This window comes from Phacochoerus africanus, chromosome 6, assembly GCF_016906955.1.
Source record: "Phacochoerus africanus isolate WHEZ1 chromosome 6, ROS_Pafr_v1, whole genome shotgun sequence".
Lineage (NCBI taxonomy): Eukaryota > Metazoa > Chordata > Mammalia > Artiodactyla > Suidae > Phacochoerus > Phacochoerus africanus.
The window spans coordinates 47,303,923-47,592,280 of record NC_062549.1 but is presented as its reverse complement, the minus strand read 5'-3'; the positions used below and the strand labels follow the sequence as shown (position 1 = coordinate 47,592,280).

Sequence of the window (288,358 nt, the reverse complement as noted above, 5' to 3'; positions counted from 1 at the left end):
TAATTTCACTGTTAATGTTTTACCATTACCTTAGGCTTGAGAAAATATCCACTCCTTATTGTGGCAATGTAGAAAGTCAGAATTATCATTATAAATCACAATACCAGATGATTATGATTAGAAAAAAGAGCATAAATAAAAAAGAATAACCCCATTAACCAAAAAAAAAAAAAAATTGAATGGTTTGCACCAAAGTACATTGCTGACCAATGTAACTTTCTGAAATAATTGGAAGAACTAGACACAGCTCATATTTCTTAAATTAAAATATTCATTTGTTAGGCCTAGTAAGAGATTTTTAAGGAATAAATCATAAATGTGGGATTAATTGAATAGCATTTATATTGCTATAAGAAATTTTTATTTTTGTTGTACTTTTCCATCATTTGTATGAATTACAATAATATAATAATAATTTCAAATTATAACAAATTCAAACAGACTGGGTCAGCTATTTTAATGATATTAAACATGCTTTTCAAGAAAAATATCAAGTAGGCTTTGCCACTTACCTACTAAAATTGCGAAGAGAAAATAGATTGACAGAAATTAAATAACTTACATGTTTTGTTTAGTTTCTTTCCCCCCATTCAAACTATGTCTTCTGGAAAGAATACATGAGAAAAGGAGTAAAGGAAGTAATCTGAGGAAATAGAGCTTCTTTTTATTTCCTGTCAATTCACCCCTGCTGCAACAAATAGTTAAAGACTTGGCTTTCTCCTTGGGGTACATATTTAGAAATGCAGTCTTCCCCTTTATTGTTTGTCATCTTAGACAAACCTAACACATAAGCTGCTTCATTTACATACTGTCCCTTTAAAAAATCAAAGATAAGCCCTCTAAGAAATTAAGAGGACCCTGACCAGACATACTTGTCTGGATTCACCTGTATTGGGGACTTTCCTGCCATAATTTCCTCTAGCCACTGGACTCTAACCTTCTGAGTCATAATGAGCCTACCATTTCCTTGTGTGGGTTTCTGCTTTATGTCTCCAGTATGCCTCCTGGCAAATGAGAGCATGTTCTCATGCCATACTTCTCAATAAGCATCAATAACAATAATGGCTACTATTCATGGAGCTTAAGTGCATTACATGAACATTCATTCAACAAAATATATTGTTTACTCTGTGCCAAGTTGTACTATCTACTAAGCATTGAAACTGTAGTGCTGATTCAATCCATACAGCAATCTCTGCTCCCATTGAACCTACCAAGAGTCAAACATGAACCACAAAAAAAGAGTAAGGAATATATGAATATAAACAGATAGAGATGCTCTGAAAGAAAGAGTTTTTAAGAGAGTCTATCAAAGAATTTTACCCATTTATAGAAGAAATAAAAGGCTTATTCTGGGTAAGTGATGTACAAAATAAGATAAGAAGGAGGGAGTGGGAGGGATGGGAGCTTGGGGTTATCAGATACAACTTAGAATAGATTTACAAGGAGATCCTGCTGAGTAGCATTGAGAACTATGTCTAGATACTCATATTGCAACAGAACAAAGGGTGGGGGGAAAAATGTATACATGTAAGGATAACTTGATCCCCATGCTGTACAGTGGAAAATAAAAAATAAATAAATAAATAAATAAAATTGATAAAATACACACACAAAAAAAGAAATATTAAGAGAATCAATTAGTCACAGAGGACAGAAGACCTTCCACTCAGAGAAAATAGTATATGTAAGGAGCTTATCCATAGAGTCAGGGGATGTAGTAGCGCCCGAATGGACAATTTGAATAAGTAAAGAAGGTGGACATGGGAGGAATCCAGAAAACTGAAGCTAGAAAGATAGGTACTCACCAAATGAGGAAAATCCTGGTAAATTTTGCTATGAATTTAGGTGTTCATCATTAGACTAGTTAAAGCTATCAAGGTTTTTAAATGAATATTATACAATTATATTTGGACTTTGAATGATAACACTTCCAAAATTAGGGTTGCAGATGAGATCCAAGGAGACCAGTTAGAATATTGCAATAGTCCAGGCAGGAGATGAAGTATCTTAACCTAATAATAGCTTATTTAATTCATGTGCCAGACAAACTGTATCCCAATTAATTATTATAACAATCTTAAGTGTTAGAGACTGTAGTGATTTTTATAGATATAGATATAGAAATTCAGGTTTAGAGCTTTTGAGTGACTTGACAAGGTCACAAAGATAATATGCAATAGGGACAGGTTGGATAGAGATGGCAGAAGAGTAAGATGTGACAACTCATCTATTTTCACAAACAAATAAAAAAAATCTACATGTAGAATGATTCACACAGAACATATTATCTGGTAAAAGAACTTAAACTTCCAAAAAGGGAAAGAAAACCTCCACATGATTGTGTAGAACAAAAGAAAAAGACACAACATTAAAAAATGAAAAGTCAAAATACATGGTAATCTCAATAGGTTCAGAAAAAAATTTTTTTACAATTTCCAACATTCATTCATGATAAAAACTCTTCCCAAAGTGAATATAGAGAGCACATACTTTAACATGACAAACCCACAGCGAATATAATGCTCAACAGAAAAAGTGGAAAGTCTTCCCACAAAAATCTGGAACAAGACAAAGATGTCCACTCTCACCACTGTTATTCAACATAGTATTGAAAGTTCCAGCCACAGCAATCAGACCAAAAAAAAGAAATAAAATTATCTAAATTGAAAGAGAAGAGGTAAAATTGTCACTCTATGCAGATGGCATGATACTTTACATAGAAAACCCTAAGAACTCCACATAAAAACTACTCAAACTGATCAACAAATTCAGCAAAGTAGCAGGATACAAGATTAATATTCATAAATTTGTTGCATTTATGTATACTAACAGTGAAATATTAGCAAAGGAATATAAAAATTCTATACATTTTTAAAATGACACCCCCAAAAATCAAATACCTAGGAATATATCTAACCAAGGAAGTGAAAGACTTATATTCAGAGAAGTATAAAGCAGTAAAAAAAGGAAATTAAAAAGGATTCAAAGAAATGGAAAGATATCCCATGCTCCTGGACTGGAAGAATTATATTGTTAAAATAGACATACTACCCAAAGAAATCTCCAGATTTAATGCAATCCTTGTCAAATTACCAATGCCATTTTTCACAAACTAGAACAATATAAAAATGTATTTGAACCATAAAAGACTTAGAATTGCCAAAGCAATCCTGAGAGAAAAAAACAAGCAGGAGACATAATTCTCCCAGACTTAAGACAATATTACAAATTTGCAGTACTAAAGACACTGCAGTACTGATACAAAAACAGACATATAGGAGTTCCTGTCTCATACAACTCAATAACAACACAACAACAAAAAAAAAACCCAATTGAAAATAAGCAGAAGATCTAAATACACATCTCTCCAGAGACACATATGGCCAACAGGCACATGAAAAAATGCTCAACATCATTAATTATTAGACATATGCAAATCAAAACCACAATGAGGTAGCACCTCACACCAGTCAGAATGGCTATCATTAATAAGTCTACAAATAAATGCTGAAGAGGGTGTGGAGAAAAGTGAACCTTCCTACACTATTGGTAGGAATGTAAATTGGTAAAGCCACTATGGAAAACAATATGGAAGTACCTTAGAAAACTAAATATAGAATACCATATGAGTCAGAAATCTCACTCCTTGGCATATATCCAGACAATACTTTCATTGAAAAAGATGCATGCACCCATATGTTCATTGCAGTACTATTCACAATAGCCAAGACATGGAAAAAACCTAAATGTCCACTGACAGGTAAATAGATTAAAAATATGTGGTGCATATACACAATGGAATACCACTCAGCCATAAAAAATAAGGCCATTAGCAGCAACATGGATGGCAATAGACACTCTCATACTAAGTGAAGTAAGTCAGTAAGAGAAATAAAAATACTATGTGATATCACTTATATCTGAAAACTAATAAGTGGCACAAATGAATCTATCGACAGAAAAGAAACAAACTCATGGACTTGTAGAACAGACTTGTGGTTGCCAAGAGGGAGGAGGAGGGAATGGGATGAACTGGCAGTTTCAGGTTAGTAGATGCAAACTCTTGCATTTGGAGCGGATTAGCAGTGAGATCCTGCTGTATAGCACAGGCAACTGTATCTGGTCACTTTTGATACAACATTATTGAGGATAATGTGAGAAAAAAGAATGTATATATGTATATAGATATAGATAGACAGATATGACTGGGTCACCTTGCTGTATAGCAGAAATTGACAGAATATTGTAAATCAGCTAGTGTATGTGACTGGGTCATTTTTCTGTAGAGTAGATTATTGACAGAACACTGTTAACCAACTATAATGGAAAAAAATAATTATAAAAAATTAAAATAAGTTAAAAATTTTAAATATGCAATATGAATAGGATTCAAGCCCAGCCAATGGGCACTATAGCAATACTTTGCTCATATCTGATGTTCAGTATGGCTGCCTAGAAAGTGGTATCAATAGAGTGGAAATGAAATGCACAGATTAAAGGGATGTGTGGAAGTTGAAGCCACAGGATACAATGACAAATTAGTTATGCATAATACATAAGTGATATTTGTAAAGTGAAAAGTGATATCAAAAATGGTTTTAAATGTTTGACTTACACAAGCAGATAGATGATAGTGTCGTCCACTGAAATAGGGAGAATTGAAAGTGGATCAGATTGGGAGGGGGCTGGTGATGTCAAAGATAAATAAAGCTGGGCACAAAATATGTGTGTTTTTCCCACAGCTAGCAATTCCCTGTAACAATATCTAGGTATCGCACAGTTTAATTCCAACACTATCTACCTAAATATAGTGTCAGAACCCACAGGTTAAGTGCTCAGTCCCATGAAACTATTCTCCATTTCAGAAGCCAATAACAAGTGGTAGGTCCCCAATCCATTCAAAGATGGATTTGAATTAGTAATAACTATTGCAATCAGGGGAAAGAGTACAGCATGACCTGAACTTAACTTCAATTTTCAAAGAGTTGACTGAGAATTTTAAGAGGATGAGGGAAAAGGGAGGTGGTGAGTGAGGGCACAGTAGAGTTAGGGAAGTGAGTAAATGCAAAAGTGGGAAGTGTATGTGTGAAACAATAAGAAATATATATTAATATATATATGCCCCTAGTTTCTTACACAAGGCCCCTATAACTCTTATAATTTCTAAGTGATAAGAGCTATGGCAGAATCTTTTGTTCTAATGGAGGATTCTGAGGAGGGCTGGCCACCAGAAATACCAAGCTATAAGCTGGTCTAACCTGCCTCCCCATTGTCTAGAAAGGGGTGATGGGCTGTAAATGGAATTAATAATTAACCATATCTACATGAGGAATTATCTATAAATCCCCAATAGTATCAGGATGGAGAATTTCCAGGTTTCTGAACATATCCATGAACCAAGAGACTGATGCTCCCAACTTTGTAGAACAGAAGATGGAATGCTTACAGAACACACCCTGTATATCTCTGCATCTGCTCATTCATCTGCATCCTTTATCACAATCTTTAATAAACTGGTAACCGTAAACTGGTAAGTGTAAGTAAGTGTTTCCCTTAGTTCTGTGAGCAGCTCTAGCAAATAATCCAATCTGAGGGGGAGGAGGTCATGGGAATTTTGGGTTTTTAGCCACATCAGACAGAAGTTGTGGGTAACCTGGGGACCTACCATTTGTGATTGGCTTCTGAAATAGGGAATAATCTCCTGGGACTGAGCCCTTAACCAGTGGGATCTGACACTCTCTTCAGGTAGATAGTGTCAGAATTAAACTGTAGGATACCCAGCTAGTGTCACAGAAAAGGTCTAGGTATGGGAAAAACACATACATTTGGTAACCTGAAGTGTAAGTAGTGTTGTGACTGTGGTGGTAGTGTAACAATAGAGGAGACACACAAGAGGAAGACGGGCTTTTTTTTCCCTCCCAAAACAGGGACTTGACACATTGAAAGAATCATCTGAGATTGTTATATAGCATGTATTGAAGTTAGGCCCCTACACTCTCACAGAGTCTTGGAAAAGGGCCTCTATCTTAGAAAGTGGACTGGCACAAACAGGAAATTCTTTCAACAGTCTTGAGTTTTCTTAGGAAAGCAGGTGTGGAATCATGCTAGGAGCAGAGGGCTTGAGCTGTTAGAACTGTGTTAGAGAAGAGATCCCAAGAGAAACCTGGCTAGAGACTGGTAAAGGAGAGCATACCTTTTTTTTTTTTTTTTTGTATTTTTAGGCGAACCTGAGATATATGGAAGTTCCCAGGTTAAGGGTTGAATTGGAGCTCTAGCTGCCAGCCTACAGCCACAGCAATCCTAGATTAAAGCTACATCTGCAACCTACACCACAGCTCATGGCAACACCATATCCTTAACCCATTGAGTGAGGCCAGGGATTGAACCCACATCTTTATGGATACTAGTCAATTTCATTACCATTGAGCCAAAAGGGGAAATCCAAGGAGAGCATCTTTATCAAGGGTATTTAGAGGACTATGACTTCAATATCAACATGCTGAATTTGGGGAACTTTTGGTACACCCAAATGAAAAATAAAATAAATTGTTCAATATGTGTGTCTGAAGACCAGAAGAAAGATCTTGTTTGTAGATATATAGCTTTAAGTCTTCAGCATATGAAAAATAATGGAAGTCACAGACATAGATGTACTTATTAGGATATGTTATCTAATGGACTATGAAACTTAATCCATGGGCCCATTCTTCACCACCCCTATGATGAAAACTCAGGCCTATCCCATAATTCTTCCATCAATTATGAGGAATAAAAAGTTATAAGCTTTATTAAGCAAATCCAGTATAATGATCAAAACTCCAAATTCTCCAACTTAGACATGCCAGGGCAAAGGAGGATATGGTTAATTTCTTTTCTCTTCCTCACCCCACCTCCTCCTCTACAACTGTCTGCTGTTTTTCATTCCTCCTGGTGAGAATCCAGGAAATTACTGAAAGAATAGCACACAATTGAAGTAGCTGACACAGTTGGAATGTAGCATTAGTACCCACTGTTAGAGACCCATATGTCTTACTGATTATAAAAAATCTCCACCTAAATGTCTAATATACATTTCAAACTTAATATGTCTAAGACCAAATTTGAATTCCCTTCACCCACAAAACCTGCTTGACCCACAGTCCTCCACATAAGCAAATGGCAACTCTATTCTATTTGAGTCAAATATCTTAGAGCCCTCCTTTTCTCCCATAATTCATTTTAAACCATTAGCATATGGGGAGTTCCCATTGTGGTGCAGCAGAAATGACTGATTAGTATCCATGAGGATATGAGTTCAATCACTGGCCTCACTCATTGGGTCAGGGACCTGGCATCACTGTGAGTTGTGGTGTAGTTTGCAGATGCAGCTTGGGTCCCATGTTTCTGCGGCTGTGGCATAGGCCAGCAGCTGTAGCTCCAATTAGACCCCTAGCCTTGGAACCTCCATATGCCACAGGTGCACCTCCCCAAAAAAGACAATAAGTAAATAAATTGTTAGCATATGCTGCTGTCACTATCTTCAAAATACAATCAATTCTCATTATTCACAGTAGTTGTGTCCTACAAAGTCACTGAAAATATCAAATTAGTAAGTACTAAATAATTGATTCTAGGGGAAATAAAGATTATGTTTCTGTGTGCATTTGGTTGCATTTTTACCAACCGATCAAGACATAACTTTGTTTCATGTGTGTTTCATTTTAAATACACTTCTTTAATATATATTGTTGATTCATTAACACTGAACTCATGGCCAGCAGCACTATATCTCATGCCTGAACAAACTTAATGTATTTTCTCCAAGGCACATTGTATCCTTCCTGTGCTTAGGAACGCTAGAGACCATATGGGCCCTATGCTTGAGATCAATTTGAACCAAAAAAAATCACCAACAAAGAATAAATAGAAAATGTAATATGTGTGGGTCTAAATATACCATGAGAAGTTCATAATATGAGAACTGAAAAAAGAGGCAGAGTATCTTCTTGTTGGAATTCAGCTGGGAATAAACACACAGGGCAACTCAAATTTTTGGCCACTAAAGATACATGAGTGTGAATGGCCACAAAAGAAAGCACTGAGCAGTGATTTTGAGGTTACAAATTTTAGTGAGAAGGAAAAATTGCAATCAGAGCCTGTAAATAATGAAGATTTATTGTATAACCTGAATCTGAATATTTCTCATCACCATTATCATTACCATCCCTGTCTAAACCACCATAATTACTTCATTCTCACTAGACTCCTAACTTTCCATCCAGCATCTATCCTTTCCCCAAACTAATATCCATAAGACTTTTAAAACTCAAATCAAGATCATGTTGCCTCTCTGCCCAAACTCCAATTCCTGTTAATCTCTTTTGAAATGAAGTCTTAAGGTTCTGACCATTGCTACCCAAGGTGCTGAATTATTTGACCTCTTTTAGCTTTAGAGATCTTCTATCATCCCCTCCCTTCCTCCACTACATTCTGGACAAGCATACTCCCACCTCAGGTCATTTGCACCTTTTATTTTTTCTTATAAATCTCTTTTTATAACTGGCATTCTCACATCCTTCAGATATGTGTTCAAGCATCTCCATATCAGAAATATGATTACTGGCCTTCCATAGCTCCTATACATAAGAGCACCCCTATTGCTTTCTATCCCCTTTACCTGATATAATTTTCTTACTACCTGACATATTACATATTTTTTATTCTTATTCTCTTCTCTTAATGATATATTCTCAACATGTAGAAAATTTGGTATAAGTGCACAGTAAATACTCATCAAAGGAATGAAGACTTGCTGACTTTCTTATGTGGAAGAACTTAATGAGTTCCATGGTGATCTGCCCCTTGCCTGGGACTGGTGCTCTATAATGCTGCTAATTTTCTACCCTAGACCCTGAATATTAGGAAACCCATTTCTCTGGTAGGTGTCCCTTCATCCTTCAAGCCATACTTCTTAGATGGAATCAAAGACTGTCTTTCTTATAAATTGGGTTCATATCTTGTCCCCATAGAATGCGTCATGATCCTGCTGTTAGGGAGATTTTTTAAATTTTATTGAAATATAGTTGATTTACAATAACGTTATCATTTCTGCTGCACAACGGTGATTTAATTTTATATACATATATAAAATATATACACACACACACACATCAACTCTCTTTTTTGTCTTTTGTCATTTTAGGGCCGCTCCCACAGCATATGAAGGTTCCCAGGCTAGGGGTCTAATCAGAGCTATTGCTGCCAGCCTACACCAGAGCCACAGCAATGCCAGCTCTGAGCTGTGTCAGTGACCCCTCACCACAGCTCATAGCAATGCCAGATCTTCAACCCACTGAGTGAAGCCAGGGATTGAATAAACAACCCCATGATTCCTAGTCAGATTTGTTTCTGCTGAGCCACAACAGGAACTCCTACACATCCACTCTTTTTCAGATTCTTTTCCCATATAGATTGTCACATAATATTGGTTAGAGTTTTCTATTCTATATAGTATGCCCCCATTGGCCAGCCATCACATAGACCACAGTGTTCATGTGCCAATCCCAAGCCACAATCCATCCTTCCCCAAAACCTGTCCCTTTTTATAACCATAAATTTGTTTTCAAATCTAGCAGTCTATTTCTGTTCTGCAAATAAGTTGATCTGTATCCTTTTTTTTAGATTCTTCATATAAGTTATGCTAAATGATGTTTTTCTTTCTCTGTCTGACTTGCTGCACTTAGTATGATAATCTCAAGTTCGATCCATGTTGCTGCAAATAGCATTTTTTTTTTCATTTTTATGGCTGAGTAATATTCCAATGTATATATGCACCACATCTTCTTAATGCATTCCTGTGTCAGTCAATATTTAGGTAAATTATATGTCTTGGCTATTGTAAATAGTGTTGCTATGAATATTGGGGCACATGTATTATTTAAAATTAGACTTTACTCTGAATAATGCTTAAGAGTGCGATTGCTTGTAAACTGGTACAGCCACTATGGAGAACAGTTTGGAGATACCTTAGAAATCTATACATAGAACTCCCATATGACCCCACAATCCCACTCTTGGGCATATATCTGGACAAAACTCTACTTAAAAGAGACACAGACACCCACATGTTCATTGCAGCACTATTCACAATAGCCAGGACATGGAAACAACCCAAATATCCATCGACAGATGATTGGATTAGAAAGATGTGGTATATATACACAATGGAATACTACTCAGCCATAAAAAAGAATGACATAATGCCATTTGCAGCAACATGGATGGAACTAGAGAATCTCCTCCTGAGTGAAATGAGTCAGAAAGACAAAGACAAATACCATATGATATCACTTATAACTGGAATCTAATATCCAGCACAAATGAACATCTCCACAGAAAAGAAAATCATGGACTTGGAGAATAGACTTGTGGCTGCCTGATGGGAGAGGAAGGGAGTGGGAGGGATTGGGAGCTTGAGCTTATCAGATACAGCTTAGAATAGATTTACAAGGAGATCCTGCTGAGTAGCATTGAGAACTATGTCTAGATACTCCTATTGCAACAGAACGAAGGGTGGAGAAAAAAAATGTACACATGTAAGAGTAACTTGATGCACATGCTGTACAGCAGGGAAAAAATAAATAAATAAATAAATAATAATAATAAAAAGAGTGGGATTGCTGGATCATGTGACAGTTCTATTTTTAGTTTGTTGAGGTATCTCCATACTGCTTTCCATAGTGGTTGTACAAATTTACATTACCACCGACACTGTAGGGGAGTTCCCTTTTCTCCACAACCTCTCCAGCACTTATTGTTTGTAGACATTTTGATAATTGACATTCTGACTGGCGTGAAGTAGTACTTCACTGAAGTTTTGATTTGCATTTCCCTAATAATTAGTGAAGTTGAGCATTTTTTCATGTGCCTGTTTGCCATCTGTATGTGTGTGTGTTTATTTCTAGGCTTTTCATCCTATTCCACTGATCTATATTTCTGTTTTGTGCCAGTATAATACTGTTTTGATAATTAGATTTGTAGTATAGTCTGAAGCTGGAGTGTGATTCCTCCAGCTCCATTTTTCCTTCTAAGTATTGCTTTGGCTATTTGAGTATTTTGTGTCTCCATGAAAAGTTTTAAAATTTTCGTTCTACTTCTGTGATGAATGCCTTTGGTAATTTGACAAGAATTGCATTGAATCTCTAGGTTACCAGGGGTAGAATAGTCATTTTGACAAAACTGATTCTTCCAATCCAAGAGCATGATGTATCTTTCTATCTGTGTCATCTTCAATTTCTTTCAACAGTTTCTTGTACTTTTCAGAGAACAAGTGTTTTGCTACTTTAGGTAGGTTTATTCCTAGGTATTTTATTAATTTGTGGTGATAATTAAATGGCATTATTTATTTATCTTTCTTATATTTCATTATTAATGTGGAGAAATATGAAGGATTTCTGTGTATTAATTTAGTAACATGAAAATCCACCACACTAATTGATGAGCTCTAGTGGTATTCTGATAGCACATTTAGAATTTTCTGTGTATAGTACCATGTCATATGCAAGTGACAGTTTTACTTCTTTCCAATTTGATTTACTTTTATTTCTTTTCTTCTCTGATTGCATTGGCTAGGATTTCCAAGGCTATGGTGAATCAAAATGGTGAGAGTGACCATCATTGTCCTATTCCTGATCTTAGGAAAAATTTTTCCACTTTTCACCATTGAGAATGATGTTAGCTGTGAGTTTGTCATAAATGTCCTATATTATGTTTAGGTAGATTTCTTATATGCCCATTGTTTTCTGGAGGGTTTTTTATTGGAAATGGGTGTTGTACTAGCTTCAGCAGCATATATACTAAAATTGGAACAATACAGAGGGCCCTACATAAGGATGAAATGAAAATTAGTAAAGCATTCCATATTTTTACAAAGACTACATAAAGGTGAAAAATCACCCACTGACAAATATTATATCAAAACTAGCAAGCATAATAAGAGGAGAAGACAAATGCAGAACATTGACAGTACATCTGAAAATAAAAGAACAGCAGCCCAAAATAATTCCATACACATAGAGAAGGTTATATCCAAACCTAATGGAAACCACAAAACTAAGAACTATAATGGACAAACAAATAAGAAAGAAAAAGCAAACAAACACTACCTAAAGTTAACATCTCATGAGAGAAGAGAACTAAAGGGAGAATAAGAAAAAAGAGACCCAAAGTAACAATCCAGAACAATTAAGAAGATGGCAAAAAATACATATTATCCACAACTACACTGACTGAAAATGGATTAAAAGCTCCAACCAAAAGACACAGACACAGTGAATTGATATAAAAACAATGGCCCATATACATACCGTTTACAAGAGACCCACCTCAGTCCTAAGGACACATGCAGACTAAAAATGAGGGCTTGGAAGAAGATATTAAATGCAAATGGGAAACAAAGAAAATTGGAAGTAACAATATGCATTTCAGACAAAACAGACTTTAAAATAAAGTCACAAGAGTAAAAGAAGGACCCTATATAATGAATGAAGGATCAATCCAATGAGAAGCTATAGCAATTATAAATGTATATGCACCTAACATAGGAGCAACTCATTATAAAAGGCAAATGCTAACAACCACAAAAGGAAAAACTGACAATTGTACAATATTACTTGGAGATTTTAAAACATCATGTACAGTTATGGAAATTTTTATCAGAAAGAAAATCAACAAGGAAACTCAGGCCTTAAATGACACCCTAGAGCAGGTAGATTTAACTGATATTTATAGAACATTCCATCACAAAACATCAAATATACGTTTTTCTCAAAAGCACATGGAACATTCTCTAGGATAGAACATATCTGGGGCCACAGATTGAGCCATGGTAAATTTTAAAAAGATGAAATTATTTCAAGCATTGTCTCCAACCACAATGCTATGAGACTATAAACCAACTACAAGGGAAAAAAATAGGAAAAAAACCCTGGAAGTTACTCTATATAAGCTAAAATAGATTAAAACCTTAATAAGACTATAAACTATAAAACTACTAGAGGAAAAGAGGCAAAACTATCTTTGACATAAATACAGCAACAATGGCCTAATCTCCAGAATATATAAATAATTCAGACAACTCAGTAACAAACAAACAGATAGACAAAACCCAAATGAAAAAAATGGGAAGAAGACCTAAATATACATTTCTCCAAGGAAGACATACTGATGGCCAATGGGCACATCAAAAAATGCTCAACTAATTATTAGAGAAATGAAAAGGAAAATTACGAGTGCCACCTCATACTTTTCATTAACAAGTCAACAAATAGCAAATGCTGGAGAAGGTGCAGAGAAAAAGACCCTCCTTCTCTGTTGGTGGGAATGTAAATACTAAGAAAAACAGTATGGAGGCTCCTCAGAAAACTAAATATAGAACAATCCCACCCTGGGCATATAACTGGACAAAACTTTCATTCAAGAAGATATATGTACCCCTATGTTCATTGCATCACTATTTATGATAGCCAAGATATGAAAACAACCTAAATGTACTTTGACAGATGAATGAATTAAGATGTGATACATATATATAATGGAATACTACTCAGCCATAAAAGATAAAATAATGCCATTTGCAGAAACAGGAATGCAACAAGAGATTTTCATACTAAGTGAAGTAAGCCAGAAAGAAAAATACAAATACAATTTGATATCACTTATTTGTGGAATCTAAAATATGTCACAAAGGGGCAGGATAAGATAGAGAAGGAGTAAGACGTGGTGTTCACCTTCTCCCACAAACATATCAAAATATATACATATGTGAGAGTTCCCGTCGTGGCGCAGTGGTTAACGAATCCGACTAGGAACCATGAGGTTGCGGGTTCAGTCCCTGCCCTTGCTCAGTGGGTTAACGATGCGGCGTTGCCGTGAGCTGTGGTGTAGGTTGCAGACGCGGCTCGGATCCCACATTGCTGTGGCTCTGGTGTAGGCCAGTGGCTACAGCTCCGATTCGACCCCTAGCCTGGGAACCTCCATATGCCGCGGGAGCGGCCCAAGAAATAGCAACAACAACAACAACAACAAAAAATATATATATATATACATATATGAAGAAACATTGGCACAGAATATCCACTGAACACTGGCAGAAGACTTTAACCCTCCAAAAAAGGCACGAAACGCTGCACATAACTGGGTACAACAAAAGGAAAAAAAGAGAGAGAGGGCAATAAATGAATAAGGACAGGCCTAGCACTCTGAGAGGGACCTATGAAAGAGGAAATGATCCCATACATCAGAGAGATCAGCCAAGACAGAGGGAACTCAAAGCCTTAGAGAAAATTGCAGCAGCTGGACTGAGAAGGGAAAAGCAGAGAAAAGGCCACACAGTCATCTCAGACTCCAGAGATGGGCATGGTCCACCACCACTAGGGGTATATTTATAGGCATCACATTTGTCCCAGTCACCTCAGGGGGTGACACAGAGGAGGGCAATGCAACCAAGCACCACATGTTGTTTCTCTTATTCCACTGGGAATGCACACACCCTGTCACTGCTTTGGCAAGAGTTCTGACTGCCTATATCTGCCTGAATGTTAGTGCCACTTCCAAAGGTATTTCAACAAGGATCAGCCTCTGACAGCCCCTTGTGGGTCCTTGCCACTGTCCAGAGACCAGCAAGCAGTCACTGGCTACTAGCCCTGCCCCTGGAAGCACATGCAGCACTCTAAATATAAATAGTAAAACCTCACAAAATACCCATGGGTGCTTGTGCATATAAATAGCCCTTCAAGACTACAGTAGCTCTTTTCCATAAACTCAGAGAATAAGAAAAATATAGCAAAATGAAGAAACTCAGGAACCATTCCCAGTTAAGAGAGCAGGAGAATTCCCTGAAGGAGTAAATGATGAAACAGATTTCTGCAGTCTAAGAGACCCTGAGTTAAAAAAGGAAATGGTGAAAATACGGAAGGAATTAAGAGAGAATATGAAGGAAATAAGAGCAGATATGAACAGCAATGTGGATTATGTTAAAAAGGAACAGGAAATAAGGAGGAGGCAAGAAAAATTAGAAAATTCATTGGCAGAGACGCAAGCTGAGTTAAAGTCACTGAAAAGCAGAATGAAGAATGAAGAGGAATGAATTAGTGACTGGGTAGATAGAAAAATGGAAATCATGCAATCAGGACAGCAGACAGAAAACCAAGTGAAAAAAATATGAAAGCAATATAAGATTTATGGGATAATGTAAAGTGGGCCAAACTATGTTAGCTAGCTTTAGGGATACCAGAAGGAGAAGAAAAAGGAAAGGGGGTTGAAAATATATTTGAAGAAATTATGGCTGGAAACTTTCCAAATCTAAAGGAAACAGATATCAAGATACAGGAAAAACAGAGGACCACAAACACATTGAACCCAAACAGGCCCATACCAAGACATATTATAATAAAAATGGTGACAATTAAAAATAAAGAGCAGATTCTAAAGGCAGCAAGAAAAACACAAAGCATTAATTACAAGGGACCCCCCCCACAAGGCTATCAGCTGATTTCTCTACAGGAACACTACAGGCCAGAAGAGAATGGCAAAATATAGTCAAAGTTCTAAAAGGGAAAAATTTTCAAGTTAGAATATTCTATCCAGCATGAATATCATTTAAAATACAAAGATAAATAAAGAATTTCTCCAACAAAAAAAATTGCCTAAAGAGTATGGCAATAATAAACATATTTTAAAAGAAATACTTAGTGTTCTTACAAATAAAAATAAGAAGAAATAGGCTGGAGGAAATCACAATTGAAAAGTGATCACTTAAATAAGCCATTGTACAGATCTCAAAGGGAAAAAAAAAACACTAGTGTAAAAGTGACAATAACATGAGGAACAGCAAAAGGATAAACGTGAAGATGTTAAAAAAGGACTTCAAAACATAAAATGTGGGAAAGAAAAATAATAAAAGATAAAGTCTTTTTTATTTTTTAATTTTTTTTTTGTCTTTTTGCATTTTCCAATACCACTCCCGCAGCATATGGAGGTTCCCAGGCTAGGGGTCTAATCAGAGCTGTAGCTGCTGGCTTACACTACAGCCACAGCAACACCAGATCTGAGCCATGTCTGCAACCTACACCACAGCTCACAGCAACACCGGATCCTTAACCCAATGAGCAAGGCCAGGGATGAAATCTGCAACCTCATGGTTCCTAGTTGGATTCATTAACCACTGAGCCACAACAGGAATTCCTAAACTCTTTTTTTAGAATGTTTCAGAGTCTATATGTCTATCAGGCTAAAGTGAGCAGATGTAGGAAAGTATTAACATACTTGAAAAACAGAGCAACTACAAATCAAAACAAAACAATACATTCACAAAAACCAAAAAGAGGAGAAAAGCATAAAGTAAAGGGAAATCATCCAACCGAAAAAATAAAGAACAAAGGAGAAACATAGAATCAACTGGCAAACAAGGTTTAAAATGCATATTTATCAATAATTACATTAAATGTCAATGGACTGAATGCTCCAATCAGAAGACAAGGTGGAAGACTGGATTAAACAACAACAACAACAACAACAACAAACAAGACCCTACTATATGCAGCCTACTAGAGACTCACCTTAGGGAAAAGGACACATATTAATTGAAACTGAGTGGATGAAAAAGGTATTTCATTTGAATGTAAAAGACAGGAAAGTAGGAGTTGCAAACTAATATCAGACACAATAGATCTTAAAACAAAGGCAATAATGCTACCCAAAGCTATCTACAATTCAAAGCAATCCCTATCAAATTACTCATGACATTTTTCATAGAACTTGAACAAACAATCCAAAAAATTTTATGGACCCACAAAACACCCAAAATTGCCAAAGCAATACTGAGCAACAAAAACCAAGCTGAAGAGATAATTCTCCCAGACTTCAGGCAATATTATGAAGCCACAATAATCAAGACAATGTGGTACTAGTATCAAAGCAGACGTATAGACGAATGGAACAGAAAAGAGAACACAGAAATAAACACAGACACCTATGGTCAATTAATAATCAATAAAGGAGGCAAGAATATAACATTTGAAAAAGACAGTCTTTTCAATAAATTGTGCTGGGGAAAATGGAAAGTTACATGTAAATGAATGAAACTGGAACACGCCCTCACACCATGCACAAAAATAAACTCAAAATGTCTTAAAGACTTAAATGTAAGAGAGGACACCATCAAACTCCTGGAAGAGAACATAGGCAAAACATTCTCTGACATCAACCTTACCAATGTTTTCTCAGGTCAGTCTCCCAAAGCAACAGAAATAAAGGCAAAAATAAACCAATGGGACCTAACCAAACTGAAAAGCTTTTGCACAGCAAAGGAAACCAAAAAGAAAACAAAAAGACAACTTACAGAATGGAAGAAAATACTTTCCACAGAAAAGGAAACCCTAAACAACACAAAATGACAACCCAAAGAATGGGAGAAAATCTTTGCAAATGAATTGACTGACAAAGGATTAATCTCCAAAATTTATAAACAACTTCTGCAGCTCCATACCAAAAAAACAAACAACCCCACAAAAAAATGGGCAGAAGATCTCAACAGACAGTTCTCCAAAAAAGACATACAGATGGCCGAGAAACACATGAAAAGATGTTCAGTGTCACTCATTCTTAGAGAAATGCAAATCAAAACCACGATGAGGTACCACATCACACCAGCTACAATGGCCATCATTAAAAAGTCTACAAACAGTAAGTGCTGGAGAGGGTGTGGAGAAAAAGGAACCCTATGACACTTTTGGTGGGATTGTAAATTGGTGCAACCACTGTGGAAAGCAGTATGGAGAGTCCTCAGAAAACTAAACATAGAACTCCCATTTGATCCAGCAATCCCACTCCTGGGCATCTATCCAGAGAAAACCACGACTCGCAAAGACACATGTACTCCAATGTTCATTGCAGCACTATTTACAATAGCCAAAACATGGAAACAACCTAAATGTCCATCAACAGAGGAGTGGATCAAGAAGAAGTGGTACATATACACAATGGAATATTACTAAGCCATTAAAAAGAATGAAATGCCAGCATTTTTAGCAACATAGATGGACCTAGAAACTATCATGCTAAGTGAAGTCAGCCACACAATGAGACACCCACATCAAATGCTTTCACTGACATGTGGCATCTGAAAAAAGGACAGACTGAACTTCTTTGCAGAGCAGATACTGACTCACAGACATTGAAAAGCTTGGGGGGTGGGGGGATGTGCTTGGGCTGTGGGATGGAAATCCTGTGAAATCAGATTGTTATGATCATTATACAACTACAGATGTGATAAATTCATTTGAGTAATAAAAAAATGAAAAAAAAAAGAAAATACTTTCAAATGATGCAACTGACAAGGGCTTAATCTCTAGAATATACAAGCAACTTATACAACTCAACAGCAAAAAAGCTAACAACACAATGGAAAAATGGGCAAAAGACATGAATAGACATTTCTCCAAAGATATACAGATGGCCAATAAGCACATGAAAAAAATGCTCAACATCCCTGATTATTAGAGACATGCAAATCAAAACTACCATGAGATACCACCTCACCCCAGTAGGATGGCCATAATTAATAAGTCCACAAATGACAAATGCTGGAGAGGGTGTGGAACAAATGGCACCCTCCTTCACCATTGGTGGGAAAGTAAATTTGTACAACCACTATGGAAACGGTATGGAGGTACCTCAGTTAACTGTATGTAGAATTACCATATGACCCAGAAATCCCATTATTGGACATATATCTGGATAAAACTTTCCTTGAAAAAATTACATGCACCCATATGTTCATTGAAGCACTATTCACAGTAGCCAAGACATGGAAACAACTCAAATGTCCACTGGCATATGAATGGATTAAGATGTGGAACATATACACAGTGCAATACTACTCAGCCATAAAAAGACACAAAATTATGCCATTTGCAGCAACATACATGGAACTAGAGACTCTCATACTAATTGAAGTCAGAAAGAGAAACACAAATACCGTATGATATCACTTATATCTGTAATCCATTAAATGAATCCACAGAAAAGAAACTCATGGACATGGAGAACAGACTTGTGGTTGCCAAGGGGGGGAGGGGAGGAAGTGGGGTTAGTAGATTCAAACTCTTGCATTTGGAGTGGATAAGCAATGAGATCCTGCTGTATAGCACTGGGAACTATATATAGTCACTTATGATGCAGCATGATAATGTAAGATCACTTTGTTTTAGAGTAGCGAATTGATAGAACACTGTAAGCCAGCTATAATGGAAAAAATAAAATTCATTAAAAAAGTAAAAGTATTAAAATGAAAAAAAGCAAAGCTCATAGAGACAGAAAAAGAAGGACACTATTAATTATAAAGGAATCATTTCAAGAAGAGGATATTACACTTGCCAATGTATATGCCCCTAATATAGGATCACCCAAATACTTACAGCAAATACTAACAGACATAAAAGGAGAAACTGATGGGAACACAATAATAGTAGAAGACTAACACCTCACTAACACCAATGGCCAGATCTTCCAGACAGAAAACCAATAAGGCAACAGAGATCCTAAATGACACAACAGAAAAGTTAGACTTATAATATTTTCAGGACATTACATCCAAAAATCAGAATATACATTCTTTTGTAGTACACATGGAACATTCTCAAGAATTGACTACATGCTAGGGTGCAAAACTGACCTCAACAAATTTAAGAGTATAGAGGGAGTTCAACTGTGGCTCAGGAGTAATGAACCAGACTAGGATTCATGCGGATGTGGGTTCCATCCCTGGCTTCACTCAGTGGGTTAAGGATCAGTCATTTGCCATACACTCTAGTGAAGGTCACAGACATGACTTGAATCTGGCATTTCTGTGGCTGTGGTGAAGGCTGTCAGCTGCAACTCTGATTCATCTCCTAGCCTGGGAACTTCCATATGCTGTGGGTATAGCCCTTAAAAGACAAAAAGTAATTTTTTAAGAGTCTAGAAATTATTTCAAGTATCTTCTCTGACAACAATGACATGAAACCAAAAATCAACCACAGGAAAAAAAAATGAGAAAAAACTAAGTGGAGACTAACCAACATGCTACTAGAAAACAAGTGGGTCAATTAGGAAATCAAAATGGAAATACACCAAGACAAATGATAATGATAATGATAACACAAACATTCAAAATCAGGAGTTCCCGTCGTGGCGCAGTGGTTAACGAATCCGTCTAGGAACCATGAGGTTGCGGGTTCGGCCCCTGCCCTTGCTCAATGGGTTAACGATCCGGCGTTGCCTTGAGCTGTGGTGTAGGTTGCAGACGCGGTTCGGATCCCGCATTGCTGTGGCTCTGGCATAGGCCGGTGGCTACAGCTCCGATTCGACCCGTAGCCTGGGAACCTCCATATGCCACGGGAGCGGCCCAAGAAATAGCAAAAAGACAAAAAAAAAATCAATGGGACGCTCCAAAAGCAGTTCTCAGAGGGAAGTTCATAGAGATATAGGCCTTACTCAGAATAGAAGAAAAATCTCAAATTGACAACTTAATTACCACCTAACTGAATTAGAAAAGAACGAACAAAACCTAAGGTCAGCAGAAGGAAGGAAATCATAAAGATCAGAGAGGAAATCAATAAAATAGAGACTCGAAAAAATCAATAAAACCAAGAGCTGGCTCTTTGAAAGGGTAAATAAAATTGACAAACCTCTGGCTAGATTCACCAAGAAGGGGAGAGATAGAACTCAGATAAACAAAATAAGAAAGGAAAAATATCAACAGATAATGAGGAAATACAAAAAAAAAAAGAGAGAGAATATTACGAAAAATTATATGCCAACAAATTTGACAACCTAGAAAAAATGGACAACTTTCTAGAGGCATAGTGCCCACTAAAACTGAATCAAGAAGAAATAGAACATTTGAACAGACTGATCAATAGAAATGGAATTGAATATAATAAAAACACTCTCTACAAACAAAAGTCCAGGACAAGATGGCTGCACAGGAAAGTTATACCAAACATACAAAGAATAAATTGTACCCATCCTTCTTAAACTTTTCAAAAAAGAAGTAGGAACACTCCCAAAAGCTAACATCACTCTAATACCAAAACAAGTCAATGATACTACCAAAAAGAAAATTTTATACCACTATCATGGATGAATATAGAAGCAAAAATCCTCAACAAAATTTTATCCAACCAAATCCAACAACATATAAAAAAGATCATACACCATAACCAGGTGGGATTAATCCAATTTCACAAGGATTGTTCAACATACTCAAATCAATCAATTTCATACACCACATTAACAAAAGAAAAGTCAAAACAACATGATCATCTCAATAGATACAGAAAAAACACTTGACAAAATACAATATCCATTCATGATGAAAACTCTTACCAAAGTGGGTATAGAAAGAACATACCTTAACATAATAAAAGCCATTTATGACAAACCCACAGCAAATATAATACTCAACATATAAAATCTGAAAGCCTTCCAGCTAAAATCTGGATCAAGACAAGGATGCCCATTCTCACCACTGTTATTCAACATAGTACTGGAAGTCCTAGCCACAGCAATCAAACAAACAAAAGAAATGAAAGTATCCAAATTGGAAGAGAAGAGGTAAAATTGTTACTCTATGCAGATAACATGATACCCTGTATAGAAAAACCTAAGGACTTCATAAAAACCTACCTGAACTGATCGATGAATTCAGCAAAGTAGCAGGATATAAGATTAACACTCAGAAATTAGTTGCTTTTCTGTATACTAATAATGAAATATTAGAAAAGGAATATAAAAATCAATACCTTTTAAAATCACACCCAAAAGATTTAAGTATCTAGGAATAAACCTGACCAAGGAGGTGAAAGACTTAAATGCTGAGAAGTATAAAATATTAAGCAAGGAAACTGAAGATATTCCATGCTCCTGGATTGGAAGAATCAATATTGCTAAAATGGCCATACTACCCAAATCCATCTACAGAGTCAATGCAACCCCTATAAAAATACCCAGGACATTTTTCACAGAACTAGAACAAACAATCCCAAAATTTATATGGAACCATATAAGACCTAGAATTACCTAAGCAATACTGTGGTACAAAAAAAAAAAAAGCAGAAAACATAACTCTCCCAGACTTCAGTAAATATTATAATGCTACAATAATGAAGACTATGTAATACTTGTTCAAAAACAGACATACAGACCAATGGAACAGAGTAGAGAACTCAGAAATAAACCCAGACACCTATGGTTAATCTCAACAAAGGAGGCAAGTATGTAACATGGGAAAAAGATTCTCTTCAGAAAGTGGTGCTGGAAAACTGGATAGCTGCATGTAAATCAATGAAACTAGAACACACCCCCACACCATGAACAAAAATAAACTCAAAATGGCTTAAAGACTTAAACATAAGACAAGAAGACATAAAACTCCAAAAAGAGAACATTGGCAAAACATTCTCTGATATCAACAGTACAAATGTTTTCTTAGGTCAGTCTCCCAAAGCAATAGAAATAAAAAGAAAAATAAAACAATGGGACCTAATCAAACTTACAAACTTTTGCATAGCAAAGGAAACAATAAAAAAATGAGAAGACAGCTACAGAATGGGAAAAAATATTTGCAAATGATGCAACAAAGTGTACAAAGAACACATACAATTCAATGGGAAGAAAACAAACCACCTAACAAAAAAGTGGGCAGAAGACATGAATAGATGTTTCACCAAAGAATATATACAAATAGCCAATAGGTACATGAAAAAATTCCCAACATCACTAATTATCAGAGAAATGCAAATCAAAACTGCAAAGAGGTACCACCTCACCAGTCAGAATGGCCATCATTAATAAGTCTACAAAAAACAAATGCTAGAGAGAGTGTGGAGAAAAGGGAACTCTTCTATGCTGTGAGCATGTAATTTGGTACAACCACTATGTAAAACAGTTTGGAGGTATCTCAGAAAACTAAATATAAAACTTCCATATGGTCCAGCAATCCCATTCTTGGGCATATATCCAGACAAAACTTTCATTCAAAATGATACCTGTTCCCCTATGTTCATTGCAGTATTATTAGCAGTAGCCAAGACATGGAAACAATCTAAATGTCCATTAACAGACAAATGGATTAAGAAGATGCAATACATAGACATAATGGAATATCACTCAGCCATAAAAAAGAACATTTTAATGCCATTTGCAGCAATATGGATGAAAGTAGAGAATCTCATACTAAGTGAAGTAAGCCAGAAATAGAAAAACAAATACCATATGATATCACTTATATCTGGAATCTAATATGTGGCACAAATGAATATATCTACAGAAAAGAAACAAACTCATGGACTTGGAGAACAGACTTGTGGTTGCCAAGGGGGAGGGAGTGGGATGGACTGGGAGTTTGGGGTTAGTAGATGCAAACTCTTGCATTTAGAGTGGATAAGCAGTGAGCTCCTGCTCTATAGAACAGAGAACTATACCTAATAACTTAAGATGGAGGATAATGTGAAAAAAAGAATTTATATATACATATATGTATGTATGTATGTATGTATGTATGTATGCATGCATAACAGGGTCACCTTGCTGTATAGCAGAAATTGACATAACACTGTAAATCAACTGTGATAAAAAAAATTAAATAAAATAAAATATGGCACAGATGATCCTACCTACAAAACAGAAACAGATCACAGCCAAGGAAAGCATACCTCGTTGGCTAGGGGCAGGGTGGGGGGGAGGGAGGGAGATAGACAGGTAGTTTGAGTTAGTGGATGAAAACTCTCACATTTGGAATCCAAGAGCAATGGAATCCAAGGCCAATGGAGTCCTTCCAGCTCAGGAAACTATCTGTGACTGGGTTACTTTTGTGTACAACAGAAATGAAGAAACATTTAAAATGTAATTTTTTTCATTTTTTTCTCTATGTATTTTTTGATTTCCACTTTGATTTCTTCAGTGATCTAACGATTTCTTAGTAGATATTGCTTAGTCTTCATGTGTCTGTGTTTTTTTGTAATTTTTTTCTTATAGTTGATTTATACTCATAGTATTTTGGTTGGAAATGATGTTTTACATGATTTCAACTTTCTTAAATTTACCAAGGCTTGATTTGTAGGCCAGAATATGATATATTACATTCTGGAGAATGTTCCATGTGTCCCTGGGAATGTTCAGTGCTGCTTACACACAAAATGTTCTATAAATATCAATTAAGTCCATCTGGGCTAGTGTGTCATTTAAGGCCTATATGTTCTTACTGATTTTCTGTCTTCACGATCTGTCCATTGCTGTACATAATATGTTAAAATATCCCATTATTGTGTTAATGTCAGTTTCTCATTTTATAACTGTTATCAGTTTCCTTGCATATGAGGTGCAATTATGTTGGGGACATATATACTAAGAATCATTACATCTGCTTCTTAAATTGATTATTTGATTATTATGTAGTTTTCTTTGTCTCTTGCAAGTCTTTAAAGTCTATTCTATCTGATATGAATATACTTACCCCAGCTTTCTTTTGATTTCTATTTGCCTCAAATATCTTTTGCTATACACTACTTTCAGTTTGTATGTGTCCCTGGAATTGAGGTAGGTCTCTTTTGACAGGATTTATGGGTATTGATTTTGTTTCCATTCTGTTAGTCAATGTCTTTTGGTTGGAGTATTTACTCCAATTACATAGAAGTGAGTTATTGATATGTATATACTTGTTGCCATTTTATAAATACTTTGGAATATATTGTTTTAATTTCTTAATGAATTTTATTACATTTACACATATACAGCAATCATTGCAACCAAATTTTACAGCACTTCCATTCCAAAACCTCAATGCATCCCCCCACACCCCAACCTGTCTCATTTGGATACCATAAGTTTTTCAAAGTCTGTGAGTCAGTATCTGTTCTGCAAAGTTCATTCTGTCCTTTTTAGATTCCACATGTAAGTGATAGCATTTGATGTTGGTGTCTCCTTGTCTGACCAACTTCACTTAGCATGATAATTTATAGGTCCATACATGTTGCTGCAAAATGCCATTATTTCTTTCCTTTTAATGGCTGTGTAATATTCCATTGTGTATATGTACCACTTCTTCTTGATCCACTCCTCTGTCGATGGACATTTAAGTTGTTTCCATGTCGTGGCTATTGAAAAGACTGCTGCAATGGACATTGGAGTACATGTGTTTTTGCGAGTCATGGTTTTCTCTGGATAGATGCCCAGGAGTGGGATTGCTGGATCAAATGGGAGTTCTATGTTTAGTGTTCTGAAGAATCTCCATACTGTTTTCCATAGTGGTTGCACAAATTTACAATCCCACCAACAGTGTAATAGGGTTCTTTTTTCTCCACACCCTCTCCAGAACTTCTTGTTTGTAGACTTTTTGATGATGTCCATTCTGGCTGGTGTAAGGTGGTACCTCATCGTGGTTTTGATTTGCATTTCTCTAATAATTGGTGATGTTCAAAATCTTTTCATGTGTTTTTTGGCCAACCATATGTCTTCTTTGGAGAATTGTCTATGTAGATCATCTGCCCATTTTTTGATGGGGTTGTTTGGTTTTTTTTTTGGTATTGAGCCATAGGAGGTGTTTATAAATTTTGGAGATTAATCCCTTGTCAGTTGATTCATTTGCAAAGATTTTTCTCCCATTCTGTGGGTTGTCTTTTCATTTGTTTTGTTTAGGGTTTCCTTTGCTGTGCAGAAACTTTTAAGTTTAATTAAGTCTCATTTGGTTATTTTGGTTTTTATTGTCATTACTCTAGGAGGTGGATCTGAGAAGATGTTGCTGTCATTTATGTTGGAGAGTGCTTGGACCAAGTTTTCCTCTAAGAGTTTTATAGTATCTAGTCTTATATCTAGATCTGTAATCCATTTTGAGTTTATTTCTGTGTATGGAAGTGTTAGGAAGTGTTCTAATTTCATTCTTTTACATGTAGCTGTCCAGTTTTCCCAGCACCACTTATTGAAGGGGCTGTCTTTCCTCCATTGTATATTCTTGCCTCCTTTGTCATAGATTAGTTGATTGTAGGTGTGTGGGTTTATTTTTTTTATTTTTATTTCCCCAATACAGTTTTTTTTCTGCTATACAGCATGGTGACCCAGTTACACATAGATGTATACATTCTTTTCACACATACATGTATATTTTTTTGGACAAATGCAAAATAAAAACATATGAACTGGTTCAAAATTCAAATCAGGTAAAGTCCAATGACAATTCCCCTCTCCAATAGGGTATCCTAATCAAATGCAAAACAAATTGGATTTTCCCTTAAAGGAAAAGCTCAAGTAAAGATTGGAGAATATCCCCAGGTGTACACACTGGAGTGGCTTACCCTACTGTTTGGAGCCTGTTGGCTCCTAAATGTTAATTCTTTGCTCCAACTGCCAAACTTCCAGGACAACTGGTGCCATTTCAGGGAATTTTGAAGGGAAGATCATCAGGACAGTGGTTCCAGCAGCTGCTAGGTCTTTACTAGAAAATTCCCCAACCAGGGCTTGCTGGCCACAAGCAGCAAGGCTCCTGACTTAGCTTGCTAGTAATTGATATTGAACCCAAGTTTGCTCTTCTCACTGCACAACAGGCCAATAAATTTGGAGACAGGGCAAGGAATAGTGACTTTAATTGGAAAGCTAGCAGACTGAGGAGATTGCAGACTAGTGTCTTAAAAACCATCTTGCCTCAATCCAAATTGTCTCCTTTTATACAGGGGAATTCGAAGGGGGAGCCAGTGGTCACTCACTAACTGTCACTTGTTCAGGGGAAGAGACCATTGCAATGCTGACCAGTGGCTGAGCAGGACTACTAAACATTGCTCACTAACAGTTTCTAGCTTACACTATCATTTCAAGGATAGTTACATAGTAACTAGTCTTTGAAGGAAGATATAATATCTCCCTCCAAAGAAACAGATAAGTTTATTTAATGTCCAGTAGATAAAGGCAATGTCTCCCACTTGGGCAAAGGCAAGTTTACTGCTCATTGCAAAGGATGGGGGTTTCCTAACCTCAGAATTCTCCTGAAATGCCACTCACTGTATGATAAACATCACCTGACCATTTGGCATTATCTTGTCGGACTTGGTGCTTGAGGACCAGTATAAATGCTAACTCTTCATCTACCACTATTGTGGTGAGTAAAACATCCTAATTTCCTGACTCAGGTCTCTTGTCAGAGTCTATGAAACTATCAAAGGCTGACTTGTTACCTTGCAATAAAGTCTTAGCTTCTGCATAACTCTTAATATTCATGATTTTACACCTGGTAAATCAAAATTTTATTCTCTAACGCCTGAGCCATCTTTCATCCTACATTTTGGGGGATTGCAATAATTAATCTTTCATTAAATTTTATCGCTGGATGTGGAAGTATTAAGACGTAATCTAGAAAAGCCACGTTTCCAACTCATTTCTGCCTGTCTTCATTAAGAAGCAGCACTATATTACTCCTTAGTAAATAAAATCAACCATACTAACTTTTTAATTAACCTCTCTATTTTTTCTGTTTTTTTATTTTTAAGGCCTCACCCATGGCGTATGGAAGTTCCCAGGCTAGGAGTCTAATCAGAGCTACAGCTACCAGCCTATGCCACAGCCACAGCAACACAAGATCTGAGCCGCATCGATGACCTACACCACAGCTCAAAGCAACACCAGATCCTTAACCCACTGAGCAAGTCCAGGGATTGAACCTGCATCCTCATGGATCCTAGTTGGGTTTGTTAACCACTGAGCCATGAAGGGAACTCCCTCTACTTTTTTCTTGATTCATCAACATAAGGAGCCCAAAGTGGCCAGTGATAGTCTCAACTTCAAAATCACTGGAAGCTATTGAGTCCCCAGTAGAAGCATTTTTCCCTTTATAAGTAAGACCTCCAAACCAGCAAAGTATAGGGTGGAAAATAAAGCTTCATAGGTGGTCACTAATGGTAATAGTTGGAAGAGATATTCCTACTTCTGATACTCTATTCCAGGCCCTTAAAAAAAAATCACTGTGCATTGGTTGCTTCTCAGAGCATATATAACATCTTGTAGGACAACATCCCAGCTCCATTAATTGTTTTGACCTTGACAACACAGTAATTGAGCCTTGAACAAATCATTTCACTATTTTTTTTTTGCCACACCTGCAGCATATGGAAGTTCCCAGGTAAGGGGTCAAATCAGAGCTACAGCTGCCAGCCACAGCCACAGTTACAGCCACAGCAACACTGGGATCCAAGCCATTACTGTGACCTACGCCAGAGCTTACATCAATGCTGTATCCTTAAACCACTGAGTGAGGCCAGAGATCAAACCCACAACCTCATGGTTACTCTTTGGGATTGTTTCTGCTAATCCACAAATGGGAACTCCTCATTTAACCATTCTAGTCCTCAGTAGATAATTCCACCATTCTACTAGCCCAGAATTTTTTTTTTGTCTTTTTGCCATTTCTTGGGCCGCTCCTGTGGCATGTGGAGGTTCCCAGGCTAGGGGTCGAATCGGAGCTGTAGCCACCAGCCTACACCAGAGCCACAGCAACATGGGATCTGAGCTGTGTCTGCAACCCACACCACAGCTCACAGCAATGCCGGATTCTTAACCCGCTGAGCAAGAGCAGGGATCGAACCTGCAACCTCATGGTTCTTAGTCGGATTCGTTAACCACTGTGCCATGATGGGAACTCCCAGCCCAGAAATTTTTAAAGATAATGAAGTATATTAAAACAATAGTAAGTCCTACAGACATCATCTTATTCATCACTTATTTTGCTTTTCTTTAGTCAGTAACAATATTGTTTAGAAATACAAGGTAATAAATAAAATGTTAGAAGATGATGATAGCAAAAGTATTGTGCATAGGAAAGACAAATACATATCCAAAAATAAATGTCTACTTCAGGGAAGACTAGGTAATGAGTAGTACCACTGAGGAAGAGTGTCACACTGGAAGTACAGAATTTTCCTTGCTGTTGGCAGGCTAATCAATCAGGAGTATTGGCAGTAAGATCAGGCTTGGTAAGAGGAAGTCTACACTATTGATCCCTTGAATAGCTTACATCCCTGACATGCATCCATCTTTTACACACAGTTATTGATTAACCACTCGGGTATCTGGAGAGAGAAGTTAAATGATGTCTATAAACTGGCTCTTCTTATACATTTTATTATAGACAGTCTTCTATGCAATAGATCTCTGTGATCATGAGGCATAAAACTTCACACACTGTGGCCTATCTGAATGGTCTTTCCTCACCTGCCTGTTCCTCATAATTTTAGTCTGCAGTTCTTCAGTTTTATTCTTTCCAACTCTATGATCATTTGGTCAAATTTTCAGTTACTAGGAATGGCATAGTATGAATCTACACCTCAGGTCATCTCTTCCAGGCAGTGAAAATACAGATACATGTTTGAACTTCTGCCTCTTAGGAGGATTTTCTTTACCTACAATTGTTCATGGCTATCTCTAAGTGGGGTTTAAATAATGTACCACATTTGGTACATTATTCATAACCATAATTTCATAAGTTTGAAGGAAAAGTAGCAATGACAGGAAAAAGTCATTTGGGCCTGAGCCACCTGCTCTTCTTGCTTTTGCTTAAGCTCAATGTCATTCATGATACAATGCAGCTTGAATTTATAGCTTGATAGAGTAGATAATACTCATGTCACAATTGGCTAGTATTCATTCTGTACAAAAACCTGGTGGTCTTCACTACAGTTCTCCTGAGTTTTCCAGATGTCCCAATATGCACACATATATATCATAGTTATATCAAGTACCATCATATCTTTTATAAGGTCAAAGTGATTAATGCTAGTATGGCCTGCACTGGTTTCAGGGCCTTCTTTTGCTCTGGGTACAAATCAAAGCTAGAAGTCATATTGGTTACCCAGAAAGTGGGCTGGGGCAGCACATTCCAATATAATCCAATGTGGTATATGTTGACCTAGAACACAAAGATTCTGTTGGTTATGTCACAATCAAAATGGATATGTGCATGCTTAATTCTAAGAAAAAATTTTTACTGCTGATATGCCAGCAATAATGTATGGGCTTATTATAGCAATCCCAATAAATCTTTGGCCTTGGTCTTTTGACAGCTCCATCTCCTGTGAGAGTACAAAAAGAGCTTGAAGTCCAACATTGTCGGGCCTGTGAGAAATTAAAGAATACTGCTAATTTTTCAAGAAGAATACAATAGAATAAAATATTATAGTTTACTTACTTGAGGCATGATAATATAATATTAAGCTGTATTGAAGCACCCTACAACTAAAAAAGTTGCTTCCTTCCCTTAAATTATAAATAACAAGAATAGATGCACAAAAATAAATTAAGCATCACATTAAAAATAATAAAACACTTAGGAATAAACCTACCCAAAGAGACAAAGGACCTGTATTCTGAAAATGATAAGACACTGATGAAAGAAATCAAAGATGACAAAAAAAGATGGAAAGACATACCATGGTCTTGGATTGGAAAAGTCAATATTGTCAAAATGACTATACTACCCAAGGCCATCTACAGAGTCAATGTAACCCCTATCAAATTACCAAGGACATTTTTCACAGAACTCAAACAAAATATTTTAATGTTTGTTTGGAAGCACAAAAGACCCAGATTAGCTGGACATCCTGAGAAAAAAAAATGGAGCTGGAGGAATCAGGCTTCCTGATTTCAGACTATACTACAAAGCAACTGTCATCAAAACCATATGGTACTGGCACAAAAACTGAAATACAGATCAGGGGAACAGGGTAGAAAGCCCAGAATTAAACACACATACCTACAGTCAACTAATCCGTGACAAAGGAGGCAAGAATATACAATGGAGAAAAGAAAGCCCCTTCAATAAGTGATGCTGGGCAAACTGGACAGCCACATGTAAAGGAATGAAATTAGAACATTTCTAACATGTACAAAAAAATAAACTCAAAATGGATCAAAGACCTAAATATAAGAGTGGGTATATAAAACTCTTCTAGGAAAACATAGGCCAAACACTCTCCAATATAAACCAAAGCAATATCTTCTCAGATCTACCTCCTAGAGTAATGACAATAAAATCCAAAATAAACAAATGAGACAAAGTTTCTGCACAGCAAAGAAAACCCTAAACAAAATGAAAAGTAAACCCACAGAATGAGAGAAAATCTTTGCAAATGAATCAACTGACAAGGGATTAGACTCCAAAATTTATAAACACCACCTACAGCTCAACACCAAAAACAAACAAACAAAAAAACTAAGAATGGGCAGAAGATCTCAATAGACAAGTCTCCAAAGAAGACATACAGAAGGCCAAAAAACACATGAAAAGATGCTCAACATTAGTAATTATTAGAGAATTGTGAATCAAAACCACTATGAGGTATCACCTTACGCTGGCCAGAATGGCCATCATCGAAAAGTCTACAGACAATAAATGCTAGAGAGAGTGTGGAGAAAAGGAACCCTATTACACTGTTGGTGGGAATGTAAATTGGTGTAACCGCTGTGGAAAACAATATGGAGATTCCTCAGAAAACTAAAAATAGAATTACTGTTCTATCTAGCAATCCCACTCCTGGGCATCTATCCAGAGAAAACCATGACTTGAAAAGACACATGTACTCCAATATTCACTGCAGCACTCTATGCAATAGCCAGGACATGAAAACAACCTAAATATCCATCAACAGAGGAGTGGATCAAGATGAAGTGGTACATATACACAATGGAATATTATTCAGCCATTAAAAAGTAATAATGATATTTGCAGCAACATGGATGGACCTAGTAATTATCACACTAAGTGAAATCAGTCTGACAGTGAGACACCAACATCATGTGCTATTACTTAGATGTGGAATCTAAAAAAAGACACAATGAACTTCTTTGCAGAACAGATACTGACTCACAGACTTTGAAAAATGTGTGGTTTCCAAATGAGACAGGTTGGGGTGTGAGAGGATGTGCTGTGGGTTTGGGATGGAAATGCTATAAAAATTTGGTTGTGATGATCATTCTACAACTATAAATTCATTGACTCATTAAAAACAAATGCAATATGTGAAAACTTCCAGCCACATGTATCTTCTGAATTATTTTGTAACCATATAATTAGGTCCTAAGTAAGTAAAATTTGACTTGATTAAAAAAAAATTCCCCAACAGTGCACTCAGTTAAAATTTCAATAAATGACTTACCTACTTTTTGTGTGTGATTCTAATGTCTAGGAGTCTTCCTAATTTCTTGATTAATGTCTAGGTTTTTATTATGAAACCATACATCTTGGAACAGCAAATTATGACTATATTCTTTTGTGACATAAGACCACTATAAGAAAATCTCATCAAAATGCCCCTAAGAGTATTTAGTAGCTCAATCCTCTTGAAAACTACCTAAGAGCTTCCTAATATTTAAACATGAACCCTAGTTTACCAAATATAACATTCTGGCAAGTTTTCAATGTATGTTTAGTAGAAATCAGTTATGGTAGAAAATCAACTTAAGTATAAACTATAGGTAAAAACAAGTGAGATATACTCCTTTTAAACAGAAGAAATAGCCAAATTTTGTTGAACAGAATGATTTCTGGATTAAATTTTTCCACTTTTAATTTCTAAAAGCTCTTAAAATCTTTCTAAAATATATTGGTAAACTCAATTTTCTCAACTCAGTAATTTTATTTTCATAACAAAATAGATAACTAAGGTCCCTGCAACTTCTAAAGAATTTTAGGTCTTGCTCAAAATAATCGTAGGTGCAGATACAGTGGAGTTAAAGACTGAACCAAATTATACTCCTTGACAAATGCTGAATGTCTCTTGAAAATAATTTCACTGATCTGAACTTACTTTTTTTCTATTTGCCTGCTACCAAAAATAGAATAGTTCTGTCCAAATAATTAAAATAAGGAATTGGTGAAAAGATCTTAACTCTGATTAAACAATCACTCTATGATAGCCATAGTACCTATGTTATTACATTATTTCATTTTTCTTCACAAGAACCTTTAGTGATAAGAATCACAATCCTTACGAAAAATGGAAAGGAAGTTTGGGACATTTAGTTAACTTGCCTAGGTCCACAGCCAATAAATGAAAGAAGCATTTTTGTCCAAACGTCACATAGCTTCATAAGCTAGGTAATTAGATCCTATTTATTGAACAGCTTTCAGCATTATGGAAATATTATTTGCAACTGACATTTTACATATTATTTTAATAATTTCATTCACTTAAACATTTAGTAAGTTGGCACTTAGTAACTTTATATTAAGTATCATGCTACATACAATAAATATAACAGTGGGCTAGATATAATCTCTACTTATGTAAAACTTGTTTTTTTCTGGGAGGCAAACAAACAAAAAGTAAAATAGAGGATAAAAATGGGAGACCTGCATTTTATAGAATGGTCAGTAGTTCTCTAGGTTGTCAGGGTCCTAACAATGAATGCTCAGACATAAGTAATATGGGCTTATGGGAAAGGCAAAGGACAGAGCTGAGACTCAATAAGGCAAAAAAGTAGATAAGCAACCAATTCTAAAGTGAAACAAGAGAGAAGGGAAATCTAAATAGCTTTTTTTCTTGGAATTGAAAAATCTAGAAAAATCTGTTGCAAAGGAAAATAAAAGAGATTGAGAACTAAAAGCCCAGGAAGAGAAGTGATAGAAACTAAGCAGGGTCATTGATATAAACTGTTGCCAATGTATAACTTTAGTTGAATAAGGCAACCATGCAAAAACTATAGAAGTTGGATTAAAGGTGCGAGAACAGAGACAGATATGGTACATTGTACAAGAGGTTTAAGAGTCTAAGCTTGTTTAAGAATGAAATAGCCTTGGAGGAACATGTCAGAACTTTGTAATTAAAACCAAGTTGCAATATCTCTGACTGAGAATATAATCTTTTATTAGGATGAAGCTAAGGTCATTGATGTGACCAGAATTCAAGTTCATAGATTTTAATTTGATTAGAATGGGGACCCAGCAGTGGTATTTTCTCATTAAACCTTTAATTTTGACATAATAGAAGATTCACATGCAGTTGTTGTTAAGAAATAGGATGCTGTGTACATATTGCCTAGTTTCCCTCAATGATAATACCTCTCAAAACTAAAGCACAATATCACAACCAGGATATTGGCATAGGTAATGTCAAGCTACAGAAAATTTCCATCACCTCATCATATATAAATTTTCCATCTTATAATGCTTTTATAGTCACACCTACTTCCATTTCACCCCACAACACTTACTTGACCCCAGGAAACAACTAATCTAGTCACAATTTAGATAATTTTTTCATTTCAAAATATTTTATAAAAAGAATTATGAATATGTCACTGTTCCTGGTTTGGGTTTCTTCATGCAGCATAAGTCTCCAGTGATTTTTCTAAATTGTTGCATGTATCAGTAATGTGTACTTTTTATTGCCAAGTAATATTTTATGGTATACATGTATCACAGTTTATGCAATCATTCATTCATTAAAGGACATCTGGGTTGTTTCCTGATTTGGAATGTTATGAATAGGGGATATAAACATTTATGTCCAAGATTTTATATGAATTTAGGATAAATGCACAGGAGTAAAATTGCTGGATCATATGGTAAATGTATGTTTATTTTTTCAAGAAACAGCCACACTATTTTCTACAGTATGGAAATGACAATACCATTTTCATTCCTACTAGCAGTGTATGATAATTAGTATTTCCTGCCCTCTCTAGCATTTGGGGAGTAGAGAGCCAATAGATATTGATAATTACTTGTATGCCACAGGTACATTTCAGATGAGGGTTTGTTAACAATAATAAATCTATCTTCATTTATTTATTATTACTAAAATCTAGATATATAGTCATGTTAACTATATAGTTTTATAATAATCTAATAAAACTACAATAATAAGACAAATGTGCCTTTTAATTTACTATCAGCTACCTGCCATTCTTTAGTTATCCTGCCATTTTATAGAAATGAATAGTTAGAAAAAATGTTAAACCTGTAATTTATTCCATCTTCAGAATTCTTATGGGCCCAAAAAAGAGAAAAACTTAAGTACATGATATATATGAGAGTTTCATGTCAGAAATTTGGCAGAAAAATTTTGAGGTCACAAAAAGTAGAAACTAGAAAAGAAAGGCTGTGATTTAAAAGGTACAAAGTTTCCAAGTATAAGGTAAAATACTTTTCTTTTCCTTCAAAAAACACTTTCTTCATCCCAAAAAAAACTGCCTAATAGGCTCCTAAATTACTCAAAGTAAAATATAAGTATCTGCCCATTTTTCCTGGGGAGAAATTAAAACAACCAATAATCTGAAAGCAGATGTTTACACAGGGAAGTTAAGAGTTCTGCTTAGTAAAATAAATTGTATTGATTGAGAGTTCTAAACCTTGAACCTGCAAGTTTTATTGCTTTTAGTGGAGAGAATGAGAATGTTTCTGCAGGGACTTGGGTGAAGAAAAGAAATTCCTTTCTCTCTGGACCTTGGAACAATGAGTATTCCTAGGATGAGAGAGTTGGGGTGGGGGATATGGAGTGTGGGGGATTTCTGCATCAGTGACTGATGTCTGAGGATAGCTACAGGCAAGGAATTTGTTTATGAAATACCTTGTCGTGTAAACGAGCCTAAGCCTACCAACAAAGTTTCAAAAGATAGCTTCTTTTTCAAGACTATGAAAGAGGTAAATAGGAGAGAAATTGCCCCTTCCTGCCTGATAGACATCATCAGCCAGGAGACATTACTTAAGTGATAATGGAGAGCAGCCCAATGAAGAAGCCAAACAGATCATGAAGGAATCTGCCTTTCAGCATATAGAATGCAGAGTATGGGGAACATCTCAAAAATAACTAACCTACACAATGAAGAGAGCCAGTTTCTGGGGTCTGGGACTCTTGGGGGTCCAACCTGAGGTAGAACCAGTTTATCTGCATTTGTAACAAGTTCCTGGATAATTTCAGTGCATTCATCAGCATCCAGGCCCAATTTTACTGGAAGTCAAAAAAGCAGTGGTTCTCATGCTTCAAAGTGCTTAAGAATGCCCCAAGTGCTTGTTTTTTAAATCAAGTCCCAAGTTTCCAGTCCAGAGAGCCTGATTTATGACTCCCATTTTAATAAGCTCTCAAATAATGCTGATGTAGGTGGTTCAAAACAACAATTTAAGAAACATTGCCTAAAAATTAAAGCACTTTTATGAGGTATTAGTGACATACCTCTAAAAAAAGAATCAAGTCATTTCTTACATAAAATAATACATTTAATCTCTGTAATTTACACATTTGGCTAAGCATTATTAAAGCAGTAAGTAGCCATAGCCTCATTTTTGGAATGATTATCTTCAATGTCAGATCTAGAAGTAGTTGTCTTACAAATTCTTCTTTACTATCAATAAAAAATGTTCTTTTATATTTTTAAATCAGTATTTTTATTTTTTCATCAAAAAAATTTGTGTTGAATGTCTACTAAGTGTTAAAAATAAAGCATTGTACAGAGCACAGATTTAATTTACATGAACAAATTGATTTTATGTACTTTAATGAGCTTTTAGAATGAGTGAACTATACATTTTGTAACCAAAATTGCAGTCTCTGTACACCAGCACCAATTATGTCTCAGAGACAGAGTATTGAGAGAGAGAAAGAACAGCTTTATTGCTCTGCTAGGCAAAGGATGACATAGCAGGCCAGTGCCTCAACACTATGTCCAACTTGAGAGGAGATAGCAAGAGGTTTTATAGGTTTAGCTCAGCAGAAGACAGGGTTATTGATTAAGGTGTCTATATTATTCTTCATCCACAGATCATTTCAGAATCATCAAGGCCGGCATCAGTGGATTCAATGATGGTTTCTGGATGTCTTTGGGGTTATCATTCCTTGACCTTCTCCCTAGAGTGAAGATTGCTCACAGGAAGTGGTGTTAGGGAGTGTTTGAATTACAAAAGTTGCAATATAGGTGCAATATAACTCTAATTGGAATGTAACCATTAGTTTAAAAAAGAAGCAATTAGGAGTTCCCATCATGGGTCAGTGGTTAACATATCTGACTAGGAACCATGAGGTTGCGGGTTCAATCCCTGGCCTTGCTAACTGGGTTAAGGACCCAGCATTGCCATTAGCTGTGGTGTAGGTTGCAGACGCGGCTCGGATCCCACGTTGCTGTGGCTCTGGCGTAGGCCAGCGGCCACAGCTCTGATTAGACACCTAGCCTGAGAACCTCCATATGTCATGGGTACGGCCCTAGAAAAGGCAAAAAGACAAAAAAATAAATAAATAAATAAAAAAGAAGCAATTAAGGAAAAGATCATTTGTGAAAAGCCAGACACTAGGTGCAATATAACTCTAACCAGAAAGCAAACATGAATAATAAATTAGTGGGCCAAGGCAAGACATAACATAATGGAGACTGTTTTAACTAGTTTTTAGCTGTAACAATATTTCCTAATCATCAACTCTTGAGTCAGACTTTGAGACTGAGGGAAGGACTGGGAGGCTAAATGAAAGTTCTTTTACTTCAGAACACAAAATTTAGGGTCTGTAGCACAGTTTCAAGATCTACTGGTTATTCTTATAAGTGAAAAATATCTGGTTTCATGGGATTTAGAAATAAACTTTTAACATAATGATTATGTACATAATTCCTTCTCTTATCTGCTGCAGTTGGATTTTTAAGTCCTTCACTTATTCATTTCTTTAAATATTTCCTAGTTGTTATTTTATTGACCTCCCTAATTACTTTCAGATTTTATAATTTGTAGATGTTTATATTGGATTGTTTTTATCCAATTACAATGCACAATGCTCAAAATTATACTTTATTTTTATTTTGATTTACTTGGTTAAGACTAATTATTTATAAAGGGGAAGAAATCATATTTATTAGATGAGGATATTTGCTTCTCTGATAGAATATAGGAAAACTTTGAGCGTGAGCTAGTTTTTAAAAATTCACTTCCAAGATGTAAATAAAATAACAGTGTTTTAGATAGCTTTGAGTCCATTTCTTATTACAGCAGTACAAAAATTTCAAGGAAAAATTAGCTTTTCATCTTAGAGTTCACAATTACAATCAATACTATAGCAACATTTCTGAAATATGCCTCTATGTTTGACTTCAACAAAGATATTCATGAGCTATAGGATTTGGTTAGTTCTCAGCTAAAAGAAATATTTAACAATTTTTAAAGCAAGAGACTCAAAAAATGTTTAATACATCTGCTGATAGTTTATTTCTTTTCAGTTTAACTATTGCATTACAAGTTGCAAAATTCTGTCTCTAGCATGATATTAATTGCTGATCAGATAGATCATAAGAGTCATGCTATACTGTGAGGGAAAGGGGGCCAGATTAAAGTTAAGTTTGGTACCTGACCAGTCATGGTGCAGCTAAATAAAACATGAGGTAAGCCATTCAGCAAAACTGTTGTTGAAAGAGAGAAAAAGTGTGTTTAGATTGTAATGAAACAGCATAGTTTGTTGAAACTAGTTTAAGTTGTGAAATAACCCATTACAAATTATGTCCCTTTCATAATAACCAACAGGCGCTTTTCTAAGAACCATTTATCTTTCCAAATATCTTCACCTTTGAACAGTTACATTACTAAAAGTCCTGTCAAAAATTATTTTCTTTCCTTTTGGAGTTTCCTAATAATTTTGTTTGGATCAACTTCAAAAGACTCAATGGAATATAAGCAAAATGTGTACCTATTATTTATTAAAAAAAACAATTTTGTTATTTTATCTATCTTCATCTCAAAAGACTAAAAGAGGGAAGGATAAAGATGGCAGAGGAGTAAGATGTCAGACTCACTTTCTCCCAAAAACATCAAAAAAACACATCTACATGTAAGACAACTCACACAGAACACCTAATGAACACAGGCAGAACTTAAACCTACAAAATGGGCAAGAAAATCTTGACATAACTGGGTAGAAGAAAGGAAGAAAGAGAGAGAGAGAAAGAATCAGGACAGGACTAACATTCCTGAGAGGTAGCTGTGAAAGAAAAAAGGAAGCCAGGTAATGGATGGGGAGATCGATCAGATGATATGGAGGGACCTCAAAATCATTGAGAAAACACAGAAGTTGTACTGAGGAGAGCAAAGTAGAGTGAAAGCTAGACAGATCATCTGCACCTCCTCTCCAGACACCAGAGCCTGATGAATGGGCTGGGGCTGGGTGCTGAGGCTCTGGATCCAGAAGTCAGTTCCAGATAGAAGACTAGGGTTGGCTGTATGAGGACAGCCTGAGGGGCTAAGAAGTGTGCCATGGGTGTGGGAGAAGTGTAGTATGGGCTGGGGAGTGGAACACCACAGCAGAGGGAACTCAGGAGGAGGTCTGGGCCCACAGAAGTAAGGCACCATTGTTGAGGAGGGTGAAACGAGGAGGGTTGGACAACCATAGGAATCTCCTGTGCGCATGTGGGCTCTTAGAAGGCAGGGCATCTCTGGCACAGTCCATGGGTGGCAAGAAGCCACTAACTTGGGGCTATGGGAGGTGGGGCACTTCTTGGGTGTTTGGCAGGCACCTCTTATGTAGCTAAGGGAAGCAGGGTCTAAGTGTGATGTGGTGTTTCTCGCATGATCTACAAGCATCAGGGAGAGATCATGGTGGTCACTCAGAGGCCAGAGGGAAGCATGGCCGGCCACCACTGGGGACATGTGAGTTGGCTCCACCTGTGGCCCCAGTTGCCTCAGGGGTGGGTAAAAAAAATAAGAGCACTGCAACTGAGCACCACCTGTTGTTTGTCTTGCTACCCTGGGAAAACACCCACCCTGTAGCTGACACTGCCAAATGCTCTGGGCAACACCCAGATGTTTGATCACTGTCCTTCACCAAGATGCTAAAACTAGGAGCAGCTGGTACAGCACCTCCTGTGTGGGCTAAGCAGGATGGGATGCTTCTTGTGTGGTCTGCAGGTGGCAGGGGCAAGCCAAAACAGTTATCTCTGACTCCAGAGGTGGGCTGGCCCACCACCACTAGGAGTCTGTGAACAGGCACCACTTGCAGCCCAAATCACCTCAGAGGGCGCCACGGAGGAGGGCATTGTGACAAAACACCACCTTTTGTTGGTCTCCTTGAAGCATATCTGCCCAGCTGATGCCATTGACAAATGCTCCAGGCTGTGCCCACACACTTGATTACTGTCACTTCCTGGGATCATGCAAATAGTAGGGCTCCATGCAGCACTTCCCTTGTGAGCTAAGTGGGGGGGGTGCTTCTAGCATGGTCTACAGGTGGCAGAGGCAAACCACCACAGTTATCATTGATTGAAGAGGTGGGCATGGCCCACTACCACTAGGGGTAACTGAACAGGCAGCATTTGCAGCCCAGTCACCTCAGAGGAGGGCACTGAAATCAAATGCTACCTATTTTTGCTCTCACATGCCTCAGAACTCACAAACCCTGTCCCTGTCACTTGCCAAATGCTCTGAACACAACCTAAATGTGCCTGAGGCTCATTAACACTATCCAGGGACCTGCAACTGGGAGTAGCCTGTGCCAGCTTCCTGCAGTTCCTTGCTGCAATTAAGATCCCAGCAACCAGGCACTGAATAATAGCCCTACCCATTGCCTCCTTCTCCATGGAAACACACTCACCTCCCTGGGAATAACAGCCTGCTCACACAAAAGAAAGAGAGAAAATATTCAAACTTCCATACCAAAAATAAATAGTAACCCCCCATAAAATACAAAGGGGCAATCTTGCATAGAAATAGTGCTCCAAGACTAGAGTTTGGCTTCCCTAAACTCACAGAAAAAGAAAAACATAAGCAAGATAAAGAAGTTCAGGAACCACTCCCAGTTAAAGGAACAAGAGAACTCACATGAAGCAGCAAACAATGAAACAGGCCTCTGCAGGCTGGTAGATATTGAGTTCAAAAGGGAGACAGTGAAAATACTGAAGGAATTAATGCTGACTATCAAGAAATTAAGAGCAGATATGAACAGCATTCCTTTAGAAAGGAACTAGAAAATATAAGGAGGAACAAAGAAAAAGTAGAAAATTCATTTGCAGAGACACAAACTGAGCTAAAGGCAACAAAGAGCAGAATGAATAATGCAGAGTAATGAATTAGTGATGTGGAAGAGATAAAAATGGAAATCACCCAATCAGGACAGCAGACAGAAAACCAAATAAAAAAACACGAAAGCAATATAAGAGACCTATGGGATAACATAATGTGCACCAATCTATGCATAACAGGAATTCAGAAGGAAAAGAAAAAGAAAGGGGGTTGAAAACATATTGGAAGAAATTATGGCTGAAAACCTTCCAAATCTAAAGGATACTGATATTAAGATACAGAGAGCACAGAGGGCCCCAAACAAGTTGAACCCAAATAGGCCCACACCAAGACATATTATAATAAAAATGGCAAAAGTTAAAGATAAAGAGAGGATTCTAACAGCAGCAAGAGAAAAGCAAAGTGTTAATTGTAAGGGAACCCCCATAAGGCTATCAGTGGATTTCTCTACAGAAACACTACAGGCCAGAAGAGAGTGGCAAGATATATTTAAAGTGCTGAAAGGAAAAAAATTGTAACCTGGGATACTCTATCCACCAAGAGTATCATTTAAAATAGAAGGGGAAATAAAGAATTTCTCTAACAAACAAAAGCTGAAAGAGTACAGCAATACAAAAACCATTCTAAAAGAAATACTGAAAGGGATTCTCTAAATAAAAAATAAGAAGAAAAGGGAGGGAGGAAACCACAATTGGAAAGCAATCATTTAAATAAACCAGCATACAGATCTAAAAGAGGATAAAAAAAAAACTACTGTAACAGTGATGATAAACCCAAGGAAGAGCAAAAGGACAAACATGAAGACATTTAAAAAAGACTTCAAAATCAGAGACTGTGGGGAAGGAATAAGAAAATATATACTTCTTTTTTTAAATAATGTGTTTGAGCCTATATGAATATCAGGCTAAAGCAAGCAAATACATGAAGGGGTTAACATACTTAAAGGGGGGGGGGCAACCACAAATCAAAACCAAATGTTACATTCACAAAAAAATAAAAAGAAAAGTACTCAAGCATAAAATAAATGCAAATCATCCAACCCCCCCAAAAAAAGGAAGAAAAGAGAAACATAGAATCAACTGGAAAACAAGGTTTGAAATGGCAATAAATACATATCTATCAATAATCACCTTAAATGTCAATGGACTGAAGGCTCCAATCAAAAGACACAGAGTGGTAGATTGGATAAAAAGCAAAAACCTACAATCTGCTGTCTACAAGAGACTCAACTTGGGGCAAAGGACACAAATAGATTGAAAGGGAGGGGATGGGAAAAGATACTTCATGCCAATGGACAAGACAGAAAAGCAGGAGTTGCAATACTCATACCAGAAAATATAGAATTTAAAATGAAGGCCATAAAGAAAGGGAAAGTAGGACACTATTTAATGGTAAAAGGATCAATTCAAAAAGAGGATAACAGACATAAAAGGAGAAATTGATGGGAATACAATCACAGCAGGAGATATTAGCACCCCACTCACATCAATGGACAGATCCACTAGACAAAAAATCAATAAGGCAAAAGAGATCCTAAAGGACACAATAGAAAATTTAGTCTTAATTGATATTTTCAGGACATTACATCCAAAAAAATCATAATATACATTTTTCTCAAGTGCACATGGAATATTCTCAAGGATTAATCATGTACTAGGAGACAAAGCTAAACTCAACAAATTTAAGAATATAGAAATTATTTCAAGTATCTTCTCTGGCCTCAATGAAATGAAAATAGAATTCAACCACAGGAAAAGAAGTGAGAAAAAGTAACTACATCGAGACTAAAAAATATGGTACTAAAAAACCAATGGGTAAATGAGGAAATCAAAAAGGAAATTCAAAAATACCTCAAGAAAAAGTGATAATGAAGACACAACCATTCAAAGTCTATGGGACATGGCAAAAGCAGTGCTTAGAGGGAAATTTGTAGGGATACAGCCTTTCTCAAAAAGAAGAAAAATTGCAAATCTGCAAATCGACAATTTAACACACCACCTAAATGAATTAGAAAATGAAGAACAAACAAAACTTAAAGTCAACAGAAGGAAGGAAATCATAAAGATCAGAGAGGAAATCAATAAAATAGAGATTAAAAAAACAATAGTGGAGTTTCTGTCATGGATCAGTGGTTAACGAATCTGACTAGGAACCGTGAGGTTGTGGGTTTGATCCCTGACCTCATTAATGGGTTAAGGATCTGGCATTGCCATGAGCTGGGGATGCCACTTGGATCCCGTGTTGCTGTGGTTCTAGGGTAGGCTGGCAACTGTAACTCTGATTCAACCCCTAGCTTGGGAACCTCCATATGCCAGAGATGAGGCCCTAGAAAAAGAAAAAGAAAAGAAAAGAAAAAAATCAATAAAACCAAGAGCTGGTCTTTGAAAATGTAAAAAAAATTGACAAACCTCTGGCTAGACTTACCAAGAAGAGAAGAGAAAAAAAAAAAACCAAGTAAACAAAATAAGAAATGAAAAAGGAGAAATCAAAACTGATGCTGAAGAAATAAAATAAAAAAAACCTAAGAGAATACTGTGAACAATTATATGGCAACAAATTTGACAACCTAGAAGAAATGACAAATTTCCAGAGATTGACAGCCTGCCAAAACTGAATCAAGAAGAAATAGATCAACTGAAGAGATCAAAAATTAGAAATGAAATTGAATATGTCACAAAAACACTCCCAACAAACAAAAGTCCAGGACCAGATGGCTTCACAAGAGAATTCTACCAACCATGCAAAGAAGAACTTATAACCACCCTCCTTAAAATTTTTCAAAAGGATGAAGAAGGAACATTCTCAAAGACATTCTATGAAACCACCATCATATCATTTCCATAACCAAAGATATCACCAAAAAAGAAAACTATCAGCCAACAACATTGATAAATGTAGATGCAAAAATTCTCAGCAAAACTTTAGCCAACTGAATCAAATGACATATCAAAAAGATCATACACCACAACCAAGTGGGATTCATCCCAGGTTCATAAGAATAGTTCAAAATACAAAAATCAATCAATGTCATACACCACAATCACAAAAGAAAAGTCAAAACCCACATGATCATCTCCAGAGATACAAAAAACCATATGACAAAATCCAGCATCCATTCATGATAAAAATAACTCTTACCAAAGTGGGTATAGAGGGAATATAATATAATAAAAGCCATTTATGACAAACCCACAGCAAATATAACACTCAATGGAGAAAAGCTGAAAGCCTTCCCACTAAAACCTGGAACAAGACAAGGATGCCTACTCTCACCACTGTTATTCAACACAGTACTGGAAGTCCTAGCCACAGCAATCAAACAAACAAAAGAAAAAAAAACTTATCCAAATTTGAAGAGAAGAGGTAAAATTGCCACTGTATGCAGATGACATGGTACTATATATAGAAAACCCTAAGGACTCTCAACCCAAAAAATACTTGAATTGATCAACAAATTCAGCAAAGTAGCAGCATATAAGATTAACATTCAGAAATCAGTCACATTTCTGTATACCAACAATGAAATATTAGAAAAGGAATACAAAAATAAAATACTTTTTAAAATTCACCCCCCCCTCCCAAATCGAATACCTGGGAATACACCTGACCAAGGAGGTAAAGTGCTTATAGACTGATAACTATAAAACATCAATCAAGGAAATTAAAGAAGTAAAGAAATGGAAAGTTATTCATGCTCCTGGGTTGGAAAAATTATTATTGTAAAAATGGCCATACTATCCAAGGTAATCTGCATATTCAATGCAATCCCTATCAAATCACCCACGACATTTTTCACAGAACTAGAACAAACCAATCCAAAAATTTATATGGAAGCACAAAAGACCCAGAATTGCCAAAGCAATCCTGAGCAACAAAAACCAAGCTGAAGACATAACTCTCCCAGACTTCAGACATTATTACAAAGCCACAATAATCAAGACAGTGTGGCACTGGTACAAAACAGACATACAGACAAATGGAATAGAATAGAAAACCCAGAAATAAACCCAGACACCTATGGTCAATTAATCTTCGACAAGGGAGGCAAGAACATAAAATTGGAATAAAGAAAATCTTTTCAGCAAGTTTGCTGGGAAACCTGGACAGCTGCATGCAAGTCAATGAAACTAGAATACACCCTCACACCATGTATGAAAATAAACTCAAAATGGCTGAAAGACTTAAATATAAGACAGGACACCATCAAACTCCTGGAAGAGAACATAGGCAAAACATACTCTGACATCAACCTTACCAATGTTTTCTCAGGCCAGTCTCCCAAAACAACAGAAATAAAGGCAAAAACAAACCAATGGGACCTACTCAAACTGACAAGCTTTTGCACAACAAAGGAAACCAAAAAGAAAACAAACAGACAACTTACAGAATGGGAGAAAATAGTTTCAAATGGTGCAATGGACAAGGGCTTAATCTCTAAAATATACAAGCAATTTGTACAACTCAACAGCAAAAAAGCCAACAACACAATTGAAAAAATGGGCAAAAGACCTGAATAGACATTTCTCCAAGGAAGATATACAGATGGCCAACAAGCACATGAAAAAATGCTCAACATCCCTGATTATTCAAGAAATGCAAATCAAAACTACCACGAGATACCACCTCACACCAGTCAGGATGACCATCATTAATAAGGCCACAAATAGCAAATGCTGGAGAGGGTGTGGAGAAAAGGGAACCCTTCTGCACCGCTGGTGGGAATGTAAACTGGTACAGTCACTATGGAGAACAGTTTGGAGATACCTTAGAAATCTATACGTAGAACTTCCATATGACCCTGCAATCCCACTCTTGGGCATCTATCCGGACAAAACTCTACTTAAAAGAGACACATGCACTCGCATGTTCATTGCAGCACTATCCACAATAGCCAAGACATGGAAACAACCTAAATGTCCATCGACAGATGATTGGATTAGGAAGATGCGGTATATATACACCACTGAATACTACTCAGCCATAAAAAAGAACAAAATAATGCCATTTTTAGCAACATGGATAGAACTAGAGACTCTTACATTAAGTATGGTAGTCAGAAAAAGACAAATACTGTATGATATCACCTATATCTTGAATCTAATATATGACACAAATTAACATTTCTACAGAAAAGAAAATCATGGACATGGAGAACAGACTTGTGTTTGCCAAGGGCAAGGGGGAAGGAGTGGGAGGGATCAGGAGCCTGGGGTTATCAGATACAACTTGGAATGGATTTGCAATGAGATCCTGCTGAGTAGCTTTGAGAAGTATGTCTAGATACTCATATTGTTACAGAACAAAGGGTGGGAAAAAAATGTATTCATGTAAGTGTATCTTGGCCCCCATGTTGCACAGTGGAAAAATAAATAAATAAATTATAAAAAAATAATAAAAAATATGAAATGAAATAGACCAAAACAAACAAAGAAATAAAGAGATTGGTAAACAACCTACATCTGAGGGAAAATATTCAAGGGCATCTCAATACTTAAAAAAAACACAACCAGGATTTTGGTTTTATTGCACATAAATATTAAAATTATTTTGACCAAGCTCAATCCCCCAAAACACAAAAATATTAATAAAACCTGACAAACAACAAAATCACCAATGCAAATTATCTCTGAACGATTGTGTATACTTAAAATATTTTGCTAAATATTTTTCTTCCTTTGTTTTATTTTTAGGTAAGGAAAAAGAGATTTATTAAGGCTTCAGAGGTTCATGGGCTGAGCTCCAGCTCTGACTGTGAGGGGTGCTAAGCTTATAAAGGATATGTGGTAGGAATCTTTGGAAACAAGTGGCAGGAGCAACAAAGGAGGAGTGAAAGTCCAAGGGAGGGATAAGTGGGGAGGGTTAGGTGGTTGAGTCCTGTTACAGAGGGCAGTTAATTCTTGTAGGTGATTAATGTATGCTCCACATTCTAGGAAAGGGTGTAGATCTTGTGCTGGGCTGTACTTATGTCCACAGCAGGTCTGCAAGGTTCATAACCAGGTTCACTGGTTGGGGATCTGTCTCCATCCTTCTGGGAACCTATTGTTACAGGCTTTTGTTATATGGGATAGGGGCAATGGTCCACTCTTCTGCAGCTATTTCCTGCTGGCTAAGGGCAATGAGTACTAGGTGGCTGGACATGGTAGCTTCCTACCACAGAGGAAAATAAGAAAAGAAAAATATGATTAAACAAGGGTTTTGGGATATAAGTTGATACTCATACTGTTGAAGGAGGAGTGTACTTTTATCTAAGTAGGATTTAACATTTGATATGGTATTAAAACATAATTAACATGAGCTATTGGTCATTATAAGTGTTGTCTCCTTTCTGTTGTTATAAGAGGAGACCTTGAAAATATAAAGTTGAGCTGCCAGCTGATGCTGCTTTGAAAAGAGCTGGTGGCAGCAAGTCTGACAGGGAACGTAAACCTTAAGTTCTTAGCAATATAAAGACTTGTCTAAAATTATTCCCATAATATTTCCTAGTATTACCTTGGATGCTTGACCCACAGCTACTTCATTCTGCCTTTTCTCTCTAATGGCCAATGGAGATGCCACTGTTAATGATCTGTTCTTCTAGTTATGAGAAATTGCAAGAATTTGGGCACATAAAAATCCTTACCTGAAATCTAACTATCTGAAGGCCTGTTCCACCAGTTTTACCAGAGCACAGAGGTCCTCTCTCCTGGTCTCCATGCTGAGCTCTGCTTAGGAGGTGCTGCAGATTGGCAGCTGCAGTGGCTCATATTTCACTCCATGTAGAGGCTCATGGCAAGTGCTACACTTTAGTTCACAGTTGCTCCCCCATGGTCATAAATTTGACCATAGTTGGGGAGGCATTTCATGACCATTTCATCCCACAGTGCTAGGAATGAACAAACATTCCTAGTTCTGACAAGATTTTTCTGATAAGCCATTACTGGACTAAGCCTTATTAACATTAACTAAAAGTCTCTTGTCTTCCTAGTCTGCTATGGTCTAGGAAAATAGTCCCTCATGTTGCAATTTCACATACCTAGAGATCACTGATCTCATATGGAGGGCGTGTGTCATTTCATCAGGTACTCAGTTACACATTTAGCCATGTAAAAATAAATAAGAATAGCAATTTTGTAAAAAGAGTTAATAAAAAATAATATAGATAGTGGTATTAGTAAAGTCATAAATAAGAATTTAAGTTAACAGCTTTCACCAAGTACAGCCCAGTATATCCCTGTTCAGCTGGATTAGTCTCTTTCTTATCTTTAAAGGAAATTATATACTGGCTTTGTCCATTTGGCCTAATTTCCTAGTGTTATTAGGCTTCTTTTTTTAATTAATGTAGCCTTGGAAATCTATATCCCTTGGCTGAAGTCTTGTTGCTGATTGAGCTTCAGCAAAGTTAGAAGAAAATATGCTTATGGTCTGGATCAGAGGAGGTATTAATTGGCTGATGAGGGTAACCACCTAGTAACATCAATAGTAAGGTCCTTGGAGGGGAGAAACCCACAAAGATAAGTCAGAAGTAAAACAAATAACCATAAAAATCAGGTGTGGCAATCAGGTGTGGTCTACTTCTGATGTCCTCTTTTTGTCCATGCATTGGTGTTTGTTTTTCTTATTAGAGCCTTGTTTTAGGATGATTTTGAAGTTAGTAGTTCTCTCTATAGACTAGTTTAATGTAGAGGCCCTTCTTAAGTGAGAAATATAAATTTGAGTTAATTTTCTTCACTTTCTTTGTGCATATGAAACTTAAGAATTCCTGATAAGAAACCTTTTATCTAGGTTGGAAGCAGACTTTTAAATGATACTTTCCCCAGAATGTATAGTCCTCTGGTTATCATTAGACATCTGATATTCACCCAGAGACAGAGTATAGCAATCAGCTTCAGAAACAAGCTTAGATTATTTTTCTTAATAATTAAGTTAAACTCTATAATAATTTAACATAGTGGCAAAGAACTATTTGGGAGGTGAGTTTTAGACAGTAAACACAAAAATCAACATATAAAACTAGAGTATGAATTAAAATAATCCTTTTCTTTAAATTTACCCTCATTATAACCAAATATATCCAAATTAGGACTGTAGAAAATATAGCCCAAAGGGAAAACATATTTTCCAACCATTTCTTTTTCATTATTGGGTTTGCCAGGGAGCTGGAAGAACCAAGCAGCTGCCTTGGATTTCCCATAGCCCTGACTGTTTAATTCATAGCTATTGTTGCAAGGGCATAAGGATGGCAAAAGTCTGACAATGTGAGGTTAATTTTTTTGTGCCATAATCTTTATAGATTTCGTTTTTACTTTTCATTTGACAATGTTTCCCCTGTAATTTACACTTAGGAATTTTGTAAAAAAAAAAAAATAAGAAAAAGTTTAAAAATACCTGGTAAGATAGAATCATAGATTGTTGTTTAACATTACTTATTCATTCAACCAAGTAACAAAGGATTTCAATGCAAATACAAATTAAAGGCACAAAAATTCACATAATCTGATATCCAAAACAGCATTTTAAGAAAAACATCCTTTTATCAGAGATACTGAATCCAAATTCAAGTTTTGCACTAGCTTACTTTCCTACTTTTCTGAAGCGACCATGGACAGTCTTTTATAATTTCTAAAAGCAAATGCTTTCTTTTATGGAATATCTCAGGATGGCACCAAACATACTAATTATTGGATCTTAAATTGTTGCAGGATTCTTGTACAGAGAGACTGGACACCTAGTCCAGATTCTTGTACAGAGAGACTGGCTTTTTATCAGGAAGCAGCATTTATTCACACTGGCACTAGCTCAGTGGATTCACATCCAAAGGCTGACCCCCAAATGCAGCAGGGCACTGTCTTATATATCCTCTGTTATTTTTTTTTTACACTCTGGTCCCTTTGTTCCCCTTATAACATACACTGTGTAAATTCTGGTTGGATGGTCTCTGTTACAAAGTTGTACATGAATACTAATTATATCTTGCTGCTGCAGAGTTATGTATGCACACACAGATACTCATTATGCCACATTGCCTTCCCTTTGTTCTGGGAGGGCCCTTACTACATTCCCCCCTTTTATGCTCAGACTCCACCTCTGGGATCAAAGAGCATAATCTTGGTTTAGGGGTTTATATTCCCATAATATCATTAAATGTGTGGTCATTTTTCTTTTGCCCATGGTCTCAATGAGGCTGGAGAAAGACCTTATAACTGGGGGGGGGGGGTAGACAGAGTAGGATCAGGCAAGCCCCCCAAATTAAAAACACAACACCTATGGGGGTTTTTAATCCCCCCAAATTTGAAAAACATCCCCTAAATTTTTGGGGTTCCAGCCTCACCAGATTTTGACTGGGACAAGAATGATTTTTATCAGTCTGTGATTTCCTTTATGACCATCCCTTCATCATCTATTTGTAAGCAGCAGTTACTCAGGTTGTATTTTCCACAAATCCCTCCTTCAGAGGCCAGCAAGTAATCTAAGGCTAGGTGGTTTTGATAGATAGCATTACACGTTTTGGTTTGCTGCTTGGCTAGTATATTAAGGGCTTTCGCAGTTTCATTAGTTATAGTTTCAACAACAGCCTGTAACCTGATGATCCAGCTTAACATATAGATGGGAATATGGTATCCATAAGATCTATCCTCTGCCCAGGTGGTTGGACCATAGTAATGGATTATACATTCAGTGGGCCATTAGTCATCTTTCTAGTTGCCAATTTGTAAGGCACACTGTATTCTATTCATACACTTGGACTCCAAAATTTTCCCTTCTGGCAAGTGGGGGCAAGAAGAAAGATTGATGGATTGACTCCAACATCAAGATCCTGATCACTTTGGGGGAGGTACAATATAAGCTTTTCTCCCACATATCCAGTATAGTTCACCTGGGCTCCACCATTTGATGTTAGTGTCAACTTCATCCCAGGCCTTTAGGAGATAAGAAAAGTTGGACAGGGGGTGAGGCTTAGGTTCAGAGAGGTTTGGGGATCCCCATCATTGGGTTTTCTGGGCAGTTACATTGTAGAATCTCAGGCCCAGACACATCAGGCTCCCAACAGAAGTGTTGAACTGTCCTCCCCTTTGGGAAAGTCAGTTCTTTCCTGTGATCGAGGCTTTAAGAAGCCAAATCCTGGTAGCAGAATTGGGATATCCTGCCTCATTATAAGGTTCACAGGGATCTAGCTCTGACCTCCCATGGCCATTTATCTCACAAGTTAGTTCCCCCACATACATAAAAAGAAGAATCTTTTAGGGTCTGGGCTATAGTCTCTGCCAGAGCCAGAAACAGTTTTCTGTGATGGAGATGGGAGGTGGGCTATTTTACTTCCTCATAAAAGGAATGAAAGACCTCATGAGTTGAGGCTCAGAGTGGAACTGTGACCCTCTTGAAATATAATGTAGTTACTGGATCAATGCCTCACCTGTAGATTCCCATACAAATCCTGTGGCCATTTTTCCACCTTGGATCCTCTGGGTCTAGGATAGTAAAATTAACATGGTTGCAGGCTCCTAATGTACAGTTGGGGTTGGCTATACCCTGTTGTAAGAGTGCTGTTTTTTCTTTATCTTTCCAAGGGGCCCATGTAACACAGCTCCAATAGCGGCAGTAAAAGTATTCCAGGTCATCACATAAGCCTTAGGACTTTTCACACATATATTTGTCATTAAATCTGTATTGTCATTCCCAGTGTAGGCCCCCACAGGGTACAGTATGATTTAACCATGACAGGGTATTACTGATGACCCCACACACATCAAAAACTATCAACACTGGCAGGTGAATATTAGTAACCTGGGTTCAGTTAATTAAATTCCACCAATCTCAGGAGTGCCTGACCTCTAACAATTCTTCCCTTGGGGAGTACTATGGGTCAAAGCAAGTGTACTGATTCTCCTGTTGGCAGATAGAACAAGTGGTCTTTTTGTGTTTGCAGGTCTCCAAGAATTCTCCTTGGCAAGTGAAATGGGTGTGGTAAAGTAAGGTCTTGGTGACACACTGGTCATGTCGAGTAGTGTGGATGCATGGGTCACAAGATGGGGAAATTAGGTCTACAAAAGGGGCCCAAATCAGAGGCAATCTGCAACAGCAAAACATCCTAACCATGAGAGGAAAGAGAGTGCTAGCAGAAATCTTTGGCCACACTTCCAGTCAGCCAGAGAGGTGTCTGTAAACCTAAGGTAAAGATTAGGATGAGGATCACAGTAACAGATATGTACAAGGGGTGACAGTGTATCACAGTAAAATAAGTGACATAGAAAACAAAAGCCATCTATTTATCCCATCGGGTGGCCAATTCCTCAAGCTTCTGCTGTGTGTAGATTAGTCAGCTTCTGGAGTGACTAAAGCAGGGCTGCATTCCTCTAGGGTCCCTGGTGTCCCAACATTCTTCCTCCAGATGGTCAGCTTGCATGGTGTTGATGGATCAGAAGTGCATTCCCTGCCTTGAGAAGCTGGTTTCACTCTGCTGTGGTGAATCAAAGGGACCACCTTGGCTACCTTCACTGCAGTGGGGGTGGATAAAATGACAGTGAATGGACTCCTCCAGAGGGGCTTTAGGGGTTGGACATTCCACTCTTTTATCCAAACAGCATCTCCTGGTTTAAAGGGGTGTGTGCGGTCAAGTTCACAGGTAACCATTCCCCAACCCAATGGTGTATAGTGGTTAAGGTTGAGCCAAGAGCTTGTATCTGCTGTCTCAGGGTAATATTGCCCAATTCCTTTAGATCCTCTAGTATGTCCCTGATAATAGGAGGGCATCTGTAAAAAATCTCATAAGGGGAGTTCCTGTTGTGGCTCAGTGGTTAACAAATCTGACTAGGAACCATGAAGTTTCAGGTTCGATCCCTGGCCTTGCTCAGTGGGTTAAGGATCCGGTGTTGCCATGAGCTGTGGTATAGGTCGCAGATGTGGCTCGGATCCCGTGTTGCTGTGGCTCTGGCATAGGCCGGTGGCTATACCTCTGATTAGACCCCTAGCCTGGGAACTTCCACATGCTGTGGGAGCAGCCCAAGAAATGGCAAAAAGACAAAAATAAAAATTTCATAAGGAGAAAACCCTGTCTGTCTAGTAGGACTGGATCTAATCCTTACCAGAGCAGTTGGCAACAGTTGGTCCCAGTGTAGGTGGGTCTCCTGACACAGTTTACTTAGTTGAAATTTTAGAGTTTGGTTCATTTGCTCTGCCTTCCCAGAGCTCTGGGGATGATATGCCATGTGTAACTTCCAGGTGATCTTCAACCACTTTTCCACCAATTGCACCACCTCAGCCATGAACACCAGCCCATTATCTGATCCCATGGTGATTGGGGTTCCAAATAGAGGAATTATTTCCTTTAGGAGAAATCAGGCCACTTCATGTGCCTTCTCTATGTGAGTAGGGAAGACCTCTTCCCAGCCTGATAAAGTACAAAGGCTAACAGATATTTATAGCCTTGGACTCAGGAAAGCTCAGTGAAGTCCACAACTATATTTTCAAATGGAGCCCCTCTAACACTCTGTACTCCAGGAGTGGGCTTAGGTCCCTGATGTGGATTATTTTGGGCACATGTTTCACATTGTTCTCATACTACCCGAACTATGCTGGAAAGCCAAATTATGTAGAAGTGTCAGCCCAATGTGGTCTTGAGTGTTGTTGGGCCAATGTGAGTCTCCTGGTAACTGTATGACAAAGGCTGGGGCTAGGGCCTCAGGATTTGCTACTTGGATGTCTTTAAATTTCCACCATCCACCTGGGAGGTAGTTCCCATTTTCAGTTTTAAACCAAGTGTTTTCATGTTGTGAGTATTTAGAGTCCCATTCTGCCAATGGACCATGGAACACTGTGGTGGTCAGAGGCACTTGGAGGCTGCAAGCTTTGCTTCTTCATCCACTTTATGGTTTACCCAAGTGACTGTGGCATCTCCCCTTTGATGTTCCTGACAATGTATGACTGCCACCCTTTTAGGGACCCACACAGCATCTAAGAGTTCAAGTATTTCTCTGCCATACTTTACATCTTTTCCTCCTGTGTTGATTAGGCCCTTTTCTTTGTAGAAGTCCCCATGTATGTGGAGAGTGGTGAAGGCATATTTAGAGTCTCTATATATTGACCCATATCCCTGCTGCCAGTTGGAGGGCTCAGGTTAGCATGATGAGTTCTGTCTTCTGTGCAGAAGTGCCTTTTGGCAGGGACTTTGCCTCAATGGTGGAATTCAGGGTCACCAGGGAATACCCAGCAAGGTGTTTTCTCTCTTTTAAAAAACTGCTATGGTTGGTGAAGTACTCAGCATCTGGGTCTTTGAGAAGCTTGTCCGTTAAGCCTGGTTGGCTGGAGAATACATTATCCATGACTTTGACACAATCATGATCTGGCTAACCCGGCCCAACAGGTAGTAGGTTTGTGGGGTTTAGGGTCCTCACTACCTCTATGTGAATGTGTGGGTTTTCACATAACATTCCCTGATATTTGACCATCTGGGTATTTGTTAGCGAGTATTGTCCCTTAAACTCCATTAATGTTAATACCAAGTGTGGCACTCGGACTTTTAGTTCTTGTCCCATAGTTGATTTGTCTGCCTCTGACACAAAGAGAGCCATGGCTGCAAGTGCCTGTAGGCAGGTTTGCCATCCTTTGGCAATGGAGTTGGTTTTCTTGGAGATGTATGCCACTGGATGATTCTATGACCCCAACATTTGGGTCAGGACCCCCACTGTAATGCCAGTATGATCATGCACATACAAGAAGAAGGGCTTGGTGATGTCTGTGAATCCCAGGCCAGGCACGTAGGTGAGGGCTCATTTGATCTATTCAAAGGCCTTTTTTGCGCTAGTTCCCACAACAGAGGTTCCTTTCTACCCCCTTTGTGGCCTCATAAAAGAGTCTTTCCAAGATGGAGAAGTTGGGTATCCAGATTCTACAGAAACGTGTGGCCCTGAGAAATTCCCAAACCTGTCATTGGGTGGATGAAATCAGGATAGAGCATACAGCCTGCTTTCTCTTTGGCCCAAGTTGACATTGTCCTTGGGGTAGGTGAAAACCAAGGTATTTGACTTTTTCTTGACAGATCTGGGCCTTTCTCCTTGAAACATTTTAGCCAGCCTCCCATAGTAGGGTGAGGAGCAGATGCATCCCTTCCATACATTCTTCCTGAGTCTGCCTGTCCAGTAGTAGGTTGCCCACAAATTGGAGTAGCATACAGCCATGTTGGTTTGCTGGGAAGACATTTAAATCAGAGGTTAATTCAGTGTCAAAAATATTTGGAGAATTTTTGAATCCTTGAGGGAGTCTAGTACAGGTCAGCTGGCCCTTGTCACAATTTTCCAGAATTTCCCACTGAAAGGCAAAGATTGGTTGACTCAGAGGGGCCAGGTGGATGTAGAAGAAGGCATCTTTGAGGTCCAGGCATGTGAAGAAGGCAGCTTTGGCTGAGATAAGGCCCAGGAGAGTGTAGGTGTTATAGAAGACTGGGTGCAGGGTGATGGTGGCTTGGTTTACTGCTCAAAGTTCCTGAACTTGCTATTTGTCATCTGTTTCTGGTTTCTGAACTGGCAGGAGAGGCATGTTCCAAGATGACTGGCAGGGTCAGAGGATTCCATACTTTAGAAGTCTTTCCAAGTGTTTCTGGATCCTGATTTGTGCCTTGCAAGGAATTAAATATTGTTTCTGATGAGTGGGTTTGACCCCCGATTTTAGTTCTTCTATTATTGGAAGTATGTTTTGGGCAAGTATGCAGGGGGGTTTTTCTTCAGTCCATACTCCAGGTAACTTGAAGGAAAACTCAGGTCCCTGTTGTGGCCTCTCTATAAGACTGTATAGGTACCACTCTTCTCCTCAGGGGACCATGAGAGTCATGATTTTTGTTCCTGGTTTCCCTAGGGTCAGGGCTGCTTGGCCATAGGGGTCAAAAGTTATCTGGGACTGCGGCTTTACCAATAAGTCCTGACCCATCAAAGCCACAGTACAGTTGGGGAGATATAGGAATTCATGAATGAATAAATGGCTGCCTAAATTGCATCATCGAGCCCGTAAGAAAGGACAACAGGTTCAGTCGCCAGTGGCTCCCACAATAGTGGTTTGTCTTTGTGGGAGGGGGCCCATGGGTTGGGTCACAACAGAATATTCTGCCCCAGTGTCTAACATAAAGTCAATGGGACAACCCCCTATGGTCATTCAGACCATGGGCTCCTGGGGGCCTAACAGAATGGAGCCCAGTCTATTCTAGTCTTCCTCAGAGTTTCTCATGGGAGCCAGACCAGTGCGATTGTCTTCAGGGGCCTCATATGGTCGCTGCACTGGTTGGTACTGCCCTTGAATCACCTGGCCCCTCCCCCTCCATTCAGGAGCTTGGTAATAATTTTCTGATGGCTGGGGGCACTTGTTCTTTTAGTGACCTTCCTGGTGGCAGTGAGGACATTGATTTCATTCCAATCTCAAATCTGGGTGAGGTGATCCCTTTTGTTTTCCTCTCTGACCTTGGCCCTGGCCTGGTGGGGCACCTCTCTGGGAGTGTCCCAATCGATCCACCAGGGTGGTGGCAAGCAGATTCTGCTTCTCATCCTGCCTCTTGGTCTAGGTTTACAAACACATTGTTGCAACCTCCAACAGTTGGCTGGAATTCATCTCAGTGAAGCTCTCTAACTTCTGTAGCTTACATCAGATGTCTCCTTTGGCCTGGCTGACAAAGGCTCGAGAGTGGCTGCACTTGGGGGCATTTCAGGTGGCTTTTGTGGGAGGGTGGCTTCAGGGGTGTGGGCAGTCTCTGGTGGGGTTTTGGCTGAAGTAAGTGTAGGGAGTGCCAGCTGTAACAGGGGATACAGTGGTGCATAAAGTGGGGGAAATTCCTCTGGCTCCCCAGACAGAATGGGCTTCTCAGGTTCTGGTCAGCAATTTGAGAAAGCTGTCATTTGGGCCATCATGATTTTACAGTTCTCTTCCAGACAGGCTTTCAGCCAAGGTGGCTTAGAGAGGACTATGTTTTGCAAGCAGCCAATATAAGGGAATTTGTCAGGGTGGCCTGTGTCCCCCATGATGACTAAACACTTTGCTAACTAGTTTTTTATCTAGTGACCCCCTGGAGGTCCAAACAACACCAAACAAAGGCTAATCTATCTCACAGAACATCTGGAATTTTCTGGGCATCAACTTAATACTGTAACTCCTGAATATCTCCTCTTGAAATTTTTATACACTATAAGGGGGTATGTTTTCTCTGTTTTCCACCCATTTCCTCTCCCCAAAAGATGATAGTCACACACAAGAAGGGAAAGGGAAGCAGTAAACAATACCTTCTTCCATCTCTAGCTGCTCTCCTCATGAGATGTTTCAGGCACCTCTTAACATTGGTGGAGATATTTCAGGCACCTCTTAACATTGGTGGGACTGTATAAACCCCAATATCAGGATCTCTGCAAAGAGAGTCATAAGCCATATGAGGATAACCACAGAGCCATGGATCAGGACTCCATGCTCACTTAGGCCCTTGGTTGAGTCAGAATTCTCCCATTGTCCATCTCATTCACTCACATTCACACAATATCTCCAACCCACCACACAGTTCCTTAGAGTCATGGTTTGGTCTCCTATGAGGCTACTTGCACAACTCTTGGAAGTGATCAGGCTCCCATTCTTCCTCTGAGGGGTAGGCTTACCAAACTGAACCCAGGTCCTTTCTGGTCTGGTGGGTGGCACTCCCTTGGCTGGATCCTGGGCCTTACTGTGATCCATTGTGCTCCTGGTCCTCTCCCCAGAACCCCAGGAGGACTAGTCCCCTGCTTATCAATTGGTCCACTGGCGCCAGGTGAGTTCACCTCTCCCAGTGTCCCAAGGGTAGGACCCTCATGACAAGGCATGTGAAATCACCATCTTCAAATCCCAGATGAGCTCCCAAGAAATTTTGCAGGATTCTCATTCAGAGAGACAGGACACTGAGGCTTTTTGCCAGGAAGCAGTGTTTATTCATGCCAGCACAGGCTCAGAGGATTCACATCCAAAGGCTGAGTCCCAAATGCAGTGGGGCACTGTCTTATATACCCTCCTTTATTTTTTTCTCTTACACTTTGTACCCTTTGTCTCCCTTGTAATATAACATATATTCTGTAAGTTCTGGTTGGTTGTCTATTTTACAAAGTTGCATATGAGTACTGATAATGTCCTCTTGCCACAGAGTCAAGGCATAGACACACAGAGGCTGGTTGTGCCACATTGCCTTCCCTTTGTTCTGGGAGGGCCCTTACCACAAAATGACTTTAGTTTGTCTGTTTAGTAACTGAAGTCTCAGTATCTCATTTGACTTTTATTAAACCTAGGTATAATAGGTATTATACTTATGTTGAAGACTCTAAAGATGAGTCTATTAATTAGATCAACAAACTTTAACTTTAATGTTAACATCTAATAATTAATATTGAATACTTAATATTTTCCAGTTCAGGTGAACCAAAAATTAATTTACTTTATGTACTTTGAGAATTTATGTAAGCACTTAATTTCCTTTAAGACAATTAAGTAGAAATCTTATATGAATTAATTTTGGCAATGCCATACATGCACAACACAAACAAAGATACATACAAACGAAAAACAGAGACCTCATATTTCCCATTCCAAAGTTTCAGCCATGAATAAGATACAACTGTGTAGAGCCCATCAGTTACAAAATAGACTGGGTTCAAATTGAGTTTCTGGAATATGGAATAAAAAAATCAAGGTCACCTCTCTAGATGGCTAAACCCCTTTCTACTAATGTTTATGAAAAAGACATAGGATTTCTATTTTTCCCTGAGAATTCAACTTCCAACTTGTACCCCTTTTCCTGAAATTTTTATTTAAAAAAGATGGTGAGATAAGAGTTTCAGAAGCCCAGGTGGAATATCTGCATCTCAAAGGCACAGGCAATTTCCTCCAGGGATGACTTTGTTCCTTTAAGGCCAGAAAAAATTTCCCTCAATATTTACAAGTCTTTTATCTTAAAGGCCATATCAAGTAAGACAAGGAATGGATTTTGTGGGCCCTGTTCTAATTTTTATAGTTTTTTTCTGTCAGGAGAAGCATGGCTTATAAAATGGACTGAAAGAATGGCATGTCCTTCACTGGTCTCAGGGTCTGGATTAGTGTATGGATTAGACATGGGAAGGGGACATGGACCCTGGTTGTGCCTAACACTCAAATAGCAACTTCCCTCAGGGGCATGTATTGGGGTTGACAGGGGTATGTGGATGAGTCTTTTAACTCAGTTTGAATGGGAGCATGATGCTGAGCTATGGAATGGGTGGAGGTATCCCATACCTTGGGAAAAAAAATGGAGGCTGGGAGAGGTATCCTATCAGGTTCTCGATGAGCAAGAAGGAGGAGGGAGGGGTGAGCAAAAGAGACATAAGTGAGAAGAATAAGGGAGGCTCAAAGTTTAGATAAAATGTCTCTGCTGAGAATTGAAGTTGGGCACCTGGGTAGTATCAGGAAAGAATGACTAAAGGGTGTTCCTGATGAGGTGCAATTTAGATGGGGTGTTGTTAAGGTTTTGGATGTTAAGCCATCAACCACCACAATAGAGACTTGAGAGGGGTGCATGTGGCCCATAAATTCAGGTAGTGCTGAGTAAATGGCCCCCATGTCAATAAGAAAATAGATTGACTTACTTGCAACTAGCAGAGTTACCTGGGACTCCAAAGGAGTGATAAGCATGGGGGCCAGGTGGCCCAGGCACTCTCAGTCTTCAGCAGCCAGGCCAAGGTGGTACAGCAGGTTGAGGTTCTGTGATTCAGGTCTCTCCAAGGGAGGGATATGGCCCTTCCATGAGTAGGTTGGTCACAGTTGAGCTTCCAGTGGCCTCTTGCTGCATCTGTAACATGGGACTAGATGGGCCTGAAGGGGCCTTGGGGAAGTTGTTCTTGTGAGGGAGCCCATATTTTGGGAGTCCTGAATGGTAGTTGCCAACATTTGCTATTTAGCCTGATCTCTTTTTAGTTTTTGGGGTTTTAGTCTCTTCATCCCAATTATTAAAGATCTTTAAGGCAAGGCTCAGGGGATCCCATTGTGGGGTTTGAGGGCCATCCTCCAATTTTTGTAGTTTGCACATTATGTCAGGTGCATACTGAGAGATGAAGTGTTTAAGAAAAGACTTCCTTCTACTGAGGAAGAGTCTAAACTTGTATATTTTTGGAGTGCTTCTGTTAGGTGAGAAAGAAATAGGATAGGGTTTTCATCTGGGCCTTGGCTAATTTCTTTTAGTTTTTTGTAGATAATATCTCTGTATGCTGCTTTCCAAAGTCCTGCTATGAGACAAGTTACCATGTGATTCTGGTGTCTGTGGCCAGGGGAATCTACCTGAGAGTCCCAGTTTGGATCCTGTCTGGGGATTGCTGCTGCCCAACAGTCTGCTAGTTATCTTGCTAGTGGAAGTCATCAACATGGGCCTCAGTGGATAACTGGATCCTTTGTTTTTCCTCAGGAGAGGGTGGAGGATAAGATGATATAGATGTTGTGCCAGGTAAGGTCATAGGACTGAGTGAAATTCAAATTGCTTAATGTAGGTGGTGGGGTCAGAAGAGAAGTAGCCTAATCTTTTTTAAATTTGAGAGAGGTTGGACATTGAAAAATGGACATGGGCCTAGACAATTCCTTCAGTTCCTGCAACTTCCCCTGAAGGGACTAAAGGAGCTGGTTGAGAGGTGATTTTGGAGGCAGGAGGTCAGGTCTGGCACTATGTATGAGTGGGGAGAAAGAGGGGTTGGGATCTGGGTTAGGATGGGGAGAAGCTGAGGAAGCTGAGAGCAGAGGAGAGAAGGATTGTGAGTTGGTGGGAGAGCTGGCACCCTGGCACAGAGAGGGTTATATGAGTGGGGCAATGATCTGCAGGATCAAAGGAGATATCAGAATCAGAGGGAGGTGGTTATGAATGAAGGAGAAGAATTTGAAAGGTGGAGCAAGAAGAATAGAGGGGAAGGTCTGGAGCAAAGGGTAAAGAAGGCCTGAATGTAAGGAATTTTGAACCACTTCCCATTACAGCCACAAAATTATTGAGGTCACACAAGATATTAAAATCAAAAGTGCCATTTTGGGGTGATTGAGAGCCATTATACAATGTGTATTTTGTCCAGGTGGTATTACAAATTTAAAACACTTGGACCTATGTCTCCTCTTAGTCCAAGAGCATCTATTAGTAATATTATTATTATTATTATTATTACTATTATTGATTTTTAGGGCCACAACTGCAGCATATGGAGGTTCCCAGGTTAGGGGTCAAATCAGAGCTATAGCTGCCAACCTACTCCACAGCCACAGCAACACAGTATCTGAGTCACATCTGCAACCTACACCACAGCTCAGAGCAATGCTGGATCCTTAACCCACTGAGTGAGGCCAGAGATTGAACCCATGTCCTCATGGATCCTAGTCAGGTTCATTAACCACTGAACCATGAAGAAAACTCCTGAGTATCTAATGTTTGTAAGAGACAGCCAAGAGTTGTGTTCCCGGAGGAGAGGAGGAAGTGTTTTCCATGATGAGAAGGAAAGAAAGGACTAAGAGGGGATGGAGCATAAGTAAGGGGCCACCTTTAGGAGTGCCTCTCCTCAGTCAGGGCATCCCCAAGGTCTGAGAAGTGGACCTGAGAAGAGAGAGGTATGTCTCCATGTGCGTGTCCCCATGGAGTCTTCTGACCTAGTGCTAGGATTTGTCTGAGAGGGTTATGGTCTGATGTGTCGGAGGAACTGGGGTCTAGTGGCCATGCTGAAGAGACCCGGAAAAGTGATGATTACTCACCCAAGAATTAGGAGGCTGGTGTTGGATGTGGAGTGGGTAATGGAAAGGTGAAATTCCTGGTGTGGCATTCCTCCCTGGCTGGGCTCAAAAGCATTGGCTGGGAGGTGCCTAGATCAGAGGTCCAAACCTGGGTGGGATCCTGAGATTAGCCCAGGATAAGCTGCCCTGGCCTGCTGCTTTCTGAGTTGCAAACCCAGGAGCTTGTGGCACTACTGACTTGCTTCCTGTTCCTTCACCATTCCCTCCTGGATTTCAGCACCAAATGCTAGGTTTGCCAAGGGAGGAATGCACAAGGCCTAGTTGGTAAAGCAAAAGAGATTTATTAAGGCATCAGAGAGGCACAGGCTGAGTTCAACATGGCAGCAGCCTCCTCCTTTGTTTTTATAAAAATTATCAATGTATGAAGAAAACCAAAGAATTTTAGTGTAAATATTTATACACATGTTAATGTAAGGAGAGAGTAGTTTATTTTCCATTTGTATAGATCAGTATTACATTTGATTCCATAAAAAAGAAACCTGTTCACAGTAATATGAGAAAATAGAAGTTTTATGTTTCTGATGCGGCAAAAATTCCAGAGGTATGCAGTCCGGAACAATTGTAGCTATTTAAGAAAGTCATTAACTTTCCAGGCTCCACTTTCTTCTTGCTTTGCAACTTTTGGCATATAGTTTTGGGCTTTATGTTTGTAAATAAAAAGTATTGCCTGCCATATCAGTAAACAAATGGAGTTGCACTCATGAACTATCACATTGCAGTTGTCCAATATTGAGTACAGAGGAAACTCTGGATAGAAGCATAATGTCTGCTGCCTCTGCAGCCACTCCTGACCATGCACTCTGAGGAGACTCAGGGTGAAAATCCACTGGCCCAAGAGAGCTGAGGTGCATATCAAAGGAATAATTTCTGTGAGCCCAGACATTGCATCTTCCCATACATAGAAAAACACTAAATTCCTTAACTTGAGATATCTAGCTTTTTAAAATTAACTGTAAATCTTTTGATGTTCTGACTACCTGGCCTGTGGTGCAAAACTCCTATATATCCTGGCTTCCCTTTTGCCTAATTGGAGCAGACTCTCAGAGTTATCTGAAATGCTCTGTCCTGGGCTTAATTCCTCAGTTTTATCTACAAAATAAAATATAACTAGACTTTCATGTTGTGTATTTTTTCCCAGTTGACTTGTTCAAGATATGGCCATTCTACCTCTAGACACTGCATCCAAGTTCCAAATAAGATGATAAGGAGAATAATGAAAGGCAAATGGTTGCTTCTAGCACTTTGATCAAAACAATAGTTCTTGTAAGATCTACTCATTTGACTTCAGCATATATGATCTATACTGACTGAGTCAGATATATGCTTCCAGCTACATAGGAGACTGGGAGTTATTTTGACCTAGCATATGTACATTCCATATAAAAATCAACATTAGAGAAAAGGGGGGATAGGTTGTGAGTACTCCCTAGTAGGGTCTACCTCATGGTGAAGGCAATAAATTATATAGATTGAACAAGAATAGAATAAAAGTGGAGGGAATATTATGGAAGACGTAAAAAGAGGAAAGTAAAAAGCATGGGGAGGTATTGGCTGATGATGTCATTGTTTTATGGTAGAAATAAAGGTGGGACCCGTATGACTGATATAAAACCTAACAAAATATTAACCATACACTATTGTGCTTTGTTTATTTCATAATTTATCCTTCGAGAATGGGCATATCACATTTTTAATAAAATAGTATAAAAGACAAAGATTCATATACTACTGACTTGAATCATAATTGACTTTTAATACTTTGGAAAAAGATTCTAAATTTTTTGAACATGAATTTTTCCCCACCTAGGGCATGTACAGTGTGGGTTTTATATATACACAAAAGGTGGGTATATATAACACTTGATTTTAAAAATATTTTGACTCATCATAGTAGATTTTACTCCCTGAATGCTCTGACCCAGTTAATGCTCTGACTTGTAGCAGAATTTTGTAGAACTGTTGGGTTTCTCTTAAACTTTTAGAAAACATGGTCAATCAAGCATTAAATATAGAGTATTTCTGTAAGTCTTTTTTTTCTCATAGTCTATTTTATTTAGTGAATTTTATTTCTTCCATTATAACTGGTTTACAGTGCTCTGCCAATTTTCTATTGTACAGGAATGTGATCCAGCCATACATACATATACACATTTCTTTTTCTCACATTATCATGATCCATCATAAGCAACTAGATTTAGTTCACAGTGTGATACAGCAGGATTTCATTGCTTATCCATTCCAAAGGCAATAGTTTGCATGTATTGCAAACCATCCCATGCCCTCCCCCTTGCCCTTGGCAAACACAAGTCTGTTCTCCATGTCCATGATTTTCTTTTCTGTAGAAATGTTAATTTGTGTCATATATTAGATTCAAGATATAGGTGATATCATACAGTATTTGTCTTTTTCTGACTACCATACTTAATGTAAGAGTCTCTAGTTCTATCCATGTTGCTAAAAATGGCATTATTTTGTTCTTTTTTATGGCTGAGTAGTATTCAGTGGTGTATATATACCGCATCTTCCTAATCCAATCATCTGTCGATGGACATTTAGGTTGTTTCCATGTCTTGGCTATTGTGGATAGTGCTGCAATGAACATGCGAGTGCATGTGTCTCTTTTAAGTAGAGTTTTGTCCGGATAGATGCCCAAGAGTGGGATTGCAGGGTCATATGGAAGTTCTACGTATAGATTTCTAAGGTATCTCCAAACTGTTCTCCATAGTGACTGTACCAGTTTACATTCCCACCAGCGGTGCAGAAGGGTTCCCTTTTCTCCACACCCTCTCCAGCATTTGCTATTTGTGGCCTTATTAATGATGGTCATCCTGACTGGTGTGAGGTGGTATCTCGTGGTAGTTTTGATTTGCATTTCTTGAATAATCAGGGATGTTGAGCATTTTTTCATGTGCTTGTTGGCCATCTGTATATCTTCCTTGGAGAAATGTCTATTCAGGTCTTTTGCCCATTTTTTCAATTGTGTTGTTGGCTTTTTTGCTGTTGAGTTGTACAAATTGCTTGTATATTTTAGAGATTAAGCCCTTGTCCATTGCACCATTTGAAACTATTTTCTCCCATTCTGTAAGTTGTCTGTTTGTTTTCTTTTTGGTTTCCTTTGTTGTGCAAAAGCTTGTCAGTTTGAGTAGGTCCCATTGGTTTGTTTTTGCCTTTATTTCTGTTGTTTTGGGAGACTGGCCTGAGAAAACATTGGTAAGGTTGATGTCAGAGTATGTTTTGCCTATGTTCTCTTCCAGGAGTTTGATGGTGTCCTGTCTTATATTTAAGTCTTTCAGCCATTTTGAGTTTATTTTCATACATGGTGTGAGGGTGTATTCTAGTTTCATTGACTTGCATGCAGCTGTCCAGGTTTCCCAGCAAACTTGCTGAAAAGATTTTCTTTATTCCAATTTTATGTTCTTGCCTCCCTTGTCGAAGATTAATTGACCATAGGTGTCTGGGTTTATTTCTGGGTTTTCTATTCTATTCCATTTGTCTGTATGTCTGTTTTGTACCAGTGCCACACTGTCTTGATTATTGTGGCTTTGTAATAATGTCTGAAGTCTGGGAGAGTTATGTCTTCAGCTTGGTTTTTGTTGCTCAGGATTGCTTTGGCAATTCTGGGTCTTTTGTGCTTCCATATAAATTTTTGGATTGGTTTGTTCTAGTTCTGTGAAAAATGTCGTGGGTAATTTGATAGGGATTGCATTGAATATGCAGATTACCTTGGATAGTATGGCCATTTTTACAATAATAATTTTTCCAACCCAGGAGCATGAATAACTTTCCATTTCTTTACTTCTTTAATTTCCTTGATTGATGTTTTATAGTTATCAGTCTATAAGCACTTTACCTCCTTGGTCAGGTGTATTCCCAGGTATTCGATTTGGGAGGGGGGGGTGAATTTTAAAAAGTATTTTATTTTTGTATTCCTTTTCTAATATTTCATTGTTGGTATACAGAAATGTGACTGATTTCTGAATGTTAATCTTATATGCTGCTACTTTGCTGAATTTGTTGATCAATTCAAGTATTTTTTGGGTTGAGAGTCCTTAGGGTTTTCTATATATAGTACCATGTCATCTGCATACAGTGGCAATTTTACCTCTTCTCTTCAAATTTGGATAAGTTTTTTTTTCTTTTGTTTGTTTGATTGCTGTGGCTAGGACTTCCAGTACTGTGTTGAATAACAGTGGTGAGAGTAGGCATCCTTGTCTTGTTCCAGGTTTTAGTGGGAAGGCTTTCAGCTTTTCTCCATTGAGTGTTATATTTGCTGTGGGTTTGTCATAAATGGGCTTGATTATTTTAAGGGATGTTCCCTCTATACCCACTTCGGTAAGAGTTTTGATCATGAATGAATGTTGGACTTTGTCAAAGTCTTTCACTGCATCTCTTGTGATGATCATGTAGTTTTTGACTTTTATTAATGTGGTGTATGACATTGATTTTTGTGTTTTGAGCCATCCTTGTGAATCTGTGATGAATCACACTTGGTTTTTTGTATGTTCTTTTTAATATATTGTTGGATTTGGATGGCTAAAATTTTGTTGAGAATTTTTGCATCTATTGTCATCAAAGATATTGGCCTATAGATCTCTTTTTTAGTGGTATCTTAGTCTCATTTTGGAATTAGGGTGATGTTGGCATCATAGAATGTCTTTGGGAGTGTTCCTTCTTCTTCACTCTTTTGAAAAATTTTAAGGAGGGTGGTTATAAGTTCCTCTTTGTATGTTTGGTAGAATTTGCCTGTGAAACCATCTGGTCCTGGACTTTTGCATGTTGGGAGTGTTTTTGTGACATACTCAATTTCGTTTCTAATGATCAGTCTGTTCAGTTGATCTGTTTTTTTCTTAATTCAGCTTTCATAGGCTGTAAGTCTCTAGAAAGTTGTCCATTTCTTCCAGGTTGTCAAATTTTTTAGTGTACAATTTTTTATATTTTCTGTCATGGTTTTTTGTATTTCTGTAGTATCCCTAGAATTTCTCCTTTTTCATTTCTTATTTTGTTTATTTGGGTTTTTCTTTCTCCTCTTCTTGGTGAGTCTAACCAGAGGATTGTCAATTTTGTTTACATTTTCATAGAAAAAGCTCTTGGTTTATTGATTTCTTCTATTGTTTTTTGAATCTCTATTTTATTGATTTCCTCTTTGATCTTTATGATTTCCTTCCTTCTGCTGACTTTAGGTTTTGTTTGTTCTTTTTTCTAATTCATTTTTGTGGTGGGCTAAGTTGTTGATTTGAGATTTTTCTTCTTTTTTGAGGAAGGCCTGTATTGAAATGAATTTCCCTCTGAGCACTGCTTTGGCAGCATCCCAATGATTCTGAGTGTTATTTATCATTTGTCTCAAGGTATTTTTTAATTCCCTTCTTGATTTCCTCATTGACCCATTGGTTTTTTTAGTACCATGTTTATTAGTCTCATTTATTTTTGTGTGGTTGATTTCTAATTTCATGCCATTTTGGTCAGAGATGATACTTGGAGTAATTTGTACACTCTTAAATTTTTTTGAGGTTAGCTTTGTGCCCCAGGATGTGATCATTTCTTGGGAATGTTTCATGTGCACTTGACAAGAATGTATACTGTTTTTTGTTTTATGTTTTTTGGATGTAATGTCCTGAAAATGTCAATTAAGTCTAACTTTTCTACTGTGTACTTTAGGATCTCTTTTGCTTTATTGAATTTCTGTCTTTAGGATCTGTCCATGGATGTGAGTGGGGTGTTAAATTCTCCTACTATGATTGTATTCCCATTGATTTCTCCTTTTCTGTCTTTTAGTTTTTGTTGTAGGTTTCTGGGTGCTCGTATATGACAGGCATATATATTGATGATTGTAATATCCTCTTCTCGAGTGGATCCTTTAACCATTAAATAATGTCCTTCTTTGTCTTTCCTTATGGCCTACATTTTAAAGACAATTTGGTCTGATATGAGTATTGCAACTCCTTTTCTGTATTGTCCATTGACCTGAAATATCTTTTCCCATCCCCTCCCTTTCAATCTATTTGTGTCCTTTGCCCCAAGTTGAGTCTCTTGTAGACAGCAGATTGTAGGTTTTTTCTTTTTATCCAATCTGCCACTCTGTGTCTTTAGATTAGAGCCTTCAGTCCATTGACATTTAAGGTGATTATTGATAGATATGTATTTATTGCCATTTTAAACCTGTTTTCCAGTTGATTCTACATTTCCCTTTTCTTCCTTTCTTTTTTTTTGGGGGGGGGTTGGATGATTTCCATTTATTTTATGCTTGAATACATTTCTTTTCAGTTTTTGTGAATGTAATGTTAGATTTTTATTTGTGGTGGCCCTGTTTTTTAAGTGTGTTAACCCATTCCTATATCTGCTTGCTTTAGCCTGATAGTCATATAGGCTCAAACACATCATAAAAAATTAAAAAATAATCTATATTTTCTTATTTTTTTCCCTATATTGTATAATTTTGATTTTTTTTAACATCTTCATGTTTAGATCTGTATGCTGGTTTATTTAAATGATTGCTTTCCAATTGTGGTTTCCTCCCTCCCTTTTCTTCTTACTTCTTTTTTTATTTAGAGAAGCCCTTTCAGTATTTCTTTTAGAATGGTTTTTGTATTGCTGTACTCTTTCAGCTTTTGTTTGTTAGAGAAATTCTTTATTTCCCCTTCTATTTTAAATGATACTCTTGGTGGATAGAGTATCCCAGGTTACAATTTTTTCCTTTCAGCACTTTAAATATATCTTGCCACTCTCTTCTGGCCTGTAGTGTTTCTGTAGAGAATTCCACTGATAGCCTTATGGGGGTTCCCTTACAATTAACACTTTGCTTTTCTCTTGCTGCTGTTAGAATCCTCTTTATCTTTAACTTTTGCCATTTTTATTATAATATGTCTTGGTGTGGGCCTATTTGGGTTCAACTTGTTTGGGGCCCTCTGTGCTCTCTGTATCTTAATATCAGTATCCTTTAGATTTGGAAGGTTTTCAGCCATAATTTCTTCAAATATGTTTTCAGTCCCCCTTTCTTTTTCTTTTCCTTCTGAATTCCTATTGTGCATAGATTGACCTGCTTTATAATATCCAATAGGTCTCTTACAATTGCCTTCATGTTTTTTCATTTGGTTTTCTGTCTGCTGTCTTGATTGAGTGATTTCCATTATTCTATCATCCATGTCACTAATTTGTTCCTCTGCATTATTCATTATGGTTTTTATTGCCTTTAGCTCAGTTTGTATCTGTGCAAGTGAATTTTCTAGTTTTTCTTGGCTCCTCCTTATATTTTCTGGTTTCTTTCTAAAGGAATCTGCATTACTGTTCATATCCCTTACTTAATTCTTTCAGTATTTTGCTATATCCCTTTTGAACTCAATGTCTGTCAGACTACAGGGGTCTGTTTCATTTTTGACTGCTTTAAGTGAATTCTCCTGTTCCCTTAACTAGGAATCATTTATGAGCTGCTGCTTCTTGCTTGTGTTTTTCTTTTTCTGTGAGTTTGGGGAAGGTGAACTGTAGTCTTGCAAGGCTACTTCTATGCACGAATACCCCTTTGTATTTTTGTGGGGTTACTATTTATTTTTGGTGTGGGAGTTTGAATATTTGCTTTCTCTTTATTTGGTGTGAGCAGGCTGTTATTCCCAGGATGCTCACTGTATTTTTAGGGAGAAGGTGGCAATGGGTAGGGCCAGCAGTCAGTGCCTGGTCATTGGGCTCTCAACAGCAGCAAGGACCTGCAGGAAAGTGGCACAGGCTGCTCCTAGTTGCAGGGCCCTTGGAAGTGGTAATAATCTCTAGGCAGATCTTCAAAGTGACAGAGCATTTGGCAGAAGCAGCAGCTGGGTTCACGAGTTCCCACGGGAGTGAGAGCAACAACAGCTTGTGTTTGAAGAAGTGCCCTCCTCTGAAGTGATTGGACCTGAAGGTGGTGCCTCTTTAGGGAGTCTATCTCTAGAGTCAGCGATATCTGTGGTGGTGTGCCCCCACCAACTGTAGGCCATGCATGCAACAACCATCTCACTTAGCCCACATAGGAGGTGCTGTACTGGATCCTGGGAAGTGACAGAGATCAGGCATGTGAGTACTTCCCAGAATGTTTGGCAATGGCAGCAGCAGGGTGGTTGTGTTTCCAGGGGTGCTAGAGCACCAACAGCTGATGTTCAGTCACAGTGCCCTCCCCTGTTGTGCCCTTGAAGTGAATGGGGCTGCAAGTGGTGTCTGTTCACAGACCCCTAGTGGTAGTGGTGAGCCTCTCCCACCTCTGGACCCATAGATAACTGTGGTGGTTTGCCCCCACCTCCTGTAGACCATGCAAGAAGCACCTTGTCCTGCTTAGCCCCTACAGGAGATGGTGTACAAGCTGCTCCTAGTTGCAGGTTCCTGGGAATGGACAGTGATTAAGCATCTGGACACTGCCCAGAGTGTTTGGCAGTGGCAGCAGCAAGGCAGGTGTGCTCCAAGGGGAGCGAGAGCAACAACAGGTGGTGTTCTATTGCAATATCCTTATATGTGGTGCCCTCTGAGGTGGTTGGGGCTGCAAGCAATTTTTGCTCAGGTATCCTCAGTGGTGATGGGCCATGCTCACCTCTGGAATCAGGGGTAACTGCAGCTGTTTTTCCCACACACCTGCAGACCACATAGGAAGCACCCTGTCCCATTTAACCCACACAGGAGGTGCCACACCAGCTGCTCCTAGTTGTAGGGTCTTGGGAAGATATAGTGACCAAGTGTCTGGGCACTGCCCAGAGCATTTGGCAGTGGCAGTTGCAAGGCAGGAGTGTTCCCAGAGGAGTGGGAGCAACAGTGTATGGTGCTTGGTTGTAGTGCCCTCTTTTTTCTTTTTTGCCAACACCTGAGGTGACTGGGGTTGCAGGTGCAGCCCATACACAGGCCACCAGTGGTGGCAAGCCATGCCTCCCTCTGCCTCTGAGATGACTTCCACAGTCTGTCCTTGCCACCTGTAGATCATGCAAGAGGCACCACATCACACTTAGCCCCCAATGCCCTTAGCCCACATAAGAGGTGCCTGGCCACCTGTAGCCTGCACAAGGAGTGCCCAATTTCCCCTAAATGAGCAAGAGGCTTTTAACCACCCATAGCCTGCACCAGAGCCACCCTGCCCTCTGAGAGCCTGTGGGCATGTGCGTGCTCTGGTGCAGGGGATTTCCTATGGAGTCCACCCCTCCTCTTCTTTCCCTTCCCAACAATGGCACCTTGCCTCTCCTGTGAGTCCAGACCTTCTCCCAGGTACCCTCTGCTGTGGCATTCGCCTCCTCAGCCAGTGGCATGCCACTCCCCTGCCAGTGGTGCACTGCTCCTTAGCCCCTCAGGCTCTCCACACACAGCCAGCCCCAGTCCTCTCCCTGGGACTGACCTCTGGAACCTAAGTCTCAGTGCCCAGCCCTCACCTGAGCATCTCAAGCTGTGGTGTCCAGGCTGGTGGTTCAGATGATCTGTGCAGCTCTCACTCTACTTTGCTGTCACCAGTCCAGCTGCTGCACTTTTCTTGGTGACTTTGAGGTCCCACTGACTCAGCTAATCTTTCTGTCAGGTGGCTTCCCAGGATGTGGGTTCCCTTTCTCCTTCACAGCTCCCTCTTGGGAATGCTAGTTATGTCCTGATTCCTTTTTTCTCTCTCTCTTTTTTTTCTTTTGTTGTATCCAGTTGTGTCAAGAGTTTCTTGCCCTTTTTGGAGGTTTAAGTTCTTCTGCTAGCATTCAACTGATATTCTGTGTGAGTCATTTTACATGTAGCTGTGTTTTATTATGTGTTTGTGGGAGAAAGTGAATGTGACCTCTTACTCCTCTGCCATCTTGCTCCACCCCTCTATATCCATTTCTCTTTGAATTAGAGCAGGTTTGTGACTTGCTTGTGACCAGAGAATTAGGCAAAAAATAATTTGTGTGATTTCTAAAGCTAGGTCAGCAAGGGCAATGTAACCACAATCTCATTTGTCTGAACATTTGAAACACTTTGTTTCATTGAGCCTTGCCGATAAGAAATCCAACTGCTCTAAGGCTACCATTTTAAAAGGCTACCATGTAGAAAAGTGTAGGAGCACTTCTATGTACTTCTATGTACAAATACTAGCCTTTAAATTCTTCTAGTCCCTTAGTCAAATACAGGAGTGAATGAGACTTCAGCCTCCAATGATTGAGTCTCTCTTGACATTTGAGTCATTTCAACAAACATCATGGAGCTGTCCTCACACAGACCTGTCTAAACTCATGATCTACAGAATTTGTTAGCAAAATAAACAGAACTTGTAGTGAAACCAAGCAGGGACCTGTGGGCCCCTGGGCACACAAGCTTTTCTGTGTCCCCCATTTCTTGTTTTTAGGGAATTAACTTCAGCCTCCAAGACCTTCCCTGAGTTCCAAAGGGCAGGTTCAAAAAGTTGCTAATCAGGGAAGAGATGGGATGTTGGGATCAAAGAGGAGTAATCAAGAGACAATGTGCAACTTTGGGGGCAAGATCCTGGTTCCCCCTCAAGTAATGTAGATAACAATATCTTTAAGTTCTTATACAGAACTAAAGCCCCCAACAAATTGAAGATGTTAGTGAAGCATTCTTTATTCCAGAAAGAAGACCACTAGACCACTGAACACCATTTTTGAAAACAATGCAAGCTGGCCTCTACCCTAATCCTTATCTATTTTTTGGTGTCCTATTTTTCAGTCCCCAAACTATAAAACCTTCCAATCTTTCCCAAAGGTGTCACAGTGTTTGAAGCATTAGCCTGCCATGACACTCCTTTACCTGGCAAAGAAATAAATCTATTTTTTTCCTTCACCCAAAACTCTGTCTCTGCATATCTATTCAGCAACAGTGAGCACAAACTGAGTTCTAGCAAAAGTAGCCACAGCACTGGAGAAAGCCATTCCCCATATATTTTGGAATAGGTGAAGAGAGAAAAGCTTTGAGTGCAATGACACATTCAAATGAAATGGTTGGAATCCAAATGAATGGAATGACACATAGTAATGACAGAAATGTTATCCAAGAAGATTGCAGAAATAATAAAAAACAATATGTTACATTTATATGGTATTTTTGAGTCCATGACATTCAGGACCCATTATAAACTTGGCTCCCTAACAATGAAATACATACAAATATTGTTGTGTGTCTAGGTGTACTGAAATTCACAACAAGAATGACAGTGAGTGCAAATGAGACAGAATACTAACTCAGACAGAATACTAACTCAGGATACTTTCTCAGTGGAGAAACATGGGCTCCAATACATTCTTTTGATATGGATATTGATTAACATTTGTGACTTAAAGGCTCCAGAGAGTAATACCTCCTCAGGCCTTGTTTTATTATAGGAAAGGCACATTCCCCACAGACTTTATGTACTATAGGAAATGCAAATCTCTAGCCCACTCCTCAGCAGAGAGAAAAGTAATGAGAGGAATGGTGACTTAATCTAAGGGAAAAAAAGGACAAAGAAACCATAAAACTGGACAATTCCAACCCTAAAACCCCTGTTGGACCAGGACTGATAACAGGTAATTGAGCAAGGCCAATGGGAGAAAAAGACATCTTTCTGGACCCATGTTGGTACCCATCCCCAACTTTAAGAGATAAAAATCCCTATAGGGCAATAAAGAAGGGGGCTCTTCTCCCCCCTCCCAGCAGTCCTGGAGTTATTTGCTTTCCTTTAATAAAGACGTTGCTTGCTTGCTGCCTGTGTGTTTGGGAGTTCATTCTTTGACTACTGTGAACAAGAACCTGGATTCTGGTATCATCTTTCTGGTATCACAAATAATCAGAGGTAAAGATCTAAAATTATCAGGTAATGTTGAACTTTCAAAGCACACTCAAACTATAGTTGGGTTAACAGTATTCTTTTCCATGATATATGATATTTTTACTCCTCTTCTCTCCTCCCATTTAAAAACAGCAATATCATTCTCATCATGATCATGTTTACCTCAACTCTTCAACCCAAATGCTGAGGGCATAAACAGTAAAATATCATAGATTTCTGTATTGTGCTATATGTTTCTTTTATTTTCCATGTTTAATGATGCTTAATTCCATCTTTCCCTTTAACCTTAGCAAAAGCAAAACAAATATTATAAAAACTTAGCCTATCAGTAAAATGTTACCCTTAGCTAGACTATAATGATCTACATTGAAAATAAAATTAACGAAATTTGTTCAAATGAGTTTGAACCAGTTTCATTATTCTTTTTAAATGGTTAAGGCATAGTGTCTAAATATCTTATTCTTTGAAAGATTTCCCTATGCTATTTATTGTTATAGCAGCAGGATCATTTCTACAAGATCCTTGCAAAAAATGACTTTGTGTATTTTTGTCTATAGTTATCTTCCTCTTCTGCATAATTTGTCCTGTATATATAGATGGGATGTTGAAACAAAGTGCCATGAAAATGAAACTCACTGACAGTCATCTTATAGTTTTCTTTTAAATCCATCCTTTGAGACCAAGTTGAAAATTATGGACTTTTTCTCAAGTCCTGACATTGTCTTTCTCAAAAGAATCCACTACATCCTTCCAAAGATTTCATTTACTGTCATATACAGACAAACTATATTCTCTCTGAGGTCTGGATTGCTCAGATTACTGTCAAAATTCACTCTATCCCAGAGTTCCCATCATGGCTCAGGGAAAATGAATCTGACTAGCATCCATGAGGATGCAGGCTTGATCCCTGGCCTTATTCAATGGTTTGAGGATCCAGTGTTGCCATGATCTTAGTGTAGGTCACAGATGTGGCACAGACCAGCAGCTACAGCTCTGATTCAACCCCTAGCCTGAGAACCTCCATATGCCATGGGTATAGCCCTAAAAAGACAGAAAAAAATTCATTCAATCCAGTACTTTGTTTGGATACACCTGTCCTAAAATTATGAAACTAACCTCCACAAACTTTGTATTGAAGAAGTGAAATAAGTTCTCTGCTTTGTGCTAACCATAAAAAGGTATAAATTTCTAAAATGTGAGTGTAGCTTTTAAATTGAAGAGATAATTTAAAAAATTACAATGATATTTTTATGTTAACATATATTTATGTTATCCACAAGTATTACAAAATCTTTTTTTTTTCATTTTCCACTACAGCACTTTATAGGTTTGTGAAAGTATACAAATATTGCCAAACTCAATGTATTGGGCCATTGTTTTGAGATTTCAGATTTTATATCAGTGGTATAGTTTTAACCATATGTGTTTATCTCTTAATGTATTTTAATCATTGTTTACTCACTATATATTTTGTTTTTCTTGTACACTTTGAACATTTTCAATATCTTTAATTGAGTTTGCCTTCTCCATACAAAAAGAACTTTTTTTTTTGTCCTTTTATGGCTACACCTGTGGCATATGGAATTTCCCCAGGCTAGGGGTTGAATTGTAGCTGCAGCTGCCAGCCTATACTACAGCAATGCAGGATCCAAGCTGCATCTGCAATCTACACCACAGCTCAGAGCAATACCAGATACTTAACCCACGGAGTGAGACCAGGGATTGTACCTGCATCCCTATGGATCCTATTTGGGTTCATTACCAATGAGCCACAATAGGAACTCCTCCATACATCAAGAACTTTTAAAATATTTCCTCTTGGAGTTCCCATCATGGCTCAGTGGTTAACGAATCCAACTAGGATACATGAGGTTGTGGGTTTGATCCCTGGCCTTGCTTAGTGGGTTAAGGATCTGGCGTTGCTGTGAGCAGTGGTGTAGGTCACAGATGCAGCTCAGATCTAGAATTGCTGTGGCTCTGGTGTAGGCCAGCAGCTACAACTCTGATTAGACCCCTAGCATGAGAACCTCCATATGCCGTGGGAGTTGCCCTAGAAATGGAAAAAAGACAAAAAATAATAAATAAAATATTTCCTCAAATAAATCAGTTTTTCACAAATATAATTTATATGGAACTTCTTTTCTTGGAGTTAAATATGATTTTTATCTCAAGCTTTGCATCTAAATTGATTTCCAAAATATCCAATGTCTAGTGGTTTGTAATGTTATTGTTGGCTTTCCATTAAGTTAATCTGTTGGCATGATACTTGAATTTAGAAAACATAAACTATATTGTTATATTTCATGAGTTGATATTTTCAGAATGCAAAATGCTAAGTAATTAAGAAATATATAAACATTAGGACAATTATTCAATTTTCTAACAAAATTTTTATAATGGTAAGTCAGTGCTCTTGAGATCTGAGTGCTGTAAAATTGAAACTTGTTTACTATGTCTCTGTTGAGGGTTTTCCAGTGCTTTATAAGAAAAGGTGAGCTGTCTTGAGACAGCCTAAAACAACACAATAACCATCTCTATGACAAATGCTCTGACTGCCAGGTATAACTAAAGAATTTCCAGATTCTGCCCCAAAATCCAATAAAAAATCTAACTTTAACAATCCCAGGCATAATAAGAAAATTTAAATGGTGATTACTGTTACTGGTGCCTGGATTTATAAAATTTTTCAGGCATTCTTCTCAAGCCCTTAATCCATCCACATCCCACTTACCAGGATCCCACATTTTTATTTTTCCTATGGTAAGGCGAGTGTGGAGAAAAAGAGAATGAGCCAGGTGTTCAGGCAAAGAGAAGAAAATTTATTAGAGGGGAAAGGGAGAGGGTGACTGACCTTTGAGAAGAGCCAGCCCCCCATCCTTCTTGTGGGGCCTTCTTATACCCCACAGATGGGAAATTGGGTTCCCTGAAGCAGGGGTGGGGGGAGTTTAGTATATCTTTCACCTGCAGCTGGACTCTGGTGGTCATATAGTCATGAGAAAGTCAGAGGTGTCTCATGGTAGGGCGGTCTCGCAACCTTGAGAAAGCTGGAGGTGTGTGGTGTCCCACGGTGAGAGGGGAAGGGTCTTGTAGTCTTGGGAAAGTAGGCACCAGTGGCAAAAACAGGATGTCACTTGAGCAAGGTGGTCAGTCTCATGCATCAGCATAAAGAGCCACCATGTAGCCCCTAATAGCTATATGTTCCTATATACTGTAAGACTAGTCATATTGAATTCCAGTCCAATGTATGTACTGTTTGTTTTGTTGCAGTAAGATTTAAAGTTATAAAGCTCAGGAACAATTTTTTTTTATTCCTGTGCTCTTATCAACTAACAGAGTGTCTGAAACAGAGAAAGTGCTAATAGATGGAAATAGAATGGAATGTGGTGAAGTGGAGGCATGATAAAATAGTCCATATGGAAATGATGTCATGACCATTGGTGTTCTCAAAACACATGTTACAAAGAGTGTCTTAGTGGTCCAGCTTCAACAAAAATTACAAAATTTTTAAATTGAGGGATAATTAAAAATACAATTAATTATACCACTATTTTTTGTTGTTTAGATGTTAAATTTCACAAATATTCTTGGCAAAATGAAAAGGACAACACTGATTACTTTCCAGAGTAGCACTATTTGTTTCCACATTGCTCTTCAGTGTTTTTTGTTTGTTTGTTTGCTTTTTCCTTTTTAGGGCTACACCTGCAGAATTAGAAGTTTCCCAGGCCAGGAGTCAAATTAGAGCTGCAGCTGCTGGCCTATGCTACAGCCACAGCCATGCAGGATCCAAGATATGTCTGTGACCTACACCACAGCTTATGGAAATGCCAGATCCCTGATCCATTGAGTGAGGGTGGGATCAAACCCACATTCTCATGGATTGTTTTTTGGATTTGTTTCCACTGCTCCATGATGGGAACTCCAAAGGTTCTTTTTAAAAAGACATTGTGAGTCAACTTGAGAATCATAGTGAAAATAATAAATTAGACCTCTACAACTGTTACAGTAAAGGCTAATCTCAAATATAAATGCTGGCCATGAAATAAAGTCAATGGGATCTTACCATAAAGTCAGCAGAATTTAAAAAACATAGGTTTCAGATTAACTCAGACTTACCTGATCTTCTCAGACTGCAAAAAGGGATACAAATGCTCTGCTGATATAATTTCAGGATGTGGCTTAAATTTTACTAGCTATTACATTATTCAATTCATTCCATGAAAATAAGGTCTATGCAATGTCACAATAGTTAATGTTCCCTAATATTAATTTTTGTTTTATTCATATATAATTGACTTACAATGTGATAATTTCTGCTGTACAACAGTGATTCACTTATACATATACATATATCTATTATTTTTCAGATTCTTTATCCATATAGATTATCACAGAATATTGGGCAGAGTTACCTGTGCTATATAGCAGGATAAGAAAAAAGTTAATGCATGAATGCTTAGAATTTCTCCTCATTTATCTAGATAAAAATATTTCTGGAATGGCCCATTCTATCTGTTTTTCTCCTCACCTCTTTTCTCCCAGATCAACACTTTCTGGCTTCCCATACAAAGGTGGACAGAAACAAGGATGGATAGAGGAAGTATGGGAGTTTTTGTTTTTGTTTTCATAGGGTAAATAGAAAGGAAAGCATTTTTTTTCAAAGTATTACTATAATCTTCTTAATCTGCCTCCTCCCCTGTTTCGAAAATGCAATAAAGAACTCTGAGGTTTGAAGGACTCTGAAGCTCATATTTTAAGGATTACATTGCATGACAAGAAAGCTCAGAGGCTTTACATATTCAGGATTCAGCAAGACTCCTCAGGATATATCAGATCCTTCAAGACTTCTGAAGAGGGTTACATTATGAGAAGAAATTCATGATATGGATTCAAATAAACTTAAGTTTGATACATGTTTCTCCCACTTACTCACTTTATAAACCTTGATCATGTTACTCTCCTCTGATAAGAACTGACAAGGAGAGAGTATATAGAAAGAGTTCAGCACCTGGTATGTAATTAGATGGTTGTTGTAAATGAATGTTCATTCTAATTGTGAGGTATCAATTGTCTATAAAATACCCTTTTGCTACTTTCACACAATGTTTCATCAGTTACTGAAAACAATGTGTTCTTCAGAAATATAAATAATAATGCAACATATAGCATTTGCAACTTATAAAGCACTTTCTACAAATTTTTAATATAATCTTTATCACAGCTCTGTTAGCTGTTCCTCATTATTAATAGACCCAAAAGATAGATAAATTGATCCTCAAAGAAGTACAAAGCCAGCTAGCCAGCAAGTGATAGAGTTGAATCTTGAATCCAGATCATCTGGACCCAATTTCTGTTCTATTTAAGCTATATCTCTATCATTACAACAAGGCCATATCATGCAAAATGTAGTGAATGCCAGAGCACAAATTCCTTGATAAGAAGATTATCTACTGCATGGGAATCTATACTCAAGATACTCATATCAACAGAAAAGCCCCACTTCAAGAAATTGACAAAATCACTGTCATATTCCCTGAGATTAAAGGCAGTGTCATTTCATTTGTAGAGAGGAGATATGAAACTTCATGGAGCAGAAGATTTTGCTTTAAGGAGGTAAAAATCAGAGAACTTATTACTGTGCTTAACTCAAGCCCCTTAATCTCTTCTCTTCCCAGCTAAAATTGTTTCATCCTGGAAGCTTTTCCTCATTCTCAGCCCCACCCCAGGCTGAGTAGGAGGTCCCATCTATATCATCCCATTTTTTTTCACACCTTCATCACAGCACATACATGTACTAGAATGGAAGCTCAATGAGGGCCTTTTGTCTATTTCACTATTCTATTCCTACCAATGAATACGCATAGAATAAACGAATTCACAGCTTTTGAATTGTTCAGTGTCTAGGTCACCAATATAAACATTCTTCGAGAATAGAGATTCTTCCACATGTACAAATTTAGTCCTGGTATAGATTCTGGCATATATAAACACTTCATATGGATTTGCTTAATAATACATATTTAATACCAGGCATTAAGTCCTTATGAATATTCATTCATATATTTCTCATCATACTCTAGGACATAAGTACTATCATTCTGTCCATTTCACAAATGAGGAAACTCGGGAACAGAACACATTAAGTAACTGCACAAAGTCACACAGTCGGAAAGTGGCAGTGGCAGAACTACAATCCAGGTAGTCTAGCTCAGGAGTACAAGTCCTTAACCACTGAACTCTATTAAATAAATGCATAAATATATAAATGAAATAAAGATACTGTGATAATACAGTAGTAGAAGACTTTAGTAGTGCTATGAACACAGATGAGGGAGTAATTAATTTGACCTGGGGATGATGGAAGCCTTCACATTATAGGTAACATTTGAGTCCATTATTGAAGGGTGAAGTTCTCCAGACAGAGGATGAAAATACTTCATGCTGCTTACATATCACTTATTACAAACAAAATTATTGCCTATCTGTGATCTAAAATTTTAAATGCTTTAATTTAGCAACTATACTAACTTCACATTATTTTTTTAGTTCCTTGGTCACATCTATTATGAAACATCTCAATCTTTTTTCTCTTTTCTTTGATAAAAACAATATTTTGGAAAATATGGGCTTTTATCTTTGTGAAGTAGATTGTTTTTGCTGATGCACATGAAATGAACTAGAACTGAGCTGGAAAATATGAAGTAATTTTTCTTCTCTATTTCATAAGATTTGCTTTGGCTTTCAATTTAGAGGAACTTGACACTGTAAACCAATTACCCCAGGGACCACCAATCCATCTTACAAGATTTATGTCTGGTTTTGCCAAACTTCCATTTGAGACCATGCTCAGACCTCAAAGGAGTCATAAGAAGGGAATAATAGGTATGGGGTGATGGAAATGTGGCCTTAACATGTCCATAGATTATGATAGGAAAATGAGAGTCATAGGGATGATGTGGAGATGAGCTGATGCCACAATGGCAACAACAGGTATCAAGTTCCCCAAAACATTCCTACTGGAGATTAGGCTGGCTAGCACTGATTCTGCCCCTGCATCCCTTTGGCACATTCAGGCATACAAGGCTTAGCTTGCAAGTGTACAGCTGCTGAGCTTGCAAAGGAGCCAAAAAACAAATGTGAAAAACATCTGCAAGTATGTCACTCAAAAAAATTGGGGGATAAGTTCACTCTAAATGTGTCAAAGTCAGGACTAAATGGACAAATAAATTTCATGTAAATTTACAAAGTTTCTGACTTGTGTGAGGAAAAAATAATATGCCCAACTTTATAGCTTTGAAAAATTAGAAAGTTTCCACTCTGAAAAATTAGAAATTATGTTGAATATTTCTGACAAAGAAGTTTCAAACCAAATCTCCATGAAACAAAGCTACTGCATTTCAGTTTGATATCTTAAAAGAAGACATTTTTATCCCCTATTGAATATAGCATCAGTCTATATTCTCCTAAAGTAAGATCATACATTTATGCCCTAAATATCTGCAGAAACAGTAAATAAAACACACAGAGAGATCATTTCTAGATTACTTATAATACCTAATGCAATGTAAATGCTGTGTAAACAATTGTATGTGAAAAACACAAATTTTGCTTCTGGAACTTTCTAGAATTCTTTTAAAATCTTTAAGATCCATGGATGGTTAAATCTGTGGATGTAGAACTTGCTGATTGAGAGAGCCAAATGTATAGTACATATAGTACATACAGTATAAGAACCTAGAAAAAAAAGAGTAAACCAAGAAAAACTTGTCAAACTGCTCAGGTTCAGAAATGAATATTTCAGTATGATAATCTTCCTATTGGGGAAGAAAAGCAGAGATTTCAGTAATATTCATCATTAAAAACCTGTAGAGTTCAAGACCATTTGTTTTCAAACAGACATCAACCCATATATCTTTGTGAATATAATAATAATTTGCAATATTTTATAGTCTTCAAATATATCTTATCTCATTCTCACTAGTCAATAAGACAGGTGAAAACATCCTGAATTACAGTTGATAAAGTGACTTAATTAAAATTATTCTATTCATTTATTATTTTATTTGGCATATATTAATAAAGCCCCTGCTAAGTTCCAAGTGCTGGTTGGTACAGGTGATAATGGGTGATAAACAGGCTACATCCTTGTTCTCATGGAGCTTATGTTCTAGATCATTTCATATAATGATAAGTGAAAAAAACAGCTGAAGTACAGTGCAACTTCACAGAGGACAAGAGTAGGTGTCATGGGAAATTTCTTTGCAGAGACAGTGGTGAGAAGGAACCATAGGTGTGAAGATCTAGAAAAGAGGATTTCAGGGAAAAATAATTATAATGTGAATAATTTCACATAATTGTTAAATAAAGAAAATTAAACTCAATGTTCTCTTTCCATGATATCATTCTCTCTCTTTTTACTTGGTAAATGACAAGGTAGGTAATAAAGTACTCATAAAGTCACATTAAGGCTACCATAATAAAATATTTATTTATATTTTTTTAATTTGATGTGAGAAAAAGAATTATATATATGTATGACTGGGTCACTTTGCTATACAGGATAAATTGGCTCAGAATTGTAAGTCAACTGTACTTTAATTTTTTAATTTGAAAAATAATAATAATCATGCAAAACAAAAAAAATAAAAATCACTATTGAAATTGTTCATGTGTTTCAGGCAAAATATAAACATCCTTAATTTTATCAACATAAAATCATTATCATTGAAAAAAAATCACTGTGTTTAAGGTACATATTTGATATTTAAATATAATTTCTTTTCTCTTAAAGAATTTTTATCAGTTTAATCTTTATTTTTTGTTCAGTAACCCAAGAGTGAATATACAAAACTCAGATAAAATATAGCTACTTTGCTGTGAACCTAAAATTTCTCTAAAAAATAAAATTTATGATAAAAATTAACATATAATATTACCAATAAAAATATTCCAATTCCTAAAAAATCTTAATGTATATTCTAGAGAATCTCAGATTCTATAGCCAAAAACCTTTACCCAACTGCTAAAATTGAAAGATTTGACAAACACTTAAAGAAGAAATCCCAAACTACACATTATTTTTTTTTACTTTTAAATACTTTTAAAAACATTTAAACTAAAGAATATTTAATTTAAGTAAAAAAACTTCATTTCCCTGTTTGAATTCTATGGATTCAGATCATAACTTGTCCTCAAAGATAAAAGAGATATTCCCACATGGGATTCCAAAGAAGATGGTGGATTTAGAAGGACTTGAGCTCAACTCCTGTCACAAAAACACCAAAATCACTACTATCTGCTGAACAACCATGAACAAAATAGACTGGAAGCTACAAAAAAGTTATCCTACAACTACAGACAAAGAGGAAACCACATCAAGATGGTAGAAAGTATTCTTTCATGATATAAGCAATCCCACACCACTGGGTGGGCAACATACAGACTAGAAAATAACTATATTGAGAGGCTCTCCCACAGGAATGAGTTCCAAATCCCACATCAGTTTCCTAAGCTGGGGGGTCTGGCATTTGGAGAAAGAGCCCCTGGAGCATTTGGCATTGAAGGCCAGCAGGATTGTGTGCAGGAACTCCACAGGACTTGGAAAAACAGAGACTCTACTCTTGGAGAGCACACACAAGATTTCACGTGCACTAGGTCCCAAGGCAAAGCAAAGACTCCATAAGAGTCTGGATCAGACATACCAAGAGTCTCAGAGGGTCTCCTGGGAAAGCAGGAGTCAGCTGTTGCTCACTTGGGGACAATATATTGCAAGCAGAAGTCCCAGGGAATAAGCAACAGCATGAGTTCCCTGGAAGTCACCATTTTGGAAAAACCTGGCTCCACCTATCAGGGCAGATAAGCCTCAGGTCAAACAACAAACAGGGTGGGAACATGGTCCCACCAATCAGTACACATCCTGCCTAAAATCCTTGCACATACACAGCCACTTCTAACCACACCCAGAGACAAAACCCCAGCTACCAAAGGGACAAGACTCAGCTCCACCCACCAGGGCAGACACCAGTCCCTCCCATAAAAAACATGCCACAAGAAGGCAGACACCAGAAGCAAGAGAAGATACAATCCTGTAGCCTGTAAAAAGGAGACCACAAAGGAAGCTAGACAAAATGAAATGATAGGGAAATTTGAGCTAGATGAAGAAAAAATACAAAACTCAGGAAGAACAACTAAGTGAAGTGGAGATGAGCACCCCACATAAAAAAGGCTTTATACTAATGATAGTAAGCATGATCAGATCTCAGGAAAAAAAAACTAGAAGCAAAGATCAATAAATTACAAAAAAATATTTAACAGAGAAATAGATCTAAAGAGTAAACAAGCAAGATAAAAATATAATAAACAAAATGAAAATTTCACTAGATGGAATCAATAGCAGAATACAGGAAGCAGAAGAACAAATAAGCAAGGTGGAAGATAGACTGGTGGAAATCACTAAAACAGAACAGCATAAAGAAAAAAGAATGAAATAAATATGATGACAGTCTAAGAACTCTAGGAATATAAATGCACAAACATTTGCATTATGAGGATGCCAGAAGCAGAAGAAAGAGAGAAATGACTGAAGAAAATATTTGAAGAGATAATAGCTGAAAACTTCCCTAAAGTAAGAGAAGAATCACTCACTCAAAGTCCAGGAAGCACAACGAATACCATAAAGAATAAACTCAAGGAGGAGCACTGAAAGACACATATTAATCAAACATACCAAAATTAAAGACAAAAAGTAAATACTGAAAGAAGCTAGGAAAAAGCAAAAAGAAGCATGTAAGTGAAACCTGAGAAGATTATCAGCTGATGTTTCAGTAGAAACTCTGCAGGCCAGAAGGGAGTGGCCTTGTGTATTTATGGTGATGAAAGGGGGAAATAAAAACATAATCAAGAAAACTGTACCCAGCAAGGCTCTCATTCAAATTTGATGGAGAAATCAAAAACCTTACAAACAAGCAAAAGCTAAGAGAATTCAGCACCACCAAACCAGCATTACAACAAATACAAAAGGAATTAGAAACAGGAAAATTACAAATGAGAAGGCTCACCAGTAAAGGCAAACATATAGCAAAGCAGGAAATTATCCACACACAAATATAACATTAAAACAACCAATCATGAGAAGAGGGGGGTACAAATGCAAGGTTCTGGAAATGCATTTGCAATTAAGAGACCAGCAACATAAAACAATCTTGTGTGTGTGTGTGTGTGTGTGTGTGTGTGTGTGTGTGTGTATACATACTCTTATATCAAAACCGCATGGTAACGGCCAACAAAAATCTACAATAGATATACAAATGAATAAGAAAAAATAAATCCAAACGTGGCACTAAATATAGTCAACAAACCAAAAAAGAAGAAAACAACAGAATAAAAGAAAAAAGACCAACAAAGCAAATTTAAACAATTAACAAAATTATAATAAGAACATAAATATTGTGCAATTTTGAAAATAAAGAGCAACAGTAATAATAAAAAACATACATATCAATAATTACCTTAAATGTAATGGGCTAATTGCTCCAACCAAAAGAGATAGACTGGCTGAATGAATACAAAAATAAGAACCATACATATGCTATCTACAAGAGACCCACTTCAGTTCCAGAGACACATACAGACTGAAAGTAGAGGATGGAAAAATATTCCAAGCAAACAGAAATCAAAAGAAAGCTGGTGTAGCAATACTCATATCATACAAAATAGACTTTAAAATAAATACATTTATAAGAGACAAAGTCAGATATTACATAATGATTAAAGGATCAATCCAAGAAAAAGATATAATAATTGTAAATATATATGTACCCAACATAAGAGCACCTCACTATATAAGCCAAATGCTAACAGCCATAAAAGGAAAAATAAACAATAACACAATTATAGTGGGGGACTTCAGCATCCCATTTACAGTAATGGACACCTCATCCAAGTAGAATATCAATAAGGAAACAAAAGCCTTAAATGATGCATTAGACCAGATGGACTTAATAAATGTTTATATAATATTCCATCCAAAAGCAGGAGAATACACATTCTTTTCAAGGGAATACAAAACATTCTCCAGAACATGATAGATCATACTTTGGGCCACAAATAAAGCCTCAGTAAATTTTAGAAAATTGAAATAATACCAAGCATCTTTTCCAAGCACAGTGCAATAAAACTAGAAATTTACTAAAATAAAAAAAGCTGCAAAAAAACACTAACACATGGAGACTAAACAATATGCTACTAAACAATCAATGGAACACTGAAGAAATCCAAGAAATCGAAAAATACCTAGAGTAAATGAAAACAAAGACACAACAACCCAAAATCTATGGGATACAGTAAAAGAAGTTCTAAGAGGGAAGTTTAGAGCAATACAATCTTACCTTAGAAAACAATAAAAATCTCAAACAAACAAGCTAATTTTACACCTAACACAACTAGATAAAGAACAAACTTAGAATAGATTTACAAGGAGATCCCGCTGAATAGCATTGAGAACTTTGTCTAGATACTCATGTTGCAACAGAAGAAAGGCTGGGGGAAAAATGTAATTGTAATGTATACATGTAAGGATAAACTGACCCCCTTGCTGTACAGTGGGAAAATAAAATAAAAAAAAAAGAACAAACAAAACGCAAAGTGAGTAGACAAAAAGAAATCAAAAAAATCAGAGCAGAAATAAATGAGATAGGAGTTCCCATCATGGCTCAGGGGTTAACAAATCCAACTAGGAACCATGAGGTTGTGGGTTTGATCCCTGGCCTTGCTCAGCGGGTTAAGGATCCGGCATTGCTGTGAGCTGTGGTGTAGGCTGCAAATGCAGCTTGGATCCCACATTGCTGTGGCTCCAGTGTAGGCTGGGGGCTACAGCTCCAATTAGACCCCTAGCCTGGGAACTTCCATATGCTGCAGTTGTGGCCTTAGAAAAAGCAAAAGAAAAAAGAAAAGAAAGAAATGAGATAGAGACAAAGAAAATAATAGAAAACATCAATGAAACAAAAAGCTGGTATTTTGAAAAGATGAACAAAATTGATTAACCTTTAGCCAGATTCATCAAGAAAAAAAAGAGAAAGGGCTCAAATCAATAAAATTAGGAAAAAAATAAAAAGAACAGAAATAGAAAAAAATCATAGAAAACTACTACAGCTAAATATATGCCAACCTAGAAGAAATGGACAAATACTTAGGAAGCTATACTCTTAAAAGTCTGAACCAGGAAGAAATAGAAAAGATGAGCAGAGCAATCACAAGTACTGAAATTGAAACTATGATTTAAAAACTTCCAAAAAACAAAAGTCCAGGACCAGATGAATTCACAGGAGAATTCTATCACACTTTATAGAAAAGGTAACACCAATCATTCTGAAACTATCAAAAAACAGTTGCAGAGGAACACTCTCAAATTCATTCTATGAGGATACCATCACCCTCATACCAAAACCAAAGACACCACTAAAAAAGAAAATTATAGATCAATATCATTGGTGAGTATAGATGCAAAAATCCTCAAGAAAATGCTATTAAACAAAATCCAACAATACATTAAAAGGTTTATACACCATGATCAAGTGGGATTTATACCAAAGATGCAAGGATATTAAATATCCATGAAGCAATCATTGTGATACACCACACTAATAAAAGAATAAAAACAACATGATCATTTCAGATGCAGAAAAATCTTTTGACAAAATCCAACACCCTTTTCAGAGAAAAAATAAAACACTCCAGAAAATACAGATAGAGGGAACCTACCTCAACATAATGAAGGCCGTATATGATAAACCCAGGGCTAACATCATTCTCAACAGTAAAAAGCTGAAAGAATTCCCACTAGGATCAGGAAAATACAAGAATGTCCACTCTTGCCACTTTTATTCAACATAGTTTTGGAAGTCCTAGCCATGGCAATCAGAGAAGAAAAAGAAATAAAAGGAATCCAAACTGGAAGAGAAGTAAAAATGTTGCTGTTTGCCGATGGCATAATACTGTACACAGAAAATCATAGAAGTGCTATTAGGAAACTGCTAGAGTTGATCAATGTATTTGGTAAATTTTCAGGTAAAAAATTAATACACAGAAATCTCTCACATTTCTATATGCTAACTTCAAAAGATCATAAAGAAAAAAGAATAAAATATCTAGAAATATACCTAGCTAAGGAGGCTTACTCTGAAAATTATAAGACACTGCTGAAGGAAATCAAAGATTACACAGGCAGATGGAAAAATATGCCATGCTCTTGGATTGGAAGAATCAATTTGTCAAAATGATTATCCCAGCCAATGGTAACAGAGGTACTGATGGTCGACTAATCTATGACAAAGTAGGAATATACAGTGGAGAAAAGAAGTTCTCTTCAATAAGTGGTGTTGGGAAAACTTGACAGCTACATCCAAAAAAAATGAAATTAGAATACTAAGACCATACATAAACATAAACTCAAAATAGATTAAAGACCTAAATATAAGACTAGGTATTATAAAACTCCTAGAGAAAAAAACATAAGTCAAACCTTCTCTGACATAAACCACAGCCATATTTTCTCAGACCCACCTCCTAGAGTAATAAAAATAAAAACAGAAATAAACAAATGGAACCTAAGTAAACATAAAAGTTTTTACACAGCAAAAGAAACAGCAATCAAAAAGACAACCACAGAATGGGATAAAATATTGCAAATAAAGCAAATAAAGATAAGAGATTAATCTCCAAAATATACAAACATCTCCTATAACTCAATATCAAAAAATCAAACAAAATCAAAAAATAGGCAGAAGGTATAAATAGACATTCCTCCAAAGGAGACATACAGATGGCTAAAAAACATATGAAAAGATGCTCAATATTGCTAATTTTTAAAGAAAAGCAAATCAAAAGTACACCAGTAAGTATAACCATCATCAAAAATTCTACAAATAAAATTCTACAAATAGAATTCTACAAATAGAATTCTCTACACTGGAGAGGGTGTAGAGAAAAGGAAACCCCTTCTTACACTGTTGGGATTGTAAATTAGTATAATCACTGTGGAAAACTGGGAGTTTCTATCGTGGCTCAGTGGTTAACAAATCCAACTAGGAACTATGAGGTTGTGGGTTTGATCCCTGGCCTTGCTCAGTGGGTTAAGGATCCAGCATCACTGTGAGCTGTGGTGTAGATCACAGACGTGACTCGGATCCCACATTGCTGTAGCTGTGGTGTAGGCCGGCAGCTATAGCTCTAATTGGACCCCTAGCCTGGGAACTCCATATGCCACAGGTGCAGCCTTAGAAAAGACAAAAAAAAAAGACCAAAAAAAGGAAAACAGCATGGAGGTTCCTCAGAAAACTAAAAACAGAACTACCATATGATCCAGCAATTCCACTCCTGGGCAGCTATCTAGAGAAAAACATAGTTTGCAAAGATACATACACCCAAGTGCTCATTGCAACACTATTTTACAATGGCCAAGACATAGAATCAACCTAAATTTCCATCAAGAGAGAAATGGACAAAGGTGTGGTACATGTATATAATGGAATACTACTCAGCCATAAAAAATAATGAAATAATACCATTTGCAGCAACATGGATAGTTCTAGAGATGATCAAAATAAGTGAAGTTAGATGGTGAAAAACAAACATCATATGGTATCACTCATATGTGAAGTCTTAAAAAAGATACAGATGAACTTATTTCCTGAAAACAAAGAGTCTCACCATTTTGAAAACAAACTTATAGGGGACAGTATTGGGGTGAGTGATGAAGTGAGGGTTTGGGATTGGCGTATGCACATGTGGTGTATGGAATGACTGGCCAATGGGGTCCTGAAGTACAGCATGAGACTCTCTCCAATATTCTGTGATAATCTCTATGGAAAAATATTCTGAAAAAGAATGAATGTGCATATATGCATAACTGAATCATTTTGTTGTACAGCAGAAATTATCACAACATTGTAAATCAATGGATAAAATTTTTTAAAAATGAAAAAAACAAAAACAGAAAACAGTTCCCATCCACACATATAAACAAAAAGTCAACACGTGGTTATATACAAAATTTAAAGTTTCAAAAACACATAGTAGGAATATCAAAATCAGTGGCTCTACCAGGATAAAACTAGTAAGACAGCACTCTAATAGGTAGAAATCTAGACTAGGAGGAAGTATATTTGGCTTCTCATTTGACTTTGTGATAGCCAAACATGATAACTTGGAAAGAAATTAGCTTCCTTAAATCTCAGTTTTCTCATCTGTACAATGGATCTAAAAATATTTGTTCAGTCTGAATAGTTGTTGTGTGAAGCAAGTGAAATAATGTAAATCAAAAGATTTTCAAAATAGAGTATTACTCAGTTTAAATAAAGAAAAAATGATAACCTTCAACCACACATACATACATCCTTCTCCTATTTACATTACCTGAAACCTGGGCTTTAATGCTGGACACACTACCAATTGAAAAAGAAAATATATCGACACATTTTTTAAGTTCATTTATAAAAATCAGTCATTGACCACTAAATTATAAAGTTAAGCATTTATATTTTGTGATGCATGTTTAAAGTTCTTCACTAATTAAAGAAAAATAATTGGTGAATTTACTTCATTTGCAATTCCAAACTGTTGTATTAAAAAAAAAAAAACTTTAAAAGATTTTCAGCATTCTCTATATTTTTAGAAAAAGAATTTTGTTATTTACTCTATGCAATTATTATTAAGAATGAAACTCCTTGTTTTATTATTTTAATTTCCTCCACATTCTATGTGCTTATCAGTCACTCTCATGACTCATTACCTAGAAAGAAGGGCCTCAGAATACATAATGAAGCATCTCTCAGAGGTTCCTGACTTCAGCAAGCAGCAAGTCACTGTTTTCTCTGTGTCAAATAGAAATCAGTGTTACTTTTAGAAGGCTGAACAATACTTCCAGTTGTTATCAGTCTTTTATGGACAGCATTCAAAACCAAATTAGAAATTTGCCTTGCCTGGCTAGTCTAACATTTATTGTAGAAAATTCATTTAAGAAAATAATGCTTGGGGTTAATAGATGCAGACTATTGCCTTTGGAATGGATTAGCAATGAGTCCTGCTGTTTAGCACTGGGAACTATGTCTGGTCACTCATGATGGAGCATAATAATGTGAAAAAAAAGAATGTATACATGTATGTGTAACTGGGTCAACATGCTGCACAGTAGAAAATTGACAGAACACTGTAAACCAGCTATAATGGAAAAAAATAAAAATCATTATATATATATAAAAAAGAAAAAATGCTGAAGTTTGGGACTTGTTAGTCACATAAAATTTTTTATTTTGAAACATTGGTTAGCAGTAGGCTATGTTTTGCAGAAGTATCTGCTTTGTAGACTAATTGTCATAGCTTTAACAGTAGATTTTTTTTCCTTGAATCCTTGGCATCCCATAATCTTAAGCACCATTTGAATAAATTATGAGGTCCTTAAAAGCAAAAAACATATTTCATTAAACTTTTTATCCCCAACATCTAATGCAATGCTTATCACATCAGCAGGCATCCTATAATCAGATTTTATGAAATTTTTAATATTACTGAAGTTACCTACTTCTAAAAAGCCTAAACTTCTGCAATGCTCTACCTTCTCATATTTGGATTAATATATTTCAAGAACTGGATTCCTCACTTTTAATCCACTCTCATTAAAACTACACTGTTACCATGTACATGATTCCATTTTTAAAAAACAAAATGGTCTGAATGAGGTTAAAATTTCCAATTAATGTGTATGCTGGGAGTGAATATATAAATTCTTTGTACTGTACATTTGTCTTTGAGAAATATTGAGAAAATGTGGCCCTATCTTCACTAGATGTGAATTTCCTGGAAAAGACCTGTATAGTTCCCAAGTACCAATCCTCTTTTCTGCAGGGAGGAAAACTTATTCATGTCTATTTGATGATTTATTACTTATGTCAGTTACCAGATTTTTTTTCTTTTCTTTACATGCTTAAAAGAGTTTTCTTGGGAGTTCCCGTTGTGGCACAGCGGAAACAAATCCGACTGAGAAACATGGGGTTGGGGATTCGATCCCTGGCCTTGATGCATCAGTGAGTTAAGAAACTGGCATTGCTGTGGGCTATAGTGTGGGTCATAGATGTGGCTTGGATCTGGCATTGCTGTGGCTCTGGCATAGGCTGGTGGCAACAGCTCTGATTGGACCCCTAGACTGGGAACTTCCATACGCCATGTGTGTGGCCCTAAAAAGACAGGAAAAAAAAAAGAATTGTTCTAGCCCCTTGGTTTTTAAAATAGATATTACTATTTTACTTATTTATTTATTTTGCTTTTTTTAAGGGCTGCCCCCAAAGCATAAGGAAGTTCCCAGGCTAGGGGTCCAATCTGAGCTGTAGCCTCCAGCCTACACCACAGCATAGCAGTGCAGTATCCAAGCCTAATCTGCCACTTACACCACAGCTCATGCCAATGCTGAATCCCTGACCAACTAAGCCAGGCCAGGGATCAAATGTTCATCCTCATGGATAGTAGTTGGATTTGTTTCCACTGTGCCACAATGGGAACTCCAAGATATTACTATTTTAAGTGACAGTTTCATTAATAGAAAACAATTCAATTTATTGTTCTAGGTAACATAGGGAGTTGGATGGACTGGGAGTCTGGGGTTAATAGATGCAAACTACATTGTTTGGTTGGATAAGCAACGAGATCCTACTATACAGCACAAGGAGCTATATCCAGTCACTTGTGATGGAAAATAATGGAGGATAATGTGAGAAAATTGACAGAACACTGTAATCAACTATAATGGAAAAATAAAAATCCTAAAATTAAAAAATTTTTAAAAGATGAGTTAAGGCTATGTTCAACTCTGATTTTCTTCTCACTCACCTCTAAGGTAAAGAAAAAACACTAGAATTGCAAGGTATTTTTTGCAAATTTTATAATTAAATAAATCAAAATTACTGAAAAAACAAGTATAGAAGAATTGTCCATAAGGGAATATTTTGCTAGCTGAAGCCTAAAATCAACTTGTAAGATACTATATAAAAATATAAAATAGTCAGCAATTACCTCTTAACTATACATTTCCTGCTGAGGCATTAGATACATCTCTAACTTCAACTTTTGTTTTTGAGGATGAGGTTACCATCAGTATTGCATCCTGATTCCTGATGGAGCACTATGATTCTCATGAGTGATATCATTAAAGTTTCATCTCGGTTAAGGTGATTGACCAAGATGACAGAAAGCTAAATTGGAACCTGGCAATAAATATTTGTACTAAAATGTTTTAGAAACAATAATATAACACAAATAAGTAAAATTATAGCTTCATCCAAATGTGAAATACTCACTTGTATGTTCTTTGATATTGTTATATAAACAAAAAGTCCTATTCATTTGTATTCATCCTTTAACTCATGTTCATTCACATGTAACAACTGATAGACTAAGACAGATTCAGAAAAGCAACTTCCCACAACTGCATTAACTGAGGTTTACAAATCCCCTGGATAGAGCACAAACATGTATATATATTTAGGACCACACTATCCCAGCATACATTCATACAAACATACTACAACTATGCCACTGCTAGTATTCAGAATTCCTCAGCCATGTGCAAGGTACATTCTCTGTCATATGTGCTTATATGCAATGCAATTCTGTAATGTGATCAGTTTTTTTCCTTAAATATTTTGTCTCTATTCACTGATTAACAGTTAAGTTCCCAGAGAATGTTATTTTGACAATCTTATTGATGAAAGATTCATAAGAAGAAATAAAAACTGAAGCACACTTCAAATTACTGAGTGTGAAATACTTAATCATCTTTTACTACCAAGAAATTTCAAAGTTACAATTTAGTCTTCTTCTAGTACTCTTCTGAGAGTTAAATGTCTGGAGTACTTTTAAAACAGAGTAGTCATTTGAATAGTAGTATTTTTCCCTTTTCCTTAAACTATGGTTTTCATAAAGGGGCTTTGAAAGCTGGGAAGTATTTATACTCTAATTAAAGTGTACAAACACTCCAGGCTAAATATAGGCATGTGAAATTGCTGTTCGATTTTAGGAAAAGAGCACCTTGGAGAAGAACTAAACTCTTGTGGCATTAAACAGCATATTATTGAAAAAGAAAAGGGAAAAAGGTCAATACAAAACAAAATATATGTTGGAAGTTTAGGAAAAGTCCACAAACTTGCAGAAATAAAGACCTTTGATTTATTGAGACTGTTGACATTGTTAGCTATGACATAACACAGTGTTTATCCAAAGGTCCTCTGTAGAGTTCATTCTAGGTTTTGCTTTTATTAGGATTTGGAATTTCATATATGTTAATTATACTATTCCCCTGCTCTTTGTAGTTCTAATGCAAATGCATAAGGTTTGATGTCCTTTCAAAGTAATTGGGATTTCAAACTTTAGTTCATCTATTGATGTCACTATGTCTCTTGAAAAAGAACAAAAAAAAGGACAAAATTAACCTCAAAATCCAAGGCACAAATATTAATTTCATATGCTAATCAGCACCTACATGAGAGTTCATTTGATTATAAATTATAAGGCTCCCTCTTGCATATTTTCATATTAAGTCCCTCTTATAAACATGTCAAAGTTCATGGTTGGAAAGCTATGCATTTTAGGACAGTCAGTGGACCATAACTTCCTGTTAGACAAATTGTTTGCACACTGATAAAAAGCAAGATTTGTGTCTAAAGCAAAGGTCCTGTTCAGTCAGTAGTGTTCTAAAGATATCAAGAGTAGCAAGGAGACTAAAAATTCAGGTAACCAACGCAAAGTAAGTTAGCTTTCCATTTTGTGATCAACCCAATTTAGAAAAACTAGGATTGTAATAATTACTATATATTTTTTTTTGTCTTTTTGCTATTTCTTGGACCGCTCCCTCGGCATATGGAGGTTCCCAGGCTAGGGGTAGAATTGAAGCTGTAGCTGCCAGCCTACGCCAGAGCCACAGCAACTCGGGACCGAGCCGCGTCTGCAACCTACACCACAGCTCGCGGCAATGCCAGATCGTTAACCCACTGAGCAAGGGCAGGGACCGAACCCGCAACTTCATGGTTCCTAGTCGGATTCGTTAACCACTGTGCCACAACGGGAACTCCAGTTACTATATATTTTTATTACTAAATTAATTTATTACATTTATAGTTGTACAATGATAATCATAATCCAACTTTATACGGTTTATATCCCACAACCCAAGCACATCCCCCCGAACTGTCTCCATTGGAAACCATAAATTTTTCAGTCTGTGAGTCAGCATCTATTCTGCAAAGAAGTTCAGTCTGTCCTTTTTTCAGATGCCACATGTCAGTGAAAGCACTGGATGTTGGTGTCTCATTGTATGGCTGACTTCACTTAGCATGATAATTTCTAGGTCCATCCATGTTGCTAAAAATGCTGGTAATTCATTCCATTTAATGGCTTACTAATATTCCATTGTGTATATGTACCATTTCTTCTTGATCCACTCCTCTGTCGATGGACATCTAGGTTGTTTCCATGTTTTGGTTATTGAAAAGAGTGTTGCAATGAATATCAGAGTACATGTGCCTTTTTGAGTCATGGTTTTCTCTGGATAGATGCCCAGGAGTGGGATTGCTGGATCAAATGGGAGTTGTGTACTGTGAGGAATCTCCGTACTGCTTTCCACAGTGGTTGCACCAATTTATAACCCCACCAACAGTGTACTAGGGTTCCTTTTTCTCCATACCCTCTCCAGCACTTCTTGTTTGTAGACTTTTTGATGATGGCCATTCTGGCTGGTGTAGGGTGGTACCTCAGAGTGGTTTTGATTTGCATTTCTCCAATGATGAGCGATGCTGAACATCTTTTCATGTGTTTCTTGGCCATCTGTATGTCTTCTTTGGAGAACTGTCTGTTGAGATCTTCTGCCCATTTTTCGATGTGGTTGTTTGTTTTTGGCATAGAGCCATAACTTTTGGAGATTAATCCCTTGTCAATTGATTCATTTGCAAAGATTTTCTTCCATTTTGTGGGTTGTCTTTTCATTTGTTTTGTTTAGGGTTTCCTTTGCTGTGCAGAAACTTTGAAGTTTGATTAGGTCCCACTTGCTTATTTTTTATTGTCATTACTCTAAGAGGTGGATCTGAGAAGATGTTGCTGTTGTTTATGGAAGAGAATGTTTGGCCTATGTTTTCTTTCCTCTAAGAGTTTTAGAGTGTCTGGTCTTCTATCTAGGTCTTTAATCCATTTCGAGTTTATTTTTGTGTATGGTGATAAGGAGTGTTCTAATTTCATTCTTTTCCATGTGGCTGTCCAGTTTTCCCAGCACCACTTATTGAGTGGACTGTCTTTTCTCCTTTGTATATTCTTGCCTCCTTTGTCATAGATGAGTTGGCTGTAGGTGCGTGGGTTGAATTCTGGGCTTTCTCTCCTGTTCCACTGATCTATATTTTTGTCTTTGTGCCAGCACCATATGGTTTTGATGATTGCTGCTTTGTAGTATAGACTGAAATCTGGGAGTCTGATTCCTCCAGCTCCATTTTTCTTTTTCAGGATGTCTTTGGCTAGTCTGGGTCCTTTGTGCTGCCAAACAAACTTTAAAATATTTTGTTCAAGTTCTGTGAAAAATGTCCTTGGTAATTTGATAGGGATTGCATTGAATCTGTAGATTGCCTTAGGTAGTATAGTCATTTTGATAATATTAACTCTTTCAACCCAAGAGCATGGTAAATCCTTCCATCTATTTGTGTCATCTTTGATTTCTTTCATCAGCATCTTATAGTTTTCAGAGTGCAGGTATTTTGTCTCTTAAGGTATGTTTACTCCAGATACTTTATTCTTTTGGATGTGATGGGAAACGGGATTGCTTCCCTAATTTCTCTTTCTGATTTTTCATTGTTAGTATATAGAAATGCTATCAATTTCTTGTATTCATGTCATATCCTGTGACTTTGCCAAATTCATGGATAAGCTCTCACAATTTTCTGGTAGAGTCCTTAGGTCTATCAAGGTATAATATCATGTCATCTGCAGATAGTGATAGTTTTACTTCTTCCTTTCCAATTTGGATTCCTTTTCTCTTTTACTTCTCTGATTGCCATGGCTAGGATTTCCAAAACTATGTTGAAGAGTAGTGGTGAGAGCGGACATCCTTGTCTTGTTCCTGATGTGAGCAGGAATTCTTTTCAGCTTTTCACCATTGAGAATGATCTTAGCTGTGGGTTTGTCATATACGGCCTTTATTATGTTGAGGTAGGTTCCCACTATGCCCACTTTCTGAAGGGTTTTTATCAGAAAAGGATGTTGGATTTGTCAAAGGTTTTTTCTCCATCTATTGAGAGGGTCATCTGGCTTTTATTCTCCAGTTTGTTAATGTGGTGTATCACACTGTGTGATTTGAGGATATTGAAAAACCCTTGCATCCTTGGGACAAACCCCATTTGATCATGATGTACAATCCTTTTCATGTATTGTTGGATGCAGTTTGCTAGTATTTTGTTGAGGATTTTTGCACCGATGTTCATCAGTGAAATAGGCCTGTAGTTTTCTTTTTTTGTGGTATCGTTGTCCGGTTTGGGTACTAGGGTGATGGTGGCCTCATAAAGTGAGTGTTGGAATATCCCTTCCTCTCCAATGTTTTGAAATAGTTTCAGAAGGAGAGATATTAGCTCATCTCTAAATGTTTGATAGAATTCGCCTGTGAAGCCATCTGGTCCTGGACTTTTGTTTGTTGGGAGTTTTTTAATCACAGTTTCCATTTCAGTACTTGTGATTGGTCCATTCACCTTTTCTATTTAATCATGGTTTAGTCTTGGAAGATTGTAGACAAATGAGAATCAAAAGAAATCTGGAGTATCAATATTCATAACAGACAAAATAGACTTTAAAATGAAGAATATTTTAAGGGACAGGGAAGGTCACTACATAATGATGAAAGGATCAATGCAAGAAGAAGATACAACAATTTTAAATATCTATGCACCCATCTACATAGGTTCACCACAATATATAAGGCAACAGCTAACAACCTTAAAAGGAGAAATCAACAATAACACAATCATAGTGGGGGACTGTAACCCCCCACTTACAGCAATGGACAGATCAACCAGACAGAAAATCAATAAGGATACACAGGCCCTGAATGAAGCATTAGACCAGATGGACTTAATAGATATTTATAGGACATTCCCTCCAAAAGCAACAGAATGCACATTCTTCTCAAGTGCCCACGGGATATTCTCCAAGATTGATCACATCCTGGGCTGCAAATCAAGCCTCAGTAACTTTAAGGAAATTGAAATCTTATCAAGCATCTTTTCCAACCACAGTGCTGTACAACTGGAAATCATCAAGAAGAAAAAATCTGAAAAAAACACAAACATGTGGAAACTAAACAACAAGCTACTAAACAACCAATGGATCACTGAAGAAATCAAAGAGGAAATTAAAAAATACCTAGAAGCAAATGACAATAAAGATACGACACTCCAAAACCTATGGGATGCAGCAAAGGCAGTGCTGAGGGAAGTATACAACAATACAAGCCCACCTTAGGAAACAAGAAAAAGCTCAAGTAAACAAGCTAACTTTACATCTAAAGCAGCTTGAGAGAGAAGAACAGACAAGACCTAAAGTTAGTAGAAGGAAAGCAATCATTAAGATCAGATCAGAAATTAATAAAATAGAAACATAGAAAACCATAGAAAAGATCAAGCAAACAAAAATCTGGTTCTTGGAAAAGATCAACAAAATTGATAAACCCTTAGCCAGACTTATCAATAAAAAAAGTAAGAAGACTCAAATCAAAAAATTAGAATTTGTCCATTTATTCTAGTTTTCCAATTTATTGGTGTATAGTTGCGTATAGTAGTGTCTTAAGATCCTTTGTATTTCTGTGATGTCCGTTGCTACTTCTTTTTTTTTCCTAATTTTTTTATTTGAGTCTTCCCATTTTTTTATTTATAAGTCTGGCTAAGTGTTTATCAATTTTTTTGATCTATTTAGAAAGATCTTTTTTTTTAGAAAGGTACAATCTTCCAAGACTAATTATTATATGTTTAATAACAATATAGCCTTTTCTGGAATGGCTTACCCATCTTCCGTTCTCTCCCCCTTCTATCTGAGAAACTGGAAAACTAAAATTTATATTCCCCAGCCTCCCTTGTAACTATGAGTTCTATTAGCAAGTCAAATTCAACAATGCAAATCAATTTATATATGGAAAATAGAATGGAGGCAAATACCATCTTCTTAGAGGTTGGTTATGGAAACATTATACTTCCCTGCAGAAATTCTACATTATTTATTCTCCAGTTTCCTACTAGCCAGAATCAATGGAGGTACCAATGGATTCCCAATTTAATTTCCCTGCATAACAATTTTGTTTATCCATTTTCCAGATACCTTGGACATATAAAAAAAAAAAAAAACAGAGACTGCAGTTCTTGCTCTGATATATCTATAATAGTGGCTTCAAAGCACTAGCTCTTCTAGTAGATCACCTCCGTATGGTTCTGGAACTCATCTAAGAGGGCTCATCCTAAAACTCCTCCATACAAGTTTCTAATAGATTTGTATGCTCTAAAATCCCTGAATTAAATCCTTAACTGCTAAAAAAAATACCTAGAGTGGTTTCTGTTTCATGTTCTGAACCCTAACACCTTACATTTTTGTAGCTATGTATGATTTATAAAATAAGCTGTGTGATGTAGTCAAAGATTGGGTTCTGATTCTGGTCTCACCATGAACTCTCTATGAGATCATTTAAATTTTCTTGTCCTTAGTTTTATTATTTCTAAAGTAGGGAAAAAGTAACTGCCTCTTAAGGTTAAAAATATTAAATTAGATCATATAAAGTGCCTTTCTCAGCATCAAACACAGAATTGGTGCTTTGAAATTTAGTCCCCTACTCTTACAAACACATTATGTCATTTGTCCCATACAATGAGTGTTAGATACTCAGAAAAATTTACTCCTTTCCTCATTCACAAATGTAATCTGACTTATCTTTTATCTCAAAAAACAAACAGTAGTCCTCTTATCAATCTATGAATCTAAGAACCTATCACACACATGTTGGGTTATGAATAAATGAACTTGATTAATCTATACCCAAACTTATGGAAAAAAATTATCAGTTTATAAATGTTTACCTATGCACTCTTTTATGTGCTATGTAGAGAATGTCAACGGAAAACACTATTCAAAAATCCAAGGTTTATAAACCAGACACCAGCAAGCATGCAAAGTTAAGCTGACTAAACACTGGGCTATTGTATATTGTGAAAAGTTAAAAGCTAGTGCTTGCCTTTTTCTCCAAATTTCTTTTAACATTTTAAACCTCATGATAACCCTTGAGGTTGTTTCTATTACATAATTAAGAGTACGGTGGGGTACAAACACTTCTAATCACATGACCATAGACACATTTCTAGCCTTTCTGAACCTCAGTCACAATACCTATGCATAAGGATACCAAAATTTCCTATATGATAGGATGTCATGAGAATTAAATAAGTCATTTGGTCTTCTTATTTATTTTGACATTCTATACCCTGGCATTTCTGGTTTCTAGCCCTAAGATATAATATTCCCATACAATACTCAGCTTTCCTAAACTCCTTTGTCTCTTGTACTTCAGTCAAATCCTTCCTAGTTATGCTGTGAATCTGGAAAAATATGACTGCTTTCCTTAACTTTCTCTTGTCTACCCACCTTCTCTTAGGATTTTGGCTTTAATGACATTGTGATTGCTTCTATACAAGATACCCATCTGCCTTAAGATTCCCCCACTCTTCACCAGACACAAAACCAAACAAAGGGGCATTTGTCCTAGGAGGTTTTGCTTGCTTTCTGCATCAGGGACTGCCCCTGAGTGATGCACTAGGAAACACATTAGGGAATGCCTCCAGGGGATGCATCCTGCTCCATGATCTGTCCTCCTTTGTCAGCCAGCTGGGTCAACTTTTCCATTAGCAATTTTAAGCATTCAGCCTATTAAAAAAAGATCCAGATGAACATTCTTCTTGATAAACTGACCTTGTTCATTCTCTTCTCCTGATAGACAAACCTGTTATAATTCACTCATAACTGCAACAAAAGTTTATGAGTACTCCCTCTGCAATGGGATTGAGCTATGTTCTAGTTATAAAAGAATGAACAAGATGCTCCCCCAGTCTCAAGGGTGTCATAATCTACTATGGTCAGCCTTCATGAAACAAAGCCCTATCTGGATGTCTTTCATTGGAAGCAACACACTCTTCACTTTGGTTTTTTGGCCTCATATATATTTAAACCTGGAGTTCCCATTGTGGCTCAGTGGTTAACAAATCTGACTAGCATCCATGAAGATGCAGGTTTGATCCCTGGCCTTGCTCAGTGGGTTAATTATCTGGCATTGCTGTGAGCTATGGTGTAGGTTGCAGATGCAGCTCAGAACCTTCATTGCTGTGGCTGTGGTATAGGCTGGCAGCTACAGGTCCAATTTGACCCCAGCCCTGGAACCTCCATAAGCTGCAGGTGCAGCCCTACAAAGCAAAACAAAACAAAAATAAATGTCTAAACACAAATGATACACATAGGTGGACCACATTTTTGATATTAATTTTGACACATAGGTAACTTACAATGTTGTGTTAGTCTCAGGTGTACAGCAAAGTGAATTAGCCTTACATATCCTTATATGTCCATTCTTGTTCAGGTTCTTTCCCTACATAGGCCATCACAGATTATTGAATAGATTTCCCTGAGTTATATAATAGGTCCTTGCTACCAATCAATTTTGTGTATAATTGAGATCACATTTTTTTAAGCTTTTATTTTGACCAGGATTTTTCTAGACCAATACTTACCTGATGGCTGTTATTCCACTAAAAATCTGAATTCTAAAAGCTAAAACCTTTTTTTCCTATTCTTTACTCAAATTTCTTGCATTTATTTATACAATATTTACCAGAGTTATCAGTTACTATATTTTATTATCCCAAATTAGAGCTCCCCAAACTTATTCTGGAACTTTAGCCTCTCACAAATCAGTACAAACTCTATTTGCTTTTGAATCTGATAGTTTTAGTTTTAGTTTTACTAGGGCAAATGTTGCTTAAAGGAAAAGCATGCTGAGATCAACAAGGAATGATCTAGGAGTTACCAGGATGATTCAAAGTGCACAAAAATATGTTTCCCATCCAGATGTTGTGGTATCTGACATTTCACTACTAGAGATTCATCCCTTTGGACTGTGTTCCTTACCATCTGCTTTCAGTGCTAACATCATGCTAATTCACACTGAAGAATCAAAGGGTTATATTCCAGTAAGGACTTTATTGCTATGGATACAGTAGTGAATATTTTTCTTCATTATTTTTAGTAATACATTTAACCATTTATTGATTGCCTAATGCATACTAAGGTACTAGACATTTCACAGTGCTATTATTTAATCTGTATAACAACCCGGTAGGAAAAGTGTATTATCCTCCACATTTTACAGATAAGAGGAATTTTAGGAGAGTAGTTAAGGAGCACTGGCTTTGAGGAGATATAGACATGGTAAAAGTTTCAAATTCATTACTTACTAGAAATGTGTCCTTGGAAAATTTATGATTTCTACACCTACAAAAACAGTGGCAATGGTACTTTTCCCCTGAGTTTGCTATAAAAAGTAAATATGCCTAATACAGAGTCTAAGATATAGAGGTTGTATAAAAGTAGATAAGGAAACCATGATCAGAGGATAAGCAAGCTGTACAAGTCACCAGTTGACAAGATCCCCATATCCTGGAGTACTTCCATTACAGTAAAGTGGTTTTTACAAAGAGTACATAGGTCTACCTATCTCTGAGTCCTTCATCTAAATCAATTTAGATAAATAAATGTAAAAGAGGAAGACAATAGTCTTTACAATAACAGCAGCAACAAACACACCACAAAATTAACTCTCCTCCCTCAGAGTAGACCATCATTTCTAGCCTGGATTGTTAAAGTCAACTGTGAATTCAATGACAGCAGCCTAATTTCTCATCCCTGTGGACTGGCCTGCCAGTCAGTCTGTGATACCAGCTCTCATCTATTAGGAGCTCTGTGAGTCAGTGCCAATGTCAAGACTGAGTCATGTCGAATAAGTGATGATGCAGTCCTGAAACTGGAGATAGCAATTAAAAATGACCTTTGTAGGTGAATTAGGTATCTGCACACCCCAGCTTCCTGCCTTCAAATTAGCATCAGTAAAGAAGGTACTGCCGAGTACAGGAGAACAAAATGTAATTATTGAGAAAGATGTGATTATATAAGTGAAGAGAAGAAAAAGATTCTTGCTTGAGCTGTGATGGGTACTGTACAAAAACCATCTATTTTCTTTTTATTTTGTTCAACTTAGCACATGAGAGAGCTGTTTATTTAAAACTCAAACTTTTTAAGTGCTCATAATAGAGTCCCTTTCTTTTTTATTGATATCCTTTTTCACATTTAGCCATTTATATTGCCCCAGATCTAGTCTTTTGTGTCTGACTCTGCTAGAATTATCAAAGTAAGCAAACATAAATTCTAAGAAAAAAATTCACTTTCTCTCTTTTTTTTAGAAAACTTTGCAAAGGAAACTATATTTGATATTTTGTTATAACCAATATGAGGAAAGAATCTGAAAAAAATATGTTTATATGTGTATATGTGTGTGTGTGTGTATAATGAATCATATGCTGTACACCTGAAATTAATACATTTTAAATCAAATATATTTCAGTATAAATTAAATAAATAAATAAATATCACTGGCAAAAAGAAAACACCTCACTTTCTCATACTCTATTACTTCCTTTAGAAACATGAGGAATCATTGATCTCTTCATTAGCAATTCAAGGTATTTTAACAAGATCTTTTTTCCTTTTAAAACTAAGCCTGTTATAATATTCCCTAATGTTAATCTTCAGGTCTGAACAAGACTGATAACTCAGCTTTCAAAGTAGAACAAGAAAGTAGAAATCATCAACCAGATTTCTCATTACTGAACGTTCTGTTTTTTGAAGAAGCAAAACTTTTCCTTTGGTAGAAAATGCCAGTTGGTTCTGACAAACACTTGTGAAACTTATGCCTTCTTGAAAATAGCAAATATCTAAAAATTCACAAACCTTTTCACAGATTATAAGAAATTAGTTGGAATAGGTGTGCTGGCAAAGGCCAAACTTCCTGCATTCCAGCCCTGATTTTCTAACTGTCTCTCTGGCATTATCATGTGGAAGTCCTGCCAAAAACTTAACTTATTCAAAACTGAAATCACCCTATCCTCCAACCTTCCTCTCACAGAAAAGGGCATCTTTTACTTCCTTTTCAGATGTCTTCATATTATCCCTCCCCTTTTCTACTTATACTCAGTTCGTCAAAAAACTGTTGTTATCTCTTTATGTCAGTAGTTCTTACCTGTCTCCTCCTTTACATTCTCACTTTTGCCATCTCTCAAATGACTTAATGCAGAAGCCTCATCAGTGGTCTTCATGACTCCTCTAATATCCTTCACACAGCCATGGTCACAAGCATTAGCTTTCTAAAACATAGAATAGCTTCTAGCTGCCTACAGAATGTAGTCAAGTCACAGCCTAGCACCCACCTTCCTCTCTGATCCCATCTTATTCCATCCTCCCCACATGTCAGATGATCCACCCACACTGGAAAACTGTTACACAAACATGCTTCATACTTCCTAAACATTTTCCATTTGATCATGGTACTCTCTTCTCCTGGAATACACAATTAGCCCATCTCACTTGTCAGTGTGCCCCTAGTTTTCAATTCCTTTCCTGACTTTTTCAAATAATTTTACATTTTCTGTGCTTAGTGCCAGGGTGAACACTACAGTTCTTAAACCAGGGTGATCATTTTTTTTTTGAAGTCAAATACTATCACTTCCATTCTCAGATATTTAGGGGCTTCCACTAAACTCAGAGTAATTAATTAGGCACTTCTAACCATGATGTATAAAGCTATGTATTTTTGGCTCCTCCTTATATCTCCAGATCTCATGTTACCCTGATTTGTTTCCCCATCTCTCTTTGCTCCTGCTACACAGTCTCATTTTTATTCCTTAAAATTCCAAATTCATCCTAACATTGTTGTTTTTGCACTTGCCATTCTCTCTGCCTGGAATACTATTTCCACATATCTTAATATGACTGATTTAAGGACTTAAGAAGGCCTTTAAGCACATAGCAAATACCAACTCAGTTTCACCAAACTCTACATTTCCTTTCTAGCAAGTGTTGCTAACAATAGCTAAAATTATCTTAAGGGTGTATATTTGCTTTGTGTTTTCTGTCTCTTTCCAACAAAATATAAGCCCCATGAGGAGAGGTTTCTCATTCTTTTGTTTACAACTAAAAACTCTGTACCTAATACAGAGCTCAACACATGCAGTAAATAATTATTAAAAAGAAATAAATGAGGAGTTCCCACTGTGGCACAAAGGGATCAGCAGTGTATTAGGGAGTGCTAGGATGAAGATTCAATCCCTACCCTGGCACAGTGGGTTAGGGATCCAGTTGCAACTGCAGCTCAGAGCTGATGCCTGGCCCAGAACTCCATATGCTGTGGGAAGGCCAAAAAAGAAGAGAGAAGAAGTAAATTAACAATACAGCTTTTATTATATATTATCTTGTATTTCACTAGGTTGTATACATGTCTATCTTTGTCCCTAGAATGTAAGCTTCTTGAAACCAGGGATATTTCACTATACCATCTACTATATCATACTGTCACAGTAAGTATGTAATAAAATGTTCTGATTGGAATTGAAGTGAGTAATTCTATCCTTCACTGAGCTATGCTTATTTCCCAAATGTAAAAAGCACTGGGTTCAGTAAAACTGGTCCCGGCCTCAACTCTGCCAATTAAGAGCTATGTAACCATTGTTAAGTTGCTTAACTTCTCTGAGTCACAGAGTGCTCATATGAAAAATAGGAATGATAAAAATCCATCTATGGAGTTCTCATAATGGCTCAGTGGTTAGTGAATCTGACTAGGAACCATTAGGTTGTGGGTTTGATCCCTGGCCTTGCTCAGTGGGTTGAAGATCCAGCATTTCCATGAGCTGTGTTGTAGGTCACAGATGCAGCTCAGATCCCATGTTGCTGTGGCTCTGGCATAGGCTGGTGGCTACAGCTCTGATTATACCCCTAGCCTGGGAACTCCATATGCCACAGGTACAGCCCTAAAAAAGGCAAAAAGACAAAAAAAAATCCCTCCACATAACATACAAGATAGTTGTGAGGATTAATTGCATGTGTGCTTTTCTCTCAGATTAAACTACAAATTGTTCAAGGGCAATTATAATAGTTACTACTCCATTGCCTGATCTATATAGAGTCTCTTCATACCATGTGCACACATATCGATCAATAAAACTATCATTTATTGAACACCTACTATGGAACAGACAATATAATAGGCATATTTCATATGATACCTTATGAATTTAAAACTTAAAACCACAATATAAAAATAAATATTAGTATCTCCATTTTATAGAGGAAAAAAATTGACACTTGCAGAGATAAAAAATTTGCATAAGGCCATAGAGTTATTCACTGTCAGTCTGATAGCAAGTCAGTGTGAATAACTATTTATAAGTGCTAATACTTACCATTTTTTCAAACTTCCCTGAGAGTTTCCCAACTCCCTTGATAAATCCTAATATCTGCTGGAAGCCCAAGGAATCCCTGGAGGATTTTTCTTCAGTCCCTCACACTCATGATTCTAGGACAGTTAATGAGTTCATGGCCTGAATTTGGTCATTTCTTCCAAGCCACCGGGTCTTGATCAAGGTAAGAGTGATTCTTTTTTTTTTTAGGGCTGAAGGTGTGGAATTTTGAAGTTCCCAGGCTAGGGGTCAAATCAGAGCTACAGCTGTCAACCTAAAACACAGCCACAGCAATACCAGATCCAACCTGCTTCTGCAACCAAAGCTTGGGGCAACACTGGATCCTTAACCCACTGAGCAGGGCCAAAGATCAAACCTGCATCCTCATGAATATTAATTGGGTTCATTTCTGCTGAGTCACAATGGCAACTCAATTTCATTCTGACCAGCAATTGTTCATATGCAACACTGTTCTAAAGTCCCCTGACATCAACAACTTCTGGGGCTGCTTCTCTTCTGTTCCAAGCCTGGTTGTCCATTCTATTGCCCTATGCAATGCATTCCCTGATAGCCATTGGATAAGTTGCATTTGTCTTCAAATTCAGTAGTGTCTGTTATTAGCATAAACAGAACTCCAAGACCCATATATATGCTTCAGCATAAACAGAACTCCAAGACCTATATATATGCTATCTTCAAGAGACCCACTTCACTTCTAGGGACACATACAAACTGAAAGTGAGAGGATGGAAGAAAATATTTCATGAAAATGGGAATCAAAAGAAATCTGGAGTAGCAATACTCATATCAGACAAAATAGACTTTAAAATGAAGAATATTTTAAGGGACAGGGAAGGTCACTACATAATGATGAAAGGATCAATGCAAGAAGAAGATACAACAATTTTAAATATCTATGCACCCAACATAGGTTCACCACAATATATAAGGCAACTGCTAACAACCTTAAAAGGAGAAATCAACAATAACACAATCATAGTGGGGGACTGTAACACCCCACTTACAGCAATGGACAGATCATCCAGACAGAAAATCAATAAGGAAACACAGACCCTGAATGAAGCATTAGACCAGATGGACTTAATAGATATTTATAGGGCATTCCATCCAAAAGCAACAGAATACACAAACTTCTCAAGTGCACATGGAACATTCTCTAAGATTGATCACATCCTGGGCTACAAATCAAGTCTCAGTAACTTCAAGTAAATTGAAATCATATCAAGCATCTTTCCAACCACGACACTATATGACTGGAAATCAACAATAAGAAAAAATCTGAAAAAAACACAAACATGTGGAAACTAAACAACAAGCTACTAAACAACCAATGGATCACTGAAGAAATCAAAGAGGAAATTGAAAAATACCTAAAAGCAAATGACAACAAAGATACAACACTCCAAAATCTATGGGATACAGCAAAAGCTATTCTAAGAGGAAAGTTTACAATACAAGCCTACCTCAGGAAACAAGAAAAACCTCAAATAATCAAGCTAACTTGACATCTAAAGCAGCTTGAGAGAGAAGAACAGACAAGACCTAAAGTTAGTAGAAGGAAAGAAATCATAAAGATCAGAGCAGAAGAGTTTCCATTTTGGCTCAGTGGTTAATGAGTCCAACTAGGAACAATGAGATTGCAGGTTCAATCCCTGGCCTCACTCAGTGAGTTAAGGACCCAGTGTTGCCATGAGCTGTGGTGTAGGTCACAGATGTGGCTCAGAACTTGCATTTCTGTGGCTCTGATGTAGGCCGGTGGCTACAGCTCTGATTAGACCCCTAGCCTGGGAACTTCCATATGCCATGAGTGCAGCCCTAGAAAAGACAAAAAGACCAAAAAAAAAGCAGAAATAAATGAAATAGAAATGAAGAAAACCATAAAAAAGATCAATGAAACTAAAAGCTGCTTCTTTGAAAAGATCAACGAAATTGATAAATCCTTAGCAGACTTATCAAGAAAAAAAAGACAGGACTCAAATCAATAAAATTAGAAATGAAAAAGTAACAACAGACATCACAGAAATACAAAGGATCTTAGGAGACTACCATATGCAACTATAGGACAATAAAACAGAAAGCCTAGAAGAAATGGACAAATTCTTAGAAAAGTACAATCTTCCAAGACTAAACCAAGATGAAATAGAAAAGATGAGCAGACCAATCACAAGTACTGAAATTGAAACTGTGATTAAAAAACTTCCAACAGGGAGTTCCCATCGTGGTGCAGTGGTTAACGAATCTGACTAGGAACAATGAGGTTGCGGGTTCGGTCCCTGCCCTTGGTCAGTGGGTTAACGATCCGGTGTTGCTGTGAGCTGTGGTGTAGGTTGCAGATGCGGCTCGGATCCCGCGTTGCTGTGGCTGTGGCGTAGGCCAGTGGCTATGGCTCCGATTCGACCCCTAGCCTGGGAACCTCCATATGCCACTCTTGGGGGCGGCCCAAGAAATAGCAAAAAGACAAAAAAAAAAAAAAAAAAACTTCCAACAAACAAAAGTCCAGGACCAGATGGCTTCACAGGCGAATTCTATCAAACATTTAGAGAAGAGAGAACACCTGTCCTTCTGAAACTATTTCAAAAAAATTGCAGAGGAACACTCCAAAACTCATTCTATGAGGCCACCATCACATTTTTAGCAAAACCAAGGATACCACAAAAAAAAAGAACTCCAACAAATACGTTATTCAAAAAGAAAATGATATGAATTATAATATATTCTCAAAAAACATAATGAAAAAATAATAAATATGCTTAAGAATGAATGTCCTGGAGTTCCCGTCGTGGCGCAGTGGTTAACGAATCCAACTAGGAACCATGAGGTTGCGGGTTCGGTCCCTGCCCTTGGTCAGTGGGTTAAGGGTCTGGCGTTGCCGTGAGCTGTGGTGTAGGTTGCAGACGCAGCTCGGATCCCGCATTGCTGTGGCTCTGGCGTAGGCCGGTGGCTACAGCTCCGATTCAACCCCTAGCCTGGGAACCTCCATATGCCGCGGGAGCGGCCCAAGAAATAGCAACAACAACAACAACAATAACAACAACAAAAAAAAGACAAAAAAAAAGAATGAATGTCCTTATTTGCATGTAAGCATGTAAAATATTAAATATTAGACTAAACACTACATAAAAGTACATCAGAAAAAAAAAGGATGCCAACATCTTCTCAGATCCACCTCTTAGAGTAATGATGGTAAAAACAAAAATAAACAATGGGACCTAATTAAACTTAAAAGTTTCTACACAGCAAAAGAAACCCTAAACAAAACAAATGAAAAGACAACCCACAGAATGGGAGAAAATCTTTGCAAATGAATTTTGGAGGGATTAATCTCCAAAATTTATAAACACCTCCTACCAGTCAATACCAAAAATAAACCCCATCAAAAAATGGGCAGAAGATCTCAACAGACAGTTCTCCAAAGAAGACATACAGATGGCCAAGAAACACATGAAAAGATGTTCAACATCACTCATTCTTAGAGAAATGCAAATCAAAACCACTTTGAGGTACCACCTTACACCTGCCAGAATGGCCATCATCGAAAATCTACCAACAATAAGCGCTGGAGAAGGTGTGGAGAAAAAGGAACCCTATGACACTGTTGGTGGGATTGTAAATTGGTACAAATACTGTGGAAAACAGTATGGAGATTCCTCAGAACACTAAACACAGAACTCCCATTTGATCCAGCAATCCCACTCCTGGGCATCTATCCAGAGAAAACCATGACTTGCAGACACATGTACTCCGATGTTCATTGCAGCACTCTTTGCAATAGCCAAGACATGGAAACAACCTAAATGTCCATGGACAGAGGAATGGATCAAGAAGTGGTACATATATACCATGGAATATTATGCAGCCATTAAAAGGAAAGAAATAATGGCATTTTGCAGCAACATGTATGGACCTAGAAATTATCATGCTAAGTGAAATCAGTCAGACAAGGAGACAGCAACATCAAATGCTATCATTTACACTTGGAATCTAAAAAGAAGGACAGACTGAACTTTGCAGAACAGATACTGACTCACAGGCTTTGAAAAATTTATGGTTTCCAAATGAGACAGGTTTGGGGGTAGGGGGATGTACTGAAGGTTTGGGATGGACATGCTGTAAGGTTCGGTTGTGATTATTGTTGTACACCTGTAAATGTAGTAAAATTCATTAAGTATTTTTTAAAAAAGTGTTTAACTCCTAAAAAAGGGGGATGCCACAAGATCCCATGATTAATACCTCAGGCTATAAATGTTGTAGGAGATCAGAGGAGAAAATGAACACAGCAAGTTTACATGATTGGAGTACTCTTCCTTGCTAAATAAATGCTTATTAAATGAAGTCTGAATATCATTTCCTAAGATTAACCTGAGGAAACCAAGAATGCATTCTGCTCTCAGAGGCACAAAGGGTGGGATGTTGGAAGGATTCAATACTTAATCATTCAAACTATTTTTCAGGACTATGCAATTCAACAAAGGCCTGTTACAGAAAGTCAAGCTTTAGCCACAATGCTTTCAGTCAACAAACCTTTATTAAGCAAGCAGTGTCCGAGACATCAGATAAAGTGCTAGAAACTCATAGGAGGAATCAAATTCAGGCATCCACATCTGCACCATTAAGTGAGGAATAGAGACAAAAAGAATACTATGAAAACAATGCATAATTGGACATAAAGAACTGTCTAGAAATTGAGGAAGCTCTCAGATATAGTACTTTACTCAATGGGAGTGCAGTACAGTAATGTTGAGAGGAGATTGCCTAGCTGGGTCTTCAATGATGGATAGAATTTAAAAAGGAAAAGGCAGAAGCAAAGACATAAAAATAAAAATATATGTATATATATGCAAAAATTCATAAACAAAATACACCAATGTGTGTACAGGTATAGTATGAAGGAAGCAGTGGCAAGAGGTTAAATCCAAGTAGAGAGCAGGAGAGGACTCTTGGAGTGTCTTGTATGAGATGACAATGTAAACACGAGGGTATAAAACCCTCTTTGACCAGACCTGAGTCTTACAATTGCCTTTGGAGTCACTGTCACTCAAACTACATGAACTGAAAGTGAAAGGGAATGATATCTTGGAGGATCATCAGGGAGCTATTATCTGAAGAGTAAATAGAACTACGTGGGAAAAAGCTGATAATATCTATTACTATTTCTCCTAAAAAGATTAAAATGATTTCATTGATATGTAAGGCCTAAGAATTTAATAATTACATCTCCTACTTATGAATAGTAATTTAAGCTTCACAATGTGTAGAAATCTATATAAATCTGCTAGACTGCAAGCACCATCAGGGCAAAAACATTGTCTATCTTGTAACTACTCTGTCTAGTGCATAGTAGCTGCTCAGCTAAATGTGTTTAATAATGAATGAATAAATGTATTACCTTATTTCATGTTTATCATCAATTCTATAAGGTGGGTATTTTTATTTTTACTTTATAAATAGATAAATTATTTAGGCAATTCATAAATGTTTTTGTGAGAAAATATGTAATCAGATGATTTATTTTTCTGGACATTGAATAAAAATAAGTGATTCAAAATTAGGAAGATGGAACTTCAACAGTTTCTCTTATAATGCTGCAGTGTTTCCCAGAAGGGAAGAAAAGGTTATTTTATTTTATTTTATTTTTAATTGAGATCCCATTTAATATCACCATTATTCAATAAATTCCTACTATTATTTCCTCACAGCTCAGGTCACTCTTTAGAGCTGTCATTCATGCTGCTTTGGTAGAGTGGTGACAGAAAACATTAAAGTCTCCATATTTTAACAAATATTTATATCAGTAATAGAAACATGCATATAAACATATCTGCCACTATTCAAAGCATTTTCCTAAAAATGTTCATTTTAAATGGCTGGTTTCTTTTGCTATAGTGACACCTACTGTTATCACAGATACTTAATTTTTAGAAAAATATTTGGAAAATAATGTTTAAGCCCTAATAAAAAGTCTGTTACTGTGATTTTGATTTTAGCATTTAAAATAAATTATAAAATTTAGAAAGGTTAAAAGGTTTATAATTTATATACCTTTGAAATACTTATTAAATATCAAATACTATTAAGTAATTGGCTTAATAAAATTATCTTTACCAGATCTATCCACATGTTTACACATACATATATTCATATTACACATGCATATATAAAGTGTTTTAAAGAATAATTCCAATATGTGCAGTACTAAGCCTAGAAAACAAGATATTTTGTCAGTTTAGTAAGCCTTGTGCATTTGACAAGTAGTAAAACAGTAGAAAGTTTACTCTAAGATGTTCAAAATAATACTAAAATGTATATTTTGAACATCATTAAGATAGCCTATGTTCTCACTTCATTTAATAAATTTTTTTCTCTTTTTCATAACTAGAAATACATGCAAGAGGAACTAGGCCCATTTCACAGAGTCTAAGAAACTTGCATTTAAATTCACTTCAGGGATGTAAGTAACTCTATTTCCATAGTGCTCTGGAATTGAAAGTTATCTTCCTCATATTGTAAATGTCAGTATTTTAAAGACATCTTCTTTGGTTTTCATTTTGGTGGAATACATACAATAATTTACCTACAGTAGTTTAGGTTAGGTGTGGGCTAACATTATTAACTAAAGTTTATTAACTGCAGCCAGGCCATACCAACTGCTTTACAAACATTATCTTGCTTAATGTCCATAATTAAAATTCTGAAGTCCTACTTCTCCATATTGTAAAAAAGAAAACTGAGGCACAGATTTATCAAGTTACTTGCCCAAGATAGAAGAGTTAGTAAGTGGCGGATGGAAATATTAAACACAGGACTTTCAAACTCTAGAGGCCAGAGTGCAACTTCAAAACTCTTGCATGTATTTTGACACATTAAAAAAAAAGCACACAATCTAAAAATAGAAAGGGAGAAATTTGAGGGAAGGTAAAGTCATGTGTAAGGGAAAAGGTCTCGGTATACCTATGTTCTCCCTCTGTAATCCTTGCCCCAATACTCCCAGTAGGATATAACTGAGTGGGGAAAGCTGAGCATAAAATGATTAATGCCATATATCTGATTGATCCTATAGCACAATTTTTACTTGAACAAAAATATGTTTTTAGAAAACATACATAGGTACAAAAATCAAGTAGTGTGGAAATAAAATATCAGATAGAAACTTAAGTATTCATATAAAATCAAAAAATAATCACTGTGATCATAGGAGTATACAGAGTATACTAACTGTAAATATCTTAACATAGTTAAAAAGTAGGCTATAAAGACCAACAAATCCTAGCATTATTAGAACTAAAATGGAAAAGAATCTCAGAGTTGAAAATATTTTTTAACATCTTATGAATGTAATGTTAAAATTAGAGTCAAGTAAATTTCCTGAAAAGACAGATTACATAGCTATTGGCATTCTTATTCATTTGAAGTCATTTCTTTTTACGTAGATATGCGTATAGACATAAATTAATATATATGATGACATCTAACATATATATGGATATCTATATCTAAGCTTAGCCTTCCTACCTGATCTTCTACATTATCTCAAAACTATAATAATAAGAATATGCATATTTTGAAGAAAACATGAAGCAGGCACTAAGAAGGACAGAAAGAAATGAAAGAATGGTAAAAAAGTGCAAGCAAGTTGGCAGAGATATTCTTCACATATGAAAATGTAATTAACAATATCAAACATAAAGAAGAGTTTCATATATTAGTGAATTGAATTTTGAAAATAATGAAAACTACAAATATGGACTGTTACAGAAGATGCAAAATAGATAGGGAATATAAACTGGATTTTTTAATTGATTAATAGGTGCAGAGAAGAACAGGGGAAATTTCATGAGTGGGGAGGAGGAATATCAAGTTTAGAAACAGAAATGTGAGTTCAAAAGTGTTCAATATGCATTCAGAGACAGCACTGGATTAGTTTGCCTAGAGAACAAAGACCCTAGAGAGGCTGCAGGATTATTGTTAGGAAAGATAGATTCATAACTTGCTATAAACTATGCTGAATGTTAGGCTAAGAAGTTGGTACTTCATTCTACTCAATTAGATTTTGGATATTATGAAAGGATGACATTATGAAAGTAGTATTTTAGAAGAGTATTGGTAGAAATGTAAAAGCAAGGATAGAAATAGACATGACCTGGTGAAGCTTGCTACATTATTTCAGATATTAGATTGTAAGAGTATGAATTATGTTGGTCATGTTTAAAGTAGTAAGAAAGAAACATGGGTGATAACCAAGGGGGATGGGGAGGGAACAGGATGTGGTGGGAATTTGGGGTTAATAGGTGCAAACTATTGCCTTTGGAATGGATAAGCAATGAGATCCTGCTCTATAGCAGTAGGAACTATTTCTAGTCACTTATGATGGAGCATGATAATGTGAGAAAAAAAGAATGTATACATGTATGTGTAACTGGGTCACCTTGCTGTACAGTAGAAAATTGACTGAACACTGTAAACCAGCTATAATAGAAAATATAAAAATCACTATAAAAATGATAAATAAATAAATAATTTGGCAAACAGTAAGGATCCTGGTAATAGATTTTAGTGTGAGTGTAGGCTACAAAGAGCAAGAAGAAAACAAAATAGAATAATGTCTCTGATAGATCAGCTGTGCTGCAGCCTCAGACTTTCAGGATGTCACCCCATCAGGTAGGGGGTAAATACCTCTAGAAGAGAAAAAGAGAATAATAGAAAAATTTTTAAGTACAGAAGAGCTGAAAACTACACAGAATGTGCCATGATTGGGAGATTTGTTATATAAAATGAGAAGATATTCTGCAAATAGTTAGTAATGACTATAAGAGCCAAGCCAATTTGTGCAAAATCTAAGTTCTCTGGACCAAGCAAAAGAAAAAGTTACAGGAAAAAGAAGAAATGAGAAAAATAAGTAAATGGCAAGCAGTCAAGGAGACAAGCAAAAGAAGTGGCAAAGGAGAATAGAGGCAATTAGATATGACAAACAGTTGTCACACTGACAAAAGAGAAGAATAAAGGTGCTAGTGTAACTCTGAAGTCTAGCATGACTACAAAATTAAATATTCATCCTTTAATCATCATTTCAGTGACTATTTCTGGGAGGAAAATTAAGAACCCATGTAGTAACTGGTCCATATTTATTTATAAAGGCAACGGTTAAAATGCTAGATATTTGATACCTTAGGGGTTAAGGAGAGAAATTAAGTGAAAACAGAATCCAAGCCATATAAATTACCTCGCAAGGTCCTTGGAATCTTCCTATAGCATCCAACCTCTCTTCATTCTCCATTCAGTCCCTGCAAAAATGTCATATCCCCAATCTCTAGCTAAATGAACCACTCAGCCAGTCACTCCTTAACTACCTTATGTATTTTGTTTTCATTGTAGAACTTTCTACTATCTGAAATTATGCTTTTATTTTTGAGTAATTTATTTCCTGCATTTACCTTGCAGTACATCATATTTCCTGTTCATCACTGCATTCCATAGCTTTTAAAAGTACCTAAATATTTGTCGACTGAATGGATAACCATTTTCACATTTATGGGTTTTTTGTTTTTGTTTTTGTTTTTGTCTTTTTGCCATTTCTTGGGCCGCTCCCGTGGCATATGGAGGTTCCCAGGCTGGGGTCGAATCAGAGCTGTAGCCACAGGCCTATACCAGAGCCACAGCAATGCAGGATCCGAGCAGTGTCTACGACCTACACCACAGCTCACGGCAACACCAGATCGTTAACCCACTGAGCAAGGCCAGGGATGGAACCCGCAACCTCATGGTTCCTAGTAGGATTCATTAACCAGTGCGCCACAACAGGAACTCCTGCACATTTATGTTCTAATTCACACAAACCTATGTTGAAACACTGACTTGGCCAGCTACAGGATTGTGGCATATTTTGGAGAACCTCTCATCCCTGATCACATTCCAAGTGTTTCAGGAAACTGGCCTTACCTTCTAGCTCCTAGGGTGGCAACAAGCACAGGATGGTTCACTCAGGGAACATAATCACCCTAGCCACAATGCTATATATTAACATGGTATCCAAATTAAGTCAATTCAGACTAATTTCCAGGGCTTTTTTTTCTGGAGCTATCCAATCCACATATTCTCTGGGATCACTTACAAATAAAATGTAAACTTAGGGACATTAACAACCATTTTTGTTACTGCATGGAAAGTAGCTGCCAGAAAATAAATCCAACATGAAGGTAAATCTAAAGAGATGTGAAAAAAAAGAGGCAAATTTCCAATGATGTGGTTTGAATCTCTGGATCCAATGATGGTTACAATTCACCTGTTCAACTTTCTAGGAATGTGAGAAAAAAACTCTTTTTTAAGCTAATTTAAGTTGAATTTCTCTCAATTATAATTGAAAGTGTCCTGACTTGTGAAAATTTGGTCAAGTCTCAATTTAGTCATTTGTAAAGCAGAGATAATAACACCCATGGGGTGTGGAGAAAATCAATAACAGTTTAACTTATGAAAAATAAAATAAAGTGGTCTCCTTGTGGCTTAGCAGGAAAAAAACCTGACTAATATCCATAAGGATGCAGGTTTGACCCCTGGCTTTGCTCAGTGGGTTAAAAGGTCCAGTGTTGCCATAAGCTGCAGCATAGGTCACACATATGGCTTGGATCTGGCATTGCTGTGGCTGTGGCATATGCCAGCAGCAGCTCTGATTTGACCCCTAGCCTGGGAACTTCCATGTGCAACAAGGGCAGCCCTAAAAAAAGTAAAAATAAATAAATAAATAAATAAATACATACATACATACATACATACATACATACATACATACATACTTCACATATAGTAGATACTACATGGGAAAAGTGGCTCATGAATTTTTCATAAAAGACACATTAGCAAGAGCAGCAGCAGAGTTCACAGCTTGTGGGACATAATTGCTGGCATTCCAAATAAGCTATAGAAAAACACTTTTAATGTCAAATCTGTCCATAGGAAGGAGGGCTGACCTGAGCTAAATTTGACAATTAGTACGTGAGAAATTTAAAAAGACAGCAGGAAAAAAAAAAGGTAAAGACTATCCATCAGGTCAGCAAATTAGGCACATGGATTGATAAGAAGTTAGAAGAGAAGTGAGGTTTTTTTATATATATACTAGAGACCAAAAAATGCACATATTGAGATATGGGTAAGGAAGGAATGATTAAGATAATACTGCAACTATATGCACTGATCCTATCATGGAGACCTTGACCTGATTCACTAGACCAATGACATGTCATTGAAATGTCAGAAACTTTGCCTGATGTATCTCAAATTAATGTATCCACTTAATTAATCAAAGCTAGTTGCAGACATCCATTTGAAATGTGAATTTCATTCTTTAGCAAGCCAAAAGCAAAGCTTTTAAATGGTTATCCTCACTCTGAAAGAGAAAATGACTATCTGTACATGACTTAAGAGGAGCTAGCCCTGGAACTGGTTAGTGGAATAGCACAACGTCCAATCCTCTACATTATTTGACATCAAAAGGAGAGCTTGTCACAGTATTTTTAATTTTTTAATCAAATTAAATATTATTGAGGATTATTGTACCAAGGAAACATGTGAGAAGTTCTTAGTGAGAAGATAAATATATTTCCTTACCATGTGTTCAAATTTAATTAAAAATAAACAAATGTGTATATGAGCAACTGCAATTAACTGACAATTATTTTCTGAAGAGTAATTTGATATTTTGAAATAAGAAATATCTGAGAAGACTAACAACAGCAGTGTGAGACTCAAAGCCAAAGAAATATAGAGCGTTTTCCAGTGAATCCAGATTTAAGTCAAAATTTACTCACCTTCTAAAATCCAATCCAAATGTCACTTCCTCCAGGAGGCTTTTTGGTACTTTCCCCAGAAGAGCTGACCTGTTTCTCAACTGTGTTTCAGTACAGCAGTCTCCACTATAAAGTAATTCTTTGTTTACTTTTGTTTTTACATCCATACCCTTTAATACAGTCCCAAAACTGACCTCCTTAAAACCACATTCTTGTAAACCTAGAACATAATACAAAGCCTGGCATCAAGCAGGTGAACAATAAGAGAAATCACAACTAAATAAATGAGTGCAGCCAATTTGTAGTGTTTTACTTTGCTGTTCAAATGAACCTGTTTTAGTGAACCTAACTATTATCCTGACAGCTGCAATGAATAAAGTTCACTTGATTTTAAAAGTGTAAGAGTGAATTGATTGTTTTGGCATTGCTAATCTTGAAATTTCTCATAAGCTAGAAAATACCATCATCTAGGAATTTTCAAAAATATTTTTTCCTTATTACTTACACAGGACAAGCTAATTCATGGATGAATGAAAAACATTTTTTGTGTTTTTGTCATCTTTTCATATGTTTAGTGAAAGTTAATTTCAGAACTATATGCTTAGCTGCAGATAGCAAAGCTATTCTACTGCTGTAATATTGAAGAACTCACTGCGAGGAAGCAGGGGTTACTGTCTGTTAATATTTTTAGCATTTCCCTGCTCTCCATTGTTACCTCATTGATTCAACTAATGTACCAGAGTGTTTTTCAAAATATGAAATGCTATTAAACAGAGTTCTGAGGAAAGTTGATTCATCTGAAAGAATAGCATAAGAGTTCTGAGTATATTACAATATTAAAGAGGCAATTTTTGTGATATCGCTTATACTTAGAATTGAGTGAGATGTGATGGAAAACTTAAGGAGAAAGTGTGACCTGATGTCAATATGCAGAATTTTTAATACAGAATAATGACTTGTTAAGAGCACAAGTTTTTGAAGCTGGTGTGCCTGAGTTTGAATCCACCACTTGTAGATGAGGAACTTGAACTTACGTTATCTCTCTCAACAGCTTCATCATCTGTAAAATGAAAATAACAATAATAATGTCAATCCATACATTGAATTACATAATCCAGGTAAAATAGAGCTTTTAGTATATTTTAGCTATTATTATTTGCCATGACAAGCTCAGCAGGATGGGGCTGAAGAACAGGTGCTGTGGAACTTAAGGAAAAAACCAACACAAAACAAAATGCCAACACAAAACAAAACACAGAGGTAGTAAATGTGGGAACCCAGGGGACTCAAGGTCTCTAGGACCAAGAGCCCACCTCAAAAAACCACACCGCTTTTATTTTACTCTTTTGATGAGATCACATGAGGAGGGGCTATGGGTGGATAATCAAGCAAGAAGATTGGAAAAACATGTCTCGCAACAGTGGCTGATCAAGCAAGAAGGTTGGAAAAACATGTTTCATGACATCTTTTTGTTTTTACAGGAGGACAAAAACAGATCTTACAACTTCTTTTCTTCATTACTTCTTAAATCTCTCACTTCATGCATCTATAGACAGAACATGAGTCAAAGTTAAGTCTCAGAGTCCAAGTTAAGCCTCACATAGAACTCCTCGGGCTTCTACCATGCATAGACTGACCAGCTTCCATGGGTGGCCAGAGCAGGGCTTAGCGTTCTCTGACAATGGTGAAGGAAGTCTCTGGAACTTGACCATGAGGGGATTCTTGAGGCACTGCACAACCTCCCAGGTGTCCATGTCATCTGTGGATGCAGAGTTCTTGACTATGATGTGGTAGCAGAGGATGGTTCCACAGGGTAATAACTGTAACTTTATAGCAGTTGGGGTTCTATGTGACCTTTAATTTACAAATGTTAATCAACAGCCACATCAAAGAATGTATCAAAGCCCATATCCTCAATCCCCACCCCCAAGTTGGAGACTCTAACTGTGGGAAAAGGGGTGACGACTGCTCTAACTTCTTCCTGCTGAAAGGGGGCATCGTTAGGGAAAGCAGTTAGGTCTCCACTCATGGAACAGTCAAGTGGGCCTTGATACATTACTTTGGATGCCCCTTCTATCAACATTTGAACATTGATAGCTCTTAATCAAGATGTAATGAAGCAAGAAATATAATTAATTATAGAGGGTCTGAATAAAAAGATCAAGATTACAATGAATATGGTAAAAGAAACATTTTCACCAGGAAGAGGAGGTCAGCTGGTTCCACAAAACAGCTCCAAAAGCTAGAGCTGGATAGGACAGCTCATGAATCTACTGTTGAAGATCTAACAGGGAATGAGACACATTCTGTGAACAATTAGGAATACAACATTTAGATTCTATAATAACAAGGCCTTAGTTAAGGAAATGCAGAAACCTTGATTAGTCTCCATTATCATATATTCCCCCCTCTCTCTTTTTTTTTTTATTTTATTATTTTTTATTTGGGGGGGCATGCTATTAATCATGGTCTGTGAAATAACAGATTGTGAACTGAAAGGAAATAATATATTGTTCAGATTAGCCTGATACTTTCCATGAGCCTCTGCCTTAATCACTAGGTTTTAATACTAATAAAAGAAAGGCTTTATATTTAACTGACATACTATCATTTTGCTCATAGTTAACATACTTCACAAAAATAAAATGTGAGGGATTGCCAAGTTGTTATGTTGTGAACCACATGGGAAGTCCTCCATTGCCATGTGAATTGAGGCTTTAACCTCTTACAAAATATCTCTTTCTAAAAGAGGAGTTGGACTCTGGGACAATCAGAAAGGCATTGAGAAAAGAAAATGGATTCCCAGTCACATATCAAAGGTTGTGTAAAAATTTTGTAACTGGCTTGCCAGAAACATGAATATGGCAGATTCATGAGGGAGGGCCCAAGATTGGAGAGGAAGACTGAAAAGTGGTTCCATATTCAGGAGGAAGTCATTAGGCTGTCTTCCTACATTTAGAGTCACCCAGGGCTCCTGAGTGGTGATAAGGACAGGAGCCATTATGGAAATGTCCCATCAGTCTTGATCCTGGGCCTGAGGGGTCCACCACAGAGACCTTTGTCTTCAGGGGCAGTCCCTCTTCCAGTGATCTCCCCAACATATGGGGCACAGCTGAGTCTAAGGGCATTCCCATTTAAAGGATCCCTCTTTTCCACAGAGGAAACAGGCTCCAGGCATAGGTCTCTGCCCCAGTCCTCTCACCTTGGAAACTCCCAGGTTGACTCCCTGTAGCACCATAACTAGAGCCTCAGACTTTTCTGTGTCTCTCTTCTTGTTCTACTTTCATTCTTCCTGGCTCCAATTATAACATATTTGAGTTGCTACTCTGAGGAGGTGCTCCAGGTTCTGATAAGGGCCAAAAGCCAATTTTTGGAGTTTTCTCCATATACCTGGCACCAATTGAGCTATGAATTTATCCTTAAGAATTACTTGGCCCTCCATTGTTTCTGGGTTCTTTGGTATATGTTTTCTTAATGCCTGAGTCTTTCTAAGAAAGTTGATAGACTCTCTTGTTCCCCTAGTAAACCTTCAATAGTTTTTAATGGGCTTTACTCATGAGGCTTTTAATCCCTCAACTATACAAATAATAAAATGATTTCTATGCCAATTGTAGTTATCTCCCTCATCAACAAACCAACTGGGATCACTCATAGAAACTACCTGACACCCTGTGGGGAATCTTGTTCTATCTCTTCTAATTTGCCTCTGGCATTTATAGCATCATTCCCTTCATCTTCCCCAGCTTTGATTTGAAGACTTTATGTATATTTTTTTTCACAAGTCAATTTGAAGCTTTTTATTATCAAATTCAGGATAGGGAGGCATAAGGCCTGAATCTTCCCGACTTATGGGGCTTTCGGCTTTAGTTATTATTTTTGTTGTTGTTGTTGGCCCTCATTAACAGAACATAGAGGCTAATAGCCCAGACAGACAGGAATTGGCTTCCCCCTTAGGGAACAAATCCCATACAGTTTCATAGGAATCATTAAGCAGTATGATTCCATTGTTTCTGGGTTCCTCGGTATATCCCTCTGTACACGATCCCTCTGTAGCCCTGCATATATTCTAATGAATTTGATTTTTCATTCTCTTGAAGGTACATAAAGTCCTGTCAGGCATCCCCATACCAACTTGCAGTAAGTGAAACTCCAGCCTGTAATTATTTGGAGTGAGAGGCTTTCTTTAAATTAGCCATTGCTCAGGCTAACACTGAGGTCTTAAAGGACTCCATCCCCACTCCCTGACAGTCTTTAATATATTCAGCAATTTTGGCTTTTCCTTTTAAAAATCCTATGGTCTTTTTGCAATCACTATTTGCATTTTCATATGCTAACAATTGAAAAATAGTATCAGACACCTCAGAGTTAGTAATTTGTCATTTTAATGCCTCTTGTAAATGAGCTAGAAATTCAGTATGAGGTTCCTTAGGGCCTTTTAGGATCTTTTGAAAAGAAGTACTTATTTGACCCTTAGATTCAATTTTATCCCATGCCATCAAGCAACATTACCTAATCTGGTCAATAGCTAAATCATTCGTTCTCATTTGATCTTGAGGATTACTCCAAGGACCAATCCCTAACAATTGTTCTATTGTAACTGGAAGATTTTGAGCCTGATTATAATTAGCAGTAGTTTGGGCATGGTCTTGCCACCAAGATTTAAATTGTAAATATTCACTAGGTGATAGCACAGCACAGGTTAAGTTCTGCCAATCAGCAGGAATCATACAATTTCCTTCAGCTATTTCCTGCATGATTCCTTTTGTAAAGGGTGAATTAACACCATAGTTTTGAATGGCTTGTTTTAATTCTTTAAGAATTTTAAAAGGAAAGGACTCATGAATGAACTCATAAACTCCATTAGGGTTGGTGGGATCAATACCTGGAGCCGTTGTCTCCCTGACAGTTACTATAAAGGCTAAAATGTATGGTTTCCAAGTCACCTTGCCTGTAATATCCCCTGTTGAATGGTATTCAGGGATAATGCTCATTTTCTTTGCAACCCTAGAAGTAGAGGCTTGATGAGTCCTCATCACCTTACTCCTAATAGGAGGCAATTGAGGAATATCAGAATCAACAGTTGGAGCCAAAGGCTCAGAGCCAAATAATTATCTCTCTGATAATTTTGTTCAGGGACTGCATATTTAGGTTCCTTCAATGAAGATGTAAACTCCCCTTCTTCCTCCAATAAGTCCTCTGTGGTCTGTGGAGGTTCTAAAACTGATTTAATTAAGCTCCAAATACTCCAAATAGACTCAGGAATTGGAACGCCCTCATCATGCAATATCCTAAGTTCCATTCCTATGCTTTCCCCTATCTTTACATGTAATGTTTCTAATGTAAGAAACCAATCATAATGTCTCTCAATAGTCTGAAAAAGTTCCAAAAGCTTATTTTCACTTATTTTTGTACCCACTTTTTAAAGGAGTTGTCCTAACAAACAAATGTAAGGACTATAGTTTCCTGCAATTACCTTAGTTCCCATTTTACCCCGTAAATATCTGAGAGAGGGAATGTATCCACAGGATTTCCTCAGCGTGGCTATGCAAAATTCCTCCCTTCTTTTCAGGGCTCCACAGCACTTACAATGAATAAAAATTCCCACTGTAGTCGCAGTCCTTCGTTCTTCATTCCTGCCTGTTTGCCTGCCCCATGTTGGGCGCCACTTGCTGAGGCCAGCTCAGCAGGATGGGGCTGAAGAACAAGTGCTGTGGAACTTAAGGAAAAAGCCAACACAAAACAAAACACAGAGATAGTAAATGTGGGAACCTGGGGGATTCAAGGTCTCTAGGACCAAGAGCCCACCTCAAAAAACCACACCGCTTTTATTTTACTCTTTTGATGAGATCACAAGAGGAGGGGCTATGAGTGGGTAATCAAGCAAGAAGATTGGAAAAACATGTCTCGTGACAATTATTATTATTATTACTATTATCATTATCCTATGATTATGAAGACATTTTAGGCCTGAGATTTAATCTAGTCTTTCTAAAGCATCTCAATATACACGTTGAAATAATGGTTATCCCTCTTTCACACTCAACAAACTCCTATTGAAATAGATGTATAGTTCCTGAGTCAAGAATAAATAATATAGAACTGGGTAATATTAACAGATGAAAGGATATTGTATCTATACAGAGGAGGAGAAAAAGAGGCTTTTCCAGAAGGTAAAAGAACAACTTGGTAGAAGATTTTTTAGCTCAGAAATGCAGAACATAATGCCGAGTTAGTACTAACTCCAAATGTTTCCTTGGAACCTACTTTCTGGAAAGATTAACTGGTGTGGGACTGTGTGTGAGTGTGCATGCACATGCATGTGCATGCATGCATGTGTGCTCCCATGTGTATTTAATAATTTCATCTTTTTTCATAAAGGAAATATGGAATGCACAGATACAGGACCCCCAGAAAATTTTGTCAGATTTAGTAAATAAAAATACAGCACACCCAGATGAATTTGAATATCAGATAAACACTAGATAATTTTTAGTAAAAATATGTCCCATACATGCCCCTGGGTTGACATTCTGGAAGGTGGTAGTACTCAATATCAAATTAATATGGTTAGCTCTGCCTCAGAACCAGTGGTAGAGGGAGGATGAACTTTCTGAAAACACCCAACTAAATGAGATCTCCCAGGGGAGGTCAGAAGAAGTTAGGGACATAATCACCATAACATCCTCAGTTGAAAAGAGGTTGACAATGCTATAAAATTGGGTTGTGAGGATTGTTGTACACCTATAAATGTAATAAAATTAATTAAGTAATTAAAAAAAGAGGTTGCATAGAGATTCTCAATCATTATTTCTTTTTTTTTGTCTTTTTTTTGCTATTTCTTTGGGCCACTCCCGTGGCATATGGAGGTTCCCAGGCTAGGGGTCGAATCGGAGCTGTAGCTGCCAAGCCTACGCCAGAGCCACAGCAATGCGGGATCTGAGCCGCGTCTGCAACCTACACCACAGCTCACGGCAACGCCGGATCGTTAACCCGCTGAGCAAGGGCAGGGACCGAACCCGCAACCTCATGGTTCCTAGTCGGATTTGTTAACCACTGCACCACGACGGGAACTCCCTCAATCATTATTTCTTGATTTCATAGATTATAAGACACTACAGAACTTTAATATTTAAGTTCTTAGCACATAATGGGCCTCAATAAATATATTTTATTCAATAATTAGAAACAAAAGTATCATCAGATATTTTTTATTAATTCTTTTCTCAAAGTAAATGGCAATATGGTTTTCTGTTCAGGTGGTATTGAAATGTTGGCAGATATTAAAGAAAGATACTTTAATTCACTGCCTGCTTTTGTATCTTTGAATAAAGCTTTTACAAATAATTCTCCTATCTATATCTAAGCTTTTTTGTGCCCCTGCTATTACATGACTAGAATCTTTTAGAACAATTTTCCCCAGTCTTTTAATATTCTAAGTGCCTGTGCAGAAGTCAAACTTACACATTTGGAATTAAAATTAAATTTCCTAAATGCTTTTGGCATTGCTGAGTGCTGTCATTCTCATCACTGTTCAGCAACAATGCCATTGGATAAAGTAGAAAAAAAAGGTAAAAATATTGCAGCAACTGAGTGATATGTGGAACACAAGCTGTAATAGTGACAGAGCGTGAAGTATAGTCTCACTGGATATGACAGAGCATGTAATGCACCTGAAATTGGGCCCCATGTAGTGACTAAGAGTTTCAATTTTCTGAGTTTTAGAGAATTCTGTATTGTTTGACAGCTCTGTTTCACACCAATGGCTGGTTCCATAATGCTTACATAGTACAAAGATGAGAAAATGTCACTTAACAAAAAAGAATGCAAAAAGTATATGCAAGGTTCATTCCATAAAATCTAATTTCCTATGGGAAATTATCATTTTCATATGATGACATTTTCAGAGTATGCACCTGCAAAATTTGGCTCCTTCTCATGCATATATTGAAAACTCATTCAAAGGTATGAATTGAGGGTAGGAAAGAGTGAGGCAAGGTGTTTCTGGACCTATCTGTGATCTCCCCCAGTGCATTTTTCTACTCCTTAGCTTACTCCACAGTCACCATATCTTCTTTTTTTTTTTTTGCTTTTTGCTTTATTTTATTTGGATTTTAGGGCTGCACCTACAGCATATGGAGGTTCTGAGGCGAGGGGTCCAATCAGAGCTACAGCTGCCAGCCTACACCACAGCCACAGCAACACAAGGTCTGAGCAATGTCTGTGATCTACACCACAGCTCATGGCAATGCCAGATCCTTAACCCATTAAGCGAGGCCAGGGATCAAACCCATGACCTCATGGTTCCTAGTTGGATTCCTTTCTGCTGTGCCACAACAGAAACTCCTCCATATCTGCTCTTAAGACTCAGAATTGTTACATTCACTGAAGACATTTTTCCCCTAATTAGATGAAAACATAAAATTAGATTCTAACAAGACTGTAAAAATCTCAGTGGTCATAATTTCTACCTACCCCTGGCAATATTCACAGGTGGTGAGAAGTTGAGTTGTGTTACTCTGCATATAAAAATGAGAATCCAGGCCACTCTCTATTGGCTTGTCTATCTCCAGTGTGGTTCTTGCTTTCCCCCTGCCCTACACTCTGTCCCAGTTAAGTTATACAAGATATGCTCTTCTATCTTACCCAGCTACTGGAGGTGCAGAAGGTCCAGCACTCTTATGTCTCCACAGCATGAATCTTCCCTAGGACATGAAAAAAAATAACAGGAAGCAGAATCTTGTAGCCTAGAGCAGAAACTTGTAGCCTAATCCACACTGCCTTGTCTTCTGTTTCTTTTCCAACTTCTTCCTAATTCAGGCAAATCTACATTGATGTTGTGGGTCCCCCTGATTTTCTAGCCTCTCAATTGGTTTCCCTTTCTTTGTGCAGCTATTTGTCAGACTAATTATCTGGTAGCTGCTCCTCTGACTGGGCCTCAGGGCCCTGCTTTGTGAGCTGTTCCCAGAGGCAGTCCTGGGGAGAGTTTTCTGTCATTTTCTGGGTCTCAACTTCCTGATTCTGGTCCCAGTGGTTTGGAGATGGACATCTGTTCTCAATTTCATAACAAAAATGACTTGTAATTTAAAAACTCTTAGAGTTCCCATTGTGGCTCAGCAGAAACAAACCCAACCAGTATCCATGAGGATGCAGGTTCAATCCCTGGCCTTGCTTAATAGGTTAAGGATCCAGCATTGCCATGAGATGCAGTATAGGTCACAGATTCAGCTTGGATCTGGTGTTGCTGTGGCTGTGGTGTAGGCCAGCGGCTACAGCTCTGACTCAACCCCTAGCCTGGGAACTTCCATATGCTGCATGTGGGGCCCTTAAAAGCAAAAAAAAAAAAAAAAAAGCAACTCTTTATAATAAGGTAGTATATCATGTTGGACAGAATTCAGCATCAGACAATCAAGAGTTTGAAATCCTGACTCAAGCCCTAATTAGTCACATGACTTTGGCCAATTTACTTAACATTCCTGATCCTCAGTTTATGCATCTAAAAAATGGAAGTACAGGAGTTAGCGTCATGGCGCAGTGGTTAATGAATCCGACTAGGAACCACGAGGTTGCGGGTTCGGTCCCTGCCCTTGCTCAGTGGGTTAACGATCCGGCATTGCTGTGAGCTGTGGTGTAGGTTGCAGACGCGGCTCGGATCCCGCGTTGCTGTGGCTCTGGCGTAGGCCGGTGGCTACAGCTCCGATTCGACCCCTAGCCTGGGAACCTCCATATGCCGCGGGAGCGGCCCAAGAAATAGCAACAACAATGACAACAACAAAGACAAAAGACCAAAAAAAAAATGGAAGTACAGTACTGATGCTGTGCCGATAAGAATAGAGAAATGAAGATTCATAGAGTACATATTGGAACTATGCCCCAAAAACTAGGATTTCTGGTTACAAAATACATTTTATTTTACATTTTATTACCTTTCACATTTCTTCCTGAAAGAATGAGGGCTTAGAAAGTTCCTATTGTCCACCCATTCATCTCCTGTTCTGCAATTTTGTATTCAGATAAACATTTTTCGCAAGATTGTTGAAGTACTTAGCACAACTCTGTGGGAAAAAAAAAATGTATTATATGACATTGCCACAATGGGAATATTTGTGCTTATGAATACATTAGTCTCCTAGGTTTCCTGTTTTTATATTATTATTAAAAGCAATTGAAACCTACCTGCAAGAAAAGTTATTCATTATTAAAAGGCAAGATATTTTATTTAAAAACTGCAGACTGGTTGCTGCCTGTGTGTTTATGAGATCTTCTGAAGTTATTAAATTCAGATGTGTTACAGTAACTTGCATTCTTATACTGCTATTTGCATCCCCATTTTTGCTACTAAAGGGGTACAGAGGTAAAGTCATTTGTTAAGCCATGTTTCTGCAGAAATCCAGGCCAAAAATATATCAACCATGGCATGTAATAATGATACAGAGATTGGTTACACTGCTCAGCTGCCAAAAATTTATATTCCTTTAGTGGTTGCAGATGCTTAAGAGAATCCCCTGTGTCTAGGTCCAAGGCACTTGTCACCAATAACAGTCAATACCCCCAGGAATTGAGACAGTGTGGTCAGAAACCATATACTACATTCCTGCTGAAAAGTCATTTTCAAAAACACTTCTTAGAAAGTGGGTTTCTTAAAATGGAAGTAATACAAAATATATTACCATCATTTATAGGTGTTAATAACTGTAATGACTACATATATTATGCTATAAGTGTTTACTTTTGTAAAAATATACCCATTAGCTTTCTATCATAACCATGAATTTTTGAAAGCTTACTTGATAGGGCTATAAAAGTTAGGGCAACATTAGTAACAACTTTGATTACTTAATGTACAATATATACCAGACATCTTTTAATTTGATCCCTACAACAACTTCAATAAGTAAGAATTACTCATAAATATTACAAATAAGAATAATGATCTTTATTTTACTTTTCTTTATTTGTTCTTATTATACTCTCATTTCTTATAAATAAGCAACTGAAGTCTTACAGAAAATAAGTAACTAATCTTCAGAGCTACTGCTAACTTCAAATTAAACTTCAGGTGTTAATTCTGTAGTAGAACTGTTAATCAAAACACAAGTATCATTTGGGTCATTTAGACAGCCAGTTCATCCTTACTACCCAAAGAAAGAGTCAAATATGGAATACCTTGAGAGTTAGGCAGATAAATAAGAGATTCCACTGTTAAGAAGATAGGAAATTGTAGGGTCTGTGGCAGAACTGGAGAGTATGGGTCCCCTCTGAAGACATTAAAATTCAACATTTTTATAACATTGTATCAAGCAAACTAAACACATCTAGTAATCAGCTTCAATCCACAGGCAATGTATTTAATACTGTCAATGTCTAGACTGATTTTAAGGGAAAATGAAGACATGTTTTGGCCATGGAGAAATTTCGGAACATTCTTTGCTGTGTACAAATACTGACTCTATAGCCAGTAGAAATAAAGCAGATATGAAAATAGAAGAGGATGAAATGTTAGCTTTCAAGAAAGAGATGATTATAAAAGAATATCAGTATGCTTAGAAAGAACTTCTATAATTTAATTAACAGAAAAATCAATAGTAACCAAGGGTATTAAAGAATACCGTTATAGAGAATAAAAGTTATTCCCTTATTTGAAAATAATTACAATGAAATAAGCAATTCATCATATTTCCAACTACCATAAAAGATCTTAGGAGTCAAAAGAGGGGGAGAAGGTAAATTATTGAGGAAGCAAGGAACATGTATTAAGTGCTCTTGGCATGTGCCATGCTTTGTACTAGAGGTTTCATCCATTTTAAGAATACCAGGAAAAAAAGAGTAAGAATCCTAACAAATATTTATGAAATCCCACAGTATCAAAAAAGATCATTGTTATAAATTAGGAACACATACAATAATAAAAATATCATTAATTTGTAACCTTTTATAATATCAAAGCACATAACTAAAGAAAAATTCAAAAAAACTTTCTATAAAAATTTGGGAACATCATATTTACATTACTATGTTGCTACTGCATATATTTTAAAAAAATACTCCATTAACCAATGCTAAAATGTAGTTTATAAATTTAGAAATAACTGCTATGTTAACAGCTGTATTTTAATGTCACAATACTAATACTTCAAGTTTTTTAAAGTATTGGCTAGTAACAGACCTAATATCTTTATCTTAAATTATCTCTGCATAAATCACATTTTTTCCATAAAAATAGAAGTCAACAGAGGTCCTGGCATGTTTCCTGAGGTTATTAGCTGTTGACATCAAAATCATGAAAAGCAAACTAGGTTTGAGAGTTTGCCAAACTAAATAAATCTGTAAGACCTCCTGGACACTCACTACAACAAAAAGTGATAACAATTTTTTAAAAAGGGACTTCTGGAGAAGGTACCCAGAGTCACTAGGTAAAAAGCTTAGGTTTTCCAATGTCTAAAGAGAAAGATTAACAAGGTAAAAAGTAGAATGCTATTACAGAAAATTATATCTATGAGAAATAATCTTCAAGGGGAAACTCTCTTTTTAAGTGATTAATCTTTTCCAGGAAAAAAAAAGAATTGTATAATAAACCCTAATCCCATTAGGGTAAGAAATAGAATCAGATCATTTATCTGTTTGTCGGTCTTTTTTTTTTTAGGGTCACACCCATGGAATATTGAAGTTTCCAGGTGAGGTGTGGAATTGGAGCTGTGGCTGCCAGCCTACACCACAGCCACAGCAACACAAGATCTAAGCCACACCTGCAACCTACACCATAGCTCATGGCAATGCCAGATCGTTAACCCACTGAGCAAGGCAAGGGGTGGAACCTGTGTTCTCATGAATACTAGTTGGGCTGCTGAGCCATGAGCGTAACTCCCAGATTTGTTTTTAATTGTTCCTGTCAATATTCTTTATAATTGCATATCTGAAAACAATGCTATACATTTGATTAGCAGTTTAATTAGCAACTTGAAGCTAGATGTCAATGGCCAAGATGCAGGTTTTTAAAAAGCAAACAACATTACAGAAAATAGAGCCCTTTATTCTTTTCTCTGAACAGAAATAATATATTTTATCTTGAATTAAACAAATCAAAGCAAATCAAACAAACCTTGTCTTGAGTCCTAACTCTACTGCTTGCAAACTATATGACTCTAGACTTAAACACTCAGCTTCCAAATTTCCTTTTTAATAAAATGGAAATGGTAACAGTTATACAGTCACATGGATTAAGGGAGAAAACAGAAATCTCTGTCATAATGCCTCAGAATAATCAGTCTATAAATTCACATGTGCATTCATTAATGTAATAAATGTTTATTGAGACCCTCTATGGGCCAGATTGTATCCTCGGTGCTGGAATATAGCAATGAACAGTTCAGAAAAAGTCCCTGCCCACATGGAATTTACTTTCTAGTTGAGGAGGTAGGAAATAAATAAGTAAACAAATAGGTAATATAATTTCAGACAATTATAAAGATTTGAAAAAAATAAAGCACAGTAAAAGAATAGAGAATGGAATGAGAGGAGTAGGAGGAAGCTGTATTATTTTAGATGGGGTCATGAGGGAAGACTTTGCTGAAGGGTGATATTTGAGTAAGAATCTGAATTATGTAAAGGAGAGAGCCCTGCAAGATATGAGGGAGGGCATTCCAGACAGAGGGGAGAGAAAATGTAAAGTCTTTGGATTCTAAATGAAATTGGTAAGAACTAAAAGAAAACATGTGGGGCAGAAGCAGAGAAGGAGATGAGAGGGAGATCTTTAAGAAACTGATTCAGAGAGAAGATGGGATTAAGATGGTGGAATAAAAGGACTGGAACTCAACTTCTCTTCTAAAAACAACAAAATTCACAACAAAAGGCTGAGCATTCTTCAACCAAACAGACTGGAAACCTTAAAAAGATATAATAATCCAGAAGAAAATAGGAGGACACATCAAGAGGTAGGAGGGGTGATTTCATGATATAAACAACCCCATACCTCCTAGGTGGGAAGCCCCACAGACTGGAAACTAACTGGTTCACAGAGACTCACCTACAGGAGTGAGAGTTCTGAGCCCCACATCAAACTCTCACATGTGGGGATCTGGCACAGGGAGAAAGAGCCCCTGCAGTATCTGGCATTGAAGGCCAGTGGGGCTTCTGCACAGGAGTTCCAGGGGACTGGGGGAAATGTAAAACCCATTCTTAAAAGGTGCACACAGATTTTCACATGCACTGGGTCCCAGGGCAAAGCAAAGTCTCCATGGGAATCTGGATCAAAACTGACTGCAGTTCCTAGAGGACATCCTGGGAAAACAGGAGTGGCTTGTTGTGAGGGAAGGACACTGAGAGCAAAGCTCTTGGGAATATTCAGTAACCACAGCTATCTCTGGAGGTGGCCCTTTTAGGAAAATCTGGCCCCACCCATCAGTCAGCTGCTGAGATGCCCCAGGGCAAACAACAACCCAGGTGGGATCACAGCCCCACCCTTCAATAAACAGGTTACCTAAAAACCCCTCAGCAACACAGCCCTCTAATCCCATCCAGAGACAAAGCCTCACCCATCAGAGGGATAGGAATCAGCTCCACCTACCAGTGGGCAGGCATCAGTCCCTCCCATCAAGAAGCCTACAGCAAGCCCCTGTACCAACTTCAGCCACAAGGGGGCAGACATCAGAAGTAAGAGAGGATACAACTCTATTCTCTGTAAAGAGGTCACCACACCAAAAACCTATAAAAATGAAAACAAAGAACTATGAATCAGATGAGGGAGAAAGGAAAAACCCCAGAAAATCAGCTAAGGGATGAAGAGATTCTCAGCCTCCAGGAAAAAGACTTTAGACTGTTGATGCTGAAGATGATGCAAGACATTGGAAATAAACTGGAGACAAAGATGGATAACTTACAGGAAACACTGACCAAAGAGATACAAGTTATAAAACTTAAATAAGAAGAGATGCAAAATACAATAACTGAAATAAGAAATTCACTAGAAGCAGCCAATGGCAGAATAAAGGAGGCATAAGAATGAATAAGCAAGGTGAAGGACAGATTAGTGGAAATTACAGATGCGGAACAGAAAAGAGAAAAAAGACTGAAAACAAATGAAGAGAGTCTCAGAGAAATCTGGGACAACGTTAAACTTGCCAGCATCCATATTATAGGGGTGCCAGAAGGAGAAGAGAGAGAGAAGGGGACAGAAAAAAATATTCCAGAAGATAATAGCCAAAAACTTCCCTTGCGTGGGAAAGGAACCACTCCCTCAAATCCAAGAAGCACAACAAGTACCATATAAAATAAACCCAAGGAGGAACAACCCGAGACACATAGTAATCAAACTGGCCAAAATGAAAGACAAAGAGAAAATCTTGAAAGCAGCTAGGGAAAAGAAACAGATAACATACAAGGGAACCGCGATAAGGTTATTCAGCAGAAACTCCACAGGACAGAAGGGAGTGGCATGATATACTTAAATTGATGAAAAGAAAAAACCTCCAACAAGATTACTCTTCCCAGCAGGGTTCTCATTCAGATTTGAAGGAGAAATCAAAAACTTCACAAATAAGCAAAAGCTAGGAGAATTCAGCCTTACAAAAAATACAAAAGGAACTTCTAAAGACAGAAAAGAAGAAGAAAAGAAGGAAAGGAAAAAGAGCAGCAAAAGCAAATCCAAAGCAATTAATAAAATGGCAATAAGAACATACATATCAATAATTACCTTAAGGTTAATGGACTAAACACCCCAACCAAAAAACATAAACTGGTTGAATGGATGCAAAAACAAGACCCATATATATGCTGTCTTCAAGAGACCCACTTCACTTCTAGGGACACATACAAATTGAAAGTGAGAGGATGGAAGAAAATATTTCATGCAAACGGGGAACAAAATAAAGCTGGAGTAGCAATACTCATATCAGACAAAATAGACTTTAAAATGAAGAATATTTTAAGGGACAGGGAAGGTCACTATATAATGATGAAAGGATCAATCCAAGATGAAGATATAACAATTTTAAACATCTATGCACCCATCTTCATAGGTTCACCACAATATATAAGGCAACTGCTAACTCCCTTAAAAGGAGAAATTGACAATAACACAATCAGAATGGGGGACTTAACACCCCACTTACAGCAATGGACAGATCAATCAGACAGAAAATCAATAAGGATACACAGGCCATGAATGAAGTATTAAACCAGATGGACGTAATAGATATGTCTACGACATAGCATCCAAAAGCAACGAATACACATTCTTCTCAAGTGCACATGGAACATTCTCTAAGATTGATCATAACCTGGGCTACAAATCCAACCTTGCTAACTTTAAGAAAATTGAAATCATACCCAGTGTCTTTTCCAACCACAATGCTATATGACTGGAAATCAACAACAACAAATAAACTGCAAAAAACACAAACACATAGAGACTAAACAACATGCTACTAAACATCCAATGATCACTGAAGAAATCAAAGAGGAAATTAAAAAATACCTAGAAGCAAATGACAACAAAGATACAACACTCCATAACCTACAGGATGCAGCAAAAGCCATTCTAAGAGGAACGTTTATGGCAATACAAGCCCACCTCAGGAAACAAGAAAAAGCTCAAATAAACAAGCTAACTTTACATCTAATGCAGCTCAAGAAAGAAGAACAGACAAGACCTAAAGTTAGTAGAAGGAAAGAAATCATAAAGATCAGAGCAGAAATCAATGAAATAGAAACAAAGAAAACCATAGAAAACATCAATGAAACGAAAAGGCGGTTCTTGGAAAAGTTCAACAAAATTGATAAATCCTTAGCCAGACTTAGCAAGGAAAAAAGAGGGGAGACTCAAATCAATAAAATTAGAAATGAAAAAGGAGAAGTAACAGCAGACATCACAGAAATACAAAGGATCATAAGAGACTACTATACGCAACTATAGGCCAGTAAAACAGACAGGCTAGGAAAAATGGACAAATTCCTAGAAAAGTACAATCTTCCAAGACTAAACTAAGATGAAATAGAAAAGATGAACGGACCAATCACAAGTACTGAAATTGAAACTGTGATTAAAAAACTCCCAACGAACAAAAGTCCAGGACCAGATGGCTTCACAGGCGAATTCTATCAAACATTTAGAGAAGAGCTAACACCTCTCTTTCTGAAACCATTCCAAAAGATTCCAGAGAAAGGGATACTCCCACACTCACTTTATGAGGCCACCATCACCCTGATACCAAAACCAGACAAAGATACCACCAAAGAAGAAAACTACAGGCCTATTTCACTGATGAACATTGATGCAAAAGTCCTCAACAAAATCCTAGCAAACTGCATCCAACAATACATGAAAAGGATTGTACATCATGATCAAGTGGGGTTTGTCCCAGGGATGCAAGGGTATTTCAATATCCTCAAATCACACAGTGTGATACACCACATTAACAAGCTGAAGAAGAAAAACCAGATGATCCTCTCAAGAGATGCAGAAAAAGCCTTTGACAAAATCCAACACCCTTTTCTGATAAAAACCCTTCAGAAAGTGGGCATAGAGACAAACTCCCTCAACATCATAAAGGCCGTATATGACAAACCCACAGCGAACATCATTCTCAATGGTGAAAAGCTGAAAGAATTCCCACTGAGATCAGGAACAAGACAAGGATGCCTGCTCTCACCACTTCTCTTCAACATAGTTCTGGAAGTCCTAGCCACAGCAATCAGAGAAGTAAAAAAGATAAAAGGAATCCAAATTGGAAGGGAAGAAGTAAAACTATCACTATTTTCAGATGACATGATACTATACCTAGAGAATCCTAAAGACTCTACCAGTAAACTGCTAGAGCTCACCCACAAAATTGGCAAAGTCACATGACACAAAATTAATACACAGAAATTGATGGCATTTCTATACACTAACAATGAAAGAGCAGAAAGAGAAATTAGGGAAGCAATTCTGTTGACCATCACATCCAAAAGAATAAAATACCTAGGAGTAAACCTACCTAAAGAGACAAAAGACCTGTACTCTGAAAACTATAAGATGCTGATGAAAGAAATCAAAGATGACACAAATAGATGGAAAGACACACCATTCTCTTGGGTTGGAAGAGTCAATATTATCAAAAAGACTATACTTCCTAAGGCAATCTACAGATTCAATGCAATCTCCATCAAATTACCAAGGACATCTTCCACAGAACTAGAACAGAATATTTTAAAGACTGTTTGGAATCACAAAGTACCCCGACTAGCCAAAGACATCTTGAAAAAGAAAAATGGAGCTGGAGGAATCAGGCTCCCAGACTTCAGTCTATACTACAAAGCAGCAATCATCAAAACCGTATTGTACTGGCTCAAAGACAGAAATATAGATCAGTGGAACAGGAGAGAAAGCCCAGAATTCAACCCACGCACCTACAGCCAACTCATCTATGACAAAGGAGGCAAGAATATACAAAGGAGAAAAGACAGTCCACTCAATAAGTGGTGCTGGGAAAACTGGACAGCCACACGGAAAAGAATGAAATTAGAACACTCCCTAACACCTTACACAAAAATAAACTCAAAATGGATTAAAGACCTAGATAGAAGACCAGACACTATAAACCTCTTAGAGGAAAGAAAACATAGGCCAAACACTCTCTGCCATAAACAACAGCAACATCTTCTCAGATCCACCTTTAGAGTAATGACAGTAAGAACAAAAATAAACAAATGGGACCTAATCAAACTTAAAAGTTTCTGCACAGCAAAGGAAACCCTAAACAAAAAAAATGAAAAGACAACACACAGAATGGGAGAAAATCTTTGCAAGTGAATCAACTGACAAGGGATTCATCTCCAAAATTTATAAACACTATCTGAAGCTCCATACCAAAAAACAAAAAACCTCATCAAAAAATGGGCAGAAGATGTAAACAGACAATTCTCCAAAGAAGATATACAGAAGGCCAAGAAACACATGAAAAGATGTTCCACATCACTCATTCTTAGAGAAATGCAAATCAAAACCACTCTGAGATACCACCTTACACCTGCCAGAATGGCCATCATCAAAAATCTACCAACAAGAAGTGCTGGAGAGGGTGTGGAGAAAAAGGAACCCTATGACACTGTTGGTGGGATTGTAAATTGGTGCAACCACTATGGAAAACAGTACAGAGATTCCTCAGAACACTAAACATAGAATTCCCATTTGATCCAGCAATCCCACTCCTGGGCATCTATCCAGAGAAAACCATGACTTGCAGACACATATACTCCAATGTTCATTGCAGCATTATTTACAATAGTCAAGACATGGAAACAACCTAAATGTCCATCAACAGAGGAGTGGATCCAGAAGATGTGGTACATATACACAATGGAATATTACTCAGCCATTAAAAAGAACAAAATACCGGCATTCCTAGCAACATGGATGGACCTAGAAATTATCATGCTAAGTGAAGTCAGCCATACAATGAGACACCAACATCCAATGCTTTCACTGACATGTGGCATCTGAAAAAAGGACAGACTGAACTTCTTTGCAGAGCAGATACTGACTCACAGATATTGAAAAACTTAAAGTCTCCAGAGGAGACAGTTTGGGGGTGGGGGGATGTGCTTGGGCTGTGGGATGAAAATCCTGTGAAGTCAGATTATTATGATCATTATGCAACTACAGATGTGATAAATTCATTTGAGTAATAAAAAAATTAAGTAATTAAGGGAAAAAATTAAAATTTTAAAATTAAAGCACCAAAAAAATATAAATTAAAAAAAAGGAGATGAGATTGTTGTAGTAACTCCTGACAAGGTTACCAAAGATGCATGCTAAAGGATCATATTCTAAGAATGATGTGAAACCCGTTAGATGGGTATAAGCAGAGGAGTGACAAAGTTTGGGTGTCAGTGTTCCCTGAACCAGTTTCATCCACCATTAACCCTAGATAATTTATTCATGTTTCTGAAATCTGAGAAGGGTGGCCAAAGTTTGGAAGTAGCACCATTTATTGATAACAATGTTCTTTAAATTAGTCATTCATAACCATGCTTTACTCACATATGGTGCCTATACTGGCTGGTTCAATAAATCAGATATTTACATTAATAAAAAATGCCTATACACTATGTAAACAATATCTTCCACAAAGTGGAAAGAGTAGAAACAAAATACAAAAGGTTAAAGAAAAAAATTTTAATTTATTTCCAAGTAACCATGGTCTTTCGAACTACCACTATTACTCTCCTACATGCTGAGATTCCATTAAATGACTGATGTGAAAAATTCAAAAGAAATCTGCAAAACACTTACAAAACATATGTACAATAGACTTCTTTAGTTTTAAAAAAAAAATGTGCTTGTCCTTCCAAAAACATGTCCTTTCTACCTGGAAAGAAGCAAAATGAAAGGCAAATGAGGGGCAGATCAAGATGGTGGAGGAGTGAGATGTCACACATCTTCTCCCACAAACACATCAAAAAAAAAACAAATCTACATGTAAAAGGACTCACACAGAACATCTACTGAACGCTGGCAGAAGAACTTAAACTTCCAAAAATGGCAAGAATCTCTTGACATAACTGGGTAGAACAAAAGAAAAAAGAGAGAGAGAGTGAAAAGGAATCAGGACAGGACTAGCATTCCTGAGAGGGAGCTGTGAAAGAGAAAAGGAATCCACATCCTGGGAAGCCACCTAACTGATGGAGAGATCAGCTGAGATGGAAGGACTTCAAAGTCTCTGAGAAAAGCACAGCAGCTGGACTGAAGAGGGCAAAGTAGAGAGAGAGCCTCATAAATCATGTGCACCACTGGCCCAGACACCAGAGCCTGAGATGCTAAGGCAGGGGCTGGGCACTGAGACTTAGGTTCTAGAGGTCAGTCCCAGGGAAAGAACTAGTGTTGACTATGTGAGAACAGCCTAAGGAGCTAAGGAGCACTGTGCCATGGGTGGGGGAATGGTGTGCTATGGGCTGGGGAATGGATGCCATGGCAGAGGGAAGCCAGGAGAAGGTGTTGGGCCTGCAGGAGAAGCAAGGCCCCATTGTTGGGAAGAGAGAGAGAAGGAGGGGCAGACCATCAAAGGAATATCCCTGAACACACAAGCAGGATCTGAGGGAGGGGTGCCTCTGGTGCAGGCTATAGGTGGCCAGGAACCTGTAGTGTGGGCTAAGGGCAGCAGGGGTCTAAGTGTGACATGGTGCATCTTGTGTGATCTGCAGGCAGCAGGGGCAGACTGTGGTGGTTGTCTCAGTGTCAGGAGGGAGGCATGGTCCACCACTACTGGGGCTCTATAAGTGGGCTCCGCCTATGGTCCCAGTTGCCTTAGGGGTCAGCAAAAAAAAAGAGGGCACTGCAATCAAGCACCACACATTATTGCTCTTATCCCCCTGGGAATACACTGGCCCTGCTATGGCCATTGTCTAATGCTCTGAGCAGCACCCATATGCTTGATCACTGTCCCTTACCAAGACTTTACAACTAGGAGCAGCTGGTGCAGCACCTCTTTTTTTTTATAAATTTTTTTATTTTCCCACTGTACAGCAAGGGGGTCAGGTTATCCTTACATGTATACATTACAATTACATTTTTCCCCCAGCCTTTCTTCTGTTGCAACATGAGTATCTAGACAAAGTTCTCAATGCTATTCAGTAGGATCTCCTTGTAAGTCTATTCTAAGTTGTGTCTGATAAGCCCAAGCTCCCGATCCCTCCCACTCCCTCCCCCTCCCATCAGGCAGCCACAACTCTCTTCTCCAAGTCCATGATTTTCTTTTCTGAGGAGATGTTCATTTGTGCTGGATATTAGATTCCAGTTATAAGTGATATCACATGGTATTTGTCTTTGTCTTTCTGACTCATTTCACTCAGGAGGAGATTCTCTAGTTCCATCCATGTTGCTGCAAATGGCATTATGTCATTCTTTTTTATGGCTGAGTAGTATTCCATTGTGTATATATACCACATCTTCCGAATCCAATCCTCTGTCGATGGATATTTGGGTTGTTTCCATGTCCTGGCTATTGTGAATAGTGGTGCAGCACCTCTTATGTGGGATAAGCAGGACGGGATTCTTCTTGCATGGTCTGAAGGTGGGGGGCCAACCACCACAGTTATCTATGACTCCAGAGGTGGATGTAGCCCACCACCACTGGGGATCCCTGAACAAGAAAGACTTGCAGTTCCAACCACCTCAGAGGGCACCACAGAGGAGGACCTGGCAACAGAATACCACCTGCTATTGCTCTCAAGTCCCTGGGAGCACACCTGTCCTGCTGCAGCCACTGCCAAATGCTCTGGGCAGTGCCCAGATTCTTGATCACTGTCCTTTCCCAGGATCCTGAAACTATTAGCAGCTGGTGTACCACCTTCTGTGGGGGCTAAGTGGGAGGTGATTCTTTCATGGTTTATATGTGATGGAGGCAACCCACAGCAGTTGTCTCTGACTCCAGATGTGAGTGTGGCCTGCCACCACTAGGGATTTGTAAATATATATGACTTGCAGCCCCAATCATCTCAAGGGCACCACAGAGGAGGGTATTGTGATGGAACACGACCTGTTGTTGCTCTCACTCCCCTGGGAACACACCTGCCCTGCTGCTGCCATTGACAAATGCTCCAGGCAGTGTCCACAGGCTTGATCTCTGTAATTTCCCAGGATCTTGCCATCAGGGGAAGCCTGTGCAACACTGCCTGTGTGGGCTAAGTGATATGGGCTGCTTCTTGCATGATCTGAAGGTGGCAGGGCCAAACCACCACAGTTATCAGTGATTCCAGGGGTGGACATGCCTTATTACCACTAGGGGTCCCTGAAAACTCACCACTTGCAGCTCCAATCATGTAAGAGGAGGGCATTGCAATTAAACACTACTTGTTGCTCTCACTCCCCTGGGAACTCACACACCCTGCTGCTGCCACTGCCAAATACTCTGGGTAACTTGTAAATCTGCCTAAGGCTCATAACACTACACAGAGACCTGCAACTAGGGGTAGCCATCAGCACCTTCCTGCAGGTCCTTGCTGCCATTAAGAGCCCAGCAACCAGGCATTGATTACTAACTCTACTTCTCCCAGGAAACACACTCACCTACCTGGGAATAACAGCCTGCTCACACCAAAGGAAGAGAGAAAATATTCAAACTTCCATACCAAAAATAAATAGTAACCCCCCATAAAATACAAAGGGGCAATCTTGCATAGAAATAGTGCTCCAAGACTAGAGTTTGGCTTCCCTAAACTCACAGAAAAAGAAAAACATAAGCAAGATAAAGAAGTTCAGGAACCACTCCCAGTTAAAGGAACAAGAGAACTCACATGAAGCAGCAAACAATGAAACAGGCCTCTGCAGGCTGGTAGATATTGAGTTCAAAAGGGAGACAGTGAAAATACTGAAGGAATTAATGCTGACTATCAAAGAATTAAGAGCAGATATGAACAGTATTCCTTTAGAAAGGAACTAGAAAATATAAGGAGGAACAAAGAAAAAGTAGAAAATTCATTTGCAGAGACACAAACTGAGCTAAAGGCAACAAAGAGCAGAATGAATAATGCAGAGTAATGAATTAGTGATGTGGAAGAGATAAAAATGGAAATCACCCAATCAGGACAGCAGACAGAAAACCAAATAAAAAAACACGAAAGCAATATAAGAGACCTATGGGATAACATAATGTGCACCAATCTATGCATAACAGGAATTCAGAAGGAAAAGAAAAAGAAAGGGGGTTGAAAACATATTGGAAGAAATTATGGCTGAAAACCTTCCAAATCTAAAGGATACTGATATTAAGATACAGAGAGCACAGAGGGCCCCAAACAAGTTGAACCCAAATAGGCCCACACCAAGACATATTATAATAAAAATGGCAAAAGTTAAAGATAAAGAGAGGATTCTAACAGCAGCAAGAGAAAAGCAAAGTGTTAATTGTAAGGGAACCCCCATAAGGCTATCAGTGGATTTCTCTACAGAAACACTACAGGCCAGAAGAGAGTGGCAAGATATATTTAAAGTGCTGAAAGGAAAAAATTTGTAACCTGAAATACTCTATCCACCAAGAGTATCATTTAAAATAGAAGGGGAAATAAAGAATTTCTTCAACAAATAAAAGCTAAAAGAATACAGCAATACAAAAACCATTCTAAAAGAAATACTGAAAGGGCTTCTCTAAATAAAAAAAGTAAGAAGAAAAGGGAGGGAGGAAACCACAATTGGAAAGCAATCATTTAAATAAACCAGCAGGAGTTCCGATCGTGGCACAGTGGTTAATGAATCCGACTAGGAACCATGAGGTTGCAGGTTCGGTCCCTGCCCTTGCTCAGTGGGTTAACGATCTGGCATTGCTGAGAGCTGTGGTGTAGGTTGCAGACGCAGCTTGGATCCCACGTTGCTGTGGCTGTGGCTTAGGATGGCGGCTACAGCTCCAACTGGACCCCTAGCCTGGGAACCTCCATATGCCACGGGAGCAGCCCTAGAAAAGGCAAAAAAAGACAAAAATAAATAAATAAATAAACCAGCATACAGATCTAAAAGAGGAAAAAACAAACAAACAAGCTACTGTAACAGTGATGATAAACCCAAGGAACAGCAAAAGGACAAACATGAAGATATTTTTAAAAAGACTTCAAAATCAGAGACTATTGGGAAGAAATAAGAAAATATAGACTCTTTTTTTTTAAATAATGTGTTTGAGCCTATATGACTATCAGGCTAAAGCAAGCAGATACATGAAGGGGTTAACATACCTAAAAGTGCGGGGGGGTGGGGAGACAACCACAAATCAAAACAAAATGTTACATTCACAAAAATGTAAAAGAAAAGTATTCAAGCAAAAGATAAATGGAAATCATCCAACCAAAAAAAAAAAAGAAGAAAGGAAGAAAAGAGAAACATAGAATCAACTGGAAAACAATGTTTAAAGTGGCAATAAATACATATCTATCAATAATCTCCTTAATATCAATGGACAGAATGCTCCAATCAAAAGACACAGAGTGTCAGATTGGATTTTAAAAAAGCAAAAACCTACAATGTGCTGTCTACAAGAGACTCACCTTAGGGCATAGGACATATATAGTTTGAAAGTGAGGGGATGGGAAAAGATTGTTCATGCCAATGGACAAGACAGGAGAGCAGGACTTGCAATACTCATATCAGAACGAATTGACATTAAAGTGAGGTCTACTTTATTTTATAGACTGGCTGCAAAGAAAGACAAAGAAAGACACTATTTAATGGTAAAAGGATCCATTCAAGAAGAGGATATTACAATCATCAATATATATGCACCTAATATAGGAGGACCCATGTCCCTACAATGAATATTAAGAGACATAAAAGGAGAAATTGATGGGAATACAATCATAGTAGGAGACTTTAACACCCTACTCACATCAAAGGACAGATCCTATAGATAGAAAATCAATAGGGCAACAGAGATCCTAAAGGACAGAATAGAGAAGTTAGACTTAATTGATATTTTCTGATATCAAAAAAATTAGAATATACATTCTTCTTAATTTCACAGGCAACATTCTCAAGAATTGATCACATACTAGGGCACAAAGCTAACCTCAACAAATTTAAGAGTATAGATATTATTTCAAATATCTTCTCTGGTCACAATGGCATGAAACTAGAAATCAGACACAGGAAAAGATATGAGAAAAAACTAAACACATGGAGACTAAACAACATGATACTAAAAAACCAATGTGCCAATGAGGAAATCAAGATGGAAATTAAAAAATACCTCAAGACAAATGATAATGAAGACAAAACCCTTCAAATCCTATGGGATGCTGAAAAACAGTGCAGAGGGAAATTCATAGCAATACAGGCCTTCCTCAAAAAAGAAGAAAAATCTCAAATGAACAACTTAACCCACCACCAAAATGAATTAGAAAAAAAAGAACAAACAAAACCTAAAGTCAGCAGAAGGAAGGAAATCATAAAGATCAAAGAGGAAATCAATAAAATAGAGGTTCAAAAAACAATAGAAGAAATCAATAAAACCAAGAGATGGATCTTTGAAAAGGTAAACAAAATTGACAAACCTCTGGCTAGACTCACTAAGAAGAGGAGAGAAAAACCCAAATAAAGAAAATAACACATGAAAAAGGAAAAGTCACAACAGATACTACAGAAATACAAAAAACCATGAGAGAATACTATGAACAATTGCATGCTAACAAATTTGACAACCTAGAAGAAATGGACAACTTTACAGGGACTTACAGCCTGCCAGAGCTGAATCAAGAAGAAATAGACCAACTGAACAGAATGATCACTAGAAATGAAATTGAATATGTCATAAAAACTCCCTACAAATAAAAGTCCAGGACCAGATGGCTTGAGAGGTGAATTCTACCAAACATACAAAGAGGAACTTATGCCCATCCTCCTTAAATTTTTCAAAAGGTTGAAGCAGAAGGAACACACTCCCAAGGACATTCTACGGTTCCACCATCACCTTAATTCCAATATGAGACATAGATACCACCAAAAAAGAAAACTATCAGCCAATATCTTTGATGAATATAGATGAAAATATTCTCAAAAAAATTTTAGCCAACCAAATCCTAAAACATATAAAAAAGACCAGACACCATGACCAGGTGAGATTCACCCCAAGTGCACAAGGATGGTTCAACATACACACATCAATCAATGTCATACACCACATTAAAAAAAGAAAGGTCAAAAACCACATGATCATCTCAATAGATGCAGAACAACCATTTGACAAAGTACAACATCCATTCATGATCAAAACTCTTACCAAAGTGGGTATAGAGGGAACATACCTTAACACAATCAAAGCCATTTATGAAAAACCCACAGCAAATACAACACTCAATGGAGAAAAGCTGAAAGCCTTCCCACTAAAATATGGAGCAAGACAAGGATGCCCACTCTTACCACTGTTATTCAACATAGTACTGGAAGTCCTAGCCACAGCAATCGGACAAACAAAAGAAATAAAAGGCATCCTAATAGGAAGAGAAAAGGTAGAACTGGCACTGTATGCAGATGACATGATACTATATATAGAAAAACCTAAGGACTCAACTCAAAAACTACTCAAACCTGGGTTAACGATCCGGCGTTGCCGTGAGCTGTGGTTTAGGTTGCAGACGCGGCTCGGATCCTGCATTGCTGTGGCTCTGGCTTAGGCCGGTGGCTGCAGCTCCGATTCAGCCCCTAGCCTGGGAACCTCCATATGCCGCAGGAGCGGCCCAAGAAATAGCAAAAAAAAAAAAAAAAAAAAACTACTCAAACCGATCAACAAATTCAGCAAGGTAGCAGGATATAAGATTAACATTCAGAAATCAGTCGCATTTCTGTATACTAACAATGAACTATTAGAAAAGGAATACAAAAATACAATACCTTTTAAAATTGTATCCTAAAAACCAAATACTTGGGAATACATCTGACCAAGGAGGTAAAGGACTTATATGCTGAGAACTATAAAACATTAATCAAGCAAAATAAAGAAGATGTTAAGAAATGGAAAGATATTCCATGCTTCTGGGTTGGAAAAATTAATATTGTAAAAATGGTCAATAGCAATCAAACAGATTCAATATAATCCCTATCAAATTACCCATGATATTTTTCACAGAACTAGAACAAACAATCCAAAAATTCATATGGAACCACAAAAGACCCAGAATTGCCAAAGCAATCCTGAGCAACAAAACCAAGCAGGATGCATAATTCAACTCCCAGACTTCAGGCAATCTTACAAAGCCACAGCCATCAAGACAGTGTGGTACTGCTACCAAAACAGACATACAAACCAATGGAACAGAACAGAGAGCCCAGAAATGAACCCAAACACCTACAGTCAATTAATCTTCAACAAAGGAGGCAAGAATACAACATGGGAAAAGACAGTCCTTTCAGCAAGCATTGCTGGGAAACCCAGACAGCCGCATAAAACTGAAATTTATAAACAGCTTCTGCAGCTCCATACCAAAAAACAAACAACCCCATCAAAAAATGGGCAGAAGATCTAAACAGACAATTCTCCAAAGGAGACATACAGATGGCCAAAAAACACATCACTCATTATTAGAGAAATGCAAATCAAAACCACGATGAGGTACCACCTTACACCCGCCAGAATGGCCATCATCAAAAATCTACCAAGAAGCACCTGGAGTTCCCCTCGTGGCGCAGTGGTTAACGAATCCAACTAGGAACCATGAGGTTGTGGGTTTGGTCTCTGCCCTTGCTCAGTGGGTTGACGATCCGGCGTTGCCGTGAGCTGTGGTGTAGGTCGCAGATGCGGCTCGGATCCCACATTGCTGTGGCTCTGGCGTAGGCCGGTGGCTACAGCTCCGATTCGGCCCCTAGCCTGAGAACCTCCATATGCCGAGGGAGCGGCCCAAGAATTAACTAAAAAAAAAAGACAAAAAAAAATCTACCAAGGAGAAGTGCTGGAGACGGTGTGGAGAAAAAGGAACCCTATGACACTGTTGGCGGGATTGTAAATTGGTGCAACCAATGTAGAAAACAGTACAGAGGTTCCTCAGAACACTAAACATAGAACTCCCATTTGATCCAGCAATCCCACTCCTGGGCATCTATCCAGAGAAAACCATGACTCTCAAAGACACATGTATTCCGATGTTCATTGCAGCACTATTTGCAATAGCCAAGACATGGAAACAACCTAAATGTCCATCAACAGAGGAGTGGATCCAGAAGATGTGGTACATATACACAATGGAATATTACTCAGCCATTAAAAAGAACAAAATACCGGCATTCCTAGCAACATGGATGGACCTAGAAATTATCATGCTAAGTGAAGTCAGCCATACAATGAGACACCAACATCCAATGCTTTCACTGACATGTGGCATCTGAATAAAGGACAGACTGAACTTCTTTGCAGAACAGATACTGACTCACAGACTTTAAAAAACTTATGGTCTCTGGAGGAGACAGTTTGGGGGTGGGGGGATGTGCTTGGGCTGTGGGATGGAAATCCTGTAAAATGAGATTGTGATGATCATTATAAAACTACAGATGTGATTTTTAAAAGAGAAGAAGAAAAATGAAAAAAAATGAAACTGGAGCACACCCTCATACCATGAATAAAAATAAACTCAAAATGGCTGAAAGAGACAAGACACCATCAAACTCCTAGAAGAGAACACAGGCAAAACATTCCCTGGCATCAACCTTACAAATGTTTTCTCAGGTCAGTCTCCCAAAACAACAGAAATAAAGGCAACAATAAACCAATGGGACCTAATCAAACTGACAAGCTTTTGCACAGCAAAGAAAACAAAACGACAACTTACAAAATGGGAGAAAATACTTTCAAATGATTCAACTGACAAGGGTTTAATTTCTAAATTATACAAGCAACTTATACAACTCAACAGCAAAAAAGCCAACAATCCAATTGAAAAATGGGCCAAAGACCTGAATAGACATCTCTCCAAGGAAGATATACAGATGACCAACAAGAACATGAAAAAATGCTCAACATCCCTGATTATTAGAGAAATGCAAATTAAAAAAAAATTACCGTGAGGTACCACCTCACACCAGTCAGGATGGCCATAATTAATAACTCCACAAGAACAAATGCTGGAGGGGGTGTGGAGAAAAGGGAACCCTCCTGCACTGTTGGTGGGAATGTAAGCTGGTATAGCCTCTAGGGAGAACAGTGTTGAGGTACCTTAGAAAACTATACATAGAACTACCATGTGACCCAGCAATCCCACTCTTGGGCATATATCCGGACAAAACTTTCCTTGAAAAAGACATATGCACCTGCACGTTCATTGCAGCACTATTCACAATAGCCAAGACATGGAAACAACACAAATGTCCATCAACAGATGAGTGGATTAGGAAGAAGTGGTATGTATATATACACAATGGAATACTACTCAGCCATAAAACAGAACAAAATAATAATGCTATTGACAGCATCATGGGTGGGAATAGAGACTCTCATCCTGAGTGAAGTAAGTCAGGAAGAGAAAGACAAATACCTTGTGATATCACTGATATCTGCAATCTAGTATACAGCACAGATGAACCTTTCCACAGAAAAGAAATCATGGACATGGGGAACAGACTTGTGGTTACCAAGAGGGAGGGGAAGGGAGTGGATGGATTGGGAGCTTGGGGTTAGTAGATACAGACTATTGCCTTTGGAATGGATAATCAATGTGATCCTGCTGTATAGCACTGGGAACTATGTCTGGTAATTTGTGATGGAGGATGATAATGTGAGAAAAAAGAATGTGTACATGTATGTGTGACTGGGTCACCTCATTGTGCAGTAGAAAATTGACAGATCATTATTTAAAAAGAAGTGTCTTACTAAAAAAAATGCTAAAAGGAAAAAAAAAGAAGCTTTGCAATGGCAGTATCATGAGTGAGAGGCTTGAATACTTAACTGTGGTTGGAGAAGCAGGCAAGTGTCAGATCATTCAGGGCCTTGAAGGCCCACATTATGGAGTTAAGATTTTATAAAGCCATATAAATTTGTTAAACAGGAGTTAAGGAAGAAGAATAAAAATAAGAGAAGCTAGGAAGAATATGATCCAATTCACAGTCTTACATTACCACTCTAGCAGCCTTAAGGACAGCAGCTTAGAGGCACACACATCAACAAGAGAATGGCCTAGTCCATCAATGGAAAGAATAAAGGCAAAGATGGAAGGGGTAAAACTGGAGCAAATCTAAGACATCATGAAATTGTGCAGTGGGGAGACATACTTCTCAGGGCCCTTCAAAGAACCCATCAACATTCAGGATCCCCCAAGAGAACCAACACTGGGCTACTTGCCATGAAGTTGCAACATGACAACCAGTAGCGGAAACAGAGAGTAGCAACCATCCAAAGGAGGATGCAGTCACAACCAGACATGTAAGGAGAACCTTTCCCTTTCTCTCCCCTTCCTCTCCACAAAACATACTGAGTGCTAGAGCACTAGAGCCTAGAAAAGGCAGAAGAGAAGATATACAGAAGTGTTTTTCTAATGGTAGTCCCTGGAGAGCAGCATCAGCATCACCTGGGAACTTCTTAGAAACATACTTTCAAATGCTTCTACAAACCTAATGAATCAGAAGCTCTGAGAGTAGGGTCTAGCGATTTCTGTTTTTAAAAAGCTCCCTGAGAGGACAAGATGGCGGAGGAGTAGGGGGACATGCTCGCCCTCTCCCACAAACACAACAAAAAAAAGCACATCTACAGAATAAATGACTCCCACAGAACAGCAACCAATTGCTGGCAGAGGAACCTAAACTCCAATAACGGCAAGAAATTCGTGACATTACTGGGCAGAACGGGAGAAAAGAGGAAAGTGAGAGAAGGTGAATCCGAGCTGGACGGGCGCTCCCGAAAGGGAACTGTGGAGGAGAAAGGGATCCTGCACCCTGGAAAGTCACCTACACGGGGCAAAGATCAAATGAACTGGAGGAATCTCCAGATGCACAGAAGAGTGTAGCAGTAAGTTGGAGTACGGAAAAGCCGATCAAGAACCCAACAGACCATCTGAACTACGGGCACAGTCACCAAAAATTGAGATGCCTGGGTGGGGGCTAGGCACCGAGACCTCGCCTCCAGAGGTTAGTAACCGGGCTGGGGGGGCGGGGCAGAGTGGAAACTGTTTGGGAGGTCTAAAAACCATTTGACGGGGCAGAGACTGCCTGGGAGACTAGAAAACAAAGCTGTCACAGAGGAAGGGAACAATACTCAAGGGGCGGGGAAGTGGAAAGCCACATGAGAGGGAACCTGGGAGAAGAGCCTGGTCTGCGCCCATGCTGGGGAGGGGAGAGAAGAAGGGGTGGGTCCCCATAGAATACCCCCCCATGCCATAGCAAGCTTATAGGCCGGCTAGCTAGCAGAAAGCTGTGCTTCCCAGTGCATCCCCTCCCCCCACCCCCGCCACCCCCTACGCTCTCGCCGAACCTGGGGCTGCCTGCCATCCAGGAGGGTTGGCCCCAACAATTGCCTGAAGCCTACCACCGGGGGGGCTGTCCCTGCACAGGCCTGCTTGCCCTTTGGAGGGGCTACCATTCTGCAGAGCAGCACCAAACACCACCAGCCCCGGAGGAAAGGCCTGCAGCCCAGAAAAGCTAGAACAAGCCTAGCCAGGCCGTGAATAGATCGGCCTAATTCTCGGACGGTTTTTCTGAGTCAGGCTGCCCCAGGGAAGAGCCTCTTGGGTCTCCAATGGCCCTGCTACATGCCCAAGCCCCCAGGGGGTGCCCTAGTGGATCAGCTGCATAGGACTGCCAGCTCTAGGCAGGAACCCCTACAGCCCAGAAAAGCTGCAACAAGCCTGGCCGAGTCGGGAAAAGATCTCAGATGGTTTTTCTGAGTCAGGCTGCCCTGGGGAGGAGCCTCTTGGGTTTCCAGTGGCCCTGCTACCCGCCCAAGCCCCCAGGGGGTGCCCCACTCCCACAGAATAGCTGCTCAGCACCACCAGCCCCCTGGAAGAGCCCCTGCAGCCCAGAAAAGCTGCAACAGGCTCGGCCAGACTGTGAAAAGATCTGCCTACATTTGCATGCCATCCTTCTGAGTTAGGCTGCCCTAGGGAAGAGCCTCTTAGGTTCTCAGTGACCCAGATAGCTGCTCCAGCCCCCAGGGGGTGCTGCACTCCTGAGGAACAGCTGCCCAACACTGCCAACACCCTGCAAGAACCCCACAGCCTAAAAACACCAGAGCAAGCTCTGCATGACCAAGTAAAATCTGCTACCATCGTGGTGTGGACCTCCCAGTCCTGTCTGCCCTCAGGAAGCCCTCCTTTGCTTCACAGAAACACTGTTAGCCCCATCAACACTCCAGAAAAGCCACACTGCCTCAAAAAAGATTGACCAACAATGCCAGCCCTCAGGAAATATTCCACGGCAGTGACAAGGCAAACACTGCCCGATAACGGAGAGTACAACTCCCTCAGGAGAAAGAAAACAACAAGCAAGATGAAGAAGCTGAGAAACCACCCCCAGTCAAACCAAAAGGAGAACTCACCTAAAACAGTCAACAATGAAACAGATCTCTGCAGTCAGACAGACCTGGAGTTCAAAAGAGAAATAGTGAAAAGACTGAAGGAATTAAGAGAAGATATGAACAGTAATGCAGATACCCTCAGAAAGGAACTAGAAAATATAAGGAGGAGCCAAGAAAAACTAGAACATTCATTTGCAGAGATGCAAACTGAACTAGGGGCAGTAAAAACCAGAATGAATAATGCAGAAGAACGAATCAGTGATATGGAAGATAGAATAACGGAAATCACTCAATCCGGTCAACAGACAGAAAACCGAATCAAAAAACTGGAAAGCAATATAAGAGACCTATGGGATAATATAAAGCAGGCCAATCTACGCATAATAGGAATTCCAGAAGGAGGAGAAAACAGCTTAAGGGGATGGAAAATATATTTGAAGAAATTATCGCTGGAAACTTCCCAAATCTAAAGGATGCTGGGTTCAAGGACAAGAAGCACAGAGGGCCCCAAACAAACTGAGCCCAAACAGACCCACACCAAGACACATCATAATAAAAATGGCAAAAGTTAGTGATAAAGAGAGGATCCTAAAGGCATCAAGAGAAAAGCTGAATGTTACCTAAAAGGGAACCCCCATAAGATTATCAGCGATTTCTCTACAGAAACACTAAGGCCAGGGGGAATGGCAAGAGTATTTAAAGTGCTAAAAGGAAAAAATAGGCAACTAGAATACTCTATCCAGCAAGAATATCATTTAAAATAGAAGGGAAATAAAAAATTTATTCCAACAAACAAAAACTTAAAGATATGCAACACAAAACCCAGGTTAAAGGAAATATTGAAAGGGCTTCTCTAAACCAAAAAGAAAGGAAGGAAGGGAAGAAAAAGAAAAGAAAAAAAAAGAAGAAGAAGAAGAGGAACAACTAGGACTGAGGAAACCCCAATCAGAGAGCAGTCACTCAAATAAGCCAGCATACAGATTTAATCATGAACAGGCCTCGAACAAAATAAAATTAAAAAGAAAAAAATAAAAAAGAGTCATCAAAACCATAAAATGTGGGCAAGGAATGTTAGGAAGTAAATAACCCTTTTGTTTGTTTGTATGTTTCTCTTCTTAATTTTAATATAGAATGAAGCATTTGAACTTACGGACCATCAGGCTAAAACACACAATTATGGGAAGGGGTTAGCTACTTAAAAAACAGGGCAACCACAAGCCAAAACCAAATATTGCATTTGAAAAAATGAAAAAAAAATACACTCAAGCAGACAATAACAGGAGACCATCCAACCAAAAAAAAAAAAAAAAGGAAAGGAGAATGGAGAACCATAGAATCAACTGGAATACGAGGTTCAAATGGCAATAAATAATCATCTATCAATTATCACCTTAAATGTCAAGGACTGATGCCCCAATCAAAAGACACAGAGGGCTGAGTGGATAAAAAGGCAAAAACCTTCAATATGCTGCCTACAAGAAACTCACCTTAGGACAAAAGATACATATAGATTGAAATGAAGGGGTGGGGAAAAATATTTCACACCAATGACATGACAGAAAAGCAGGATCCCAACACTCATATCAGACAAATAGACTTTAAAACAAAAGACATAAGAAAGACAAAGAAGGACACTACTTAATGATTAAGGGATCCATCCAAGGAGAGGAGTTACTATCGTCATATATATGCCCCCAATACAGGAGCACCCAGATACATACAACAAATATTAACAGAAATAGGGAGAATTGATGAGAATACAATCAAGTAGGAGACCTTAATACCCCCTCACATCAATGGACAGATCCTCTAGACAGAAAACCAAAAAGCAACAGAGATCCTAAAGGAACAATAGAAAACTTAGACTTCATTGATATCTTCAGGACACTACATCCAAAAAAAGCAGAATACACATTCTTCTCAAATGTCATGGAACTTCTCAAGATCGACCACATAATGGGACACAAAGCTAATCTCAAAAAATTTAGGAGCATAGAAATTATCTCAAGTATCTTCTTGACCAAAACGCCATGAAATTAGAGATCAACCGTGGGAAAAGGAAGAGAAAAAAACCTACTGCATGGAGACTCAACAACATGCTACTAAAAAACCAATGGGTCAATGAGGAAATCAAGAAGGAAATTAAAAACTACCTTGAAACAAATGATAATGAAGACACAACCCCTCAAAATCTAGGGATGCTGCGAAAGCAGTGCTCAGAGGGAAAATATAGCATCAGGCCTTCTCAAAAAGAAGAAGATCCCAAATGGACAACTTAACCCTCCACCTAAATCAGTTAGAAAAAGAGAACAAAAAAGGCCTAAAGTCACAGAAGGAAGGAAATTATAAAGATCAAAGAAGAAATCAATAAAATAGAGACTCAAAAAACAATAGAGAAAATTAATAAAACCAAGAGCTGGTTCTTTGAAAAGGTAAACAAAATTGACAACCCCTGGCCAGACTCACTAAAAAGAGGAGAGAAAGAACCCAAATAACCAAAATATAAATGAAAAAGAGAAATCACAACGGATACAGCAGAAATACAAAAAACCATAAGGGAATACTATGAACAACTATATGGCAACAAGTTTGACAATCTGGAAGATGGACAATTTTCTAGAATCTTACAGCCGGCCCAAACTGAATCAAGTAGAAACAGACCAACTGAACAGACCGATCACTAGAAATGAAATTGAAGAGGTCATAAAATACTCCCTACAAATAAAAGTCCAGGACCAGATGGCTCACAGGTGAATTCCATCAACATATAAGAGGAACTGGTGCCCATCCTCCTTAAACTTTTCAGGTTGAAGAAGAAGGAATACTCCCAAAGACATTTATGATGCCACCATCACCCTCATTCCAAAACCAGACAGAGATACCACCAAAGAAGAAAACTATTGCCAATATCATTGATGAATATAGATGCAAAATACTCAACAAAATCTTAGCCAACCGAATCCAACAACATACCAAAAAAATTATACAACCATGGCCAGGTTGGGTTCATCCCAGGTTCACAAGGTGGTTCAACATACGCAAATCAATCAGCATCATACACCACATTAACAAAAAAAAGGTCAAAAATCATATGATCATCTCAATAGATGCAGAAAAAGCATCTGACAAAGTCCAACAATTCATGATCAAGACCCTCGCCAAAGGGGTATAGAGGGAACATTCCTGAATATAATCAAAGCCATTATGATAAACCCACAGCAAATAAATCCTCGATGGGGAAAAACGGAAAGCCTTCTCACTCCAATTGGATCAAGACAGGGATGCCACTCTCACCACTGCTCTTCAACATAGTTTTGGAAGTCCTAGCCACAGCAATAGACAAACAAAAGAAATAAAAGGCATCCATATAGGAAGAGAGAGATCAAACTGTCACTGTATGCAGACGACATGATACTATACATAGAAAACCCTAAGGACTCAACCACAAACTACTTGAACTGATTATAAATTCAGCAAAGTAGAGGATATAAGATTAACATTCAGAAGTCAGTTGCATTTCTGTATACCAGCAATGAAACATTAGAAAAGGAATACAAAAATGCGTACCTTTTAAAATTGCACCTCACAAAATCAAATACCTCGAATACACGACCAAAGAGGTAAAGGACCTTATGCCAAGAACTATAAAACTTTAATCAAAGAAATCAAAGAAGATGTAAAGAACTGGAAAGATATCCCATGTTCCTGGATTGGGAAAATCAATATTGTAAAAATGGCCATACTTCCCAAAGCAATCTACAGATTCAATGCAATCCCTATCAAATTACCCAGGACATGTTTCACAGAACTAGAACAAACAATCCAAACATTTATATGGAACAACAAAAGACCCAGAATCGCCAAAGCAATCCCGAGAAACAAAAACCAAGCAGGAGGCATAACTCTCCCAGACTTCAAGAAATACTACAAAGCCACAGTCATCAAAACAGTGTGGTACTGGTATCAAAACAGACAGACAGACCAATGGAACAGAATAGAGAACCCGGAAATAAACCCTGACACCTATGGTCAATTAATCTTTGACAAGGGAGGCAAGAACATCAAATGGGAAAAAGAAAGTCTATTCAGCAAGCATTGCTGGGAAACCTGGACAGCTGCATGCAAATCAACGACACTAGAACACACCCTCACACCATGCACAAAAATAAACTCAAAGTGGCTGAAAGACTTAACTATACGACAGGACACCATCAAACTCCCAGAAGAAAACATAGGCAAAACACTCTCTGACATCAACATCATGAATATTTTCTCAGGTCAGTCTCCCAAAGCAATAGAATTTAGAGCAAAAATAAACCCATGGGACCTCATCAAACTGAAAAGCTTTTGCACAGCAAAGGAAACCAAAAAGAAAACAAAAAGACAACTTACAGAATGGGAGAAAATAGTTTCAAATGATGCAACCGACAAGGGCTTAATCTCTAGAATATATAAACAACTTATACAACCCAGCAGCAAAAAAGCCAATCAATCAATGGAAAAAATGGGCAAAAGACCTGAATAGACATTTCTCCAAGGAAGAGATACAGATGGCCAACAAACACATGAAAAAATGCTCAATATTGCTGGTTATAAGAGAAATGCAAATCAAAACTACCATGAGATACCACCTCACACCAGTCAGAATGGCCATCATTAATAAATCCACAAATAACAAGTGTTGGAGGGGCTGTGGAGAAAAGGGAACCCTCCTGCACTGTTGGTGGGAATGTAAACTGGTACAGCCACTATGGAGAACAGTTTGGAGATACCTTAGAAATATATACATAGAACTTCCATATGACCCCGCAATCCCACTCTTGGGCATCTATCCGGACAAAACTCTCCTTAAAAGAGACACATGCACCCGCATGTTCATTGCAACACTATTCACAATAGCCAGGACATGGAAACAACCCAAATGTCCAATGACAGATGATTGGATTCGGAAGAGGTGGTATATATACACAATGGAATACTACTCAGCCATAAAAAAGAACGACATAATGCCATTTGCAGCAACATGGATGGAACTAGAGAATCTCATCCTGAGTGAAATGAGTTAGAAAGACAAAGACAAATACCATGTGATATCACTTATAACTGGAATCTAATATCCAGCACAAATGAACATCTCCTCAGAAAAGAAAATCATGGACTTGGAGAAGAGAGTTGTGGCTGCCTGATGGGAGGGGGAGGGAGTGGGAGGGATCGGGAGCTTGGGCTTATCAGACACAACTTAGAATAGACTTACAAGGAGATCCTACTGAATAGCATTGAGAACTTTGTCTAGATACTCATGTTGCAACAGAAGAAAGGCTGGGGGAAAAATGTAATTGTAATGTATACATGTAAGGATAACCTGACCCCCTTGCTGTACAGTGGGAAAATAAAAAAATATATATTAAAAAAAAAGACCAATAAAAGAGTTAAGAGTTAACACACGAAAAAAAAAAAAAAAAAAAAGCTCCCTAGGTGATTCTGATACATCCTAAAGTTTGAGAACCACCAGTAAAGAACATGGCTGGATATAGAAAGTTTAAACAGTATAGGAATGAGCTCTAATAGCTGTAAGTGGTCTTAAAGTTATGGGGTCTACCTACACCTTACTGAAGGATTGGAAAGGGAGATTGAAAAGAACAGTTAAAAGTGGTAGCTCAAAAAAACAATTTCGTATTTTACACCAATGACTGATAAGGAAGTTATGTATTTCTTCCTTGGGTGTGCTGACAAGAGTTGTTGATTTTAAAAAGACAAAAAAAAAAAAAAAGAGTTCCCATTGTGGCTCAATGGAAATGAATCTGACTAGTATCCATGAGGTTGAAGATTCCATCCCTGGCCTCGCTCAGTGGGTTAAGGATCTGGCATTGCCATGAGCTGTGGCGTAGGTCACAGACGTGCCTTTTCTATGGCAGTTGTGTAGGCCAGTGGCTACAAGCTCTGATTTGACCCCTAGCCTGTGAATCTCCATATGCCATGAGTGTTGCCCTAAAAAGAAAAAAAAAATTTTAAAGAATTAAGATTCTATATCTGAAAGATACCTATTATTTGAACAAGATCGGGATAATATTTTCATTTTATAGTCAACATGAAACCTGATCAACATCAGCATTATGTTGATAAACTATCCAAATAACCTGCCTATGAAAATCATATATTCAGGAGTTCCTGTAGTGGCTCAGTGGTTAACGAACCCAACTAGGAACTATGAGGTTGCCAGTTCGATCCCTGGCCTCGCTCAGGGGGTTAAGGATCCAGCATTGCCATGACCTGTGGCATAGGTCTCAGATGCAGCTTGGATCTGGCATTGTTGTAGCTGTGGTGTAGGCCAGCAGCTGTAGCTCCAATTGGCCCCTAGCCTGTGGACCTCCATATACCATGAGAGTGGCCCTAAAAAGACAAAAGACCAAAAAAAATCATGTATTCAAAATATCATGGTCTTCCAATATGAGAAAGTAGAGGTTACCTACATGACTCGATCCTCTACCTATTTACAAATCCTCACATAATATGACAACAGATTCTATCAAAATAATGTAAGTATTTTAACCTGAATATATGTGGATTAATACAATGAGCATCTGGCCAATTATTTATATATGCTATTTCTTTACTTCTAAATGTATTGCCTTAATTGCATCTATTAATAGTTATTGAGTGTCCAGCATGTTCCAGGGTGCTGCTAGGTGATATAATACCTTATGTAAATTTATTTCTATAATTGTCAACTGAATGTATTTCATTTATATTTGTCAAAATGCTTTATCTATATATAATAGATCATAAGAACCCACAAGTCATGAACTGTATATATTTATCCTTGGAATACCTAATCCAGCATATATGTAAAAAGCAAGCTTCTTGACTAAGATTATGGGAATTATTTTAAACGTCTGTCAAAAAATGTGTTTGTAATTTTTTCTTACACACATGCTATGTATATTCTCTGAGGAGTGTGGGGAAAAGAAGCTGTTCCCCTGCCCAATCTTTTTTTTTTTTTTTTTGGTTTTTAGGGTCACACCTGTGGTTAGGGGCCGAATTAGATCTGTTGCTGCCAACCTACACCACAGCCACAACATGCTCAATCTTTAATTCTGCCTCGAAACTGCTGAAACTGTAACTGCACAATTTCCGTGTTTCAGATAATATTAACCGCATTCTCTTTATATTAAGAATTAAAAGATACCAGATACCATGCTAAGCACTTTAGACACCTTATTTAATCTTAACAACAAGTCTTCCAGATGGCAATGAGGTGTATAACCACCTCGCAAATGGGAAAACCAAAGGTCACAATGATTAAGTAAACTGCCAATGTCATTCATATCAAGTGGTATATCCAAGATTAGAACTCAGAATTGTTTTACTCTAAAAACCAAATTCTTAGAGACTTTAGGATATGACTGAGACATCCCTTCAAATGAGCAGTTTTGAGAAAGAGTCACTGGCTACCATTATGCCTCAAGAGGGTACACACTATTCCTACCATGAGGAGGATCAATGGCATTTAAAACACTTCTGAGGGTTAGCAGAGAGGTGGTGACTAGGAGACAACTAAGTGCCCAATTTCTTGCCTTGATACATAATCCTGTGAAGAAGTATCCTACTAAAGCCTCTAGCGGTGGATGGCCAAAAAAGATAAATGACTGTTATTTTGCTCCCAGGGGACTCTACCACTCTTTTGGTTAGATTAACTTATTGTGAATGTAATTTTTGAAAAACACAAGACTCACAAAATGCGCCAACAGGAGGGGGAAAAAAATCAATTCCTGGGTAATCTTTCAGCAGATTTAGCAAAGCATTAGAAACACAGAGACAGGAGAGTATGGAAAAAATATACTGAGAATATCTTTTAAAATATCTATAATAAAAATCAAAAAGGCAGTATTTAGGTTTTGTAATCAAAATTCTTAGGAAGATGGAATAGTAATGATATACTAAAACTAACCCAAATAAAAATCCCCAAAATACCTTAGCTCAAGGTATTTGGAATCATATGCGTGATTCCAAATACCTTGAGCTAGAGAAAAAGAAATTTAATTGAAGGCATTAAGAAGTCTCTTTTATTTGAATTTACCTTTGAACAGATGTTTCTACAGATCTGAAGCTACCATTTTCAACTTTCATTCAGCTCCAGCTCCTAATAGCAAATGTATGTTTCCATCTGTATATAACAACAGTGACATCCAGTGGTTGCTTTCTTGAAGTACATTCTCAGGAGGAAAATTTGTACAATAGACTTCACAAAATTAATTAAAGTTTCTGAGCTTAATATTTCCAAAAGTCAGGCATAAAGTGAAAAATCATGCTCTTCAAACAATTCAAATTGCATTCTACTGTTTATGATGAGTACTTGTATGAAACTAAAGAAATTCAGCAGGTAAACTCAGCCTGAAAAAAAAAAAAAACTACATCTGGTAAGTGACAGAGTTGAAATATTTAGACTGCCTCATAACTCAATTTTATGCTACTGTTTATTTATTGAGGCAGAAGGAAATGTTTGACAAATCATTTTTTTGTTTCTTTCTTCAACCTAAATGCACTTTCTTTCTACTACATGTATATGTGGTTATGAACTTTAGATTCTACACAGTAGCATGAGTTTCACCTTAAGGTAAAGAGAGAGAAATATTTAGTGGAGTGTTTTAGTGATAAAGAGTTAGTTCAATTTACTGGTGTTATATGTAATCCCAGGATACCACTGACACTCTGGAAGACTCTATTCCATTCTTTTTTGTATTGTGCATATTTTTAGTTGGCAAGTGTACAAATTCACTTCAGGAAAAGATTTAACATTTACACAATGTTTTTTTTTAACAGTGTTAAAGTTAAACTTGTAAGAACCAAGCTTCTATACTGGCCCAACTGCAAAATGTGTGCATGGTGTTGCAGAAGGCTGTATCACTGTCCCAGCCCATTTCTGAAACAATAATATAAAAGTGACAGTAATTAGATAAATATGGTCCCAGAAAAGAGTGTCTCCTTTCAGTCCCATGCACATGTTAACATAATCATCACCAATGGCATCTTTCCAATATTAATTTAATCAAAATCATACAGAATATCTGATATTGTTCTATTTGGTGATGGGGAGGAGATGAGTACAGACTACAAAAAAAATTACCTTGGATTAATGACATAACTCAATCTCAGCTCTCTCCATGTTCTCTGGCCTTCTGAGATAACACTCCTTTGTTTAAAAGCTGGCATAAGTCCCCATGCCACATAGGTGAAGAAATATCCTTTCTCCCTACCCATACTTCCAAATGTCCTTTAGGGATTATGTTTATCTTATTCACCTCCTGCAATCATATTCTGCATCTGCTAAATTCTAATTCACTGTGCTTGCAGCTCTTCTTCGCTCTCATTCTACCTACACTAGACAATAAACCATTGTGAACTGATCTATTGGAAATTAAATTTTACCACTTCAACAGAAGAAGCTAAAACATGTTCTGTATAGTAAGAAAAAGAGAGTCACCCTGAAGCAGAATTGAAACATCTGTTTTAGAAAACAAGGCTTTCTTGCTCTCTCTCTCTCTCTCTCTCTCTGGAGTTCCCATTGTGGCCCAGCAGTTAATGAATCTGACTAGGATCCATGAGAATATGAGTTCAATCTGTGGCCTTGCTCAGTGGGTTAAGGATCCAGCATTGCCATCAGCTGTGGTGTAGGTTGCAGATGCAGCTTGGATCCTGTGTTGCTGTGGCTTTGGTGTAGGCCAGCAACTGTAGCTCCAATTCGATTCCTAGCCTGGGAACCTCTGTATTCCACCAGTGTAGCCCTAAAAGGCAAAAGAAAAAAAGAAGACAAGGCTCTTCATCACTTTATGATAACCAGAGATCTTGGCATAAGTCAGAGGCAAAGGCATGAGAGCTGGGGGCACTTGGGAAAGAAGCAGTGGTATACTGGTGAAGTTTAGCAACAAGCTCACTGGGTTTGGTATAAATATTGGTTGATATTTTCATTTATCACTAAGAAAAAAATGAAACAATAGAGATGAGTGGTGTAACCACTCATTGTCAACAATATAAGCAACTCTTCTGCTAAATAAGATAATAGTTTTCAAACACTTAAAGAATATCTTCTCAATTTTATGTGATAGTCTCAATGCAAAAGCTGTAGACACAACACATTTTTCATTTTAATCTGAATTATTAGCATCTTCTCCATCACCTTTTTTATTGAAATATAATTGATGTATATTATGTTAGTTTCAGTTGTACTACATATGACTTGACATTGGCATGCTTTATAAAATGATCACTACTATAAGTCTAGTATCTGTCTCCATACAAAGTTATTCTAATATTATTGACCATATTCTTTATGCTGTATATTATTTCCATGTGCCTTAATTATTGTTAACTGGAAGTTGATACCTCTTAATCACCTTTACCTATTTCACCTCCCCACACAATAACAGAATCCAATGATACCCATGAGGGTGTGTGTTTGGTACCTGGCCTTGCTCAGTGGGTTAAGGATCCAGTGTTGCCATGAGCTGTGGGGTATATCACAGACATGGCTCAGATCCTGTGTTTCTGTGGCTATGGTTTAGGCCTGCAGCTGCAGCTCTGATTTGACCCCTAGCCTGGGAACTTCCATATGCTGAAGGTGTGGCCCTCAGAAAGAGAATGAGAAAGAAAGAAAGAAAAGAAAGAAAGAAAGAAAGAAAGAAAGAAAGAAAGAAAGAAAGAAAGAAAGAAAGAAGAATTAAAAGAAATGAGTAAAATCGAAGACACTTCTGGGACAACTTTAAATGTACCAGGATTCACTTTATAGGAGTTTCAGAAAGACCAGAGAAAAAGAAAGAGTCTGAGAAAGTATTTGAAGAGATTATAGCTGAAAACTTCCCTAACATGGGAAAAGAAACAGTCATGCAAGTCCAGGAAGCACAAAGAGACACATACAGGATAAATACAAGGAGCAACATGTCAACACCCATATTAATCAAACTGAAAAAAAAAAAGTAAAGGAGAAAATATTAAAAGCAACAAGGGAAAAGTAAAAAAAATAAAATAAAAAGGAATCCCCATAGGGTTTTCAGCTGATTTTTCAGCAGAAAATCTATATGCCAGAGGGAGTGGTATGATATATTGAAAGTGAAAAACCCACAACCAAGAATACTGTATCCAGAAAGGCTCTCAATAAGATTTGATGGATAAATCAAAAGCCTTACAGACAAGCAAAAGCTAGGAGAATTCAGCACCACCAAGCCAGCTTTACAACAAATCCTAAAGGAACCTCTATAGGTAGAAAAGAAAAAGCCACAACTAGAAACAAGAAAATTAAAAATGGAAAGGCTCACCAGTAAAGGCAAACATAAAAGTAGGAAATCATCCACAGACAAATATGATATCAAAACCAACAATCATGAGGAGGAGAGTGCAAATGCAGAATACTGAAAACCCATTTGAAATTAAAAGACCAGCAACCTAAAACAATTTTGTGCATATATATATATATATATATATATCTCCTATATCCATATCCTATATCCTATCCTATATCATGGGAAATGACATTCCTATGATATATGCCATTTTATGCATGGGAAATGCAAACCAAAAACAACAATGGATCCATACATAAAGAAGAAAAAGCAAGCCAAATACAACAGAAAAGACAGTCATCAAAACACGAGAGAAGTGTACAAAAGAGAAAGGGAAGTAAAAAGACCCAAAATAACAAATACAAAACAATTAGGAAAATGGTAATAAGTGTATACATATAGATAATTATCTTGAATGTAAATGTATTAATTCCTCCCCTCAAAAGACACAGACTGGCTAAATGGATACAAAAATGAGACATATATATATGCTGTTTAACTAGAGATCTACTTCAAATCTAGGGATATATACAGGCTGAAAGTGAGGGGCTGGAAGAAGGTATTTATTCCATGCAAATAGTTATCAAAAGAAAGCTAGAGTAGCACTACATATTGGACAAAATAGATTTTAAAATAAAGAATGTTATGGAGTTCCCGTCATGGTGCAGTGGTTAACAAATCCAACTAGGAACCATGAGGTTGCAGGTTCGATCCCTGCCCTTGCTCAGTGGGTTGAGGATCCGGCGTTACCATGAGCTGTGGCGTAGGCCACAGACACAGCTCGGATCCCGCATTGCTGTGGCTCTGGCGGAGGCTGGCAGCTACAGCCCCGATTAGACCCCTAGCCTGGGAACATCCATGTACCGCGGGAGTGGCCCAAGAAATGGAAAAAAAAAATACAAAATAAAGAATGTTATGAGAGACAAGGAAGGATACTACATAATGATTAAGGGATCAATCCAAGAAGAAGATATAACAATTGTAAATATATATGTACCCAAAATAGGAGCACCACAATATTCAAGGCAACCACTAACAGTCAAAAAATGAGAAATTTACAGTAACATAATATTAGTGGGAAACTTTAACATCACATTTATATCAGTGGACAGATCATGCAAAAGGAAAATCAATAAACATAGGCCTTAAATTACACATTAGACCAGATAGACTTAAAAGATATTTATGGAACATTCCACTTGAAAGCAGCAAAATATATACTCTTCTCAAGTGCACATGGAACATTCTCCTGGATAGATCACATCTTGGTCCACAAATCAAGCCTTGGTCAACTTAAGAAAATTGAAATAATATCAAGCATATTATCTGACCAAAACACTATAAGTCTAGAAATCAACTGCAAGAAAAAATGGAAAAAAATCACAAACATGTCGAGGCTAAAGAATATGTTACCAAACAACCAATGAATCACTGAAGAAATTAAAGAGAAAATCAAAAAATACCTAGGGACAAATGACAATGAAAATACAATGATCCAAAACTTATAGGGTGCAGCACAAGCTTTTCTAAGAGGGAAGTCTGTAGCAAAACAATCTTACCTCAGGAAACAAGAAAAAATCTCAAATAAACAAACTAACCTTATATCTAAAGCAACAGAGAAAGAACAAACAAAACCCAAAGTTAGTAGAAGAAAAGAAATCATAAATATCAGAACAGAAATAAATGAAATAGAAACAAAGAAAACAATAGAGAAGATTAACAAAACCAAAAGTTGATATTTGGAAAAGATCAACATAATTTATAAATCCCTAGCCAAGACTCATGTAGAAAAAAAGAGGGCTCAAATCAATAAAATTAGAAATGAAAAGGGAGAATTTACAACTGACACCACAGAAACACAAAGATCATAAGAGAATACAAGCAACTATATGTCAATAAAAAGGAGAACCAAGAAGAAATGGACAAATTTTACAAAGATACAACCCTCCAATACTGAATCAAGATAAATAGAAAATATAAATTGACCAATCACAAGTACTGGAATTGAATCTTCGGTTTAAAAATTCCAAAAAATAAAAGTCCAGGATCAGATGGCTTCACAGGCAAATTGTATCAAACATTTAAAGAATAGTTAACACCTGTCCTTCTGAAATATTTCTAAAAAAATCGCAGATGAAAGAACACTCTCAAACTCATTCTTTGAGGCCACCATCATCCTGAAACTAAAACCAGACAAAAATACCACACAAAAAAATTATAGAAAATATCACTGAAAATCATAGATGCAAAAATCATTATATATATTAACAAACCAATCCAACAATACATCAAAAAATCATACACCATGATCAAGTGAGTTTTATCCTAGGAATGCAAGCATTCTTCAATATCCTCAAATCCATCAGTGATCAATCAATCAAATACCACATTAAGAAACTGAAGAATAAAAATTATATGATCATACCAATAGATGCAGAAAAATCTTTTGACAAAATCAATACCCATTTATGATTTAAAAAAAAAAACGCTCCAGAAAGTGGGCATAAAGGGAACCTAACTCAACATAATAAAGGTTGTTTATGACAAAACCACAGCTAACATCATTCCCACTGTTAAAAAGCTAAAAGCATTTCCACTAAGATCAAGAACAAAACAAGGATGCTTACTCTCACCAATTTCATTCAACATAGTTTTTGAAGTTCTAGCACAGCACTCAGAGAAAAAAGAAGAAATAAAAAGAATTCCAAATTGGAAAAGAAGAAAAATTGTCTCTGTAGATGACATGATACTATTCAGAAAAATATACTGAAGAGACTACCAGAAAACTACTAGAGCTCATCGATGTATTCAGTGAAGTTGCAAAATACAAAATTAATACACAGAAATATCTTGCATTCCTATACACTAACAATTAAAAGTCATAAATAGAAATCAAGGAAACAATCCCATTTATCATCTCCTCAAAAAGAATAAAATAGCTAGGTATAAACCTACCTAAAGAGGCAAAGACCTGTACTTGGAAAACTCTAATATGCTTATGAAAGAAATAAAAAATGACACAAAGAGATGGAAAGATATACCATGCTTTTGGGCTGGAAGTATTAATATTGTCAAAATAATTATTCTACCCAAGTCAATTAACATTTTCAATACTATCCCTATCAATTGACCAATGACATTTTTCACAGAACTATAACAAGTAAATCTATAATTTGTATGGAACCATGAAAGACACCTAATAGCCAAAGAAATCTTGAGAAAAAAGACTAAAACCAGAGGTATAATTCTCCCTCCCCTAAGACTATTACAATTCTATAATAATCCAAACAGAGGGATTTCTTTTGTGGCATAGCAGAAACAAATCCAACTAGTATCCATGAGGATGCAGGTTCAATCCCTGGCTTCACTCAGTGGGTCAGTGATCTGGCAATGCCTGAGCTGTAGTGTAGGTCACAGATGTGGATCAGATCCCACTTTGCTGTGGTGTAAGCTGTGGCATAGGCTGGCAGCTATAGCTCTGATTCGACCCCTAGCCTTGGAACTTCCATATGCTACAGGTACAGCCCTAAAAAATCACATCAAAAAAATCCAAACAGAATGAACTAGTAAACACACACACACACACACACACACACACACACACACACACACACACGCACACACACACGGATCAATGGAGCAGAATAGAGAGCCCAGAAATAAACCCATAAAATTATGGTTAATTAATCTATACAAATAGAGGCAAATGTATACAATGGGGAAAAGACAGACTCTTCAGTAGGTGATGCTGGGAAAACTGAACAGCTACATGTAAAAGAATGAAATTGGAACATTCTCTAACACCTTACAAAAAAATAAACTTAAAATGGACTAAAGACCTAAACATAAGGCCAGATACTATAAAACCCTTAGAGAATACAATAGGCAGAATACATATTGACATAAATCACAGCAATATCTTTTTGAATGCACATACTACAGTAAGGGAAATGAAAACAAAAATAAACAACTGGGAGCTAATTAAATTTAAAAGCCTTTGGCACAGCAAAGTAAATCATAGACAAAATGAAAAGACAGCCCACAGAATGGGAAAAAAATATTTGCAAACAAAGATACCAACAAGGGATTAGCCTCCAAAACATACAAACATCTCATGCAGATTTATATTTTAAAAAATCCAATCAAAAATAGAAGATCTACATAGACATTTCTCCAAAGAAGACAGATGGCCAAAAAGCACATGAAAATATCCTCAACATGACTAATTATTAGAGCAATGCAAATCAAAACTACAGTCAGGTATCATCTCATACCAGTTGGAATGGCCATTATCAAAAAGTCTACAAACAACAAATGCTAGAGAGGGTGTGGAAAAGGGAGAACCCTTTACACTGTTGGTGGGAATATAAATTAGTGCAACCACTATGGAGAACAGTGTGAGGTTTCCTTAAAAACTAAATACAGAAATACCATATGATCCAGCAATCCCGCTCCTGAATATATACCAGGAGAAAATCATAGTTCAAAAAGATACATGTGGAGTTCCCATCGTGGCGCAGTGGTTAACGAATCCGACTAGGAACCATGAGGTCACGGGTTCGATCCCTCGCCTTGCTCAGTGGGTTAAGGATCCGGTGTTGCCGCGAGCTGTGGTGTAGGTCACATACGCAGATTGGATCTGCGTTGCTGTGGCCCTGGTGTAGGCCAGCAGCTACAGCTCCGATTCAAACCCTAGCCTGGGAACCTCCATATGCTGCGAGAACAGCCCTAGAAAAGCCAAAAAAAAAAAAAAAAGATACATGTCCCCTAATGTTAACTGCAGCACTATTTACAATAGCCAAGACATAGAAGCAACCTAAATGTCCATCAACAGAGGAATGGATAAAGAAGTGTGGTACATATATGCAATAAAATATTACTCAGCCATAAACAAGAATGAAATAATGCCATTTATAGCAACATAGATGGACCTAGAGATTATCATACTAAGTGAAGTAAGTCAGAGAGAGACAAATATCACATAATATCACTTATATATGAAATCTAATTAAAAGTTATATAAAAACTTATTTGTAAACCAAAAACAAACTCATGGATTTTGAAATCAAACTTAGGTTTACCAAAGGGGAAACTGTGGGGGGAGGGATAAATGAGGTTGGAAGTAACATATACACACTGCTATATATAAAATAGATAACTAAAAAGAACCTATTATATAGCTCAAGGAAATATTCAATATTCTGTAATAACCTAGATGGGAAAAGAATATGAAAAGAATGGGTGTATGTATAACTGATTCAGTTTTGCTGTACAGTTGAAACTAAAACAACATTGAAAGTCAACTAAACGCCAATAATTTTTTAAATAAAAAAGGTGAAAAAAGAAGCTCTTGCATGACAAAGGGAACAAAATGAAAAGGCAGTCTACTGAATGTGAGAAGATATTTGCAAATCATATTTCTGATATGGAGTTTTTACATAAAATATACAGACTAATACAACTCAGCATCTAAAAAACAAACAACCCAATTTTAAAAATGAGCAGAGGACCTGAAGAGACATTTCTCCATCACTTTCTAGACCAGGGGTCAGCAATTATAGCCTATAGGTGAAATCCAGCCTGTCACATATTTTTTAAGCAGTGTTTTATTGGAACATAGCCACATTCCTTGTTCAAGCATTGTCCATAGCAGTTCTAGAGCTCCAATGACAGAGTCAGGCAGTTGGGACAGAGACTACACAGTCTTCAAAGCCTATGATATTTACCACATGGTCCTTTACAGAAAAAGTTTGCCAACTCATTTTTACTCTCTCAATTTCTTCATCTTAGGTATCAACATGTCTCTTTGGCTAACCAAATCTCCTGATACTCCCAGTGACAACAATCAACCCCCTCCATTGTTTCTCTGACCTCCTCTTCACCTGTAAAACAATTATTTTCATCTACTTTAACCAAAAGTTGTGAAAAGAGATCATATAAATAAGTATTTTACAGTAATTTTTGACCGTCTGTGAAATTCAGTACTCCTACTTTTAAAAGAGGAACATATAGCTCTTTAAAGTACTCTTATTGGAAGAACATTGGTAGGTTTGCTGAGCCACCAACCATGTTCCTGTCTTCTCTACTTCTGTTACAGACTCTCCAAGAGAATAATAATGGAGATAACAGTGATTCAGAGCCACCTACAATTCCAGGACCCATTTCTGAAAGGAGTTACTTTCTATTAATTCTCTGTGGAAAAGATAAGAAATGAGATTTGGCATTAAGTATTATTTTAAATTAAATTTGGTTCATTTATCTTCATACCTCCTTTTTTGAGGGCTTCTCTTGCTTTGGGGTCTATTCCTCTAATTTCTAGGCAAAGATTTTATAGGAAGATTCAGATATTGTGTCATTTGTATTTATTTTTCTTTAAATAGTTGTCAAATCTTTGATAAATATACTTTCAAATTTCCATAAATTAGCATTCCTTTTAGAGGTTTTATTATATGTGCTTTTTCTTATTTGTAATTATTTACATTTTAAAGATACATTTTTTAATATCGTTTTAAAAATACAAGGGAGTTCCCATTGTGGCTCAGTGTGTTATGAACCCAGTTGGTATCCGTGAGGATTGCAGGTTCAATCCCTGGCCTCGCTCAGTGAATTAAGGATCCAGCATTGACATGAGCTGTGGTGGTAGGTCTCAGATGCTGCTCAGATTTGGCATTGCTGTGGCTGTGGCATAGGCCAAAGGCTGCAGCTCCAATTGGACCCCTAGCCTGGGAACTTACATATGCCACATGTACGGCCCCCCAAAAAAATTTTTTTTAATTAAAATACAAATAAAGTGAAAGTTGAAGACATACCACTCAAAGATAATCAGCATAAAATGTAAGTATATGTACATAGTTTTTTCTCCATAACACAAGCAAATGACTATATTGTGTTCATGTGTATAAAATATTTACTATTTAAGTACTGCTGTTTTCACTTTACACATAGCAAAGATCTTGCAATTTCATTGAATATTTTTACAGTATCATTTGTAATGGCTAGTTAGTGTTGAACTCCCATCTTTAATTATTTTCTGTTCTCTCCTAATCATGCTTCTAGGATTTTAATTCCAAGTATGTAAGATCTCAGTTCATTAATTATTTATTGCTTTTCTTTCAGTGTTTTTTTCTCTGTACTTCATTTTTGATGTTTTTATTGTTTGTCATTTTCTTCAGCAGTGTCTAATCAGCTGTTGATCCCATCCAGTCTATTCTTTATTTTGGATATCATCTTTTTCATCTCTTTAAGTTTGATTTGGGTCATTTTTCTATTATCTATTTCCTCTCTTCATCAAGGTCATGTTTCCCTCTACATTTTTATTAACATAAAGCATGTTTATAATAGCCCATTTTAGCTATTCCATCACCTCTGTCATTTCTGGTTCTGTTCCTATTGATTGATATTTCTTCTGAGTATAGGGTTTTTTTCTTCTTCTTTTGAATTCCTGTTTATTTTTATTAGATATTGAACATTTAGACCTTTTACACAGAGTGGTGGATTTTGGTGTGATCTTTTTCATAGTGTTGGGCTTTTTTTCTGGCACACAGTTAGGTTCCTTAGAATCAGGCTAAGCTATCTGGGGATTGCTTTTACCATTGTTAGGGAAACCTAGAGCATTATTTAGTCTAGGACTAATTTATCTTCACAACTAACCTCACTACTAAAGTACCTTGCTGAGGATTCTATCCAATACCCTGTAAAACACAAGGTCTTTCCTCTCTAAGTGATGGAAAAAAAACTCATCCCAGCTTAAGAGATTATTTTACTTATTGTTTTGCATTGGTTCTTTGCCCTGCCTGGGGAAACTTCCTCTCTCATGTGCACAGATCAATACTGAGAAGACTCATGGGGCCTCTGCAAATCACTGAATACCTCTCTCTCCCTCTCCCTCTCTTTTCCTTTCTCTCCAAAATTCTAGCCACCTTAGCCTCCCTGAACTCCTATCTCAATTTCCTTCACTCAGGGAGACCACCAACCTCTGTCTGAATTTTCCCTCTGTCCACTGAAGCCCAAAAACTGCCTCCATCTAGAAAGCCAGAACACATCAATTACAAGGTTTATTTGTTTATTTTCCTTCTCTAGGACTCCCAGTGCCTGTTATCCAATGCCTAGAAAACATTGCTGGGTCCACTTTTCTAGTTATTAAGATGGGAAAGTAAATCTGGTCCTTTTTACTCCATCATGTCTAGAAGCAGAAGTATTCTACTTAAGAGAATATTTAAGTAACAGACTGCTTGCTGGACACCTCTATTTGGAAATATAATAAGTATATCAAATCTAACACAAAAAACATTTAACTCTGATCTTCTCTTCATGCAGGTAAGCTTGCATCAGGTAAATTTGTTCCTCTTTTAATTTTACAATTGTTTTCAAAAATATATCCAAAACTGAATCCTACTATAACCATACTGTTTCACTCTTTTCCTGGATATTCCAATATCACTGGTATTAATCAGGCTTTAACAAAATGATCATATATTAAAATTCTCTTCCCAAGTCTCTGTGGCTTTCAACACAATTTATTTCTAGCACATAAATCTACAATTCTGCTCTTGCTTTGCTCTGATTGGCTGAGCTTAGCTGAGTAATCTTCGCTTGGCTCTAGGGTCCCAGTCAAATTCAGATCTGCCCTATGTCTCTCATTCTAGAGCCCATACTAAAGCAGCAATGGCTTTTTGAGATAGTCTTTTGACAAAAGCACAAAGAAGTTTTCAAGAATATTTCAAAGTCTTACTTCTGTACTGGCACACAGTAACTTTTCCCTCAAACTCCATTGGCTAAAGCAACTTAAAATGGCTGAATCCAGTGTAAGTGGGTGTGTGACATTTACTTTGCCTAATGGGGAGGACAGGAGGATGAAAAGTGCTGAACACTAACTTACAACCCTCATAATTGGTCTTCTTCTCTTCCTTGCCCTTTTCAGTCTGTTCTCAAGCATTCAGAATGATCATTTAAAAATATACCAGACTCTCCCTCACTAAAGACCCATCAACAGCTACCCATGTCACTCAGAATTGATACAAAGGCCGATAATGCCATATCAATCCAGCACTCGATCACCTCTATGATTTCATTTTCTACTCTTGTCTCCTCACTCTCTCAGTGCCATTAACACAGGTCTCCTTATTAACCTAAACAGGCCATGCAAATTCTTTCCTCATGGACTTTGCACTTGCAATGTCCTATATCTGAAACATTATTCCTCCAAATGTCTCTCACTCCTTTTAGATTTTTGCTCAAATATAACCTTCTTAATGAGTCTCTCAGAGTATCCTATTTATTATTTCAAATATTTCAGTATTACCTAGCCATCTTCTCTTCATTAATTTTCTCTACAGCACTTAATATATTTTGACTATTTTGTATCTCCTCCCATTAAAATGTAAACTTTAGGAAGCAGGTAATTTTCATATATTTTATTCATTTCTATATCTCCATGTACCTGTATATGCTTATGGAATGAATTAACAAAAAGCACAAAAAAGTTGCTCCATTATTAAAAATAAATTCTCTAAACAAGGAGCACCAATCATTCTATAAAGATGAGTCTTATTTCTTTCTTTCTTTTTTTTTTGGTTTTTTTTTAAGGGTTGCACTCATGACATATGGAGGTTCCCAGGCGAGGCATCACTTCAGAGCTGTAGCCTATGACCTATGCCATAGCCACAGCAACACCAGATCTGAGCCACATCTACAACCTACACCACAGCTGACAGCAACACAAGATCCACATAATGGGAGTAGTGACCAGTGGAATGTGGTAAGATTAGTGGATTGTAGGATCCAGTAGAGTATAAAAACTGTTTAATTCAAGGTCCTAGAGAGAGTAAGTTTGAAAAATGGGAAGCAACTGTTGATGAAGGGATTTCATAAAATTGTGAGTTGGCATTGGATAGCAAACAAGGCTAGGGTTGCAGCTGGCAGTTTTCATGCATAGGTCACATCCCCTTGATCCATCTCTGATTTCATCAGTAGCTATGATGAATAGTTCCTGTGCTTGCATTTGCCCTCTGAACTTGAGTATCTAATTTGTCCCTGCTTTTCTACCTCAGGGCTTTCTCCGAACATTGATAGCTCCTTCAGTGTAGACAAGTAGTTTGGAGGTGGGGAGAAATTTATAATTCTGGTGACAAATCTAAACCAGGAAACAGGAGCTGACAGGAAAATGGCCCTGCTTCCCTTTCTTTGGAAGGGCAAATCCGTGTAACATGGTTGCTCAGAGATTGAGTAGCTAATGTGTATTCTGGCAACTAATACAAGAGCACACACCCAATCTCCCCTTACTATTCCCTCAGTGCTACTTCTGGAGATCACCTCTCAAATAAGCTACCTACAGCCAAGCATTGGTTTCTGGATCTGGCTTGGGAAAAACAAATAAAGAAATAAGAATCCTGCATGGGATTAAGATGGCAGAATAGAAGCACTGGAGCTCAACTTCGCTCCTAAAAACAACAAAATTCACAACTAAAGGCTGAGCAATCTTCAACCAAATGGACCAGAAACCTTTGAAAAGATATCCTACCCCACAAGACAAAAAGGAGGCCACATCAAGAGGTAGGAGGGGCGACTACATGATATACACAACCCCATACCTCCCGGGTGGGAAGCCCCACAGACTGGAAACTAACTGGTTCACAGAGACTCACCTACAGGAGTGAGAGTTCTGAGCCCAACAGCAAACGCACACCCAACATCAAACGTGTGGGGATCTGGCACTGGGAAAAAGAGACCCCGGAGCATCTGGCATTGAAGGCCAGTGGGGCTTGTGTGCAAGAGCTCCACGGGACTGGGGGAAACAGAGACCCCATTCTTAAAAGGTGCACACAGACTTTCAGATGCACTGGGTCCCAGGGCAAAGCAAAGTCTCCATAGGAATCTGGGTCAAACCTGATTGAAGTGCTTGGAGGAGGACCTCCTGGGAAAACAGGGGTGAATGTGGCGTGTTGTGGGGGAAGGGCATTGGAAGCAAAGCTCTTGGGAATATTCAGCAGCTGCCTTTCTCTGGAGGTGGCCATTTTGGGAAAATATGGCCCCACCCATCAGCACTGAGAAGCCCCAGGGCAAACAACAATCCAGGCAGGATCACAGCCCCACCCATCAGTAAACAGGCTACCTAAGGACACCCCAGGCACACAGCCACATCTAATCCCATCCAGAGACAAAGCCCCACCCACCAGAGGGATAGGAATCAGCTCCACCTACCAGTGGGCAGGCATCAGTCCCTCCCATCAAGAAGCCTACAGCAAGCCCCTGTACCAACTTCAGCCACAAGGGGGGCAGACACCAGATGTAAGAGAGGCTACAACTCTATTCTCTGTAAAGAGGTCACCACACCAAAAACCTATAAAAATGAAAAGAACTATAACTCAGATGAGGGAGAAAGAAAAAAACCCAGAAAATCAGCTAAGTGATCAGGAGATTCCAGCCTCCAGGAAAACGACTTTAGACTGTTGATGCTGAAGATGATGCAAGACATTGGAAATAAACTGGAGGCAAAGATGGATAACTTACAGGAAACACTGAGCAAAGAGATACAAGTTATAAAACTTAAACAAGAAGAGATGCAAAATACAATAACTGAAATAAGAAATTCACTAGAAGCAGCCAACGGCAGAATACAGAAGGCAGAAGAACAAATAAGCAGGGTGGAGGACAGATTAGTGGAAATTACAGATGCGGAACAGAAAAGAGAAAAAAGACTGAAAACAAATGAAGAGAGTCTCAGAGAACTCTGGGACAACGTTAAACTTGCCAGCATCCATATTATAGGGGTGCCAGAAGGAGAAGAGAGAGAGAAGGGGACAGAAAAAATATTCCAAGAGATAATAGCCAAAAAATTCCCTAACATGGGAAAGGAACCACTCACTCAAATCCAGGAAGCACAACAAGTACCATATAAAATAAAGCCAAGGAGGAATACCCCAAGACACATATGAATCAAACTGACCAAATGAAAGACAATGAGAAAATCTTGAAAGCAGCTAGGGAAAAGAAACAGATAACATACAAGGGAACCCCAATAAGGTTATAGGAGCTTTCTCAGCAGAAACTCTGCAGGCCAGAAGGGAGTGGCATGGTATACTTAAATTGATGAAAAGAAAAAAGCTCCAACCAAGATTCCTTTACCCATTGAGGCTCTCATTCAGATTTGAAGGAGAAATCAAAAGCTTCACTGATAAGCAAAAGCTAAGAGAATTCAGCAACACTAAACCAGCCTTATAACGAATACTGAAGGAACTTCTCTAGGCGGAAAAGAAAAGACTGAAACAGGAAATGAAAACACCACAAATGCCAAGGCTCACCAGGAAAGGTATATGTACAGTGAAGATACAAAATCATCCATGCAGAATTATGCCACAAAAATCAGAAATCCTGAGAAGAGGTGGGTACAAATGCAGGACACTGGAGATGCACTTGCAATTAAGAGACCAACAACTTAAAAGAAACTCATATGTATACATATATATATGTATATATGTGTGTGTGTGTGTGTGTATGTGTGTGTGTGTGTATATATAGGCTCTTATACCAAAACTTCAGAATAACTGCAAACCAAAAATCTACCATTGATACACAAACAAATAAGAAAAACAATGCAAATAAAACACTAAAGATAGTCATCAAGCCAGAAGAGGAGAGAACAAGAGAAGAAGGGAAGAAAAAACAGCAACAAAAACAAATACAAAGCAACTAAAAATGGCAATAAGAACATACATATCAATAATTACCTTAAATGTTAATGGAGTAAAGGCCCCAACCAAAAGATATAAACTGGCTGAATGGATACAAAGATAAGATCCACATATATGCTACCTTCAAGAGACCCACTTCACTTCTAGGGACGCATACAAATTGAAAGTGAGAGGATGGAAGAAAATATTTCATGAAAAGGGGAATCAAAAGAAAGTCAGAGCAGCAGTACTCCTAACAGACAAAATAGACTTTAAAATGAAGAATATTTTAAGGGACAAAGAAGGTCATTACATAATGATGAAAGGATCAATCCAAGATGAAGATATAACAATTTTAAATATCTACACACCCATCTACATAGGTTCACCACAATATATAAGGCAACTGCTAACAACCTTAAAAGGACAAATCGGCAATAACACAATAAGAGTGGTGGACTTTAACACCCCACTTACAGCAATGGACAGTTCATCCAGACAGAAAATCAATAAGGAAACACAGGCTTTGAATGAAGCATTAGACCAGATGTGCTTAATAGATATTTATAACATTCCATCCAAAAGCAACAGAATAAACATTCTTCTCAAGTGCACATGGAACATTCTCTAAGATGGATCACATCCTGGGCTAAAAGTCCAACCTTGGTAACATTAAGGAAATTGAAATCTTATCAAGCACTTCTCCGACCACAATGCTATATGACTGGGAATCAACAAGAAGAAAAAAATCTGGGAGTTCCTATCATGGCACAGTGGTTAACGAATCTGACTAGGAACCATGAGGTTGTGGGTTCGGTCCCAGGCCTTGCTCAGTGGGTTAAAAGATCTGGCACTGCCATGAGCTGTAGTGTAGGTTGCAGACACGGCTCGGATCCCACGTTGCTGTGGCTGTGGTGTAGGCCGGAGGCTAAAGCTCCGACTGGACCCGTAGCCTTGGAACCTCCATATGCCATGGGAACGGCACTAGAAAAAGGCAAAAAGAAAAAAAAAAGAAGAAGAAGAAAAAAAATCTGCAAAAAACACAAACACGAGGAGATGAAATAACATGCTGCTAAACATCCAATGGATCACTGAAGAAATCAAAGAGGAAATTTAAAAATACCTAGAAGCAAATGACAACAAAGATACGACACTCCAAAACCTATGGGATGCAGCAAAAGCCATTCTAAGAGGAACGTTTATGGCAATACAAGCCCACCTCAGGAAACAAGAAAAAGCCCAAATAAACAAGCTAACTTTACATCTAATGCAGCTCAAGAAAGAAGAACAGACAAGACCTAAAGTTAGTAGAAGGAAAGCAGTCATAAAGATCAGAGCAGAAATCAATGAAATAGAAACAAAGAAAACCATAGAAAAGATCAATGAAACGAAAAGGCGGTTCTTGGAAAAGATCAACAAAATTGATAAATCCTTAGCCAGACTTAGCAAGGAAAAAAGAGGGGAGACTCAAATCAATAAAATTAGAAATGAAAAAGGAGAAGTAACAACAGACATCACAGAAATACAAAGGATCATAAGAGACTACTATATGCAACTATAGGCCAGTAAAACAGACAGCCTAGAAAAAATGGACAAATTCTTAGAAAAGTACAATCTAGGAGTTCCCATCGTGGCACAGTGGTTAACGAATCCGACTAGGAACCATGAGGTTGTGGGTTTGATCCCTGCCCTTGCTCAGTGGGTTAACAATCCGGCGTTGCCGTGAGCTGTGGTGTAGGTTGCAGACGCGGCTCGGATCCCGCGTTGCTGTGGCTCTGGCGTAGGCCAGTGGCTACAGCTCCAATTGGACCCCTAGCCTGGGAAACTCCATATGCCGTGGGAGTGGCCCAAAGAAATAGCAAAAAGACAAAAAAAAAAGGAAAAAAAAAGAAAAGTACAATCTTCCAAGACTAAACCAAGATGAAATAGAAAAGATGAACGGACCAATCACAAGTACTGAAATTGAAACTGTGATTAAAAAACTCCCAACGAACAAAAGTCCAGGACCAGATGGCTTCACAGGCGAATTCTATCAAACATTTAGAGAAGAGCTAACACCTCTCTTTCTGAAACCATTCCAAAAGATTCCAGAGAAAGGGATACTCCCACACTCACTTTATGAGGCCACCATCACCCTGATACCAAAACCAGACAAAGATACCACCAAAGAAGAAAACTACAGGCCTATTTCACTGATGAACATTGATGCAAAAGTCCTCAACAAAATCCTAGCAAACTGCATCCAACAATACATGAAAAGGATTGTACATCATGATCAAGTGGGGTTTGTCCCAGGGATGCAAGGGTATTTCAATATCCTCAAATCACACAGTGTGATACACCACATTAACAAGCTGAAGAAGAAAAACCAGATGATCCTCTCAAGAGATGCAGAAAAAGCCTTTGACAAAATCCAACACCCTTTTCTGATAAAAACCCTTCAGAAAGTGGGCATAGAGACAAACTCCCTCAACATCATAAAGGCCGTATATGACAAACCCACAGCGAACATCATTCTCAATGGTGAAAAGCTGAAAGAATTCCCACTGAGATCAGGAACAAGACAAGGATGCCTGCTCTCACCACTACTCTTCAACATAGTTCTGGAAGTCCTAGCCACAGCAATCAGAGAAGTAAAAAAGATAAAAGGAATCCAAATTGGAAGGGAAGAAGTAAAACTATCACTATTTTCAGATGACATGATACTATACCTAGAGAATCCTAAAGACTCTACCAGTAAACTGCTAGAGCTCACCCACAAAATTGGCAAAGTCACATGACACAAAATTAATACACAGAAATTGATGGCATTTCTATACACTAACAATGAAAGAGCAGAAAGAGAAATTAGGGAAGCAATTCTGTTGACCATCACATCCAAAAGAATAAAATACCTAGGAGTAAACCTACCTAAAGAGACAAAAGACCTGTACTCTGAAAACTATAAGATGCTGATGAAAGAAATCAAAGATGACACAAATAGATGGAAAGACACACCATTCTCTTGGGTTGGAAGAGTCAATATTATCAAAAAGACTATACTTCCTAAGGCAATCTACAGATTCAATGCAATCTCCATCAAATTACCAAGGACATCTTCCACAGAACTAGAACAGAATATTTTAAAGACTGTTTGGAATCACAAAGTACCCCGACTAGCCAAAGACATCTTGAAAAAGAAAAATGGAGCTGGAGGAATCAGGCTCCCAGACTTCAGTCTATACTACAAAGCAGCAATCATCAAAACCGTATTGTACTGGCTCAAAGACAGAAATATAGATCAGTGGAACAGGAGAGAAAGCCCAGAATTCAACCCACGCACCTACAGCCAACTCATCTATGACAAAGGAGGCAAGAATATACAAAGGAGAAAAGACAGTCCACTCAATAAGTGGTGCTGGGAAAACTGGACAGCCACACGGAAAAGAATGAAATTAGAACACTCCCTAACACCTTACACAAAAATAAACTCAAAATGGATTAAAGACCTAGATAGAAGACCAGACACTATAAACCTCTTAGAGGAAAGAAAACATAGGCCAAACACTCTCTGCCATAAACAACAGCAACATCTTCTCAGATCCACCTTTAGAGTAATGACAGTAAGAACAAAAATAAACAAATGGGACCTAATCAAACTTAAAAGTTTCTGCACAGCAAAGGAAACCCTAAACAACACAAAAAGACAACACACAGAATGGGAGAAAACCTTTGCAAATGAACCAACTGACAAGGGATCAATCTCCAAAATTTATAAACACCTCCTACCAGTCAATACCAAAAAAATCAAACAAGGATAACAAGGATGTGAGTTCTATCCCTGGCCTCACTCAGTGGGTTAAGGATTCAGCATTGCTGTGAGCTGTGTTGTAGATTACAGACACAGCTTGGATCCCACATTGCTATGGCTGTGGTGAGGCCAACAGCTACAGCTCCGATTTGACCCCTAGCCTGGGAACTTCCATATGCAGCAGGTACAGCCCTAAAAAGCTAAAAAAATCCTTGCATATCAATGATGCAGTTAAGAATTCACATAGCAAAAAGTTACCTTAGAATCATTAAAAAAATTAATTCCATCAAAGCAGTACAACATATTATTCTCATAAAACATTTTTTTTTAAATCAACAAGGATTCTCTTACTGCTGAAAATTTATCTTCTTCAGTACATTCTTCCTTTAGTGGCACAAAATTGTGATCCATCATGAATTTTCTTTTTGAAATGCAATCTAGCAAATATAATTTGAGAAACAGTAGAAATGCTGATAGAGCCACTCAATTCTAACACTGCATAAATTTTAATGCTACATAATTTGTTCTAATACTTTTTTTTTTTTTGCTATTTCTTTGGGCCGCTCCCACAGCATATGGAGGTTCCCAGGCTAGGGGTCTGATCGGAGCTGTAGCCCCTGGCCTACACCAGAGCCACAGCAACGCAGGATCCGAGTCGCATCTGCGACCTACACCGCAGCTCACGGCAACGCTGGATCATTAACCCACTGAGCAAGGGCAGGGACCGAACCCGCAACCTCATGGTTCCTAGTCGGATTCGTTAACCACTGTGCCACAACGGGAGCTCCCCTGTTCTAATACTTTTTTCTTTAAGTCTTTACAAGATGTTTTACATAACTACCAACACTGCTGAAAAAGGACGACATGTGAGTTTGTGATTTATTGCTTCATGTATTATTTCAGTCTTACTCATGCTGGAAAGAAAATGGCTTTCCAAGGGGTCTTTTTTTTAATAAGTAAACTTCTAAACATTTGTAAAGTTTAGTGTAATTTCATTAAATGCCATATTGAGTAACTCTTGACTTTGAAATCTTCCGGAAAATTTGTAAAATATTGTCCTTATGTTTCAGATGCTTGACTTTTTAATACCTTGCTAAGCACAAATCATATAAGGGCCTTTGTTAACAATAATAACAAATTCACATTTCAGATGATTTCATCATAACTTTGAATCTGGGGGGAGGTGACATTTTATTAGATCTGATTTAATAATTTGGCTGCCAAAAATCTTATTCACAAAATGCCGTAGCTAAGATTTTCTTTTGTGTCCAACTGTGCTTACATTATTAATTTTATACTCTGTTTCTTTCTGAGAACAAACATCCATGGACTACAGACTGATGGTTCATTGTCAATCCCTTTCATTAAATGTTAGTGAAGACTCTTTTCTTTCTTTCTTTCTTTCTTTCTTTCTTTCTTTCTTTCTTTCTTTCTTTCTTTCTTTCTTTCTTTCTTTCTTTTCTTTCTTTCTTTCTTTCTTTTTCTTTCTTTCTTTCTTTTTTTCCGTCTCTCTTTATGGCTGCACCTGCAACATATGGAAGTTCCTGGGCCAGGGATTAAATCAGAGCTGCAGCTTCTGGGCTATGCCACAGTCACAGCAACACCAGATCTGAGCTACATCTGAGACCTACTCTGCAGCTTGTGGCAATGCCGCACCCACTGAGTGAGGCCAGAGATTGAACCTGCATCCTCACAGAGAAAACATCAGGTCCTTAACCTACTGAGTCACAATGGGAACTCGTCTTTTCTTAAAGTATTCTTTAATTTGAACCTTAGGCATCTTATTATTTTCTCTATTTTAACAGAGTATAATTGACTCACAGTATTGTGTTAGTTTCAGGTGTATAGCTAAGTGAATTAGTTACACAGATATCCATTCTTTTTCAGATTCTTTTCCCATATAAATTATTACAGAATATTGAGTATTAAATTATTTTTAAATAAGTAGAAGTTTCAATATTTTCTTCCCAAACTACTACTATTACCACTACTGAATTGTCTTGTGCTCCCTTGAAGTACATACACATCACTTTGGAGTAACTGTTTTACTGTTTGGTTGAAAAAGAAAACCTGCCAAAACTTAGAGAGATTTCCATCCATTTACATCCCAAGATTAGTATGCCTTTCAGGACCAGAATGTGCTTACTTTGTACCAATCACTTATTTTTTGATGTTATTGTCATTTAAGTACATTTATCTTATCACCTCAGCTAAATTATAAGCAAATTGAAAGCATGGCATACTTCTTACTATTCTCTCCTGCTCCTCCTACTACCTAGCACCATACTTTGTCTAGATGTGTATACATATGTTTTCTTGGGCTAAGTTTCTTCAAACATACCATATGTTATTGTCTTGTCCTGGATTGTAGTTTCTATAAGGAACCTGTTGTTTGGTTCCCCACATCTGCTGCATGACTTATATGAATTTTTAATAAATATTTGTTGACTAAAACTAGATAACCTATCATATTTGGCCAATAGCCTCATATTGTACAGAAACTAAGCCAATAAACTGTGGAACAGGGCTCTAATGGAATGCTGAACAAATGAACTTTAGATGGTACAAATTACCTATACTATTCTCATGAATATTTCATTCAATTAAAAGATATATCATGAAGAAAAAAACATGTACAGATTCTCACAAAGAGTACATGTGCATTTGAGCAACAGGATCAAAATAATAATTAAACAATAAAAGACAATTCTTTGAGGAAATATTCATTTATTCTTTCATTTATTCAAGTAATGTTTATAGTGTGCTTTCCATGTGCTACCTATTAATTATAAATGTGGTAGAATAAAACAGAAAGCAGAGAACACAAAGTAAAAACATGAAAAAGTAAACACATTATATAATCTATATTGAATAGAGGCTTAAAGAAGCTATTACACACTCACACAGAACAATTCACTTTGTTTGTAAACTCAATGTGCTTGTAAATGATTTGTTCAATGTTGGCCTGTTTACTTCCCTGGACTATAAGCTCCAGTGGGGCCCAGGGCAGGTCTGAACTATTACTACTGTTCCCCTTATGTGTATTACAATGCTGACATGTAATCAAGTATTCAATAAACATTTTGAAGGATTAGACAGATGGATATATAGGGAGAAAACACCAAGAGTTGCATATATTATAAAATCCAAAATCAGGATTTGTACTTTAATCTTAGATGGTGCTATATGTCAACTACTATCTCAATAATTGAAAGAAGAAATGTAGGGAGAATTATAAAACTGAAGACAAGGGAGTCCCCTGGTGATCTAATGGTTAAGAATTGGCGCTTTCCCAGATCCTTGATCTGGGAACTGAGATTCAACCCCAAGCCACTGCACTCCATGGCCAAAAAAACTGAAAATTAAACTATCCTTATGGAAGACAATTTCAGAAAGATAAATTATTCCAGAAAACAAGTCTCTATTATGAGTAAATTTAATAGAATACTTTAGCCACTCTCCCGCCATGTTGGGCCAAGTAAGTTCTTTTCAGGTCTGTGTCCTGTGTCCCTTCCTTGCTGTCTCAGAAGAAGAGCAGAACATGGATACTCCTCTTTTCTGAGTAACCTGCCTGCAGAACATCCCGTCACTCCTGCTCTGCGCTGCGCTTCCTGGGAGGACCCAATATTAGAAAAATTTGCCAACTCTTGGAACTCAGTCAAAAAACACTATGCAGGGAGATGGGATTAAGATGACAGAATAGATGGTTTGGAGCTCAACTTCTCTCCTAAAAACAACAAAATTCACAACTAAAGGCTGAACAATCTTCACCCAAATGGACTGGAAACCTTAAAAATGATAGCCTACTCCAGAAGAAAAAGAGGAGGCCACATCAAGAGGTAGGAGGCATGATTTTGTGATATAAACAACCCCATATCTCCCAGGTGGGACGCTCCACAGACTGGAAACTAACTGGTTCACAGAGACTGACCTACAGGAGTGAGAGTTCTGAGCCACACATCAAACTCTCACAGGTGGGAATCTGACATTGGGAGAAAGAGCCCCTGGGGCATCTGGCATTGAAGGCCAATGGGGCTCATGCGCAGGAGCACCACAGGACTGGGAGAAATGGAGACCCCATTCTTAAAAGGTGCACACAGACGTTCATGTGCACTGGGTCCCAGGGCAAAGCAAAGTCTCCATAGGAATATAGGTCGAACCTGACTGCAGTTCTTGGAGGACATCCTGAGAAAACAGGGGTGAATGTGGCTTGTTGTGAGGGAAGGACATTGAAAGCAAAGTTCTTGGGAATATTCAGCAGCATGCCTTTCTCTGGAGAAAATCTGGAGCTGGAGGAATCAGACTCCCGGACTTCAGTCTATACTACAAAGCAACAATCATCAAAACCACATGGTACTGGCACAAAGACAGAAACAGAGATCAGTGGAACAGGAGAGAAAGCCCAGAATTCAACCCACGCACCTACAGCCAACTCATCTATGACAAAGGAGGCAAGAATATACAATGGAGAAAGGACAGCTTGTTCAATAAGTGGTGCTGGGAAAACTGGACAGCCACATGGAAAAGAATGAAATTAGAACACTGCCTAACACCATACACAAAAACAAACTCCAAATGGATTAAAAACCTAGATAGAAGACCAGACACTATCAAACTCCTAGAGGAAAACATAGGCCAAACACTCTCTGACATAAATGACAGCAACATCTTCTCAGATCCACCTCTTAAGAGTATTGACAGTAAAAACAAAAATAAACAAATGGGAACTAATCGAACTTAAAAGTTTCTGCACAGCAAAGGAAACCCTAAACAAAACGAAAAGACAGCCCACATGGGAGAAAATCTTTGCAAGTGAATCAACTGACAAGGGATTCATCTCCAAAATTTATAAACACCATCTGCAGCTCCATACCAAAAAAACAAACAACCCCATCGAAAAATGGGCAGAAGATCTAAACAGATAGTTCTCCAAAGAAGACATACAGATGGCCAAAAAACACATGAAAAGATGTTCAACATCACTCATTATTAGAGAGATGCAAATCAAATCCACTCTGAGGTACCACCTTACACCAGCCAGAATGGCCATCCTCCAAAAGTCTACAAACAATAAGTGCTGGAGAGGGTGTGGAGATAAAGGAACCCTAGTATACTGTTAGTGGGATTGCAAATTGGTGCAACCACTGTGGAAAGCAGTATGGAGATTCCTCAGAAAACTAAAAATAATAGAACTTCCATTTGATCCAGCAATCCCACTCCTGGGTAAAACCATGTCTCACAAAGACACATGTACTCTGATGTTCATTGCAGCACTATTTACAATAGCCAAGACATGGAAACAACCTCAATGTCCATCAACAGAGGAGTGGATCCAGAAGATGTGGTACATATACACAATGGAATATTACTCAGCCATTAGAATGAACGAAATACTGGCATTCCTAGCAACATGAATGGACCTAGAAATTATCATGCTAAGTGAAGTCAGCCATACAATGAGACACCAACATCCAATGCTTTCACTGACATGTGGAATCTGAAAAAAGGACAGACTGAACTTCTTTGCAGAACAGATACTGACTCACAGACTTTAAAAAACTTATGGGCTCTGGAGGAGACAGTTTGGGGGTGGGGGGATGTGCTTGGGTTGTGGGATGGAAATCCTGTGAAATTGAATTATGATGATCATTATACAACTACAGATGTGATAAATTCATTGAGTAATAAAATATATATATATATAAATTTTAAAAGTAAAATAAAATAAAATATCTGCAACCTGGAGTTCCCGTTGTGGCTCAATGGTTAAGGAATCCAACTAGGAACCATGAGGTTATGGGTTCGATCCCTGGCCTTGCTCAGTGGGTTAACAATCCGACATTGCCATGAGCTGTGGTGTAGGTTGCAAACACTGCTCGGATCCCGCGTTGCTGTGGCTCTGGCATAGGCTGGTGGCTACAGCTCTGATTAGTCCCCTAGCCTGAGAACCTCCATATGCCGCAGGAGCAGCCCTAGAAAAGGCAAAAATACAAAATGAATGAATGAATGAATAAATAAATAAATAAATAAAATATCTCTAACCTACTAAGTTTTCCTTTTGAGAATGGCAGTATAGGAAATGCTCAATTCTCAAGCCATTTTATTTCAACATATTCTGTTAAACATGTTTCTATTGAAATAGCCCTTTCAATAGTTCACACGATATAATCTTTATTTACATGTCCCTCATGTCAGATAAGGCTCCAGTTCAAGGCTGTGAAGAAGTAACTGTGTAATCATCAGAAAGCTTCCTCCTCCAAGCCAAAGACAGAGGGGTGACAGCCTGGGAAGACTAAATGAAAGACACTTTCCCAAATGGCTTTCTTCTTTCCAGTACTCCTGTGAAGTGAGAGTGGTTCTATATGCTCTAAAGAACAGGCCATAGCTAGTGAGGGGTTATTTGTCACTCATTACATTGTAATTCTCTGTTATTATCCCTGAGTGTCTGATAAACATCATTAGGAGGTATAGAGTGGGCTCAGCTACACTGTGGTAAATTCTTAGCTTAGCCTTACCTGGGCCCAGGTGCCAAAGTTAGTGATGTCAATATCTTCCCTGGGGGGGCCACGATGGTGGAGGTAACAGTGATTAGTGAGATGTCAAGGACAGAAGCCCTCTGTGCTAGGTCCAATTCTCCCTTCCCTCATAGATCTTCACCCCATTGCTGACCATGGAGTATCAAGTATAAATTTTTTTGCAGTTTGATGCAAACTCTCTGCACTTTTAGCATCCTCTATGTTTTCCTCTAATCATTCAAAAACATAATATTTCATTCAAGTTTCTTAAAAATAAAGCCTGTGTCACCTAAATCATGGCCTGAATTCTATGCTTTACTCACTAGTACAGATGTGGCTGGAGAATGATAATAATCATTAATATTGTACTTCATAATCATAAAGCAACATAACTAAAGAACTTCACCTGATTTTTCATGAATACAGGACTCAAAATCTAAACCAAAAATAATATAAAAAACAGTGACGAAAACATGTTGTACCAGTAAATAAACCCTCATTAAAGATGGCAACCTATAATTTAATCAGCTTTATTACTCTAAACTTTTTATCTCTAAATATCCCCCATTATTAAAAGCCATTATATTAATGCACATATATGAATCAGGCAAAATGATTCACAAAGGTACCCGGAGAATTTTGGACTCCTATTAACTTCTTGAAGTCTTAGCATTACCTAGATCATGGGAGGCCTTATGTAAGAAAGGAAATGGACCAACGTCTACATATTATTTTCTGAACTTGATTGTTAATACTAAACTGGTTACACATGTCTAATTCTCCAACTAGTCAAACATTCAAATAAAGACTAAGGAAACATATTATTTGTTTATACACACTTGTACAGGACTATAACAACAGGTACTCTTTATTGAAAACAATATGGAAATATTTAAGACCCCCACTAAAACAGTTCCAAACATTTAACATGTTCTACTCTCCTTTGCGCCTAAGTCACAATCTTAGATTATGACTTATACTACATGACATTTACTCTATGAAGATACCAAGGTAGACTTTAATTCTGTGCTCTGATATACTAAGTTAGTGGCATTTAATTATGAAATTCTGGATACTGAAAATCCTCTAGCAGAAAAGTCACATATTTCTGTGTGTCCTCCAATATATTGCTTCTCACACTTTATTGCATATATTGTATATTGCCCTTGGGAGTTTCTGACTCAACAAGAATGGGTGGGACTTGAGATCCTGAAGATCTAACAAGCTCTTAGGTGATGGCAATGCTGCTAGCTCATGCACCGCAGTTACAATGACAGAGAAAAAAGATCTGAAGTATCTCAGTAGATACTATGCTTTAAGTAAAGTTGCTTTCCCTGCTACTCTCAGTGATTATCCATTTCATGTAGCACTGGACACATTTAACCAAAACAGAAGCAATTAAAGATCTTTAAAGTAATTGTCCTTATAAAGATATATATATACATAATTTCCACTAAATGAAAAAAAAAACAATATTTATTTTACTGGGTTTTTTTATTTTAGATAACTTTATAGAGTAATCTTTTTTGAAGTAGGAGAAGAGGAGGTACCAAAATGAAGGAAAAGAACGAAAGACATACAAGCAATGGGCTGCAATAGGAAATTAAAAAAAAAACCCATAAGTTTCAAAGATATAAGGTAACACAACTGGACAGTAACAGAAATAGAAAATAGGTAGCAAAATGAAGACAGAATTGTCAGGAGAGTTTGGGGGAAGAGAGGAGCCTTTGGGAAGGAAAGAGAAAGTATTCTAACGTTAGCATTCCAAAGGGCTCCAAAATAAGCAAACTAGTCCCACTGAGAAGTTGCATTTGGCCACACTTTTTTTTTTTTTTTTTGCTTTGTAGGGCCACACTTGCTGCATATGGACGTTCCCAGGCTAAGGGTCAAATTGGAGCTACAGCTGCTGGCCTACACCACAGCCACAGCAATGCTAGATCCAAGCCACCTCTGCGACCTACACCACAGCTCATGGCCACATCGGATCCTTAACCCACTGAGTGAGGCCAAGGATCGAACCCGCATCCTCATGGATCCTAGTCGATTTCATTACCCATCAGCCACAAAGGGAACTCCACATTCAGACTCTTGTTTCCCTGTATCTTCCACTGCTCAGTTCTGAGGAATGTACATTTAGTCCTTGATGTATACCAGCAACTATAACACTGTTCCACTCATTAGTTCCCACCGTAAGGAAACCCTTTCTGGTATGTCATTCCTAATTCCTTATAGTAATTCCTCAGTTTTTCACAAGGAAAATAAGTTTTCCTATTAAAAAAAAAAAGCCCTACTTGATATTGTAAAGAAAATGACAACGTTTTGATGCATCTTATTTTAATTATTTATCATGGAAAAAAATCATATACCACTCCTTTCCAAAACAGTTTATGTCAAAAGTTGGAATATTTGGAAACTTAGTTTAAGAGTAACCTTTCATTTAATTTAAACAACTCAAATGTAAAGAGTAAGCCAGCATCATAATTATAACACATAACTCTTTCATAATCCATAGAAAGAAATGATGTAGTGTCTTTTCACCTTCTTTCTGTCTCCAGAGTGAGAAAAGAGGTCACAGACTATGAAGTATAGGAGACATCATCTGAGGCCTTCTCAGAGAGCTTTAAGACATCCCTACCTCAAGGGAAGTAGCACCTAACTAGCAAGCTATCAGGCCACTATGCCAAGAAAGGACTCTTAAGCAGTGAACATCACAGGAGAGGGCACTGAGGGTTCTAAGCAGCCCCTGAAAGCAGTTTTCCTGGGAACATAGACCAAAAAAAAAATATGAACTTTAAAGGATATTATCAGTTATTAATCTTTCCACTGCTGGTGTCTTAAGTGGTATCTAGTGAATATCAGGTACTTAATAAATGAATAAGGAAAGACTCAAGATTTTTTAAGACTTACCATTACAGTAAAGGCAAAACATAAAAATGTTTCTAATCTCAGAAGTAGAAAAATGCTAACATTTTTATTTACATTATTTTTTGTAAATGGAAGTTAAGGAAAATTAAATACAACCCCAAAGCAATAGTATTTAATAAGGACACCTCAAGGATATGCACTTTCAATTGTGTTTTTTCTTCTACTTTGTTTTTCATGCTTATAGCTAGCAAATATTTTAAATGGTTAAATATGCATACTATGCATGTTTTATGTTTACAGAAAATATGTTGATATCAGTTGAGTAATTATTGATATTAACATAAAATGTTAAAAATTATTATCTTATAAGAGGTAATATAGAGAATTGGGAAAGGCTTTCACTTATTATAGTTACCCACATCTGTTGAATTTTTATGTACAAACATGACATAAAATGGGGGACTACACTATTCCCTTGTCTTGTTTACTTAAAGGGAATATACTAGCATTTCTTGCCCTTCTCCCTCTCTTACAGGAATTAGCTGATAACTGAATTAGAACAAAAAACTGTGACATTTCACAGACAGTTTCTCAATCTTTTCAGAGCCAGTTTGTCAGTAAGAGGCATACTATGCATTTCTTTATTGTCTCTATTTCCTATGACACCTTCTTTCAACTCCTAATCCCCAACCTCCAGAAACAAGTAGATAAAACCATTCAGGATTGCAAAAACTTTGCCTTTTTTCTTCCTTGCTATGTCCCTAGCACCTAGAAAGATGCTAGCACACACAGTATGCTAATTAAATAAACATCTTTTTAATAAGCTCATGAATTCCCGCTGCTGCCTACCATGTGTTGAAGGGGCTTCCTCCTCTAGAGAGGCTGGTAGTTGTCCAGCTGTCCTGGAGACTGAGCTGGTTGATGTGATTCAGAGATGAAGTTAAAAAGTCCACCGGGGTTATACTCAGGCTATGTGGGTGCTGCTCAGCACTATCTTCTGACTATTCAATTCATCTCTTATTTGGCTCCAAGTTCAAAAGAAGAAAGATATTACTTACTGAGCACCCTCAAATCCCAACATTTTATCATTAAAAAAATGTTAATGGGCTAATTTTATTAGAGTTATATTGCTTTTTTCAGTTTAAACAGGCATGTCTTTATTTTTTAATATTTTTATTAAAGTATAGTTGATTTACAATGTTGTTCCAACCTCTCCTTTACAGCAAAGTAACTTAGTTACACACATATATCTTTTTTGGATTATTTTCCATCATGCTCTATCCTAGGTGATTGAACATAGTTCCTTGTGCTATACAGTAGGAACTGGTTTAGCCATTCTAAATATAATAGTTTTCATCCACTAACCCCAAATTCCCAGTCCATCCCACTCCTTTCCTCTCCCCTTTGGCAACCACAAGTCTGTTCTCTATGTCTGTGAGTCTGTTTCTGTTTTGTAGATAGGTGCATTTGTGGCATATCTTAGATTCCAGATATAAGTGATATATGGCATTTGTCTTTCTCTTTCTGACTTACTTCACTTAGTATAAGAATCTCCAGTTGCATTTACGTTGCTGTAAATGGCATTGTTTCCTTCTCTTTTATGGCTGAGTAGTATTTCATTGTATATTTGTACTACATCTTCTTAATTCATTCATCTTTCAGTGGACAGTGAAGTTATTTCTATGTCTTGGCTATTACAAATAGTGCTGCTATGAACATAAGAGTGCATGTATCTTTTTGAATTATAGTTTTATTAAAATAGCAATACTACTCAAAGCAATCCACAGATTTATACAATCCCTATCAAATTACTTAAGACATCTTTCAGATAACTAGAACAATTAATCCAAAAACTTATACAGAACCATAAAAGACCCAGAATTACTAAAGCAATCCTGAGGATTAAAAAAAAAAAAAGCAAGATGCATAACTCTCCCAGACTTCAGAAAATACTACAAAGCTACAGTAATCAAGACAGTGTGGTACTGGTACAAAAATAGACATGTGGATCAATGGAAGAGAATAGGGAGCCCAGAAATAAATTCACACACCTACTGTCAATTAATCTTCTAGAAAGGACAGAAGAATAGGAAATAGAAAACACGACAGTCTCTTCAGCAAGTGGTGCTGGGAAAGTTGGACAACTGCATGTAAATCAATGAAATTACAATGCATCTTCACATCATGCCCAAAAATAAATTCAAAATGGCATAAAGACTTAACAATGCATGACACCACAAAACTCCTGGAAGAGAAGATAGGCAAAACATTCTCAGACATAAATCATACAATGTTTTATTAGATCTGTCCCCAAAAGCAATAGAAATAAAAACAAAAATAAATAAAAGGGACCTAATCAAATTTAAAGGTGTTTGCACAGCACAGGAAACCATAAACAAAATGAAAAAAACAACACACAGAATGGGAAAAAAATATTTGCCAATGAAGGGACCAACAAGAGGTTAATCTCCAAAATATACAAACATCTCATGCAGTTTTATAAATAAAACAAGCAACCCAATTACAAAATGGTCAAAAATATATAAGCAGACATTTCTCCAGAGAACAGACCAGTTGCCAAGAGGCGTGTAAAAAGTTGCTCAACATCACCAATTATTATAGAAATGCAAATCAAAACCATAATGAGATATCACCTCACTCCAGTCAGAACAGCCTTCAACAAAAAGTCTACAAACAATATATGTGGAGAGTGTGGAGAAAAAGGAACCCTCCTACAATATAGGAATATAAGCTGGGGAAATCACTATGTAGAACAGAATGGAGGTCCCTCAAAAAACTAAATATAGAACTACCGCATGATTCAGAAATCCCACTGCTGGACAAATATCTGGAGAAAAGACACTTTGAAAAGATATATACACCCCAATGTTCATTGTAGTGTTATTTACAATAGCCAATACATGGAAGCAACCAAAATGTCCAACAATAGAGGAATGAATAAAGAAGATGTGGTACATATACACAATGGAATATTATTCAGTCATAAAAAGCATGAAATAATGACATTTGCAGCAACATGGATGGACCTAGAAATTACCATACCAAGTGAAGTAAGTCAGTCAAAGACAAATATTATATGAGATCACTAATATGTGGAATCTAATAGAAAGATAGAATAGGGCTTATGAAACAGAAACGGACTCAAAAATTTCAAAACCAACTTATGTTTACCAAAGGGGAAACATGGAGGTGGGGAGGGATATATTAAGGGATTGGGAATGATATACACACACAACTATATGTAGAATAGACTGTGGAATATAGCACAGGGAAATTTACTCAGTACTGTGGAGTAACCTATATGGGAAAAGAAACTGGAAAGGAATAGATATATGTATATGTATAACTTTTTACTTTGCTATATGCTCAAATTAACACACCTTTGGAAACAACTATATTCCAATAAAATTTTTTTAAAAAATCTTGCCTAACAAAGGAAACCATTAAAAAAGTGAAAAAACCTATGGAATGGGAGAAAATATTTGCAAGCAATGCAACTGACAAGGACTTAATCTCCAAAATATACAAACAATTCATACGACTTGACAACAAAAAACAAACAACCCAGTCAAAAAATGGCAGACGACCTAAACAGACATTTCTCCAGAGAAGACACGTGGATGGCCAGAAGGCACTTGAAAAGATGCTCAACATCACTATCATTAGAGAGATGCAAATAAAAACTATAATGAGATACCACTTCACATTGGTCAGAATGGCCATCATTAAAAAGTCTACTAATTGTAAATGCTGGAAAGGGTGTGGAGAAAAGGGAACTCTCCTATACTGTTGAAGGCAATATAAGATCACTATGGAAAACAGTATGGAGGTTCCTCAGAAAACTAAGGGTAGAATTATCAGCAATCCCACTCCTGGGCATGTATCCAGAAAAAAACTATAGTAGAGAGCTATATTACTTTTAAAAACAATGTTAACTAGAGTCATGGGCTTCCACTACTCTCCAAATACACCAGTAAAGAGTATATGTCCAATAAACAAATATATTCATTACTAAATGTAACCGTGGAAAGAGGAGACGGTAAAAAATGAGAGCACTGCAGCCTTTTCACCTAACTCTTCAGGTTCTTAACAGAAAGCGTGTCCCCAGTTACCATCCAGCATGTGTTCTGACTTTTAACTCCTTTCTTATTAGAATATCTGTGGGTCAATAAAATGTCTCTGCCCTGAAAAGGCAGATGTAAGAGGGTAGGTACTCTTTGGCAGGAAGAAACACTGAGCTCCCCCTAAAAAGCCAACTTATTTCTGTTTTCCTTTGTTCTCACAAAGCCAATAACTTTCTACCAGATTCCAGGGGATCAGAGACCTCCATATGCACCCTTGTGAGGTCACTTCCTCAGTCCTTGCTTCAATTCCCAAGTACCTGCCCACTGCAGACAAGTGAGACACACAATTTAGCTCTTCAAGGACTTTCACAAATATATCCTAGATGGATTACAGAAGGTTGGGTTTAGCTGCTGGTATCTCATGACTAGAAGTTAATAACTACCACCACAGAGTGACTTGGAAAACTACACCCACCAAGTGACCACACATGCACATGCTTTTTCATTTATGCCCCTGCTAACCTCAAGAATTGCTCTTAGCCTTAGAGTGAGAGGTACTTAGGCAGGCAGTCTGACTGTTTCTTACAAAATTAAACATACTCTAACCATGCTGCTTTCCTTGGTATTTACCCAAAAGAGCTGAAATATGACATCCACACAAAAACCTGCACATGGATATTTATAGTAGCTTTATTCATAATTTCTAAAATTTGGAAGCAACCAAGATGTTCTTCAGTAGATAAGGGTTAAATAAGCTGTGTGTGGTTCATCCAGACAATGGAATATTACTCCACACTAAAAAAGAAATGAGCCATCAAGCCATTAAAAGACATGAAGGAAACCTAAATGTTTATTACCAAGTGGAAGGATCCAATCTGAAAACTCTGCATGTGTGATTCCAACTATATGACATTCTAGAAAAAGCAAAATTATAGAGATAGTAAAAGTTCAGTGGTTGCTGGGATTTGGGGAAGTGGTTGGATGAATAGGAAGAGTACAGAGTGTTTTTAGGGCAGTGAAACTACTTTATACAACACTATCATAATGCATATAGGCTGTTGTAGACTTGTCCAAACCCATAGGACGTACAACACCAAGAATGAACTGTAATATAAACTATGGAGTCTGAATGATGATGGTGTGTCAGTATAGGTTAATCATTTGTAAAAAATGAACCACTCTGGGGGAGGAGGTGTTGATAATGGAAAGACTGTGCATGTGTGAAGGCAGTGGGTATGTGGGAAATTCCTGTACCTTCTCCTCCATTTTGCCATGAAGCACAAACATCTCTTAAAAAGTCAATAAATAAATAGTGAAAGAGAAGTCATATTCCTCAAGAACAAAGGGAGGGAGGCAGTTTGGGGTACGTTTCTTTCAGGGCATTATTGATATTCTTTTCCCTCCTGCTTAGAGCTCTAAGGCATTAGGGCTATATTCTACAAATAACATTCAAACAAAAATAACAAATGAAATATTACCACTGCTAAGATGAGGAAATAAATGCATTGAGGTGGGGCAGAGCTGTTACATACATCTCCTTCTTTTCTCTCCTGGTTCAAAACACTGCTATCTCCCTGTCAGATGGTGGTAGAGAGATTAGATTCACAAATTTCCCTGATCTTAAAGCCTATAAATACATTTTACAACAAACCCTTAACTAGCAACAAAATTACTCTACAGTTAAGCAAATTGGAGGTAGTATGGAATTAATTTTTGAATTGGCTATTGGCTGGATATTTAAATCCATAGTTTAAGGGCTCGGAATAATTTTTATCAATTAAGACTTAACCATAACTTAAAAGAGTAAATAGCTTCTTAGATTCTTAAATTTTCAGGGCCTATTAAGGCAATATAGCCTCTCTATGTATTTCAATCAACATTCAAACCACTGAACACCAGGTAGAGTCAAAACATTTATTAAGAGATTGACAAAATACCTGAGTTGCCCACTAGAGCAGAGGGAGGAAACAGAGCAGAAAAAAACAAAAGATAAAAACAAACAGCATTAACAAAACCAAAACCCAATCACCTCATAAATTTTTAGGGGGTAGCAGTCTTCCCTCAATATTTTTGCAGGATTTCCTCCTTTACCCAATTCCCTTTAGATGTAAAAATTGATATGGTACCCCTGTGGTAAAGTTTTGAATGGGTCATCAGTTTGTTCTACATGTCAAACAACCCAGTGCCTTCCACATATCCTTCTCTTGAACGTCAGAGCAGAACAAGCCACAAAATCTGTACTCTCTCAGAGACAAGGTTCTATCAACATAGGCCAATCTCCAATGAGGGTCCCCATATTTTTAATTTTCTGGTTACTAGCTGTAAAGGGAGACTTATTTTGGTGCTTTTGTTTTGAAGGAATATCTCAGCTAGCATGAAACTGCTTTATAATTGAAAACCCAGACTAGACTTTATAGGGAATCTGCCCAGTTCTGCCACTTGCTAACCATGTAATATTGGGAAAGTAACATTAACTGAGCATTTGCTACTAAGGAACTGTTTAAACTGCTTTACTTTGATTAACCCATTTAATTCTCAAAGATCTATGAGGTGGAACACTAGGCGATGAGATAACTGAATGAAAGAATAAGTAACATACTTAAGATCACAGAGCAGACAAGATAAAAACTGGGATTGGAGTTCCTGTCGTGGCGCAGTGGTTAACAAATCCAACTAGGAACCATGAGGTTGTGGTTTTGATCCCTGGCCTTGCTCAGTGGGTTAAGGACCCGGCGTTGCTGTGAGCTGTGGTGTAGGTTGCAGACGCAGCTCGGATCCCATGTTGCTATGGCTCTGGCATAGGCCGGCGGCTACAGCTCCGACTGGACCCCTAGCCTGGGAACCTCCATATGCCACAGGAGTGGCACTAGAAAAGGAAAAAAGACAAAAAAAAAAAAAAACCTGGGATTAAAACAAGGTAATTTTTTACTCAAGCCTACTTCTTTTACTCTTAACTACTTCATTGCTGAGTTTTAAATTTTTTAAATATAACCCACTATAAGAAATATTTTCACTATGACCCACAGCAAGAAATATGTTCTACAATACAACACAGCACATACATATCTTCTCAATTAAGATTTAAGATAACTTGAGAATCATTATTATATGTATAATTGAAACCAAACTTTTATAAAACTATACTTATTCTTATTTCATGCAATGCACTAATATTTTCTATAGTATTTTATTATTCAAAATGGCTGGTTACTCCTCACCAAACTGATTTCAATTTTCACTGACATGAACTCTGAAAAACAAGGCACTAATTTTCTTTTTACCACCAAAGTAATTTTGTGAATTTAAATATGATAATGTGTACAAAACATTTAGCAAAATGTCTGACACAGACTGTGTACTCAGTACACAGTAGTGATTATAACTAGCAGTAACTATGACGGGAAGGGACACTGAGGGGAAAAACATAACTGGGCTATAGATTAATTTATTGTCAGTTGGGATCTGTCCCTGGCAGTGACATAGGGAATTTCCACAGTATTTTTAACTTGTACTATAATGGCACTTGTTGTTGTTGTTGTTGTTTAGGCTAGGGGTCCAATCGGAGCTATAGCTGCCGACCTACACCACAGCCACAGCAATGCCAGATCCTTCAACAACTAAGCAAGACCAGAGATCAAACCTGCATCCTCATGGATACTACTCAGGTTCGTTCCCACTGAGCCACAAAAGGAACTCCCAAAATCCACAGTTAGAAGGAGCTCTTGACAGACAAGATAGATCCCCAGTCTAGGGGCCTGGAATTGGGACGAGGAACCCACCAGATCATTTGTCTCTGAAGGCCAGGGGGGCTTGATTGTAGGAGATCCACAGGACTGGGAGAAAAACCCTGAGAAAACACTAAAGAGATAATAGCTGAAAACTTCCCTAACATGGGAAAGAAAATAGTCACCCACATCTGGAAAGTGCAGAGAGTCCCATACAGGATTAACCCAAAGAGGAACACAATGAGACCCACAGTAATCAAAGCGACCAAAATTACAGACTAAGAGAAAATATTGAAAACAATAAGAAAAAGCAACAAGTAATGTGCAAGGGAATCCCCATAAGACAATCACTTGATTTTTCAGCAGAAGCTCTGCAGAACAGAAGGGAGTGTCATGACATATTTAAAGTGATGAAAAGGAAGAAACTACAAGGAATACTCTACCCAGCAAGTCTCTCATTCAGATTTGATGGAGAAATCAAAAGCCTTACAGACAAATAGAAAAAGACCTGGCCCTTGGCTAACTCTGGTTCCCTCTTCACTGAAAAGGGCAATTTACAAGTTGCTATGCCTCTCTCTTGGAACCCTCAGTAAGCACAATTTATTCATCTATGTTCACATCCCACACTATTCTGGACACCATGGGCTTTACAAAATTAGTCTACAGCTGAGGAGACACACTCGTTTTCTAGTGATGCTTTATTAATTGCCACTAACTTAGTGGCTTAAAACAATACAAAATTATTATCTTATGGTTCTAGAGGTCAGAAGACTGAACCAGTTCTTTCTGGGCTAAAAGCAAGGTGACAACAGGGCTGTGTTCCTTTCTGGAGACTCTGGGGATAATCCCATTCCTTATGTTTTCCGGCTTTTTTTTCCCTTGGCTCACGACTCTTTCCTCCATCTTCAAAACCTGCAACATTAGGTTGAAGCCCTCTCACACTGAATCACTTTAACTCTGACACTAGGCTGTGAATCATATTCCACTTTTCCCTTCCATCTTTAAAAAAAAACTTGTTATTACATTGGGTGTACCTGAGTAATCCAGGATACGCTCCCCAGCTTAAGATTTTTGATTCAATCTCATCTGTAAAGTCCCTTTTGCCATGTAAGGTAACATTCAGAGGTTCTGATAATTAATATGTGGACATCTGGAGAGGGGATGTGAGTCAACTATTCTGTTCAACACAGGAGACAAGACATACACAACAGCAAATAAGATTTAACCACAATAATAACACAAAACATTTATTAATGTGCTTTACTTGCCTAAACTCATTTCCTTGTCAAGAAACCCAAAGGCTCTAAAAGATAATGCAAATTGCCCCAAGTTGTACAGATAGTAGCAAATCCAAGTCTGCCTGACCTCAAAGATCACGCTCTCAACCACTTGATTACATAATTGGGTACTAGATGTGTATACATTTAGTGGTTTGCAACTTCTCCCTAGCAGTACTCCTTTTTCTCTTTTCCCACAAGGACCTTATTTTGAAAGATTTTGGTTGTTAATTTTTTTCATTAATCAAAGATAATTGTAACATCTGATGGCGTTGAGCTAACCTCTTTGCCTATTTTGGGATTTATATATTTCCAGCCAAATAATACAACTTAATATTTTATTTAACATATTTTGGCATAATTTTGTAATAGTGAAGTAGATAACCAACTTTGTGGATGCCTGTGGATGAAAGAAGGAAATCAATGGGGGTAGAGCCATAGGGAGAAATAGGGTCTGACTTCAGTCTCAAGTCTGAAAGACAAGTTTCAAAGAAGCAGACATTTCATATAGACCAGAAAAAAATAAAAACCATGATTGATGTCTAGGAAATGATAACGAGTACATGTAGGAATGAGACATAGAAAACTTGTTATGGAGGACTGGAAAAAGAGATTAAAGGAGAATAAATGAAGTACTGAGGCTTTGAAAGACAGGTAAATAATGTTAAATTTAACCAGAGAGAAAAATGCAGAAGCTGGAAAGTTTCTGAACAGCAGTTCCTGGGCCTGGGAAGGTTGATCAGCTAGAATAAAGAGCAAAAAAAGAAGGAAGTGAGAGACTGGCAATTATAATTCACTTTCCAAGAGGGAAATTGGGTGCTTGGAAAGCATAGAAAGGAGTGAAAACTAACCTTTCACTATATCCCCTTCTAATTCTTCTCTTTTTCTTCTTTTTTTTTTTTTTGGTCTTTTTGTGTTTTTAGGGCCACACCTGCAGCATATGGAGGTTCACCCAATGAGCGAGGCCAAGAATCAAACCCACAACCTCATGGTTCCTGGTTGGATTCGTTTCCATTGAGCCATGATGGGAACTCCTAATTCTTTTAATTCTAATTCCCCCATATATGTAATAGTTCATACACGTGCATTGTATAAAATTATATATGTAATAAACATGTATATTACATTACATGTATAAATGTAATACATAGAAACAGACATATGTAAGACTGTCATTACTGACCCAAAATTCCATATAGTAAGACTAGGCATCTATGTTAGCAGACTTAAAAGCTCAGGATAAATTAATCCTCAATTCTTCCCCCAACCCCACCCCCTGCCCTGAACAGAGCAACTTCAGCAATTTTTTCATTGGTTTTAAAAATTGCTCCTTTCATCTCTGTCTACCTACCTCATCCTAAGGATCAACTCCAGGTTGGGCTGGTGCCCAAGCATTTTATATTGTTCTTACAGATTTACCCAACTGGGATGAGAACCTACTTCAGAACTGACTCAGAAATTTCAAAGGATGCGATCATTCATCCCCAGGATCACTGATCAATAATACATCCTGACCCAGCTCAAGGTCCTGACGAAAAAAATGCCTTCCAGGAGTTCCCGTCGTGGTGCAGTGGTTAACAAATCCGACTAGGAACCATGAGGTTGCAGGTTCGGTCCCTGCCCTTGCTCAGTGGGTTAACGATCCTGCGTTGCCGTGAGCTGTGGTGTAGGTTGCAGACGCGGCTCGGATCCCGCGTTGCTGTGGCTCTGGCGTAGGCCGGCGGCTACAGCTCCGATTCAACCCCTAGCCTGGGAACCTCCATATGCCGCGGGAGCGGCCCAAGAAATAGCAACAAAAACAACAACAACAACAACAACAACAAAAAAGACAAAAGACAAAAAAAAAATGCCTTCCAGCTGGCCTCATCTCCACACCCTAGGCTCTACCTCATCACTAGTCATTGGTATCAATATTTATCTTTTCAAAGAAAATTTTTATCTCATAGGTCAACAAGAATCCTATTGTTATCCAGTTGTTTTGTTTTTAAGAGCTAACTAATAAAATAACTCCATCAACATTTTTGTGGGAAGATGTTGAATCTTTGCACTTTCTAAATAATCTATGCTTGGACTTCCTGTCGTGGAGCAGCAGAAACGAATCTGACTAGGAACCACGAGGTTGCGGGTTCGATCCCTTGCCTTGTTCATTGGGTTAAGGACCCGGCATTGCTGTGAGCTGTAGTGTAGGTTGTAGACATGTCTTGGATCTGGCATTGCTGTGGCTGTGGCATAGGCCAGCAGCAGCAGCTCCAATTTGACCCCTAGCCTGGGAACCTCCATGTGCCGCAAGTGCAGCCCTAAACGCAAAAGACAAAAGGCAAAATAATAATAATAATAATAATAATAGTCTATGCTTTATTTGTAGTATTAGAAAGCTCAACAGTCAAAGCAAGCACCCCATAATGCCTAGGCATCCAATCTGCTGCATTAGTGCTCCAAGCAGTAGGTGAAGCAAATGGAGGGCTTTAGAATTCTTTAAACATTTTGAGGTTTAGGGAGAGTTGCATTGGAAAACACTTTCATCATATTGTGAATTAATGACAATGAAAGCCATAGTGTCAAGCTCTTACAAACAGTTTAGAAGTCATACATGAAGATTACATAAATAAATACAAGTTACAGCAGGCATGTGAGAGATAATAAACCAAAACTGACTGGCACAGCTAGATCCCAAAGCCAGTTTGGTTACTCTGCACATTTTGCCCATGTGTAAGATGACGTGCTATATTGTATGAATGAAAGTGTTACACCTAAATACTTTATCTGGTTGTCCTATGTTAGTCAGTGGAGAAATATTTATGGAACTCCACATGGATGAGTAATTTTAGAAACCATGTTAGCAGGAACACATCCAAGGGTGGAATAAGTGCTAAGCCTCTAAAAAAACAGTTCTTACTTCTCATAAAACTCCTGGAAGGTAGGAAAGACCCTTTGTTTTTCTATATGCGCCTTGTACAGTAGTCAGCCTCAAAGGATACTAAACTGGAATTAAAGAAACCTTAGAGAAGAGCTATGATTCAGAACTAGAATTAATTAATGTGTCACAGCTCATGAAGTACTTCCATTTGTGTTACCTCATTCATTCCTCCCATAACACTTATGAATGAGGAAAGCAAGTTTCAGTAAGGATAAGCAATGCAACTACTAAAATAGAGACTGTTAACATGTTTTAATGTATGCGATTAAGACCAAACACACATTGTCCAGATATTTAAAGCCTCTATCCATCTACCCACAAATTATAGATAAGATATTACAAACTCATATTGTGGAACCTGACTCATAAAACATTTTATTGCCCCAGAATATAGTATGGTACAGTATTCACTCACCATGTTATTGCTACTTTGCTGCATACAGACCTACCAGTGGTCCTGAAAGACATGGTTCTCATTTCCTGGATTTTGTAGCCCTCTCTAAAATGTACCAATAAGTCTTTGCAAACAACTTTCATCCTATCTTGTAATATTAAAAATGATTCTCTCCTTTTAAGTTACACCTTCAGAACACCTCTTTCCATAAGTTTTTCCCAAGTATTTAACTACAAAATAATAGTGATTTAATTCCTAATTCACTAACTCTCTGGTAACCTACGTATTTAGGCATATAATTGAACCCGTTTACAGTGTTTCTATTACATATTTGTGTTAATAAACATGTACAATCTGCTATGTCTCTAATGAGAGCTTCTTAATGACTGAGGTATCTCAGGCGTTTAATTCAGATGTATGCACCATTTGAGTACTCACTATATAGAAATATATAAAAAGTTTTTATTCTAAGGAGTTCATCACCTCATCACAAAGCAAATGTAAAGAAGGCCACAAATTTGTGACATTTGGATCTAACTTTTACATGTAGAGGTTGTAGTTTTACTGTGACTCTAAGATACTATACCACAAACCTCATCTACAAGGGCTCTCTGATGCAATAAACCTAAAAATAAACTACCTGGTTTACCCTCTATCACCTTCTACTTGTAATACTTGAGGCTAGTCAATCCACTCTTAGATTCAGTTTCTCCATCTTTAAATTGAGAATAATTGAGGAGTTCCTATTGTGGTTCAGCGGTAATGAACATGACTAGTATCCATGAGGACACAAGTTTGATCTCTGGCCTCGCTCAGTCAGTTAAGGATACGCCATAGCTGTGAGCTGTGATGCAGGTTGAAGACGCAGTTCAGATTCCGCATTGCTGTGGCGTAGGCCAGCTCGGATTAGACCTGTAGTCTGGGAACTTCCATATGCCTTGGGTGCAGCCCTAAGAAGACAAAAAAAGAGAGAGAGAATTGTTGGGAGGACGCTTACCATCAATTACCTCAAACTGGACATTTTCTTCCAGGAAGAGTTCTTCCATTGGAATAACGCATCCAGACTGTTGCTGTACCATCCATTCCCCTGCCCTCATCTGGCCTGGTACTTCTTCCCAGAGGAAGAGGAGTATCTTATCTGACTTGTGAGTTTGGAAGATTTCTTCGGAATCTTCCTGCCTTCAAAATATCGTTTATAGCCCTATCATATCTCAATAGGGATAACAGTTACAACACAAGATTGTCTTAATAATATTGTATTTGGTAGAATGTAAAATATGGATTTCCCTGGTGGCTCAGCAGGTTAAGCATCTGGCATTGTCATCACTGCGGCTCTGGTTATTGCTGTGGCATGGGTTCAATCCCTGGCCCAGGAAATTCTATATGCCATGGGTATGGCCAAAAAAAAATAAAAACATTTTTTATGTATGAGGAGTTAGTATTTCAATTTTAGTTCTTCTTTAATCTATTTATTTCATAATAAGTTTTTTAAGGAAATTGATTTGTTCACTCAGTCAGATGACTGAGTTTTCACTAAATCTGCTAAGAGGAGTAAAGTTAACATCTAATTATGCTTGAAATAGAATATCTTCCATCCAATATTTTCAGTTGTACATAGTTTATTTAATAATATTTTAATTTTCTAAACAGGTGATAGAAAATACTACTGCACTAGATACAGTCTGAGTTTAGAGATACAGTTTAGATTTAGAGAGTTATCAGAATATTGGCTGCAAATATTTTTTAATCTGCTACTTTTTCATAACTTTACCTCTGTGAACTATAATTATTTTTAAACATGAACTTGTAACTTTGAAAAAAAAATTTGAAGTGAGCACACCAGATAATTCTGCATGCTTTTCACCCAAGAATTACAGTCTTCCACTGGCTATAACATCCTTCCTCAGCCTAAAGTGATAATAGGTAGATTATTATCACTTTTATTCATTGTTCTAGGCACTGTTGAAGAAAACAGATATGGCCCTTGTCTTCCTAGAGATTACATATGACACAAGAGCATGGCTACACAGTTTTCAATTTATTTTTCAATAATTCAAAAGCCAGCCTTGACAATCATCTTACAAAGTTGATGATTCTTACATAACTAAAATTGGAAAGGCCCAAATACATTTTTGGGGAAAGGAAACTAATATTTATTGGGTATAATATTATACATACTATCCTATTTAATTCTCCTAACTCCCTTTTTAAAATTATTATTTTCACTATTTAATAGATGAAGGAAATGAGACTCACTGGGATTACAAAATACTAAAGAGGTCATGCATGTTGGTTAATGAAAGAAGGCTTAAACTCATGTCCATTGGATTCCAAAGTTCCCTGTTTTTCTGCTAGAATCAGATCAGTTAATGCAAATTATATCCCAATTCAAAGTTGTTATTATAATGAGAAAGATTTCTAAAGAATACAAATGATGTATTTAAAGATTTTAGTCCTCACTTTTATAGGTAACAATGTAGAGTTTATCCTATGTCCCACATTATATGCCAAAGAGCCATTCACATAATAATCATTTGATAAATTCTGAATTAAGTTGTTGATATGTAAAAGAAAAAGAAAAGTACAGCCACCATAAAGTTTAAATTATTCCTATGAGAAACCATTTTAAAGAGACATATCAGGAGTTCCTGCTGTGGCACAGTGAGTTAAGAATTCGACTGCAGTGACTCAGGTCACTACAGAGGTACAGGTTCTCCTGGCCCAGTTCAGTGGGTTAAAGGATACAGAGTTGCCACAGCTGTGCATAGGTTATTGCAGCTGCTGCTCAGATTCAATCTCTGGCCTAGGAAATTCCATATGCCACAGGTGCAGCCATTAAGAAAGAAAGAGAGAGAGAGAAGGAAGGAAGGAAGGAAGGAAGGAAGGAAGGAAGGAAGGAAGGAAGGAAGGAAGGAAGGAAGGAAGGAAGAGAAAGAAAGAAAGAAAGAAAGAAAGAAAGAAAGAAAGAAAGAAAGAAAGAAAGAAAGAAAGAAAGAAAGAAAGAAAGAAAGAAAGAGAAAGGAAAAGGAAGGAAGGAGGACTTTAAGACTTCTAGACTGAACTTCTTAAAAGATATCTTTCCACACATAAAATAATTCTTCATATAAAAGTGGGTTGAGCAGTTCCAAATCATTCAGACTCCATCTCTCAGTACTCTAGTACCATTACATGAGAACAGTTGAACTAATTCAGACTACAACAACATAATTTCCTTGGTTCAATTGTTGACTCTACCACTTAAGAGCTGTGGGACTTTACATAAGTAACTAACATTTCTGTGCCTCAATTTGTGTATCTGCAAAGTGAGAATGGTAATAGCATCCAGTGCACAGTGTTATTGTACCAAATGAGTTGCTATACAGAAATTGCTCATAAGAATTTCTAACACATAGCAAGCATTATATACCTGTTAGCTGTTATTGCTATTGTTGTTGCTGTTTTAGAAATTCAGGACCTTATGTCCATATCCCCATAATCCACAAACGGCATGAAGGATGAGATTATAACCAGCCAGAAGCTCTTCTTCTGCAGTTCTGGGCTCTGAAATAGAACTAACACCATAGACAAGGCCCTAGAGAAGTCAAAGGAGCCAACTCTTTAAATGAAATGCGGATAGTGAGGTCTCCAGGCTGTGTAATAACTGCTCTAGGAAATTGTCAATCTCGTCTAGCCAGAGATGACCAGGAACATATCTGCAGTTCTATGAAGCTGGGTTTACTGACTCTCTGCAAGTAGAAGGGATGTGTACCACAAAGAACCATAGGACCTTTCAGTAAGAGGATGTCAGAGAAAACTAATTACAGGATTTGGACTTGTGGTGGGTGATTTTGGGGAGCATTCAAAAAAAGGGGTATCTTCTCTGCATTGGATTCTGTCTGGTAATTCTCTGATCGGTTATCTTAATAATTCATATCTAGACAGTGAGAAGAACAAAATTGAGCTTAAGCTATACTTAGTAAAGAAGGAGCAGGCACTCACTATTAGCCAGGAAAGGGCAATGTTTGCTCATTCTTGCGTTTGAACAATGTTTTTTAACTCTGTTCAAACATGATTATGAAGTGGTCTTATTTTTTCTTATTCCACTACAGTGATAAAGTAGTCTTGTCTGAGGCTGGTGCTCTATGAAAGTGTTTATATTGAATAGGAGAATGTCACAGAGTCACAGGGAGTACCAACCCAGATCCCAGCTAAGAGGAACTGGTTTTCTCTTTCTCAAACTAGGGCAGAGATGGCCAGGAAAATAACAACTATTATTATTATTATTTACATAGATTGACAGGTTTGTAGTTTATAAAGTTCTTTCATATTCATGTGTAATTGAGTATCTGAGAACAACCCTGGGAGATAGGTAGGCTGTAGGGCCCCCACATTGCACAACTCCAGGGGCCCACTCACAATACATTGCATGTAAATGGCACCTCTCCAGTGTGAATAGTATCTCCTGGAGTTGTGCAACAAGGCTTCCCAGGTAGGGCAGACATTTCTATTCCTTTTCACAATTATGAAAATTAAGTGAAAGAAGCTTCCTAAGTGTTCTTTAGTTCCCAATAAATTTTAGAGTTCCCTCTGGCAGCTTGTTAAGCTGCTGACGTTCGATCACTGCCTTGGTCATAGTGTCCACTTCCAGACAATTGCACCAGCCTGCCTTGTTATGACCTAGACTACTGGCTACTACAACAAGACAAGCACTGCCTTCCTCCACAGCTTTGCTCCTGCCCCACTAAAAAAAAAAAAAAAAGCATGTTAAAAAGGTTAGTGAAATTACAATCTCTTTCACATAGCCACTTCCTAAAGCCAAAAAAAAAAAAAAATGTGTTTCTCTGTGTGCTTCTGTGTCTATTGCCTAACAATATACTTTGGTATATTTTACTTACAATCTGGGAGTGACATATGGAAAAAATGACTTTTATTTCTGAAGATATTTTTAAAAGCAAAATATCCTGCTAAATTCAGGGGCTGAAATTTTTAAGTGCAGACTGAGCATAGTAATATATCTTTCCACACTCTTGGAAATCTGCCAAGTAAAATGTCAAAAGAAAATGGAATTTCCCAAGAAAAGTCCATAAATAATCAATTTTTGTCCAACACTTTTTGTATCTGGGAAATCCCCTCTTGCTAATAAATTCCTCTCCTGACACATTATATAAAGTGAAACTGAAAATGCAATAATCTATTGAAAGAGCAAGTGGTTCCCAGAAAGAATATGAGCTTTAACACAAATAGATCTGTACAGGAATCTTGTCCCTTTAATTTACAAACTCTATGACTTTGGGCAATTTGCCATACCTTTCTTTATTAAATTACCATGCATGTTTCTCTCCCCTAATATCTGAGTGTGCCCTGGACTTCACTATCAGACCCTGAACTTTCCTATCAGAAAATTTTTCACACTGTACTATAATTTTATGCTCAGGTTATATCTCCCTTAGAACACTAAAACCATTTTAAGGGCAGAGCCCTTATGTCTTATCCTTGAATTTCCAGCACCTAGCATTATGGCACATAATATTTGTTAAATTTATTTGTCACCTTAGGGGAGGTGGACTGGTGATCTGAAGAGTCAGGAAGGCTTGCTTCTCATTTACATACCTTTTCATAATTCTCAAATATTTTATCATGTCAATCTGATACATGTATTTATTTTTAGTTAAAAGTCATATTTACATGAAAAGAAGAAAAAATGTTTCTTGAACGTTAATAAGCAAATAAATATTTGGTAATGGAATAGTAGGTACTCAATACCATCTAGCTTCCTTTCTTCTTTAAGCAGGAATCAAAGTAGGTGAGTTTAAAGCAAATTATTTTCTCTATTTTCTTCTACACAATAAACCATAAGTACAATTTGAGGATTAAAGTATAGTTCATTTGGATATAATTTTTTTATTATGAAAAAGCGATAGTCCAGCTAGCTCTCTCTTAAATCCAAAACATTCCAGTTTGAGGTTAGATGGAGGACAGCAGCAAGAGGGAAGTTTCCTTGGGCCTTTTGCCTAGCATTCTAGTAAGCTAATGCAAGCTTTAAAAATATACTACTGGAGTTCCTATTATGGTTCGGCAGGTTCAGGACCTGATGTTGTCTCTGTGAGGATGCAGGTTCAATCCCTGGCCTCACTCAGTCTGTTAAGCTGTAGCATAGGCCTGCGGCTGCAGCTCCAATTCAGTCCTTAGCCCGGGAACTTCCATATGCCACAAGTGCAGCCGTAAAAAGAAAAAATACATATTTGTTTTTTCCTACTACTTTTCCTTTTTTGGTTGCTATTATTTGTCTGTATAGATTTATCAGGGTACCTCATAAACAGGAGGCCTGGGGACTGAGGCATGATGTGGCTAAGCTTGAGCACCTTGGCCTAATGCCATAAAAAAGCACAAAAGTCCCTACCCCTATCCACTACTAATTTGAATTTTTGAGCAACTTTCCCACATAGAATATTCTGAAGACTTTAATTGGTTATCTTCTTACTCTGAATGACCACAATCCTTCAATCTTTCCAAAGGACTTTTGTTTCTTTAGTCACATAACTCAGATCATGCTCATGTAAAAAGATTTGAATCAGAATTTATCTACCAATTGCATATTTTCTACTAGCTCATTCTCTATATTATCAATTTGAAAGGCTTAACAACATGGTCCATTTCAATGAGCAAATAAAAAGCAATTTTCCCAGGCTATAATCTGAAAAGTAAAGGGAAAATTTCCTATAGTTTTACAATCTATGTGAAAAATATTTTCTAGGGAGTTCCCTAAGGATTCAGTGTTGTCACTGCTATGGCTCCAGTTCAGTCCCTGGCCCAGGAACTTCTGCATGCCATAAGCATGATCAAAACATAAATAAATAAAAAGAAGCTGGGCAAGCATTTGCTAGGTATTCCAATGAGAGATTGTACTAGTGCAGTGTCTTCCAACTTATTTTTTATTTTTTCATACTTTTACAGAAAGATATGTTAGTTTAAACCTCTCAGGAATTTTTTAAAAATAATTTCGCCTCTGGATTTCCCATCATGGCACAGTGGAAATGAATCAGACTAGGAACCATAAGGTTGAGGGTTCAATCCCTGGCCTCGCTCAGTGGGTTAAGGATCTGGTGCTGCCATGAGCTGCAATGTAGGTCACAGATACAGCTTGGATCTGGCGTTGCTGTGGCTCTAGCATGGTCTGACAGCTGTACCTCCGACTGGACCCCTAGCCTGGGAACTTGCATATGCCATGGGTGTGGCCCTAAAAAATAAATAAATAAAATTCACCTTGGACTTCTCTTGTGGCACAGTAGGTTAAGGATCAGCATTGTCACTGCAGCAGCTGAGGTTGCTGCCATGGCATGGGTTTAATCCCTAGCCCAAGGGTACAGCTACAATAATAATAATAATAATTCCACATTTTTATGAATGTTAAATGATGAAGATACATCTTTAAACTGAAAAATGTTTGAGAAAAGTGTTATCAGTAAATAATATATTAAAAGGCTGAATTTACAATAGCCGAGACATGGAAACAACCCAAATGTCCATTGACAGATGATTGGATTAGGAAGATGTGGTATATATACACAATGGAATACTACTCAGCCACAAAAAGGAAGGACATAATGCCATTTGCAGCAACATGGATGAAACCAAAGACTCTCATACTGAGTGAAATAAGTCAGAAAGAGAAAGACAAATACCATATGATATCACTTATAACTGGAATCTAATATACAGCACAAATGAACATTTCTACAGGAAAGAAAATCATAGACTTGGAGAATAGACTTGTGGCTGCCCCAGGGGAGAGGGAGGGAGTGGGAGGGATGGGGAGCTTGGAGTTAAGGGATGCAAACTATTGCTCTTGGAATGGATTTACAATGAGATCCTGCTGTGTAGCATTGAGAACTATGTCTAGATACTTACATCGCAACACAACAATGGGAGGAAAAATTATGTACACATGTATGTGTAACTTGGTCCCCATGCTATACAGCGGGGAAAAAAAAATAAATTTAAAAAAAGGTTGAATTTAATGTTATCTTTACTAATAATCCCATTTTCTTACAATTGGCATGCGTTTTGTTTTGTTTTGTTTTTTTTCTTTTTAGGGCCACACTTGTGGCCTATGGAAGTTTGGAAGTTCCCAGGCTAGGGGTCGAATCAGAGCTGCAGCTGCCAGCCTATGCCACAGCTACAGCAAGACCAGATCCGAGCCACATCTGTGACCTACACCACAGCTCATGTCAATGCTGGATGGCTGACCCACTGAGTGATGCCAGGGATGGAACCTGGATCCTCATGGATACTAGTCAGATTCATCATTGCTGCGCCACAACAGGAACATCGACATGTATAGAATTTTTTAAAATTTAGCTTATCAGAAAAAAGCATCGTTTTATCAATCAATTTTAAAATGACATCATGGGAGATCTCACTGTGGCTCAGCACTAACAAATCTGACTAGTCAGGTTTGAGCCCTGGCCTCATTCAGTGGGTTAAGAATCCGGCATTGTCGTGAGCTGTGGTGTAGGTTGCAGATGTGGCTAGGATCCTACATTGCTGTGGCTGTGCCGTAGGCTGGCAGCTAGAGCTCCAATTTGCCCCCTACCCTGGGAACTTCCATATGCTGGAGGTGTGGCCCTAAAAAAACAAAACTAAAATAAAATAAAATAAAATGACATCATGTTCAATTTTAGGACTGAATTCAATTAGAGTGATAAAAAGAGAAACATTATTGTGCTAACTGCCAAAATGTGTAGTTTTCACACTTAATAATAACAAACTCTAATGTCATCAGAGGTATCAGATGTTTTCTGACATTTGGGAGGAGAAAATGTAGCAAATGTGCCCACAATTTTAGTAATATGCAGTACATGGGTAACATGCAGAACATTCATTGTTATGTAATTATGTGTTTTTTAAACTTACGCGATGCTTTTAGACCAAAAAATAGAAAAGACTGGAATGTTTTTAATTCTTGCATTTGTAGTTTTTTAAGTGGTTTACTTTTCATCTTTTCTGTCTTGTTTCTTATTTAAGAGCCTATGAGAAATTTCAAGCATGTCATTTCAGGCTGCTACATCCCTAAAATAGCACATACAGGTTTAAATAACCTTTATTTATTGGAAAACGGAAAATATAACTGAATAGAATTTTACAGAATTTTGAATAGAGGAATTCAACATGCAGATATGATTCTTGGTTTTTTTGGTTTTTTTTTTTTTAAGCCTAATGTGAACAATTACTCTCATTTATTTTTTTGTTTCTTGAAGTTCAGCATCAGTATTCATTAGGCATTCTGTCTTTAGCCATTCATTATGGGCATAAATTAGACAATATCTAAATGACTAAGAATACATATTTTTTAAACTATATAATGGTGAAACTATCATGAAAGTTAAAGATTTGAGGTTGAGATAAACAAACTGAGGTCAAATATTTAGAAAGTTTGCAATTAAAAGAATTTTAGCATTTAAATGAGTTTAGAAGGACTGAAAATATAGGAATCAGCAGACAAACAATGTATCTCAAAAAGGAATGAAGACAAGTATGTGGAGAAACAGCACTCTCATTTGTCTGAAGAAAAAAAAATGGAAAAATTTCAGAGAAGATCAATTCAACAATACAAATCAAAATTACAAATGAACATAACTATTTGGCCCATCAATTCAGCTTCTAGGACTTATACATGTAGATATAGTTGCACATGTATGAAATGACATGTGTAGAAATTATTTATTGCAGCATTATTTGTAATAGCAAATACGTGGAAACCATCTAAGTGTCCACCAATGGAGGAAAAATTATGGTATACCCATCATTAAAATAGTTGAGGAGACTTTTTATGCGTTCATATGGAAAGATATCCAAAAAAGATGGCTAAGTGAAAAACAAGCCAAGTGAACAGACATATAGTGTAACCTAATTACCTAAGACATAATATATATCCACATTTATTATTTATTTGTATTTAAACCTATGAATTTTTTATTGAAGTATAACATACATACACAGAAAAGGACACATTGTGTAAACTCAGAGAATTTCTATAACTGAACATATCCAGTTATGGCACCTAGGGTCTAGGTCTTAAATCAAGAAACAGAGTATTACTATCACACCAGAAGCCTCATCATGTCCCTTCTAGTTAATACATCCACCCTACAAGAATAACCATTATCCTGATTTGTAAAAGCATAGTTTTTGTATTTAACAGAAATTGACTCATAAAATGTACTCTTCTGTGTCTAGCTTTTTTTCATTCAATGTTATGTTTTTGCCTTTGATCAGTATTGTACACTGTTCAATATCATTGCTGTTTAGTATCCCATTGTGTAAATGTGTCACAAATTACCCATTCCATTGTTTATGCATATTTGGGTAATCTCCAATTTAAAGCTATTATAAATAGCACTATGAATATTATAGTATATTATATATAGTCTATGCATATGCATGTCCACATATGTAGGCAAGGAATTGCTGAGGATATATGTACCAGAAATTTTAATAGATTCCTCCATGCGGTTTGCAAAACTGCTTATACCAACGGACATTCCTGCAAAATGTATAAAAGTTCCAATTGCTACAAAATATCACCCACACTTGGTATACTGTCTTTTTAATTTTAGCTATTCTTGTATCTATGTAGTGATACTGCACTGTTTTTTAACTTTTTCTCTAATGACCAATGATGTTATGCACCTCTTAACATTTATTTACTATTCGCTATTTAGATATCCTCATTTGTGAGGTGTCTAGGTCTTCTGCTTAATTATCTACTGGATTAGAACCGTGTAAATACATTTATTTTCTAATGTAAACTTAAAATATAATTAAAAATAAAAATTATAGAGCTCTATGCTGCATGTTCTATCCTTCTTAGAGATTTATAATATACTACTATTTCAGAAGCTTTAAAAAGTCTTAAACTTTTCACTACCACAATAGTTTGGAGAAATGCTGTTTCCATTCCTCTATAATTTTTATTTTTCATAGAATTAATAATTACCTCGTTTTTTCACTTGCTTATATTTTTTAAAATTCTGTCCAGTTTTATCACATATATCATTAGATCTATCAAACACCTATCAATGTAACTACCCAAATACTCAAAATTAGGTAATCTGTAATTCAATTATTTTAACTAGTCTCTCTTCTTGGAGCCTGCCCTCCTCCTGCTCCAGTGAAAATGGATTGCTCTCTAATTCTGCCACTTACCTTTCATCCCAATATTTCCCTTCATATTCTTCTGTTCTTGTGTTCTGGATCCTATGTCATTTTCTTTTTTTGTTTTACTCTCATATTTTGTGGGAGCACATCTTCTAGAAGCTTTCTTTAAAAAAAAGGCGAATGGATGGAAAATAAATGTTTGCATCTTTATATATAGGTGCAAATGTTTTTATTCTGTTCTTATACTTAATAGTTTGACTACAGAATTCCAGGCTGAAAGCTACTGTCCTTCAAAATTTGAAAAAATATCTCTGCAGTGCATTAGCATAAAATCATTATTATTGAGAAATCTAATGCCATTCTAATTCCCATTCATTTTTTTGTTTCTTCCCTCCGAAAACTTTTGGAATCTTTTCTTTTTTAGGGTTCTTATCTTTGTATTGATGTGTTTTAATATGTATCTTTATGCAAACTATTACATTTAGAATGAATAAGCAATGAGGTCCTACTGTACAACACAGGGAACTATATCCAATTTCTTGGGGTAGAACATGATGGAAGACCATATTAGGAAAAAAAATGCACATATAAGTATGACTGGTTCACTATGTTGTACAGCAGAAATTGTCATAATACTGTGTATCAACTATACTCTAACAAAAAATTTTTAAAATTTTAAAGATATAGGTCTTTTTTCATTCACTGTGAGGAGCTAATGGGCCCTTTCAATATGAAGACCTTTGTCCTTTGATACCGGAAAAATTTCTTAAATTATTATTTTGATCATTTCCTCTTTATTTACATTTTGCTCTCTTTGGAACTCTTTTTTAACTGGATGAAAGAATGAAAGGAAAAAGTTTTCTGAGCACTTTTTGAGCAAAAGCTTATTAAGTAATAAACCACAGATTATCAGACCATATCTTTGAAGCTAGACATTTTATTTTGAATGATCAAATTTTAAAACACTCTCATTACAGTTTCCATTTATTGTAAAATGTAACATTGCCACTATCATTTCAGACAATACAAAAAAGGAAGCACCGATTCTCTTTAGGCAAAAATCCCTCATTGAAATCAGGCATTCCTTATTACTTTTGTCTTAGAATTCATTAAATGTCTGGCATGATCTTGGTATTGCATATATTTGCACGCACACTTTGCAAAATAGTCATTTCAGTAGAAAAGTCCTTAAGGTAAAAAGATGAACAGATGTTTGCAGTTTTTTCTGACTGACATTAAACACTGTTTTCTTCCCAGATCTATAAGACAAACGTTTTCAGTCTTACCTGGAATCAGAGGGAAGGAGAGACTCAAGGTTATTTTTCAATCTCTGTCTATAATTGTGGACTTTGGGGGTGGGGGAAGGAGGAAGAAAAATAGGTCTCACAGTGAACTAAACAGCTGAACTTTTTGTCGGGGTTAAACTCCGACAATCCACCCCCTCAAGACTGAAGTAGCTGGAAGTAATGGAAGATTGGAGTTCAGATAGGCAGGTAAATTTACCCCTATCTGACTCACTGGGTTCAAGTGCTGAGTCCTGGTTAGTCACCACTGCATTCCCTCAAAGCACATTCTGCGCAGGCGCACAGTCCTAGTTGTCAGTCATCACACCCGCCCCGCCACCCCTCCGGGGTTTAGCGACTCCCGGAACACTCGGGGCCCAGAGGAAATTCCTCCGGGGTGGGGGGGGGGGGGCCTGCTGCCCGGTATGAGGCTGCAGATAGGAACTGTGCCCAAAAGCAAACTTTCCAAACCTAGCAGGTGGGGGGAGAGAACAAAATTGAGCGCCTCTGGTTCCCTTCCCCATCCCAAGCCCGCCCGTACCCCGCCGAAGTGGCACGGGTTTTCTGGGCGCCACCAGGCAGAAATCGTGGCCTCATATCGAGGTCGGAGCCAGCTGGAAGGACCGCGGGGTGTACCGGGTCCCTCTTCGTCGCTTCAGCGTCAGTCGCTGACGTCGACTGAGAAGTCTAGGGAGGGAGGAGCCCCGACGGGCGGGCTCTGGTGGCTACGCCTGAGAGGAAGCTCCTCCTCCACCCGCCCAGCGACCCCAGTCTCTAGAGGAGTGCTCGGGCTCGGGAAACACTGCGGCTTGGGGTGGGCTGCTCGGGGAATGGATGACCTCGTGACCTAGCGTCCAACAGCGGGGAGGGCTGGCCGGCCCCGAGCGCGCTGGGACGGAGCCGCGGGAACAGCGGGCACACCCGGAACCGGCTGGTGGCCGAGTGCCCGCGCCGCCCGCCACCATGAACGAGGAGGCCATCTGCAGCGCCCTGCCCACCATCCCGTACCGAAAGCTCGCTGACCTGTGCTACTTGAGCCGTGGCGCGTCCGGCACCGTGTCGTCCGCCCGCCACGCAGACTGGCGCATCCAGGTGGCCGTAAAGCACTTGCACATCCACACCCCACTGCTTGACAGGTAAGTCTCCCCAGCGGTTCCCCCGCGGAGTCCCGAAATGTATGTGCCCTGTCCCCTCTGGCTACAACCCTGGGCTGGCGGGCTCTTCTGCCCAAACGACGGTGACCATGGAGTCGGCCCTACCACTCGTCACTGCTAGGCAGCCCTTCAAGGCTTGGGGCTAACCTGATAGGGAAAACTGGCTTCTCTGAAGATGCAGCAGCCATCGCACTTCTTTTCACAGCCTTCTCCTCCTTGGCCTTACTTTCTCCAGGCACCAAAAATCTGCAGTCACAGCCCAACTCTAAACGTCCTCTTTATTGAAATTGGATTTTGTTTGCTTTGTTTTCACCCCTTTCTTTTCTGTTTTTGTTGTTGTTGTTTTTTGGGGGGTTTGGTTTTTTTGATTTTTTGTTTTTTTGTTTTTGTAGATGGGTTTCTACCCAATAGGTAGCTCTTAAGCATAGGTGGCTTTTGAGCACTTGAAATGTGGCTTTCTGAACTGAAATGTGCTCTAAGTGTAAAATACACAGCAGATTTCTACCACTCACTATTGAAAAAATTATATATATCATTAATACTTTTATATTGATATCATGCTAAGATGATATTTTTGATACACTGGGATAAATATATTAAAGTTCATTTCAGGTGTTTCTTTTTACTTTTAAAGTGGCTGCTAGAAAATTTTTAATTGTGTGGCTCACATATTTTTATTGCCCAGCATGGCTCTAGAGTCAGGGATGTTTCAGTTTTGGCTTTTTATTGTTGTTTTGGTTCGCTACATGTAGTCATGAAAGTTTAGATATCAAATTCAATTCAGTTTGGTTTCTACCCTTAGTATCACAGAGAAGGAAGCCTGTCCCTAGAGGAAATACATATTATTTTTTGCTAACAATAAACCAAAATCAGAAGATGGTTATATGACCAAAATTTTTGAATGTCTTTCAAATCCAGCAACAATATTAGTGCAGTTGTCCAGGTTTTAAGGGACAGCTAGCAATGGTTTCTGTTTCCAGAAAAGTCTTTGAACCATATGTATTAGTCAGTGATCTAGTCAGCAGTCTTGTGTATTTTCTTTCCAACAGGAATTTAACTAGGCCCTGTATTCAATTCTTAGTGAGTTAACATTCATGATTGCAACATTCTCCTCTCCTCCTCCCTGTGTCTAAAGTGAAAATACATCATGCTAGATGCCTGATTGGCCAGAGGCTGTCAGCATCCAATAGCAGATTAATTCCTCAGCTTCAGCACTGCTAATATTTAACTTTCATCTGTCTGGGGCTTTTCTTTGCTCTCTTGTTGTCAGGCTTGGATGGACTAGATCTTACAGTAAGTTTGAGACATCTTTAGATATTTTTCACACTTTTTGTGTACCATAATCCAGATCTACTAATATACAGGGTGTGTTTACCCTGGGCCTTGAATTCTGTGGAGCAGGTGCTAGGCAATGTTGTGTATGTGAATGTAGTCAGCTCTGAAGAGTGGTGATTGATTAAAGAAGGCGGACATATTTTAGAATCAACTGTTTTAAAATGTAGAAGTCTAGTACTGATGTACTCATTAGGTATTTTAAAGCATATTGATCCATTTTGGATCTGCTTCTCAAGATTTTAATTTAAGTTTTGTGCCATTTGGGGCCAAGAAATGAAGATGGAGTTTCCATGCTCATTAACAATTTTTATAATCTAAAATTCTTTACTAAATTTGGAAGGAGACTAATTCTGTTGTCAAAGAAACCATAAAAACCAGTGATACGCTTTGGCATTACTGCATAACATTTTTTTCTCCTACTTATTACGTAGAATGTTAATATTAGCAGTATTTCGGTAGTCTGAGCATAGGGCTAGGCTGTGCTGTTGACTCACAGGTGTCTATTTCCTCACTTGTAAAGCCAGGCATACAAATACATGTACTTCTTGGGCTCTGGTGTGGATAATGTTTGCTTTGTTCTTTGGGATCATAAAAGAAAAATAAATTTATGTGCTGTCACATGTTCATTCTTATTTTAGTGATTGGTGAGTTCTCTATAACCTGACTTCTGACCAATGAGTGGTCCTTCAATAGTCTTCCAACTCCTTATGAGTAGATGAGTCTGATTGGTTGTATGAACACCCTGTGTAGACAACATAGCTGTTTTGTGACTGAATTTTTTTTTTTTTTGGTCTTTTTGTCTTTTCTATGGCTACACCCATGGCTTATGGAGGTTCCCAGGCTAGAGGTCTAATCGGAGCTGTAGCCACTGGCCTATGCCACAGCCACAGCAACGTGGGGTCCGAGCCACGTCTGTGACCTACGCCACAGCTCACGGCAACGCCGGATCCTTAACCCACTGAGCAAGGCCAGGGATTGAACCCACAACCTTATGACTTCTAGTCAGATTCTTTAACCACTGGGCCAAGATAGGAACTCCCTAAAATTTTGATTTGTGTGGTTTTGGTGATGTGTCTGTAGAAGTTGTATTTTACATTTTTATTTTTAAAATATAAAAACCTATTTTTAACCTGTTTTGGCTTTTTCTGTTTTCCTAATCACTCATTCTTCCCAAAATCTGACTTCAAGAACTTTTCTTCTCTGATCAAGCAGTGAATGGAAAGAACAAAGGCTTTAGAATCCCACAATTAACAATTCACATCTGACTCCAACCCTGCCACTTATGGTTGGTATGATGGTTAGAAAATTACTAATTTTTCTGAGCCAGAGCACCTTCACATATAAAGTGGAGATAAACAAACCAACTTTAAAGGGTTGGTCTTAGGATGATGGTGACTATAAAGTGGCTGACACTTAATATGATCATGGGAGAAAGAAGAATGCCTCATACTCTTAAAAGAAGGAGGCATTATTATGTTAAGTATCACTAAGATTTCCCTAAAATGCCCTCTCTATAGTTCTTTCTCATAGTATCCAGGAACCTTCAGGTCCATCCTGTCTCTGCAAATTTCCTACTCAATAACTGCCTTGTTGACCTACATCTCTTGAGACAAATACAAAACTGTTTCAATTTAGGAAATATAAATTTAATTAAAACAGATCTCACAAACTTATGTAATTGGTTGCCTCACAGCTGGGATATTAAGTGGCTGAAGAACAGGGAGAAGGAGGGAAACTTTTTGCTTTATCCTTTCTTATAACTCCTGAATTTTGAAACATGTAAGTATATTACCTAGCTAAGATTTTTTTGCTTTATTTTGTTTTTTGTTTGTTTTTAAGGGAGGCCTCATAGTCTGGTCTGAAATGTCCATTGCTTTTCTTACTTCAGTAGCCATTCATCAAGAGCTTGGGTGATTTAAGCACCAACCAGTCATCATCACTTACCTAATAAGCTTCTCCTAGAGACATTTCTGTTTCTGTTATTGCTCCTACCAACACCAAATCATCCACGATAAAAATTGGTGGAAAATCTAGTTCCCTTCCTTTTTATATATTTATATACCACCACCCTCCCCCCCACTTTAGTCAATCAGTCAGTTACCACAGCCTGGGCATTCTATTCTGCTAGTATTTTTCTTTCCATTTCTACTGCAATCTTTATAGTTTCAGACTCTCATTGCTTCACATCTTAACTAATATTATATCTTCTAACACCTGGTTTTTCAACTCTACCTCTTTCTGCTGAGCCTACACCCTTGCTGCCAAGTTAATCATCCTAAAAGTTTGTCCCACTAACGTCATTCCCTTTCTCAATAACCTGCAGTCACAACTCAGTGACCACCAAATAAAGTGTGAACACCCTCACCTGCTTAAAGGCTCTGAAATGAGGCCCTACCCTACACTCTTCACCTTCACTGTATACATGGTGTTACACACCTATTCGTACTACACAATTTGCCATTTTCCAAATATACCTTTCACTTTAATTTCCTTGAATACATTTGATACATACCTCTTAGACATATTCTGTATAACTAGATACTATTCTACATCCTGGGGATACAGAGATGAAAAAGAAAGGCAAAAATCTCCCCCACCTTGCAGGCCACATCCATCTTGGATACCATTTTTCCAGTGGTAGAAATTTTATCCATCCTTAAAGTACTATTGAAATCTCTCTCTAAGAGCTATAGCAACTCCCTTAGCCCAAGTTACTAGTTCTTTGAGCTCCCTATAGTTATTTATTTATTTATTTATTTACTTACTTACTTGCTTATTTACTTGTTTTTGATGGCAGCTCATTCTACTTTATATTGTAAGTATTCGATACTCTTTTTTATTTGCTTTTCTTATTTTTTAACTTTATTGAGGAATAATAGACAAATATAATTGTATATATTTAAAGTACACAAGGTGATTGTTTGCTATACATATCCATCATCATGGGATGATTAACAAGATCAATATAATTAACATATCCAAAGACATACAAATGACCAATAGTTATATGAAAAGGTCTCAACATCGCTAATCATTACAGAAATGCAAATCAAAACTACAATGAGTATTTTCCTTAAAAAGAGTTCTGGACAGCTTGAGGTCACAGACTTTTTTTTTTTTTTTGCATTAATAGTCTCCATAATGCTAAGCACAGTTCTTTATTCGTAATAAAAGTTCAGTCATCTACTTGTCTTAATGATAAGCAAATGAAACTGGGATCCAGAGTTGTAAGCATTTACCTGTTCCCATTGTTCTTTTCCTAAGTTCCAGTGTATAGTTTCTAAGCATCATTGACCGTCATGAAACTATTATCACCTAGCCATTAAGATCTGTAATATTTAAGCATTTTAATATTGAGGATTTTTAGAAAAACTTTATGTGATATGCAACCATAAAATTTAATGTAACATTCTAATCAAATTTGATCATTTTAATCAACATAAACTTAATGTAATTAGTTAAAGCACCTCTCATTCTAATATAGTAGACTTTTTTAAGGGGCCGGGGGAGGGGGGGGTGGGCACACCTGCAGCATATGGAAGTTCCTAGGCTAGGGGTTGCATCAGAGCTACAGCTGCCGGCCTATACCGCAGCCACGCCAGATCTGAGCCGTGTCTGCGACCTACACCACAGCTCATGGCAATGCCAGATCCTTAACCCACTAAGTGAGGCCAGGGATCAAACCTGCATCCTCATGGATACTAGTCAGATTTGTAACCCACTGAGCCACAACAGGAACTCCATAATAGAGTAGACTTTATAGACTTAAACATCTTGTTCTTTCCCTTCCCTAGGAAAAGGGCAATAATAATTTGTATGTAGCAATTTTTTCTGCCAGCACTTTTTCTACAAGCACGTCTGGCTTATACAAGTTATTTTGAACTCTAATCAGACCTATAGAATATATATAGTAGATATTATCTCTACTTTAAATAGGAAGAAACTAAGATAAGTTGCATAATTTACATGAGACCAAAAGCTAATGAATGAAAAAAATCTAGGTTTAATTAATATTATGGGCATGATAATTGTCTATTTTTCATTAATTTGAAATAATTATGCATTTTCTTTCTTTAGTGAAAGAAATGATGTCTTAAGAGAAGCTGAAATTTTACACAAAGCTAGATTTAGTTACATTCTTCCAATTTTGGGAATTTGCAATGAGCCTGAATTTTTGGGAATAGTTACCGAATATATGCCAAATGGATCATTAAATGAACTCCTACATAGGGTAAGTATTATTTGTTTTCAGCGCCTGCAATTCTCTTATTCAGGCCATGTAGTGCTTTGGTTTTACATATGATCATATTATTTGGGGATATATAGATGAATAAGAATAATGAAAAACAATTGCAATGGTAAAGTTTCACCATTTATTTTATCAGAGAAGCCTTATTACTTCTTTAAATGATATAATTTTCAAAAGAAGTTACCTTTTTTTTTTTTTATTTATAGGGTTGCAAGTACGACATATGGAAGTTCCCAGCCTAGGGGTCAAATCAGAGCTGTAGCTGCTGGCCTACAACACAGACACAGCAACGCCAGATCCAAGCTGCATCTGCAACCTATACCATAGCTCACGGCAACACTGTATCATTAACCCACTGAGCAAGGCCAGAAATCGAACCCACGTCCTCATAAATACTAGTCGGGCTTGGTACCACTGAGCCACAATGGGAACTTCCAAAGTCACCTTTTTATAGATTAAAAGATTCAGTTACTCAAGGGAATGGGGATCTGTGTATACAGGAGAAAGTAATGTTCACCATTTGTGTTTTGTGTTTCTTTTGGTGTGCTGCGTTGTGTTATTAGGGTAGGGTTTATCTTGACATATCCTCCCCCAACCTCACAAAGATTGAATGAAATACTTATCAACACAAAGTATTTTGATCCATTCCCCTGCCAAGTTAATCAGTGAACTATAAGCTGACCCATTCACAGAAAAAAAATTCTCAAGAACAGTTTTGAGCTTTCAGTAGAAGTGTACTTTATCATATCATTTAGAAAAAATATACCCAGTGATCTCTCATGGTTCGTTGTCAGATTTTCCCAAATTATCTAATTTCTCTGAGTATGTTCATCCTCCTAGGAAGCTGTATAAACTTTTATGTTTTGAAAACATTTAAGAAAGTTCAGATGGTTATCACTTGTAAGTAGCAGGAAATAGAAAAAATTACATTTTTAATTGTCAGTGTTATATACGCTTAGAAATGAAAATGATCTTTGTCCCCTTCATGAAAACTCCCAAAAGCTAATTTTTCAGGCTTGAATGCAAATAAATTAATTAATATAATTTAAAAGTTTTATGTATTAATGCTTATTGAATATAATATAGTCATAATTCTAATTGATACATGTGTATGTGCACGTGCATGGGCACAAGTTACTTGATGAATCCATAGAATGGGGAGATGGGCATAAGTATAAATATATATATCTGGGTATTATATATATATATAAAGGAATTAAAAACTGTCAACTAAGAAAAGACCTCATACCATGTAATTGCATTACCTATATAAACTAAAAGGAAATATCAGTAAAGTCATTTTCTCTGAAAATTGAGGAAAAGGAGAAATAGGGATCTTAAATAATGTCAAATTGATACAATTTAATAAAAATGAGCATATTTTTGACCTATATGTAATTATACTAGATATTTAGTTTATATTTCCTCAAGGAATATTTCGTTTTCTAAGTGAAAATGTAATGAAATTTGGCCACTAATTTTGGTTTTGTTTCTTTCATATATATGAAGAAAAATGAATATCCTGATGTTCCTTGGCCTTTGAGATTTCGTATTTTGCATGAAATTGCACTAGGTGTAAATTACCTGCACAATATGAATCCTCCTTTACTTCACCATGACCTGAAGACTCAAAATATCTTATTGGATAATGAATTTCATGTTAAGGTAATTGGTAATTACTTTTTTAAAAAAAAAAAGCTTATCTGCATCCTTGTGTTTAATAGTTTTAAAGACTTTTTAGTTGTTTCTTCTACTCTACCAGTTTAATACCTCTTCCTTTTCCATAGCTCCTAATATATTATAGTGGCTTGGTTATTCCTAGACTATAGAGATTGATAAAATTATGGTTCAAGAGAGTTCCTGTCATGGCTCAGTGTAAACAAATCCAACTAGTATCAGTTAGGATGCGAGTTTGATCCCTGGACTTGCTCAGTGGGTTAAGGACCTAGCGTTGCCATGAGCTGTGGTGTAACTCACAGAAGTGCCTTAGACCAGCATTGCTGTGGCTGTGGTGTAGGCTGGCAGCTGCAGCTCTGATTCTACCCCTGGCCTAGAAACTTCCATATGCCGTGGGTGTGGCCCTAAAAAGCAAAAAAATAAATAAATAAAATAAAAGTTATTATGTTCTTAATTGATATTGTCAAGTATACCTGTAGTCTACTTTTTACTTTGAAATTATTATAGATTCACTGAAAGTTGCAAAGGTAAACAAAGAAGTTGCATATATCCTTCACCCAGTTTCTGCCACATATAATTATAGCACCGTTTCAAGACCAGGAATTTGACATTTGTACAATGCATGTATGTAGTAATATATTGCTTTACAAGGTAAAAATTTGTATAACCACCACAGCAATCAGCTGTAGCACCATCTATCATGACAGAGATATCAGTTATACTACCTCTTTCTAGTCACTCTCACCTCTTCCCCTTCATCATCCCTAACCATCATCAGTCACTAATGTGTTTTCCATCTGTATAATTTTGTCATTTTGAGAATGGTATATGAGTGGAATCATACAGTGTATGATGTTGGCATTGTTTTACTTAGCGTGTTGTATCTCATAATGCCTTTGAGATCCATTTAACTTACTGCTTTTATCAATAGCTGATTCTTTTTCATTGGTGAATACTATTCCATGGTATGGATATACCAAAATTGTTTCACCATTCATCTATTGAAGGATATTTTGGTTATTTTGAGCCTTTGGCAATTACAATAAAGCTCCTATGAACAGTCCTGTGAAACTTTTTGAACAAACATAACTTTGCATTCCTCTGAAATAAATACCCAAGAGTGTAACTACTTGGTCATATAGTAATGGTATGTTTAGCTTTTTAAGAAACTACCTATCTGTTTTCCACAGTAGCTGTACCATTGTACATTCCACCAGCAATGTATGATAGACTAAGCTTTTCTGCACCCTCACCAGCATTTGGTATTATCATAGTTTTTTGTTCTAGCATTCTAATAGGCATATGGTGATATGTCATCATGGTCTTAATTTTCATTTTCCTAATTGCTAATGATGTTGAACATTGTTATTTACTTATTTGCCATCTATATATCCTTTTCGGTGAAATGTCTCATTATATCTTAAGACCATGTTCTACTTGGATTCTTTGGGTTTTTACTATTGAATTTTAAGAGTTCTGTATATTTTAGATACAAATCCTTCATCAGATATGTAGTTTGCAAAATTTGTCTTCCAGTTCAAAATTTATCCTTTCCATTCTTTTAAGAGAGTTTTTCACAGAACAAAAGTTTTTATTTTTTCTTTAATGATCATGCTTTTGCTGTCCTGTCTAAGCAATCTTCACCAAGCTATAGGGATTAAAGATTCATTTCTATGTTATCGTCTGCAAGTTCCATACTTCTGTGTTTTACATTTAAATCTATGGTCTATGATATATTTCAAATTAATTTTTTGCATAAGGTGTAAGATTTAGATACATAAAGTTACCAGAGGAGTAATGATTTAAGTTACCCTAAATCTAACTGATGACAACAAATAAAAAGCAGTTGCTGGGAAATTAAGACTAAATAAATTCTCTTTATTTTTATATGTTAATTTGCTATACTTCTTAGGATAATATACATATTTGAAGGGTTTTTTTCATTTTATTTAGTTATTTTTATTTATTTTTTATTTTATTTACTTATTTACTTATTTTTTATTTTATTTTATTTATTTTTTCATTTTATTTAGCTATTTTTATTTATTTTTTTAATTGTTATTTCCCCAATGCAGTTTTTTTCTGCTGTACAGCATGGTGACCCAGTTACACATACATGTATATATTCTTTTTTCTCACATTGTCTTGCTTCATCATAAGTGACTAGACATAGTTCACAGTGCTACACAGCAGGATCTCATTGCTAATCCACCCCAAAGGCAAAATTCTGCATCTATTAACACCAAGTTCCCAATCCATCCCACTCCTTCCCACTCCCCCTTGGGAACCACAAGTCTATTCTCCAAGTCCATGATTTTCTTTTCTGTGGAAAGGTTCATTTGTGCCGTATATTAGATTCCAGATATCAGTGATATCACATGGTATTTGTCTTTCTCTCTTTCTGACTTAATTCACTCAGTATGAAAGTCTCTAGTTCCATCCATGTTGCAGCAAATGGCCTTATTTTGTTCATTTTTATGGCTGAGTAGTATTCCATTGTGTATATATACCACATCTTCCTAATCCAATCATCTGTTGATGGACATTTGGGTTGTTTCCATGTCTTGGCTACTATGAATAGTGCTGCAGTTAACCTGCGGGTGTGTGTGTCTTTTTCAAGGTTAGTTTTGTCCAGATATATGCCCATGAGTGGAATTGCTGGGTCATATGGTAGTTCTATGTATAGTTTTCTGAGGTACCTCCACACTGTTCTCCATAGTGGCTGTACCAGTTTACATTCCCACCAACAGTGCAGGAGGGTTCCCTTTTCTCCACACCCCCTCCAGCATTTCTTATTTGTGAACTTATTGGTGATGGCCATTCTGACTGGTGTGAGGTGGTATCTTATGGTAGTTTTGATTTGCATTTCTCTAATAGTCAGGGATGTTGAGCATTGTTTCAAGTGCTTGTTGGCCATCTGTATATCTTCCTTGGAGAAATGTCTATTCAGGTCTTTGGCCCATTTTTCAATTGGATGGTTGGCTTTTTTGCTGTTGAGTTGTATAAACTGCTTATATATTTTAGAGATTAAGGCCTTGTCAGTTGCATCATTTGAAAGTATTTTCTCCCATTCTGTAAGTTGTCGTTTTGTTTTCTTTTTGGTTTCCTTTGCTGTGCAAAAGCTTGTCAGTTTGATTAGGTCCCATTGGTTTATTTTTGTTTTTATTTCTATTGCCTTGGGAGACTAACCTGAGAAAACATTGGTAAGGTTGATGTCAGAGAATGTTTTGCCTATGTTCTCTTCCGGGAGTTTGATGGTGTCTTGTCTTATATTTAAGTCTTTCAGCCATTTTGAGTTTATTTTTATGTGAGGGTGTGTACTGGTTTCATTGGTTTGCATCCAGCTGTCCAATTTTCCCAGCAATACTTGTTGAAAAGACTGTCTTTTCCCCATTTTATGTTCTTGCCTCCTTTGTCAAAGATTAATTAAGCATAAGTGTCCGGGTTTACTTCTGGGTTCTCTATTCTGATCCATTGGTCTGTATGTCTGTTTTGGTACGGGTACCACACTGTCTTGATGACTGTGGCTTTGTAATATTGCCTGAAGTCTGGGAGAGTTATGCCTCCTGCTTGGTTTTTGTTACTCAGTATTGTATTGGCGATTCTGGGTCTTTTGTGGTTCCATATAAATTTTTGGATTGGTTTGTTCTAGTTCTATGAAAAATGTCATGGGTAATTTGATAGGGATTATATTGAATCTGTTGATTGCTTTGGGTAGTATAGCCATTTTTACAATATTAATTTTTACAACCCAGGAGCATGGAATATCTTTCCATTTCTTAACATCTTCTTTATTTTGCTTGATTAATGTTTTATAGCTCTCAGCATATAAATACTTCACCTCCTTGGTCAAGTGTATTGCCCAGGTATTTAATTTTTTGGGGTGAAATTTTCAAAGGTATTATATTTTTGTATTCCTTTTCTAATAGTTCATTGTTAGTATACAGAAATGCGACTGATTTCTGAATGTTAATCTTATATCCTGCTACCTCGCTGAGTTTGTTGGTCGGTTCGAGTAGTTTTTGAGTTGAGTCCTTAGGTTTTTCTATATATAGTATCATGTCATCTGCATACAGTGCCAGTTCTACCTTTTCTCTTCCTATTAGGATGCCTTTTATTTCTTTTGTTTGTCCGATTGCTGTGGCTAGGACTTCCAGTACTATGTTGAATAACAGTGGTAAGAGTGGGCATCCTTGTCTTGCTCCATATTTTAGTGGGAAGGCTTTCAGTTTTTCTCCATTGAGTGTTGTATTTGCTGTGGGTTTTTCATAAATGGCTTTGATTGTGTTAAGGTATGTTCTATACCCACTTTGGTAAGAGTTTTGATCATGAATGGATGTTGTACTTTGTCAAATGCTTGTTCTGCATCTATTGAGATGATCGTGTGGTTTTTGACCATATTTAAAGATTAGTATAAGTATCCAAAAAACATTCAGATAAGTAATAGCAAATTTGCAACAATAGAAATATGCATACAGGAGTTCCCGTTGTGGCTCAGCGGTTAACAAATCCGACTAGCATCCATGAGGACAGGGTTTGATCCCTGGCCTTGCTTAGTGGGTTAAGGATCCGGCATTACCATGACCTGTGGTGTAGGTTTGCAGACTTGGCTCGGATTCCACATTGCTGTGACCCTGGCATAGACTGGAGGCTACAACTCCCATTGGACACCTAGCCTGGGAACTCTATATGCTGTAGATATGGCCCTGAAAAAAAAGAAATATGCATATAAAAACTGTGAGAAAAACTAAGTGAAAAAAAAATAAACTTTTATTTAAGGCACTTCCTCTCCCTGTAATAAAATGGAAGAAAAGGGAAAAGGGAAGCAAGCTGCTGCTTCAGTAGTGCTTTAACAAAGAGACTAATCTATTACATCAATTATAGCACCCTATCAGTAGAGTGACTTAGTTTAGTCCCCTAATCAGCTAGTCCCCTGAATTCTCACTACAACAGTCCCTCATCTCCCAAGGTGGTTATCCTATTGACAGGGAGTCTTTAACATCCATACCTGAATGGCTGTGACATTCAAGAGGTAGGAGGGGCAATTTCCGCTATAAACAACACCATACCTCCTGCGTGGGAAGCTCCACAGACTGGAAACTAACTAGTTCACAGAGACTCACTCCTACAGGAGTGAGAGTTCTGAGCCACACATCAAATTCTCACGTGTGGGGATCTGGCATGGAGAGAAAAAGCCTCTGGAGTGTCTGGCATTGAAGGCCAGTGGGGCTTGTGCTCAAGAGCGCCACGGGACTGTGGGAAACGGAGACCCCATTCTTAAAAGGCGCACACAGACTTTCACGTGCACTGAGTCCCAGGGCAAAGCAAAGTCTCCAATGGAATCTGGGTCAAACCTGACTGCAGTTCTTGGAGGACATCCTGGGAAAACAGGGGTGAACGTAGCTTGTTGTGAGGGAAGGATATTGAAAGCAAAGCTCTTGGGAATATTCAGCAGCTGCCTTTCTCTGGAGGTGGCCATTTTGGGAAAATATGGCCGCACCCATCAGTCAGCTGCTGAGAAGCCCCAGGGCAAACAAAAACCCAGGTGGGATCATAGCCCCACCCATCAGTAAACAGGCTACCCAAAAACCCCTCAGGCACACAGCTGCCTCTAATCCAATCCAGAGACTAAGCCCCACCCACCAGAGGGATTAGAATCGGCTCCTCCTACCAGGGGGCAGGCATCAGCCCCTCCCATCAGGAAGCCTACAGCAAGACCCCATACTGACTTCAGCCAGAAGGGGGTCAGCCACCAGATGTAAGAGAGGCTACAACTCTATTCTCTGTAAAGAGGTCACCACACCAAAAACCTATAAAAATGAAAACAAAGAACTATGACTCAGATGAGGGAGAAAGGAAAAACCCCAGAAAATCAGCTAAGTGATCAGGAGATTCCAGCCTCCAGGAAAACACTTTAGACTGTTGATGCTGAAGATGATGCAAGACATTGGAAATAAACTGGAGGCAAAGATGGATAACTTACAGGAAACACTGAGCAAAGAGATACAAGTTATAAAACTTAAACAAGAAGAGATGCAAAATACAATAACTGAAATAAGAAATTCACTAGAAGCAGCCAACGGCAGAATACAGAAGGCAGAAGAACAAATAAGCAGGGTGGAGGACAGATTAGTGGAAATTACAGATGCGGAACAGAAAAGAAAAAAGACTGAAAACAAATGAAGAGAGTCTCAGAGAAGTCTGGGACAACGTTAAACTCACCAGCATCTGTATTATATGGGGTGCCAGAAGGAGAAGAGAGAGAGAAGGGGACAGAAAAAAACATTCCAGGAGATAATAGCCAAAAACTTCCCTAACATGGGAAAGGAACCACTCACTCAAATCCAGGAAGCACAACAAGTACCATATAAAATAAAGCCAAGGAGGAATACCCCAAGACACATATGAATCAAACTGACCAAATGAAAGACAATGAGAAAATCTTGAAAGCAGCTAGGGAAAAGAAACAGATAACATACAAGGGAACCCCAATAAGGTTATAGGAGCTTTCTCAGCAGAAACTCTGCAGGCCAGAAGGGAGTGGCATGGTATACTTAAATTGATGAAAAGAAAAAAGCTCCAACCAAGATTCCTTTACCCATCGAGGCTCTCATTCAGATTTGAAGGAGAAATCAAAAGCTTCACAGATAAGCAAAAGCTAAGAGAATTCAGCAACACTAAACCAGCCTTATAACGAATACTGAAGGATCTTCTCTAGGCGGAAAAGAAAAAGAGAAGAAGGAAAGGAAAAAGAGCAACAAAAACAAATCCAAAGTAATTAATAAAATGACAATAAGAACATACATATCAATAATTACCTTAAATATGAATGGACTAAACGCCCCAGCCAAAAGACATAAACTGGCTGAATGGATACAAAAAAAAGACCCATATATATGCTGTCTTCAAGAGACCCACTTCACTTCTAGGGACACATACAAATTGAAAGTGAGAGGATGGAAAAAAATATTTCATGCAAACAGGGATCGAAAGAAAGCTGGAATAGCAATACTCATATCAGACAAAATAGACTTTAAAATGAAGAATATTTTAAGGGATAAAGAAGGGCATTACATAATGATCAAAGGATCAATCCAAGAAGATGATATAACAATTTTAAATATCTACACACCCAACACAGGTTCACCACAATATATAAGGCAACTGCTAACAACCTTAAAAGGAGAAATCGACAATAACACAATTATAGTGGGGGACTTAACACCCCACTTACAGCAATGGACAAATCAACCAGACAGAAAATGAATAAGGAAACACAGGCCCTGAATGAAGCTTTAAACCAGATAGACTCAATAGATATTTATAGGACATTTCATCCAAAAGCAACAAGACACATTCATCTAAAGTGCACATGGAACATTTCTAAGACTGATCATATCCTGGGCTACAAATCCAACCTCAGTAACTTTAACAAAATTGAAATAATATCAAGCATCTTTTCTGACCACAACGCTATACAACTGGAAATCAACAAGAAAAAAACTGCAAAAAACACAAACACGTAGAGACTCAACAACAGGCTACTAAACAATCAGTAAATCACTGAAGAAATCAAAGGGGAAATTAAAAAATACCTAGCAGCAAATGACAACAAAGATACGACACTCCAAAACCTATAGGATGCAGCAAAAGCCATTCTAAGAGGAAAGTTTATAGCAATACAAGCCCACCTCAGGAAACAAGAAAAAGCCCAAATAAACAAGCTAACTTTACATCTAATGCAGCTCAAGAAAGAAGAACAGACAAGACCTAAAGTTAGTAGAAAGAAAGAAATCATAAAGATCAGAGCAGAAATCAATGAAATAGAAACGAAGAAAACCATAGAAAAGATCAATGAAATGAAAAGCAGGTTCTTTGAAAAGATCAACGAAATTAATAAACCCCTAGCCAGACTTATCAAGCAAAAAAGAGAGAGGACTCAAATCAATAAAATTAGAAATGAAAAAGGAGAAGTAACAACGGACACCACAGAAATACAAAGGATCATAAGAAACTACTATATGCAACTATAGGCCAATAAAACAGACAGCCTAGAAAAAATGGACAAATTCTTAGAAAAGTACAATCTTCCAAGACTAAACCAAGATGAAATAGAAAAGATGAATCGACCCATCACAAGAACTGAAATTGAAACTGTGATTTAAAAACTTCCAACAAACAAAAGTCCAGGACCAGAAAGCTTCACAGGCAAATTTTATCAAACATTCAGAGAAGAGCTAACACCTCTCCTTCTGAAACTATTTCCAAAAATTGCAGAGGAAGGGATACTCCCAATCTCATTCTATGAAGCCACCATCACCCTGGTACCAAAACCAGACAAAGACTCCACAAAAAAAGAAAACTATAGGCCAATTTCACTGATGAACATCGATGCAAAAGTCCTCAACAAAATCCTAGCAAACTGCATCCAACAATACATGAAAAGGATTGTACATCATGATCAAGTGGGATTTATCCCAGGGATGCAAGGGTTCTTCAATATCCGCAAATCCATCAGTGTGATACACCACGTTAACAAACTGAAGAATAAAAAGCAGATGATCCTCTCAATAGACGCAGAAAAAGCCTTTGACAAAATCCAACACCCTTTTCTGATAAAAACCCTTCAGAAAGTGGGCATAACGGGAACCTACCTCAACATGATAAAGGCCATATACGACAAACCCACAGCAAACATCATTCTCAATGGTGAAAGAATTCCCGCTGCCATAAGTAACATGACAAGGATATCTGCTCTCGCCACTACTCTTCAACATAGTTCTGGAAGTCCCAGCCACAGCAATCAGAGAAGTAAAACACATAAAAGGAATCCAAATTGGAAAGGAAGAAGTAAAACTATCACTATCTGCAGATGACATGATCCTATACCTAGAGAATCCTAAAGACTCTACCAGAAAACTGTTAGAGCTCATCCATGAATTTGGCAAAGTCGCAGTATACAAAATCAATACACAGATATCGACAGCGTTTCTATATACTAACAATGAAAAAGCAGAAAAGGAAATTAGGGAAGCAATCCCATTTACCACCACATCCAAAAGAATAATATACCTAGGAGTAAACCTAACTAAAGAAACAAAAGACCTATACTCTGAAAACTACAAGCCACTGATGAAAGAAATCAGAGATGACACAAATACATGGAAAGATATACCATGCTCGTGGATTGAAGAGTTAATATTATCAAAATGACTATACTACCTAAGGCAATCTACAGATTCAATGCAATCCCTATCAAATTACCAAGGACATTTTTCATAGAACTTGAGCAAAATATTTTAAAGTTTGTTTGGAAGTACAAAAGACCAAGAATAGCCAAAGACATCCTGAAAAAGAAAAATGGAGCTGGAGGAATCAGGCTCCTGGACTTCAGACTATACTACAAAGCAACAGTCATTAAAACTGCATGGTACTGGCACAAAGACAGAAACAGAGATCAGTGGAACAGGAGAGAAAGCCCAGAATTCAACCCACGCACCTACAGCCAACTCATCTATGACAAAGGAGGCAAGACTATACAAAGGAGAAAGGACAGCTTGTCCAATAAGTGGTTCTGGGAAAACTGGACAGCCACATGGAAAAGAATGAAATTAGAACACTGCCTAACACCATACACAAAAATAAACTCAAAATGGATTTAAGACCTAGATATAAGACCAGACACTATCAAACTCCTAGAGGAAAACATAGGCCAAACACTCTCTGACATAAACGACAGCAACATCTTCTCAGATCCATCTATCAGAATATTGACAATAAAAAGAAAAATAAACAAATGGGATCTAATCAAACTTCAAAGTTTCTGCACAGCAAAGGAAACCCTAAACAACACAAAAAGACAACCCACAGAATGGGAGAAAATCTTTGCAAGTAAATATCGACTGACGAGGGATTAATCTCCAAAATTTATACACACCTTCTGCAGCTCCATACCAAAAAAACAAACAACCCCATCGAAAAATGGGCAGAAGATCTAAACAGACAATTCTCCAAAGAAGACACATGGATGGCCAAGAAACACATGAAAGGATGTTCAACATCACTCATTATTAGAGAGATGCAAATCAAAACCACTCTGAGGTACCACCTTACACCAGCCAGAATGGCCATCAACAAAAAGTTTACAAACAATATGTGCTGCAGAGGGTGTGGAGATAAAGGAACCGTATGACACTGTTGGTGGGATTGCAAATTGGTGCAACCACTGTGGAAAGCAGTATGTAGATTCCTCAGAAAACTAAAACTAGAACTTCCATTTGATCCAGCAATCCCACTCCTGGGCATCTATCCAGAGAAAACCACGACTCACAAAGACACATGTACTCCAATGTTCATTGCAGCACTATTTACAATAGCCAAGACATGGAGACAACCTAGATGTCCATGGACAGAGGAGTGGATCCAGAAGATGTGGTACATATACACAATGGAATATTACTAAGCCATTGAAAAGAACGAAATACCAGCATTTTTGCAACATGGATGGACCTAGAAATTATCATGCTAAGTGAAGTCAGCCATACAAGGAGACACCAACATCCAATGCTTTCACTGACATGTGGAATCTGAAAAAAGGACAGACTGAACTTCTTTGCAGAATAGATGCTGACTTACAGACATTGAAGAACTTATGGTCTCCAGAGGAGACAGTTTGGGGGTGGGGGGATGTGCTTGGGCTGTGGGATGAAAATCCTGTGAAATCAGATTGTTATGATCATTATACAACTACAGATGTGATAAATTCATTTGAGTAATTAAAAAAAATTTAAAAAAAAAAGACCTTTCTGGGGAGTTCCCTTTGTGGCTCAGCGGTAATGAATCCAACTAGGAACTATGAGATTGCAGGTTCGATTCCTGGCCTGCTCAGTGGCTTAAGGATCTGGCGTTGCCATGAGCTGTGGTGTAGGTTGCAGAAGCTGCCCAGATCCTGTGTTGCTGTGGCTGTGGCTTAGGCCTGCGGCTACAGCTCCAATTAGAACCCTAGCCTGGGAACCTTCTCATGCTGCGGGTATGGCCTGAAAAAGACAAAAAAAAAGACCTTTCTGAATGTTTTTTCTGTCATCCAAGGTTTTTTTTAACTTTGTCTTCTAGCTTTGTGTCATCTTCAAATTTAAATTTTTTTTTTTTTTTTGTATCTTCAAGTCGTGATTAAGTACTAACTAGTACAGAGCTAAAATCAGAGCTACACAACATGGCCCTAAAAAACCTCCCTTAAGGTCAAGATCAATCCTTTATTAATTAGCACTTTTGGAGACTATGCATTCATTTTGTTTGGAATATTCTTGAAAGAGCTGTTATACAGCCCATGTTTCTTCATTTTGTCTATAAGAATATTACAAAAGTCCTTGCTTGTTTTCTTAGGTATCCTGTCACCAAGTCCAAGCACATACTGCCCAATGCACAACAGGCCAATAAATTGATAGACAAAATGTTGGAACAAGGAATAATAACATTTTTAAAGCCATCATCAGATCAAGAAGATGGTAGAATAGTGTCCCAAAGAACTACCTTACTCAAGTTAGAACTCAGGCTTCTTTTATACTAAAAGGGGAGAGGGTGTGGTTGGTGGTTGCAAACTTCTTAGAATCTTTTGTTCTTGCAGCTGTCCATGTAGATTAGGTCATGATATTCATGTAAACCATCAAGACAAATGTTATTCTCTGTTCTGTAACTTTTTATCCCTATATGAATGGGGAAATGTTATACTTTCAAGGGTCACAGCCTTGCCAGTGGGCTATCCTGCATATTTCAGGCAACATTCTTAACTTGTAGCAAAAGCATTAGAAACAAAGGTTAAAATAAAAGAAATAGATCCAATACAGAGTGATTTGTTCTTCCCCATCACATCCTCTTGGTTTATTTACATCCTCCCCTTCTTGAAACTCATCACAGTGACTTTGCTGGATGCCCCATCCAGTTCTTCAGTTTACTCATACCTTAATTAATGCTTCTCATAGTATTTTTTATCATCTAACATAGCATTTTTTATTAAAGCCTTTGAATAACCATCTCCCCCAATTAGAATATAAAGTCCATAAAAGCTAAAATTTAGTCTTTTTTATTAACTACCACCTGCTCAGCACATGCCGTATAGAAGCATTCAGTTATTTGTTGAACAAATGAATGAATTTCAGATAGGAATAGGCCTGATAATTTAATAGTCAAGGATATTATTATAGCACCTCAAAGTGTTTTATACAAACTGTTTTAATATTTGTTCTTTGACAGTAGCACTACTGTCATTCATTTATTCAGTTAAGTAGTCGTGGAGCAACGGTGTTGTGGTAGACGTCTCAAGTACTTGGTATATGTTACATGAAATCTAAAATTGACCACTGGTCTGATATAATTTTTCCTTTTTTTTCATTTTTTAAAGTTTTATTGAAGTTTGTTGATTTATAATGTCATAATTTCTGCTGTATAACAAAGTGATTCAGTTTTACATATTCACACATCCATTCTATTTCAGATTCTTTTCCCATATAGAATGTCACAGAATATGGGGTACAGTTCCCTATGCTATATAGCAGATCCCCATTAGCCAATCAGTCCATATACCACAGTGTGCAGATGCCAGTCCCAAACCCCCAATTCATACCTCCCCCCGCCTGTCTACTTTAGTAACCATAAGTTTATTTTCAAAGTCTGTGGGTCTTGTTTCTGTTCTGCAAATAAGTTCGTTGTATTCTTTTTTTTAGATTCTACATGTAAGTGATATCATGATATTTATCTCTCTCTGACTTATTTCACTTATGTGCTAAATCTCTAGGTCCATTCATGTTGCTACAAATGGCATTTTTATGGCTGAGTAATATATGTATATATTCCATATATATATATATATACACCACATTTTCTTTATACATTGCTCTGTCAGTGGACATTTAAGTTGCTTCCATGTCTTGGCTATTGTAAATAGTGCTGCAGTGAACATGGGGTGCATGTATCTTTTTGAATTATGATTTTCTCTACATAAATGCCCAGGAGTAGAATTGCTGGATCATATGATAGTTCTATGTTTAGTTCAATTGGAGAACCTCTGTACTGTTCTCCATAGTGTTTGCACCAATGTACATTCCCACCAAGAGTATAGGAGGGTTCCCTTTTCTCCAGACCCTCTCCAGCATTTATCATTAGTAATATTTGGACAGTAGCCATTCTGGCTGGTATAAGATGGTACCTCATAGTAGTTTTGATTTGCATTTCTCTAATAATTAGCAATGATTGGCACCTTTTCCTATGTTTTTGTGCATCTGTTTGCCTTCTTTAGAGAAATGTCTAATTATGTCTTTTGCACCATTTTTTATTGGATTGTTCATTTTTTCTTATATTGAGTTGCATGAGTTGTTTGTATACTTTGGAGATTAATCCCTTGTCAATCATGCCATTTGCAAATATCTTCTCCCATTCCGTGAGTTGTCTTTTCATTTGTTTATGGTTTCCTTGGCTGTGCAAAAACATTTAAGTCTAATTAGGTCCCATTTGTTTATTTTTGTTTTTATTTTCATTAGCCTAAGAGGTGGATCTGAAAAGATATTTCTATGGTTTATGTTAGTATTCTGCCTCTGTTTTCCTCTAAGATTTTTATAGTATCTAGTCTTACATTTAGGTCTATGATACCTTTTGAGTTTATTTTTGTGTGTGGTGTTAAGAGTGGTTTTTTTGTTGTTGTTGTTTTTTTGTCTTTTTTGCTATTTCTTTGGGCCGCTCCGCGGCATATGGAGGTTCCCAGGCTAGGGGTCAAATCGGAGCTGCAGCCCCTGGCCTACACCAGAGCCACAGCAACACAGGATCCAAGCCGTGTCTGCAACCTACACCACAGCTCACGGCAACACCGGATCGTTAACCCACTGAGCAAGGGCAGGGATCGAACCCACGACCTCATGGTTCCTAGTCGGATTCGTTAACCACTGCACCACGACGGGAACTCCAAGAGTGTTTTAATTTCATTCTTTTACATGTAGCTGTCCAGTTTTCCCAGAACCACCTATCAAAGAGACTTGTCCTTTCTCCATGATATATTCTTGCCCCCTTTGTCATAGATTAATTGACCAGGTGTGCATGGATTTACTTCTGGGCTTTCCATCCTGTTCCATTGATATATGTTTCTGTTGTTGTGCCAGTACCATTACTGTTCTGATGACTATAGCTTTGTAGTATAGTCTGAAGTCAGGGAGCCTGATTCCTCCAGCTCTGTTTTTCATTCTCAAGATTGCTTTGGCTATTTGGGTCTTTTTTGGTTCCATACAAATTTTTTAAATTTTTGTTCTAGTTCTGTGAAAAATACCATTGGTAATTTGATAGGGATTGTATTGAATCATTAGATTGCTTGTGTGGGGGGGGGGGCGGGTAGTATGGTCACTTTGACAATATTGATTCTTCCAATCCAAGAACATGATATATCTTTCCATCTGTTTGTGTCATCTTTAATTTCTTTCATCAATGTCTTATAATTTTCAGAGTACAAGTTTTTGCCTCTTCAGGTAGGTTTCTTCCTAGGTGTTTTATTCTTTTGGATGCAATGGTAAATGGGATTGTTTCCTTAATTTATCTTTATGATCTTTCATTCTTAGTACATAGAAATGCAACAGATTTCCATGTATTAATTTTGTATCCTCCAACTTTACTGAAATTATTGATGAGCTCTAGTAGTTTTCTGACAGCATCTTTAAGATTTTCCCTGTATAGTAATGTCATCTGCAGATAGCAACAGTTTTACAAACAGCAACAGCTTTACTTCTTCTTTTTCAATTTGGATTCCTTTTATTTCTTTTTCTTCTGGTTGCTGTGGTTAGAAAGTCCAAAACTATTCAGCTTTCATGTTGAATAGAAGTCCAAAACTATTCAACTTTCATGTTGAATAGAAGTCCATTCTCACAGTGGACATCCTTGTCTTGTTCTTGACCTTAGAAGTTCTTTCAGCTTTTCATCATAGAGAATTATGTTAGGTGTGGGTTTGTATATATGCCCTTTATTGTAGCTTCCCTCTATGCCCAGTTTCTGGAGGGTTTTTTTTAATCATCAGTGGGTGTTGGATTTTAGCAAAAGCTTTTTTCTGCCTCTGTTGAGATGATCCTATGTTTTTACTCAGCAATTTGTTAATGTGGTATATCACACTGATTGATTTGTGGATATTGAAAAATCTTTTCTTCCCTGGGATAAAACCCACTTGATCAGGGTGTATGATCCTTTTAATATCCTGTTGATTCAGTTTGCTAGTATTTTCTTTAGGGTTTTTGCATCTATATTCATCAGTCATGTTGGCCTATAATTTTCTTTTTTTAGTGGTATCTGGTTTAGGTATCAGCGTGATCATGGCCTCATAAAATGAATTTGGGAGTTTTCCTTCCTCTGAAGTTTTTTGGAAGAATTTCACAAGGATAGGTGTTAACTCTTCTCTAAATGTGTGATAGAATTCTCCTGCAAAGCCATCTGGTCCTGGACTTTTGTTTGTTGTCAGTTTTAAAATCACAATTGCAATTTCAATACTTTTTATTGGTCTATTCATATTTTCTATTTCTTCCTGGTTTAGTCTTGGAAGATTGCTTTTGCTGCATCCCATAGGGTTTTTTGTTTGTTTGTTTGTTTTTGCTTTTTGTCTTTTTGTCTTTTTAGGGTTGCACCCACAGCATATGGAGGTTCCCAGTCTAGAGGTTGAATCAGAGCTGTAGCTGCTGGCCTACACCACAGCCACAGCCACACAGGATCAGAGCCACATCTGTGACCTATGCCATAGCTCAGGGCAATGTCAGATCCTTAACCCACTGAGCAAGGCCAGGGATTGAACCCACATCCTAATGGATACTAGTCAGGTTCATTAACCACTGAGCCATGATGGGAACTCCTTGGATCATTGTGGGTTTTTTTGTTATTTGTCCCTAGGATTTGTTTTTATTGGTCTTTTCCTTCCCTTCCTCTTTTGTTCTCCTTGTTTGTGGTTTGATGACTACTATTAGTGTTGTGTTGGATTGCTTTTTCTTAACTGTGTATGTATCTATTGTAGTTACCATGAAGTTTTCATTTGCAGTTACCATCCTTTATATATATGAAGGATTGTTTTTTGGGTATTTTTTGCTTTTTAGGGCCTCACCTGCAGCATATAGATGTTCCCAGACTAGGGATCGAATCAGAGCTACATGGGATCCAAGCTGTGTCTGCAACCTACACCACAGTTCATGGCAGCGCTGGGTTCCCAACCCACTGAGCAAGGCCAGGGATTGAACCCACATCCTCACAGATACTAGTCAGATTTGTTTCCACTGCATCATAACAGGAGCTCCCTATACAGGATTGTTTTTATGTTGCTGGTTTCTCTTCTTTCTGTCTTTCTTTTTTTTTTTGCTTTTCAGGGCCGTGACCATGGCATATGGAAGTTCCCAGGCTAGGGGTCAAATCAGTTACAGCTGCCAGCCACAGCCACAGCCACAGCCACAACTACAGTCAATCCACAACAATGCCAGAACCATGCCTCATCTGTGACCTACAGCACAGCTCATAGCAGCACCGGATCCTTAACCCACTGAGCGAGGCCAGGGTTCAAACCTGCATCCTCATTGATACTAGTTGGATTCGTTTCTGCTACGTCACAATGGGAACCTCCTGTTGCTGGTTTCTTAACTGCAAATGCATCTCCAGCATCATGCATTTGTACTCTCCTATTCTCACAGTTGATGGTTTCGATATCATATTTGCATGTGGATGATTTCCTACCTTTATGATGTTTGCCTTTACTGGTGAGCCTGTATTCTGCTGTCAGTTCCATATAGTGAACTCTTCATTTTGATTGTTCTGTTCATCTGTGCTTATTTGTTCTTTAAATCTCCTAATTCTTTGTTAAAAGTTTCTTGTAACTATGAATTCTTTGTTAAATATTTCTTGTAATTTCTTGATCTTTGCCTCCAGTATTTTTCCATGATCTTGGATATCCTTACTATCATTACTATAAAGTCTTTTTCATTTAGGTTGCTTATCTCCATTTCACTTATCTGTTCTTCTAGGTTTTATCTTATTCCTTCTTCTAGAGAATATTTATCTGCTATTTCTTTTTGTCCAGCTTTCTTTCTTTGTAGTTTTCTTTTTGCAGGCTGCAGTGTAGCCATTCTTGCTTCTGGTGTCTGCCCCCTTGTGGATGATGTTGATATAGTGGCTTGTGGCAGGCTTCCCGGTGGGAGGAACTGATACCTGCCGACTGGTGGGTGGAGCTGAGTCTTATCCCTCTGGTAGGTGGGGCTGTGTTCCCACCCTGTTTATTGTTTTGTCTGGGGCTTCTCAACAGTCATGCCTGCATGCAGTTGTTGGGTGGGGCCAGATTTTTCCAAAATGGCAGCCTCTAGTGGAGCTCACACTGATGATTATTCCCTGAGTCTTCTGCCTCCTGTGTCCTGCCCTCACAGTGAGTTGCAGCTGACCCCTGCTTTCCCAGAAGACCCTCCAAGACTCTAGGTAGGTCTGGCCCTGATTCATGTAGAGGCCCTGCTTTGCCATGGGACCCAGTGCACGTCATACCATGTGTGCGCCCTCCAAGAGTGGAGTCTTTGTTTTCCCCAGTGCTGTCAAGCTCCTGTAGTCAAGCCCCACTGACCTTCAACACCAAATACTTTGGGGGCTCCTCTTCGCAATGCCAAACCCCGGGGATTGCAATGTAGGGTTTGGAACTAACACTCCTGTGGGAGAGCCTCTAAGATAGTGATTTTCCTGTTTGTCATATGCCCACCTGGCATGTATGGGATTTTTAATATTGTGAAAATGCTCTTCCTACCACCCTGTTGTGGCTGCTTCTTCGTTGTTCAGTGTAGTATATCTTTTTTGGTAGCTTACAGTCTACTTTGTTCATGGTTGTTCACCAGTTAGTTGTGATTTTGGTGAGCTCAAGTCCTTCTATACCTTGTCTAGAATTTCTGGTATAATTTTTCATCAATTCTTTCTGGCTCTTTGATTAATTACTCATAAAGTACCCCTTTCATTAAATCTTCTATTTTTTTTAACCTTTATTTAAGAATATTTTCTATCAGCATGTAGATTTGCAAAAATCAACATTTTTTTTTTCCTGTTTAAAAATCAGTATCAGGAGTTCCATTATGGCTCAGTAGTAACAAACCCAATGAGTATCCATGAGGATGCATGTTCAATTCCTGGCCTTGCTCAGTGGGTTAAGGATCCAGCATTACTGTAAGCTGTGGTATAGTTTGTAGAAACGACTCAGATCCCATGTTGCTGTGTCTGTGGCTTAGACCTCTGGCTTGGGAATTTCCATATGCTGTGAGCATGACCCTAAAAAGACGAAAAAATAAAAAATAAAATCAAAATGGCATTTGGTTTTCTCATAATATGTAGTGTACAAATATTCTAACTAACCTAAAATATATGTATTAAATGACCTGAGATTTGTATTTTATGAACTCCATTCTCTTTGGATTTATTTTTATCATCTCAATCTGAAAAGTATTCTTTTTTTCTTTTTTCTTTTTTTTCTTTTTTTTTTTTTTTGTCTTTTCAGGGCCACACCAGCGGCATATGGAGGCTCCCAGGCTAGGGTTCTAATTGGAGCTGCTGGCCTACGCCACAGCCACAGCAACACCAGATCTGAGCCACATCTCTGACCTACACCACAGCTCATGGCAGCGCCAGTTCCTTAACCCACTGAGCAAGGCCAGGGATTGAACCCACAACCTCATGGTTCCTAGTCAGATTTGTTTCTGCTGTACCACAACAGGAACTCCTGAAAACTATTCTTGATAGTGAAAACAGAAGCAGAGTAATAGGTGATTATTCCTACTTTCTCTTTTTCATTGATCAGTAGGGTACCCTTGGCCTTTCTTTGAAAAGAATATAATTTAATATAGTTTTTTAAATTCTATTGTGTGGGGTTTTTTTAGTTTTTATTAGTTTTAGCACATACAGAATTGTTACCTTTCTAGTACTATTCTTATAAGACAGTGACATTCTTTTTTATTGGAATATAGTTGCTTTACAGTGATATGTTATTTTCAGATGTGTTATCACAGCAAAGTGATTCAGTTATACACATACATATATTCCTTCTTTTTTTTTGTTTTTTTTGTTTTGGTCTTTTTAGGGCCACACCCACAACCTGAAGATTTCCAGGCAAGGGGTCGAATCAGAGCTGTAGCTGCAGGCCTACTCCAGAGCCACAGCAACTCGTGAACCAAGGCGTGTCTGCGACCTACACCACAACTCACAGCAGCACCAGCACCTTAACCCACTGATCGAGGCCAGGTATTGAACCTGCGTCCTCATGGATGCTAGTTGGGTTTGTTAACCACTGAGCTGTGATGGAAACTTCCATATATTCATTCTTTTTCAGATTTTTTTCCCATATAGTTTTTACAAAATACTGAGTGGCATTCTTCTTTATCATCCTATGTGTCCCTAATTTTTATTTTATAAATGTGCCTTAAAAGTCAAAGTTTATCCACAACTCAAGAAAAGGTAACAATGGAGTTCCTGTCAAGGTCCAGTGGAAACTAATCCAACTAGGAACCGTGAGGTTGAGTGTTCGATCCCTGGCCTCGCTTAATGTGTTAAGGATACAGCATTGACATGAGCTGTGGTGTAGGTCACAGATGCAGCTCAGATCCTGTGTTGCTGTGGCTGTGGCATAGGCTGGCAGCTGTAGCTCTTATTCCTTAGCCTGGGAACCTCCATATGCCATGGGTGCAGCCCTAAAATAAAAAGGAAAGAAAAGAAAAGGTAACAGTTATCTGATCTTCTTGGAAGGGCCTTTAAGTGCAAAAAAAAATCTTTGAAAATAGTCCAAAAAAATCTTGTGAGAAATAGATTTTTAAAAAGTCTATTACTGTACCTTAGATACAGATGAACCAGTGATAGCCTTAATTGAAATAAATATTCGTATGTACTATATTTGCTTTCTCTACTATCCTCTCAGTCCTAGGTAGAAAACAGAATACGTAGAAGTTATTCTTCATAGCTTAGCTATTCTAGTAGGGTGATAGGATCATGGATTGTTTTTATGAGTAGTGTGTTTCAATTTTTCTAATTTTTTAATCTTTTTTTTAATTGACAGTAATTGATTTACAGTACTGTATTAGTTTTAGGTGTATAGCAGTGACACAGTTACATATTTTTTCATGTTATTTACCTGTATGTGTTATTATAAGGTACTGAATATAGTTTCCTGTGCTATATAATAAATTCCTGTTCCTTTTTTTTTTTTTTTTTTGCTTTTTAGGACTGCACTCACGGCATATGGAGGTTCCCTGACTAGGGGTCTAATCAGAGCTACAGCTGCCGGCCACAGCCCCAGTAACACAGAATCTGAGCTGTGTCTGTGACCTACACCTCAGCTCACGGCAAGGCCAGATCCTTAACCCACTGAGCGAAGCCAGGGATCAAACCTGCAACCTCATGGTTCATAGTCAGATTCGTTTCCGCTGTGCCAGGATGAGAACTCCAAACCCCATTGCTTTTGACTGCTTTTTTTTTTAATTATTAAAAAAGAACATTTGGAGTTCCCATCATGGCTCAGCAAAAACGACTCCAACTAGGAACCATGAGGTTGCGGGTTAGATCCCTGGCCTGGCTCAGTGGGTTAAGGATCCGGCATTGCCATGAGCTGTGGTGTAGGTCGCAGACGCGGCTGGGATCCCATGTTGCTGTGGCTGTGGTGTAGGCCAGCGGCTACAGCTCTGATTGGACCCCTAGCCTGGGAACTTCCATATGCCACCAGTGAGCCCCTGAAAAGACAAAAAAATAGAAACTTTAGCTTTTAAATGGATGTTAAGATCATGTGTGGAATAACAAACTTTCTATTCTCTGTTTTCATTGCTGAATACTAAATATATTAGGACCTTCAAGAAGTCATGGAACTCATATTCCTTTCATCATATCTTTCCCTTTTTTCCTTCTGTGGAAGATGCAGATTTAATGAGTCATATCTCTTGTAGTGGTGTTGGTAATAGAGAAAAGGAAAAATATGGTTCCATGTGAAAGACAGACTAAATTAGCTGATAGAGGGAATTCTGATTAAGTTTTCTGGTATAGGTTTGAAAACACAGAGATGAAGTAAAAGGAGTACATAAGGAAGTAAGCTCAGAATACATTTTCTCCAGCACTATAAACAAACCAATATTTAGCCTGTTAGTTTGCATGGACCATGTCCCCAATTTATTTTTAGCATTTTTCGCTCTGGCACAAAAATAAACTTTACTTCTCGTAGTAATGCATGTTATCTTAGCAGAAGTGCAGCTGGAATACACTTTTTTGCTTTTAAAAGGTGAGTAGGAGGAATAAGAGCTAGGAATAAGTGAGATACATGGTCCCCAAAGTCTTAATACCACCTAAAAGTGATTAAAGGCCCTGAAAGTACATAATGTGCTTTTTGGTATTGTATGAATAAGTACAACTTTTAGAGGTTTATTCCTTTATACAAAACATTAAAAATACACATGGGTGACTTACTAAATGCCAAATATTGTTCTGAGTGCTTTGCTTAGAATAACTGGTTTAATTTTCTCAGTAAAATTCTGTGTTATATTTACTGTTACTATCCTCAGTTTAAAGATGGGTAATCTGAGGCACAGAGAAATTAGAAAATGTGCTCAAGGTCACCCAGCTAATTAAGTGGTTGAATTAGAATGTAAGTCTAAATAATTAAGGTTCTAGGAGTTCCCATCATGGCTCAGGGGAAACGAATCTGACTAGCATCCTTGAGGACGCAGGTTGGATCCCTGGCATCACTCAGTGGATTAAGGATCCAGCTTTGCCATGAGCTGTGATGTAGGTCACAGATGTGGCTCGGATCTGGCATTGCTCTGGCTGTGGCATAGGCCAGTGGCTACAGCTCTGGTTGGACCCCTAGCCTGGGAACCTCCATATGTTGCTGGTGGGCCCTAAAAAGCAAAAAAAAAAAAAAAATCGAGGCTCCAGAATCCATGTTCCAGAACACATACTGTATTGCCTTTAGAAGTTAGTCCAGTTTAGCTCTTCGTGTATTGGCACAATGTTTCCTTTTCATCTATTCTATTTTATTTTTCTTAGACCTACCCTTTTATTATGACAATGTATGAAAGATTCATATAGTCAACCCCTCCCCTTTTGGATTGAGACCATAATTCTTTTTAATCTCAAATTCATCTGAACACTAGATAAATTATTTTATCTCTTAAAAGTAGTAAATATTTTAAGAGTTAAATGATTAAAACACAAATGGTATCCTGATGGAGCTCAGTCCACCCTGTTGACTCCTAAATTGTGTAGTGGTCTAAATAATTTGAATTAAATGTCTAAATAATTTAAATTAAATGTCTTCAGAGTTTTCCTACACTTTTTTCACTAAATATTGTTTCTGTTCTTACATTTGTGTGCCCCACTTTTTAAGGAACATTTTGTTAGATAGTTTAGAGAATTATAAGATATTGTGTAGTATCTGAACAAAATTTGCAAATGAAATAAAACTCTAAAGGACATGTCAAAAGTACAGAATGGTTGTCACTGATAGTTTTTTAGGCAATCCTTGTCATGAACATAAATATGCTTTATATGCTAATTATACTGTTGTCAACAGATATTCTTTTGTGGTAGGCATAAGTCATATAGGAATTTTATTTATTTCAAAATTTAAGGATATTCTTTTTAGCAGATTATAAATAAGAACACATAAACCTGAATTGTAAATAGAACCCAGTGATAATATTAGATATGAATAGTTTAGCAGTTCTGTGAGATATGGATAAATTTTAAAAGCACATGACACAAAGCCGTTTGTCATAAAAAGCAGAGTATTCAGGAGTTCTCCTGGGGCTCAGTGGCTTAAGGATCCGGCATTGTCACTGCAGTGGTTCATGTCACTGCTGTGACTCAAGTTTAGTCCCTGGCCCAAGAATTTCTATATGCCACAGACACAACCAAAAAAAGTAAAGTATTCAATATATATACTCATTCAGAATAAAAGGCAAAATATACTCCTGTTTAATTTTTCAAAACTTAGTCTCTCTTTTTAAACCTGTGATATTATGCTGAACTTCAAATTGGTATTGCTTCTAGAGTTGTTGGATTCAGCACTATGGAATCCAGTTTGTTAAGAAACTGGTGAAATATATAGAAATAAAATATTAATATATATATATATATATAGCATTTACTGTGGCCTCATATCCAAATATAAACAAATTCAGTCAATTCTTAGGTTTAAGAGAAAATTCATAAATCAATTATTCTTTTCCCTTACAGATTGCAGATTTTGGTTTATCAAAATGGCGTATGATGTCCCTCTCACAATCACGAAGTATTAAATCTGCTCCAGAAGGAGGGACAATTATCTATATGCCACCTGAAAACTATGAACCTGGACAAAAATCAAGGGCTACTGTCAAGCATGATATATATAGGTACAGTATATTACTTTTCCTCAGAGTTAATCTTGTCTACAAAATAAGAATTTTGAAGCTACATTTTAAAAGTATGATTTTTATGCTTGTCTAAGTTTGATGAAAATAAATTAGAGATAGTGGTTAATATTTTTCAAATTAAAGATGCCTTGCTTTAAGCCACTTTTACATCCTTAAAAAATATTAGGGTATTTCTTATTATTCTATTAATTTATAATATAATATCCAAGGATCTTTATCATATGACTTTGATATGGGGAGGGAAACAGTGTGATTAACACTTAACACTACCAAAGGAGACAGTACTTACCACCAAAAAAAAATCAGTAGAATAGGGCTACCTGGGAGAGTTTTTTATTACTCTTTGTGTGAATAATAGAATCGTGTAATTTAGAGGGCATAGCTTAATGTGTTCGAGTCACTCACAAGTTATCCTTGCCTATAACTTCAAGTTTTCATTACAATAACTTCCTAATTTTTCAAATTGAGTTAATTCCCCTTCAAAACAAAACTATAGGAACATTCATCATCTTAGTTCTATATAGTGATTCTTTAAGCAGCATTTCACTACCTGTCTCTACAGTCAGCTTTTAAATTCAGTACTATTTTAGTTTATTATGCTAGTTTATAATGTACTGTATATATATACATATGTATTTTATCTTAAACAGTTATGCAGTTATCACATGGGAAGTCTTATCCAGAAAACAGCCTTTTGAAGGTAAGTGTACTTTGGCTTCCTTTTTTCAGATGATATCATTTTGGCAAGTCTTACTCACTTGTTTTATTTATTTATTTATTTATTGTCTTTTTGCCATTTCTTGGGCTGCTGCCACAGCATATGAAAGTTCCTAGGCTAGAGGTCTAATCAGAGCTGTAGCAGCTGGCCTACACCACAGCCACAGCAACGCCGAATCCTTAACCCACTGAGCAATGCCAGGGATCGAACCCACAACCTCATGGTTCCTAGTCGGACTCTTTAACCACTGAGCCACGACAGGAACTCCCATACTCACTTGTTTTAAATCTCTCTACCATTAATTTTGTGGAAAACACTAGAAAAACATAATAATTTATCAATGTGACTCTATGATATATTGAAAGGTACAGAATTAAAGGTCAGAAAAATGTAGTTTCTTCTTGTTCTGATAATTATTAACTCTATTAAGGCACTAAGTCTCTTGAGTCCTTATTTTTTTCATCTGCAAAATAAAATTTTGAGTTTTTATTTCTAAGATTCTTTCCAGCTATAAAATTCTTTATATGAATATTTAGTTAGTTTTCCTTCTATAAAGACCAGCAAACATTGAAGAATAATTTTTAAATTTTCTGATAATACTGTCTCTTTCTTTTTTGAGGTTTATTTAGGTCATTTTGCTGTGTAACAACCCCAAAATCTCAATAGCTTACAAACTAAACGTTTATTTCTCATTCACATTAGATTTTAGTTGCTATGGCCCTTCTTGGTTCTGTTAAGTTCTACTCAGCTCTGCCAAGTTCTGCTATGCCCTGCTCTCTTCATACTCCATTGGCCAAATCAAATCACATTGCCAAGCCCAGAATTAAAGAGGTAAAGATATAAACTCTTCCCACAAGAGGCAGCCAAGTCTGGCAATAGCTGGGATATAAATATTCCTTTAACAGAAGGGGAGGTAATAAATTATTCCTAAGGTTTTAAGATTCCCTCACTTTCATTTGGTTGGCTTTAGAATATATTTAATATATTAGATCATAATGTATTTCTAATGAATGAAATATATTTGTTTTGACAGAAGTCACCAATCCTTTGCAGATTATGTATAGCGTGTCACAAGGACATCGACCTGACACTAGCGAAGAAAGTTTGCCGTTTGATATACCTCATCGAGCACTGATGATCTCTCTAATAGAAAGTGGATGGGCACAAAATCCAGATGAAAGACCATCTTTCTTAAGTTAGCATACAGTTTAATCTTTTGAAATACAAAAATAGTGAATATGTTGTAAATGAAATATTCCTTGAAAAATAACACGTTAGATATCACAAAGTTTTTCTTTTTAATCGAATTGTTTTTATTTTATAAGATGAGATTGAAGTATCAAGGAGAGGCTGTTGACTATCATAAAAATATTAGAAATTTATTCCATATACAGTGGAAGGCCTTTAAAGTGAGTTTTTCATAGAAATGACATGATTAAATTTAAATTTAGGAGCTATCACATGCTGCTATTTATAAAATTGATTGGAGGAGTTCCTGTCCTGGCTCGGTGGTAGTGAGCCCAATTAGTATCCATGAGGATGCAGTTTCAATCCCTGGCCTCACTCAGTGGGTTAAGAACCCATCGTTGCTGTGAGCTGTGGTGTAAGTCACAGACATGGCTCGAATCCGGTGTTGCTGTGGCTGTGGTGTAGACTGGTAGCTACAGTTCCAGTTCGACCCCTAGCCTGGGAACCTCCATATGCTGCATGTGCAACCCTAAAAAGACCAAAAAAAAAAAAATTTGATTGGAGAGGAACAAGAGTAGAGTCATAAATCAACTAGGAGACTCTTGTAGGAGTTTTTTAATTAAAGTGCTATTCTTGGAGATTGGAAAGTCAGATAGAATTCAGATTTTTTTTCTGAGGTAGAATGGATCATCACCTAAATAGAAAATCAGAGAAAATCTTCATGACCTTGGGTTAAGCAAAGAAGTCTTATATATGACATCAAAAACAAGATCCAATGAAAAAAATTGTTGATAATTAGACTTTGAAAAAAATTGAAAACTTTTGCCCTTAGAAAGATTCTATTAAAAAAATGAAACGAAAATGAAGTTCCCTGGTGGTTCAGTGGTTAGGGTTCATCGCTTTCACTGCTGCGGTCTGAGTCCCTGATCTGGAAACTGAGATCCCACATCAAGCCACTGCACACCATGGCCAAAAAGAAAAAGAAAAAAAAAATGGAATTCCCTGGTGGCACAGCATTTAAGGATTCAGCATTGTCACTGCTGTGGCTTAGATTAGATTCCTGGCCAAGGAATTTATGAATGACGCAGGCACAGGCAAAAAAAAAAAAAAAAAAAAAAGACAAGCTATAGACTGGGAATCCTCTTTCCAGCTAAAATAGCAATGAAATATATTTCCCATTGAAAACTTAGGCCCAGTTCTTATTAGCACTGTAATTTTAAAAAAAAAAAAGTTGCTATAATAATGGATTAACATTTTATCTCTTATTTCCCAGAGCCATGTAAGGGGCGGGGGGTGTGCGTGCGTGCGTGCGTGTGTGTGTGTGTGTGTGTGTGTGTATGTGTGTGTGTGTATTTGTCCTCAGTGCCATTTCCAAACTGTTACTAATTTCTTCTCCATTTCCTAAAGATTCTAGCTTTTCTGAAGCTCATGCCATCAGGCAATATGTACTTTTCTTGTTTTTCCCTATTGTTCATCGAAGTCACTGACTTTTGGCTTACTGATTTCTCTACCCTGCGCTGATCAGTGCTGCTGAATATTTGAGAGGAACCCTCTGCAGATATCTAAGAGTTCTGTGTGTACCTCTCCTCTTTGGTACTCTGTCCAATTAACTCTGTCTGCCTCTGCCTACCTTAATTCTCAGCCCTGTCTCCTCAACTCTGAGCATCCACTGTGCTCCACCTGACTTTTCTGTCCCTGTAGTGCAATTGGAAACTCTCTCAAGGCAGTAAGCCTGAGCAGTCACGCTATTAAGGCTCACCTCCATATATCTAGTGTCCTGAAAACCACTGTTTCATGTATTTTGTCTGTCTAATCGTTGTTTGAGGAAGGAGAGTAAATCAGTCCTTGTTGCTTCATCTTAGCCAGAGTGGAATTAATCGGTTTCTCTCTAAATTAATGGCTAAAACTGGGCACTAAACACTACTTAGTGGAGTTCCCATCATGGCACAGTGGAAATGAATCTGACTAGGAACCATGAGGTTGCAAGTTTGATCCTTGGCCTCACTCATTGGGTTAAGGATCCGGTGTTGTCATGAGCTGTGGTGTAGGTTGCAGAGGCGGCTCGGATCCTGTATTGCTGAAGCTGTGATGTAGGCTGGCAGCTGTAGCTCCGATTAGACCCCTAGCCTGGAAACCTCCATATGCTGTGGGTGCAGCCCTAAAAAGACAAAAAAAAAAAAAAAACACTACTTAGCAATTCTGCTATGTTTCTCAAATGTAGCTGCTATTCGATTCTCAGAGATCAGCTGTTCTTAAAGTGTGGTGCAAAGACCCCTGAGGGTGGGGTTGGTCCCTGAGATTTTTTTTTTTTTCTTTTTACGGTGGCACCAGGTCAGGGATCAAATCAGAACTGCAACTGCAGTCAATGCCATAGCCCTAGCAGCACCAGATCCAAGCCACATCTGTGACCTACACCACAGCTTGTCACAACATCAGATCCTTAATCCACTGAGTGAGGCCAGGGATCAAACCCACATCCTCACAGAGACATCAAATTCTTAACCTGTGAGCCACAAAACCGGAACTCCCCTGTGACTTTTTATAAGGGGTTCACAAAATTAATTGTTTTTGAAATAATAAATATTATATTATTTTCCCTTTTTATTCTCATCTTATGGAAAAATAATGGGTTTTTCCAGAGATTAAATGAAGTGTGATGATATCATTGCTCCAATAGATAATATAATGTGTTCTCATATTCTCTGATGTTTTAAATTTTTCCTTTTTAATTTCTAATACACTAAATATCAATAGATATTTGTACATTAACGGTATTGTATATTGACATATACAAAAGCATTTTGGGCTACTCAATAATTTTGAAGAGTTCCAAGACCTAAAAGTTTGAGAATTACTGACTTAGATGATCATCTTGTACTACTGTAGGAGATGCATAAGTCTCATTCTTCCCGTTCCCCAGTAAAGATGAAATTCCATTTCCATCCCCAAGAGGGAAAGCATCGGAACAACATTTCCAGCTTCTATCTGCCCCTTAGCAGTCCTTGTCATTTGCTAATTTTGGAGAAAAAATAGGCATACTTATCTAGTCCTTTTTCATTTTTCTAAAAAAGTAAACTTATCTAAAGGATGCTTACATTTTCTGCTTCCCCATGTAGAAGCAGGTGAGGCCTGTGGCTTAGTGAGTAAAACTGTCAACTATAGGGGCAAAGTATTGCCAAGTTCATCAGCTACAGATCTAAAAAGGGACATATTCCAATTAGCTTTAGTAATAAGGGTGATATTTTGATCACATCTATCATTATTGTGTGGCTTTTCTTAATAGATTCTGAACTTAGGAAGGGAAGATAAGGCTAATGCATACTGTACGTTGTCCTCTCTTCTTAAACCTCCTAAACCCCATGCACCATATTTCATTTGAGCATTGGGAAAATAGAAACAATGAAAGAGAACTCCCTCATAGTTCCATTACCATATCTACAAACTTGGTTGTACTTTATCTCTCTTTCCTACCTTATCTTTTACAATGGAAAAAAGTATCCTTATACTAAACACAAATGTACAGTATTACTTGTGCTTTGGATACCATTCCCTTCCTTTCTCTAGCATTCTGTTCCTTATATTCTCTCTGCTCTTTGATTGCCAATCTCTGCCCACCAACTGGATCATTCAACTGTCATACAGATATATTCTATTATTATTTCCTATCTTTATATAGGAAAAAATTCTTGACCCTGTCATCCTTCAGCTACTACCTCATTTTTCTACTCCCATTTAGATCTAATACCTTGTAGGAATTGTCCATACTGTCTCTACTTCTTCCCTTCTAATTCATTTTTTAAAAGCTTAGATCAGTGTTTTCATATCTCCACTCTAGCTACATTTGCTCAAGTTACCAAGAATGGCAGTACTGGAAAATCCCTATCTCATTTGGCCTGTCTGCACATTAAATATGGCTGAATGTTTCTCCTTGAAACTTCACTTCTGATGGCTCCCAGGACACAAGAGACTATATTCCCTATTGTGCTCTCTTCCTTAATCTATTTTTCTCTTCCTCTGCTCAATTTCTAACTGTTGGAATGCCTCAGAGCTCTAATGTGGGTCACTTACTATTTGCTGTCTGTATTCTCCCCAAGATGATCTAGTCCAGACTGGTTTTATATATCATCTATATGTTAATGATGCTCAGTTTTACATCTTGAAGCCTTGGCCTCTCCCTTGTTCATATATTTTAGTAGTAGTAGTAGCAGCAGTAATAGTAAGTGGTAATAATAAGAGTGATTATGATTGTTTCCACTTGTTGGCTATTCTGCATAATGCTGCTATGACTGTTCATATGAAAGTCTGTGTGTGAATATATATTTTCATTTCTCTTAGATAACTACCTATGAGTGGGATTTCTTGGTTGTATGGTACATTTATCTTTAATTTTTAAGAAACTGACCATCTGTTTTTCCAAAGTGGCCATATCGTGATACATTCCCACCAGCAATGTGTGAGGTTTTCAGTTTCTCTACATAATTGTCAATACTCACTGTCTGTCGTTTTAAGTATAGCCATTTTAGTGAGTATGGAGTGACACACTTCACTGTTTTAATTTACATTTCCTAATGACTAATGGTGTTAAGCACAGTTGTTTTTTTCAGTGGCCGCAACCACGGCCTGTGGAAGTTCCCTGGCCAGGGATTGAATCTGAGCCACAGCTACAGCAGCAATGGATCCTTTAACTCACTGCACCAGGCTGGGGATCAAATCCATGCCTCTGCAGTGAACCTAACCACCACAGACTGATTCTTAACCCACTGTGCCCCATTGGGAACTCTGGTGTTAAACACATTTTCATGTGCTTTTTAGCTGTTTGTATCTCCTTTGGTGAAATTCAGTCTCTTACCCATTTTTGAATCGGGTTATTTACTAAGTTGTCAAAGTTCTTTTTATATTCTAGATATAAGTTTTTTAGCAGATACATGATGTGTAAAAGTGTTCTCCTAGTCTGGGGCTTGTCTTTTCATTTTTCTTAATAGCATCTTTTGAAATGCAGAACTTTTCAATTTTTTTGAACTCTAATTATCAAAAATGTTTCTGATCCTGTTTCTGATGTTGTAGCTATGTAATCCAAGGTTATGAAGATTTTTTTTCCTATATTTACATTTAGGTGCATCATAATCCATTTCAAGTTAGTTCTGTGTATGGTGTTAAGAGTCTAAATTTATCTGTTTCAGATACCCAACTGTCCTAGTACCATTTGTTGAAAAGACTGTCCTTTCTCCATTGAATTTCCTTAGCAGCTTTGTCAAAAACAGTTGACCATAATTTGAAGGACTTATTTTTAGACTCTCAATTCTATTCCTTTGATTTGTATGTTTATCTTTATGCCTGTAATAAAGGCTTGGAAGTTAGTTGAATGTCATCAATTTGGGGAAAAATTGACCTAGAGCCTTATCAATTAAATGTTACCACTTATGTTTTTCATTTTAATGATTAGAGGTAATCTGAACTCAATTTTTTTCTTATTTAGAATGTTTAATAGAACTTGAACCTGTTCTGAGAACATTTGAAGATATAACTTTCCTTGAAGCTGTTATTCAACTAAAGAAAACAAAGGTAAATTTGCTAAATGAAATGCTGGAAATTAGAACTTTAAATCATGGAGATTTTTAGTTTAATTTAGTTTCTTTCTATGTACCTTCCACAGATAAAGGCTACAGCACTGGGGCAGTGGAGTTTACCAGAGATTATGAATAGTCTTTAATCTGTGACCAAAGAACATTTCCATTTCATTCAGATAGCCACCTCCAAATTTGAAAGACAGACCTCCCATATATCAAATTTAATTTAAAATGTATAATGAGTGACAGTTATGTACAGTGAATACCCTAAATTACTACAGTTATTTTCTTTTAAATTATGTTCCTTTCCCTAAAGTTTTGATATATACAGAATGAAAAAATGTCTGGGTTATTGCTCTTCTTCTTATTCAGTAATCTTGAGTTTTTCTGAGGTTTATTGTCAAGTTAAGTTGTAAAATTTTGTTCTCCCACTCAAACACACCATGGGCATAAATAGGTCAAAGTAGCAATTGATATGAATTATCTAGAACGGTTGTCTTATTTACTCATTCTGGCTCCTGTAGATCAGAACAATTGAAAGGACCTATTACTGCAGGGTTTTTGTACAATTATCAAAGTTGTTTAAAAAGCAACTACAGTCCATTTGGGACAGAGTTAACCTAGTTTAATACTTGCTAAGTTTCATTAAACTGTGCTTAAAATGTGATAATAAAAACCATCCGTTTTTAGCCAAACTGTTGATTGTGAACAGGCATAATCTACAATTGATTTCTCACTAAATGACATTGCTTGCCTCTTGCATTTGGCTGGATCTGTTAACATATAACCTTTGGTTTAGAAGGGAAGGTGCATAAAGGAAACGTCTGCCCTTAATCAAACTTAAAATTGCTAATGACAGTATTAGTGCCTGAGTTTTTTAAGGAACTAAGGAGGAAATGTGTTTTAATCTTTTGATAAATTTTCATTGACTTTCCCACTTCTGAATAGGTAGCCTTTTCCAGAATATGCCAGTCTTTCCACTTCTTAGTATATACAAACTTCTAATAATATTTCTATTTGCTTTACCTTTTCAGTTTCCTTTTCTCTCCTCGCAATTTTCTTTTCTTCTGTAGAGCAGAGGTAGATAGAAAGGTCTTTTTTCTTGGTTATAAGAAACCAAACTGGAAGAAAACCAGTTCCTTTTTTTGTGTCCAACCAACTTAAATACTAAGAATCTATATTTAAAACTGTTAATTTAGGGGAGAAATTTTTGCTTTTTAAATAAATAATTTAAATTATATATTTTCAAATACTTGAATAACACTTAATAATATTATTACTTTCTTTGGTCGTTGTTTTTAAGTTACTGTATTGTTTTCACTTAGAGTTGTTGTAGTTATATTTTCTTTTTTTTTAATCCTTGTGTCAACTCTATAAATCTGTTAGGGAAAGAGTATCATCTCCACTGTGTATATAAAATAACTGATATTCAAGGAAGTAGTCACATAACACCCTGCATAGCTGAGAGTAGAATGGCCAGTCTAAGAGTAGAATAAGATTTAGTTTAATAAGATTTAATTTAAATTAAGTTAATATAATAAGATTTTTCATAAAGAAATTTCTGAAAACAAAGATCACCATTTAGAATGCCTTGTTTTCTTTGAGTTTCCTACATTTTTTTAGTTCTTTGAACTGACTGTTCTAATTCAGGTTTTCATAAATAACGTCTCTTACATCTTGAGTAATAAAACTGAATCAAAACTGTCTTTCCTTAATATTCCATTTCGTTTCTTTTAGTTCATAGATAATTTAATTGTCATTAACGGACTGTTTAAGAAAAATTATGTTAGTAATTAACAACATTACTTAATCAGGAATTCCCTTGTGGTTCAGTAGGTTAAGGATGTGGTGTTGTCACTGTCACGGCTTGGGTTGCTGCTGGGGCATGGGTTTGAGCCCTGGCCCAGGAACTTCTGCATGCCGCGGGCACAACCAAAAAGAAAAAAAAAAAAACAATATTGCATGATCAAAAATATTTCAGTAAATTTAAAAGCACAGAAAAAACTTTTATAACAGAGATGGATCCAAAGATGAGTTTTGAAGTTTCATATGAAAATATATGTAACAAATGTTAATTGGACTCTGTATGTAAAGTACTATGCTAGATAGATTATATACACAGACGAATAGTAGTCTTTCCTCCTAAAACTTCTTAGACCTGTAATGGAGCAGACAGTCATTAAGTATGGATGATGAAGGACTGGGTGTGAATCCCACCAATGTCTAAAGTTCTCTAGAGCAGTTGCCATTATGTTGGTTTGGGGAAGAAAAGAAGACTGACGGGTTTTTTTTAAATCACTCAGTAATATGACTACTAATCCAAGCCTAGCTTAAAGAGAGTAAATCACTAAACAATTTTACATTGATGGTACTAAATTGTTTGGTACTAAACAATTTTAGTACCAAAATTATAGCATTTAAATAAATAATTCTGCTTTAAAAAGCTACTATTTATTGAATGTTTCAAAGTAATTTTAGGGCTTCTGCCTATGTTACTTCTCATCTTCTTTACAATAATACTGCAGAACAGGTATTATCTCCAGTTTACAAATAAGTAAACTAAGATTAAATCTTATGCCCAGAATCAAACAGATATCCTGGGATTCTAAGCCAGATCTGATTGACCCCTATCATTCCTTTAGGGTACTCTGCCTCCTTCACTTATTCCAGCCCTCAATTTCTTATCTACAAAATGAAAATAATAATAGACAATAGTGAATGCTTTTAGCTATGGATAGATAGACACACAAATTGAAATTTATTAAGCACATAATTTGAACCAGATACTTTTATATTCATTATCTCACTTAATCTCTAGAATGATCCTGCATGTAGATATTATTGTTTTAAAAGATGAATTTTCTCAAGGTAATCAGTTAATATGAGATAGACTTCAGAGCCTGTGTCTTTAAAGTTATTTCCCCTATTCTACATTATCTCTACTATAAATTATATACTATATTCTTAACTGATGGAGATTTTCTTTCCTTTGATTTTTTGTATAAACATATAAAATATGTTAAATAGACTGCATTTCACTCATATAATTTACTAATCACTTGTAATTCAAGTAATATATGTATTATTTATTCCAGTTGCAAAGTGCTTTGAGTACTGTTCACTTATGTGACAAGAAGAAAACAGAGTTATATCCGAACACATCTGTAAATCATGGTTCACAAGAGGTAAAAAAAAATATGTTGATTAACTCAAAATGTGAGAAAAATATGAAAAATCAGTCTATCTTGCTCTTTTATAAATGGGAAGCTAAAGTCCAGGAAGATTTTAGGATTTGTTAGGTAGCCCATGGCAATCTCCAATTTGAAAGCCAGCTCCCCTAATTCTCAGTTCTTGGTTCATTTCATCGAATCACAGTCCTTGTTTCCTTCTTAGGCATTGTTTTATGTAATGAACAGTGTTCCATTGTAGTTCATAGGCAAATCATCAACACAGTTCTGCCACTATATTTATACTTTCTTATCCAAATGTAAAAAAGCTATAATACTAGTTCTTAACCTCTTACAATGATTAATAAAAGGAAAATACCATTTGTGTGGCTATCCAAAAAGAAAGATTTCTTTAGTAGCACTCATTCAGAATTATTTCACAGTAATCATATCTTTTAAGAATATATATGTTGGAGTTCCCGTCGTGGCTCAGTGGTTAACGAATCCAACTAGGAACCATGAGGTTGTGGGTTCGATCCCTAGCCTTGCTCAGTGGGTTAAGAATCCGGCGTTGCCGTGAGCTGTGGTGAAGGTTGCAGACGCGGCTCAGATCCAGCATTGCTGTGGCTGTGGCGTAGGCCAACGGCTACGGCTCTGATTAGACCCCTAGCCTGGGAATCTCCACATGCCGTGGGAATGGCCCAAGAAATGGCAAAAAAAAAAAGAATATATATGTTCTCTTTACAGATTCAGTAAAGTAATGATACCTTTAAAATGAACCTTAAAGCTCAGTATAGTATTTGAATCACCTTTATATACACTCTCTCATTGGATCTTTGAGCCCATACATACACATTTTGGGGTAAATATTACAAGAAAAGAACCTGAGAGCCATATTGTTTAAATGTCTTGCCAACACTTAGGCAGTAATCCTATGACAGAGCTAGGATTAGGGCCAAGTTATACATTACTTTTTCTGTGGGTTCTCATTCTTCCATGTTGAAGGAACCTGAGGTATTGAGAATAGGCATTTGCTCTAAATTACTAGGTAATCAGAGTTGCAGATCTCAAATTTTTCATCAGCTGGACATAGTATTAATATTTTGTACATAATCTCAGCTCTTCTGGAATTATGTACAAAATACTGAAAAAATCATATTTTAATATATTTAATTATTTCCCCATCCCCCAATTTGACCTGATTTAAAAAATCAAGTTCATTTTTGTTATTTTATATATGTGTTTAATTTTGTAAGGTATAATTTGTGTTAGTTTTGATTCTTTGTAATAAGCCAAAAGCAAGAATAACTTTTTAAATGATTTTTCATTAACCTAAATCATTTATCTATTATTTACTTTAGGAATCATGTGGATCTTCGCAGCTTCATAAACCTAGTAATTCTCCAGGAACCTCAAAGTCCCTGTCAGCTACTCAAGACAGTGACTTTTTATCTAGTATGTAAATTTTTCAGCCAATATTAATGGCAGGTTTTCCATTTTCTTTCAAAATCATATTTTGACAAGCAGTCTTTGTTTGTATGGAATACGTCTTTCACTTGTATTCATAACTCATTTTTTAAAAGTGACAGTCTAAAAATAATGAAAATACTAGTGGGGTATTAAGCAAACACATTTAAGTATTAAAAGCATCATGTTAGACACTATAGAAAGATTAAAAAAAAAAATCTCTTGTAAGAAAGAGGAGAAATGTTTCTAAGTGACCATAGCATAAGATAGCAATGTAAGAAGTACAGGGATATAGAGCTGTGGTAGTATAGTGGAAGAGTAACATTTTTAACCGGAGTACTTTCACAACAACCTTGTGAGGGAGATATTCCTCATTTTACAGATTCTTAAGATCAAGACTTCTGGATCACATAGTTAGTAGCTGGGAAATCCAAGATTCGAAGCCAGGTCTTTTGGTAAATATTTTCATGTCACTCTACTACACCATGTTGTCATCATGAAGAAATTATTTCTGGCTGAAGGTTGGACCTATAGTTGTAAAGAATGGGCATTCCAGGCAAAAGGAACAACATAGAGGCAAAGAAGGAAGAAAACACAGAGAACAGTGAGTAGCTGGGATTAGCTGGTAAGGACGGTGAATGAAAGGAGATAAAAGATCAGGAGGGTGGAGTCTTATCATCATGAATTCTAATACCAGACTAAGCCATTTGGGCTCTTTTGCTTGGGTAGGGAACAACTATTGCAAATTTTTGAGCAAGGGTGTGTGACATGATAAAATTTTTGGCTTTAAGAAGCTTCATCCTGGCTGGAATATGTAAAATGTTTTAGAAAGAAAAGAAGACTCAAGGTGGGGAGATGAGTTAGGAGACTGTTGATCTATTACCAAACTACAGGTGTGAGATTATGAGACTTACTCCAGAATACAAGAATGGTGTGAGAGATGCTATGGAGGGCACATTGATAGGACTTTATATAACTTTTCACTTGCAGGAGGGAAGTGAGAAAAAAGATCAAGCTGAACAAGTTTGCTGGGAGAACATTGATATAATTAACAGAATTAGAAGTTGAAATGGCTTTTAGAGTTAAGTTTCTTTTTTTTTTTCTTATTTGCATGTGAGGGTAATGTTGAGTGGGCTATTGAAAATATAAGACTAAGATTCAATGAAGACAAAATTAAATTACATGGATTTGAAAAGAGAGGTGACAGTTGAGGCCCTGAAGTTGAATAAGATTACCAAAAAAGAGTGTAGACAGACACATATAAATTTAGGGGGTATGTTTGATGTGCAGAAGGAGGAAGACGATACAGGAGAAAAAATGTGGGACCACATGAAGAAATAAAATTCCATGATTTTATACATTGGACAGATAAGCACGAACAAAAGTGTTTAAAAAGAAAAAACATTCAGCATAAACCTTTTTTTGTTCTAAAAAATATTTACTTGTGAAATTAGGTCTATGAACCAGCTTATATAGTGAAAAATTAAAGACATTGAATACTGCTCTCTGTATGACCCAGATGTTCATATTTTAGCTAATAGGAAAAGCTGAGGAATATTCTACCCCTAAAAGATATTGTCTTTTATAGGAAAAACTCAAGACTTTTCCATGCCACGTCAGTGTCCAGTAAATCGCAGTTGGGACAGTAACATTTCTGTGGCTCAAAGGGCAACATTCTGTGATCACAAGACCACCCCATGCTCTTTAGCAATAATAAATCCACTCTCAGCCGAAGGAAATTCAGGTAAATATATACTGTGAGATGCATTGTAAATTATGCTATTTACCCTACAACTATATGTTCATTAGATCTGCTGTACAAAAAGTTTTATTTATAAATAAATACTTACCATTTGTGAGAAGACATTTAAAATCCCAGAAGATATGGTGTTGACATGTAATAATAGGACTAAATGGTATTGCATGAACATCTGTCTAGGGAGGGACTGCTGAAGAAGGTGTGATTTAATATGTTATGAAAGGTAAGCATGTTTCTATTTATTTATCAAATATGCAAGTATCATTTATATTAAAGAAAAAACCCTGAAAAAAAGTGTTATTTGCCTCCATGATTTATAACATTGTAAAAAGGTAGTGCTTTTTCTTGGAGGAGAGGGGAAGAGAAAACCCAAATATCTGAATGTTTACTGAAAGTTAGTAGCATCCCTCAAAATAGTGGTATTCCATGTTAGCACAATCATAGTAAAATTAGGTTTTATGCCTTATTTTGTTTTTACCTTAATTTTATTCATAGCTACATATCAGTTACCTTCTTACTTTTCATCCCTGGATTTTCTACAGAGCGATTTCAGCCTGGTATAGCCCAACAGTGGATCCAGAGTAAAAGGGAAGACATTGTGAACCAGATGACGGAAGCCTGTCTTAACCAATCTCTGGATGCCCTCCTGTCCAGGGATTTGATCATGAAGGAGGACTATGAACTCATTAGTACCAAACCTACAAGGACCTCAAAAGTCAGACAATTACTGGATACCACTGACATCCAAGGAGAAGAATTTGCCAGAGTTATAGTACAAAAGTTGAAAGATAACAAGCAAATGGGACTCCAGCCTTACCCAGAAATACTTGTGGTTTCTCGACCACCATCTTTAAATTTATTTTAGAATAAAACCTTATAAATAACTCTTTCTCAAGAAGAAAAGTCAGTTTGTAAAAGGGTGTTTTATATATCTTTTGCTCTGATAGTGTTTTTATGAGATCCATCTGAGTATTAGATATTTTAATGAAGTTTCTTCAGATAAATATTAGTCTCCTTCCATGATATTACAGTATTTTTTTTTAATTAATAACAGTGGAAAGTTTATATTTTGCTACATAGTTCAATTTTTTTGTCTCTGGTTAATTGAAATTATTTTTTCAATGTACTAATTATATTTTTCTTGTACATAACAATGTCTTCAGGTTTCATGTGTTTCTCATGGAAACCATTTTCATATTCACTTTCTTTGTGGATTATTTATTGCTTGTCTAAGTGTGCATGGTTTTTTTTAAGTGTACCCTTTAGATTTAAATCAGAGATATTACAGCATTCCTACCCTACAGTCCCATGTTTCTGTCCTCTCCAAAGGTTATTCATTAAACCCTGCTACCTACATTACACTTTTAAATGTTATTGATTGAATTCTTTTTAAAAAATTGTTTCAAAGATAAAGCAGTACAGGAATTCCCTTGTGGCACAGTGGGTTTAAGGTTCCATCCTTGTCACTACAACAGCTCAGGTTGCTGCTGTGGTGCAGGTTTTATCCCTGGCCAAGTAGCTTCCACATGCCATGGGCATGGCTGCCCCAGAAAAGATAAAGCAATACAAAGTGTATAAAGAAAAGGCTTATATTTCAACATGTGTTTGTATCCCTATTTCTAGCCTCAACTAACAGTCAAGGCAACTGAAGTTAATAGGATGATGTGGATTGTTCCGTTCCTTTCTCCCTGCTCATATTAAAGTATATGCTTATTTAGGGAAGGATCTTAATATTATCATCATTATGACATTCATACTACAACCTAATTTGTGCACCTAATAATACAACATGTGCAGCCTTCCAGATCGCATACGAACCTAACTCATTCATTTAATTGCTGCATACTATTATCAGAGCTGCTTTGTTCTCACTAATAATAAAGGTACAATATGAGTTCCTTTTTTGGTTAATGGGTTATGTCACTAAAGTGAAAACTTAGAAGGAATAATAGCCCTTTCCTGAAAATGTTTATTAGCAATGTCAGCAAAACATGGTACAGGACAAATTTGAAAATACAAACCTTCAGGTTGAGCTATGACCCACAGTATAGAGAGAAAAAAAAAAGCAGAAAGGACTAGCTGGCATTGAGAAAATTAAATATTTTATTAAAATAAGATTTTTAATTTCCATTTTGGAGTTGCGCATAACCTGTGATGCCTCATTACTATGCCTCTGAGAAATATGAAAATTAATAGGGAAGATGGAAACTAAGGATATGAGTTATCTTTTATATCTTACTTTTTAAAGTGTTTAGATAAATAATTTGGGAAATGGGGCATTTTGAAGGTTTTTCCCTTTTCTACATATTTTTTAAATTACTGTAAATTTTTGTTATTTCATATTGACTTTTATATCAATTTGATGATGTAGTATCTGGATTGATAAAGTGAACTTTTCCTGTTTTTTTCATTTTCTTCCTGGATCTAATAACTCATAGCTTTCCAGTCAGTCTGTATGTTTACAGCTCCATGCATACCAGACACTTATTCCCATGACACAAGGAAGGCACAGATTGTAGTCATCCATCATTTCAGGTCTGCAAACTTTTTCTGCATAAATAACAGCAGCAACGTACTGATGAAGAAGATGATGACAGAGATCGAGATGGATCTACAGGAGTTCCTGCTGTGACACAGTGGGTTAAGGATCCTGCATTGCTGCAGCTGTGACATAGGTTGCAGCTCTGGCTTGAATTCTATCTCTGGCCCAGGAAATCCCATATGCCATGGAGGCAGCTAAAAAAGAGGAGTGGGGGAAGAAGATGAATCTTACAATGAGTTCTCATCCCCGAGTAGAACTGTTACAATCTTAGCAAGCAATTTTCATTATACTCATATCTCATAACACAGTGATGTTTAAGGGAAGGTGGAGTAAGGTATTCTGAGTATGACCAGTCAGCACAGAACAGGGTCTGGCACAGACACTTTCTAAATATGTTTCTTTGGAATGAAAGCTGGAGAAGAAGGTATTTCCTTGAAATCACATTTCCCAAGATGCAATTACAAGTGCATCTAGTAGAAGATATGATTGTTTTAGGTGGTATGCAGACAAAGAGCACTAAATTAATATTTGAGTAACATAGTAAGGAAATTCCTTGTAATTCTTTTTTTTTTTATTTTCCCGCTGTACAGCAAGGGGGTCAGGTTATCCTTACATGTATACATTACAATTACATTTTTCCCCCAGCCTTTCTTCTGTTGCAACATGAGTATCTAGACAAAGTTCTCAATGCTATTCAGTAGGATCTCCTTGTAAGTCTATTCTAAGTTGTGTCTGATAAGCCCAAGCTCCCGATCCCTCCCACTCCCTCCCCCTCCCATCAGGCAGCCACAACTCTCTTCTCCAAGTCCATGATTTTCTTTTCTGAGGAGATGTTCATTTGTGCTGGATATTAGATTCCAGTTATAAGTGATATCATATGGTATTTGTCTTTGTCTTTCTGGCTCATTTCACTCAGGAGGAGATTCTCTAGTTCCATCCATGTTGCTGCAAATGGCATTATGTCATTCTCTTTCATGGCTGAGTAGTCTTCCATTGTGTATATATACCACATCTTCCGAATCCAATCCTCTGTCGATGGACATTTGGGTTGTTTCCATGTCTTGGCTATTGTGAATAGTGCTGCAATGAACATGCGGGTGCACGTGTCTCTTTTAAGGAGAGTTTTGTCTGGATAGATGCCCAAGAGTGGGATTGCGGGGTCATATGGAAGTTCTATGTATAGATTTCTAAGGTATCTCCAAACTGTTCTCCATAGTGGCTGTACCAGTTTACATTCCCACCAACAGGGCAGGAGGGTTCCCTTTTCTCCACAGCCCCTCCAACACTTGTTATTTGTGGATTTATTAATGATGGCCATTCTGACTGGTGTGAGGTGGTATCTCATGGTAGTTTTGATTTGCATTTCTCTTATAACCAGCAATGTTGAGCATTTTTTCATGTGTTTGTTGGCCATCTGTATCTCTTCCTTGGAGAAATGTCTATTCAGGTCTTTTGCCCATTTTTCCATTGCGTTGTTGGCTTTTTTGCTGTTGGGTTGTATAAGTTGTTTATATATTCTAGAGATTAAGCCCTTGTCGGTTGCATCATTTGAAACTATTTTCTCCCATTCTGTAAGTTGTCTTTTTGTTTTCTTTTTGGTTTCCTTGGCTGTGCAAAAGCTTTTCAGTTTGATGAGGTCCCATGGGTTTATTTTTGCTCTAATTTCTATTGCTTTGGGAGACTGACCTGAGAAAATATTCATGATGTTGTTGTCAGAGAGTGTTTTGCCTATGTTTTCTTCTAGGAGTTTGATGGTGTCCTGTCATATATTTAAGTCTTTCAGCCATTTGGAGTTTATTTTTGTGCATGGTGTGGGGGTGTGTTCTAGTTTCATTGCTTTGCATGCAGCTGTCCAGGTTTCCCAGCAATGCTTGCTGAATAGACTTTCTTTTTCCCATTTGATGTTCTTGCCTCCCTTGTCAAAGATTAATTGACCATAGGTGTCAGGGTTTATTTCCGGGTTCTCTATTCTGTTCCATTGGTCTGTCTGTCTGTTTTGATACCAGTACCACACTGTTTTGATGACTGTGGCTTTGTAGTATTTCTTGAAGTCTGGGAGAGTTATGCCTCCTGCTTGGTTTTTGTTTCTCGGGATTGCTTTGGCGATTCTGGGTCTTTTGTGGTTCCATATAAATGTTTGGATTGTTTGTTCTAGTTCTGTGAAAAATGTCATGGGTAATTTGATAGGGATTGCATTGAGTCTGTAGATTGCTTTGGGTAGTATGGCCAATATTGATTTTCCCAATCCAGGAACATGGAATATCTTTCCATTTCTTTACATCTTCTTTGATTTCTTTGATTAAAGTTTTATAGTTCTTGGCATATAGGTCCTTTACCTCTTTGGTCAGGTGTATTCCGAGGTATTTGATTTTGTGAGGTGCAATTTTAAAAGGTATCGTATTTTTGTATTCCTTTTCTAATGTTTCATTGCTGGTATACAGAAATGCAACTGACTTCTGAATGTTAATCTTATATCCTGCTACTTTTCTGAATTTATGAATCAGTTCAAGGAGTTTTGGGGTTGAGTCCTTAGGGTTTTCTATGTATAGTATCATGTCATCTGCATACAGTGACAGTTTGATCTCTTCTCTTCCTATTTGGATGCCTTTTATTTCTTTTGTTTGTCTAATTGCTGTGGCTAGGACTTCCAAAACTATGTTGAAGAGCAGTGGTGAGAGTGGGCATCCCTGTCTTGTTCCAGATTGGAGTGAGAAGGCTTTCAGTTTTTCCCCATTGAGGATTATATTTGCTGTGGGTTTATCATACATGGCTTTGATTATGTTCAGGAATGTTCCCTCTATACCCACTTTGGCGAGGGTCTTGATCATGAATGGATGTTGGACTTTGTCAGATGCTTTTTCTGCATCTATTGAGATGATGATATGATTTTTGACCTTTTTTTTGTTAATGTGGTGTATGATGCTGATTGATTTGCGTATGTTGAACCATCCTTGTGTACCTGGGATGAACCCAACCTGGCCATGGTGTATAATTTTTTTGGTATGTTGTTGGATTCGGTTGGCTAAGATTTTGTTGAGAATTTTTGCATCTATATTCATCAATGATATTGGGCAATAGTTTTCTTCTTTGGTGGTATCTCTGTCTGGTTTTGGAATGAGGGTGATGGTGGCATCATAGAATGTCTTTGGGAGTATTCCTTCTTCTTCAACCTTTTGAAAGAGTTTAAGGAGGATGGGCACCAGTTCCTCTTTATATGATTGATGGAATTCACCTGTGAAGCCATCTGGTCCTGGACTTTTATTTGTAGGGAGTGATTTTATGACCTCTTCAATTTCATTTCTAGTGATCGGTCTGTTCAGTTGGTCTGTTTCTACTTGATTCAGTTTTGGCCGGCTGTAAGATTCTAGAAAATTGTCCATTTCTTCCAGATTGTCAAACTTGTTGCCATATAGTTGTTCATAGTATTCCCTTATGGTTTTTTGTATTTCTGCTGTATCCGTTGTGATTTCTCCTTTTTCATTTATAATTTTGGTTATTTGGGTTCTTTCTCTCCTCTTTTGAGTGAGTCTGGCCAGGGGTTTGTCAATTTTGTTTACCTTTTCAAAGAACCAGCTCTTGGTTTTATTGATTTTCTCTATTGTTTTTTGAGTCTCTATTTTATTGATTTCTTCTTTGATCTTTATAATTTCCTTCCTTCTGCTGACTTTAGGACTTTTTTGTTCTTCTTTTTCTCCTTGTAATTCTTTATCAAGCCTTCTAGTTAAGTAAAGGAGAATGTCACAATTGTTCTATCATCCTTTTATCCCCTGTATTTTCCTTTATTGTTAACAAAAAGAATAGTCTTCAGAAATAATATTTAGCAAGAATTTTATAAATTTTAAATTATATTCCATTTGAAAATGACCTACATATAGCAAATGGTACTAGTTTTCCATTTATAGTACTTAACAAAGTTTTCATTTTGTAATATTCAAAAATAATTTGAAGTACTAAATTCTAGATAGTATACATGAATGTGAACAATAGAGATAATAAAATGACATTAAGATACAATATAAAATACTAAAATTTTGTAATAATCTATTTTAACTAGATAGTAATAGATAATGCTAAAGATGGTATTCTTTGCACTGTGTTTTCAGATAGTGCTTCCCAGAGGTCCACAGAGTAGCTGCATTAAATTAGCATAGCCTGGAGCTTGTTAAAAATGCAAAAAAACTCTTGGCTGCTTAACCAGACCTTTTGAATCAATAGCTAGCAGTGTGTACAGGAAATTGTTTTAACAAACCCTCCAGACATTATTCATGTTAAAGTTTGAGACCCACTGTTTCAAAAAACAATAGAGGAAGGGATCAAGATGGCAAAGTAGAGGGATGTGGAACTTACCTCCTTCCACAAAAACATAAAAAAACACATCTACATGTGTAACAATTCTCAATACCAACTGAGAGCTTGCAGGAGATCTCATACAACCTAAGCTACAAGTATGACCCCCATGTAATGGGTAGGCTAAAAGAAAAGGAAAGGAAAGGAACTGAGAAAGGACTTGTGCCCCTGGGCATGAGCTGTGAAAGGGAAAATTCCCTCACTTTGGGAACCTACTTCACCAGTTGGGAGGTCTTCCAGGGCAGATAAGAAGCTTCAAAGGCTCAAGAGGAGAGTGCAGAAGCTGGCCTGTGGCCCTGTAGAGTAGAAAGAGACCAGCACAGAGGCCCTCACCACATCACTGCACTTCCCACCCTCAGATGTGTGCCTGCTGGTGTGCACAGCTTTTGGGTGATGAAACTTGGGCTTCAGCTGACAAACTCGGGGAGGCAACTCAGCTTGGCTGTGTGAAGACAGCCCAGAGGGCCTGGAGGCCCAGACCACTACTTGTGGTGCATGAAGGATAGAACATGGGTCTGTTATAGGAGCACCATTGTCAATATGGTAATGAAGGGGTGGGGTGTGTGGGTCCACAATAACAGCCTCATTATCAGCATGCTCACAGTGGAGCATAGCTCCAATCACCCTAGGTTTTGCAGACTTTGTGGGCATCAACACTTGGAGATGAGGCTGATACCTGAGCCAATTACCAGCATTCTCATAGTGGGCACCAGGGCCAGCTTCTGTGGGTTTTTGCACCAGTGTTTTTGTGAGCACACATGCATGCCTAATGGACTTTCAAGCTAAATATTGGCACTTCCCCAGTGGAGGTGTCCACCAAGGGTAGCACCAGCAAAAGTAATCTTTGTTGGCATGCACACCAGGTGGCAGGGAGCATCACAGAGTTACACTTACCAGCAGACAGCTCCTGGGGAGAACGCACAACAGCTCCTTTCCCAGAGAAAGTCCTCCAATCCCACCTACCTCACACTACAACTTAGAACTGGATCTGAGAGCTTCTACTTCAAAGACTGGGAAGCAGACGCTGCTCCCAACAGGGTCATGACAAGCAGTGAACAAAGAGGTAGCCATACCCAATGTCCAGTTCAGGAACTGCTCACCACAACACCAAACACCCTCTATCAAGGGAACAAGTTCCAGCACATCCTGAGGAAAGACTTGGCAAGCATCCACACCAAAAAGAGCCCTTGCACCAAAATATTGCACACCTATAGCCTACAATATCACTCCTACATAAAAACAGCCCTTAGTGACTATGGTAGATAACATTCCCATAAATTCATATTCAAAGAAATAAAACTAAATTGAAAAAGCAGAGTAACCATTCCCAATTAAAAGAAAAAGAGAAATCCCTGGAGAGGACAAGCAATGAAACAGACCTCTCCAGTTTACAAAACCCCAAGTTCAAAAAAGAGTTACTAAAAATGCTGAAGGAATGAAGAAAGGTTATACATAGACATGCAAATGACTATAACAAGAAACTAGAAAACATAAGGAGAAGCCAATAAAAATTAGACAACTTAATCACCAAGGTGAAAACTGAACTAAGGGCAATAAATACCAAACTAAATAATGCAGACATAGTTGGGAAGATAGAATAATGGAATTTACCCAATCAAAACCAGACACAAAGACAAATTTTAAAAACGAAAGCAATATATGAAATCTATGGAATAATGTAAAGCATGTCAATTCTCCACATAATAGGAATCCTAGAAGGAGAAAAGAGAGAAAAATGGACTAAAAAGTAGTTGAAGAAATTATGGCTGGGAGTTCCCATTGTGGTGCAGTGGTTAACAAAACTGACTGGGAACCATGAGGTTGCGGGTTTGGTCCCTGCCCTTGCTCAGTGGGTTGACCATCTGGCGTTGCCATGAGCTGTGGTGTAGGTTGCAGACGCGGCTCGGATCTGATGTTGCTGTGGCTCTGGCGTAGGCCAGTGGCTGCAGCTCCAATTCGACCCCTAGCCTGGGAACCTCCATATGCCACAGGAGCAGCCCAAGAAATAGCAAAAAGACAAAAAAAAAAAAAGAAATTATGGCTGAAAACTTCCCAAACCTAAAGAAGGAAACAGATATCCAGATAGAGAAAACATGGAGGGTCCCAAATAAGATGAAAGCAAACAGACATACTCCAAGACATATTATAATTAAAATGGCAAAATTTAAAGATAGGATTCTAAAGGCAGAAAAACAAAAACAAAGAATTGGTTACAAGGGAATCCTCATAAGGCTATCAGCTGATATCTCTACAGAAATTTCACAGGCCGGAAGGGACAGGTAAGATGTATTCAAAGCCCCAAAAGAGAAAAAAACTGTAAGCTACCATAGGTTACAGCAAGGATATACCCAGCAAGATTATAACTTAAAATAGGAGAGAGAAAGAAATTCTTAGACAAGCAGAAACTAAAAGAATACAGCAATACTAAACCTATCCTAAAAGAAATATTGAAAGGTCTTCTCAAAACAAAAGAAGGAAGAATCTACAGGAAAGGAGAAAATCACTATAGGAAAGGTTAATATTTAAAAGGACTAAAATCACTTAAAGAAGCCAGCTTATGAATTAAAAAAATTTTTTTAAAATCTGTGAAAGCAATTATAACTACAATGAACAGCAAAAGTATAAACATGGAAGATATAAAATATGACATCAAAATGCCTAAGAAGTAAGAAAATATATATCTTTTATAATGTGTTTGAGCTCATATGACCATAAGTCTAAAGTAAGTAGACATAGTTGTGAATTAACATACTTAAAAATCAGGTTAACTACAAATCAATAACATACAATAGATTCACAAAAGCCAAAAAAAAAAAAAAAAGAACTCAAGCATAACGTAGAAGAAAATCATTGAACCATATTGGGGGGTGGGGAGAGAAGCAAGGGACAAGAAATGCAAAATCTACTGGAAAACAATTTAAAATGGAAATAAGTACATCCCTATCAATAATCGTTTTAAAAGTTAATGGAAAAAATCCTCCCATCAAAAGACATAGCAAGAAATATTGGATAATGAAAAAAAGAACCAGAGTTCCTATCATGGCTTAGCAGTAACAAATCAGACTACTATCCATGAGGACATGGTTTCAATCCATGGCCTTAGGTTAAGGGTCCAGTGTTGCTGTGAGCTGTGGTGTCGTTTGCAAAGTGGCTCAGATAATCATTGCTGTGGCTATGGTGTAGGCCAGCAGCTACAGCTACAGCTACAATTTGACCCGTAACCTGGGAACTTCCACAGCTGTGGGTGTGGCCCTAAAAAAATTACAAAAAAAAAAAGGTACATACAATATGCAGCCAACAAGAGACACACTTTACAGAATGTTGCTGACAAAAAGACAAACTTTAGGGAAAAAGATAATATAGATTTATGGTGAAGGAATGGAAAAAGATTATCACGCAAATAAAAATGACAAGAAATTGGAGGTAACAATACCCATATCAGAAAAAAATAGACTTTAAATAAAGTCCATAAAAAAGGAATTCCAGTTGTGGTGCAGTGGAAACGAATCCAACTAGGAACCATGAGATTACGGATTTGATCCCTAGTCTCACTCAGTGGGTTAAGGATCTGATGTTGCCATGAGCTGGGGTGTAGGTTGCAGATGTGGCTTGGATCTGGCATTGCTCTGGCTGTGGCATGGGCTGGCAGCTGTATTCCGATTAGCCTCCTAGCCTGGGATGCCTGGGGTGCAGCCCTAAAAACCAAATAAATTAATTAAATAATTAATTAAAATAAAATAAAGCCCATAAAGAAAAAGGACAGTCTAATGTATCAATTAATATTTACATATTAATTAATGCATATGTTCTCAATATAGAACCACCTAAATTCTTAAAACAAATACTAACATGGAGTTCCCATCGTGGCGCAGTGGTTAACGAATCTGACTAGGAACCATGAGGTTGCAGGTTCGGTCCCTGCCCTTGCTCAGTGGGTTAACGATCCGGCATTGCTGTGAGCTGTGGTGTAGGTTGCAGACGCAGCTCGGATCCCACGTTGCTGTGGCTCTGGTGTAGGCCAGTGGCTACAGCTCCGATTCGTCCCCTAGCCTGGGAACCTCCATATGCCATGGGAGCGGCCCAAGAAATAGCAACAACAACAACAACAACAACAACAACAACAAAAAAGACAAAAGACAAAAAAAAAAAAACAAATACTAACAGACATAAAGAGAAAAACTGATGAGAATAAAATAACATTGTGAAAATTTAACACCCCGCAGACATCAATTGAAAGATCTTCCATACAGAAAATCAATAAGAGGACAGAGATCCTGAATGACAAAATAGAACAGTTAAACTTAATTGATATCTACAGGACAGTACATCTGAACCAGCATACACATTCTTTGGAAGAGCACATGGAATATGTTCAAGAATAGACCACATACTAGGACACAAAAGAAGCCTCAACAAATTTTAGAGAATAGAATTTTTTTTTAATCTTTTTAGGGCCATGTCCGTGGCACAGGGAAGACCCCAGGCTAGTGTAGAATTGGAGCTATAGCCACTAGCCTACACCACAGCCACAGCAACACAGGATCTGAGCCACATCTCTGACCTACACTACAGCTTACAGCAATGCTGGATCTTTAACCCACTGAGCTAGGCCAGGGATCAAACCTGCATCCTCACTGATGCTAGTCAGATTTGTTTCTACTGAGCCACTATAGGAACTTCCAGGAAGATAGGAATTATTTTGAGCATATTTTCTGACCACAGTGGCATGAAAAAAAAATTAACCATAGAAACATAAATGGAACATAAATGGAAACATAAATGGAAAAAAAAGATTAATGCAAAAAAGATGGATGCAAGCCATTGCCTTTGGAATGGATTAGCAATGAGATCCTTCTGTGTAGCACTGGTAACTACGTCTAGTCACTTATGATGGAGCATGATAATGTGAGAAAATATAATGTATACATGTATGTATAACTGGGTCACCATGCTGTACAGTAGAAAAAAAATTTGTATTGGGGAAATAACAATTAAAAAATTAAAATTAAAAAAAGATTATATGGAAACTAAACAACATGTTACCAAAAAAACAATGATTCAATGGTGAAATCAAAGAGGAAAATTAAAAATACCTTGAGAAAAATGACAATGAAAACACAATGACACAAAATCTTTGGGAGGTAGTAAAAGTAATCTAAGAAAGCAGCTCATAATGATAAAAAATATCATCAAAAACACCCCAAAACCCAAGAAAAATCAACCTGAATAAACAATCTGACCTACCAACTAAAATAGTTAGGAAAAGAAGAACAAACAAAAACTAAGGTGAGCAGGAGGAAGGAAATAATAATATAATAGAGGAAATAAATAAAATAAAGATTAAAAATAGGGGAAAAAAATCAATAAAACCAAGAAGTGGTTCTTTTAAAAGAGTAAACAAAATTAACAAACCTCTAGCCAAGCTCACCGAGAAGAGAGAGAGAACCCAAACAAAATAAGAAATGAAAAAGGAGAAATCTCAACTGATGCTGCAGAAATACAAAGAGAGAGAGAATACTCCAAATAATTATATGCAAACAAATTTGAAAACCTAGAAGAAATGGACGACTTTCTAGAAGCATATGACTTACCAAAACTGAATCAAGAAGAAACAGATAATCTGAACAGACATCACTAGAAGTGAAATAGAATCTGTATTTTTTAGTAATTTCATATAAAAATTAAAAAGTCCAGGCCAGGTGGATTTCCTGGGGAATTTTACTAAACTTACAAAGAAGAAATTACACAGATCCTTCTCAAATTATCCCAAAAGACTGAAGTGGTGGGAATAATCCCAAAGTCATCCTATGAAGTCACCTTAAACCAGATACCAAAACTAGACAACGACACTACAAAAAAGAAAATTACGGGCCAATATCTTTGATGAATATAGGTGCAGATGTCCTCAAAAAAAATTGCAAATTGAATCCAACAACACATAAAAAAGATCACACATTAAGATTAAGATGGATTCAACCCAGTGCCATAAGAATGGTTCAATATATGAAAGTCAATCAATGTAATATACCACATCAATGAAAAGAGACAAAACCTACATGTTCATCTCAAGAGGTGCAGAAAAAAAGCATTTGATAAAATTTGACATTAATTCATGGTAAAAACTCTTGCCTAAGCACATATAGAGGAATCATATCTGAACTTAATAAAAAGGAATTTACAATAAATTCACAGCCAACAAGATACTCAACAATGAAAACCTGAAAAACTTTCCTGCTAAATTCTGGAAAGAGATAAGTATGTCACCTCTCACCACTAATATTCAACATGATATTGGAAGTTCTAACAAGAGCAATCAGAGAAGCAAAAGAAATAAAATCAATCCAAATCAGAAGGTAAGATGGGAGTTCCCGTCATGGCGCAGTAGTTAATGAATCTGACTAGGAAACATGAGGTTGCGGGTTCGGTCCCTGCCCTTGCTCAGTGGGTTGAGGATCCGGTGTTGCCATGAGCTGTGGTGGAGGTAGCAGATGCGGCTCGGATCCCGCATTGCTGTGGCTGTGGTGTAGGCCAGCGGCTATAGCTCCGATTCAACCCCTGGGACCCCCTGGGAACCTCCATACACCACAGGAGCAGCCCAAGAATAGCAAAAAGACAAAAAAAAAAAGGTAAGGTGTAAATTTCTCATTTTATGCAGATGAAATCGATACTTTATTATATAGAAAAGTGTAAAGCTTCCACACAAAAACTATTAGAACTGGTAAATGAATTCAGTAAGATAGCAGGATACAAGATTAATATTCAAAAACTGGTTGCAATGATTATTATGTTTAAGTGAAGTTATCATTCCAAAATGCAAAATAGGAATAAAATTGTTTTGGAACTCTAGTTGGATTTTTAAGAGGTAAAATTTTAAAATAAACTTCAGTTCTGAAACTACAATCTGAAGACAAATGTGGCAATCACACAAAAGGAAAACAGATCTGTCAAATTATACCAGACACATAAAGAAGAACTTATACTCATCCTACTTAAAGTTTTCCAAATGGTTGAAGAAGGAAGATTCCCACAGACATCCTATGATGCCACTATCACCCTAATACCAAAACCAGATAAAGACACAACCAAAAAAGAAAATTATAGGACAATATCCTTGATGAATATAGATGCAAAAATTCTGAGCAGGAGTTCCCATTGTGGCTCAGTGGAAACAAATCTGACTAGGAACCATGAGATTGTGGGTTTGATCCCTGGCCTTGCTCAGTGGGTTAAGGATATGTCATTGCCGTGAGCTGAGGTGTATGTCACAGACATGGCTTGGATCCTGCATTGTTGTGGCTGTGGCATAGGCTGGCAGCTGTAGCTCCAATTGGACCTCTAGCCTGAGAACCTCTATATGCCACAGGTACATCCTGAAAAGCAAAATCAATCAATCCATCAATAAAAATATAAATTAAATTTTTTTCTAATTCTTAACAAAATTTTAGCCAACCAAATCCAATCACATACAAAAAAGATCATACCATCACAACCAAGTGGGATACATCCCAGGTTCACAAGGATGGTTCAACATATACAAATCAATCAAAATCATACACCACATTAACAAAAGTCAAAAACCATGTGATCATCTCACTAGATGCAGAGAAAGCATTTGACAAAGTCCAACATCCAGTCATGATAAAAACTCTTACAAAAGTGGGTATAGAGGGAACATATCTTAACATAATAAAAGCCATTTATGACAAACCCACAGCCAGAATACAATACTCAATGGAGAAAACCTGAAATCCTTCCTGCTAAAATCTGGAATAAGATAAGAATGCTCACTCTCACCACTTTTATTCAACATAATATTGGAAGTCCTAACCACAGGAATCAAACAAAGGAAATAAATCAAATGTATACAAATGGGAAGAGAAGAAGTAAAATTCTCACTGCATGCAGATGACATGATACTATATATAGAAAACCCTAAGGACTCCACACAAAAACACTTGAACTGATCAACAAATTCAGTAAAGTAGCAGGATACAAGATTAACATTCACAAATTGGTTGTATTTCTGTATACTAACAATGAAATATTAGAAAAGAATACAAAAATACTATACCTTTTAAAATCACAAAACCAAAACTTAAATACTTAGGAATAAACCAAAACAAGGAGGTGAAAGACTTATATGCTGAGAACTATAAAATATTAAGGAAATTAAAGAGGATTCAAAAAATGGAACTATATTTAGTGCTACTGGATTAAAAAAATTAATATTGTAAAAATGGCCATACTACCCAAAGCAATCTACAGATTCAATATAATCCCTATCAAATTACCCATGATATTTTTCACAGAACTAGAACAAAAAATCAAAAATTTATATGGAACTACAAAAGACCCAGAATCGCCAAAGCAATCCTGAGAAACAAAAACCAAGCAGGAGACATAACTCTCACAGACCTTAAGCAATATTACAAAGCCACAGTCATCAAGACAGTGTGGTACTCATACCAAAACAGACATACAGACCAATGGAACAGAATAGAGAACCCGGAAATAAACCCTGACACCTATGGTCAATTAATCTTTGACAAAGGAGGCAAGAATATAAAATGGGGAAAAGATAGTCTTTTCAGCAAGTATTGCCAGGAAAATTGCATAGCCACATGTAAATCAATGAAACCAGAACACATCCTCACACCATGCATGAAAATAAACTCAAAATGCCTGAAAAACTTAAATATAAGACAAGACACCATCAAACTCCTGGAAGAGAACATAGGCAAAACATTCTCTGACATCAACCTTACAAATGTTTTCTCAGGTCAGTCTCAAAAAACAACAGAAATAAAAGCAAAAATAAACAAATGGGACCTAATCAAAATGATAAGTTTTGCACAGCAAAGACAACCCTTAAAAAAAAAAAGACAGCCTATGGAATGGGAGAAAATAGTTTCAAATGATACAAATGACTAGGGTTTAATCTCTAAAATATATAAATATCTCAAAAGCAATAAAAAAGAAGAAAACCAACAACCCAATTGAAAATGGGCAGAAGACCTGAACATACATTTCTCCAAAGATAAACAAATGGCCAACAGGCACATGAAAAAATGCTCAATATCAACATCACTAATTATTACAGAAATGCAAATCAAAACAACTATGAGGTTGCACCCCACAACTGTCAGAGTGGCCAGCATTAACAAGTCAACAAATAGCAAATGCTGAAAATGGTGTGGAGAAAAAGTATCCTCCTACACTGTTGGTGGAAATGTAAATTGGTACAACTACCATGGAAAACAGCATGGAGGTACCTTGGAAAACTATGCATAGAGCTACCTTATGAACCAGCATCCCCACTCTTGGGCATATATCTGGACAAATCTTTCCTTGAAAAAAATACATGCACCAGTATGTTCATTGCAACACCATTCACAATACTCAAGACATGGAAACAACTTAAATTTGCATCCACAGATGAATGGATTAATAAGATGTGGTGCATATACACAATGGGATACTACTCAGCCTTAAAAAATAACAAAATAATGCCATTTTAAGGAACATGCATGGAACCAGAGATTCTCATACTAATTGAAGTAAGTCAGAAAGATAAAGGAAAATACTATATGATATCACTCATACCAAGTATCTAATATATGGCACAAATGAATTTTTCCACAGGAAAAAAACTCATGGACTTAGATAACAGCCTTGTGCTTGCCAAGGAGGAGGGGGAGGGAGGGAAATGGACTGAGAGTCTGGGGTTAATAGATGGAAACTATTGCATTTGAAGTGGATAATCAATGCAATCTTGCTGTATAGCACAGAGACTTATATCTAGTCATTTATGATGGAACATGATGGATGAAAATGTGAGAAAAAGAATGTGTATATGTATATACATATATATGTGTGTGTGTGTGACAGGGTCATTTTGGGGTACATAAGAAAAGGACAGAACACACCACAAATCAAGTAAAATGGAAAAAAATAAAAATCATTAAAAAAAAAGAAAACAGGGGAGACAGAATTAAGATGGTAGAACAGAAGGACAGGAGCTCAACTTCTCTCCTAAAAACAACAAAATTCACAACTAAAGGCTGAGCAATCTTCAACCAAATGGACCAGAAACCTTTGAAAAGATATCCTACCCCACAAGACAAAAAGGAGGCCACATCAAGAGGTAGGAGGGGCGACTACATGATATACACAACCCCATACCTCCCGGGTGGGAAGCCCCACAGACTGGAAACTAACTGGTTCACAGAGACTCACCTACAGGAGTGAGAGTTCTGAGCCCAACAGCAAACGCACACCCAACATCAAACGTGTGGGGATCTGGCACTGGGAAAAAGAGACCCCGGAGCATCTGGCATTGAAGGCCAGTGGGGCTTGTGTGCAAGAGCTCCACGGGACTGGGGGAAACAGAGACCCCATTCTTAAAAGGTGCACACAGACTTTCAGATGCACTGGGTCCCAGGGCAAAGCAAAGTCTCCATAGGAATCTGGGTCAAACCTGATTGAAGTGCTTGGAGGAGGACCTCCTGGGAAAACAGGGGTGAATGTGGCGTGTTGTGGGGGAAGGGCATTGGAAGCAAAGCTCTTGGGAATATTCAGCAGCTGCCTTTCTCTGGAGGTGGCCATTTTGGGAAAATATGGCCCCACCCATCAGCACTGAGAAGCCCCAGGGCAAACAACAATCCAGGCAGGATCACAGCCCCACCCATCAGTAAACAGGCTACCTAAGGACACCCCAGGCACACAGCCACATCTAATCCCATCCAGAGACAAAGCCCCACCCACCAGAGGGATAGGAATCAGCTCCACCTACCAGTGGGCAGGCATCAGTCCCTCCCATCAAGAAGCCTACAGCAAGCCCCTGTACCAACTTCAGCCACAAGGGGGGCAGACACCAGATGTAAGAGAGGCTACAACTCTATTCTCTGTAAAGAGGTCACCACACCAAAAACCTATAAAAATGAAAAGAACTATAACTCAGATGAGGGAGAAAGAAAAAAACCCAGAAAATCAGCTAAGTGATCAGGAGATTCCAGCCTCCAGGAAAACGACTTTAGACTGTTGATGCTGAAGATGATGCAAGACATTGGAAATAAACTGGAGGCAAAGATGGATAACTTACAGGAAACACTGAGCAAAGAGATACAAGTTATAAAACTTAAGAAGAGATGCAAAATACAATAACTGAAATAAGAAATTCACTAGAAGCAGCTAACAGCAGAATACAGGAGGCAGAAGAACAAATAAGCAGGGTGGAGGACAGATTAGTGGAAATTACAGATGCGGAACAGAAAAGAGAAAAAAGACTGAAAACAAATGAAGAGAGTCTCAGAGAACTCTGGGACAACGTTAAACTTGCCAGCATCCATATTATAGGGGTGCCAGAAGGAGAAGAGAGAGAGAAGGGGCCAGAAAAAAACATTCCAGGAGATAATAGCCAAAAACTTCCCTAACATGGGAAAGGAACCACTCACTCAAATCCAGGAAGCACAATGAGTACCATATAAAATAAACCCAGGGAGGAACACCCCAAGATACGTATAAATCAAACTGACCAAAATTAAAGACAAAGAGAAAATCTTGAAAGCAGCTAGGGAAAAGAAACAAATAACATACAAGGGAATCCCAATAAGGTTATGGGCAGATTGTTCAGCAGAAACTCTGCAGGCCAGAAGGAGTGTCCTGATATACTTAAAGTGATGAAAGGAAAAAAGCTCCAACCAAGATTACTTTACCCATCGAGGCTCTCATTCAGATTTGAAGGAGAAATCAAAAGCTTCACAGATAAGCAAAAGCTAAGAGAATTCAGCAACACTAAACCAGCTTTACAAAAAATACTAAAGGAACTTCTCTAGGCAAAAAAGGAAAGGACACAACAGGAAACAAAAATACTGCAAATGACAAGGCTCACCAGGAAAGGTATATGTACAGTGAAGATACAAAATCATCCATGCAGAATTATGCCACAAAAATCAGAAATCCTGAGAAGAGGTGGGTACAAATGCAGGACACTGGAGATGCACCTGCAATTAAGAGACCAACAACTTAAAACAATCTCATATATACACAGACTTTTTTTTTGTCTTTTTGCCATTTCTAGGGCCACTCCTGTGGCATATGGAGGTTCCCAGGCTAGGGGTCCAGTTGGAGCTGTAGCCGCCATCCTAAGCCACAGCCACAGCAACGCTGGATCCGAGCCACATCTGCAACCTATTGGATCCTTAACCCACTGAGCAAGGCCAGGGATCGAACCCACAACCTCATGGATCCTAGTCGGATTCATTAACTACTGAGCCACAATGGGAACACCTACAGACTCTTATATCAAAACCTGAGGAAGTCCCATCATGGTGCAGTGGTTAACAAATCCAACTAGGAACCATGAGATTGCAGATTTGGTCCCTGGCCTTGCTCAGTGGGTTAAAAGATCTGGCACTGCCATGAGCTGTGGTGTAGGTTGCGGACATGGCTCAGATCCCACGTTGCTGTGGCTCTGGCATAGGCCAGTGGCTACAGCTCTGATTTGACCCCTAGCCTGGGAACCTCCATATGCCGCGGGAGCGGCCCAAGGAAATAGCAAAAGGACAAAAAAAAAAAAACCTTGAGAATAACTGCAAACCAAAAATCTACAATTTATATACAAATAAGAAAAATCAACGCAAATACAACACTAAAGATAGGAACCTGAAATCATATCAAGCATCTTTTCCGACCACAACGCTATATAACTGGAAATCAACAAGAAAAAAACTGCAAAAAACACAAACATGTGGAGACTAAACAACATGCTACTAAACAACCAATGATCACTAAAAATCAAAGAGGGAATTTAAAAATACCTAGAAGCAAATGACAACAAAGATAAGACACTCCATAACCTACGGGATGCAGCAAAAGCCATTCTAAGAGGAAAGTTTATATCAATACAAGCCCACCTCAGGAAACAAGATAAAGCTCAAATAAACAAGGAAACTTTACATCTAATGCAGCTCAAGAGAGAAGAACAGACAAGACCTAAAGTTAGTAGAAAGAAAGAAATCATAAAGATCAGAGCAGAAATCCATGAAGTAGAAATGAAGAAAACCATAGAAAAGATCAATGAATCAAAATGTTGATTATTTGAAAAGAGCAATAAAATTGATAAGCTCTTAGCCAGATTTATCAAGCAAAAAAAGAGAGAGGACTCAAATCAATAAAATTAGAAATGAAAAAGGAGAAGTAACAACAGACATCACAGAAATACAAAGGATCATAATAGAGTACTACATGCGACTATACGCCAATAAAACAGAAAACCTAGAAGAAATGGACAAATGCTTAGAAACGTACAATCTTCCAAGACTAAACCAAGATGAAATAGAAAAGATGAACGGACCAATCACAAGTACTGAAATTGAAACTGTGATTAAAAAACTCCCAACGAACAAAAGTCCAGGACCAGATGGCTTCACAGGCGAATTCTATCAAACATTTAGAGCAGAGCTAATACCTCTCCTTCTGAAACTATTCCAAAAAATTGCAGAGGAAGGGACACTCCCAAACAAATAGAATGAGGCCACCATCATCCTGATACCAAAACCAGACAAAGATACCACCAAAGAAGAAAACCACAGGCCTATTTCTCTGATGAACATCGATGCAGAAATCCTCAACAAAATACTAGCAAACTGCATCAGAAAGAGAAAGATACCATATAATATCACTTATAGATGGAGTCTAAAATATGGCACAAATGATCTATCAACAAAACAGAAAAGATCATGGACATGTAGGGTAGATTCATATCTGCCAGGGTGGAGGCGGGGGGAGTAGGATGGATTGGGAGTCTGGGGTTAGTAAGTGAAAACGCTTGCATTTGTATTGGACAGGCAATGAGATCCCACTGTATAGCACAGGGACCTATATATCTAATCACTTCTGATGTAACTGGATGGAAGATAATGCGAGAAAAATAATTCATATATATGTGAGACTAGGACACTTTGCTGTAAAGCAGAAATTGACAGAACATTGTAAATCAATCATAATAAAAATTTTTAAAACTACAATGAGATATCACCTCACACAAATCAGAATGGCCATCATCAAAAATTCTACAACAATAAATGTTTGGAGATGTTGGGAGAAAAGGGAACCCTTCTACACTATTCAAGGAAATGTAACCTGGTGCAACCGCTATGAATAGCAGTATGGATATTCCTTAAAAAACTAAATATAGAAATGCCATAGGACAGCAATCCTACTCCTGGGCATATATCGAAAGAAAACCATAATTTGAAAATATGTATGCACCCCAATGTTCATTGCAGCACCATGTAAAATAGCCATGACATGGAAACAAACTAAATGTCCATCAATAGAGGATTGGATTAAGAAGATGTGGTATATTTACAATGGAATATTACTCAGTCACAAAAAAAAATGTAATAATGCCATTTGCAGCAACATGGATGGACCTTGAAATTATCATACTAAGTGAAGTAAGCCAGACAGAGAAGACAAATATTATATGAGATTATTAATACACAGAATCTAATTTAAAAGGATACAGAAAAAAATGATACAGAAGAATTTAGAAACAGATTTAATGTTTTGAAAACAAACTTGTTACCAAAAGAGAAATGTGGGGGGAGAGATCAAATTAGGAGTTTGGGATTGTCATATACACACTACTATATACAAAATATATAGGTAACAAGAACCTTCTTATAGCACAGAGAAATCTACTCAGTATGGTGCAATAACCTATATGGGAAAAAAATTTTAAAGGAATAGATATATGTATACCTGTACACTTGAAACTAACACAACTTCATTAAGTCAAGTATATCCAAAGGCAATTTAATTAATTAGTTAACTGATTAAATTTGGTGTCAGAATTAATGATTCTCTAGATTGAAAGGAAAATTATACATTAGATATGCCTCAAATTCCTCTACATTTAAGATGTTAAATAGACATGTATCTCATGATAAGAAACTTTCATTGATGATGGAGAAACTTATTACCTATTGAGGCATCTTCAGACAGTTCTACCAGACAGCTTTTTGAAATACAACAGGGTTTTTTGTTTGTTTGTTTTCTTGTTTGTTTGTCTTTTTAGGGCCGCACCTGCAGCATAAGGAAGTTCCCAGTTTAGAGGTGGAATCAGAGCTATACCTACTGATCTATGCCAAAGTCACAGCAGCACAGGATCTGAGGTGTATCTGCAACATCCACCACAGCTCACAGCAATGCCTTATCCTTAACCCAAGAGCAAGACAAGGGATCAAATATGAGTCCTCATGGATGCCAGTCAGATTCGTTTCCATTGAGCCACAACAGAAATGCTGGGACAGTATTGTTAAAAAGAAAACCACAGGCCCAAATGGAGTCACTTGAGCCAGGCTCACATCAACAAACTGGGGCTTAATACTTAAGCTAATTTCAGTTTCAATTTTCTCTAGGAATATAATCTTCTCTGGTCAATATGGAAGTATGCGTTAAACACAAACGAGGTAATCTGCCACATAGACCCCTTTTGTCCCCCAAAGGAAAATGATCTCACCCAAAACACTCCTTTTTTTTGTTTATGACTTCCTTGTCCTACCCTGAAAAACCTTTCCCTTTCTGTAGCCCTTTGAGCTCTTTTTACTCACTAGATGTGATACTGCCTGACTCATGAATTATTTAATAAATCTAATTAAGATCTTAAATTTAATCAGGTTTTTTTTGCTCTGTCACAGATTATAGAGTAAATATAATCTCTCTATATATGACAGCCCTTTATGTGTTTCCAAGAAATTTCTGTAAATGATGACTTTTTTTTTCCCCTGCTTCAAACCAATCTCCCTTTCTTCAATAGCTTCTATGCCTCTTAAAGGCATGGTACCCATAATTGTATGCAATGTTCTTAATCTAGTTAGGTTTTACCAGAACAGTTGAGATATCTCTTCCCTTATAATTAATATACTAATAACCCATTTTTAGCAGTTATATTTCATTGTTCAATTGATATTAACCATTAGCTAAAAATCTTCTGTATTTTATATCTATGTATTTTTCCGTATTTCTCTTTGTGTTTTTAGTCCCATATACAACAATTTGTCTTTATACCTCTTATTTTTCTAACTTCAGCTTCGGTTCCTGTCTTTCAATATAGTTTTGATTAACAAATCTGGAATCTCCCAGCTTGTCATCCAGAAACTTGGCAATGTTGCCTTTTGTGATTTCATCCAACTTACAAATTAAAATGTTGAGTTGTCAAGAACAAAGTCTGAAAAATACCCCAGCTTCTTCCCATTAACTTGACGAAGCTCAATAACTATCGCTATTTAAGTATAAACATTCATCTAGTCACTAATGAACATAACTGAAATATTTTAAGTGTTTACACATTATTTATCATAAAAGATATGAAATCTACAAGTTTAATCCAATTAATTTCTATGTCCAGTTCAATATTTTAAAGCATTGGCTTTTTTTCATTCTGAAATATGTATTTCATTATAAGCACTTTTTCCAGCAAGCAGTATATTAAAATTTTAAAAGAGACTGAAAATACTATAAAAATAGTACCATTATTGTTCCTACCATATAGATGGGGAACCTGAGATTTGGAGTTTATGGAGGAAAAAGTGATTTTTCCCTAGGTCACCTAAGTATTAATTTGCAGAATCTAGGAAGAATCCTCCTAAGTCAAACAGCTATGCTTTAAGCACCCTGACTTCCTTAATCAGTTCTTGAACACTTTCTATTACTAAATAGATTCTTCCTCTTTCATTTGCCAAATCCCTGATGACAATTCGAAAAGCTGCTATAATGCAACCCTACACTGTATTCTTTTACACTAAAAGAAATGTCATTCCAACCAAAAGGGAAATGCCAACAAGAGCAAGGCTCACAGGTAAATCAGTCATGGGTGATCTCTGAATGAATCCATCCTTATTGAACCCCTGTGTAGAAGTTTACCTGTTGGTTGTAGGTAGCCTAGAAAGAGTGATAATGTGGACCTGTGTTCACAAACTGCCCATATTCTAGTTATAGAGGAAAATATATACATACAGGACAGTTGAAAATGATAGGTAGACGGATAGATTATAGATAGATGATAGATGATGATGATGATGGTAGATGATAGATAGATGATAGATGGATAGATAGATAGATATAAAGATACATATGCCAAAAAGAGGCAGAGACAAACCATAGACTCATTAAACAAAATTTATTAAAATCCATTCCTGCCATGGCTCAGTGGTTAACGAATCTGGCTAGGAACCATGAGGGCGCAGATTTGATCCCTGGCCTTGCTCAGTGGGTTGAGGATCTGGCATTGCTGTGAGCTGTGGTGTAGGTTGCAGATGTGGATTGGATCTGGCATTGCTGTGGCTCTGGCATAGGACAGCAGCACCAGCTCCAATTAGACCCCTAGCCTGGGAACCTCCATATGCCATGGATGCAGCCCAGAAAAGAAAAAATAAATTTAAAAAAAATTTTTTACATTTACTAAAATCCTCTGCATGCCAGCCACTGTTGAAGGAGTTGGCATATAGGGTACATCAGAAAAAAAGACAGACACAAGCTGTCTGTTTCTTTAGTATTTTTAGTCTCTGACAGCCCACTCAACCTTTCTAGATGCATACCACACAACTGTGTGATCTCAATTTCAAACTGGTCTTCAGAGGCAAAGAATCCAGCTTGCAAAGGACATTCTGAAAGAAGGACCCAGACTGTATCTTCTAAAACCAGACTTATTTTTTCACTGTTCCTCAAATTTTGACTAGTAGGTTTTTTAATTATTGTTATTGCTTCATGAATTGTGTCAAATGGTGGGCTTAAAAAAAGATATATTGAATCCTTAGCCCCTGGTACCTGTAAATGCAACCCGATTTGGGAAAAAGGTCTTTGCAGATGTCATTAAATTAAGGAAGTTAAGATGAGGCCATCCTGGATTAATTTGGTGGGCTCTAAATTGAATGGTAAATTGTCCTTTTAAGAGACAGAAGAGAAGACACAGATAGAAGAGAAGGCCCTGAGAAGACAGAAGAAACTGGAGTGATGCAGCCATAAGCTAAGGATGACAAGAGTCACCAAAAGCTGGAAGAAGCAAATATGGATTCTCCCCTATTGTTTTTGGAAGGAATATGACCTTTTAGGTAAAATAAATTTGGATTTCTGGCCTCTAAACTATGAAAGAATAAATTTCTGTTTTGTTCTAAAAACACCAAGTATATATGAATGTGTCAGTGGCAGCTCTGGGAATCCAGCAACACAATAAAAGGACTGTACATCATGATCAAGTGGGATTTATCCCAGGGATGGAGCATTCTTCACTATCTGCAAATCATTCACTATGATGCACCACATTAAAAAAAAAAAATGAGGAATAGGCATTCCCGTCGTGGAGCAGTGGTTAACGAATCCGACTAGGAACCATGAGGTTGCAGGTTCGATCCCTGGCCTTTCTCAGTGGGTCAAGGACCCGGCATTGCCGCGAGTTGTGGTGTAGGTTGCAGACACGGCTCAGATCCCTCCTTGCTGTGGCTCTGGTGTAGGCCAGTGGCTACGGCTCCGATTAGACCCCTAGCCTGGGAATCTCCATATGCCGCAAGAGCAGCCCTAGACAAGGCAAAAAGACCAAAAAAAAAAAAAAATGAGGAATAAACACCATATGATCCTCTCAAGAGATGCAGAAAAAGCCTTTGACAAAAATCAACACCTATTTCTGATAAAAACCCTTCAGAAAGTGGACATAGAAACTCCCTCAACATCATAAAGGCCATATATGACAAACCCACAGCGAACATCATTCTCAATAGTGAAAAAATGAAAGAATTTCCTCTGAGATCAGGAATGAGACAAGGATGTCTGCTCTCACCACTACTCTCCAACATAGTTTTGGAAGTCCTAGCCACAGCAATCAGAGAAGTAAAACACATAAAAGGAATCCAAATTGGAAAGGAAGAAGTAAAACTATCACTATTTGCAGATGACATGATACTATACCTAGAGAATCCTAAGGCTCTATCAGAAAACTGTAAGAGCTCATCCATGAATTTGCCAAAGTCGCAGGATATGAAATTGATGGCATTTCTATATACTAACAATGAAAGAGCAGAAAGAGAAATTAGGGAAACAATCCCATTTACCACCACATCAAGAAGACTAAAATACTTAGGAATAAACCTACCTAAAGAGACAAAAGACCTGTACTCTGAAAACTATAAGATGGTGATAAAAGAAATCAAAGATGACACAGATGGAAAGACATATCATGCTCTTGGATTGGAATAGTCAATATTATCAAAATGACCATACTACCCAAGGCAATCTACAAATTCAATGTGATCCCTATGAAAGTACCAAGGACATCTTCCACAGAACTAGAACAAAATATTTTAAAGTTTGTTTGGAAGCACAAAAGACCCAGAAAAGCCAACAATATCCTGAAAAAGAAAAATGGAGCTCCCTGACTTCAGACTATACTACAAAGCAAGAGTCATCAAAACTTTATGATACTGGCACAAAGACAGAAATAGAGATCAGTGGAACAGGATAGAAAGCCCAGTATTCAACCCCCACACCTACAGTCAACTAATTTATGACAAAGGAAGCAAAAACACACAATGGAGAAAAGTCAGCCCCTTCAATGAGTGGTGCTGGGAAAACTGGACAGCCACATGGAAAAGAATGGAATTAGAAAACTTTCTAAAACCATACACAAAAATAAATTCAAAATGGATTAAAGACCTAAATATAAAACCAGACACTAAAAAATTGTTAGAGGAAAACATAGACCAAACACTCTCCAACATAAACCAGAGCAACATCTTCTCAGATCCACCTCTTAAAGTAATGACAATAAAAACAAAAATAAACAAATGGGACTTAATTAAACCTAAAATATTCTGCACAGCAAAGGAAACCCTAAACAAAATGAAAAGACAACCCACAGAATGGGAGAAAATCTTTGCAAATGAAGCAACTGATAAGGGGTTAATCTCCAAAAATTTATAAACACCTTCTTCGGCTCAATACCAAAAAAACAAACAAGCCCACAAAAAAAATGGGCAGAAGATCTCAACAGCAATTCTCCAAAGAAGAGATATGGATGGCCAAAAAATACATGAAAAGATGTTTAACATCACTCATTATTAGAGAAATGCAAATCAAAACCACTGTCAGGTACCACATTACACCAGCCAGAATGGCCATGATTAAAAAGTCTACAAACAAAATAATGGAAAGCTATTCCATACTCCTGGGTTGGAATAATTAATATTATAAAAATGGCCATACTACTTAAAGCAATCTACAGAGTCAATGCAATCCTTATCAAATTACCCATGACATTTTTCACAGAACTAGAACAAAAAATCCAAAAATTTATATGGAACTACAAAAGACCCAGGATTGCCAATACAATACTGAACAAAAACCAAGCAGGAGGCATAACTCTTCCAGACTTCAGGCAACATTACAAAGCCACAGTCATCAAGACAGTCTGGTACTGACACCAAAACAGACAGACCAATGGAACCTAATAGAGAACCCAGAAATAAATCCAGACACCTACAGTTAATTAATCTTTGACAAAGGAGGCAAGAATATAAAATGGGGAAAAGACAGTCTTTTCAACAAGTATTGCTGGGAAAATTGGACAGCTTGATGCAAATCAATAAAACCATAACACACCCTCACATAAAAATAAACTCAAAATGGCTGAAAGACTTAAATATAAGACAAGACACCATCAAACTCCTGGAAGAGAACATAGGCAAAACATTCTGCGACATCATCAACCTTACAAATGTTTTCTCAGGTCAGTCTCCCAAAACAACAGAAATAAAAGCAAAAATAAAACAATGGGACCTAATCCAACTGACAAGCTTTTGCACAGCAAAGGAAACCAAAAGGAAAACAAAAAGACAACTTACGGAATGGGAGAAAATACTTTCAAATGATGCAACTGACAAAGGGCTTAATCTTTAAAATATACAAATAATTTATACAACTCAGCAAAAAAGCCAACAACCCAAGTGAAAGATGGGCAAAGGACCTGAATAGACATTTCTCCAAGGAAGATATACAGATGGCCAAAAAGCACTTGAAACAATGCTCAACATCCATGATTATTAGAGAAATGTAAATCAAAACTACCACTGGATATCACCTCACACCAGTCAGATTGGCCATCATTAATAAGTCCCCAAATAAATGCTGGAGGAGGGTGGAGAAAAAGGCACCCTACTGCACTGGTGGTGGGAATGGAAGCTGATACAGGCACTATGGAGAACAGTATGGAGGGACCTTAGAAAATTATGCATAGAACTACCATATGACCCAGCAATACCACTCTTGGGCATTTATCTGGACAAAACTCTACTTAAAAAAGACACACGCACCCACGTATTCATTGCAGCACTAGTCACAGTAGCCAAGACATGGAATCAACCCAAATGTCCAGTGATATATGATTGGATCAGGAACATGTGGTATAAATACACAATGGAATATTACTCTGCCATAAAAAAGCACAAAAGAATGCCATTTGCAGCAACATGGATGGAACTAGAGACTCTCGTCCTGAGTGAAGTAAGTCAGAAAGAGAAAGACACATACTGGAATGTAACATATGGCACAAAGGAACCTTTCCACAGAAAAGAAAATCATTGACTTGGAGAATGGACATCTGATTGCCAAGGCAGAAGGGGAGGGAGTGGGAGGGATTGGGAGCTTGGGGTAAATAGATGCAGAATTTTGCCTTTGGGGTGGATTAGCAATGGGATCTTACTGTGTAGCACTGGGAATTCTGTCTAATCAATTATGATGGAACACATAATGTGAGAAAAAAAGAATGTATACATGTATGTGTAACTAGGGTCCCCATGCTGTTTAGTAGAAAAAATATATATATAATTTTTTTTAAAGTCTACAAACAATAAGTGCTGGGGAGGGTGTGGAGAAAAGGGAACCCTATTACACTTTTGGTGGGAATGTAAATTGGTGCAACCACTGTGTAAAACAGTATGGAGATTCCTCAGAAAACTAAAAATAGAACTGCCATTTGACCCAGCAATCCCACTCCTGGGCATCTATCCAGAGAAAACCATGACTTGAAAAGACACATGTACTCCAGTGTTCACTGAAGCACTATATACAATAGCCAAGACATGGAAGCAACCTAAATGTCCATCAACAGAGGAGTGGATAAAGAAGATGTTGTATATATACACAATGGGTAATATTACTCAGCCATAAAAGGAAAGAAATAACAGCATTTGCAGCAACATGGATGCACCTAGAAATTTTCATGCTAAGTGAAGTCAGTCAGACTGTGAGACATTAACATCAAATGCTATCACTTACATATGGAATCTAAAAAAAGGACACAATGAACTTCTTTTCAGAACAGATACTGACTCACAGACTTTGAAAAACTTATGGTTTCCAAAGGAAACATGTTGCGGTGGGGGGGAGATGCGCTGGGGAATTGGGATGGGAATGCTCTAAAATTTGGTTGTGATGATCATTGTACAACTATAAATGTAATAAAATTCTTTGAGTAATTTAAGAAAAAGAAAATATTATCAGTAGATAAAGAAAAGAAAGAGAGGAAAAGTCTGAAACAACAGAGTCCTCAAAAAAACTTTCACATCATCATTGTGCAGCGATGATACACAATAAGGTTATTTGGCAGTGTCTGAAGGAAACGGAAGACCAGGGAACATCAGGCTTGAGAAAAAAAACAAGGTGGAGAAAAGTATAGCTCTTCCAATTTGCCAGTTAAGTTTTTTTTCTGATGAGTGTGAAATTAAGGAGTTGATGGAGAAGTGGAATAAAGTAGAAATTCTCTAAAAGGGGCTAGATGAAATAAGGTACTAGACAAAATATTCCTGAAAGGTGTACAATTTTGGCCAGCTTGAGGAGGCCTGGGGATGTCTGAAATGACTTGGTAAAGGCTGAGAGAGTGGCTGG

The 288,358-nt window shown here is 37.5% G+C and overlaps 1 protein-coding gene, 1 long non-coding RNA gene and 1 pseudogene across 3 annotated transcripts; 2 read left to right on the top strand and 1 right to left on the bottom strand.

Moving 5' to 3' along the window:
• The first annotated feature begins 11,813 nt into the window (after positions 1–11,813).
• Positions 11,814–11,908, top strand: LOC125130151 (uncharacterized; annotated as a pseudogene).
• A 69,682-nt stretch (positions 11,909–81,590) lies between these two features.
• On the bottom strand, positions 81,591–213,229 carry LOC125129200 (uncharacterized). Its single transcript, XR_007135431.1, has 6 exons — positions 212,846–213,229; positions 211,608–211,722; positions 127,839–127,967; positions 118,950–118,975; positions 117,937–118,041; positions 81,591–81,820 (listed from the first exon to the last, which is right to left on the bottom strand). It is a non-coding gene; the product is annotated as an uncharacterized LOC125129200 (long non-coding RNA).
• Positions 213,230–213,542: 313 nt separating this feature from the next.
• Positions 213,543–259,900, top strand: RIPK2 (receptor interacting serine/threonine kinase 2). 2 transcript variants are annotated; one of them, XM_047783644.1, is made up of 11 exons: positions 213,544–213,978; positions 219,409–219,562; positions 221,090–221,245; positions 244,487–244,644; positions 245,316–245,365; positions 246,417–246,578; positions 252,048–252,133; positions 255,234–255,323; positions 256,667–256,760; positions 258,361–258,516; positions 259,074–259,900. In XM_047783644.1, exons 1-11 carry the CDS (start codon positions 213,806–213,808, stop codon positions 259,394–259,396), a joined length of 1,602 nt encoding a protein of 533 aa, XP_047639600.1. In that variant the 5' UTR covers positions 213,544–213,805; the 3' UTR covers positions 259,397–259,900. The 2 variants fall into 2 exon arrangements, with proteins under 2 accessions (XP_047639601.1, XP_047639600.1); XM_047783645.1 differs by lacking the exon at positions 246,417–246,578 and having other exon boundaries at positions 213,543–213,978.
• The last annotated feature ends 28,458 nt before the right edge of the window (positions 259,901–288,358 follow it).

Bases quoted from the DNA above. Each gene is read 5' to 3' on its own strand.
- RIPK2 (XM_047783644.1), top strand. From the start codon at position 213,806: ATGAACGAGGAGGCCATCTGCAGCGCCCTGCCCACCATCCCGTACCGA. The intron at 252,134-255,233 runs GTAAATTTGCTA...TATTTATTCCAG, and splicing joins TTCAACTAAAGAAAACAAAG to TTGCAAAGTGCTTTGAGTAC. The intron at 256,761-258,360 runs GTATGTAAATTT...TGTCTTTTATAG, and splicing joins AGACAGTGACTTTTTATCTA to GAAAAACTCAAGACTTTTCC.